Genomic DNA, 237,815 nt, shown 5'->3' with positions numbered 1-237,815 from the left:
GGGTCCTGTGTAGGGGATAGGACCTCAGGAACACTCAAAACAGTATAGAGCTGAACCTCAAACTTTCAGATTGTACAATCATTGTTAAACCTAGCATACACTGTACAATCTCATTTAGATCTACAAACAGCTATGTATTTGGGCTCCATGCAAACTGGCTTAACAAAATGCTGCTTGTAGAGGCGTTTAGTGTTTTGCCTGTTGAAGCGGCTAATGTCATCCTATGTGTCCATGCACATTAGGTAGCCTAGAGGCATTATTAACCACTTGCCCTCCAGAGGATTTACCCCCCTTCCTGACCAAGACTTTTTTTTGCGTTTTGCGACAATTGCACGGTCATGCAAAACCACCCAAATGAAATTTACGTCCTTGTTTCCCACGAATTGAGCTTTCTTTCAGTGGTATTTGATCGCCTCTGCGGCTTTTATTTTTTGCACTATAAAAAAAAAATACAATGTTGAGAAAAAAACAATATTTTTGACTTTTTGCTATTAACCACCTCCCGCCCGCCATATAGTTCAATGACGGGCGCAAGGTGGTTCTCTTGTTCTGGGAGGCGTCATATGGCGTCCTACCATTCTCACCGCGCATGCGTGGCTCAGGGAGCGCGCGCCGTTCGGCGGTGCACTGTGTCCCTCGGACACAGCGGATCCGAAGATGTCGGCTCAGTCGTGATCAGCTGTGTCCAATCACAGCTGATCACATGTAAACGGAAATGCCGGTTATCGGCATTTCTCTCCTCTTGAGCTGTCACGCTGACAGCTCGAGAGAAGGGAGAGCCCGTAATCGGGCACTGATGATCAGTGTAGCCCCAGCAGTGCCACCTGTCAGTGTCCATCAGTGCCTTGTGTCAGTGCTCATCAGTGCCACATCAATGCCACATATCAGTGCCTACCAATGCATATCAGTGCCCATCTGAGCTGCCTTTCAGTGTCACCCATCAGTGCCAGTCAGTGCCACCTATCAATGCCAATCAGTGCCACCTATCAGTAGTGCCAGTCAGTGCCGCCTATCAGTGCCAGTCAGTGCCGCCTATCAGTGCCAGTCAGTTGCCGCCTATCAGTGCTGCCTATCAGTGCCATGTAACAGTGCTGCCTTTCAGTGCCCATCAGTGATGCATGTCAATGCCCATCAGTGCCACCTACCAGTGCCTCCTCATCAGTGCCACTTATCAGTGCCCATCAGTGCCACCTATCAGTGTCCATCAGTGCAGCCTATCAGTGCCCACCACTGCAGTCTCATTAGCACACATCAGTGAAGGAGAAAAATCACTTATTTACAAAATTTTATAACAAAAACTAATTTTTTTCCAAAATTTTCAGTGGTTTTTGGTTTGTTTAAGAAAAAATAAAAAACCCAGAGGTGATTAAATACCACCAAAAGAAAGCTCTATCTGTCTCAAAAATATGATAAAAATTTCATATGGGTACAGTGTTGCATGACCGTGCACTTGTCATTCAAAGTGTGACAGCGCTGAAAGCTGGAAATTGGCCTGGACAGGAAGGGGGTATAAGTGCCCTGTAGGCTAGTGGTTAAACATGTTCAGTAAAAATATTTACAAAATCACATTTCCTCATAAATTTCGGGCAAAATATATTCTGCTACATGTCTTTGCTAAAAAAAATCCCAGTACCCTACCCGGAAATGCAAAAAATACATGATTTTGCGTCCCCATGCCGCCCTTTAGCAGTAGATCTGCTATAGGGCGGACAGGAAGCCGTTAAAGCTCAGAATTTGGGGCAGAAAAAAGCACTAAACGCTCCTAAACACAAGTACAAAAGAACATTCAAAATGACAGTTTTTTCTGCCAAGAGCACTGCTGTTATATTAAAGTGATACTAAAGTCTTGTTTAAAAAAAAAAATAAAACGTCATACTTATGCAGGCCATAGACGATTCGAAAGAATAATCAGCCGATTTTTGCACTGTTAGTGGGGCAATGGCATTGGCCGATTTTCATGGTTCCTCCTCATTTCGTTTATCGGTCACGCTGGGAAATTTGTGAAAAACGGCCGATTTTCGCAATCATTGGGGGCAACATCGGCTTACAGAACGAACAATGTTTCGTTTTTTGGACGAAAAATTGGCCGATAAACGAACCGTCTATGGCCTGCATTACCTGCTGTGTACAGTGGTGTTGCACAGAGCAGCCCGGATCCTCCTCTTCTCGGGCCCCCCACCAGTTCTCCTGGCCCCTCCCTCCTGTCAGATGCCCCCATAGCAAGCAACTTGCTATGGCTCACCTGAGCAGGCGCTCTCCCGAGCCACTGCTCTGTGTGTCCATTCACACATGCAGCCACGGCTCGGCCCGCCCCCTCTGTCTCCTTGTTTGCTCGCTGGCTGTGATTGACAGCAGTGTGGGCAAATGAAGAGGCAGAGACCCGGGACTGCCAAGGATCTCATGTACATTGCTGGATCTCGATTGAGCTCAGGTAAGTATTTGGGGGGGGAGGGGGCTAGGGGCACTGCTGCACAGAGAAGGTTTTTTACCTTCATGCATAGAATTCATGAAGGTAAAAAACCTTGAGCCTTTTCAAACAATGTAATGTAAAGGCAGGGCAAATGGATAAAAATAAAATGGATTGTTTAGATTTGACCCCATATTACATATGGTCTCAATGCTGGGAAGCTGGGAGCTACCTGTGACAGCTCAGTCCCTGTACTGGGAGCGCTCAGTGGGCATGCTCTCTGCATACAAACCTCAGCCACCATGGCTGCCATAAATGCAGCATGTGGCCATTAACGTGGTTGTAAAGGCTGAAGGTTTTTTACCCTCATGCATTCTATGCACGAAGGTAAAAAACCTGCGTGTAGCAGACCCCCAATCCCCTCAATACTTACCTGAGCTTCTTGCTGTGGGTGCACCCGATAGACAGGAGAGCCTGCAGGGGATATGAGAAGAGGAGGATCCTGGATGCTGTGTGCAAAACCACTGCACACAGCAGGTGAGTATAGACATGTTTGTCATTTTACACCAAAAAATGATCCTTTAGATTCGCTTTAAGGCCCGTCCTCCCTGTCACTGCACATGTGTGATGTGGTCAGCAGAGATCTATGAATGTGAAACTGTTTGTGTTCCTAGTTCTATTAAAGCAGTATTAAACCCAAAAATAAAATCTTTTATGTTGTTGTTTTACAATTCTTAGATGTGATGGCTGCATCTGTTTTCTTTTTTTTCACTTTCTTTCCTTTATTTTCACTGAGGTGATCCAGCCAAGTCTGTTGTTTTTCATCTTCCTCTAAAGCAGAACTAAACCTATCGATTTGCCAGTTTCAAAAAATAGTTACATTCCCTAGGGGCGTATCTACCGTGAGGCGAAAAAGGCATTTGCGTAGGGCGGCATCTTTCAGGGGGGCAGCACTGCCCCCCCTACAACAACGGACACATAGGTGTGAGTGGTCTTCAAAGCAGGGCAGCTCAACGGCTCCCGAGTTGATTTTACGACAGCTCCACTGGCTCCCCTGGGTTGCACAACTGTCACAGCCAAGCTCCATCTCCCCTGAGGATGGCTGGCTCTGCTGAAATCCAATTGCTGCCCCTCCTCATCCGTAAGTAAGGGATTGAATGAGAGTGTGAGCAATGGGGGGTGTACAAGGTGTATGTGACTGTCCACACTGGGGGGCTTTACAAGTTATATGTGACTGTCCACACTGGGGGGTGTACAAGGTGTATGGGAATGTGGGCATAGTTGTACAAGTTAAATGTGAGTATGGGCACTTGGGGCATGCACATAGTGTACACGTGTGCAGGCTGTGGGTGTGTGGGGGGCTGAGGATGTGCTTTGGGACTTGTCGCAAGTCGTGCATGGGGGGGGATATTAGTCTTGTTAAGGGCAGCACAAAACCAAAATACACCACTGAGATTCCCAGCATGCTGCATAGGAATGCTAACTGTCACATTTGCTGATGTTATCAACCAAACTGTCAAATCAAATGCCTAGAGTCATAACTGATCACATATGTAGCCCCATGGCAGTTGCAGATCAAACAGAGACTAAGATGGCAGCTTCCTTGGCTGAAAAGGAGAGGAGGGTTTAGTTCCTCAAACTGTCTAGCACAAGTGGCAGTTGGAGGGTTGAGACAAACCATTTAAAGTGGAACTAAAGGAAACATTTAAAAACTTTTGAACAGTCATGCTGTTTATCACAGAAGAGAAATGGAGGGGGGATTTACTCAAATTGGAGCACTCAGAATCTGGTGCAGCTGTGCATGGTAGCCAATCAGCTTCTAACTTCAGCCTGTTCAATTACGCTCTGGCAATAAACCCTGGAAGCTTATTGGTTTCTATGCAGAAGTGCACGTATTTTTGCACTCTCCAGATTTAGTAAATAAACCCCGCAATGTCTGTACTCCAATATAAAAACCTACCTGCCTGCTGACATCCTCCGATGTGGCATGTAAACTGAGCTGTGCATGCCCAGGAGGTAGGTCATCCCGCGGCAGCTATTTAAGACAGCCAAAGGCCGGCACTTGGAAGGAGCCAGGGAGAAGACACAGGCGAGGGGCTCCTCGTGGACCTTGGACTATAGAAGAGGAGCTGAGTATGGTGCCTTTAGTTCCACTTGTAGCCAGCTTGCCTACTTGTATCTAGTTCATATGCTGTTAGGTCCTGTTCCTGTTTCCAGATGATCGCCTGCCTCCAGGAGCTGTGCACCATCTAGAGGGACTGCTGGGAACTGTAGTCCACCTTGATAACACCAGCTGCTGGATACTGCCAAGATGGACTCTACCTATGCAAGTACGCTGGAGTTAGGGACTAGGGTTGTTAGGGAAAAACTGTACTTTGGAGTTGTAATGTTTGGAAACTTCAGTAAAGCTTTTGCTTGGTCTGAAGTTCTTAACCACTTCAGTACTGGACACTTATACCCCCTTCCTGCCCAGGCCAATTTTTATCATTTTTTTCACACAAATAGAACTTTCTTTTGGTGGTATTTAATCACCACTTTTTTTATTTTTTGCTAAATAAAACAATAAACACCTGACACTTGTGAAAAAAACGCACTTTTCTTCGTTTCTGTTATAAAATTTTGCAAATAAATAACATTTCTTCATAACTTTAGGTCAAAATGTATTCTGCTACATTTCTTTGAAAATAATAATAATAATTGAATTTGTATTTTTTTTCAAATGATTCTTATATTTTTTTATTTTGTTATTACATTTTTTCACTATTTTATTTTTCAGCACACTGTGACCAAAGCAATACAATGTTACCATAGTAACGTTGAACTACTCTGGGCAAGTGATCAGGATTTTTTTTTTGTAACACATTATGACTGCTAATACCAATGTATTTCATTGATATTTGCAATCATTGTTACGGAATGAAACTGATTCATTCAGTGTTTTGTTGTGATTAGCTGTGATTGGGCAAAGCTGATCACATGATACAGATGGGCTGTGATTTGCCCTGTCTGTATCATGTGACTGCCTTGACCAGTCACAGCTAACAACATAATTGTATATAATGGATGGCATGACATGAAGCCATCCATTGTATACAATTGACATGTGATCTGCTGTGATTGGTCACAGCAGTCACATGACACTGGCAACAGGCCGGTGTAGTGATATGTCATTGGCTGTGTCCCGGAGACACAGCCGGTGACAAATCGCACCACTGCGCGGCCCTGCAGGCGCATGAGCGGCTTGTTTTGACAGGACGTCATATGACGCCCATTCACAACGGCAAGTGTCCCACCCGGACACCAATCTCCTATAGGCTGGGCAGTAAGGTGTTAAAGAGGTGTAATGCAAGTAACTGGCACCCACACATGGTCTACAGCAGGGGTTGGCAACCTTAAAGAGGTGGAGATCTACCTGAACAACATGGGGGGAAGTCAAAGATCACCGGGCACAGTGTCGCCTCCTCACACCTGATTTAAACCTCTAATTGTCATACTACCGTGTCACAATCGTGTGCATTGCACGGCAACCATGTATTTAAATCAGGCGGTGAGGAGGCAACATATTGCCTCCTTACCATCTGTCGAACACATTTGGATCACTTTTTAGAGGAGCGACAGTGCCTGCTACACTTGTGAACGAGCTCTTAGTTGCATTCAGCAGAGGCATCCTTAGGGCTCATTCACACATAAAGTGTGGGGGGGGGGGGGGGGTAAAACCCTGCAGTTGAGTCACAATTTTACTGCCCCTAGTCCCTACCCCCTTCAGCTGCTGAGACAGCAGCTAAAGGTGTACACTTGCCGCAGCAGAAATTAAGCTCCCTGTTGCTTTAGTGGGTGCTACCGCCTACCAATAACGACCCATTCAAGTAAATGGGGCCATTCTGTGCCCTGCAACTGCATTCTTCTGTGGGGTCCAAGGGGTTAAGCAAGAAAGCAACACAACGTTGCCTGCTTTAACCCCTTGTTTGCTGTACTGCACAAGGTTGCAGGACACTTGCAGATCGGCCTGCTTTACTTGAATAGGTCATGCTTGGCAGGTGCTACAGCCACCAACCATGACAGAGTGTATAATTCCTGCTGCAGCTGCGATATGTGTACATCCCTTGCCAATGCAGCTAATGGGGGTGTGGTTGGGACAGGGGGTGGTAAAAACACTTCTTAACTATGGTGTTTTACACCCCCCCAAATTGCAAATGTAAATGAACCTTTATAGTTCTGAGCCCCCTGTAATTTTGCTTTCACACTGATGTGCTGCGGTTGTCCTGTACCGCGGGTGCAGCGCAGTGCATATGCAACTTTCCTGGGTTAGTTGCGCTTTGCCATAGAATTCCATTATATCCTGCAGATGCGGTGCACTTTCTGAGAGCGCACTGGAACTCCTGCATGATATAATAGAAGTCTATGGATAAGCTCAGCAAAGCTGCAGGTACACTGCTCTGCACCCACAATGTGGGTAAACCGCAGCACAACAATGTGAAAGCAGCCCTATACTATTATGTCCAGTGTATTGCTTCACACTGACCTGAAGATCTGGCACCACTCTGGAGTCCGCTATCTGGGCTAAGAGATAAGAAGTGGAGTACAGTTGGTATCGCTCTGCATGGGACAGGAGCCAGCACTACAGAAGAGGCATCGCAGCTCCAACTTTACAAGCAGTCTCTGCATTGCACTTTGTTTGATGCTTTTGGATGGTGGGTCAGTAAGTCCAGACCGCGATCTACCAGTCACCTGACCGCAATCAACTGATAGATTGCGATCTACGGGTTGCTGACCCCCGATCTATAGCTCGGTTCAGTAGCACTTTGGGGTATAAAGGCAACAAGTGGTTACCAAGGGTAGCAGAGGTCCAATAAGCAGAGTGTCATGAAGCGTGTACCTATGAGATGTGGGACAGCCTCTTGTAGAGACGGAGTTGTTGTCTGGATTATCTCCTCTGGTGGTCCATCTCCCATACCAACAGGAGCAGATCAGTGCTCGGAGGTCCCCGGCCTGGGCACAGGTACAGAAGAGGAAGAGTAAAATGAGTGCACACACCCCTACTCTCCATATAGGTCTCAAAAAATATACATCAGAGCCTCTAAGCTATCTGTATGTAGCACTGCCCCCTTAGGAGTCGCTAAAGATTTGGGTCCCCCTATAGTCCTGCACAGCCAGGCAACACACATTTTCTTCAGACCTTGCATACAGGAGATTTTATTTTTGGGATTTTATTAAGGGGTATTGAACTTGGATGGGGTTGACGGGTGTATGGGATGCCCAGGGGAACTGTGAACTGAGGACAAACTCCTTAGCAACAATGTACAATTCTTTTAGACAGCAAAGTCTCTTTGTTGGAAGAGCTCTCCAGCCCTCTAGGTGTACCACCTCAGACTCCAGATGAAATCTCCTCTTCACCCAGCTGTCTGCAAAAACCTTGAACAAGGAGACCCAGAATCTGCCACTTCAAAACCAGTCCCAGATGGGGGCTAGTCAAGTTTCTCACCAGAATAACCTCTCCCCTTAATTGGCCCAGGGGGTGTGGGATCACTCACTCAGTCCTGCTCACTCCTTCTTCCACACAACTCTCCTGCTGCTGAGCAGGTTCTAGAACACTTAAAAACTGCCCTGGCCCCTTGCCAAGCCTCCTGCTTGGGCATTGGCCAGGATCCTTTAAGTGTGCAGGCCAGCTCCTCCTCACCCCTGCCTACTGGTTCTACAATCTTCTCCAAGATTCTAGAGCAGTGGAAGGTATCAAGGAAATGATCTGCAGAGCCTCTCAGCCCTGATCCAAAATAACCATCTGGCTGCTATTCAGCCTTTCTAGCTGAAAACCTAATCTAGCTCCCCCTAGCTACCTAGGAAGGTGCTATATGTATATACTTTAGTTATTAACCTGCAGTAATCACAGTATCCTAAATATCAAAGATAGTCCTGTAAGGAATTTATCCAGAGGTCCATCATTATGAAGTACATACAGTATCTCACAGAAGTGACTACACCCCCACATTTTTGTAAATATTTGATTCTCTCTTTCATGTGCCAAGACTGAAGAAGTGACACTTTGCTACAATGTAAAGTAGTGAGTGTACAGCTTGTATAACAGTGTAAATTTGCTGTCCCCTCAAAACAACTCAACACACAGCCATTAATGTCTAAACCGCTGGCTACAAAAGTGAGTACACCTCTAAGTGAAAATGTCCAAATTGGGACCAATTAGCCATTTTCCTTCCCCAGGGTCATGTGACACATTAATGTGTTACAAGATCTTAGGTGTGAATGGGGACCAGGTGTTTTAAGTTTGGTGTTATCTCTCGCACTCTCTCATACTGGTCACTGGAAGTTCAACATGGCACCTCATGGCAAAGAACTCTCTGAGGATCTGAAAAAAAGAATTGTTGCTCTACATAAAGATGGCCTAGACTATTAGAAGATTGCCAAGACCCTGAAACTGAGCTGCAGCACGGTGGCCAAGACCATACAGCGGTTTAACAGGACAGGTTCCACTCAGAACAGGATTCGCCATGGTCAACCAAAGAAGTTGAGTGCATGTGCTCATCCATAGGTTGTCTTTGGGAAATAGATGTGTGAGTGCTGCCAGCATTGCTGCAGAGGTTGAAGGGGTGGAGAGGCAGCCTGTCAGTGCTCAGACCATACGCCACACACTGCATCATATTGGTCTGCTGTCATCCCAGAAGGAAGCCTCTTCTAAAGATGATGCACAAGAAAGCCCACAAACAGTTTGCTGAAGACAAGCAGACTAAGGACATGGATTACTGCAGTGTTTCTCAACTCCAGTCCTCATGGACCCCCAACAGGTCATGTTTTCAGGATTTCCATTATTTTGCACAGGTGATTTGATCAGTTTCACTGCCTTAGTAATTACCACAGCTGTTTCATCTGAGGGAAATCCTGAAAACATGACCTGTTGGGGGTCCATGAGGACTGGAGTTGAGAAACACTGGATTACTGGAACCATGTCCTGTGGTCTGATGAGACCAAGATAAACTGATTTGGTTCAGATGGTGTCAAGCGTGTTTGGTGACAACCAGGTGAGGAGTACAAAGACAAGTGTGTCTTGCCTAATTTACACTGTTATACTGTACAAGCTGTACACTCACTACTTTACATTGTAGCAAAGTATAAGTTCTTCAGTGTTGTCACATGAAAAGATATAGAAAATAAAATATTACAAAAATGTGAGGGGTGTACTCACTTCTGTGAGATACTGTATGTCAGGATATATATGGCCATGCAGTCAGATCGCTATTTAGCTCAAAGAAAAGAAAACCATTGAAATAAATTCATATTTTTACCATAATAAGTAGTCTTCAGACATCAAGATTCAATTTTAATGGGGTTCCCACAAAAGGCCAATATGGCTGGTGCATATAATATATCATGGAACCAAGCAATAGAGAACATCTCTCAAAGACAGGGGCTTTAAATAGCAAGAAATGGCACCATGTGCCACGTGACATCACCACATGTGCGTAGCCTTTTTTTAAAATTTAAACTTTTATTTGATTTTCCAGTACAAAAAGAACAACAATACATTTGCAAAAATATTTCACATATACATATTTCCATGTATCCCAATATTGCCCCCACCCACCCTTCCTCTAACCCATTTTCCCCATCCATATCCTCTTTCCTGAACTATATCTTCTCTCATATTTATCTATTTCTGATGCTCCTCTCTCTCAGATTCTCAATTAAGGCTCTCTCTTGACTTCTAGACTTCCCCCTCAATTCTCACCAGTTCCATATATCTTTCAGAGGTTTTAAATGTCAACCAACTACACCACATTTTCCTGAATATTTCCATTTTATCCTCTTCCATGCGACATAGCTCCTCCATGCTATAGATAATTTCAACTCTATTTATCCATTCGTTAATTCTTGGTGCTTCAGGAACCTGCCAGAACTTGGGAATCAGACCCTTAGCCTCACTAATTAAGTGATAAAGTACCCTATTTTTATATAATTTCCCTGAAGGTTCAAAGTTAAAAACACCTCCATGGATCTCTCTGTACAGTTATCCCACATATTTCCTGAATGTATTGGATTATTTCCCTCCAGTAATCCTGTATTTTCGGGCAACCTCACCATTTTTGTGCCATTGTACCCCTTTCTCCACATCCTCTCCAGCACAGAGGTGAAGTATCTACTTGTTGCCTGTAAGCTACATTTGGTGTAATATACCATCTATTTAAAGATTTATAATTCATCTCCACTGTGTTCATATTTGTCACCTGCTGTGTTAATTTGAAAACTTTATTCCATTGCTTTGCATTCAATTCTGTCCCAAGCTCCTTTCCCATTTTTCCAAGAACCCCGGAGAATAAGTTCCTTCCATAACCAGAAGAATTTTATAAATCCTAGAAGTGACACGTTTCGGGGTTATTTTTTCATTTCACAATTTTTCAAATGGATACATGTCCTCCAATGTCCTCAGTGGTTGTGGGAGACTTGAAACAAAATGGTTTAATTGATAGTACCGCCACTCATCAAATGTGATAAATAAATCTTTTTTCTTCTTAAAATTTTGAAAAGTGTGCAATTACCCTTCATTCAATATATCTTTCCTTTTTCCATTTCCCAAAAATATTATCCTTCCCTGGAGGGAAATACTCCGTTCCCACCAAGGGAGTCAATATTGAATAATATTTCCATCCTTTTTGACTGTACATTCTATCCCATATACTCAAAGCTTTCCTTGTCAGTGAACTAATGTTAACATCCAACTTTGTGAAACTAATGTGGTATCCATACAATCTTCTCTAACTGTGCCTTACTTAAAATCCCTTCCATATTTACCCATCCTTTCCCTTATGAATTGAATGTCAAATCTACTATTTGTGATAAAATCATTGCTAGATAGTAATGCCTTACGTTCGGTAAGTCCAAACCCCCATTCCCTTTTACTCTACTCAGGACCTTGTAACTGATTCTCAGTTTCTTATTTGCCCATATAAACGTAGTAATCATCTTCTTTATTAGACGTAGTAATCATTCTTCTATTATTATTCTTCTATTATTTTTCTAAAAAAGACCCTGGAAGGTGAGCCGGGAGCATGTGGAACTTATACAGAATTTTTGGCATTATCACCATCTTTACCCGATTGATACGTCCTATCCAAGAGGCTCCTCCCTTTGGAAGTCTCTTTAGCTCTTTCTTAATTTAATTTATTAGGGGGATATAGTTTACCTTTTGTTGAGGGGGTTAATTTTACTCCCAGGTAACCTATTTCCTTTTCCCTCCAGATAAATGGAAACTCTTTTTGTAAACTCTACTTCTCTGACATTGGGAGGTTGATATTTAATATTTCTGATTTTACCGGGTTTATATTCAAGTTTGATAGCTCCCCATACAGTTTTAATACTCTTATTAGGTTAGGCTCACGGCGCCATGTTCATGACCCTCCCCCCTTACTCCCAGCCCATCATATCAGTGCTTGTCGGCTGTAGCCTTTCGATACAATGTAAGCCTAAAGTTTGATCCTCCCGTACAAACATTTCTACATCTAAGAACAACATTTGCTTTTGAAATGTCATTGTTAAAGACAAATTAAAGTCATTCACACCCAGCTGTTTGATGAAGGTCTCCAAAAGTTCCCTTGTCCCATCCCCGAGGATGAGTATAATGTTGAAGACAATAATGTGACACAGGTACATTGAGAGAGACTCATCCCCAAAAATGTGATATTCCCACCCCCCCAGCTACAGATTTGCATACGATGGTGCACATCAAGTCCCCATCACTACGCCCTGTACCAGGAGGAAGTGGGAACCATCAAAAGTAAAATAATTGTCTCTGAGGATGTATTCCAACATCTTAAGAACAAATTGATTGTAAGTCATATGATCCTTGCTTCTTTCCTGTAGGAACATGTTAAATATGCTGAGACCTTTATGGTGTGGTATACTACTGTATAGTGCCCCAACATCCAAGGCTACTAGCCAAATATTGCCAGGAACCTGCATGTCTTTGATTGTCTGTAATAAATTTATTTTGTCCTTAGTGTAGGAAGGTTGACTGGTAATGTGTGGTCTTAACTGCATATCTACTAAGCTACTGGCATTTTCTGTGAGCCCACCGCAGATAATTAATATAGGTCTGCCTGGAGGCTTTGTTAAATTCATTGTACCTTAAGGAGGGCATAACAAGTAGATAGGCATGGCCATTTAATGTTCAAAAACTCCTTAGTGCTTTTGGGGAATACATTCTTTTGTAAAGCATTATTAATAATGCTATAATAGACTTTCTGACCTTTGACAATATGATGCTGGAGATTTTTTTATATTACTTTTTATATTTGAGGATATGTTGGAACATCATAACATATTGGTCACTGGATATGATTACAATATTTCCCTCTTTGTCAGAGGGTTAATTAACCAGTTCCTTTTTATTTTCCAACCTTTTCAGTGCCTGGACATGAGCCCTGCTTAAATTGTACTCAGAGCCATCTTTCACTGGTATTTCCATAATTTCCTTAGTTATCTGATGAACAAAGGCAAAAATATTACCATTCAAGGTCAAGACAAGAAAGGTTTTAGACCTTGATTTGAACACATTGGGAACACAGTGGGAATTGGACCAAGCCAGATGGATTCTCTTCAACCAATAGTAACACGTCCAAATCCTACCTATCAATTTCATCAATATAATAAGTGTTATCACTCTCTTCCAGCAACTCAATTAGTTCATGGAAAGCTTTCCAATCCTACAAAACCAACAAAAACATTCAGGATAGTTAGTGTTATGTCATGTTGCAATATGTAAACATGTCAACCACATTTAGTTCTTAGGCTTCGCAGAATAATAAGAAGTGTCAATAGGCAAAAATAAAAGGAAACCCCACTTACCTCCAAATAAAGGATACAGTGGCTGGAGGGGAAGATCGGGGAGGATTGTGCTCCTGAGTACCCTTACATGTGGTAATCCACTCTTCAGCCTCCATTATCCCTGTCACCTTCTCAATCCAATATCCTCGGATGGGGACACGAGAGCTCTTTCAGTGGACAGGAACAATGCATTTTGCAGCATTGAGGAGGTGCGGGATTGGGCTGCGTTTGTAGTGAGAAAAATGTATACTGGGGGTGGGAAGCAAAAAGTGTTTAGGAGAAAGGGGAGATCTATGTCCAAAATCTCTGTCCACCCACAAAAGCGAGAGCACAGGGCAATCCCACGAAATCTGGAGGAATGTGCCTCTCTATCCACAGCCTCTCCAGCAATGGTCAGAAATGGACGGGTAGATCCGGGCAGGTGCAGTGGATCCCTGGTACCATCTCGTCAACAATTTGTAATTGTTCTCCTCAGTCTTAGTGTCAATAGAGCTGGAATGCGTCAACTGATATAAGTGTTGCAGCTGCTCATCAGTAAACTAACACTGGACGTCTTGTTCCCATTCACTGATCTATATCGGCTTAGGATCGGAGGTAGCCAAGGCAAGTAAAAAATGTAAAGGCAAGTAAAAAACTCAGTGCTCAGTGAAAAGGCAAGTAAAAAATAGAGCACTGAGATCATATTTGGGACAGTTTCCCTGGCAGCCCACAGTCGCTTGCAGCTTGTAAGCGTGGGCCTAATCTGAGTTAGGCAAATCTGTGTGAAAAAGAAATGGCAGAGCTGGTGGTGTTTCCATAAATCTAAAGGAAAGCCACCAAAACACACTCTAAGAGAGGCAAGTGAGGCCAGGGTACCTCCCTCCATGAAATGAGACAAACTAACCTCCCCATTCTTCAACCACAGTCCAAAATAGGAAAGTTGTTCCCCAGGGGGAAACCATGGGAAACCCCCGACTGGTGCCAATGGTGAGATAGGGGGGCCAATGACAGGGATCTATTCAACCTATCCCAGATCTCAAGGATATGGGTAGCTAATGGAGAGACCCAATCTAAAAAATTCCTAGTGCCTGCTGGAACTCAAGGTACATAGGACAAGTTACGGCCCCTTATAGTTTTGTTAAAGGAGACCCAAAGCCTAGAGGAAACAATAAACATCCACTGAAGTGCAACTTCCCAATAATAGAGTTGTATGTCGGGTATGCCCAGGCCTCCTGTCCTCTTAGACCGTTTCAGTATATTCCAGGCCAATTGTGGTCTCTTGCTGTCCCAAACAAAGTAAAGAGGTGATCAAGTTCAAGAGAAAAGTGTTTAGGCACTGAGACAGGTACCATCTGCAGGAAGAAAAGTATACAGGGCAAAATGGTAATTTTTATGATATCGATATGACCTTTCCAGGTTAGAGTCACCCTATTCCGTGCATGTAAGTCACGGTAAATCTTACCTAGTAAGGGGGCATAATTAGAGGCATAGAGGGAATCTGTGCGATCGGTGAGGTGAATATATAAATATGTTTGAGAGTTGGGTGTCCAAGTGAATGAAAAAGCACCGTTCAGGGTGTCCAAGTGAATTCTAATTTCAAAAAGAATAGAACAGAATAGAAAAAATAGAATAATACAAAATAGAATGTTAAAGAATAGAATAGAAAATAAAAGAATAGACTAGAATAGAAATAAAAGAATAGAATAGAAATAAATAGAATTAAATAGAAAGAATAAAGCTGTCTTCTGAAATTCTAATTTTGAAAATAATAGAGTAGAATAGAAACAATATAATCATCTTCCGAAATTCTAATTTTGAATAAAATATAAAGAATATAGTTTTCTTCCGAAATTCTAATTTTGAAAAGAATAGATCAGAAAATAAAGGAATAGAATAGAAACGGACAGAATAAAAAATAAAAGAATAGCATAGAATAGGAAAAAAATAGAATAGATTAGACTAGAATAGGATAAAGTAGAAAGAATATAGTCATCTTCCAAATTTAGAAAAGAATAGAATAAAATAGAATAGAACAAAAATAAAGGAATAGAAAAGAAAAGAAAGAGTATATCTATGTTCCAAAATTCGCATTTCAAAATTTAAATTTCAAATACAATAGAACCAGCTATTATTCACAATGAATTTGGATCAATTTGATATTTTCTATTTGAATTTGAGTCAAATACTTCAAATCCATTGGAAAAATTTTAATCTGGTCGAAAACGAATAAACAAAATGAAACTAAACTAATTACGTTACGAATGCAACAAAACAAAATTAATAACTTAACGAACTGATCTGAAAGGAAACCAAACACCTTTTCTGTTCTGCACATGTCTCATGTACAATGTACATTGTTTCAGACATAACCTAGCCCTTCCTCAGGAGCTTATACTAAAGTACCACCACCATACATATACAAAAATAATGAGCAACACCCGCATGCAAACACAACTACCAACAGTAAGCCTAGGTTCATACTGTATATGAGCTGGCCAGGTACACATGCATAATTGTCCCCAACCCCGCAGGCCAAATGCGCTGCTCTTTAGCAGACATGCGGGGGTACCATTAAATCTTCAGGGCACCAGTGTGCATCGGAAAATATGGTGTGTTTTCACGTGCACATAACTGCATGGTGCTGCAACACCATGTGGTTCTATGCTGCACCTCTTTAAAAAGGGTTCCAAAATGTGTTTACTGTTGTATCAAATGAATGGACTGCTTTACCAATGATGTGCTTGCATAAACACAAAGACAATAGTGTGAACCTGGACTAAACATTTAAAGCTGATTTCCTCATTCAAGCCCAGTGGCCTATGCTTATTTACTTAGCACTGAATACATTATTTTAATCGTAATTATTTGTTAAGGGGAATATCCTCACTGTTACTATGTAAGAAAAATAAATAAATAAATAAAAACCAATGTGTGGATTTAATAGTAATGTAATAAATGGGAAGCCCCAAAGCAGAGATATAAAATAAAGGAATAAATTGGTGTAGCACTCTACCTAATTATAACATATGAATAAACATAAATATAAATATATATCAAACGATAAGTGTATACATGCTACCAAGTGAGTGGGAATTTGGCGTTTTCTCTGTTATACACATACAATAAATAGTGTTACACTATGGAGGATCTGGTGTGATCCGAAAAGCGTGTTGGCCCAGTGGGTCGCGGTAAGGAGCTGAGGGGGCAATCTAGACATTTAAGGATTCACATTGGCTTGTACGCACATGCACTGCGTCACCTGCATGTTTTTGAATTATTGGATCATCTCTTGCAGATTTGCACCATTTTGGACTTTTTTTATATATTTACAATTTTTATATATAATTTTTATATGTATATTTCACTATACAGTATTTTTCTAAATGGATTGTTGAGATTTATAAGGTTTTTAGGGTGATGTTTATATTTGAATATTGTGTACTGGGGTCTGAACACGTATCACTTTATTCAGGAGATATATCCCCTTTTGAGGGGTTCACTGTTTATTGCACTAAGATCTATGGTTCATTGATCCCAATTAGAGATTTGGGTTTTTTTGTTGGTGTCATTTTGATAATTTCACATTATATTGGGTCCAATTGGGACCAATTTGTTTTATTCACTTTTTTTTCACGTATTTTGTATCACGTGTTAGTGTGTCTTAATTAGATCCTTGGAGGATCAGATCACTTTTGGATTCATCATTTCATGTATACACTTATTGTTTGATATATATTTATATTTATGTTTATTCATATGTTATAATTAGGTAGAGCGCTACACCAATTTATTCCTTTATTTTATGTATTTTCCCCTATGGGTATAGGATTGGGTGTTAGCAGCTTTTAGTTATCACCAATAGTATTTATTTGGAAGTGCAGGATGATCATTATATAATAAAGCAGAGATAGGTCACCTTAGTGCAGCAATGGGCAAACTACGGCCCGCGGGCCATATACGGCCCGGCGGACCTTTTAATCCGGCCCGCAGCCAAGGCAGGCAAACATTGGCTGTCAGGATGTGTGTAGGCGGGGCAGCGTGACGAACGTGAGGGGAGCTAGGCTCCTCTCACAGTCCGCCCTGAAGACCGGAACGGCGCGGGAACACGGCGAGAGGAACGCGCGGAGCAAAGGTAAGTGAATTGACACAGGGGGGACTTGGCTTACTACTTGGGGGGGAATAGTACTGTGGGGGATGAAATACTATATGAGGGATGAATTAATATGGGGGATGAATTACTATAGGGGGGATGAATTACTATAGGGGGGATGAATTACTATGGGGATGAATTACTATGGGGGATGAATTACTATATGGGGGATTAATTACTATGCTTACTATGGGGGAATATTACTATACTTACTATGGATGGCATGGTAGTGGCTGGACCGGCCAGCAGCTAGTGGGGGGTGGGGCTGTGGGGGAGTACGGATTGAGCCAAGAAGAAAGCACTGCGCAGTCTCATTTGGTGACTGGTGGTGATTGTGCGGCCTGCATCTTTTCCCCTGCTACACAGTAAGTAGTGGTTAATTTTAATTTAATTTATATTAATTCACACATACACATCATTCATCTACTCTTGGTCCGGCCCCCGGGTCCAATATGTGAACCCATTGCGGCCCTCAAGTCAAAAAGTTTGCCCACCCCTGCCTTAGTGGGACAATATATAGGCACCTTCTCTGGACAAAGTACAAGATTATGCAAGGTGGGACCTTACGAGGACCTTTCCACCCACAACTAAACAGCTAGTTTTACTGTAACAGTAGGGGCTCTGTCTTAAGCTGGGGTGCCCATTGCCTAAGTTTAGTGTGTGTAGCTCAAATCTAGTCAGCCTGGGCTTTGTTTATGTTATCTAGGATAGTTAGTTTTCTCCTGAGAACAGGGACATTGCTTTTTTCTGCTTCCAAGGAGTGTTCTCCAGTGGACAGTGTGAGAAGATCCAGTACAATGTATTGGGTTATAAATATTTATTCTGCCTTGGGTAATCACTGAGAAGTTTATGTCAGTGATGTGAATTGAGGAAGAGAATAAATATTGGTTGAACTTCTAGAAGTGGCCTTTCACTCCCAGGCTTTGTCGGGAGAGGATGTGTGTGAAGAGTTCTATTGATGCTTTTCAGACTTTTCCTGGTGAATATGAGCTGATAGGTTCAGGCTTTTCCTCCCTGGCTTGTTCTGGATAGGATGTAGATGTGAGAGGTCCATTGCTTCCCAGACCTTTTGCCTAGAGAAGGAAGCTGTTCAGATAGTTGCCCATCTGGGTTTAAAGGTCCACTGCTAACCTGAGAAAGAGATCTGAAAAGCCCCAACCTGGTCTGTGGCAGAGGCCAAAGATACTTAAAATTAACAGCCAATCTGGAACTACAAAGTTAACCTGTGGAAGAGGCATGAAGATACTAGAAAATACTAATGAGTGGACAGATTTTAGATGCTGTTTTTGGTATCCTGTACCCCTAACCCTCTTTCCTGAGTTAATGGAGCCCATACATTTTGCAAAAGAAAATTGGAGGCCTTGAAGTCTGCTTGATTGTCGCTACTGGAAGGTCAGTAAGTGTTTGAGTGCCGCTGCAGGGCTGGTCACTAGAAAGGAAACTAGGAGAGCCGATTGAAATGCAGTTGCTTTTCTTGTTCAAACAATTTTATTGTTAACAATAAAGCAGAGTGGAACAAACAAGGAGACATTGTTAAAGTACAATGGACATGGAAGTGGCAATAGGAATGAGATTTACAGTACAAATGTCTATATGCTACTAGCAGAAACAGGTAGATAAAGGTTGACAATAACAGACAATATTGTTCCAGCCAATCAAGGTAATGTCTCCCAAGTGCATTAAGGAAATAGGGGGAAATTAGAAGGAGGGGTCAAACCGTGGTGGAAGGGGGGAGAGGGAAAGTGGAACAACAACCATGACTCCATGAACGTTCAACAAGTTTACAACCGCCCCTGCGTGCTGCGTACAAAGGGCTATTGAGTATATCCAAAGTGCATAGTATACAAATCAGGGGAGAAGGAGTGATTCGTCAAAGTTAGGGGGGAGGAAGCGCTCTACCCAGGGGCTCCATATGCGCAAGAATTTAGGAATTGTGTCAAGAATTGTGGCTTCCACCTTTGCATGTGTCATGGCTTGTGTTATTCTAGTTTTGACGGCCGCGATACTCAGGGTGGGGGATTTCCAGGATTTTGCTATGACCTGCTTAGCCGCCGTTGTAACTTGCATGATGAGCCTAAATTGTGAATTGGAGATGCCAGGGGGGCATTGATTAAGTAGGGCTATTGATGGGTCGGGTTGTAATGTGGTAGTGCTAAGTGTAGATATCATGGTGAAGATTTCACCCCAAAAGGTTCGGGCTATTGGACAGTCCCACCACATATGGTAATGCATTCCTGGGTCCGTACAGCCTCTAAAACAGTTGGGTGAGTAATTAGGGGTAAATTTTGCTATTCTCGCCGGGACTAAGTACCATCGGGTTAAGACTTTATAATTCGTTTCCAATGCTACAATGTTCTGTGAGGATGATTTTGTGTTGGCCCAAATGCGGTCCCATTCAGACGGGTCGAATGTCTTTCCCATATCTGCTTCCCACTTATGGGTATACAAAGGGGGGACGTGGTAATCGAAGTAGCGAAGAGTGAATATAGGCAGGAGATAAGCCCACGTCTATGGGGGTCTTTGTAGCATGCTCGTTTAAAGAAAGACATGGTTTCTGGCCGATTGGTTATTGTGGTATAGGGAGCGTAAAAGTGTTGTAGCTGCAAGTATCGGAATATCTCGGAGGCTGGGAGGCTATGCGTTTCCCGCAGCGAGGCAAAGGATTTAAACTTATTCCTCTGTAGCAAATGATGTGTACAGAGTAAATTAGCAGAGGACCAGGCTTTAAATAAAAGGGGTGTCTGCCAAGCTGGGGGGAAAGCTGGGTTTCGCAGGAACGAGAGCATAGGATTATGTGGTGATTGGAGAAGATAACGGGTTTTCAACTTGTCCCATAAGGATAGAAAGTGAGAAGTGATGGGGTTGGTTATAGAGCGGCGGTCCATCGGCCTCAACCAAAGTATGTTTGCGGTAGATAAGGGGTCACATTCTATCGATTCAAGCGCAACCCATTGAGGGATTTCAAAAGTTGCATTGTATTTAGGCAACTGGGCTAAATGCGCTGCCTGATAATATTTGCTAATATTGGGTAGGCCCAGACCTCCACTGAGCTTAGGGCGATAGAGGGTGGAGCGAGGTATACGAGGACGAGTATTGCCCCATACATAGGAAAAGATGCGACGCTGCAGTGTGCAGAGGTAATGGGGAGGTACTGGAACAGGGAGGACTCTAAACAGATATAGAATTTTTGGGAGGATTGACATCTTGATAACTGCTATTCTGCCGAGCCATGCGAGGGGAAGGGAAGACCATTTGGTCAGAAGGGTTGAGAGGTGGTTTAGCATCGGAAGATAGTTAGCTACGTAGAGGTCTGATAATCTAGGAGTCAGTTTGATACCCAAGAAAGGGATATGACGCTGCGACCATGGGAATGGTAAAAAAAATGCAGTTGCTTTTAAAGGGTCATTGCTACCAATGCAACGCAGCAGTAATATTTCTGTTTGATAATTTAAGTCAATGAGAACATGGCAAACTCTGGGTGCCCAGGATTATTCATAAACACTGAATTCTAAATTCAATTACGCTGTGAAGGTGGCCTAACACAAAAATGGGCAGACCGAAGACCATAAACCAGATCCGTTTTTTAACCCCTAAACTAATAAACTGGGGGAGTTTGTTTTTAGGATTGTTAAAAAATTGTTGTTTGTTTTTTTCTTTGTACTGTTGAGTCTAAAAGGCCCATTTCAAATTCACCAGACAGGAGTGTAGCCATGTATCTTTATGCCTTTCAGGGACATTTACAGATGAGACTATGGTTAATCCTTTTCTCGCTAGTGCCCAGTACTGGGACTGCTATATCACTTTCTGATAACAGAGTGGATTCAGTTTTTCTAACAGCAGAGAATCTTGAGACCTGTAGTCTTATAGCCAATACATACTGTATTCCTGAGTGCTAATTGAACTACAACTACCAAAGAGCGGGTGAACGAGAGAAATGCTGGGAGAGCAGATATATTTTACAGTTAGGGACTGGTTCAGTGCGGGATTCAGAGCTGAACATGGGGATTGCCATTCTCCTCCAGTGACAGATTGTTAGCCTACGGCTTCAGGACTCTGCACATCAGAAGCTGATCACCACACTGGAATCACATCAGCTTCTCTGCATTGGGACTGTCACTATCCAGTCTTCACACAGACATCTCTGCTTGCTGCGCTTACAAGCCTTGCATCTTGCAAACTGTCAAGAGCCTGTGCAAGAACCCTTGTTCCTAGGAGGCTGTGCTATCCATGGGATTGGTGAACGGGCCGAAGCCCAGCCTTTTTCTGTCATCACTCTAGAGACACTGCATGCAGACACCTTTACACCTCAGTATCAGGAGATCTTTGCTTTGAGCAGTACCACAGCCTATCTGCTTAACTTCATTGAATTACCCGTGTTCACTACGGTTTATGGGCCCCATCATTGCGAGCAGAAGACAATGGACACTACCATATCAGGAACTTTAAACATCACAGGACTCAAGGCTAAAGGGACCTCTTATCTTTTAAGTCCATTGCTATTCAAATTAGAATACTTACATCTCTGATTATGTTGCAGTATACATTTGCATAATTCTTTGCATCCATCAAGGCGCTGGTGGCCTAGAGGGAGCTAATAAGTCAACAAGCCTTTTCTTCTCCCTCTTACTGCTGATGTTGCAGTTAAATAGAGGAAGCTTACTACTCATGACTGTATAATTTTTTAAACGTTGCTAACTAATTATTCCTATTTAACCAATGTTCTATTTTTATGCATTAACTGGGGGTTTTATATGCTAAACCTATTATTCTTGTGGTGTACTCTTTTGAACAAGATTATTATAGAGGTATTACTAAAGAACTGTCTCTTGCACTATTATCCTATACTGTTGAAATATGTCTGAACCCAGAGTGTCATAAGTGTCGGGAGGCTTGCAAGGTCAGGGCAGCCACTGGGGACAAACATTATCAAGTGGCCCCTGCAGAGGTAGAGCTATAGGAGGTAGAAACGTACTTGGAGCAAATTGCACATAACTCTATACCTGAATCCTATACCACCTTATATGGCCTGGTGCTTTGATAGGGATGATCCATTATTTTGGGGGACCCCTCGTTTAAGCACCCCCTGATGACGAAGGGCATATGGGTTGATACCAGACTATCACAAAAAGGGACCTCCAACCTTGGTGATACTAACCCCTATGCCTGCACATAGTTGGTAGGCTGAAGGGGGTACTGAAAATAGCAGTAGTTGAAATATCTCATTGTCAAATCTGTATCAACTGATAATTAACAGTGGACAAGAAATAAAATGCCTCTCATTCATCTTCAGCTCAGTACTGAACTAAAATGAACGCTGAACTACCATGCAGCATAGCTAACCTTCTTCTTCAATTTGCATGAGAAAGCACATCAAAATGAATGAATCATAATTTAAATAAGAGGAGACCTTATCTCTTTATTCATGGAACACATAGTTCCATGAACGAGTGCATAAGACGCAATACATTCTGGATTTGTTTCACATCGGAGGTAGAGATTCAAAGTTTGAAGGTTCCTGGCATATATAGTGACTGTAGTTGTGCAACAGTATTTGCTCTCCCAGTCACCTTTGATTCTCAAACTAAAAAGTTCTGTGGGTCATTACCAGTCCTCATACTAACTTGATAAATCCTTTTTTGTGATAAACATATAAATCCCCCAAATTAACTCCAACTATTATACTTTTATAATCTATATCAAAATGTGTCAAATAAACCACAGATAGTACCAAATGAATAAAATATAAAATATATGAAAAAAATATATGAAAAAAATATATAAAAATATTAATACACCCCAAAGTGTCCAAGTCCAAAAATATTTCCAAAAATTTTTTCTTATATATTCAGTGAAGCAAGAAACGATTTTAAATACTCCATGGTAACCTCAAAGAAAAAAGAAAAATTCATAGTGCATTACCCTTATAATATAAATTTATATACTTCACTCAGTGCGCAACACAAAACACATCAAAATTGTGCAGATTGAATTAGTTATATAACCATCCAAATAAAACAACGAATGAAAAACCCCAAAACGTGAAAAATCGTGATCACTCCAACCACAAGTGAATAGTGATACTAAGTACTAGTACCCTTTAAACTCCAGCCAAAAGTGATACCAAGTACTATTACCCTCTTCCACTGTTTTCAGGCATAAGCTGACATAGAAAACCCGTATTTCTCAATCCTTCATTTTCAGGGGTATTTTCCATAGAAGTAAAGAAAGGCTCTTTAGGCAGGATCCATAAAAAGGAACAGATTTTAATAATAACTTACATATAAAACAGGGATATCCAGCTTCCAGCACTGATCTCTCTAGTCCTAGGTTGAAAACCATATGTTTCCAACCAACAAAATGGCCGCGGCGACACTTCCGGTAAGCGTGCGTGCGTGATGACGTCACTCCCTAACGCGTTTCGTCATTTCCGGACTTCATCTGAAGGGATACCGACGTCCCATTGGCCTCTCCTTTTAATCCTAATGTCTCTCAATGGGATGAAGCCATCTCCGCCATTTTGGATGAGGGAAAATATCGCAAAACCCCATCCTACTCACTACAGACCCGCAAATACCGGATATCTTCTTACAATTCATTTTAAACTCTACACACATGATTAATATACACTCCCCACCTCTCTAAATATAAACCCATCTAGCCTATACACTTTGATATAACGAACCTATCTTCTTAGCCCATACACAATACTAATATATTTATTTCATAACTAGATATATCTCCAAATAAATATCATAAATAAAATTCTTGCATAATTAAAATATCCTTTCAAACATAATTATTAAATATATAAATATATTAATCATACTAAGTACATCAAATATATCAAATCTACTAAATACTCCCTCTACTGGTCCTTCTAAATATAACCCTTTCTACAACATTACAATACTGATCCTTTTTATCATACACATTAAAATATACCAATCTACTCACAAAAACACCTCCAAAAACCCAAACACTACAGCAATTTATTACTGACAGATGCCCTTATTAATATAACCACCACTCCTGTACTCATATATATTCAGAATAAAATCCATAAAATATCTATAAAAATAAAATAAGATAAATTAGATAAAATAAAATAGAATAAAACCTACTCCTTCAGACTCCAATAAAAATTATTTGGCCCCATATTTTTATCTATCTGAAATAAAACAATTTAAATCTAACTCAATATTTAATCCCTTGGGTTTTAATGTATTTAGCCGAAAGATCCAAAAAGTTTCGTTCTGTGACAATTTCTGGACTCTATTATTATATATTATTATTATATTATAAAAGGTAAAAAAGATCACAGTGTCTCTAGACACTTTAAGGAATTCCACAATTCGGATCCGAGTTTGTTGAAATTTTGTGGAATAGACACTGTGGAAGGACACTGGAGAGGGGGTAATAGAGTCCAGAAATTGTCACAGAATTAAACTTTTTGGATCTTTCGGCTAAATACATTAACATTTTACTTTAACATTTTAGGCCCTATTCCTAAGGCCTCTAACGTAACAAACATAAATCCCCAGTCGACCCTGTCAGAAGCCTTTTCAGCATCAATTGACAGGAATATTGTAGGCTGTTTCTCTCTTTGCTCTTTGTAAAAGAAAGAATGATCTCAAGCCATTGTTCCTCCCTTCTCTTCCAGGGATAAATCTCACCTGATCCAGGTGTATCCACTCCAGCATCAACTCCTTCAGTCTAGTTGACAGTACTTTCGCATTCAATTTTGTATCGATGTTTAGTAGGGATATGGGTCTGTAACTAGCGCACTGTGAGTTATCCTTCCCTTCTTTAAGAATAATAGTTATATATGCCTGCAGTTCTTCTTCCCTCATTTCCAACCCCTCTCCTACTGCATTCATGACCCAGGGCCAAATTAATTTCCTCCGGGGTGATAATTCTCTCTAGGGCCTCTAATTTTTCTTCAGAGAGTCTAGGCATCCCTGCCTTAATAAGAATTTATCTCTTAATAAAATATTAAAAAAAAAAAAAAGAAAGACCCTGGTTGATACTTAGGCTAGATTGCATGTGTTGTTTCCTTCCTACCACAAGGTAGTGAGAACTCTCTGTTCCCCACCCAGTCCTCTCCCCATCGCTCTACAGCCTATTCTTATTCCTCTAGACTCTGCCATTCTCACCTCTGCATTACCCTCATCTGGCCTCTTTTCCCTACGTCTGTTACCCCATTTTTTCTTTTCTTTATTTCTACTCCTTCCTCCCTGGCCCACTCATTATCCACCAATCCCTTCACCTACTTCTCCCCCACACCTTTTCCCATCCCGATACTGAGAAAATGAACCAGAGGGATGTGATTGCCCCCTTCTGTTTTTTTGTTCAATATTCCTTTGATTTTGATACAGAAAAAAAGGTCACTTAGTGTACATGAGGAAATCAGATGACACAACTACAATACTGCAAAACAATAAAGGATAAGACATGAGAAAATTGAATGATCCCCTCTTCTTTTTCTTCACACAGTCATAGAAGTTCCATTCAGGACCTGAAATTTCTGCAAACAAACCATAGGTCCCAGTTGTTTCTGTTTATTTTACTGACCACCTCATGCAGTAAGCGATAGATCTGAAACTTGTAATATGTGTCTTGTTTGTATGCTTAACATTCTTTGATGTACATTTTTTGTGTTCCTATAATAAGAATAATTTATAAAAAAAACAAAAATCATAAAATAATGAGGCTAATGAGGGGTTGTTTTTCTGGCACAAGAACAGGCTAGTAGACACAAGCATCACCCTCGGTGATGTAGAGCCAATTGCACCCTTATAAAGTCATCAAAAACCAGCTTATTTCCATCATCAAGACTGGCCTTTGTCTTGATGATGGGCAACCATTAATGAGGTGTAAGGATACCAAAATAAGGGGTTAAAGTGTTACTAAACGCACAACAGTAAAATCAGTCTGTATATGCCGTAACGCATGCTTGTTATACTCACTGTGAAACCTAAGTAGTTATTCCTCCGCATTGTGTAAAAAGGCTGCTTGATCCTGACTTCTCTGATCCTCCCCTTCTTCTACTATCCCCAATCCATCTGCTAATAATGCAGAGCTCTAGGAGATACTCTGCACATGCTCATTTTTAGTGTGTATTGCTAGAGACTCAATAAAATTTATAAAGTGCAGCGCTTAAAAGAATAATAGTGAATTTAAAAGGACATGAATTATACACATACCAACGATGTGCAATAATAAAAGGTCCCTAGTCAGGGGAAAGGTGATGGTAACCCAAATATATGATGTGATCAGCCAAGGGACAAATGTCTCCCTTGTGCTCACCATTCTCACCTCAAAATTGAAGCCAAACCTGGAAAAGGGAAGGGATATACTATCCCCTTCCGCTGCCCATACCACAAGTCTCCATTATCTTCTCAAGTTATGTTGACTGAATTACATCTGCAGCATTCAAAACCTCTGGGCAGGCCAGATGCCTGGACCCTTCTGAGTGCTGTGGTTCTTTGTTTCAGCCACTAGGACACATTAGTGAAGTTGGGGTTGGAAGAAAGAGCCACAGATCACAGTGGGGGACCATGCAGTAGATACTCAGAAAGGTGGTGGATGATGGAGATTTTTCATCCAGCATAACCCATGAGGATTGCAAAGATCAGTGACACAAGCAGGTGGAGGGTGAATTAATTCTTTACTTCGTGGGTTGAGCTTTGATTTGTAGTTTTTATTAATATGGGCTGTAAAGTTCTCTGCTGTGGAGGAGATCACGCAAACTTAAAATAAAGAAAAATCTATTGAAAAAAGAAAGTATGAAAACCAGTAACCTCTTAATAATCCCACACATGTGAGAAGTAAACTGAGTGGCCTAAGGATTAAGCCATGGTCTTAAAAACTGACCAGTGAATGAAGAGATTGCACAGCCTGTATTGTTGGACTGCACAGGAAAAGAAGGTTTCTCTCTCTCTGATTTTCTGTTATATGCTGTGAAAGGAGAAGGCCTGTGATACACACTGGAGACCTTTGTGTACCCCTGTTTCTGTGCCAGGTAATTGATACAACCTGAGGATCTCTATGCCAGATTGTAACTAAATCTGTTTCTCATGCTTTCATTTGAAAATGTCATCAGGTTTAGACCCCACTGTGACAGCAGCAGGCATTCACTATTCATTGTAATTCCTAACACAATTCAGATTTCCTTTTGTCTTGCTGGGCAGGAGGTTATACAAGTTTAGCAAAAAGACCTGATTAAAAAAAAAAAACAGTTCTGTAAATAGATAGAAGGCAAGGCAAACACACTGCATCATTTACAGAGCAGCCTTGTGCAAGGGTCAGTGTTTGTGTGGAGTGTGTAACTCTTGTGTGATTGCCAGAGGGGCTGTACACAGATGGAGCTTTATAAAGCCTTGTCTCTGCAGGGCTCTTCCTCCTGACCAACAAATCTGGGCTGCAGAATGTGGAGCTCCGCACTGGTACTGTGCCTGCTTCTCACCGTCCTTCATGGAGGAGAACCAAGCAACTCCAACCCGTAAGAAATTCCTTTTTTTACAGTATTACAGATGATAGTGCTAATAAATATAATTTTTTTACTACTAGCTTTTTTATATTGTACTAAATAGTAATTGCAGGAATAATAATAATTATTAAAATAATAATTGTTGTCTTAGAATGATTACTGTGGCTATTGAAAGTTATTATTATAAACACAAATATTGTTTTCTACTCCATTGTTATATGTTTAACTATAATAGTATAACAACAGAGCAAATGTAAATTCTGTTTTTTATTACTATTACTTATAATAATTGCATTAATGTTTTTGGTTTTATTATATATTTTATATTCATAATATACTATATTCATATTATACTGTATTTCCTAGTTGAAATAATGATTTTATTATTACTTGCTTTCCTTTTTTTTAATATATATACTACATGCAATATATTATATACTTCTTTTATTTAAATGTTACTACCAGGGGTGGACTGACAACTCATGGGGCCCCCGGGCAATAGGGGATCATGGGGCCCCTGAGTCCTTGCCCAAACTCAAAAAAGCCTATGAAAAAGGTACCAGGGGCATCTCATGGGGCCCCCTACTGACCTCGGGCCCTCGGGCAGTGCCCGAGTTTCCAAATGGTCAGTCTGCCCCTGGTTACTACTATTATTATCAAAAAATAATTGTCTTTTATGTTGTTAGATTGTAGGTCACTAGATTGTTGCATTTTTAGAAAAATAAGAAATAACAAATATAAATTTACTTTATTTTTATTAACATTTATACTGTGTGTGTGTTTTATTTATCTTTTTTTTTTTTTGTATTGTTGTTATTTTTATGCTGGATGCTGAGTTAAATGACACAGTTATGGCTTGTTGCTATAAGAATGTAATTGTTATTACTACTTTACTATTATTTATTTGTGCTTTTGTCATTAGAATAATAGTGTTTTGGTTTTTTGGGGTTTTTTTTTTACTGCATTGTTAAATGCTAGATTATATAATAACTATCTCAGGAGAAATACCATTTAATAAAATAACAATTATTAGTTAACTTTGTTGGTATTAAAATCAGTAACTGTAGAAGTTTTTAATGCTAAAATATTGGTAATAATGAAGGTGCTGATTACCAGTTGTAGTAATATTAATTATATTTGTATTAATACAACTTTATTATTTTTACCATTATTAACATGTTTATTACAATAAAAATGTGATTTATTGCATTGCTAAGCTAATACTTATATTTGGGGAAGTTATTTTAAAAATATGTAATTTATTTTAGATTTTTTTATTAAGTTGTGAGCTTTATGCAGATTTCTTTTTTAGTTTTGTTCATTTGATTGCTTTTAAAGATGCCGTCACAGGTTTGCAATTTGTCTTACTTAGCTCTCTCTAATAATAAACCTACATTATATGTTATGCTTCGGGCTATAATTTATGTAACAAAAAAAAAAAAAAAAAGGGGAAGGCTGGGGGTTATTTACTAAAACTGAGAGTGCAAAATATGGTGCAGCTCTGTATAAAAACCAATCAGCTTCCAGGTTTTATTGCCAAAGTTTAATTGAACAAGCTAAAGTTAGAAGCTGATTGGCTACCATGCACAGCTGCAGCCGATTCTGAGTGCTTCAGATTTAGTAAATCTTCCCCATTGTTTCTAAAGCATATTACATTTTAGTTAGGAATATGTCCCCCATCATTTCATGTATGTTAACTCTCAATGTGCTTTAGCATATATACACTTTTACTTCACAGTCAGTCAATGCGGAAAAATGTAGCTGAAAAACAGGATACAACTGTGTGCTGATCAGGATTTGCACAGAATAAAATGAGTTACAGGCATGGTTCAGATATTTATTCCAATTTAACTCCCCCTAGGGCTACAGACTTCTTATGCTGCTGCTCAAAATATTATGCAAACTGAATTCAGATGGTTGGGTTGCAAAGCTTGATTTACTAAAGGCAACTAGCCCGTTCATTTTGCAAGGGAAGATGCACTTTGCAAGGAAATTTGCCCTGGAGCTGAGTGAATGTGTTGAAGTTTCACTTTGTAAAGAAAATCCAATCATGTGCAAGGAAAATAAAAAAAAATCATAATTTTGCTTACTTGTGAATCTGATTGGATGATGGAAGTCAGCAGAGCTTCCCTTCATTCACTAAGCTCTGGGAAAATTCTCTTTCAAAGAACAACTTTCCATGCAAAGTAAACAGTCTATTTATCCTTAGTAAATCACCCCATAGATGTCGTCAGTAGATGTTGCATCAGAAATGTTTGGAAATGTTTGTCCCCATATTTCATTATTTTGATTTTGGAAACAAATAATATTCTAGGCTGAATTAACAGTGTGAACTGTGCCTATCTAATGGCTGAAACTTGTCAGGCAGATGGTTTCTCTTGCTGTTTACAGATCAGCTCCTGCATAATTTTCTAAAAGTGTTATATAACTTGCTGTGATGGTCAGACTTTTTAGAAGTTGTTAAATAGCAGTCATCTTTCCCCAAAATAAGAATGCCATCACTTTGGCTGCTAAATTCTCTTTGTGGGATTTCTGTGGCCTAGGGGAATTTTTGGGTCTCCTCTTGACAGTAAGTACAGTTTAAGCTACAAAACTTGCCATAGATGGAACAAAATTTGGCAACTTCAGCAGAAACCAGACGAATTTTGATCCATCTATGGCTATTCCCACTCATGAGAAGTCAATCTAATGATTGATTTCTCTCAAACGGGAATGTTGGAAAATTTTCATTAGATCAGCGCATGCAGCCAATTGGCTGCAGTGCTGATCAATGTATTCTGACAGTGGAGAAATACAATAGCATGGGGGGGAGGATTCCTCCATCCACACAAGAGAAGTGGACTGGGGAATCTGCTTGTTTTTTTTTTGTTTTGTTTTTTCCATCAGCTGCTGGCTGATGAAAAAAATAAATCTATGGCCAGCTGAAGATTGCTCTGTCTTTATGGTCACAACCCAAACACCAGGGATGATTCTTTCCAGAGTTGAATTTTAAAACAATGCCCTGCCCCCCACCAAAAAAAAACCTCTGAATCATTTGTACGGGTATGCATTGAATGGTCACAATAATGTTGCCAAAATTCCTAAAACCCAATCTCTATGGAGTACTACACACTTATACATGCTTTACTGCGTCCTCAGTTATCAATAGCTATGGCATGTACATCACTGAAATGTTAAGGAGTGACAACCAAGTCAGAGAATGGGAATATAGGAAACATGTACCTCTTTCTATGGCGGGGAAGGCATGCAGGCATTGGTCTGGGTAGCAGCAGGAAAACTGGAAGTCAGAGGGCAGGATACCTTTACAAAAGTTTCAAACTCCTCCATTGGTATGGTTTGCTAAGTCAATTCTATATTTAAAATTAAACTACTACCAAAAACCAAAAGTTTGCTCAAAGTACCAACTTGTCACCAAATAAAAAGTGTAATACTAGCTTAATACAGATCAAAACATATTACGCAGCATAAAGTACCAAACACCTGGCTGAATAGCAGATGGAAAATATATGGATATCTGAATATGATTAATAATTTTTAGAATATATGGCAGCAATGCAATAACTCTGTTCGACAACCACAAAACCTGCCTCCAACAGTCACCTCCCTCCTGTACAAGAGTTAATACACCCCTAGAGCAACCACAAAAAGCCTTTCTTCCCAGACTTAACAGCCACAATACACTTCTCTCCTTCAGCTGCCATGCACGTCTTACTGCAACCACAATATATTCATCCAGAAGCCAGAATATACACCATCCAGCATTGACAAATATTTCTACTCTGCACTGTATACCCCATCCTCTGGTACCTATAATATATTCTGTCCTAGAGCAACACCTCTCTCCCCTGTTACTACAGTATCCCCCTCCAGCAGTTACAAGTAACCCATTCCATAAGCCATGGACCTTTCTTCTGTTGGTTTCCATGGTCCACCAGCAGGCAATAACATCAAAGAAGTGGATCTGGCTAAAGTGGAAGAGACAGGAGAAGAACTGAGTCTGCGTGTTTCTGACCTAATGAAGAGCTGACTAGTGTGACTTCACTACACTAGCTATAGTACCTCTGCCCCAAGAGCAGAGCAAAGGTATTGGAACCAGCTGCTCTTGGCTCTAAGCAGTCATTATGGCTTGTGCAGCCCATCACTTGAATGATAGGTTGAGCTTAAAGACCTACTAAAGTCACAAAAAACAGATGCTCAGTCTGATAGACATTGTACTTACAACCTGCATTTTTATAGTCTTACACATGATTTGTTCTTATAGCAGTTGTGTACTGTGTCTTAACATGACTGTGCAGGCCAGCAGACACCAGGGTTAGAAAACACTGCCCAGTGCACTCCATGATCTAACAAACCTGGTCAGACACACTTTCCTCTGTATTACAAGTCTGCAAGAAAACACTTATCATGAGGGGTGTGCCCATCACACATCTATGCCAACATAAAGCACTAGAGTAGAGTGGGAGACCAAGACGCATTATACCATTAAGAGAAATAAGGTATTATAATGAATTTACTAGTGAAAATTGGTTAAAAAGCATATTCATAGTTAAAAAAAAACTCCAAAGTGTGGAGAGTGAATATAAAGTGTGGAAAGTGGATATAAAGTCCTAGGAGAGATTCTCCTGTGTGTAATATTTTGATTTAATTTTATTAGTGATAATAAAATGTAACACATAACCAACCCCATACAAGGTGGTAATAATGATTGCAAATTTCCAATATTTGGTACAACCCAACAACAAAAGTATCTGTCTCAAACCTGCCTCATTCAATTTAAAGTCCTGTTTAAATATGACAAAATGAACAGCCTGTCTCACTCAGATACACTATATTGCCAAAAGTATTGGGATGCCTGCCTTTACACACACATGAACTTTAATGGCATCCCAGTCTTACTCCGTAGGATTAAATATTCAGTTAGCCCACCCTTTGCAGCTATACCAGCTTCAACTCTTCTGGGAAGACTGTCCAAAAGGTTTAGGAGTGTGTCTATGGGAATGTTTGACCATTCTTCTAAAAGAGCATTTGTGAGGTCGAGCACTGATGTCAGATAAGAAGGCCTGGCTCGCAGTCTCTGTTCTAATTCATCCCAAAGCTGTACTATCGAATTGAGGTTAGGACTCTGTGCAGGCCAGTCAAGTTCCTCCACCCCAAACTCGCTCATTCATGTCTTTATGGACCTTGCTTTGTGCACTGGTGAGCAGTCATATTGGAACAGGAAGGGGCCATCCACAAAATGTTCCCACAAAGTTGGGAGCATGAAATTGTTCAAAATGTCTTGGTATGCTGACGCCTTAAGAGTTCCCTTCACTGGAACTAAGGGGCCAAGCCCAACCCCTGAAAAACCACCCCACACCATAATCCCCCCTCCAGCAAACTTTACACTTGGCACAATGCAGTCAGGCAAGTACCGTTCTTCTGACAACCGCCAAACCCAGACACGTCCATCGGATTGCCAAACAGAGAAGCGTGATTCATCACTTCAGAGAACACGTCTCCACTATTCTAGAGTCCAGTGGCAGCATGCTTTACACCACTGCATCTGATGCTTTGCATTGCACATGGTGATGTAAGGCTTGGACACAACTCCTTGGCCATGGAACCCATTCCATGACGCTCTCTACACACTGTTGTGCTACTCTGAAGGCCACACGAAGTTTGGAGGTCTTTAGCTATTGACTCTGCAGGCAGTTGGTGACTTCTGTGCACTGTGCGCTTCAGCATGCGCTGACCCCCCGCTCTGTCATTGTACGTGGCCTACCACTTTGTGGTTGAGTTGCTGTTGTTTCCAGTTGCTTCCACTTTGTTATAATACCACTAACAGTTGTCCGTGGAATATTTAGTAACAAGGAAATTTCAGGGATGGACTTTGCACAGGTGGAAACCTATCATGGTGACTTTTGGCAATATAGTGTATGTAATGAGGGTACACTCATCCATGTGGCCAAAAACCAAACCAATAATGGACGAGCCCCATATATAAGTTGAAGATGCTATGATGTAATCATGCACGTGATGTCACAACACAGTCACTTCTGCACATGCTCAGTGTGGTGCCCATTCTGGCAGCTAGTTTATAAATAGAAGAAAAACAAACAATAGCCACCATTTTTCTTTACCATGTGATTTGAAATAATTTTTTGTAGGGTTTCAGTTTCTTGATTTTGGGAGAACTTTTTTTTATTCTAAGGGAACACATGGTTATTCTTCCCCAAAATGTTTCTGGGGTAAGGATCATTGAATACATTGGTGCAAATATGTTGATCCCCATAGCCAGATAGCAATTTTTTGTGGATATGGTGATATATGAGGCTTGTCCATTTATGGTTTGGTTTATGGCCACGTGGATGAGTGTATGCACATTACATATCTGAATGGGACAGGCTGTTTATTTTGTTATATTTAGGCAGGACTTTAAATGAAATGAGGCGGGTATGGGGTCAGTTATGTGCTACATTTTATTAATACTATACCCTATCAGTACATCTGCCTTTTATATCCTCTTGGAAAAGAAGGTGTACGAGTCTTTATGTATTGTTCATTTGATTTAGCCATTCTTTATGTATTGTGGGAGGGAGGGGGGTCTGAATATACCAGATTCTGCAATTCAGTCATCCAGAATACCCAGTATACAGATTTTGGGATCTAATGGGACTACCACCTGAAAGATACTATAGGAACAGAAACTAAATTACTGATTTTCAATTCTTAGTAGTGAAACTTAGGAGTGTCCATGTTTGGAGTAGGCCTGGAAAAGACAAATATTCTATTGTTGCGACCATATTACATATGGTCACTGACCAAAATAAATGGAGTCTTGCTTCTGCACTTACATGCTTCTAATTCGTGTTTACTGAGGTGCTACAGACCATTTTTCTAACTTTTTCAAACTGTGTGCTAAGTCGAAGGATCTGTCAGCAATCAGTACAAGATCAGCCCTAGTGCATTCCTGGCATCCCTTAGGCCAGTTAAAAATGGGACAGATTACTGTCATGGCTTAATTTGGTAGGGTGGCCAAGGGCTAGTAAAGTAGGGCAATAGTATACCCTACTCATCTAGTCAATGGCTCTCAGTGTTCTGATATAGCCTGGCACACTGCCCTGGTATCCCCAGCCTTGGCGTGCCTTGGGTGGCTATGACATCTATTCATATGTCTGCCAGCATATAAGGGGTAAAAAGCATACAATCACATATCTCCAACTTTCTTAGATGAAAAAGAGGGGCACTTTTTAGTATAAGTTCTGTAGGTAAAGGACATCAGAACAAAATACATCAGAACAAAAATTGACAAATGGAGAAAAAGGGGGACAGAGGGATTTGGATCTAAAAGAGGGACAGTCCCTCCAAATTTAGTGACAGTTGGGAGCTATGCATTCAGGCCTAAGTATAAGTCTCACTAAAACCTTGTCAGTTTACTTCTCTTAGATCAGTGGTCTCCAAACTGAGGTGCACAGGCTGGATATGGTCCTTTGCTTGCCTTTGTCCGGCCCTTGGTGGACTGTTCCTCCTAATGACACTAATAATGAGGCATCATTCCTTCTACTGACATCAACAGTGGGATAAGATAGACAGGGTAAAAACATAGGAAATGTAATGTTCATGAGCACCATGTTTCGACTCTCTGAACTAACCACAGGTCTAAAGAAACTGCATTTAAATTAACAACTTTTTGTGTTTCTTTAACAAAAACTGTGCCTCCAGTCAAGCTGTTTTCTTAATAAAGAAATGTTTGTTAAGTGTACTGTACTATCACATGGGAGGAAATGTCCCCAGTGGAGTGTGTAATTAAAGTCTTAGATTGTTGTCCAACAGCCAGAACCTATATCATTTGTGTAAAGCTTTCAGAGCACATTATTAAATCTCTCCACAATCATGTAGGCATTAGTATAAATGTAATCATGCGAAAGATAATTATGATTTGTGTGTGAATAAGTACACCTTGTGCCTTGTTAAGTGGTGCTAGAAGAAAACCTTCCTCCTGACCCCCTTCTGGGAATATGGCCTTTTAAGATTATTTAATGATAGATATGGCAATGAGTTATGTGTTATAGAATCTTATATTCCGTTAGGTGCCAAGATTTACCATTTCTTTTTTGGTTCTTCACAATTCGATCCAGCCATTGAACATTACTTAAAATATATGGTAACCTAATCACAAAAATATAATTTAAGTCATAATAAATGAACAACATTTCCAAAGCAATTTTTCATATTTTTAAGTCTGCATCTTTCATTAAAATAATGCCTACAAATTTTGCTATGAAGGTCCTTGCTTGGGCACTTCCTGTTATAGAATTTTTGGGTTAAGATACACTTTGATGGACTTTCTCAGCATTATCCTAGCAAAGTTTCTAAAGTACTGTATATACCAGATGCAGATTTTCTCAACATTACCCTAGCAAGGTTTCTAAAGTATATACCGGATGCAGAGCTCCCATCTAAAAGAACAAGCAGTATCTCGATGATCAGATTCAATAGATGACAGCAAGTAGTGTAGTACTACTTTATCAATATTTCACAACATCTATAATTTGAAAAACTGCAACCTGTGGGCAAGAGGAATGCTCCTATGGAGGAGATCTTTGAATTGCAAACCCCCTTCTGGAAATTACAGCTGACCAATAGTCGAACCTGGGAGCAGACCTCACGGAAACTAAAATCAGACGCACAATTATGGAGCTGAAAACACACAAACATGCAGACCCTGTTCTATAAGAAGTTTGCTGACATAGTGGCACCCTTCCTAACCTAGACCTTTAATCAATTTAAGCATGAGGGCCAACTTACATCTGACATGCTTAAAGCACACATAGTGATGCTTCCTAAGCCTGGTAAAGATACACAAACTACCAACCTTTTTCGGTACTCAACGTAGACATCAAGACCTTGACAAAGACCCTGGCAACCAGATTGAACAACATAATAACAAAGGTAATCCACAAAGAACAAGTAGGTTTCATGCCTCACCGCCAAGCAGACGACAACATATGCCATGCATTTTTGCTTAGCCATTTAGCCCACCAACACTCCCAGTAATTAATGCTTCTTTCATTGGACATGAATAAAGCATTCAACACGTTATCATGGACCTCTTTATGTCTGCCCTACAGCACTTGGGTATGGGGGATGAAGTTTTTAAGTGAATTTCTGCCTTATATAGCGTTCCTTCAGCCACGATCTGGTAGCGCAGTCTACCCTGTTCCCCATAAGGGGAGGGACCCACCAGGGGTGCCCTTTCTGGGTGCCCTCTCTCTCCCCCCTTCTCTTTATATTAGCACTCGAGCCCCTTGCCGCTCAAAACTGATCTCAACCTGATATTAAAGGCTTAGAAATAGCCAGAATCCAGCACATAACCGCCCTTTTCGCAGATGATATTTTGCTATATTTGACCCCATCACATATATCCCTCCCCAACATACAGAAGCTTCCTTCACAGTTCGCTACACTTTCGGGCATGCACGTGAACCCTATAAAATCCAAGGCATTAAATGTCTCCCTGTATGCACTGACCCGTGCTCGCATTCAGTCTCAGTTTCCTTTTCAATGGACCCATACATTGCCATACTTAAGAGTAGTCCCCACTCCCACTTATGACTCTCTCTACCAAGCCAACATTCTGCCACTACTTCGCTGGCAGAGAACACTACTTTCTTCTTGGAACTCATTGTCTCTGTCCTGGTTTGGCCAGGCCCATACTATTAAAATTTCATATCTACCAAAATTGCTCTACCCTTTCTGCATCCTTCCTATTCATATTCCATCCCCTACTCTCCGTATACTGCAGAGACAAATCTTGAACTTCATTTGGGCCTTAGGACATCCTAGGCTATCTCGCCATCTTCTCTTCTACCCCAGAGTTCGAGGTGGGTTAGGGATCCCACATATCCAGCACTACTATATAGCTGTTCAAATCACACCCCTTGTACAGTATTTCTTGGGACCCAGCCTTCCACTCTGGACTATGCTGGATACCTTGGAGGTTCACCAGATCCAATTATCTTTCATTATCTGTCTCCCCCCACCATCCGGACATAAATCTCTCAATCCCATCCTGACTCATACATTAAAAATATGGGATTCCTGCAAATACTCGGCAGGACTAATGTCCCCTCATCTCCCCTTATTACAGATATTTGACTGTCCTTTGTTTCCCCCTGGGGAGTCTGATAAGGCTGCCTTCAGGTGGTGGATCACACAGGGATTCACAACCATATACTCAATGTTGACAGTGAATGGCCCATGTTTTTTCCTGCAATTTCAGGAACACTACCACACTCCCTCTAATGAGCTGTTTCGCTATTTACAACTTTTATTATTAGACCGCTGCTACACAATAGTATGGCCCCGAGAACTTTAACTAGCTTTGAATCTTTATGCAAATCACCTGCCAATATGAAAGGAGCCTTATCCACTATTTATAAAGCTCTCCGAAACCATGTCTCTGAATCTTTACCCGCTTACTGTGCTCAATGGGAGAAATACCTTCAGGAAACTTTGATAATCAAGGATTGGGTGCCAATTTGGCAATCAGTTGCAAAATGCTCTCGTAACATACAGGCCTTGGAGAATTCCTATAAGGTCCTTTCCTGCTGGTATTTCACCCCTGCATGTATAGTAAAATGCATCCCCAGCTATGATGCTTTTTGTTTCCGAGGCTATAAGACATATGGTGGTCTTGTCCGGTGGCTCCGAGACTATGGATATGTGTCTATAATATGATTCACTCAGTTACAAAACTCAATCTTCAGAAAAATTCAGGAGAGGTCCTCCTATTCCAGTGGATTGCAGGGGCTCCCTGGCACTCCCACGCCTTCATCAGGTTTATTTTTATGGTCACAAAACAGACTATAGCGAGCATGTGGAGGACACCAGGTCCTCAATTTGAGGAGGTCAAGTCCAGAGGTCAGGGCTTTTTAATTAACGAAAAGCTAACAGCCATACTGGAAGACATGGCCAATTTCTCTCTGTCTGGCAGCTTTGGCTGGATTACCAACTGGTAACCCGCTTCACAACTCATTTACTTCATCTATGATCCCTGCACCCTCAAGTTTTACCTTCCTCCCTCTCCTGTTTCTGAAGAGACAGGAGGATGTATGCTAACACCCCGTGGCAAAATTCCCTCCCTCCTCCCCCCTTCTTTCTGCTCTCTCTCCCCTTTCCATCCTACTGTGTTTCCCCCCTTTTTTTCGTTTTTCCTATTTTTCTTGTCCTAGTGTATGGTAAGATCCATACTGGGACTCCTGTGTTTTCCATTTCAAGGACCCCTACTCCTCCACATGCATTTAACCCACATATTGAAAATGGATAAAACTTTACAATATTTTTCAGTCTTTTGTTTAACAGCTTCATCTTTATAATTAGGCTTCCACACCCAAAACGTTTTTAAGCCCCGCCCAATACAACTGCTACCAAGATGTGTGGGTGTGCATTTGGGGGACCAAGTTGCATGCTTCTTTTTCCTGTGCCGCACCAGTACACCCTTAGCTCTGTATTGTTTTACCAATATATGGATTATGATTAGAGATGAGCGAATCGAACTTGGCGAAGTGGAATTCGTTTCGAATATTAGGAAAATTTCGATTCGCGACGAATCCGAAGATTAGCAGACTTCGGATGCGCGAATCGAAATTTTTCCAAAAATGGCGGCGACATGTGCGGCGACGGAGCGGGGATCTCTGGGAAGGCGCGCAGACAAGGCGCGCTGACCCATAATGCATTCATTCATGACATGTGATCGCATTAGCCAATTAGCAGCCAGCCAGCCAGCACTGTGTAATGGTCGAGCTATAAATTGCGGCCATTTTAGAATTCTCCATTTGCCTCCAGTCATTCAAGAGAGGCAGACCTGGCTGTATTGAGGGAGAGAGTTAGGGACACAGAAACGTTACTTAGGGCCAGAGAAACGTTACTTAGGGACACAGAATCGTTACTTAGGGACACAGAAACGTTACTTAGGGACACAGAAACGTTACTTAGGGACACAGAAACGTTACTTAGGGCCACAGAAATGTTACTTAGGGCCACAGAATCGTTACTTAGGGACACAGAAACGTTACTTAGAGACACAGAAACGTTACTTAGGGCCACAGAAACGTTACTTAGGGCCACAGAATCGTTACTTAGGGCCACAGAAACGTTACTTAGGGCCACAGAAACGTTACTTAGGGCCACAGAATCGTTACTTAGGGCCACAGAATCGTTACTTAGGGCCACAGAAACGTTACTTAGGGCCACAGAATCGTTACTTAGGGCCACAGAATCGTTACTTAGGGCCACAGAAACGTTACTTAGGGCCACAGAATCGTTACTTAGGGCCACAGAAATGTTACTTAGGGCCACAGAAACGTTACTTAGGGCCACAGAAACGTTACTTAGGGCCACAGAAACGTTACTTAGAGACACAGAAACGTTACTTAGGGCCACAGAAACGTTACTTAGGGCCACAGAAACGTTACTTAGGGCCACAGAATCGTTACTTAGGGCCACAGAAACGTTACTTAGGGCCACAGAAACGTTACTTAGGGCCACAGAAACGTTACTTAGGGCCACAGAATCGTTACTTAGGGCCACAGAAACGTTACTTAGGGCCACAGAAACGTTACTTAGGGCCACAGAATCGTTACTTAGGGCCACAGAAACGTTACTTAGGGCCACAGAAACGTTACTTAGGGCCACAGAATCGTTACTTAGGGCCACAGAAACGTTACTTAGGGCCACAGAAACGTTACTTAGGGCCACAGAATCGTTACTTAGGGACACAGAACCGTTACTTAGGGCCACAGAAACGTTACTTAGGGACACAGAATTGTTACTCAGGGACAGACACAGAATTGTTACTGAGGGACACAGAATTGTTACTGAGGGACACAGAATTGTTACTCAGGGACAGACACAGAATTGTTACTCAGGGACAGACACAGAATTGTTACTGAGGGACAAAGAATTGTTACTGAGGGACACAGAATTGTTACTCAGGGACAGACACAGAATTGTTACTCAGGGACAGACACAGAATTGTTACTCAGGGACAGACACAGAATTGTTACTCAGGGACAGACACAGAATTGTTACTGAGGGACACAGAATTGTTACTCAGGGACACAGAATTGTTACTGAGGGACACAGAATTGTTACTCAGGTACACAGAATTGTTACTCAGGGACAGACACAGAATTGTTACTCAGGGACAGACACAGAATTGTTACTCAGGGACAGACACAGAATTGTTACTGAGGGACACAGAATTGTTACTGAGGGACACAGAATTTTTACTGAGGGACACAGAATTGTTACTCAGGGACAGACACAGAATTGTTACTCAGGGACAGACACAGAATTGTTACTCAGGGACAGACACAGAATTGTTACTGAGGGACACAGAATTGTTACTCAGGGACACAGAATTGTTACTCAGGGACACAGAATTGTTACTCAAGGACAGACACAGAATTGTTACTGAGGGACACAGAATTGTTACTGAGGGACACAGAATTGTTACTCAGGGACAGACACAGAATTGTTACTGAAGGACACAGAATTGTTACTCAGGGACACAGAATTGTTACTGAGGGACACAGAATTGTTACTCAGGGACACAGAATTGTTACTCAGGGACAGACACAGAATTGTTACTGAGGGACACAGAATTGTTACTGAGGGGCACAGAATTGTTACTGAGGGACACAGAATTGTTACTCAGGGACAGACACAGAATTGTTACTGAGGGACACAGAATTGTTACTGAGGGACACAGAATTGTTACTCAGGGACACAGAATTGTTACTCAGGGACACAGAATTGTTACTCAGGGACAGACACAGAATTGTTACTGAGGGACACAGAATTGTTACTGAGGGACACAGAATTGTTACTGAGGGACACAGAATTGTTACTCAGGGGCAGACACAGAATTGTTACTGAGGGACACAGAATTGTTACTCAGGGACACAGAATTGTTACTCAGGGACACAGAATTGTTACTCAGGGACAGACACAGAATTGTTACTGAGGGACACAGAATTGTTACTGAGGGACACAGAATTGTTACTCAGGGACAGACACAGAATTGTTACTGAGGGACACAGAATTGTTACTCAGGGACACAGAATTGTTACTGAGGGACACAGAATTGTTACTCAGGGACACAGAATTGTTACTCAGGGACAGACACAGAATTGTTACTGAGGGACACAGAATTGTTACTGAGGGGCACAGAATTGTTACTGAGGGACACAGAATTGTTACTCAGGGACAGACACAGAATTGTTACTGAGGGACACAGAATTGTTACTGAGGGACACAGAATTGTTACTCAGGGACACAGAATTGTTACTCAGGGACACAGAATTGTTACTGAGGGACACAGAATTGTTACTGAGGGACACAGAATTGTTACTGAGGGACACAGAATTGTTACTCAGGGACAGACACAGAATTGTTACTCAGGGACACAGAATTGTTACTCAGGGACAGACACAGAATTGTTACTGAGGGACACAGAATTGTTACTGAGGGACACAGAATTGTTACTCATGGACAGACACAGAATAGTTACTGAGGGACACAGAATTGTTACTCAGGGACACAGAATTGTTACTGAGGGACACAGAATTGTTACTCAGGGACACAGAATTGTTACTCAGGGACAGACACAGAATTGTTACTGAGGGACACAGAATTGTTACTCAGGGACACAGAATTGTTACTCAGGGACAGACACAGAATTGTTACTGAGGGACACAGAATTGTTACTCAGGGACACAGAATTGTTACTGAGGGACACAGAATTGTTACTCAGGGACACAGAATTGTTACTCAGGGACACAGAATTGTTACTCAGGGACAGACACAGAATTGTTACTCAGGGACAGACACAGAATTGTTACTGAGGGACACAGAATTGTTACTGAGGGACACAGAATTGTTACTCAGGGACAGACACAGAATTGTTACTCAGGGACAGACACAGAATTGTTACTGAGGGACACAGAATTGTTACTGAGGGACACAGAATTGTCACTGAGGGACACAGAATTGTTACTCAGGGACACAGAATTGTTACTCAGGGACAGACACAGAATTGTTACTGAGGGACACAGAATTGTTACTGAGGGACACAGAATTGTTACTCAGGGACAGACACAGAATTGTTACTTAGGGACACAGAATTGTTACTCAGGGACACAGAATTGTTACTCAGGGACAGACACATAATTGTTACTGAGGGACACAGAATTGTTACTGAGGGACACAGAATTGTTACTCAGGGACACAGAATTGTTACTCAGGGACACAGAATTGTTACTCAGGGACAGACACAGAATTGTTACTGAGGGACACAGAATTGTTACTTAGGGACACAGAATTGTTACTCAGGGACAGACACAGAATTGTTACTGAGGGACACAGAATTGTTACTGAGGGACACAGAATTGTTACTCAGGGACACAGAATTGTTACTCAGGGACAGACACAGAATTGTTACTGAGAGACACAGAATTGTTACTGAGGGACACAGAATTGTTACTGAGGGACACAGAATTGTTACTGAGGGACACAGAATTGTTATTCAGGGACACAGAATTGTTACTCAGGGACACAGAATTGTTACTCAGGGACAGACACAGAATTGTTATTGAGGGACACAGAATTGTTACTGAGGGACACAGAATTGTTACTCAGGGACAGACACAGAATTGTTACTCAGGGACAGACACAGAATTGTTACTGAGGGACACAGAATTGTTACTGAGGGACACAGAATTGTTACTCAGGGACAGACACAGAATTGTTGCTCAGGGACACAGAATTGTTACTCAGGGACACAGAATCGTTGAATTAAAGAGTATGTCAGACAACATGCAGAGGAGTGGCAGAGGAGGCAATGTTTTAGGAGCGAGCAGACGTGGCAGCAGAGGAAGGGGTCAAGGCAGCACTAGTCGCAGCCAGAGGCCAGTGCTCCCGGTGTCATCCAGCGGTCGTGTCTCCACCGACAACCCTGCCGTCATCGATTGGTTGGCTCGGTCGTCTTCCTCTTCCCAGGTCACCTCTGACACCTACAGCCAACGGTCGGTGGGTACGTCAGACACAACCGTTAGTTGGCATGGCCCGGGAGCATGCCCACTGAAATCACGTGTCCTCTACCTGCCCCTGTCCTTTGGTGTTCCCTCACCAAGCGAAGTATCGCATGCTGTGGGCTCAGCCCCACTGTACAGTGAGGAAGAGCTAACAGAGGACGGTCAGGAACGGGGGGAGACATCCGCCTCTTCAGCAGCCAGGCGAAGAAGTAGTGGCGAGGAGAGTGGCTCGGTAGCCGGTCTAGAGACAGGTCTGTCTCCTTACCCACACGCAGCCGAGGGGGCTAGTAGTGAGGCGGAGACCCTAATTGATGATGATGAGGCTGATCGCACTTGGCAGCCTCGTCGTCATCAGGCTATTGCTTCCGCATCATCAGGAGAAGAGGGTGGCAGCTTGGCAGCGAGCAAAACAGTCGGTGGGTTGCCCAGGAGGCAGCAGGGTCGCAGCAGTGTCAGTGGAGGCAAACGGCCACGGAGTAGAGCACCAGCTCCACTGCAGCCTACCACCACGGCCAGTAGTGGTGCCGGTGTGCACTGAGGAAGTAGCAGTCAGCCAGTGAGGAGTATCGGGGGCAAAGTTTCCTACTCGGCGGTGTGGCAATTTTTCGTCAAGCCGCCCGAGGAAGTAAACGTAGCCGTATGTCGACTATGTGGCCAGAAAGTCAAGCGTGGCCAGGGGGCCCATGTTGGGACTACAGCGTTGCGTCAGCATATGCAGCGTCGCCATTTGGTGGCCTGGGAAAACCGTGATAAAGATACGGCGGTTCTGCCTGCCCCAGCCCCCGCTCCATCACCCGCTCCGTTACTTGCTCCGTCACCCGATGTCAATCGCCCTCTATCAGCCAGTCAAGGCTCCAACACCTCTGCTGAGGGGAGTTGTCGCTCGTTGGCATCTTCCGCTCGTTCAGATGCTCCTTCTCCTGCTACTCCTCTTCACGGATTCCGGCAGCAGTCTTTCTTGGAATCCGTTTCCAAGAGACAACAGTTTGCGAGCACGCACCCGACGGTGCAAAAGCTGAACGTCCTCCTGTCCAAGTTGCTGGTGCTGCAGTCCCTCCCTTTCCAAGTGGTGGACTCAGCACCTTTCCGAGAAATGATGGCTTGTGCCGCGCCGCGGTGGAGAGTGCCAAGCCGTCATTTCTTCACCAAAAAGGCAGTGCCAGCCCTGCATTCACATGTAGAAGAGATGGTGGGCCAGTCTTTGAGCATGTCGGTCTCTGCCAAAGTGCACGGCAGCGCCGACGTGTGGAGCTGTAACTACGGTCAGGGACAGTACATGTCATTTACGGCCCACTGGGTGAGCGTGGTGCCGGCACAGCCGCACCAGCAACTTGGACAGGTCACGCCGCTTTTGCCTCCACGTTTGCACGTCCTTGGTCCACAAAAGATGTCCGCCTCTACCACCTCTTCTTCCGCCGTGTCCTCAGCCGCCACCCCCGTGCCAAGTCCCATTACCCGACCGGCATATCACATGTGCAGGGCGCAACGGTGTCACGCTGTGCTGCACCTGGTATGCCTTGGCGAACGTAGTCACACAGGGGAGGAACTTCTGAGTGTAATGAACAGAGAAATCGACAGATGGCTGTCTCCGCGCAAACTGAAAATCGGAACCATGTTGACCGACAACGGAAAGAACATGGTGTCTGCTCTGCGTCAAGGAAGGTTGTGCCATGCGCCATGCATGGCTCACGTGTTCAATCTGGTTGTCAAGCGGTTCCTAAAATCCACCATCCCACTGCAAGACATCCTTAAAATGTCACGTAAACTTTGCATGCATTTCAGCCATTCCTACACCGCAAAGCACACCCTCCTTGAGCTGCAGCGGCAGAACGGAATTCCACAGCATCGCCTGATCTGCGACGTTGCCACAAGGTGGAATTCAACCCTACACATGTTAGACCGCCTTTACGAACAGCGAAAGGCCATCACCGATTTCCTGATGTTACAAGCGGATAAAGGTACTCCCCTGTGTAACTTAGATGTCAGCCATTGGCAGCTCATGCGTGACACCTGCCGCTTGCTCAGGCCCTTTGAGGAGGCCACGCTATTCGTGAGTCGGCAGGACTATGGGATGAACGACGTCATTCCTCTGTTGCACGTCCTGGAACAAATGCTGTTAACAATGGCTGGTCAGGGTGCGGTAGACGTGGCGCACAGATCTCAACGCCACATGACCCCTGTGGGGGCAGGACAGGAAGAAGAGGAGGAGGTAGAGGAGGACATTTGTGCTCAGGAATTATTGAGGGAAATAGGTGGTATTCCCACTCAGCGGACAGGAGTGGAGGAGCAGGAGCATCTGGTAGAGGAGGAGGAGGAGGAGGAGACAGAGGACCCAGACGCACCGTGGCAGTATGCTGTGGAGATGGAGGCAGGGAGTCCCTCGCATTCCTTGGCACAAATGGCCCATAGCATGCTCGGTTGCTTGCGTAGCGACAGCCGAATAATAACCATCAGACAGAGGGATGACTTTTGGCTGTCCACCTTGTTGGACCCTCGCTACCGTTCAAAAATGGTGGCCTTTTTCACACCTGCTGAGAGGGAGGCCAAAATAACGTACTATAAAAACCACCTATGTAGTCAGTTGGTCTCTGCCTTTCTGCGCCAACGTCCATCCTCAGACACTGTGGGCCCTGTGCGCTCGCGTTCCGCTGCCATGGCAGCAGGGGAGGGGTGGGGTGGTAGGAGCAGTGGCAGCTCCACCAGCAGCAGCTGCCTCAGTCTGCAGTCGATGATGAGTAGCTTTCTTCACCAGCGCAGTGAGGAAACTACTAACCAGCCTCACCAGCAGCAGCATCAGGTGGACCTGGAGCAGGACCTCAAACAACAGGCTTGGGCCTACTTGGACAGCACCCTGCCAACCGAGGTAGACAATCCCCTTGACTACTGGGCAACGAAACTTGACCTTTGGCCCCAACTAGCTGAATTTGCCCTTGTTTAGTGCGGCAGGAGGTATTGTAACTCCGCGGAGGACACGACTGTCCACCCAAAGTGTGGAGAGACTCACGTTTGTGAAAATGAATCAGGCGTGGATTAGTCTGGATTTCAAACCACCATTTCCTGACACAACTGACTAAATCCGCCATGAATCATGCCCCAAACATGTGCCACTTTCAGGTCTCCTCACACTGCTGGTGTGTTCCATTTTTTGTCATAGGGTGCTGGCAGATTACGGGCCTCCCACTGCTGCTGCCAGGCCCGTAATCTGCCATGGGCCCCAGTACCGCCTCCTCATGCTGCTGCCAGGTCCAGAGTCTCTCATGGGTCCCTGTACGGCCTCCCATTGCTGCTGTCTCCATCGCCACACTCTGCCATGTGCCACTTTCAGGTCTCCTCACACTGCTGGTGTGTTCCATTTTTTGTCATAGGGTGCTGGCAGATTACGGGCCTCCCATTGCTGCTGCCAGGCCCGTAATCTGCCATGGGCCCCTGTACCGCCTCCTCATGCTGCTGCCAGGTTCACAGTGTCTCATGGGTCCCTGTACGGCCTCCCATTGCTGCTGTCTCCATCGCCACACTCTGCCATGTGCCACTTTCAGGTCTCCTCACACTGCTGGTGTGTTCCATTTTTTGTCATAGGGTGCTGGCAGATTACGGGCCTCCCATTGCTGCTGCCAGGCCCATAATCTGCCATGGGCCCCTGTACCGCCTCCTCATGCTGCTGCCTGGTCCAGAGTCTCTCATGGGTCCCTGTACGGCCTCCCATTGCTGCTGTCTCCATCGCCACACTCTGCCATGTGCCACTTTCAGGTCTCCTCACACTGCTGGTGGGTTCCATTTTTGTCATAGGGTGCTGTATGGCCTCCCATTGCTGCTGCCTCCACCGCCACACTGTGGCTCCACACTCTGGTTTTGGCCCCGTGACTGCCCAAATGAGTGAAGTGTGCGGTGATTCTAAGATCGACGGCACTCATCTGCATGTCATACTGACTGACAGTATTATTTCTCTTCCCCAGCAGACTCCAAGGGCATTTAAATTAAAGGTACAGTGTTCTGCACTAATATGAAGGCTCTCTGAAGCCTAGAAACACCCTTTTATAAGTTAAATTCGCAGCGAATATATTTGCATCGAATCGAATTTATTCCTCGAATTCGCCGAATCAGCCGAATCGAATTTTTGAATACTTCGCTCATCTCTAATTATGATCTTTTCCTGTTCGACACATTATGATTACAGCCATGTTGGCCCCTGCGTGCGCCACTATTGCCACTATAAACTGTATGTACCTGTCTCATTTACTAATCCTATGTTACACCTTATGGTTTATTTCTATGAGCTATATTTGTACAATATTGTTTTCAGTAAAGCTCTTTTGGTACCAGAAAAACTGCAACCCACTAAATACAGTTCTCCTTTTACTGCAGATTATTATTATTATTATTATACAGTATTTATAAAGCGCCAATAGTTCACTCAGCGCTGTACATTACAAAGGGGGACAGAACATGTGACAGAACAATACCAATACAATGCAAAACATGAGGGGATTGAGGGCCCTGCTCTTTCGAGCTTACAATCTAGGAGGGAGGGGATAGTGGTACAGGAGGAGATAGCTGTGGGGGATGGAGTGGTAGGAAGAGTGGAGGAGGTTGGTCAAGTTAGCAGGGGGTAGGCTTCCCTGAAGAGATGGGTTTTCAGGGTGTGCCTAAAGGAGAGGAGAGTAGGTGATAATCTGATGGGTTGGGGAAGGGAGTTCCAGAGGATGGGTGACACCCTGGGGAAGTCCTGGAGGCAGGCATGGGAGGAGGAGACCAGGGAACTAGAGAGAAGGAGGTCTTGTGAAGAGCGGAGTGTGCGTGCTGGGTGGTACTTGGATATTAGGTCGGTGATGTAGTTCGGGGCAGTATGGTGGACAGCTTTGTACGTCAGTGTTAGGATTTTAAATTTGATCCGTTGTGCAATCGGAAGCCAGTGGAGGGATTGGCAGAGGGGGGACGGAGCGGTTGGAAAGGTGAATGAGTCTGGCAGCCGTATTCAGGATCGACTGAAGCGGGGATAGCCAGCAGCGAGGCAGGCCAGTGAGGAGGGAGTTGCAGTAGACGAGTCATGATATGATGAGGGAGTGGATGAGCTGTTTAGTGGTTTCTGGGGTTAGGAATGAGGAATCAGTCAATGTACTCTGTTACGGGTAAAATAATAGAAAAAAGTACTATATTGGATTTGGATGTTTAAAGCGGATCTTCACCCAGAAGGGGAAGCTCCGCTTCTTTTCATCTTCCCTCCTCCACTGCCACAGTTGGCACTTTTTTTTTGGGGGGGGGGGAATACCTGGTTTTGACAGTGAGATTGACATGGCAACATTGGGCCCCTCCTCCTTCCCTCTACAGCCTTCTGGAATACATCACAGGTCCCAGAAGGCTGTGTTACCTTTCACAGATTGCAGCACGACTCACGCATGTGCAGTAGGATACTGGCTGTGAAGCTAGAAGGCTTCACTGCCAGTTTCCCTTACCCAAGATGCTGGCTCCTGCACCTGAAGCAGACTGAAGAATCAGCTCAGGTGAGGACATTGCTGGATCCCTGGACAGGTAAGTGTCCTTATATTAAAAGTCAGCAGCTACAGTATTTGTAGCTGCCAACTTTTAATTTTTTGGGGGGGACACTGAAGCTCATCTTTAATGATTCCATAGGAATCTATCTTTAAGGCTTCTATAGGAAAATCTAAACTCCAAGCTCACAGTGGGGTGTGATTCATCAACAGAGGCAGTGCTCGCACTCCAGAAGGCAGTGACTATGTTGACAAGGTGCTAATTCCAGTCCTTTGTCAGTTGTTGCGTGGTCCTCAAGGCCCTAACACACAGTAGTCTGCATTTTCATTATCTAGCTTCTTCCAAAGCCACTGGACAGAAAAATTTTACTTATACTAGGTTCTGGTGCGTATGTAAATGGTTTGGTTTACTTTTTGTTCACTATCTTATTTTATTCTGGCCTGTCAACCCCTTTTCCCTTTTTTTTTGTAACAGATCTTGCTGATAGAAATATCAAATATGGCACAAGTAATTTTTAAGATGGCTATGAGAAGCACAAATGGGGGATCTTTTATTGTGAAGAGGCTGTAGTAGCAGTGATCTAAATCCCTCTCATGTAATGTTTTTCCAGTCCATTAGTGTCTCCTGAAGCTCCTATACTATGTAGGAGCCAGTCTCCAACAACTCCTATGGTATGTTTGTTGACTATCTCCTGTAGTATGTATGTAGTCTCTGACAGTTTTCTGTAGCGGTACATTCACTAATTATAATGCGTGGGCTTTTTGGCAATGTCAGTGGTCATACTGAGACTCCCTATATTAAGAAAATTGACCACAGCGTGTCAACAGACTTGGAAATCGGCAGTGAAAATGGTGATAGCCAATCCCCCCTGTGAAATGCAAGCATAGCCTATGTGACAGTAGAAACTCTGCTCTGAATTCAGGAGCAGTGCAACATTGTTGTCACACCACCACAGGAAGCTGCATTAGGTGGACTTCATTGGCAGGCTCAACAGGTATTTGTAGAACTTTAAAGGGGGACTAGGAGAAAACTGTAAATTCAGATGTATTGCACTTTTGCATTTGGTACATGTTCATGTGTCAGGCCATCATGTCCAATGGGAAGGCCAGTGATCTCTGCATGGAGATGGGTGATGATACTCATTAGCAAGTGGTTGAATCATGCATGTCCCTGTTAAAGAGACTAAGAGACTCTTTTGCCAAACCAATAATCTGAACAACAATCTTCCCATAGGATTATATTTACCATATTACAGGTGCTCCAGTGACACTATAATATTCCCCTGTGCTCCTCCCCAGCTGCTACACAAGGGTTTATGTGAGAGGAGGGACAGAGGAGCTGGGCCATACAGACAGTAATTAGACATTCCAAGAAGAGGAGAGGGCTATGACATGTAGGGAGGGAAAGGACACTTTCTCAAATGTCAGTTCCATAGCAAGTTCAATGACATATTGCAAGTGAAGTAAAAAAGAAACAATAAATAATAATTAATAGATAAATAATAAATAAGTGAAGTAAAAAATAGCTTATGGAAAGGTTGTGTCTAGCACTCAGCAAAGTCCATATTGACACTTCTGCCGTAAGGAATCTGCCCTTATGGTGGACTCATTTACATTAAAATATAACTAAAAGAAAAACTTTTTTCTTTTAGCTTTGGATAGAGTGGAGAGGGATCTGTCAGTCAGTGTTTATTGCTGTCTATGCCCCCTTTAGGGAGATACACCTTCTCTGTTTGTCCTGTTTACTGTTATCATCAAAAGTGATATTAAAAGGAAATTCCAAATTTTGGTTTGACACCAGAACAGTAATAGAGGGGGAATCATCTAACGGGGACAATGGGTGAAGGGTCTAAATATTAACTGGTATTCACAAGAGCTCCTGATGGTGGAGATGGGTTTTGCTGCATGTTAGTACCAACTTGCGGTCCTCAGGATCACCCCACCAGGAGGCGAGCAACCCGGGGTCCAGTAGCAGATATAGCAGTTAGGGATTAAACAGAAGTGTAGTTAGTAAACAAGCCAAAAAATTGGTAACGAGTGGTAGCAAAGATATGGACAGCAGCAGGAGTGACAAGAGCAAGATATTGGCTGGAGAGAGAACAATAATTTGGCAAACAGGAAGTGCAAAGTCATGGCTTTAATAGAATGTTAATGGGAGGAGCACAGGATTCAATACAAACAAGACACAAGGCAAGGTTGTCTTAAGAGAGCAGACAGTTAGCTGTCCAGCATCTCAGCTGACTCAACAAGTGGAGGTACTGTCAGATCAGAAGAGGTCCTGGGTTCAGATTCACTGTGAAAATACAGACTTCTGCAATTTTCTTCTTTTTAGGAATCTTGTACCCTGACCCCTATCCCCGGGAATTTATTGATTCAAAGGTCTTAAAGTATAACTTCAGGAAAAACTTATTTTTAGGTTTTTGATCGAGTGGAGAGGGATTAGAATATCTGTCAGGTTTTATTGCTATCAGTGTTTACATTAGGGAGATTCACCCTATCATTGAAAGTCAAAATAAAAAAAAATCCCAAATTTTGGGTTGTCCCTAGAAAAGTAATAGAGGGGGAATCATCCAAGTTCTGTTTACCTGGGGGTCCCCAAGGAATTCCCCTAATTTGCAGGGATTTCCTCTCACTTCCTGTTTGGCTATGGGACAGGAAGTGAAGGGAACTCTCTGCAATTAGACGCATATGGTGAAAAAAAATCTGACGGGGATTTTAACCCTCCCTTGCTCTATCCAAAATGAAAAAAAGTTTTGCCTATAGTTTTACTTTCAAAGTGACTGGCTTCCAAATCCTTCCTATCCCACAAGGAGTCAAGGAATCCATCCTGAGATGAAATGCTAGCCCACCAAGCCACCAGGGGATCCCAAACTGCCTAGGAGGTAAGGGGGTGCTACAATGATAAACACTGAACTAAACTTCTATGAGTAACGCTGTGTGAGCAACTGCGACCTGCACCCCAGCACAGCATGGCAGAGGATGAAATTCAGCTACCATGCAGCAGATATTGCATTCTAATTCTATGCTGACTATTAATATTTATATTTGGAATATTTAGTACCAGAATCTTTAGCTTTCTTTTAATATTGCAAATATGTAAATCTACTTGCAACTGTCTATATTTTTTCTGTATCTAGAATGAAGAGGTTTTCTTTTTCAGCATAAAAGTGCACTATTTCTGCTTTGTCCAGCCATTCTTGACACCACATCAAAATGTAATGGTTTTCAGTCTACATGCTGGCCAGATAAAGTTGGATTCTGTTTGCTGAAACCAACAATAACTTTAATTTGATAGTTGTGTCTGTGCTTTTGTTTTATGTTTTATTCAGAATCGATTTTACATTTTTTATTCTTCAGGCAATATATGCTGTTGGTGCCAACTGTATTAAATTCAGGAAAGGAACAGACATTCTGCTTGCAGCTATCCCACCTTAATGAGTCTGTTAATGTGAAGGTGTCCCTGGAGGCACAGCACAACACAACACTGCTGGAGAAACATGTCACAGAGCAAGAAGAGGACAACTGCTTCTCATTCCAGGTAAGAAATAGTAGGATATTGGCAAAATGGCATCAAATAACCTGTCTTTCTTAAGTTTGTCCAAGTTTCACTGATTATCATACTGATTTCTCTTGGTTCATTGTAATCCAGGAAAATATTTTTACAAATTGGACAATAGTAGAACCTCTATCAGGTTTTTAATTGCTGATTGTATTTCATTGGGTGGATTTCTCCTCACTACCTGATGGGGGCAAGAAGTGGTCGGAGATCTCTTTATCTAGAACAAACCTTTTTTTTGTCATAAAATGGGAAAATCTTGGTCAGATTATTATATATATACAAACTATGTTGCCAAAAGTATTGGGACACCCTTCCAATCACCTCCATGGCCACAAGAGTATAAAATCAAGCACCTAGGCATGCAGACTTCTACAAACATTTGTGAAAGAATGGGTCGCTCTCAGGAGCTCAGTGAATTCAAGCGTGGTACCGTGATAGGTTGCCACCTGTGCAATAAGTCCATTCCTGAAATTTCCTTGCTACTAAATATTCCATGACCAACTGTTAGTGGTATTATAACAAAGTGGAAGCAACTGGGAACAACAGCAACTGGTAGGCCATGTAAAATGACATAGCGGGGGTCAGAACATGCTGAAGCGCACAGTGTGCAGAAATCGCCAACTGTCTGCAGAGTCAATAGCTAAAGACCTCCAAACTTCATGTGGCTCTCAGATTAGTGTTTCACGTACAGGAATGAAGACAACACAACAACACAACAACGGTGTGTAGAGAGCTTCATGGAATGGGTTTCCATGGCCAAGCAGCTGCATCTAAGCCATACATCACCAAGTGCAATTCAAAGCATTGGATGCAGTGTTGTAAAGCGCACCGCCACTGGACTCTAGCTGTTATAGCTAGAGATGAAGAGCTGTTATAGCTGCAAAGGGTGGGCCAAATCAATATTGAACCCTACACACTAAGACTGGAATGTCATTAAAGTTCATGTGCGTGTAAAGGCAAGCTTCCCAATACTTTTGGCAATATAGTGTGTATATATATATATATATATATATATATATATATATATATACACACACACACACACACAGACACACAGTGTTGCTGCCCCCCCTAAATACTTACTTGAGCCCAATCTCAATCCAACACTGTGCCCCAGAGCAGTAGCTCTCTCCTCTCCTCTCCTCACTGGATATGGAGGCAGCAGTTAGAGCCATTGGCTCTTGCTGATGTCAATCACAGCCTGTGAGGAGAGAGCATGGGGTGGGAGGGAGCCGCACTGTGTATGGCAATAAACACACGTAGCTTGCTTGCTATGGGGGCACTTGGAAGAGAAGAGCCAGTAACGCAAGCTAGGGCCCCAGAAAAGAATGATCAGGGCTGCTCTGTCCAAAACCATTGCACAATTTTGGTAAGTATAACATGTTATTTCTTATTATTATTATTATTATTATTATTATTATCATCCAGGATTTATGCAGGGTGTCCCTAAAGTCTGGAAATATGACTATATGTGTGTATGTATGTATATCACTATATAAGCTCACCAGACCCTAACCCCCTTGACTTCTTTTTTTGGGGTATGCTAAAGGAGAAGGTGTACTCAATGAAAATCACAGATATATATCACCTGAAGGAACACATCATGAATGGATGTGCTCAAATTGACAGAAATGTGGAGTTACTGCAATCGGGTTCATGTGAATCGCATGGAATTTTGTATCACAAATGGTGGAAATCACATTGAAGATGTTATTGATTAATATTCCAATTAAATTATTATTGTTATTATTATTATTATACAGGAGTTATATAGCAGTTTGCTCAGCGCTTTACAAAATAAAGGGAGACAATACAGCAACGATACAGTTCAATACAAGAGGGTTAGGAGGGCCCTGCCCCTTGGAGCTTACAATCTAAGAGGGAGGGTTTGGTGGTACAAAAGGTAATCACTGTGGGGGATGAACTGCTAGGAGGAATAGAAGATTCCGTTATTAGCTGAAGGCAGGATAGGTTTCCCTGAAGAGATAGATTTTCAGAGATCGCCTAAAAGTGGGCAGAGTAGGCGATAGTCGGATAGATTGGGGTAGAGAGTCCCAGAGGATGGGAGGCTCTGGAGAAGTCATGGAGATGAGCATGGGAGGAGGAGACAAGGGAGCTAGAGAGCAAGAGGTCGTGGGAGGAGCAGAGAGGACGGTTTGGGTGATATTTGGAGATAGGATTGCTGATGTAATTTGGGGCAGAGTTATAAATGGCTTTATATGTTATTGTTAATGTTTTGAATTTTATTCATTGGGCAATGGGAAGCCAGTGGAGGGATTGGCAGAGAGGGATGGCAGATATGGAACAGTTAGTAAGGTGGATGAGTCTGGCAGCAGCATTCATGATAGACTAAAGAGGGGATAGCCTGTGATGAGGTAGGCCAATGAGGAGGGAGTTACAAGGGAGTGAATAAATTGCTTAGTGGTTTCAGAGGTTAAGAAAGGGTGTATCTTGGATATGATGCGGAGGTGAAGTCTACAAGATTTGGACAGTGATTGGATTTGTGGCTGAAAGGACAGATGGAAGTCCAGGATTACACCTAGTACCCTGGCATGAGGGGAGGGACTGATGAAATAAAATGTTGTTGAAAAACATATTGAAATTTATTGAAATTATGCATGTGCCCAGACTTTAGGGAAACCCTGTATAGTGGCAATAGTGTACGCAGCACTTTACAACATGAGGGCAGACAGTACAGTCATAATACAATTCAATACAGTAGGAATCAGAAAGTCCTGCTCGCTAGAGCTTACAATCTAAGAGGGAGGGTTAAGAGATACAAAAAGTAATAATTGTCTGGGATGAGCTGATGGAGATAATAAAATTACAGTTGTTAGGTGGGGGCAAGATAGGTCTCTCTGAAGAGAAGGGTTTTCAGGGATCACCTAAAGGAGAACAGAGTATGAGATAGTCACACAGATTGGGCTAGAGACTTCCAGACGATGGGAGAGGCTCGAGAGAAGTTCTGAAGGCAAGCATGGGAGGAGGTGACAAGAGAGCTAGAGAGCAGGAGATCTTGTGAGGAACAAAGAGAACGATTAGGTTGGTATTTAGAGACAAGGTAAAAAGAAAATTACCTTTACGGACACTTTAAGTTATACTCACCCACAAATGAGATGAAGTTAAAAGACTGAGGTAAGGAAACCCTGGGTATATGGTTATAATTTGAGTAGGTACCCATAGCTACCAATCCATTTTCACTTTCCATTCATGAAGCAAGTAGTCTGATCTCTACAATGAAAGTCAGTTGAGGAATTTACTAAAATTGGAGCAGATAGAATCTGGAGCAGATGTGCATAATAACCTTCAGGTTGACCAGTTAAGCCTTGTAAATGAAATCTGGAAGGTGATTAGTTACCACCACCAGCTGCTCCTGATTCACAACCAGTAATCAGAATCTGAATACATAGAACTGAAATCTGTTTTTGAAGCCTGTATTTGTTCTGACAGGCCCAAAATGGGCAATTAAGACCTTTTGGCATTTAGGTGATCTGTGTAAGCTGAATAAACTCCTCAGTTGTCAAATCAATCCAAATTTTGACATCATTGAAATAAATGAGAAATATTGTTTTGGTCAGTTTTAGATGGAATCAACCTTCATTCATCACTTGTACCTTTTCACCAACTGATTCTACTAATGTTGAGGTTCTCATTTTCTGTTCCTTTAGACACCAAAGGTTGAGAGCTCACAAATGGCATTCATCACCCTTGATGCTGTTGGTGATTCATTGCATTTTAAGTCAAAGAGAAGTGTCCTTATCAGGAGCCTATATAACTTGGCGTTCATCCAGACTGACAAACCCATCTATAAACCTGGGCAGAAAGGTAAACTGCTTGAACTTTTAACTAACTGAGACAGAAACAGGAACAGTGAATTACAATTCAATGCTAACACCTCCATACCATGTTATTGTACTGTATGTAATATATATTACATAATTAGAGAAGCTCAGGCAATGCATATTATGTGTATTTACATTATTAATCAAAATACACATTGACATTTTGCACTCTTTAGTGTAATAGTGTATATATGCGTATATAAAATAGAATCTCTGTTTCTCTCATTTGTAGTTCAGTTCCGTGTTGCCACCATGGATGAGACATTTCATGCCACCCATGAAAAGGTATGTTGGATATTTAAACGTGCTTAAAAGACCCATTGAGCATAGGGCACAAATCACTTTGCACAAACCCTAATGTCTATCTAGAGCAGTGGTTCTCAACCTTTCTAACGCCGCGACCCCTTAATACAGTTCCTCATGTTGTGGTGACCCCCAACCATAAAATTATTTTCGTTGCTACTTCAGAACTGTAATTTTGCAGTGGGAGGAATAGTGCCCCATCATTGGTGTCAGTGGGAGGAATAGTGCCCCATCATTGGTATCAGTGGGAGGACTAGCGCCCCATCACTGATGTCAGTGGGAGGAATAGTGTCCCATCGTTGGTATCAGTGGGAGGAATAGTGTCCCATCATTGGTATCAGTGGGAGGAATAGTGTCCCATCATTGGTATCAGTGGGAGGACTAGCGCCTCATCACTGATGTCAGTGGGAGGAATAGTGTCCCATCGTTGGTATCAGTGGGAGGAATAGTGTCCCATCATTGGTATCAGTGGGAGGAATAGTGTCCCGCCATTGGTGTCAGTGGGAGGAATAGTGCCCCATCATTGGTGTCAGTGGGAGGAATAGTGCCCCATCATTGGTATCAGTGGGAGGACTAGCGCCCCATCACTGATGTCAGTGGGAGGAATAGTGTCCCATCGTTGGTATCAGTGGGAGGAATAGTGCCCCATCGTTGGTGTCAGTGGGAGGAATAGTGCTCCATCATCGGTATCAGTGGGAGGAATAGTGCCCCATCATTGGTGTCAGTGGGAGGAATAGTGCCCCATCATTGGTATCAGTGGGAGGAATAGTGCCCCATCATTGGTGTCAGTGGGAGGAATAGTGCCCCATCATTGGTGTCAGTGGGAGGAATAGTGTCCCATCATTGGTGTCAGTGGGAGGAATAGTGCCCCATCATTGGTATCAGTGGGAGGAATAGTGTCCCATCATTGGTGTCAGTGGGAGGAATAGTGCCCCATCATTGGTGTCAGTGGGAGGAATAGTGCCCCATCATTGGTGTCAGTGGGAGGAATAGTGCCCCATCATTGGTATCAGTGGGAGGAATAGTGCCCCATCATTGGTGTCAGTGGGAGGAATAGTGCCCCATCATTGGTATCAGTGGGAGGAATAGTGCCCCATCATTGGTATCAGTGGGAGGAATAGTGCCCCATCATTGGTGTCAGTGGGAGGAATAGTGCCCATCATTGGTGTCAGTGGGGGGAGGAATAGTGCCCCATCGTTGGTGTCAGTGGGGGGAGGAATAGTGCCTATCATTGGTGTCAGTGGGGGGAGGAATAGTGCCCCATCGTTGGTGTCAGTGGGGGGAGGAATAGTGCCCCATCGTTGGTGTCAGTGGGGGGAGGAATAGTGCCCCATCGTTGGTGTCAGTGGGGGGAGGAATAGTGCCCCATCGTTGGTGTCAGTGGGGGGAGGAATAGTGCCCCATCGTTGGTGTCAGTGGGGGGAGGAATAGTGCCCCATCGTTGGTGTCAGTGGGGGGAGGAATAGTGCCCCATCGTTGGTGTCAGTGGGGGGAGGAATAGTGCCCCATCGTTGGTGTCAGTGGGGGGAGGAATAGTGCCTATCGTTGGTGTCAGTGGGGGGAGGAATAGTGCCTATCATTGGTGCCAGTGGGAGGAATAGTGCCCCATCGTTGGTGTCAGTGGGAGGAATAGTGCCGCATCGTTGGTGTCAGTGGGAGGAATAGTGCCCCATCGTTGGTGTCCGTGGGGGGAGGAATAGTGCCTATCATTGGTGTCAGTGGGGGGAGGAATAGTGCCCCATCGTTGGTGTCAGTGGGGGGAGGAATAGTGCCCCATCGTTGGTGTCAGTGGGGGGAGGAATAGTGCCCCATCGTTGGTGTCAGTGGGGGGAGGAATAGTGCCCCATCGTTGGTGTCAGTGGGGGGAGGAATAGTGCCCCATCGTTGGTGTCAGTGGGGGGAGGAATAGTGCCCCATCGTTGGGTGTCAGTGGGGGGAGGAATAGTGCCCCATCGTTGGTGTCAGTGGGAGGAATAGTGCCCCATCGTTGGTGTCAGTGGGAGGAATAGTGCCCCATCGTTGGTGTCAGTGGGGGGAGGAATAGTGCCTATCATTGGTGTCAGTGGGGGGAGGAATAGTGCCCCATCGTTGGTGTCAGTGGGGGGAGGAATAGTGCCCCATCGTTGGTATTAGTGACACAAATGATGGGGCACTATTCCTCCCACTGACACCAATGATACTTACCTTGCTGACCCCTGCTCCAGCCTGGGCTCGCTCTCTCCCTCTCCCATCTACAGCCTGCAGAAGCAAAATTTGCACTTACCTGTCAGCTGTCTTCCTTCTCTGGCTGCTCTCCTCTTCACTCGGTCCTGCAGCTCCCTCGATCTTCTTCGATCTGCGCGCTCTGCCGCTCGGCTCCTCCTCTCCAAGCTCCACCTCCTCGCCGGTGATTGGCCGCCTGTGTGCCTCTCCTGAGCTACAGTTCCGGTGGCCAATCAGCGGCGAGGAGGCGGAGCTGTTGAGTGATCCCGGAGGTGTGGCCAGGTTACAGGGGCAGCATATCATCCCGCCCACAGATCGCGAGACAGAGCAGCGGTGTCTCGGTTCCTAAGACCATCGGAAATATGTGTTTTCCGATGGTCTTAGGCGACCCCTGGGAAATGGTCGTTCGACCCCCAAAGGGGTCGCGACCCCCAGGTTGAGAACCGCTGATCTAGAGTATGCTAGGATACCCTGAAAGGAGCTAATTCATGGTATGTTTGCACTTACAGTGTAGCTTAGTGCAGACTATTTTTATACTTATTATGAGGGAAGTCACGTTTCATTGCCCTTTAAAGGATATCTAAACACCAAAACAAAAACCATCTCAACTCAAAAAACAAAAATGTAATAAATTGCAGATTACCAGTTATTTGATATGGTGGCTGCATTAGTTAGAGTTTTTTTAAGGCTAAGAACATTTTTAGCAATTACAGAAAATACCAGTAAATCTTTCCAAAATGCAGTGTCCTTCCTGTGAGCCGAAATGAAAGCAAAGCAATGTTATCTTCCTTCTGCATACAACTAATCCCCCCACCCCCTATGTAACAGAGGAAAGAGAGGAAGTCCAGCCTAGGTGACCACCAAGGATATTTCCATAAAGTGGTGTCAGTAAGCAGAGCCATCAAGGGACAGAAAGTGTGTTATTTGCAGGATTACCAGGGGAAAATAAAGGAAAATAGCCGAAAATAGTAAAATAAAGCAGTCACCCTATCTATTGATTGGTAAGCTGCTATATACAGTGCCTTAATAAAGTATTCATACCCCTTGACATTTTCCACATTTTGTCATGTTACAAACTAAAAAATAAATTTATTTTATGTGATAGACCAACACAAAGTGGCATATAATTGTGAAGTGGAAGGAAAATTAAAAATGGTTTTCAAAATTGTTTACAAATATCTGAAAAGTGTGGCGTGCATTTGTATTCAGCTCCCTGTACTCTGATACTCCTAACTAAAATCTAGTGGAATCAGTTGCCTTCAGAAGTCACCTATTTAGTAAATAGAGTCCACCTGTGTGTATTTAATCTCAGTATAAATACAGCTGTTCTGTGAAGCCCTCAGAGGTTTGTTAGAGAACATTAGTGAACAAACAGCATCATGAAGGCCAAGGAACACACCAGACAGATTAGGGATAAAGTTTTGGAGAAGTTTAACTCAGGGTTAGGTTATAAAAAAATATCCCAAGCTTTGAACATCTCATGGAGCACTGTTAAATCCATCATCTGAAAATGGAGAGAGTATGGCACAACTGCAAACCTATTAAGACATGGCCGTCCACCTAAACTGACAATCCGGGCCAGGATAACATTAATCAGGAGAAGCAGCCAAGAGGCCCATGGTAACTCTGGAGGAGCTGCAGAGATCCACAACTTAGGTGGGAGAATCTGTCCACAGGACAACTATTAGTTGTGCACTCCACAAATCTGACCTTTATGGAAGAGTAGCAAGAAGAAAGGCATTGTTGAAAGAAAGCCATAAGAAGTCCCATTTGCAGTTTGCGAGAAGCCATGTGGGGAACACAACAAACGTGGAAGAAGATGCTCTGGTCAGATGAGATCGAAATTGAACTTTTTGGCCTAAAAGCAAAACGCTATGTGTCCCGGAAAACTAACACTGCACATCACCCTGAACACACCATCCCCACCATAAAACATGGTGGTGGCAGCATCATGTAGTGGGGATGCTTTTCTTCAGCAGGGACAGGGAAGCTGGTCAGAGTTGATGGGAAAATGAATGGAGCCAAATACAGGGCAATCTTAGAAGAAAACTTGTTAGAGTCTGCAAAAGACTTGAGACTGGGGCTGCGTTTCACCTTCCAGCAGGACAACGACCCTAAACATATAGCCAAAGCTACAATGGAATAGTTTAGATCAGGGGTGTCCAAACTTTTTTCAAAGAGGGCCAGATTGGATGAAGTGAACATGGTGGAGGGCCGAACATTTTTCCGAACATTCTTTGAACCATTACAATTAAATGCAAATAAATTATTTTATGCCAAGTTAATTGCAAACGACATACTTTTCATTTCATAACATTAAGATCAACTGACAGCTGAGTTTTCACAATGTATTGAAAATAAATTTAAAAAAAACTTACCTGCACTAATGTGAAGGGTGAAAAAGGTAGCTGGAGCTGAAGTCTCTGCTCGGCAGCCGGGAAGGGAAGAGAAACACACTTCACGCTGGAAGCCCGGCCCTGACGTCACCGCCCTCTGTCGCTCCCAGTGTGGCGCAGTCACGCATGCGCACTGCTCTCAAGCAGAAGACTGTCTGCCACAGAAGGGAGGGCCGTGCGACAGCTGCATTTACACAGACCAGGGAGAACGCGCCGCAGTCAGCCATGCGCACTGCCCTCTGCTCTCAAGCAGAAGACTGTCTGCCATAGAAGGGAGGGCCATGGGAGGGCCACATTACACAGAGCAGGGAGGGCTGTTGGAGGGCCGTATTAAACCAACCCCCGGGCCGTAAATGGCCCGCGGGCCGGACTTTGGACATGCCTGGTTTAGATCAAAGCATATTCATGTGTTAGAATGGTCCAGTTAAAGTCCAGACCTAAATCCAGTTGATTTTGCAAAATAGAATGGGCAAAAATGTCACTCTCTAGATGTGCAAAGCTTATAGAGACATCCCCAAAAAGACTTGCAGCTGTAATTGCTGCAAAAGGTGGTTCTATAAAGTATTGACTCAGGGGGGCTGAATACAAATGCACGCCACACTTTTCAGATATTTATTTGTAAACAATTTTGAAAACCATTTCTTATTTTCCTTCCACTTAACAATTATGTGCCACTTTGTGTTGGTCTATCATATCAAATCCCAATAAAATACATTTACGTTTTTGGTTGTAACATGACAAAATGTGGAAAATTTCAAGGGGTATGAATACTTTTTCAAAATACTATAGTATAATACATTGTCATTTTTGGGTAGCATACACTTTAACAGTACCATGGAAAAAAGCAACCTGCCTGTAGGAAACTAAGCCTTCTTAGTAAGTCAGAACTAAAGCCATAGCAAATCATGCACCCGCTATGGAGCCCATCCCACATCTGTCTGGCTGTGTAGCCAGACAGCGCTAGGCCCCCTAAAAGACTGAAATCTGACTACACAGCCAATTATGCAGGCAGCAATAGTGGGTTGGAATGACATGTGGGTGAAACGTTTAAATATGAAATGTATGTAGATTAGAAAATGAGGGAGGGGGCCCTTTAACAAAACCGTTAGAACCTCCACCCCCATCTCCTACATCATTAGGAAGAGCTGTGTCAGATGCCACCCAAGGTGGCAATTTTGCAGCCCTTCCCCTTGGCATAGGTCTCTGTCTTGAGCAGTAGTGCTGCTTGTGTATGTGTGCATCACTAAGCAGAGTTTTCTGCCTGTTGACTGCGCCAATCACGCAGGCAGAAGTGGCCAACAGTGCTCTACTCAGTGCTCTTACCGAGCACAGTGTCATTGAAGAGGCTTAGTGGTTGCATCTGGTATGTGCAGTGCTGCCCTCCACCATGGCTCTGTGAGTGGGATCTAAGGCAACCACTTTAACTGACCTCATGGGCAGCATGGCTCTGCTTCAAGGGATACAGAATACTAACTGCAACCCCCACATTATCATTCACTATGTATACTTGTTTTAATTTTGTACCCAGCAATCAAGCCACTCAGGTCATAGAAAATCCTTCAGATCAAAAGTTGTAGTCTAATGCACACAAGTGAGTGACACAGAGAGCATCATGTAGAAGACGTGGCAGAGAACAACTTTCTCTACAAAGGTTTTAGGCTCCCCATGGCTGTTACCCTGTATAATGAGTCCCATAACTAACAGACCTACAGCTGACACACATTGCAAAGGTATGGGATATCTTCAGAAAGCTTGCTATGAGCAATGATGTGCCATTGATGCTGGATCAAATGTATGTAGACAGGTAGCAGCTGAAAAATGCTAGTGGAGATCAGCAGCACAGTGTAAAATGATGAAAAAAAAACCTATTATATTGATAGTATTATATAAAAAACTATAACAATGTATGTTGGGCAGGGTAATAGCAAACTAAGTGTTATTCAATTAGGATTAAGCTCTATTTTAACTTGAATCATACAAATATAACTTTAACAAACTTTAATAGTAGAAATTAATTTATAAGCTGCATTATTTTAATATTGTTTAACACCTGATCTTTTTCCATTTCTTTTTTAGTTTCCTGTAATTTATGTTGAGGTAAGAAAATAAATCTGTGTTTTTGGTCAAATTACCTAAGTTAATATTGTTTAATAGAGTTCTTTACTATTTCCAGTTTTGTTTAAGCAGAACTATAGGCAAAATTTTTTGTGTTTTTTTTTTGGATAGAGTAAGGGAAGGGAGAACCCTCATTAAATTTTATTTTTTGCCCTCTGTGTCCCATTGGGGAAGATATAGTTTCACTTCCTGTCCCATACTTTCACTTCACGTCCCATAGTCAAAACAGGAAGTGAAAGGAAATCCCTACAAATTAAAGATATCCCTTGGGAACCCCAGGTCACTAGAACCAGTGTCCCCATTATATTGGTACAGATCCCCTTTATGGGGACAACCCTTTCACTTTCAATGATAATAGTAAACAGGAAAAATAGAGAAGGTCAATCATCCTAAGGAGGACACAGACAGCAATAAAATCCCATCAGGTGTTCTAATCCATCTCCAAGCTATCCAAAACAAAGTTTTGTCTTTAGTTATACTTTAATTACAGTACTAATTTAAAGCTTTTGCTGTATATAAATATATTAAAGTGGAGTTCCAGTCAGTTTTGTGTTTATTAAAAGTCAGCAGCTACAAAAACTGTAGCTGCTGACTTTTAATAAACACACACTTACCTGTCCCGGGGTCCAGCAATGTGCTCACCTGCGCCATTACATCTCTGCCTCTTCTCTGCCTGGTGCCGACATCACAACTGTGGGCACCAGGCTGTGACAGCTTGTGGCTTCACAGCCAGGTGCCCACTGCACATATGCGAGTCACGCTGCGCATTCTCATTGGTCCGGCAGTCTTCTGGGACCTATGAAGGTTCCCAGGAGACTGCGGGAGGAAGGAGAAGGGCCGAACTTCCGGCACACTTCGCGGCGAACTGAGCTGGAAGTGGGAGCAAGTATCTGCTCTCCCCCCCCCCCCAAAAGGTGTCAAATATGGCAATGGAGGAAGGGGGGAGGGAGGCAAATAAGCAAAGATTCCGCTTTTGAGTGGAACTTTGCTTTAACATAGTTGCAATTAATTCATTAATTGTTTCATGGGGTTTGTTGGGATTGATTTACAAAAGGCAAACAGGCTGTTTACTTGGCAAGGGAATTAGTGCCTAGTTAGTGAATGTGGTAAACCAGGGGGGAACTGACAACTCATGGGGCCCCCAGGCAATAGGGGATCATGGGGCCCCTGTGTCCTTTCCCAAACTCAAAAAAGCCTATGAAAAAGGTACCAGGGGCATCTCATGGGGCCCCCTACTGACCCCGGGCCCTCGGGCAGTGCCCGAGTTTCCAAATGGTCAGTCCGCCCCTGTGGTGAACATTCATTTTGTGAAAAATATCCAGTCACGTGAGAGGAAAATATAGAAACAACTAGTATATCTGCTTGTACATGATTGGCTGATGGAAGTCAGCCGAGCTCCATCTCATTCACTAAGCTAAGGGAAAATCCCCTTGCAAAGTAAGCAGTCTATTTGCTTTTAGTAAATCAATCCTATAGAGTCATATACATATATCAATTTCTTTCTTTTTTTTTCTTTTTTACTTTTCCAAATATCAAGTTTGGTCTGTTTTTCTCATATCCCTGCTGTAAGTTAAAATAACTATATGGAAAATGATGCAGTGACCTAAAAAAACCAAAGTTTCATCTTCTGTATTCTGATAAATAACAGGTTAAATCATCTTGTTAAGCCCATCTCGGATCCCACCTGGTCCAAATGCTGCATATGTCCCTTCTTCCATAAGGAAATGCTGTCCCCCTATACATGCCACCCTAGGCAAATGCCTTGTTTGCCTTGTGACAAATACGTCCCTGGGTAAACATACCTTCAGGCATACGCATACTTAAGGGACACTTCCAATATGGGTTGACAGTCAGCTCTTCTATCAATGAACTTGTAAAGGACTAAAGGCTTTTCTTGTAGCTGGCTACAATGAAATGAGCAGTGATAATGGCTGCTTACCGTCTACATAGGTTAGACACTTGTCAAGTACAGAAGATAAGTCAAAAACTTTACACTTTTTTCCAAGTTTTTATAGGGCTGCAACAATCATACATTCTAAATAAACACTAGACACCTTTACACCACTAGTCATTCATGAGGGCAATTCACAAACTTCTTAATAAGTACATGCTGTATAACCCAGTAGAGCTCTGAAACTGTGGCCCGGGGGTACATGTGGCGCTTTTGCTCTTATTGTGAGACTCTTGGGGCCCCTGCAGACAATAGTCTGTGTTTTGCTTACCTTGGTGCTTTCTTTACATTGGCTTGTAGTAGGTAAATGGCTTGGTTTATTTCAATCACTCTATCTTACTTTTTTCTGTTTTTTTTTTCATCCTATTTCTCCTTTGATATTTATCTTTTTCCTTTGATCTTTTGCAAAGGGTTGCAGGGAGAATACATAATGAATCAACCAGCAGTGCTCTACTCAGTGCTGTTACCGAGCACAGTGTCATTGAAGAGGCTTGGTGGTTGCATCTGGTATGTGCAGTGCTACCAGTGATGTAGAGGGACAGTTGATGTGCTCAGTAGACCCAGGCAAAGGTTACTAATTACAATACTTGCACAGATAGCACACTCCTTCCTATCTACACAAACCTAATGTAATTAATTGTATGCAATAAAAATACTAGCAATACATTAAAACACACACACACACATATATATATATATATATATATATATATATATATATATATATATATACACACACACATATACACTTACTGCAAGCAACATGAGCATAGATACTTTTAACTTGGCAGAGAATTAGTACCAAGAAATAGACACAAGACCATTTAGTGGAAAATGAACTCAATATATTGGTACGGGTTGGAATAAATGGTGGTTTGAGCATAAATGAACAAACGGGAGCTGTGACAAATGTGGTGTCAGGCCACTCCCTCTGCACCAACTTGTGACAAATGGCTGGTCAACTCACACTGCGCTGTCACTTGTATGCAAAAGTGACATTTTGAAAAAAAAAAACATGTTTTCCTTTGTTTCTGTTATAAAAGTTTGCAAATAAATAATATTTCTCCATAAATTTAGGCCAAATTATATACTGCTACATTTCTTTGGTGAATATAACCAAATCAGTGTATATTATTTAGTACGTAGGAAAGTTATAGAGTCCGCAAACTATGGTATATACAGTTTATGAAAATCAATCCTGATGTACTGACTCCCTATCTCATTTCTTGAGGCCCAAAAATGTTAGGATAGTATAAATATCCCCCAAATGAACCCTTCTTTGGAAAACAGACAGTCTAATGTATTTAGTAAGACATTGTGAGTTTTTTGAAGTTGTAATTTTTTGGGAAAATGAAGAAATAAAAAAAAAATCATTTTTTACATACTATCACCTGTGCAGCGTCATCATATAACTGGTGTGGCGCTGAACAGGAACATTGACTGGTGACAGTACAAAAAAATAAAAAACATTTACTTTTTTTTATTACTTCTTTTATAACATCCTGTGACCAGAGTAATATATTTTTATTTATTTATTACAGGTACTTATATAGCGCTTTACATATATATATATATATATATATATATATATATATATATATATATATTGTACATTCCCATCAGTCCCTAACCCTTAAGGAGCGTACAATCTAAGGTCCCTAACTCACATTCATACATACACATACTAGGGCCAAATAACCTACCAGCATGTCTTTGGAGTGTGGCAGAAGACCTGAGTACCCGGAGGAAACCCACACAAGCATAGGAAGAACATGCGAACTCCAGGCAGCTGGTGCTGTGGTTGGAATTTGAACTAATGACCCTATTGCTGCCAAGTGGAAGTGCTAACCATTTAGCCATTGTGATGCCCTATACATATGTTACCATAGTAACATTGTACTACTCTGGGGAAGTGATCAGTATTTTTTTTTTTAACACATTATCATTGCTTATAGCAATAAATTCCATTGCTATAAGCAAGCATTTTACAGAATAAAATCAATTAATTGAGTTTGTTTTGTTGTGATTAGTTGTGATTGACCACAGCTAATCACATGACACAGATGGACTGTGATTGGCCCAGTATGTACCATGTGATTACCATGTGGTATTTTATCTCATGCGACATCCAGTGGTATGAATACAGTGGAGAGGAATTAGAACCCCTGCAATTTTTTATTGCTAATAAAGAGGTAAAATGGTTTAAACCGTAGAAATATATCAACTCATTAAGTCAGTGCGGTCCCTGCAGTATGTATTAATACAAAAAAAATGATGACTAGAATAGCAGTCAAAGGGAAGCTGCTTTCACAGGACACATATGGTATATGGAAAAAACAACTAAGTTAAGTTAATACAAAATATCTTTCTAAATGTCAAATACTGAGTGAAAAGAGTATTAAAAAATCACACACATGTTTTATATATATATATATATATATATATATATATATATATATATATATATATTTATATATTTATTTTTTTTATATATATATACTATTTTCTTTCAATATTTGACATTTATAAAGATATTTTGTTTTTACCTAAACTATAGCTAAAGAAAAAAAAAAACACCTGTTAGGTTATTATTGCTGACTGTGCCCCGTTAGGGAGATTCACCCTTTCTATTTGTCCTGTTTACCATTGAAAATGAAATGAAAAGAAAATCCCAAATTTTGTGTTTTTCCTAGAAAAATGATAAAGGGGACAATGAGGACACAGATAGCAAAAAAATGAAAAAGAAAGTTTTGCCTTTAGTTACACTTTCAAGCAGTCTTTATCAACCTTTTCAACACAGAAGAACCCTTGAAATGTTTTTTCAGTTTCAGGAAACCACTGCTGAAAATTACTATACCTACAACTCATGATACATTAGTGTGAAGGTCAGTGGGGTCAGTGGAAAGGATGCTTCTTACACTTTTAGTCACTCAGAAGAATTACCTCCATATAGATAGATAAAAAGATCAATAATGTCAGTGGGAACTTCTCAGTGGGAAGATACAGTATCTATAAAAAGAATTGTGAAAAAGTAAAGTATCCCCACTAGGTATATGGCATATACAGTACATGTGAAACTCGAAAAATTAGAATATTGTGCAAAAGTTCATTTATTTCAGTAATGCAACTTAAAAGGTGAAACTAATATATGAGATAGACTCATTACATGCAAAGCAAGATAGTTCAAGCCGTGATTTGTCATAATTGTGATGGTTATGGCTTACAGCTCATGAAAACCCCAAATCCACAATCTCAGAAAATTAGAATATTACATGCAATCAATAAAAACAAGGATTGTACATAGAACAATATCGGACCTCTGAAAAGTATAAGCATGCATATGTACTCAGTAATTGGTTTGGGCCCCTTTTCCAGCAATTACTGCCTCAATGCGGCGTGGCATGGAAGCTATCAGCCTGTGGCACTGCTGAGGTGTTATGGAAGACCAGGATGCTTCAATAGCGGCCTTCAGCTCTTCTGCATTGTTCGGTCTCATGTCTCACATCTTTCTCTTGGCAATGCCCCATATATTCTCTATGGGGTTCAGGTCAGGCAAGTTTGCTGGCCAATCAAGCACAGTAATCCCACAGTCATTGAACCAGGTTTTGGTGCTTTTGGCAGTGTGGGCAGATGCCAAGTCCTGCTGGAAAATGAAGTCAGCATCCCCATAAAGCTCATCTGCAGAAGGAAGCATAAAGTGCTCCAAAATCTCCTGGTAGACGGCTGCATTGACCCTGGACTTAATGAAGCACAGTGGACCAACACCAGCAGATGACATGGCTCCACAAATCAACACAGACTGTGGAAACTTCACACTGGACTTCAAGCATCTTGCAGTGTGTGCCTCTCCGTTCTTCCTCCATACTCTGGGTCCTTGGTTTCCAAATGAGATGCAAAAGTTGCTGTCATCAGAAATAGAGGACTTTGGACCACTGAGCAACAGACCAGGTCTGTTTTTCTTTAGGAGAGGCTTGACAAGAGGAATACGACATTTGAAGCCCATGTCCAGGATCCATCTGTGTGTAGTGGCTCTTGATGCACTGACTCCAGCCTCAGTCCACTCCTTGTGAAAATCCTCAACACTTTTGAATGGCCTTTTCCTGACAATCCTCTCCAGACTGCGGTCATCCCTACTACTTGTGCACCTTTTTCTTCCACGCTTTTCCCTTCCACATAACTTTCTATTAATGTGCTTTGATACAGCACTTTGGGAACATCCAACTTCTTTTGCAATTACCTTTTGAGGCTTTCCCTCCTTATGGAGGGTGTCAATGATGGTTTTCTGCACAACTGTCAGGTCAGCAGTCTTTCCCATGATTGTGATTCCTACTGAACCAGACTGGGAGACCATTTAAAGGCTCAGGGACCCTTTGCAGGTGTTATGGCTTAATTAGCTGATTAGAGTGGGACACTTTGGGGTTGATTTACATAGAGTGAGGACTTTACAAGTGAAGTTGCTCCAGAGCTTAGTAAATGAGGGGGAGCTCTGAATTTCATCATCCAATCATGTGCAAGCAAAAATGTGTTTTTTCCTCTTGCATGTGATTGGGTATTCTGTGTAAATTGAAGCTTTACCTCATGTACTAAGCTCTGGAGCAATTTGCAAATTGCAGTGTGTTTGCCTTAAAGTAGAACTATAGGCAACACTTTTTTTTTTCATTTTGGATAGAGTAAGGGAGAGTTCTAACCCTTGACAGTTTTTTTCTGTATTTTGTGCCATCTGTGCCCCATTTGAAGATGTCCCCTTTATAACTTTTCTGGGGACAATACAAATTTTGGAATTTTCTGTTACTTTCACTTTCAATGTTAATGGTAAAATGGACAAATAGAGAGGGTGAATCTCCCTAACGGGGACACAGACTGAAATAAAAACCTAGCAGGTGTCCTAACCCACCTCCATTCCATCCAGAAGTTCAAAAATCCTTTAGTTATTTTTTAAGTAAATCAAACCCAATGATTTTCATATTTAGGCTTCTATGCACTACTGTTGAGAGAACTGATCCTAAACGGCAGTTACTACTCAAAATTGCCTATTATGTTATATTATATTATATACATTTCTTAAATACTGCATGACTGGACCACTAGTTAATTACCGCATTTATTTAATTATTTATTTCCTTTTGGAAATCGACTTTAAGGTCTTTTCATTCTGTATTTACCGAGCGCTGTAAGGTAAATACCGCAAAATGGTATATAGTGAATTGACATTTTCAGGATTTCATGCAATATTTACAGAAAATGTGTCCAGACCCCTAAATATTGCATGCAAACTACTTTGTGAATGGAGTCCAATAATGCAGCAGAGAAATAGACAGGAATTAGGGGGGGAAATACTTAACAATGCCTTGGTTCTGTGCGTTCAGCAGAACAAGATGGATAAGTGGCTCTTAGGTCCTTGCAGATATTCCTTCTTATTGATTGTAAAACGAGAGCTCCCAAGTGTGTTTGCAGCCCATCTTTTCTGGACCTTGAGGGAGGTGTTGACAGAAATTGTCTGACCAGCTGAAGAGTGGATGATGGGGTGTCACAAGTTTACTACCGTACAGTGGCCACTCCCTACAAACAGTTTTATACAGATATCAATATCTTTGAATATGTACAGGCTGCATTCTGGGAACTGGTAGATTATTGTCCAGCAATGAACTTCTTTTCCAGAGGTACTAAATGTGATATCTCTCAGATAGGTCTGTCACCCAGGAGGTGGGAGAGAGCTATCTCGTCTTCTGCATGCGATAGCCTAGTCATGTGTGACCTTAATTTGTTTGGTATTTTCTTCCCCATTCAAATATATAAATAATATTAATGTATCAGATGCTGGAAGCTACTTCTCCTCTCCCTCCCACGGCTTCCAGCTGCTTCATTGAAAGCCATACGCTTTTTGTAACTGTGTCCACCACTGCACCGATCATCCCCTGCCATCCTTCAGGTTTCTCTTTGTGGGCTCCCCTGTGTGCTCCTCTGTGCCCTGCCCCTCCCCCCCATCCTCCGCACCAATAGGAGAGAGACAGGCTAGATCTACTCTACCTTCTCCTCTTAATCCAGTCCGTACTGTGCAGAAGGAGATGTGTGGGCGGGAAATTGTATACTGAGCAGCCAACAGCTCTGTAATGCTTCTGACTGAGCCGGTGAGCTGGGGGCCAGCAGTGTAAGTGAACCTTTTCGTGTGCCCAGTACACAATATCATTACAGTACGTTCAGACACAGTCCACTAGACAGTATAATCACTATGCCAAGGTAACTTAGAATAGAGTTCTTTACCACTAGACTGGAATTAACTCATGGATCAGCAAAGTCAGGAATAAACAATGCATATAAGCCTTAACTAGTTTAGAGTGCACTGTAGGAGAATGGCTAGGATATAGTGCAATATCTCCTGAGAGGTATCTCTTAGCATAAGTAGTAGGTAAAAGTCTCTGTGTAGCAGCTGTAAAGTAGCAGTCTTTAGTCCTAACTCTTCAGCGAGCTAACGTTGGGGCCCAGTTTTACAATTGATGCACATGAGTACAGTCCCAGTCACACCTGCAGGAAGCAAAAAAGGCTACTTGATGACTGTACGGTCAGTTCCTAAAGGGCTCAGTGTCTCTGTCTAGCAGAAGATAGTAAATCCCCACAGCAGCAGCTCACCAATCCCAGTGATATTGCAGCTCAGCATCCGGTCGCACACAGCGATTAGTCCACTCTCTGCCTTGCACCCAAATTACTCAGCACTCCTGATCCTACACAGGCAGCCAATATGCAGCAGTGATGATGTAAACTGGACAGCGATGTGCACTCTCCAGTCTACCTCATGGCAAGAGAAAGCTGTATCCTGTACAGCTCAGGAAAATACAGCTCTTTCGCTTCCTCCCAGCAATCTCCTTTTTGGGGAATGTAGTTTGAAAGCTTCTGATCACCACAGTAGAGTCTCTTTACTGGACTACAGTTCCTGTCAGGGGCGGACTGACAACTCATGAGGCCCCCGGGCAAGAGCGCATCATGGGTCCCCTATGTCCTTGCCAAAACTCAAAAAAGCCTATGAAAAAGGTACCAGGGACATCTCATGGGGTCCCCTACTGACCCTGGGCCCTCCGGCAGTGCCCGAGTTTCCAAATGGTCAGTCCGCCCCTGGTTCCTGTAGTGCATTGCTGCCTGACTCAGTCTTTTGAACTCTTCCTGCTCAACAGCTCTCTCCTCTTGCTGATATACAGTAGCTGTCAGCCAGTTCAGCACCTTAGGACAGCAGCCACAGCTAGTGTTTCTCTCACTCTCTTTCTTAGCCAAGCACATGTCTACAAATTTGTGGTCTGTAACAATCATTTATAAAGCAATTTTCAGTACATATATTTGTGTAGAAGAGATAGGCATGATTGACATGATAGGATTTAACATAGAGTACAGTAGATGCAAATATGGAAGGTATCTGATTTAGTGTGTCCTCTCAGGATCCTCAGGGAAACCGCATCTTTCAGTGGGTGAATGTAGAAACAAACAGAGGAATTGCTCAAGAATCCTTCCTTCTCACCTCTGAACCCAGGCTGGGGACATATAAAATGGTTGCACAAAGAGAAAAGGGCTCTCAGATTAAACATTCCTTTACTGTGGAGGAATATGGTAAGTTCTTCATCTACTTATCCGCATATTCTTTTGTAACTATCACGTCAGATTTCAGAGATATATTTTAAATATGTTTATTCATATGCTAAAATGGGAGGTTGCTTAGAAGGGAAAAAGTTTAGATGGAGGTTGCAAAAGGCTGAAACAAAGGCGAAATAATATACTAAAAGGGAAAATGTTGCTTTTGAGGTTTTATTTGCTTTCAAAGTGATTGTAAATACTTAAAAAATTATGTTATATTTACCTATTCTGTGCAATGGTTTTGCACAGAGTGGCCCCGATCACCCTCTTCTGGGGTCCCCTTCTGGAGTTCCTGGCTCCTCCTCTTCTATGTCCGTCCCATAACAAGCCGCTTCCTATAGGGGTCCTCGTGCCAGCTCGATCCTGTGTCACACACAGCTTGTCTCAGCCCTGCCCCCCTGCTCCCTCCTCATTAGATTTGATTGACAACATCAAGAGACAATGGCTCCTGCTGCTGCCTCTATGTCCTGTGAGGAGAGAGAGAACAGCACTGCAGGTGTGTGTGGGTGGGACCGCATTGCAATAAGAGTTGGAAGGGCTTAAAGGGACATGGTAAATAAAACAAAAGTCTTCTTATACTCATAAAATATGTTGAAATTTCTGTCCCGCAAGACACACAGACATGTACAAACCTCAGCACAATAATTATTTTATGCCATGACATAGGATTTTGTGCACACTGAAAATAGACAAGAGAGCTAACAGGTTATCTCAGCCTACCTTAACCTCTTCACTGCACCTCCCGGCCCTTCAAGAGGTTTCAGATGCCGGGAGGCGGGCGGGGTTTTAGGGTCATGTGACCGCCATGATTCGCGGTCACATGATCGGAAAATGTCACGATCTCAAGGAGAGATCGGGACCTTTCTGGGAGACACAGCACATATGTGTTTTCAAATGGTACGCAAGTATGCGGCCACTCAGCATCAAGGCCCAGGCGCAGAGAGGCCGCATATTTGCATACGCTTGGTGTCAACTGGTTAAAATAGTCAGGGACTATTTACATAATGGTGCTATGTTTACATAATGGGGCTGTGTTTACAGAATGGTGCTGTGTTTACATAATGGTGCTGTGTTTACATAATGGTGCTGTGTTTACAGATTGGTACTGTGTTTACAGAATGGTGCTGTGTTTACAGAATGGGGCTGTGTTTACAGAATGGTGCTGTGTTTACAGAATGGGGCTGTGTTTACTGAATGGTGCTTTGTTTACAGATTGGTGCTGTGTTTACATAATGGTGCTGTGTTTACAGAATGGTGCTGTGGTTACAGAATGGGGCTGTGTTTAGAGAATGGTGCTGTGTTTACATAGCAGCATTGGCAAGCATGACAAGATCCAGTGACAGCACCTAGACAGGTGCTGCTGTTGCAAACTTGACTCCTCCATGGGTGCAATGTGGGTCAAAATACAGTGGGTCCCATCACTCCTCACACTACACCCATGGATGATATTCCACTGCCCTAAAACACTGATCTGTAGGCAGAGGACCATCATGTATCTGAGAGAGGGGGTGGGGGTGAATGGATACACATAGCAGCAGCTCGGGAGCGGGTCTGCTTGGGTGTCCCCTAGCAAGCTGCTTGCTGTGGGGGCACTTGGCAGGAAAAAGGAGCCGGAAGCACTGGCAGGGGACCCTAGAAGAGGAAAATCGGGGCTTCTCTGTACAAAACCACTGCACAGAGCAGGCAAGTATAACATGTTTGTTATTTTATTTAAAAAATGCCTTTAATTTCAGGCAGCTACTGTAGAGATACATAAATGCTAGCTAATAATATAATGTGTAATTTGAGATGACACTCCTGGCTCAGCCAGCACTTACTGACACACCTTGAGCATTTTAACAAGGTATTTAGACAGCAACAATTTGAGAAAACACAATTATTATGACATTATTAGCACACAAGCAATACAACAATATATTTTGTATGGAGGAAATAACAAAGCACTAGCAATGCTCTTTTCTAATAAACAAGGTGCTTATGCGCTTAATGGATGTGTGCCTTATTTTAAAAAAATGTATAATTGATATCTAAATAAACCTATTGCTGCAGTCCTCCATTTGTGTAAATTAACACAATAAAATAATAATATAAAAACAATGAACTCCATATAACGTGGCCCAGAAATATCACTCTGTAACAGCAAGAAGAATGTACCTGATTTAGATAAAATAATTGCAAAAAATCCTGTAGTGAAGTATGTTCCAAAATATGTTCTTTATTGCATTCACATGGTTATCAGTAGAAAAGCGCTTGTAAACAAACCATCTAAATGCCCACGGCGTCCAGTGTGCTGACGTCATATGTCACAGGTCCCGCCCAACGCGTTTTGTCACAAACTGGCGTAATCAGGGGCGTGGCGCTCAGATGGCAGCACTCTTGTAATGAGCGCCATCCATAGACAGGCAGGAGATCTGCAGGAGAGCTCAGATATTTCAGGGTCGCAAAGGTCGCTCTTGCAACTGGGCCCTGACGTTCTGCCACTGGACTCCGAGGAAAAGGTCCCTGGGCTTGGGGATACTCAGTCCAAAATGCCTTGGCCTATTTTTTTGTCCTAGTCTGAGCCTGGGCAAAGGACATGTAACTAAGGAAGCAGAGTGTTGAGCTATACAACAGTGTTGACCTGTATACATACCTGCAACTAAAAACTAAAAAAGAAAGGCAGGAGATATATGTAGGGTAGATAATGTAAATCTTAAGATTGTGCTTTTTGCCTGAACCTCAGCTTCAGTGACTGCCATTGCTGCTGGTCAAGAAATGACCTTGGTTATCTGAACTGAAACTACATTAATTAGAGCTTGAGGCATTTGAGTGATTTATATACACAGAACTGATTCGTTGTTTGTCATCTTTTTAGTGCTACCCAAGTATGAGGTGCAGGTGAAAATGGCCCCAGTGATTACCATCCTTGATGAAGAAGTCAGAGTTACTGTGTGTGGAAAGTAAGTTTTGAATGCTGAAACTGTCGCTGAAACTAGTATTATAGTACTACTGATCATAGCTTCTTTCTATGTTATCAGAGTTAAACTGACATTAAACTTTAGTTTTAAAAATATATTCTATTCAAATATGTTTTCTTAAAGTGTCACTAAACCCACAAAAGTAAAATCAGTCTGTATATGCAGTAAAGCATGCTTGTTATACTCACTGTGGGACCTAAGGGGTTAATCCTCTGCATTGTATAAAAAGGCTGTTGATCCTGTCTTCTCTGATCCTCCTCTTCTTCTACTGTCCCCAATCCATCTGCTGATAGAACAGAGCCTTGGGGGCAAGCTGCACTTGCTGAGTTTAATGTGTATTGGTAGAGAGTTTTTTTTTTCTTGAAAGAGTGCATGTGATCAGCACAGGGCCAATCAGCGCTGTCCAGACAGAGGGTTAGGGGTCCTGCAGCCTCATAGAACAATCAGGGGAGAATGAACACTCCTCCTACAAGCTTTAAGCAGTGCTCTGCTGGACACTGATAGAAGTCACAAAACCATTCTAACTCCTGATGAGAAAAGGTATTTAGCAGTTTATATTTATTAAAATAATTGTATTTCCATGTTCTGTGGGAGACTAGATATAGTGAATGCAGGGTTCTGGGTTTAGTAACACTTTAACTCAGAAACATATATTCCATTGCTCTTCCTTTTTTTCTTGCTCCTGTGATCCAAGATTCCTGTTAGAGGGTTGCTGTGTTTGATCTCCATGGCCCCACTCTATGTAGATATGTAGTCACCCTCTTTCCCTCACTCTGAGATGAACAAAGGTCCACAGACTATAGTCTATGGATAGAGCAGTGCAAATGACCACAACGAATATGTACTGCTAGTTCCAAACAAATGGAAGTGTGGGGGAAAAGTAGTTTCAGGAGCTCACAGAGGATAATAGAAGGAGGCGGAAAAACACAATAAGAAATTATTTAAAGTAGAACTAAAAGCGAAACCTTTCTTCATTTCGGATAAAGTAAGGGAAGGTGTCAGGTTTCTTCTTTCCGATTTATGTCCCCATTAGGGGGATTTCCCCTCACATCCTGTTCCCATAGCCAAAAGAGAAAGTGAGAGGAAATCCCTCCAAAGAGAGGGAATTCCAAGTTGTCATCAGAGCCACCAGAACTAGTGACGCAATTGGAAAATTTCCTCTCTATTCCGGGTGATAACCCAAAATTCGGTATTTTCTTTTACTTTGACTGTTGTGACGATGGCAAATAGGACAAACACAGAGGACTAATCTCCCACACAGACAGCAATAAGAACAAGTGTTGTAATCCTCCTCCACTCTGTCCAAAATGTAATAATAAAAGTTTTGCCTTTAGTTATACGTTAATCTTTCTATTCAGTTATTCATGTACTCATTGCTCTCTAGCCCCAGTAGCCGGAGTAATGCCTACTGGGGGAAGCTGAAATCATGCAAAATAGTGGTTTTGTAATAGAAATCACATAGGGATGCATGATATGCTACAGACCTCAGTTTTGTATGAAATACTTTGTCATTAGTTGACCATGACACCTGGATTGTGCTCAATAATTAATAGTTTGGAGGAAAATAATGAAAATAATAATTAAACTAAAATATGAGCCAGCAGTAACCTTTTTCAGTAGGGCTAATTCACACAATGCAGTGACAGACGTTTTACTGCATTGTAAGACACCTGTCGCAGTTAAGGACACATGGAAAACAAATGTTTTCTATGTATCCCATTCACACTGCTACGCAGCCTGGAGCTTCTCTGCAGATTGCTGTGATAAAATGGAGACACGCTGCATTTTATCATAGCACACTGTACAGAACTGCAATAGCACAGTGTACTGAATTGCTGTACAGTGACATGAAGTGTACTTTGGTACACTTCAAATAAAGTTTGTACAAAAAAAAAAGGAGCGGTGTGATGCACTGTATCGCGCACCACACCGCCACCTACTGCAATCGAAATGAACAGCTGCCAGGGAGGAAACAGCGGTGGTGTACCTCTCTGGCAGCTATCCATTCTAGTGTGAATGCGCCCTCAATTCGCAGCTCAATACCTAGTAAATCAATGTGCCTTTATGTAACATAAATGTAAGGCTGGGTTTACACTAATGCAGTGCAGTACATCGCATGTGATTCGCACAGGAACCGCACCGCATTACTGTGCAAATCACATGTGATTTGTATGCGGTGCGATTAGAGCCATGCATTTTGTATGGCTCAAATCGCACCACACCCGCACCAAAAATGTGCAGGACCCTTTTTTGTGTCCGTACTAGAATTGGATCGCATAGGTATTCACACCTATGCAATCCAATTCTGCACATCGCACTGCGTTTTGCGGTACCAATTTTGGGGTGTTGTCAACTTAACATACACACCCGCAGCAGTTCATATAAACGAGGTGCAATTCTGATGCGGTGTGGAATTCGCACAGAAAAAGCTGCAAATTCCGCACCGCATCAGTGTGAACTCAGCCTCAGAGTAGGGTAGTTGAGATGTGATGTGATCAGTAGAAATATAAAAAAGTAGATCTAGTTTAGTTCCATGTTATTAGCGATAAGTATTCAGTCATAGACATATGTTCACCAATTAGCATCTGAAAGGACAGAGCAAGCATCTAGGCTAGGGGTGACACCTAGATACCAATAAAATGTTCTCACCTATGTAGCCAGAGTTTTCTACCTTCTTGAACCTAAAAGAAGAATCCTAGTCATTTCGGCTACACGAATTAGCAGGAGACCAGGAGAGGGCTCCGAAAGGTCTGCCAGCTTTGAATTTTACCAATAGATCAGAGGAATCTGTTTCATCTCTCATAAAAACTAAAATATTAATTGCAGAGAGATGGAAATTCTTCCTTCTGATTGGACACATTTTAAGCTCCACCTACATGTAAAACTGTATTGGTAGCCTCTGTAGAATCCCGGAGAAACACACATATGGAGCCAACTGCGAACAATGATTGATACTGTCGCGATCAGACTGACGTGCTGGTGTCGGAAATCCTATCCCTGACCCAGTGATCCAAACAGTTTCTGGCCCAATCAAGATTGGGCACTTCAGAACCCAGAACGTCCTGTGGGCTGGTACAGGAACACCCCCCAGGGTTGATTGGCCAAGGACTAAAGTCCAGGCCACATCAATATTTCAATAATATGAGGACCCTGAGATACGGACGGTGTGATTCGTATGGAGCCGGTTCCATATAACTGGCAAACCGTGGACTTTCTTTGACTTGCTCCAGTTGCAGGATAAATCTTGGTAAAAAAGTTTTATTTCTGTTTTTATTGCCTTTTTAATTAACAGTGAATAGCCAATTGTGTGTCTTTTTGTCTTTTTTGTATTTTCTGTAACTCTTTTTTCTTTGTACATATTTTATGCACTGTCACTTTCGGGATATTAAATCAGAAAATTAATAAGTGACTTCTGTGTACTTAAGCTTGGGCTCATATCCCCAGAGATATTGTTGTATTGAAGTGTCTGTGTGCTCGGTCTAAGTTCATTGCCAAACTGTATGCAATTGCACTGCGTGTTGGCAGATTGCATGCAGATTGTAAAGTAGCAGATCTGCCAGACGGAGATCTGTGTGTGTGTGGTGGCCCAGCAGACCAGTCTGCGGACAAACTGTTAGATGATGGCAAGCTACCGTTTGTTGTGTGTCCGGTGTAGGGGTGTGTGGACAGTGGAAAAGTGATTAACACTGTGGTTCCAGCTTGTAGGATATCTGGAGGAATTCTAGAAGGTTGTGCTAATTGCTAGACTGCTCCCCAACCCTTAGAGTGCACCAGATGTATGTAAGATTCCCATCTGCCTGTGTGTGGTTAGCTAGCTGGATTGGAGTGGAGTCTCCCTCTAGTGGTGGCCAAAGGTAGTGCAAGCTGTGAAAGTGGCTCACGGCAAGTCTTATATGCTCAAAGTAAGTCCCTTTCATTCCCTCTTTACCCCAGTCACAGACCATGCCTCAGTTAGCTAGTCCCCGTGGGCGTGCGTTTGATCTGTGACAGATTAGATGCTAATTGGTGATCATATGTTTATGACTGAATACTTATCTCTAATAACAAGGAATTAAACTAGATCTACAATTACATATTTCTACTGATCACATCACATCTCAACTACCCTACTCTTACATTTATGTTACACTTTCTATCAAGAGGTGTTTTGGACAACTTATATTTATGTCTCTCAGGCATTTCCAATTTAAAAACGACAATACAAAACTTGCTGGTGGAATTATAGTTCTCATTTGGCCTGGAAAACTCATTACAACATTAGCCAGGCAAAGGGACGAAAAGGTTGGCTCCTTAGTCTGTGGCTCTCAGCCATCTCCAGGAATAGGGGCCTGTTTTTAAATACTGGAGAAAAACATTTGCCCACAAAATTGAATTGCCCAATCAGGTTTCAAATGTTATCCCTGGGAACATTAAATAAGGAGTTTGGTAGCAAATAAGAGGCTCTTCACTTTTGTGGATAATCTTCTCTCTGTTTTCCTCTTCCTGGTTTGGACACCAAACTTGATGATATATGTAGAAGGACAATGAGACATATTGGTTTTTCTTTAGCTAAATTCTAAATAGAAAGGGAATAAACTAAGCTCTAGGAATAAACATTGCTTTTATTTAACATTAACAAAAATATATTTGTGAAGGAAAGACAAGAAAAACTCTTTGGCTCTGTGCTGCAACTTGAACTATGTCATAGTGGTGGGCCGTAAAGAAGCTGGAGGTTATCCAATAGGTGTCTCTCACACACAGGCCAGCACAAAGCCAACCAGAAGTCTGCATGTCCAAGGGTGATAACCCTGTTTTTGCACAGATCTAGTCTACAGGTAGGGTCAACAGGTCAAATAAGAAGAAATAAAACCCTGCAGAGTGAAAGCAAGCCCCTTAACTTGCTCAGCAGTCATCAATTGAAGGTAAGCTACCAGTTTCCATTTGTGGAAGACAAGGGGTTACATAGACTTTAAAGAAAAAGTAAGTACATACCATATATATAGAATAAAAGCATGTAAATATGGTTATAATTAGACTATATCGCTTTTTTTTTTCCAGATACACATATGGTAAACCTGTGGTAGGGAGGATTGATGTCCGTGTCTGCAGAAAGTTTTCCTATTCTTATAACTCCTGTCCTGAAGAATCGCTAGATCAAGTGTGCGAAGAACTGTCACGTAAAGTGAGTACTGCACTGTACCATAGCAAAACATATATTAAAGTCATTCCTTTAGAATTATTATTATTATTATACAGGATTTATATAGCGCCAACAGTTTGTGCAGCGCTTTACAAAATGGAGGTAGACATTACAGGTACAATACAATTTGGTACAAAAGGAAACAGAGAGCCCTACTCGTTAGAGCTTATATACCCAATATAATTTTAAGCTGATGTTTTATATTTGTTTTTTACTATTTAGGTTTACTATTTAACTTTTTTAATTGTACAATTTATTTATTTAATGCAGGTTGTACCCATGTCATAGTATTCATGTGTTTTTAAAAAGGGAAATCACAACAGCAGCTGTTTGCTTCAGGCTCCATCTCTTTAACTGAAACCTTGGATGGAGCCATTACACACAGCAAGAGGGAGAAGGATGGGTCACTGCTTTGACTCAATTTTAGCCCGAGTTACTGAGTTCTGTAAACTGCTGATTTTTTTTTTTTTAGCAAAACAGATAGAGGTGTAGGAGATGTGGAAGGAGCCTAACACTGATATGTAAGTCTCATATTTACCCAGTTAAAAAAAGAATATACTTAAAAAAATATTTTTTATCTTGACCAAAACACATTGAAAATGTACAAAATAACTGTGCATTACCTTTAAGACTAGAACGATCCAGTTGTTTTAAACAGAGGGCAAATTTATATCTTGGCTTACTAGCCAGCCACTGATGTGTTTGCATCTCTCCCTGACTTTACATATCACGAATCACATGTAGGAACATATTCTTTAAGGTTGGTGTGCAGAAAGGTTGCTGGAACACAGCAACCAATTAGGATTTAAAGCCAGCTGTTAAATTAACAGTGGTTTCCTCGGTTACTTCCTATAGACCTTCCACCTTGAATGCTTGTACTGTATATTTGGTAGAAGGTCTTTCATTATAATTAATAAGTTCAACACTTGGAAGCAGGGCAGTCATCAGAAATTTTGTGGCCCTTTACACAGCTTTAGGCCTAGAGCCCCCCTGGACCTGACCGCCAACATTCCTTAGGGCCCGCCCACTGGCTGTCCCACCGAATCCATCCACTGGCTATCCCACCAAGTCTTTTAGTGCACCCACTTTTATTTTAACACTCTTACAACTTAATATATCCTCCAATTCATATCCTTGCCCTCCTACTCTAGTCCCATCTCTTCATCATCTCCAGTCTCACTCCCTCATCTCATGTTCTCCTCCTCCATCCCATGTCCTCTTCCTCTTCCAGTCCCATCTCCTCCATCCCATTTCCTCCTCCAGTCCCATCTCCCCATCCCATATCCTCCTCTTCCAGTGTAACCTCCCCCATCCCACGTCCTCTTCTTCCAGTCTCATCTACCCCATCACATGTTGTCCTCCTCCTGGGCCTCCCCATCACATGTCCTCCTTCATTCCATTCCACATCATACTCCATTCTGTGTCCTCCTACTCCATTCTATGTCATCGTCATCCTCCTCCATTCCATGTCCTTCTCCTCCTCCATTCTGTGTCCTCCTACTCCATTCTATGTCATCGTCATCCTCCTCCATTCCATGTCCTTCTCCTCCTCCATTCCATGTCCTTCTCCTCCATTCTATGTCCTCCTTCTCCAGTCTCATCTCCCCGGTATGTTGGTCCTCAGTCACAGTGTCCCCACTCTGTAGTCCTACTTTCTCTCCTGCACCCTCATTACAGCCTTGAACCAGGTGATGTACCTCAGTGTACGGTCCCTCCTCGGTCCCAGGGCTCAGCTCTCTTTCTCCAGACACATAGCTTTAAGGGATCACATTTCCAAACTCAAACTTCCCACTGAAAATCTCTCACCCCACTGGGGTCTATTGGCCTGACTCATCAAAGGGGCTGGGTCCGGATGGCACACTATGCACCCGCGATTGGACAGACTGTTGTGGAGGTGGAGAATTGTGGTGGGGGGGATGTTGGAAAGGGCCAGGAGAGAGACAGAGCGGTAGGGAAAGGTGCAGCAGCTGGAAGAGAGAGCAGACAGGGCTGTTGTTGTACCTGCAGCTCTTATTTTCATGACTCAGAGTGGAACATCTTGGGATCTTGGGAACAGCTTAAGCAAAATTGTTGCAACTTTTCAGGCAGCGCAGGTTCAACAATGACTGGGCCTGGGGCAGCTTCCTCTTTTGCCCCATGTTAAAGATGGCCCTGGTTGGGGCCCAGCCCCCTACATATGTATGGACTGTCCCCCTCCGATGGTGGACCTGCTTGGAAGCATACAGATACAGCAGTAAAAGCAGAGTAGGATGACTACTGAAATGTATTGCTAATCATCTGAAGTTTTGTAAGACGATGCTGGACCAGTCAGTGAATAATAGATCCCATTGGCCAATTTGGATTGACCAAGGGCTGTTCACAAGCGGAGAAGTTACTTTGGATATACTGTATGTCATATAGCCAAGGCTTTGGAGCTATGCAGGGTTTCCTTCCTCAAAGTGTCACAGACCATGACCATGTCCAACTTCACCTGACTTTCAGCTGAAACCTGGAAGAGGAAGCAAATGGTGTTTATTGAAATAGCCAATACATTAGGGGAAATTCACACTATCTGACGTCTTGACCATTGTTACCAGGGCTGAAAGTAAAGAGAAAAAAATGCAATTTGCGTTCTTATTGGAACAGAAATTGAGGGGAAGTCTTCCAATCCACAGTGACAACAGTCTAAGAGTGGATTTTAGAGAGCTTTTCGATAACTTCCTAATGTGTCTATGAAACAAGAAGTGAAGCTTGTTCACACCAGTGGGACACAGATTGCAAACCTGATTTCTTTTGAAAATGAAAAAAATTAGCTTTAGATACTACTTAGGACCAGGGCCGGTGCTAGACTATTTTGCGCCCTAGGCAAGACCAACTACTTGCACCCCACCCAAAAAAAAATAAAAATAAATTCAACATTTCAAAAACAGTAGAGAATAATAAATCAACAAAACATGAAACTGCAAAATTTCCATAAGATGCCAGCAGCACCAATATTAACCCCTTCACGCCAACGTAACACAAATAAGCAGCCTCACAGAACTGGGCTTTTTTCCATGGAGCCGCATATTTGCGTAACTGTCTTTGTGCTGGGAGTGCGCCACACAGTGTGCTCCCAGAAGAAAGACTGTGGTGTCACTAAGAGCCCCAGGTCCCGTTCTAACGATCGGGACCCAGGACTCCCGATTCCAGGTCACATGATCGCTGTGATAGCCTCTGATCAGTCACTGTACAGCCCGCCCCCCTTAGTTTTCTTTCTGAATGGAGGAGAGAGATACATTGTATCTCTCTCCTTGCATAAAGAAAAAAAAACAAAACTGTTTTTTAAAAAAAATTAAATAAATACATATTTAAAAAATAAAATAAAAAATAAAGAAAAAATACCTAGATCAAGGTTTTATATAGTTCAGTGCCAGGGTGAGTAATTGGGTCAAGGGCAGGGTCAAATGTCAAGGTCAAAGGTCAGGGTCAAAAGTCCGAATTTTTTTTCTTTTTAAATTGGCATCAGTGTCAGTTAGTGTCAGTGTCAGTGTGTTTTAGGTAAAAAAACAAAACAAAACAAAAACAAAATGAGCACTATTGCTTCTGGGCTGTACTGTGGGCACAAACAACAAATAACATACACATACAGTCATGGCCGAAATTGTTGGCACCCTTGATATTTTTCCTGAAAATCAAGTATTTCACACAAAAAAGGTATTGCATTAACACATGTTTTGCTATACACATGTTTATTCCCTTTGTATGTATTGGAACAAATATAAAACAGAGGCAGAAAAGCAAATATGACATAATGTCACACAAAACCCCAAAAATGGGCTGGACAAAAGTATTGGCACCCTTAACTTAATATTTGGTTGCACACCCTTTGGAAAACATAACTGAAATCAGTCGCTTCCTATAACCATCAATAAGCTTCTGACACCTCTCACCCGGAATTTTGGACCACTCTTCCTTTGCAAACAGCTCCAGGTCTCTCTTATTGGAAGGACACCTTTTCCCAACAGCAATTTTAAGATCTCTCCACAGGTGTTCAATGGGATTTAGATCTGGGCTCATTGCTGGCCACTTCAGAACTCTCCAGCGCTTCTTTGCCATCCATTTCTGAGTGCTTTTTGACGTATGTTTGGGGTCATTGTCCTGCTGGAAGACCCAGGATCTTGGACGCAAACCCAGCTTTCTGACACTGGGCCCTACAGTGCGACCCAAAATCCTTTGGTAATCCTCAGATTTCATGATGCCTTGCACACAGTCAAGGCACCCAGTGCCAGAGGCAGCAAAACAACCCCAAAACATCATTGAACCTCCACCATATTTTACCGTAGGTACTGTGTTTTGTTCTTTGTAGGCCTCATTCCGTTTTCGGTAAACAGTAGAATGATGTGCTTTACCGAAAAGCTCTATCTTGGTCTCATCTGTCCACAAGACGTTTTCCCAGAAGGCTTTTGGCTTACTCAAGTACATTTTGGCAAACTGTAGTCTTGCTTTTTTATGTCTCTGTGTCAGCAGTGGGGTCCTCCTGGGTCTCCTGCCATAGCGTTTCATTTCATTTAAATGTCGACGGATAGTTCGCGCTGACACTGATGCTCCCTGAGCCTGCAGGACAGCTTGAATGTCTTTGGAACATGTTTGGGGCTGCTTATCCACCATCCGGACTATTCTGCGTTGCAATCTTTCATCAATTTTCCTCATCCGTCCACGACCAGGGAGATTAGCTACAGTGCCATGGGTTGCAAACTTCTTGATAATGTTGCGCACTGTGGACAAAGGCAAATCTAGTTCTCTGGAGATGGACTTGTAACCTTGAGATTGTTGATATTTTGCCACAATTTTGGTTCTCAGGTCCTCAGACAGTTCTCGTCTCCTCTTTCTGTTGTCCATGCTTAGTGTGGCACAGACAGACACACAATGCAAAGGTTAAGTGAACGTCTCTCCTTTTTATCTGCTTTCAGGTGTGATTTCTATATTGCCCACACCTGTTACTTGCCCCAGGTGAGTTTACAGGAGCATCACATGCTTGTAACATTCTTATTTATCCGCAGTTGTGAAAGGGTGCCAATACTTTTGTCCAGCCCATTTTTGGAGGTTTGTGTGACATTATGTTGAATTTGCTTTCTTTCCTCCCTTTTTTTGTTTTGTCCCAATACACACAAAGGGAATAAACATGTGTATAGCAAAACATGTGTTAATGCAATACGTTTCGTGAGAAATACATGATTTCCTGGAGAAATATCAAGGGTGCCAACAATTTCGGCCATGACTGTATAAGGTATTGCTGCAATCTCCAAGAGCTGGAAAATTTAATTTGGGTTGTTCTTTGGTGCTAGGTTATGGTAGTAGCAAAAAACACACAGCAAATATGATTTTTTTTTACTATTTTGGGCCAGTTTTCCTTTCATAATAAAAAAAATAAGGAGATATCCATTACCATTTACCACCAACTGAAAGCTCAATTTGTCCTAACAAAAGAAAAAATATATATTAACCAAATATAAATGATAATTAACCAATCAGACAGAGAAACAAAAAAAAGAGACTGAGTTACAGAACTCCACAATGATCAGCAGCCGCCAACCAGCTTGCAGTAAGAGACTAAGTCTGAGAGGAACACTGGAAGGAGTGGCAGCTCAGCTGCTACACTGGCCCCAGACGCCCAGTGTCTTCCTCTATCTTTTCTTTCTCCCTCTGCAGCCCTTCCCCTCAGCTGAAGGATCATTCATGATGTGGTGTTGTCCCACACGATTAATCAGCATCTGCTCCCCTCACCCCAACCATTGTCTGCCCCCCTCCTCCTCCTGTCACCTCCATGACCCGTTATCCTCCTAGGCTCGGCTCACCTCTGAGGTCTCCTGATGGGGTGCGGAGTCCAGGCTTTCGCTCTCACTAAGGACAGACGGCCTCCTAGCACTACACCGTTTCCCTCTCATACACATCGGGCCCCGATCATCCTATTCACAAAAGGTTAACCCTGCAACCAGAGCACACCACTACCTATTTATTGGCTCCCAATATGTAGAAGGGGGAGCCAGCTTTGGACATGCCCCACTCAGTCACTAGCCAGATCCCTGTTACAGCTGGAGGATCTTGTGTGCCAGTGTGTGTACCAGAGATGTACGGACCGAACCTCCTATCAGAGACTGCTGACCACCCGGGGTCCTGAGCTAATGTCATCATTTCCCATCCTAGGGGGAGATGACACTTCATTGCTACATGGAATACTGTCATGTGTGTATATATATATATATATATACTAAATGGTCATGTGTGTGGACAGGCTGAGACAATTGTGCAGAGTAAAGATACCATCTATCCCTCATCATTTTATGTGTATGAGGAAAGGGGAACTCTGTAGAGAAATTAAGAATTTATACAAGAGGTCCATAGGCCACACAGAGAGAGGGCTGGCCTAGGCAGCTGCCTAGTTTGCCTAGTGGAAGCACCGGCCTTGCTTATGACAGAATATGTTTGTTCACTCACATCTGATTCTCTTTAAACAAAAGAATGACTAAAGTAACAGTAAACAGTATTATCGAATTATCAGCGAAGGACTGAAACTCAGGACAGTGACTCTTCCATGAGCTAATCACTTTCATCTTACTGTCTGTATGAAGAACTTAAAATAGACCTGTACGGTTCCACATTTGTATTTTTTTACTTTTTAGTTTTAAATTGTTTTATATAATAACAGTTTATTCTTTTCTCAAGATATAAGTACATGCATGGCACTTTGTGGTACAGGAGATGAATAAGGGAATAGCTATCAGAGAAGACAGTATGAGCTATTTTATAATATTTGATTCACCTCTAAGAAGACTTGACAAAGCTCTTCTATAGATGAAAATAGACCCTACCACTCTTCTCAGCTTGTGAAGATATCTTTTAATAGGATTGCTCACCATAAAATACCTATAGGCCTGTACCTAGGTCCACTTTAATTAGTTATATACAGACCAGCTGGTATGACATTATCTGAACGAAATATTAGAATATCTCAAAGATGCTTTTCTTTTTCAGACCGATAACAAAGGCTGTTTTTCTGAAGTGGTAAAGACAAAACCTTTCCAGTTAAGGCGTACTGGCTATGAAAGGAAACTCACTGCTACCGCCAAGATAACTGAAGATGGAACAGGTAATAGGAGGCAACATTGAAAAACAATAGCTAGGACAAAGGGCCAACTGATATGCTAACAAAGTCATCTCTATTAGGTGTGGAAATGTCTGGTGAGGCCTCCTCTGATATAAAAAACACAATCAAAAAAGTGTCGTTCCGACAGCTGGACACCCGCTTTAAGAGAAGCATGCCCTTGTATGGACAGGTGAGCTAAGATAAAGCAAAATGTCAAACTGCTCAGCAGATATACTGATAACCCAACATAAAGTGTAGCAGGGAGATAACCACTTACTAGAAGTGTAAAAGAAACAATTCTTAGGACTTGTTCCGGTTAGTCAAGGAAAAACAGTGGTGACTAATATGGGGGTTGATTTTGCTTCCCTCTGAAAACACTAGTTGCCTGGCTATTTTCTGTCATCGCAGCCCAGAACTATTGATCTTCATATTTCTTGTATAGACCATTCCACTTGCATTGAGATCAGTTTGAGACACTTCTAAATTCAGTCAGAGTTTATTGGCAGGGACATTTGACCAGCAGTTTGTGGAGATGTGCAGCTTTGTGCTGTGGCAGCAAAGGCACAGAGTCTACTTGGAGTAAAACTTGGAACTTGTGTTGAAGAGAATGCCAAACTACAAACACCCCTGCGGGAGAGAGCCGCTTGGGAGAAACACCCCCAGTTCGGGCAGCAGAATGACATGCATTGACAGCGAATGTTTCAGAGGGAAGAGTGTGGCCAGGCGGTTCAGTCCCAAAGGGGAGGCTTCCTTGAGGATAGCGAATCCTTAGCCTGTCTCTACTCGTCAGGAACCTTTCCCTGTCAGATGGTGTCTCTCTCCCTACTCTACCCACTTTGCAAAAAAATGTGTGCCAAAACTCGGGGGCACGAACTTATAAAGACCCTGCTGACCCAAGATGACCACCAGGGGGTCACAAAGATGCAGTGTAGCCAACCGGGAATGCTGATCCATGACCCAGGAAACCACAGAGAAACCAGTTTTCCCTTAAAGTGGCTGTAAACCTCATTCATGAAATATGAACAAAACATATCCCTCTATAGTGTGTACTTATCTCAATCCAGAGCACTAAGTGTCATTTATGTCTGCTGCCTTATTCCTCTGCTATATGCACGAAATACTTCTGACAAGTTTTCCTGACACCAAGAGAAAAATGGTTACGGGGAGGGACCTCCAGCAGATTGACAGCCTCGGCTCTGTTCCTGTGTGCTGTGTGAAGGGGGAAGGGGGTATCCCTTCCCTCCAATCAACTCTTAGAGCTCTTGTATAGTTTGTAACTGCAGCTCTCTGCCCCCTGCTTTTCATTGCTGAGAGATTCTATGTAAATTCTGGACTTTGAGTGGATGTACAGGACATACCCACATGGAGAAAAAATATACTTGAAATGTATTTTAAAAAAAATATTCCCAAATATATTGACATATATTTGAAATACTACAATTTTGGCCATATTCAATATATTTCAAAATATATTTAACAAAAAAAAATATATATATATACAGTATATCCATATATATATATACAGTGGGGCAAAAAAGTATTTAGTCAGCCACCAATTGTGCAAGTTCTCCCACTTAAAAAGATGAGAGAGGCCTGTAATTGGCATCATAGGTAGACCTCAACTATGAGAGACAAAATGAGAAAAAAAATCCAGACAATCACATTGGCTGATTTGGAAAGAATTTATTTGCAAATTATGGTGGAAAATAAGTATTTGGTCATCTACAAACAAGCAAGATTTCTGGCTCTCACAGACCTGTACCTTCTTCTTTAAGAGGCTCCTCTGTCCTGCATAGACAGATATATATACATACACATATATACACACTGTATGTTGAAATGTGTATGAAAAATATTTTTAAAAATACATTTTCAAATATACTGTATGTCTATAAAGATTACAGATCTACAATTTTGGAATGCATTTACAAATATATGTAAAAATATATGCTAAAATGACTTTTTTATAAAAACATTTTTCATATATTTTGCAAAAAATATTATATATATATATATATATATATATTTATTTTATTTTATTTTTTAAATATATTGAATATGGCCAAAATTGTAGTATTTCAAATATATGTCAATATATTTGGGAAGAGTATTTTTAAAATATATTTCAAATATATTTTTCTTCCATATGAGTATATACTGTAGCTTTAGATAAACAGGTACAACTTACTGTACGTAGGAGAATGTGTTTCATCTCTGTGTATTATTACCTGGGGCTAATCACGTCACTGGGTATATGTAAGGGTTTACAACCACTTTAACTTCCACTCCAGACTGTAGTGCCACTCAGTTGAAGTCACCTACAGCGGAGAAACTGAACCTGCCTACAAGTTGACCTTTGTCTGAGCTGCATTTGCATTACTATTGATTCGTATAGAAAAAGAAGCACATTCTGATGAGAAAAGGCCTTTGGAAAATTGCAGCTATCCACTGTCCCATGATGCCAATGTCATAGAATTTTCTTTTGAATTACTTGAGCTGTCTAGCACTTGTTGCCTGCTACTTCCATAATTGCTGTATAAAAATATCTCTCGCTTTTCACAGATCTTCCTAGAAGATGCTGCAGGAGAGCCTATTTCCAATGAGACGGTGGTACTGTATATTGGTTTCGATGGATCAAACCACACCTACACCACAGGGCCCGATGGAACAGCAGACTTCTCTATTGATACCACACCATTCTATCAGAATTCCATAACACTAACGGTGAGAACAAGCTGGGACACAGCCTTGGAATATTTGTTCTGAAATTAAAAACGAGATCCCTATTAAAAAAAAAAAATTAGTTGTGACAAGATGATAAATTATGATTACAGATTGACAGTGTCAATTTGGTGCTAGAAGTCAATTTAGAATGTTTAGAGATACTCATTTTTTTTGTAGTGAATGTTTCTCTAGGCAGAGGAGAACACAAAAAGCCACGAGGGTGCTGGCTGTATTCTAGTAGGGTTAAAGTGCGCTAATAATAATAATGTATAATAATATTAATAATAATATCCACACTATGAACTTTACACATTCTTTACACATTTCATACATGAAATTTACACATTCTTTGCTAGCAGTGAAACAGGTTTATAAGAAGCAATTCCTGCTCTCTTTAGATTTTTTTAATAATATAAAGCTATTCTCAAAAATCCTCAAAGATAAAACACATGCTCTTTGTTTACATAGGAAAGCCGGGGAGCTGCTAGGATTTCGGTGCAAAAGAAAGTTATAGGGAAAAAAAAAAGATATTAGTGCCTCTGTTGTGAACTTGGAAGATGGATTTCTTTATAATGCCTACAGCTACAAAAGTAAATGAGGGCTTGTTTTGAAGTGCTTGTACTTGTTCAGGTTATAAAATACTGCAGTGTGTATGATGTGCCCACATGGAAGAAAAATATATTTTAAATATATATATATTTGTTTTTTTTATTGAAATATATTTTGAAATATATTGAATATGGCCAAAATTGTAGCATTTCAAATATATATAAATATATTTGGGAAGAATATTTTTAAAATATATTCAAATATATTTTTCTTCCATATGGGTGTGCACAGGTGACTTTAAGGGCTCATTCAGACGGTGCATAAGGGCCATAAGCCACCAGCAATTCGCGGGTAGTACAGTTCTTTGCAATCAGCCACAGCCAGCAGCTTGTACAAATCAGTGACAGGCACTTTGGCTGTTTGCATGTATTTGCTCACTGAGCGATTTTGCTGCAGTTTGCAGCATCCGTCAGTCAGTCATTCATCTGTACAGATGGCTGATCCGAAACAACTGTGCTACCTTATTGGCCAACTGGTAGCAGGCTGTTCATTTCACAATGCAGTGACTAAGGGCCTAGGGATGGGCTGAACAAATTTCACGACAAAAATGATTTTGCTGAAACAAAAACTCTTGGCTGCACTCATTATGCTGCTTGGGTGATTTTTGCAATTTGCTTAAAAAAGGAAAAAGTAACCTACTCTGTTTCGTTATTTAGAAGGTTTTTTTTGTTTGTTTGTTTTTTTACGAAGATAGGGGCTAGTATATTTTATTTAGTATTCTTTGTATTTGTGTTTTTTACCCTTTCCTTTTTTTTTTCTTTTTTAAATATTTGATAGTTATTTGAGTACCAGGATCTATGAATGGAGGATGAGTGGATGATGGAAAAGTCTGCCCCCTCCATTGATAGCTGTGAATGCAGAGTGTTCTGCGCATGCACCAGTGAGGTTATTGGCCTCAGACGATATGAATATCTACTAAATGGTGCAGGTTTAGAACATTTCCAAGGCACCTACAGGTAGGATTTATGATAAGATTATCTTTACAAAGTTAAAAAGCAGGGTTTTATGCATACTAAACAAGAGCAGCCGCCACGTGTTTTAAAGGAAATTGTTCTCTGTATCTTCATTTTATCTGCTGTAACAATTTTGATCATTAGGAAATGTCTGTGACGCTCACAGCCACACAGACAGTAATGTAACAGAATTTAAAATATGTCAGCATTATGAATGAAGGATGAATGGGGGTAAATTAATGGTCCGCCACCTCTTTTTATTGAAGGAAGCTATAGTAGAGCTTCCATGAATATAGGAGGTGGTCGGAAAGGGCAAGCATAGTCAGCACTCTTGATGAGTGCTTATGACAGGTTACTTCAGATTTCCACAGTCACAAGCACAATGGAGACTTCTCATTGAATGTAAGTACCATGCTGTGTACTGTGAAAAAAAACACTGAACTTAGGCTTTAAGAGATATGCTGTTAATGGGTTTAACAATCTGGGTGCTGTCAAGGTTGCTATGTCTGGAATGTTGTAATGTGATTCATGACAGCCTGCTTTGTGTCTGAAGATTAGTGTTGAATCTGATGATTTTGTCACTGACTTGTGAATTTTGAAAAATGAAGGGGCATTATATTCAGTAGGACTCCTCTACTCTTTACTCAATTTGAGGTTCATTGGACCTCTGTATTGTCGCACGGACCAATAGAGAAAGTATTAAAAAAATAACTCCCTTTAAAGTAGAAATTTTGTTTAACAATAGTAATGGGAATATTCTTCAATTTTAACACAGATCTCTCACAAGTCAAGAGATAAACACTGCTACAGTGACTCTACGTTGTTCCCCACATATCAAGAGGAGTCTAGAACCATTAACCATTTCTACTCCAGAAGCAAAAGTTACCTAAAGATACAGCCAATATTCCACACTCTGAAATGTGGGGAGCATGAGAGCCCCACAGTGCACTACATACTGACTCCAGAAGGGGTTAGAAACATGAGCCATGCTGTGTTCCATCACCTGGTGAGTATACAGATTTCCTTGGTTTTACCTCCTATCATTCCCAGACTTTAAATGAATACTTAATAGGCACAACACAGTTGCATGGAGAATACAAAAAAGTGAAGTTTGTGGGCAGTGAAGGCTAATTTATTATCATATAATTATTTTGTTATTATATAATAATAATAATTATGTGACGGAAGTGTAAGTGAGACAGAACACACGCGGAGAGCAGTGGGCACACAAGGTTTATATTGAGGGATTTGGGGCACTTGATCAGTGCAGCAAGGGTTAAGTCCGGGGCACACAGCAGAGGGACAGTTCAGGCAGGTAATGGGTAAAGTCCAGGCTACAACAGGACAGTTCAGACAGACAATGGGTAGGTCCGGACACGCAGCAGAGGGGCAGTTCAGGCAAAGGTAATCCAGGCACAGCAGAAGGACAGGCTGGCAGACAAGATAATCTGGGCACAGTAGAGGGGCAGGCTGGCAGGCAATGAGCAATCTGGGCACACAGCAGAGGGGTAGTTCAGCAGAGGGCAGGCCTGCAGGGGCACTCAGCAGCAGGCAGGCGTGCAGGGGCGCTCAGCAGCAGGCAGGCTGGCAGGGTCACTCAGCAGCAGGCAGGCTGGCAGGCAAAGATAATCCGGGTACAGCAGAGGGGCAGGCTGGCAGGCAAAGATAATCCGGGTGCAACAGAGGGGCAGGCTGGCAAGCAAAGATAATCCAGGTACAGCAGAGGGGCAGTTCAGGCGGGCAACAGGTAAGTCCAGGCACACAGCAGAGGGCTGTTCACAGGGTAGCAGTTCAGGGACTCACCAGCCAGCAGTGGCCTCAGCAGAGGAAGTCTAGGCAGATAGGCGTTACCTACTCACGAGTCTTCAGAGAGCTGTGTGTCTTGGCCACAGCTTCAAGACCACACAGGCATTATAGGACCACAAGTTCCAGCAGTGCACAAAACAAAGCACAGTTCCATGCATCTCCTAGTTAGGGCTCAGCCAGGAGTGGCTCCGAGATCCTGACTCAAGCTCTCCCATTCATAAGAGACAGTATGGCCCTTTCACAGCCACAAAACACCATGCTGTCTGTGCTCCCTGCTGAGATCAATCCCATTTTCCACCCCCTGCGGGGCACAGGAATTCCAAATTATAAACAAAGCAGACAAGCTGACTGTTGGCCACATGTGTTAACAAACCAACACAAAAATAAAAGAATATTTCTGCTGTCCGTCACAACCAATAATAATAATAATAATATTTTGTTCAAATTGGCCATTAGGAATACAGCATCATTAATGGGGTATATGCTCTGACCAAGGAGGATAGGCACAGCCATCCTCCCCTATGGGCTATGTCCATATAATATGTACAGAATTGCTTCCAATGTTTGTAGCGAGTACATGCCAAGGTCTTTCCAGGTCCTTTTTTTTTTACAGGTTTTAAGGGTCAGTACTAATTCTAGATGTTCGTTTCCCAAGCAGATTGTCAGAATACAGGAGGCTTATAGTTACAGTACAGACCCATACAAGAGGAAAAAAGAGATGGTTCATGTTTCTTAAAAGATATCCTTAATCTCCAAAACTAATCAATACACATCCACTACTTAATAGCCCTGTCATCTGTTTTTCACAAAACTGTATTAACAGTGTTTTTCTGGCGCCTTGTAATGCCCTCTATGAGCTCCTGAACCTCACATTTTAATCTTCACTTGCTGTTGTTTGGAATGGGCAATGCATGTTAATTGCAGTTATCTGCACTGCTCTATGCACACTACACATCCCATATTCCAGAGTCCCTAGTCCAGCTCAGGTGCAAGAAAGAGTGGCTATGTTCCTACATAGAGTGGGACCATGAAGAACAAACATAGCCACCCTATAAACGCAAGTCAGATCACAGCAGCAATAAAAAGGAATTTGGAGATTTGAAGGAGGCTGAGAGTAATAGAAAGCACTTTTTGGAGTTAGGAATACACACCTGAATATATTTTATTTTTTAAGCATAGCTTAGTGCCATTTTAAACAATAAATGAGTCGAACTGAACATCCTCTGTACATAATCCTTGTGACGACTGAACATCCTCTGTACATAATTTCCCCTTTTTAATTTTTTACTAACTTTATCAATAAATGCCCAGAAGAGAACAAAATTATTATTGCTGCCCTAAGCGCTGGCCTACAAGTAAATACAGCCATTGGAAAGAAGGTTTTTCATGTTGTTCACTATTTTAAAATATTTACACCTTAAAAGATCCAATTACAACAATTAATGTACAAAAATATTTAAAATAATTATGTTATATGATTTTTTTCTTCCTGTATAGGTAATGTCAAAGGGAAAAATTATTGATACTGGAAATCATAAAGTGGAACTCAATGCAAAACAAGGTAAATACACTATAAAAAAGCTATATGCAGTGTAAGTATAGTGCCTTGGCGGGTGGGAAGTCATGTGAACGGTTCTACGTATTCTGTACGTCCTGTGGAATTTGAAAAAAAAAACAAACAAACAATAACCAGACCACATGGGTCATTTTCTCAATTTCAAAAAAATGTCAATATATTTATTGAATGTAACTTTGTATAGAAAATCTAACATAAGATTTATAGAGAAAAATTTGCTTGTCTCTACTGTAGGTCTTTCAAGCAAACCAAACCTAGAAAAAACACAGTGTGTATGCAGGTGCAGTTTACATTCTGCACTGCAGGTGGTGCTGGACCGCAGCGGCAATGCGGAGGGGAGCAGAAGTGAAAGGAGACAGGGTTTCTCTATGCCTTCCGCAGTCACAGAGGACAGTTATCCGGTTGGATGCTCTGGTCCCATGTGACCCGGCAGCTATCTTGAGTCAAGCAGAGTCTATTTAAGGTTTTGGTGTGCTTTATGCGAGTGGCTATCTCAGGGACAAGTTCCCCCTCTGTTATAGACAGTGCTGGCAATAGTGAAAGGTTCTGGAGTAGGGAAAGAGCAGGGAGTACGTCTATGTTCTCAGGAAGCTCCCCCTTTGGGTGGACTAGCCAGGCCGCACTCAGCTTCTTGTGGCAGATGCTGCCAGCATCGTTGAGTTTTCCTACCACCCTTGCTTTACTTACAGTACTGTGAGTGTTCCTGGCTGGGTCAGCCTCCCCACCAGGATTGTTTGTACTGTTTTGTGATGATTTTACAATGCATCACCTTTTGCAATTCGGGACTTTCCCGCTAAATCACGCTGCACCTACACAACAAGTGCACATTTGTCATTCCCACTGCCCATGCTGCCAAACTCTGATGCTGTGAAATCTCCTGTGCTGAAGACAACATTTCCAGAAGTGTAAATCTGGGTCCACCACATTTCCCACTGGTTCCGTCCTGTGACTTATACTGCACTACTGCATTCTGCAATGGGTTAGGGTCAAAAGAGATACATCAAAGAGAGCTGCAGGAAACCCTGGAGATTAACACTGAAGAGTCTTTGTCAAGGCAGAATTTAGCAGAAGGTTTCTCAGCACTGGAGTGGGATTTTGTGATGTGGACAACAGGAAAGGTCAGCATATCCTGTCTTCTTTTACAAGAATGGCCTGCTTGAAAATATTTGTAGAAGATAAGGTCATTTTTAAAGTGTTACTTAACCAACAACAGTAAAATCAGTCTATACATGCAGTAAAGCATGCTTCTTATACTCACTGTGGAACCTAAGGGGTTAATCCTCTGCATTGTGTAAAAAAAGGCTGTTTGAGCCTGTCTTCTCTGATCCTCCCCTTCTTCTACTGTCCCCAATCCAGCTGTAGGAGTCACTCTACACATGCTCAGTTTGGTATGTATGGCTAGAGAGTATTTTTTTTTTCTTTTGGGAGGGTACATGTGATCAACACAGGGTCAGTCAACACTGTCCAGACAGAGGGTCAGGGGTCATGCAGCCTCATAAGACAGTCAGAGGAGACTGAAATACAAGATTACCAGTGCTCAGCCGGACACTGATAGAAGGCACAAGACTGCTCTAACTGCTGACAAGAAAAGGTATTTAGCAGTTTATATTTACTACAATAATTGCATTTCCATGTTGTGTGTGTAACACCCTGCTATAAATGTCTAATGCAGGATGTTGAAGCCAACACAAGAAGGCAGTGTCCTGTAGAACAGTAGCAGCCACATGTTGAAGAATAGCTATGTGGAACTTGTATACTGAATTGCAGGACTTTACTGAGGAACAGTGCACCTGGGAGCTATATTTCTCAGAGGAGTTTGTGTGTGGGCAGAGGCATATACAACTCAAAGCCCGGGAGACTGACCAGGATGTGAAAGTGGAAAGATCAAGAGAGGAGGAAGTGTGCTGATGGCTGGAGTATTGGACCAGACCATGGAGCCAGAGTCAGAGAGGGAGGAGGATCAGAAGGAGTCTGCTGATCTTTAGTCTTTCCATGCTGCCCAGTGAGCCAATCTGCAAGCAGGAACCCAGTTGGGACGCTTAATCAAGACCGGAGAGTCTGTGGGGGCCACCATCTGCAGGGAAAGATAGACCACTAAGACCTGCTGGACAACATTTATAGGGTGAGAGAGTCCCATACACTCACTAACTGAGAGAACATTGACAATTTCATCACATTTGCTATCTACCTGCACATAGTTGCGGACATTACACTTAGTTACCCTAGTTTGTGGCCTAGATCTCCCAGCCTCCACTGTTGGAACACATTTGCATTACAGTCTCATCATCCAAGCTTACCGCAGGACACACAGCTGCAGGCCAGAATACAGCAGTACCAACCGAAACAGCAATTTACCTTTCTCAGTTGAACAGGATTTCTACTACTGTTGCCTGTGGCCCTTGTCACCCAGAGAGAGAGTTGTTCTTGTTTACAGACACCTTTTGCCAACTGTTACACTTTACTATTTCAAATCTGTCCTTGTTAAGTGCTTTCAGACAGAAGTGCAGATTGACAGGGAACCCAAAAAGTACCAAGCAACCCTTAAGGGGGTAGTGCTACATGTGTACTGTGGGAGACTGGATATAGTGAATGCATGGTCATTGGTTTAGTAACACTTTAAGTATAGATTACCTGCAGTGAAAATCACTTTTTAACATAAACTGAGCTTGAACAAATTCTCTCACACCTCCCAGGATACTCTACTGGTTACTAAAGTTGTTAATCACATTAACAGACCAATAGAGAGGCTTAAGGGGTGGAAGAGGTGGGACAAGCTCAACGTTTTAGTGAAAGTTACATGTCATTCTATATCAGTGGATCCAGAGATATAGAAAGCTGAATCTTTATTGTTTTTTTAGACTTTTCCTGTAAAATAAAAATGGGTTGGTCATACACTTCTCAAGTCTACCTATTGTCCTATAATGCGATAGGTGGCCTCACCATCCAATAGTGGAGCTTAGATGAAGGTAAGGGGATTCTTACAAGAGAAAAATGTATATCTGCATATAATTTTAGCTGCCTATACTGTATCTCTTGATCTGTTGATAATTTCACCGTGCAATTTTTATTGAACCTTGTACTTAGGCTTTTTGATAATATTCTCAGTTTCAATTGCCTAGGTTTGTGACATGTCAAGCTGACAATGCAGATATAAATGTCATAGTAGGTGAATGCATCAATGGGCTTTAGCCAATTTAAAATCTTGAATCAAATTAATCACATGCTCAGAAGTACGGCACTCATCCTTTTTTTTTTATAAAATAGTTTTGAAATAGTTTCTGGCTTTAGATAGAAGCATATGCTAATGTGATTGTTTTGTTCATTGCAGTTTCACATGGACATTTTACATTTAAGCTTCCCGTCAGTGTTAATACAGCACCCTTGGCCAAAGTGCTGGTCTATCTCATTCTGGATGGTAGTGAGGTCATCGCAGACAGCGTCAGCTTCAAAGTAGAAAAGTGCTTTGGAAACAAGGTACAGATAGTTGCATTTATTCTGTTGCCTTATATCTACATAATGTCTTTGTACGTGCTGTGAACTGTACTCGTGATAATAAAATTCTGAAGTTATAATCCTGAATAGTTACAAACCCCTTCAAGTGGACCTGTATCAATCATCTTTCTACAGCCCCCCACTGTCTTCTCACTCTAAGATCCTAAGCTGTAAGATACTTACCTAACAGTCTCCTTCCAACCACCAGTACAAGAGCATAATCTCTACAGAGTCACATGGCCAATGCTGACTAAATGTTGACTGGCTGTGCATAAGGGTAGTATGGCTAGAGCATGTGTAAATTCCTATATCAAATCAATAAAAAAGGTCTTCAAAGTCCTCTATCCTTCTAATACTGTATATCTACAAAATGCAAGTAACAGGTTGAGTAGCAAGTGCATAAAATCAAAAATAAAAGCATGGCTAAGACTCTTCTCCTCAACTCAAATTGTATATAATCTAAAAAAGAAAAGGGACTTACAGTAGGACAGATAGGCACCCATACACAATATTGTTCTCAATCCATATATACTTTTAATGCATATCATAAATCAAAGAAAACACATACAACAAAACACTTAGAGACAATGGTGTGGGACTGAAATGTTCATATGATAATGCATAGTATAACAACGTGAATCCCTTGCTCAACCAATCTCCATTGAAGAAGTCTTAGGTGCTATCAAAACCTTGAAACCTCACAAACGACCCATACGGTCTGAAGGCTTCTTACTATAAGAAATGTTCTTACAATCCACTTGAATTCTGTCATTGACTAGCTGAAAAAAAAGGACCAAGTGGGTTTCATGCCAAACCAACAGGCAGCTGGTAATGTCCACAGAGCCTCCCTTTTGGCTTTCATGGTACACTTTGATACGCTTTTGTGGGCATATTTGCATTATGTCCTTGAGAGATGGGGTTTTGGCCCCAACTTCTTGGATCGGATACTTTCCCTCTGTTTGAAGCCCCAGGCTTACATAAAGTGTGCGAGTTATAGGTCAGATCAGTTTAAAATAGCACATGGAATGAGATAGGGATGCCCCCTGTCTCCTCTTCTCTTTGTGTTCACCACAGTGCCCCTGGCAACCCTAATTCACTCTAATACCAATATATGTGACATTGATGTGGAAGGCTATCAACATCAGCTATACTTATTTGCTGACAACATATTCCTTACTGCACCTCTCACCTCGACGCCCAACCTATTTCACCACTTTAGACCAATTCACAACCATCTCCAGTCTAGAAGTGAACTAGCAAATATCTCAGACTACTCCTTCCCTGCCATATAGGTGGTCCTCTTTCAGGGAGAAAGTCCTGAGTTTTCCTCCTTTCCAGCTCCAACTTCGCAGGCAGGCCCCATCCCACTAGGCCTCCTGGCAGCCTTCCTCCTCCAGCCTCATATCGTTCTGTTCCACACTCCTCTCCCACCACTCTCCTGCTACTGAGCAGGCTCTTCCACTTTTAAAGGGAGTCCCAGCCCATTGCCAAGCCTCCTGTTGGGGATTGGCTGAGGTCCCTGAAGAGTGTAGCCAGCCACTCCTCAGATCCATCCACTTTCCCCAAGGACAATCTACGAAAGCCTCAGAGCAGGGAGTAATTCCAGAGGGGCTGGCTTGCAGAGTCTCCCAGTCCTGACCAGAATTTGACCACTCTGGCTATCTCACCTGAGCTCCTAATCATAATCAGCTCCTCACTAACCATCAGGGTCTAGTTCCCTGTAGGTAAACTAGGAGGGTGCTACACAAGTTTTGGCTGCTGGAAAACATTATGAAAAAAGGATAAAAAACTCACTGTCCATATGTCTTTGTGCAATAATTTAATTGTCCCTTAAACAGTGCAAAGACGGTGTCTTTGTTTTTGTCTTTGTACTGTTTAACTGCTTACCCACCACCCTATAGCAGAAATACTGCTACAGGGCAGCATGGCTGCGCAAAATCATATATATATATATATATATATATATATATATATATATATATATGTGATCTTGCATTTTGGGGTCGCCATTAGTGGCCTCACCTGTCGATCACCATATCCCGGCCGGTGATTCCCCACCGACACTCGTCAATCGCCGAGTATCACTGGCGGGGGAGAGGTCTGTATGTAAACAATACAGATCTCTTCCCTGTAAGCTCCTGCACACTGCTTTGTATTGCTATGCATAGCAGAACAATACAAAGCAATGTGCTGACACAGTACAACACTCAATGTGCTGACACAGTACAACACGTGCACAATAGTAAAACAGCACACAGTTAATCCTTTGATCGACCCAGATGTTAACCCCTTCCTGCCCAGTGTCATTAGTACAGTGTCAGAGCTTTTTATTAGCACTGATCACTGTATTAGTGTCACTGGGGATGTCAGTGACAGTTTTTCAGTTCCACCCATTGTCAGAATGCTCACCGAAGTCCCACTATAAGTCGCTGATCGCCGCCATTCCTAGTAAAAATATAAACTTTCACGTAATATATATATATAACTTTCATGTAAACCAATTAATTTACAATATTGGGATTTTGTTTTAGCAAAGACATGTAGCAGAATACATTTTGGCCTAAATTTATGACGAAATTTGATTTAAATTTTTTTGCTGGACATGTTTAACCATTTGCCGCCCACCCTATGGCCGAATGGCGGCCGGCAAATGTCATCAGAGTTCCGGGTGGACGCCATATGGCGTCCTCCCGCACATGCGCAGATTGCGCTCCTGCAGAGCCGCGCAGCGGCGCGATCTGTCACTGGCCGTGTACCTCGGACACGGCCAATGACAGATCTGAGTATCGGCCCACGTTGCCGGTACCATGTGACCTGCTGTGACCAATCACAGCAGGTCACATGACAGTTGTATACAATGGATGGCTTCATTCATGCCATCCATTGTATACTAGTGTCTAGCTGTGAATGGTCACAGCTAATCACATGCACATGTCATGTGATTAGCTGTGGCCAAATCACAGCTAAGCACAAAAAAAAAAAAAAAAAACCCTGAATGAATCGATGTCATTCAGGTAAATGCTTGCTTATAGCAAAGTAATTCTTTACTATAAGCAAATTGTGTAATAAAAAAAAAAAAAAAGATACTGATCACTTCCCCAAAGTAGTACAATGTTACTATGGTAACATTGTACTACTTTGGTCATAGTGAAATATGAAAAAAAATCTTAACAAAAAGAAAAAAAATGTAATAAAAAAAAAAAATATATATATATATTTTTTTTTTCATACTGTCACCAGTTTTATGATGACGCTGTACTGCACTGGTGACAATATGTAAAAAAAAAATAGTGAAACAAATTTTTTTCCAAAAAATGATGACAAAAAAAAAACAACTTCAAAAAACTCGCCATGCCTCTTATGAAGTACGTCGGACTGTCTACTTTGCAAAAAGGGGTCATTTGGGGGATATCTGTACTGTTCTGACATTCTTGGACCTCAAGAAATTAGATTGGCTGTCAGTACTTCAAGGTTGATCAATAATCAGATCTATACCATAGTTTGTGAACTCTATAACTTTCCTACAAACTAAAAAATACATCCTAGTTTGGGTTATTTTCACCAAAGACATGTAGCAGAATACATCTTGGCCTAAATTTATGAAGAACAATTATTTATTTGCAAACTTTTTTAACAGAAACAAAGAAAAACGTGTGTTATTTCAAAATTTTTGGTCTTTTTTTTGTTAATTTAGCAAAAAATAAAAACCCCAGCGGTGATTAAATACCACCAAAAGAAAGCTCTAGTTGTGTGAAGACAATGATAAACTTTTAGTTTGGGTACAATGTTGCATGACCGCGAAATTGTCATTCAAAGTGTGAGAGCGCTGAAACCTGAAAACTGGCCTGGGCAGGAAGATGTAAAATTGCCCGGTATTGAATTGGTTAATAGCAATAAGTCAAAAATATAGTTTTTTTCTTAAAATTGTTGGCCTTTTTTTTTGTTTATAGTGCAAAAAATAAAAAAACACAGAGGCGGTCAAATACCACAGAAATCTCTATTTGTAGGAAAAAAGGACATAAATTTAATTTGGGTGCAGTGTTGCATGACCGCGCAGTTCTCAGTTAAAGTAACGCAGAGCTGTATCGCAAAAAATGGTCTGGTCAGGAAGGGGGGTAAATCCTCTGGTGGGCAAGTGGTTAACGCCTGTTTTATGAAGAATTCTTTGTTATATGGACATTTCTGATGCTCATGCTATTGTAGCACTACCCTTTCAGGAGCCGCTGAGTATTCTGCTGACACCACCAAAATATCTTCGCCAGGTGACTCCCTGGCTGTCACAAAAAGGATAAACACGTACACACCGGTGAGGTAAATGTTTAACTTGTATTAATGTCACAGAAATGAAAAAACAGGCAAAGGAAAACAATTGGTCAAGTTTTCAGAATGGCAAAACACCCTCACAAAAATGCAATACAATACAGTACTGCTTTAAGCCACTTCCACCCATCCTGCAAGACTGAACATTTAAATGTGAGCTCCCACATTGAGAAATTTTCCCCAAGTGAAGGAATAAGATGAGAAGGGAGGAACAAACAGCTCAGCTCACTTGTGGGCTCACAGTGAGAAGAGTCAGGGTTAAATTCTCAGAAGTCTAGGCAAGCAAATTGTTGCAGAAACCCCCCCTAACACATTAGAACTCTTCTGTCGGCCAGTTGGGGCCTTTATGCTAGTGCTCTATAGTGATGTAGTCTCTTTGAAGAAAACAGATGTACCCAAGAGATGGTAAAACAGCTGACAAAGTTCCCCTTTAATAAGCACGGGTGTGATGAAGAATCACTTTAAAGCTATCAGATGGTAACAGAGATTTCTCTGGAAGATAAAAGGGAAGCAGATCTTTGGCTGAAATATGTCCTTTTAAACGGAAACCAGAACTTGAACAACTGATTTTGTCGTTGGATGGCTCAAGTCTGAAGTGGGGTGGGTGTAGAATTCATGCCTCACAGGGAAGCAAAGAGGTGAATCCTGCTCTCTTACAGGCAGTGTTGATAAAAACAGTAAGTAGGTTAGACTACAGCCCTGGATGGGTAGCATCTGTGCCTAAACATATAGGCCTGTAACTGTTCTGGACTCTAGCACTAAATGCAACAACAAAGTTGAAGGTAATAGCAGCATTTTTGGGATAAGAACCCTCTCACCCAGTCTCACAGCTCCGTTGGGAGGGGGGTTCGCTTTTCTGGTCTTCCCATAAGACTGTGTAGCTGGCAATGGCCCAATCCACCTGCGCACAGGTTCCGCTAAACCTCTCTACACAGGAGCATCAGCATTCTCCCTCTATGACAGTTCTTCAACCTTCCGGCTCCTTGATATGGACTGGCCCTGCATGGATCCACTCTGCTCACTCATGTTTGGCCTCCAACATTGTCTCTTCCATCCACCTCCTTGTGTTCCCAGGCTTTTTTATCTTCTTAAATGCACCTGCCCCTTTGCCAGTCCTCTTGGGCAGCATAGTCCAGCCCCAGCTAATCTGAATGAAAGAATCCTGCTTACAGCATACAAGTCCCAGAGTCCCCAGCATTTTTGTATGGGTTGTGTGGTAACAAAGTTGCAGAACACTGCCATTTTGTGAACAATTAAAGTTCTGCATAACAGTAATATAGCACAGTGTTACACTATCATTCATCTGTTAACCTGTACACTGCCTCATTATCGTAAGAGGTTCAGACGCCATCAGACGTTTTGCTTGCATACTTTGGGCTCATGTGGTGAAGAACCTAGCAGACAAAGGAGCATTTTGAGCTGGGATTAGAAATTAATTTAAGATTTCCTAAATTGAGTTAATTTATGCTTCATTTGTAAAGCTTGTGTTATCTTTTTCTTGATCCAGGTGAAGATTTCATTATCTGATAATCAAGTTCTGCCAGGTGCAAACACCAATCTTGTCCTCTCCTCTCTGCCAAACTCCCTGTGTGCACTACGGGCTGTTGATTCCAGTGTATTGTTGCTGAAACCAGAAGCTGAACTGTCTGCAAATACGGTATGATGTACAGAAAATTCAAACACTCCAGTGCTTAGACAGTACTACATCCAATGGTGTTACCGTAATGCTTCGCCCAATGCAGCCCTCCTTAGATTGGGAAATCTTCAATAAACTTTAAACTCACAGGTTGGCTCAAACGCCTAGTGCATTACCACCTTAATGATTATTGGATCCAAAAAAGACAATTATACATTCAGAGAAATAACAGGGAACAAGTGTTTCAAATCACAACTTCAGCCGTGAGGCAATAGCGTCTAACCAGGGGCGGACTGACCATTTGGAAACTCGGGCACTGCCCGAGGGCCCGGGGTCAGTAGGGGGCCCCATGAGATGCCCCTGGTACCTTTTTCATAGGCTTTTTTGAGTTTGGGCAAGGACACAGGGGCCCCATGATCCCCTATTGCCCGGGGGCCCCATGAGTTGTCAGTCCGCCCCTGCGTCTAACCATGTATGACACAGTTGGAAAGCTGATGTGTCCCCTGTGGGGACATGCCCAGTCTTTCAGAGCTCTGAAGAAGGGAACACATTAACTGAAACGCGTCAACTTTCCAACTGTGTCATGCATGGTTAGACGCCATCGCCTCACGGCTGGAGTTGTGATTTGAAACGCTTGTCCCTAATTATGTTTGTGAGTATATAGTTGTCCTTTTGGATCCAATAACTCTTTATGGTGGTAATGCACTAAGCATTTGTGCATTTGTGTGTTTTTAACAGGAAAGCTGCAGCTCCATCCCCTCCTGGGAGGGGATAGAGCTGCAGCCTTCCTGTCACTTTTGCAATTGAGCGGCTTTCAGTGCATGCTTTCATCTTTTTTCTGCTCAGTGGGGACACAGATGACAATAAAAAGAAGTAAACGTGAAAATCAAGTACTTAAGATTCTTTGTGTTTTTCCCTATTCAGGTGTATGACCTGCTGCAAGTTACAGACCTTTCAGGCTACTACCATGAGGGATTAAACTTAGAGGAGCCACGTGAAGATCCCTGCCTGCAAGTGGAGCCCATCTTTTTAAATGGAGTATATTACAATCCATCTGTCCCTACATGGGACGCTGACACCTACAAAATCATGAAGGTCCGCTACTCCCCTAAACTGATCAAAACTAGCAACACAATCTGAGAGTGCTATTACAAGCTTGCTCACACCATGTCTGTTGATCTGCATAGATCAATGCAGGCTAAATTTTCAAGGACATATAGAAAATAATTGTTTTCTAGATGTCCTGTTCTCACCATATATGTGCAGTGGTGTGTACTGCATAAAGAAGAAACATGTATACCTTGTTATGCAGTGCAACCCAAGGAACTGCATGTCACAATGAGCTGCAATGCATTGAGTTGAATTAAGGTGTCATTTTGTGACCCCCTTCCCTCCCAGCCCCAGCATCCCTTTAATAGGTCCTGTACAACTAGGGGGAGGGAAGGATCAGCCAATCATATGGCCACTGTGATTGGCTGGAACAGTTATCATATGATCACCAGCTCCCGATGAGTAGTACAGATGAGTGCTGTCTTCGACAGCTCGGTCTCTGTGCTGGGAGCACTCAGTGACTGCGCTCTCAGCTCAGAAAGCTATGGTGCCCATTGACCCATATAACCAGTGTGCCCATCCTCTTTACCGCCACACATTTGTGTTGTGTGGGGGGCAAGAAGTTATATAAATGAAAAAAAAAGAAAAATTAAACAGTGCAATGTGTTATACCAATGGTTCACACCACCCCTCAGCAGTACATTTTTTTCTTGATCACGATTAAATGGTTAAATAGAGCACAACTTCATTGTATTCACTAAGCTAGGAATGCATTCACTATAGCAAAAGTAAGACTTACCATTTTGTTTACAAGGCAATAACAAAGTCAATTGTGTAGGCTGCCTGATAGATTACAGCAGCACATGGTCCTTCCTTCTGCTCACAGTAAATATGAAAGCATCTGCAGGTTTCTCTGAGATCTATAAAGTGGAAAATCTGAGCAAAATCAAGCATTTCCATCATCAGAAAAGCTTGTTTTGAGCTTCTTAGAAGTATCTCTACCCAGTTAAATTCTTGAATTATCCCTAACCAGTTCAGTCACTGAAGTATCCCTAACCGGTTTAGTTCTTGAAGTATCCCTAACCTGTTCAGTCCTTACCCAAGAACTGCTTCTTTGCTGTCAGATTTGGATAGGATCATGTCAGTCATGATTCTCTTTAATGACTTAAATAATGGGCAGCACAGTGGCTAAATGGTTAGCACTTCCGCCTGGCAGTACTAGGTTCGTTGGTTTGAATCCCAACCATGGCACCACCTGCCTGGAGTTTGCATGTTCTCCCTGTGCCTACGTGGGTTTCCTCCCACACTCCAAAGACATGTTGGTAGGTTAATTGGCTCCTGTCTAAATTGGCCCTAGTATGTGTATGTATGAATGTAAGTTAGGGACCTTAGATTGTATGCCCCTTGAGGGTTAGGGACTGATGTGAATGTACAATATATGTGTAAAGCGCTGCGTAAATTGACGGCACTATATAAGTACCTGTAATAAATAAATCAGGTACCTTTTTTTAATAATGTCTCAGAAAAAAACAAAAATGTTCTGTCAGGTAATTTAGCTTTACAAAAATGTTCTACATTTTCCATTACCTATACCGACATCTTTCATTAATACCAGTACATTGCTTTGATCTTTGTCCTTCTTATACCACTGTGTAAATCTGTTTCTCTCCACAGGATCTTGGGCTGAAGGTTGCCACAAACACCATCATCAGGATTCCAGTACTATGTGGGAACCGGGCTACTGGTTTTTCCTATAGTAGCCCCGTTGGAGGATTAGGTACATCCAGAGAAACAGACATTATATGTATGTTAATCATGTTTAGGAATGCACTTTCCATATGTTTTAAAGTCTAGATTAATCAAGTTTTTTTTTTGTTTTGGACACTAGGTAGGAAGAAACCGTAAATTTTTTATTGACAGCTAAGGAAAGTGGACCAGTAAGATTATCTTATTGATATTGCTATCCTAAGCCTAGTACACACGATCAGAAAGTCATACGGAAAATACCAATTTCAAATCGATCGCACAATAATCTGATTGTTAGCATATAGCTTTTGTCCAAAATTAATCAAAGGGAGAAGCGCGAACATTTATCTCGTATGATACCAAATGGTACAATTTTTGTTTAACCACTTGCCAAACGTGCTATAGTCGAATGGAGGCTACAGTGCAGTTGTCCAGTTCTGGGAAGGAGTCATATGACGTCCTCCCAGAAAGCGCCCTTCCGCGCGCCCCCGGGGGTGCAGCCAGCGATCTCCATGATCACTGTGTCCTACGGACACAGCTGATCACGTGGTAAAAGGCCGCTGTGATTGGCCTTTTAACACGTGATCAGCTGTATCCAATGACACAGCAGATCAGTGGGTAAATGCAGTTTCCGGTTATCGGCTGCACTTTCCTCAGTGTGAGGAAAGTACTGCCGATAACCTGCAATGTTCAGAGGATGGATCGGCACCGATCATCAGGGCACTTATGATCAGTGCCCTGATGATCAGTGCCCAGCAGTGCCACCCACCTGTGCCCAGCAGTGCTGCACACAAGTGCCTAGCAGTGCCCAGCAGTCCCACCCACCTCTGCCCATCAGTGCCTAGTAGTGCCACCCCCCTGTGCCCAGCAGTGCCACCCATCAGTGCCCAGCAGTGCCACCAGTCAGTGCCACCCATCAGAGCCCATAGGTGCTGCCCATCAGTGCCGCCTATCAGTGGCCATCATTGTTGCATATCAGTGTAGCATCATCAGTGCCGCCACATCAGTGCCAGCTCATCAGTGCCGCCTATCAGTGCTGCCTATCCATGCCACCTAATCAGTGCTGCCTATCAGTGCAGCCTCATCAACGCACATCAGTTAAGGAGAAAAATTACCTGTTTGCAAAATGTTTTTTTTTTCTAATTTTTTGCTCTTTTTTTGTTTATAGCGTAAAAAATAAAACACCCAGTGGCGAGTAAATAACACTAAAAGAAAGCTCTATTTGTGTGAAAAAAAACTATAAAAATTTCAAATGGGTATAGTGTTGCATGACCGTGCAATTGTCATTCAAAGTGCTGAAAGTTGAAAATTGGCCAGGGCAGGAAGGGGGTATATGTGCCCAGTAGGCAAGTGGTTTAATCAGTACAGTTTCATCCAAAAATACAATACAAATACATCACATCACTACAATTTTTATTCTGTCATACAAGAATTTTCATAACTTTAGTAACCTCAAATACAACAGGCCATCAAATGCTCAATGAACCATAGAGCCCCAGGACCAGATGGTTATCCAACTGACTTTTACAAGCTCCTATCTGCAGAAATATCCCCAGTACTCATGGATTTTTATAACTCAATCCTTGACCATAATACCCCCTTTCCAGAGTTTAATGAGGCATACACAACCTTAATTTTAAAATTATTAGCTAAAATCATGGCAGATCGTATCCAAACCCACATCCCCACATTGTTTACCCCTCTCCAGTTAAACTTCCTTCGCAATAAACATTCTACTATAGGCATCAGAACTGCAATTTCAGCTACAGTCCAGGCTAAACGACATCCCTCTTCTCTCCCTCCCTTGCTACTCTTGAAGCTTGATGTAGAGGAGGCTTTTGACAAAATTGACTGGTAACTCCTGAATCACATTCTTTCTACTAGGGCTTTTGGACACGTCTTTTCTTCCTTCATACAATATATTTATCATAACCCATGTACCAAGCTTATTATCTATAACCAACTTTCTTCTCCAATATCAACGTCTCGAGACACCAGGCAAGGATGCCCTCTTTCCCCATTATTTTTAACCTCGCGCTGGACCCCCTCCTTCACCTTCTAGAATCCCAAACTACTTTCCAAGCTATAACTACAGGCCATAAAACTATTAAAGTCACTATTTTTGCGGACGACCTGCTCCTATACATTTCCCACCCAGAGTCCTCTCTTCCCAGCATAATGTCTCTCATTAAATCCTTTGGTCTAAAATCTCAGGTTACTCCATCAATTTGGATAAATCAAAGGCACTCTATTTAAATAACCGTCACAAGCCCCCTTGGAGAAATCTCTACCCTTTTATTTGGTGTAAAGAAAAAATTTCTTACCTTGAACTAGTCATACCCAAAAACCACCATAATGTATACAAGGTTAATATCCCTCCTTTGCTTCACTCCATTAAAGCATCCCTCACTGCTTGGACACGCTTCAATATCTCCTATGTGGGCAGAATAAGCTTGATAAAAATGGTAGCCTTTCCGAATCTTTTTTATATCTTACAGGTCCTCCTTCTACTTCTTAAACACTGTGACCTCAAACATATCTATAAGATGTTCCGAGAATTCACCTGCCTATATTCTATACCTACACTACTACTTTCCCTCAACTTCATTATGTTTTTCTTGGGGAATAATTAAAGCTACAATGTACCGCAAGATGATGCTTTGGTTTTTCCATCATTCTTATATATCTCCACATCGGTCATATCTTATGAGCCTAAGCTCCTCTTCCTGTTGCCTGAAATGTGGACAATTAGATGCAGACTTATTCCATGCCTTCTGGGCATGTCCCAAGATTAAACGATTCTGGAACACAGTTGTGCGTTATGCTATCACACACTTAGTAAACTACTTACCTGTAAGTATCAAGATAATAAATGGCGAGTGCTGTGTATACCAAAAAGCAGCTAGCACAAGAGACAATGACAATAAATCTGATAGTAACATATGTGTGTAAAGTGCAGACCTAAAATCATATAATAAAATGTCCAAGAGTTTTGAAAAACACCAAATGAATCAAAAAATAAAATAAAAATACAAAAAAACTTTAGTAACCTCTTCACTTTCGATATAAGACTAGCATGCAAAAAGAACAAACTGACAATTATCCATCCAATATTCTCATTGTGTGTACGGGGCTTTAAGGTACTGAAGTTGATGTGATCTAATTTGTAGGCAAGTGACTTCTACACCCCAGAGGATCTTCACAGTCTTGGCTTGTAGTGTAATGTGCTGACAAGACCTATACTTGTAATCATATACCATTAAAGGTGCTGTTTACTTCTAGTCCATTTAAATTATTGTAAATCTCAAGCCTTGATGAAGGGGGCTTTTTTTTGGTTCTTCAAAACACATTGCCTACTCTGTTGATTGTCCCTCTTACTTTTATTGAAATAAGGTCATGGACCTTTTGACAGTGGTGTGGCATTTCCATTTCCATTTTTTACTTTTTTATATATCCCCTTTGGGGAGATTTCCCTCAGTTCCTGAGTGTTCCTGGTCTAGAACATAAGATGAGGTAAAATCAAAAACAGAGAGCACGAAAAGCAAATGTTCAAATAGAGTGAGGAATTTAATAAGAATGCTCTGAAATTGTCAGCATCCCTATAGATAATATCAAAAAAAGAAAAAAAAACTCTATTTGAGACTTTAGAGGCAATTAGATACAACTGTGTTACAAAACAAACATGTCATTTTTTATTTGTACAGATCAATATAAATCTCCATAAAACCCAATTGTGGCTGTTTTACATTGTATACAAGCAATTGGGATTTCATGACAGCTTGCTTTGTCACCGTTTCGTCACAGTCATGTGACTTTATCAAAGGGGAAAGCGCATGCAACCTATTTTTAGCTAAACAGGTCCACTCAGCAAGGTGAGAGCACATTGTGAAAGGTGGTGGGACTTTCTATCCACAGAGATTCTTTCATATGTAGTACATTTAAAGAGACTTTATCATAAGATTTTTCTTGTCACCATTTTTTATGAACCTTCATTTTTCTACTTCATTTGTTTGTAATGTAATATACAGTGGGGCAAAAAGGTATTTAGTCAGCCACCAATTGTGCAAGTTCTCCCACTAAAAAAGATGAGAGAGGCCTGTAATTGGCATCATAGGTAGACCTCAACTATGAGAGACAAAATGAGAAAAAAAATCCAGACAATCACATTGGCTGATTTGGAAAGAATTTATTTGCAAATTATGGTGGAAAATAAGTATTTGGTCAATATCAAAAGTTCATCTCAATACTTTGTTATATATCCTTTGTTGGCAATGACAGAGGTCAAACGTTTCCTGTAAGTCTTCACAAGGTTGGCACACACTGTTGCTGGTATGTTGGCCCATTCCTCCATGCAGATCTCCTCTAGAGCAGTGATGTTTTGGGGCTGTCGCTGGGCAACACGGACTTTCAACTCCCTCCAAAGGTTTTCTATGGGGTTGAGATCTGGAGACTGGCTAGGCCACTCCAGTACCTTGAAATGCTTCCTACGAAGCCACTCCTTTGTTGCCCAGGCGCTATGTTTGGGATCATTGTCATGTTGGAAGACCCAGCCACGTTTCATCTTCAATGCCCTTGCTGATGGAAGGAGGTTTGCACTCAAAATCTCACGATACATGGCCCCATTCATTCTGTCCTGTACATGGATCAGTCGTCCTGGTCCCTTTGCGGAGAAACAGTCCCAAAACATGATGTTGCCACCCCCATGCTTCACAGTAGGTATGGTGTTCTTTGGATGCAACTCAGCATTCTCTCTCCTCCAAACACGACAAGTTGTGTTTCTACCAAACAGTTCTATTTTGGTTTCATCTGACCATATGACATTCTCCCAATCGTCTTCCTGATCATCCAAACGCTCTCTAGCAAACTTCAGACGGGCCCGGACATGTACCGGCTTAAGCAGGGGGACACGTCTGGCACTGCAGGATCTGAGTCCCTGGCGGCGTAGTGTGTTACTGATGGTAGCCTTTGTTACGTTGGTCCCAGCTCTCTGCAGGTCATTCACTAGGACCTCCCGTGTGGTCGTGGGATTTTTGCTCACCGTTCTTGTGATCATTTTGACCCCACGGGGTGAGCTCTTACGTGGAGCCCCAGATCGAGGGAGATCTGCCCCACTGTACATTGCACATCAGGAGGATAATTTGATTAAGGTTTTCAAAAGGTCAAATTAGGTGAAATATTGCCGCATGTTTTGGAGGTGCGTTTTTTTTTATTAATACAGTGTAGATATTGTGATTTATGATTTGATGGTTGTGCAACACTCTCTTTTGGTTCATTACTGATGGCAAGAGAATACACATTACAGTGTGGGCAGGAACTAAAATTTTAGAATATATTGTTACTTTTTATATTTATTGGTATGATGCATAGAAGACACCTCCAGGTTAGATTTTCCTTTCTAACCATAGATAATTCTACACATATTTTACCTCAAAAGTGGATTGGCAGTTTGTAGTGTTGTCTGTCTGGAGGCACAGCTCCCTTCTGACATCCAGGAACAACTAATTATGCCCTTGTATTTTTTACTATATTCAGATGGTAAAATAAATAAACAAATGAATAAAATAAAAACAGCTCCCAGAGCTGACTTCAAACTGTCGGGTGTTAAAGGAATGTAATGCTTTTTTTTTCTAGATATACATGTAAAAGAGATCAGTTTGATGTAAAAAATGCCATCAATGTGTACCAATACATCACTGCTGTCTATAATTTACATTTATACCTACTGTATGTCTATGTACATAGAAGCAGCTGTATCTGCTTATTAGTAGGAATGAGTCGAATGATTTCAGCTAAATTTATTTTGAGGTGAAATGATTGATTTTGCTAAGAAGAAACTTTTAGTTTTGCTCATCAAGCTGCTTGGGGCCAAATTGTTTGCAAAAGAAAAACAACTACTAGTTTTTTTGTTTAGGAGGGTGTGCTTTTTTGGGTAGTAGAGTTAGTATAGTTTAGTTTGTTTCTTTTAGTGTTTTGTGTATGTTTTTTATTTTTTTTTTTTAAATGTTTCCACCGTTTCGTTATTTATCTTTTTGTGAAAAAAGGAAAAAATGAGGCTAATGAGAAGCCATTTTTTGGACACAACATCAGGTACAGAGTAGTGAAAGCGTCAGTAACCCCCAGAAGCCATCTAAAGCCTATCATGCCCTTCAAAACCACCTTAGTTCACCTTCTCCAGGGACTTCAATGCATTTCACCATAATGGCACCATATAGTTTGGGGAAATATACAGTCTTAGTTTGAATTATTATTGCTTTCCATCATCTTCTGTTTCCGGATTTCCTGGACTAGTTGTACTTTACTGCTTCTACTCAAAATACAAATCTATTGGATAACTCATTGTGCTCCTGTATGGCTGACATCTCAACAGCTGTTAAAGGATAAGTTAATCTTTGGGAACATGTTACATGTTCCACCCATTTTTAGGGTGTAACATGTTACATGTTCCACCTGTTTTTAGGGTGGAACATGTACCATGTTCCCAATGCTGCAGCCCTTGCCAGATCCCCCCCTCCCTGTGACAGCAGTATGCGGTGAAGTTCCTTGTACAAACTGTCACTTTTTAAAAACAGTGCGGCCGTGCAGGGCTCCGCCCACATGGCCATGTCATTCATTCACAGAGTTCTGTGAATGAACTACAAGCCCCAACAGCCTTAGCGTCTGTCCATTTGTAGCTTTCAATGAACTACCACAGCGTTGTGGAGCACCGTGGTAGTTAATTGATGCTTCCGGTCAGTATATCTGCTTGCCCATACATCCCGTACGGGCAAGCAGATATACTGACAGCTCCGCAGGGGACCTGCATGGCACCAGAGATCTGCTAATCGCTGGTTTAATACTTTACAGGCTCCTGCAACAAAAAATAATAAATGGACATTTTTTTACCTGGAAAAGAATGTGCGTTTATTATTTTTTGTCAAAAAGTGAACTTATCCTTTAAGAATGAGGCTGATCATAGCTCCCTGTAGTGATTAATCTACATACCTGTATCTCTTTATCTGTATTTAATACCATTGTGCATTGGGCTAGAAATCTGAAGGTTACACTAAAGAGCTGAACTCTGAAAGCTGTGCCCATAACTGGCTTACCATGCCTGTACTGTGCCACTGCATCCAGGCGGCCATCTTGGTACAGGCAGAGCTTTCTTCCTCATTTCAGAGCCTCTAGCAAGGAGAGCAATGAGCACACAGTAGTGACATAACTAAATCTCATTACTAAAGAGTTGCAGTCAGAGGCGACAGTACCTGAGATCTCACACTACAGATATACAGCTATGAAGCTGTAGCCACAGGAGTGCCTGGCAACACTAACATAATTGGTGTTTTTCAAACAAAAGGTATATTTCAGGGTGCTACTTAGTCACTAATATTTCCAAATGTTACTATACAACATAGCAGATTTTGTGTTCAGGTCCACTTTAAAAATTATTTGAAGGTAAACACTACAATGATAACTGTCAGTTAAGATGCCATAAGAATTTGGAAAAGCTGTTCTTTGAATGGTCCTATTTTTTGTAATAAATTGCCATAGGTATGTTTAAGCAAGAAAGACATATGTCCAATGTTGCCTTTTCTCCCATAGCAATGGCTGAGCCAAGCATGGCATTCATGATGACTGGTGCTCCAATGAGGAGAGTGGGAGCACAGACTGTGGAAGAACAGTTAGTGGAAACTGTCAGGAAGTTTTTCCCTGAAACGTGGATTTGGGACTTAGTAGAAATAGAGTAAGTAACAATCTGTTAGCCAGTTATATGGCATAGTTATAGCTGAATTTGAGCAATTCAGTATCATCTGTAACAAAATTCTTTGAAAAGGAACTTTAAGTGTTACCAAACCCAGGACCCTGCATTCACTATATCTGGTCTCCCACAGTACACAGAACATGGAAATGCAATTATTCATTGTAGCTGCTTGCTTTTATTATTTTTTATATTTAGGCTAGAGGGCATCATAGGCGTTCTGTGGGCATTACTGTGTGCTGTTTGGAGGGGTGTATAGAATGACATGATCTTTTCCTCTTGCAGTAATGTTGGACAAGCTGCCATGAAACTGACAGTACCAGACACCATAACAACATGGAACATGGGGATGTTCTGTACATCAGAGGAAGCAGGCTTTGGGCTTGCAGAACCAGTGTCAATGGTGACTTTCCAACCTTTCTTCCTGGACCTCACCCTGCCATACTCCGCTGTACGAGGAGAGAAGTTCACATTAATAGTTTCTGTGTTTAACTACCTGACACAAACCATCAGGGTAAGTGATCATAAAATGACTTCTAGGTCCTGTGTAAAGGCTTGTCCCATCTAAAGTAGAACAGTGAACCGCTCACATTATGTTCCAGAAAAAAAATATACTGTTTATGTGGTCTCCATGCCACCAGCAGTTTGGTACATGTAGACGATATCAAGAAATTTAGACCTGTGTGTGATCACTCCCTCTCTTCAGTCATAGCTTAGAGGACTTGAACCGCAGCAGAATGAAAATTCTGGACCAAAACCAAAAATTCAGAATGCACTTGACCGTAAACCGAAATAGGCAGTTTTTTTAATAAAAAATATATTTTTTATATATTATTGTATTATATTCGACTTTTTAACTAATATCATGAATGTATATGAATATGAATTTAAAAAATACAATCCAGTAATGTACAATAACTTTGTAAAAGTAACACACAAAAACTGGACAGAAAATAAAATGCAATATATATTAAATAAAAAAATCTTAAATAGAGGTGTTTTTGCATTGAAGTCAATGGGATGTAATTTTGCATTGACGTCAATGGGACACGATTTTGCATCGAAGTCATGGGGACGTGATTTTGCATCAAAGTCAGTAAAACGTGATTTTGCATTGAGGTCAATGGGACATGATTTTGCATTGAGGTCAATGGGATGTGATTGTGCATTGAGGTCAATGGGACGTGATTTTGCATTGAAGTCAATACCATTATCAGCACCTTTTTTTTTCTATCACCAAAACGCCGGTAACCCTATTCTCAGTCGATAATATTTGGCAGCCAATATATCGGTGCATCAATAAAAAATGTGCCCTGACATTGCAGTATGGAAATCTGCCATTCTGTTGTACTTAAGATGTACTATCAGGCAAACAGGATTCACAGCAGAGGGTGGAGGTAGGCACCTACAGTGGTTGAAAACCCTCACATATACCCAGTGAAGTTACTAGCATCAGGTGATACACAGAGATGAAACAAATCCTCCTACATAAGTTGTACCTGTTTATCTGCCACCATCTGTCCTCTACAGCCTTTTAAAGTCCAGAATTTACAAAGGATCTCTCAGTTCTGAAAAGCAGGGAGCGGGGAGTTGAACTCTCATGGCACCAGTCTCAGTGAGAACAGCTCTAAAACCTGAATGGAGGAAAGGGACATATCCCCTTCGCACAGTACATGGAGAACATGCAAAACTAAGGATATCAGCTAAAGATATGAGGCTCTGTGCTGGAGCTGTCCTGCCCTGTCACCTTTTTTTCTCTAGTGTCAAAAAAACCTAATCTAAAAATCAGATGAGACTCATGCTGATGGTAGAGGAACTAGGCAGCAGAGTGAAATGACCCTCAGTGCTTTGGATAGAGATAGGTACACACAATAAGAGGAGGTGCTTTGTTCATATCTGAGGTTTACAACCACTTAAAATATTATTATTATTATTATTACTTGTATAACTAATATTAAAAATCATAATAATATTAAATAGGTGTTAGTAATGAGAAAAAGAAGCACATTGCATCTCCAAATTAGTTTTGCAGATTAATTTCAGAAATAAAGAGCTATTACCACACCCATGCAAATTTCATAGTGCAGGATCTAATCAGAAATGAAGATATAATGGAGCAAAGATGGGAAAATATTTTGCTCCACACATCCGAATTTGTGTTAGTATTCCCAGTGGTAGTACCTGCTGTGTACTGTACATGCATACACATGCATAAATTATTGCCATTATTAACGTCCATTAACCTTTTTTAATTGATAGGTGGTAATTAATTTGGAAAAATCGGACAAATTCACAGCTAAAACCATGAACACAGAAGAGGAAGGTCAGTGTATACAAGCAAACGGCAGAGTGACCGTAGAATATGAAGTGATCCTACAGTCTCTTGGTAAGAATTTGTTTGAGTAGGTCTGCAAAAGGTTCTTCCACAACTGTGTACATCATATTTTAATGTTTAAAGATCAAACCACACAAGTAATAGCAACCAGTAAACTGCTGCAAGAAATACTGCTCTTATGCTAAAGTCCGAAAATCCCTTCAGAGAGACCCCTCTACCCATCTCATGATCGTGGACCCACAACTATAGCGCATGTGCCTTTTATGCTTCAATTCCTGGATAACCCAAAACCGAGCATATTACTCTCAATAAAGTGTCCGTGCAATAAAAGTGCTTTCTTCAAACAAATTACAAATGTTGTGCCTTTAGTACGTCTGTGATCCTCCACCACTAACACAGAGAACTCACCAGATTTATATGACTACGTATCACAGGTTAGTCACAGAGCACTTAGTAATAGGAATTTAAACCATCTACTTCTCATTAGGGCCAGCTGTATTTTCTCCACTCCATGCGGCATGAAATCATGGAGGAAGACCGCCATAGTGTAAAAACTTTTTAAAACTTTTATTATTCCATAAAACATTTCCACAATACCTACTCACATTAGCAGGTGCATCACTATGCATTTGGGTGTATGCATATGTTCTAATACATTAGAAGTACTGGGTGTTCTTCCTTCTCCCTTCCAGCTCCTAGATTCAATACTTCCGGTTTTGCTCTACGGGATGACGTCACTTCCTGCTATGCCCCACAGAAGAGTATGTGAGTAGGCAATGTTTTATGAAATATTAAAAGTTTTAAAACATTTTTACACTATGGCAGTTTTTGTCTATCGTTTCCTATATGCCGCATGAGTTCTTATAAGTGGATAAAATACAGTTGGCCCCAATGGGAAGTGAATAGTGTAAATCCCTATTACTAAGTGCTCTATGACTAATCTGTGATAGGTAGTCATATAAATCTGGTGACTTCTCTGTGTTAGTGGTGGAGGATCACAGAAGCACTAAAGGCACAAAAGGAACAACATTTAAAATTTGCTTGAAGAAGGCACCTGTATTGTTCAGACACTTTGAGAGTAATAAGCTCAGAAATTGTTGAGAAAATTTGGATGCACATGGACACATTATTTCTGAACATTGTTGTATAATATTGCACTTTGATTAGAATTTTATATATAGGTTTATGCACAATAACCAATAGTGCTGTATAATGTTTTGAGTTATATTTAAGTGCATGTATGACACTTCTTACAGCAGCTCTGTTTGAATTTTTGGTGGAATTTTTTAGTGGAATATCTAAGTACTGGTGTATGTTAATAGATTCAATTCCTGGAGAGATTGGCATTTGTATACCAAAAACGTAGACAAAGGAGTGGCTGTGGATGTTGTATACTTAGGTTTTGCAAACATGCTTGACAAGGTTCCCCACATATAGCTAATGTAAAGTCTACAGGCTTGGAAAAATCAGTTTGTAAATGGATAGAAAACTGGCTAAAGACCGTATTCAGTGGTTAATGATCATACTCTGAATGGTCTAGGGTTATTAGTGGTGTACCCCAAGGTTCAGTGTTGGGACCCTTACTTTTCAATATATTTATAAACAATATAGGGTCTGGGTTTCAAAGTACCATTTCAGTCTTTGCAGATGACACCAAGCTGTGCAGTGGAATACCATCCTTACAGGATGTCTCCAGCTCACAAGCCGATGTCATTGGTTGTGCAACTATGTGACAAATGAGGTTTAATGTTGATAAATGTAAAGATTTGCACTTGGGTGCTAAAAACACTCATGCAGCATATATATTAGGGGGAGTACAACTGGGGGAGTCAATGGAGGAGAAGGATCTGGGTGTTCTGGTAGATCATAGGCTTAAAGTGGTTGTAACGGCAGATTTTCTTTTTACCTTCATGCATTCTATGCATGTGGGTAAAAAACTTGTGTGCAGCAGACCCCCACCCTTCCCTAATACTTACTTGAGCCCCCTCTAGTCCAGCAATGTGCCCGAGAGCCTTGGCTGTCCCGGGACTCCTAATCCTTAATGGCTGATACAGCAGCGGGAGATCAATCACAGCCAGTGAGCCAATAAGGAGAGAGCAGGGGCAGGGCTGAGCTGTGGCTCTATGTGTCTTATGGATACATAGAGCCGGGCTGGGGAGTGAACACGCATCAGTGCCCACATAGCAAGTGGCTTGCTACTGGGGGCACTGGTCAATGAGGAGGAGCCAAGAGCGCCGGCGGAGGACCCAAAAAGAAAAGGATCGGGGCGGCTCTGTGCAAAACCACTGCACAAAGCAGGTAAGTATGACACTTTTTTTTTATTTTTTAAAGTCGAACCTTTAGTACCACTTTAATAATAGAATCCAATGCCAAGCAAGCAAAATCTTTTTGTGTATCAAGACAAGTATAGACTCCAGAGAAAGAGACATAATTTTACCCCTGTACAAATCATTAGTAGCACCTCATCTAGAATATGCTGTTCAATTTTGGGCACCAGTTTACAAAAAGGATATCAGGGTACTAGAGAAAGTGCAGAGAAGGGCAACCAAGCTTATAAAAGGCATGGAGGAGATCAGCTATGAGGAAAGATTAGAGAAACTGAATTTATTCTCTCTTGAGAAGAGGAGATTAAGGGGGATATGATCAATATGTATAAATACTTTACATAAGTGGTCCATATAGTGAACTTGGTTTAGAGTTATTCACTTTAAGGTCATCAAAGAGGACAAGGGGGCACTCTTTACATCTGGAGGAAAAGGGAATACGGATAGGCTTCTTCACAGTAAGAGAGTGAGAGCTGTGAAAATGTGGAATAGACTCCCTCAAGATCTGGTTCTGGCCAGCTCAGTGGATTGTTTTAAAAAAGGCCTGGATTCTTTCCTAGATACACAAAATATAACTGGATACACTTATTTATAGGTACAGTTGATCCAGGGTATATCCGACTACCTCTTGGGGGATCAGGAAGGAATATTTATTTTCCCTGCTATAACAAATTGGATCATACTTTATTGGGGAGGGGGGGTTGTCTTCCTCTGGATCAACTGTGGGTATAGGGTTATGTATTTCTACAATTACATATACATTTTTTTCTCTCCTGTTGGTTGAACTGGATGGACTTGTGTCTTTTTTCAACCAGACCAACTAGGTAACTATATAGCTGTGTCGTCTGCACACCAAAATGAGTGCTTCATAGCAAACTGCTTTCATTTCATTTGAATCACATAATAAAGCATGCAATGTTTCCAGGACACATAGCACCCTTCATCAAGGCATTTGTGATAATGAATGAGCAGGGTTCAGTGATGTGGGAAAATGTCTAAATGATAAAGAGCAGTTCAGAGGTTTCCATCTACCTCTTATGTTCTGGAAATGGACCACAAACTGTCAAATTATTACAAGAGATGTTCAAATCAGTTGGATTTGCAACTGAAAGAAAGAAAGCAAATAATCCACACATTTCAGTATTATGCCTATAGGAGACTATTGTTTTACAGATGCAACAATTTACAAAGTCAATGTGGCTTGTGTTCACCTCTTAGTCTGTATGTTGCAAAAACCAAAGCAAAGTCCATAAATTATTACTCCATTGGAAAAGCAAAGACAGATCCCCTTCACTTACCACTGCATGTGCATGGCCTGTACAACACTGTTGGGTGACTTGCCTATTGCTGTTTATGGACACCCAGTGTGGGACTGGATTTAAATAGCTGGTAAGGCTGAATAAAGACACCAGTCCATCCAATTCAACCGGAGTGTGTGTGTTCATGTCATTGTCATTTTCCATATCCCTGTACATGCTGCTTGCTAAGGATTAGCAAATTAGAATGTACCCTAAGTAAAATATACCCCACCCCACATACAGTATTTTGAGACTCTAAGACAGGGGTCTCCAAACTTCGTAAACAAAGGGCCAGTTTACTGTCCTTCAGACTTTAGGAGGGCCAGACTCTGGGAGTAGAAAATGCCCCAGCATCAGTGGGAATCCACAATGTCTCAGAGATGATGGTCATGTGGTCAGTAGGAGGAGTAATAATGCTCCATTGTTGGTGTCAGTAGAAGGAATAGTGCTCCATCATTGGTGTCAGTGGGAGCAATGGTGCCCCATTGTTGGTGTCAGTGGGAGGAATAGTGACCCATCATTGGGGTGTTGGTGGGAAGAATGGTTCCCCACTGTTGGTGTCAGTGGGAGGAATAGTGACCCATCGTTGGGGTGTCGGTGGAAAGGATGGTTCCCCATTGTTGGTGTCAGTGGGAGGAATAGTGCCCCATCATTGGTGTCAGTGGGAGGAATAGTGCCTCAAGGGCCAGACAAAGGCAAGCAAAGGGCCACATCTGGCCCTTGGGTCGCAGTTTGGAGATCATTGTTCTAATACAATTGCTAATTGCCATTTCTCTTGCCACACAATGGGCTTATACCTTCTTATATTTAGAACAGAGGATCTGGCATTCACTAACAAATTGAAGACCAAATTTGTAAGAATCCACTGTTAGCTATTTTGCTCCATTGTGCTTGAACATGCTGCATCAAATAGAAAATGCTCAGTATTTGCTTGTTACCATGAAGAAACTGTAGACTTGCATAGATAAAGGTCTTAAAGTTAACAAGTGCATTTGTATAGCCAAGCTGTGCCTGTGTTACTTCTCATGGTACTGGGCAATTGTATGACACAGCAAGGCAGTGTAAAACAGGAGCAGTAAATCAGATTATGAGACAGATTTACTATGACTGCAATTTAAAAATCCATCCTTTGGACATCACTGCTGTTAAAGCAGTATTATACCCAAAAGCAAACATATTGCGGCTTACCAATTCTTAGATGATGGCTGCATTAGTTTTCCTTTTTAGACTTTCGTTCTTCTGTTATCATCTGGTGATCCAGTAAGTCTGTTTTTCAAAAGAACAAGCTCTCTTGCAGATGTATCAGTTACAGGGATGATACAAACCATTTAATAAATGAGTGCAATAATCAACTTTTATTTATGTAAAACCTTTATCCCAAAAGGAAAAAAAATGTTTGCTGTAACTGCTTATAAAGTATTAGCTGGAGCTTGGCTTCAGTTTGTTTGGGTATTTGCAGTACATCTGCTGGAACATCTAACTCTCCCCTCCCCCCAGACTGACAGTGCTGAATGTGTCTCTGTGTTCTTTCGATCAGAATTGAGGCACTCTAATACAGGAGGTGTGGTACTGATCACCAGGTGAAGACAGAGGGAAAAAAGCCTAATAAAAGGAAAACTGATACAGCCACCATATTTAAAGTGTTACTAAACCCAGGATCCTGCATCCACTATATCTGGTCTCCTACAGTACACAAAACATGGAAGATTTAGTAGATATAAACTGTGAAATACCTTTCTCTTTAGCAGTCAGAGCAGTCTTGTGACTTCTATCATTGTCCAACAGAGCACATGTTAAAGCTTGTAAGAGGAGTTTTCATTCTGGTCTAGGAGCATGCAGGACCCCTGACCTCTGCCTGGACAGTGCTGATTGGCCCTGTGCTGATCACATGCACTCTCCCAAGAAAAAAAAAACCTCTCTACCAATACACACTAAACTGAGCATGTGCAGAGTGACTCCACATGATATGTCTTATCATAAGATAAGAGGGGGACACTTCAGTTAGTGATTAGTGATTTTTTTTTTTTTAAGAAACATGTCTATTTTTATCTGCTGTGTGCAGTGGATCCCTCTAGCCCCCTGCAGCTCACTATGTTTGCTAGCTCTTGTTCCCTGCCTGTCTTCAAGGAAGGGTGTGTTTGTACTTACAGGGACATGGCGATGGACAAGGGGTATTCTGATGGGCAAATTTTATTTTAAACGGCACTCTGATGGGCAAATTTTATGTTAAACGGCACTCTGATGGGCAAATTTTATATTAAACGGCACTCTGATGGGCAAATTTTATATTAAACGGCACTCTGATGGGCAAATTTTATGTTAATGGAAACTCTGTTGGGCACATTTTATGTTGAGCCTATTAGAGTGCCCCTTAACATAAAATATGCCCATCAGAATGCCCCTTAACATAAAATAAGGGGCATGCTGATGGTCACATGTGATGGAAAGGGGCACTCTGACTGCACATGTGATGGAAAGGGGCACTCTGACTGCACATGTGATGGAAAGGGGCACTCTGACTGCACATGTGATGGAAAGGGGCACTCTGCTGGGCACATATGATGAAGAGGAGCACTCTGATGGGGGAATATGATGAAAAGGAGCACTTTGATGGGGACACCTGATGTAAAGGGGAACTCTGTTGGGGACAACTAAGGTAAAGGGGCACTCTGATGGGCACACCTGATGTGATGGGGACACCTGTTGTAAGGGGGCAATCTGATGGGGACACCCTTATGTAAGTGGTCTCTGTGATAGGGGAACCTTATGTAATGCACTCTGTTGTGCACTCTGATGGGGATAACTGATGTAAAGGGGCACTCTAGTGGGGACTCCTGATGTAAGGGGGCACTTTGATGGGAATACCTGATGTAAGGTGGCACTGTGATGGGGCATCTGATGTAAAGGGGCACTCTAATGGAGACAACTGATATAAAGGGGCACATTTTATGTTGTGCCTATCAGAGTGCCTCTTAACATAAAATGTACCCGTCAGAGTGCCCTGTTAACATAAAATGTGCCCATCTGAGTACCCCTAAACATACAATAAGGGGCATGCTGATGGGCACATTTTATGTTAAGGGGCACTCTCATGGGCACATGTAATGGAAAAGGGCACTCTGATTGCACATGTGATGGAAAAGGGCACTCTGATGTGGGAATATGATGGAAAGGGGCACTTTGATGGGAACACCTGATGTAAAGGGGCACTCTGATGGGCACACCTGATGTACTGGGGACACCTGTTGTAAGGGGGCACTGTAATGGGGTAACCTTATGTAATGCACTCTGTTGTGCACTCTGATGGGGATAACTGGTGTAAAGGGATGCTCTAATTGGGACACCTGATATAAGGGGGCACTCTGATGGGAATACCTGATGTACAGTGGCACTGTGATGGGGACATCTGATGTAAGGGGGCACTTTGATGGGGACAACTGATGTAAAGGAGCACACTTAATGTAGGGGGGCACTCTGATGGGGATAACTGATGTAAAGAGGTGCTCTAATGGAGACACCTGATATAAGGGGGGCACTCTGACGGGAATACCACATGTAAGGTGGCACTGTGATGGGGACGTCTGAAGTAAAGGGACACCCTGATGGTCACACCTGGTGTAAAGGAGCACTCTGATGGGCACACCTGGATGTGATGGAGACACGTGATGTAAGAGGGAACTCTGGTGACACATAATGTAAGGGTTCACTCTGATGGGCACCCCCTATGTAAGGTGTCACTGTGATGGGGGAACCTTATATAATGGGGCACTCTAATGAAAACAACTATGTAAAGGGGCACACCGATGGGAGACACCAGATGTAAGGGAGCCTTCTGACGCAGAATCCTGATGTAAGTGGGTGCTCTGATGGGGATACTTGATGTACGGGGGCACTCTGATGTCATAGCACAAACTTGAGATTTAGACCTTGGCTGAAAGAAAATTTTAGTGACTGTACCTCCTTGGATTTTAATTCAATACCCTTACTGTAGACAGTGTACTTTAAGAGATCTTCCCTTTTCTGTCTCAGGTGAAGTGAACTTTACGGTGAGTGCTCAGACTCTGCAAGGAGGAGGAATGTGCGGAAATGAGATTGTAAACCCAACACAAGGGAGGAAGGACACAATCACCAAACAAATTCTTGTGGAGGTGAGTCCATTTTGTCATTAGATCACAATATTTACTGTGCAGGAAATGAAAATGGAGGATGACAGTACAATGTCTATATGACAGCATATCTTCATTATTTGTGTGACTTACCTATAAAAAAAATCCCAATCCTCAGCCCTACTACTTAATAAAACTATCTGTGACTTTGGGTGGGAATTTTGCACTATATTTTCTGTAAGGTGGTATTTAACCCAGGCCATGTAATAAAAGGTAAGTTGTCTGACCATTAATAGTGTTCACTACTGGACCATCTGAAGGCCCTTTTCCAGTTTATTAAAGTAGAACTTTTTTTTTTCATTTTGGATAGAATAAGGGAGGGTTATCAGGGATGTGCAATTCCTATTGCCCGACGCCCGGGACATGTAGTTCCAGGCGCCGAGCAGGTAATTTTTTTTGCCTTCAGCCCTGCTGTGGGCAAGCAGCAGGGCTCATCTGTCAGGTGGAAGCATTTGGGCAGCAGCGCTGCCACCCGATTGCTTCCACACAGCCCACAGTGTCAGCCTCTCCTCCCTACCTGCTATATGTTCCAGGCTCTGCTTGCCCATCTGGGGGCCTGTGACTGGCTCAGGACAAGTAGATTGTCATGAGGGACAAGTAGTTTGGGACACCGATTTAGTCCTTGGACAAGTAGTTTTTTCAAAAATTTCCACACCCCTAGTTATAACCTGATGGGGAAACCCAAAACACATGGGTTTCAGTAACATTTTGACTGCTGAAGCCGGATTGAAAAGTAGATGTTTATTATACAAGCATGTAGCTAGACCTCCATGCAGGGAGAGCAGAACAATACATGGTGTTGGATTCAAAGTTATGCTCTGTCTAACTAGGGCTTTCTAATACAATTTATATGCTCTACAGTGGGTGGTACCTAGCTATCTGATCTTTCTTTGAAGAGTCATCTGTGTCTTTGGTGTAACTCATTGAGATGCGAATAGTCCACATGTTATTGTTACTTCCAGTGTCCTTTGGTGTAATCTCATTGAGGTGTGATTATTTGTTCACATGTAAATGTCCATCATGTTTGACAGGTCTTCAAAGGCTGTGACAACAATCTTGTAGACAATAGACTGGAAGTAGAAGTGAAGTGCCAAATGTTGAGCCAGCAGGAGAGGGAAATAGGTTGTTAGGCCATCTAATTCAATACCAATGTATTTCATATTTATATCTAGAAATGGCTGCTCCATTTTCCCTTACATAACCCCTTTCAGTTTAGTTTTTGCCATCTGTGTCCCATTAGGAAGATTAACCTTCACTCCTTGTCCCAGGAAGTGATAAAATCCCTGCAAATTAAGGGAATTCCTTGGGGACCCCCCAGGTCACCAGAACTAGTGTCCCCATGGAAATATTTTTCCTCTATTACATTTCTTGGAACAATTTAAATTTTGGGGTTTCTTTTACTTTCACTTTTGATTATATTGGTAAACAGGACACATACAGTAGAGAAGGTGAATCTCCCTAATGGGGGCACAGACAGCAATTAAAACCTGACAGGTGTTTTAATCCCTCTCCACTCTATCCAAAACTGAAAAAAAAGTTTTGACTTTAGTTATACTTTAATGCTTGTAGAGAGCACTGTGTCTGTGCAGAGTTGTGGTCCTGGGTTTATTTCCCACATGTTTTTATGTTTTTTTCAAGATACTTTAGGTTCCCAACACCACCCCTAAAGATGAATTGGCATCTACATGAGTTGGCCCTAAAATATACATGAGCTTTTAAGACTATTGTGGGAATTTTGGATTATAAACATGCCTATAAATATTCTCCCACCAAGTAGCATGCTCCAAAAGTATAAGTGCAATATAACATAGATTTGTGTTTAATTTGTAGCCTGAAGGATTTGAAAAAGAGGAGACACACTCAGCCATGGTCTGCGGTAAAGGTATATTTTATATTATTTCTATAGGTAAATATTCCAGTTCATATGAGACACTCAATGTTTTTTTGTACAAACTAATAAAGTGAACTTATAGAAAAAAGCCTTACTACGTTAAAGTAGACCTTCATTCAATTGACACACTAGGCATCATTGCACTCTCTCCCACCCCTAAATGTAAATCACATGCTCTCCTCTCTAAAGCTTCCTGGGATATCTGCACCACATATCCCAGTAGACTGCAAGAGATGGGACACACAGCAGGCAGTGGTCTGAGCTTGTGTGCGTCACTGGGGGGGATGCCTGCATGGACCAGGAACAGGCATTAGGGCTCCTGATGGCATTAGAGGAGAAAATGGCAGCATGGTGCCCAGAATGGGGCACCCACGCAGTGGAATGCAGCAGAACAGCATCAGTATCCCCCTACAGTTCATGTCAAATGTCCATGTGAAAAAAAAAATGGTGCAAACCAAAATTAATTAAAAATGTGTCCATCCACCACCATAAAGTGCTCTTGCTTATAGCAATAAGCAATCTAAGATGTTTCATAATTATGTTACTGGACAAGATGACAATTCTTATGGAGTTCCAGTACATAATCGCTATGAACCCCTATACTCAATGGAGGATGAACATGTGGGTGATAGGTATATTTACACACACCCACAAAATTCATATTCTCAACAACCACCTAATAGAGTTGTTTATTGGTAGCAAAACTATAGATCACCCAGGCCTTCAAATAATACATATTACAGACCTATCGTCCTATAAGCAAGACTATGATACATCCAACTACCCTGCCTTCTGACATCAGCAGAGATCCAATGGTGGTAGGTACAGATCTGGATCTGGCAATCAACAACCGCACAATTTATATAGAGGAAGAGTGAGTTTTCAGGGGAGAACTAATCATCACCACTCTGGTAATCCCTCTCAATATTTGTACTATACAAATAGGCCCCACCCACTAATTGTTATCAAACCAAGCATCAGAATCAGTTTTTAGGAGAGAGAACAGGCAGAAAAAGAAGCATCACCAAAAGAGGGGGAAACGGGGAGGTAGAAAGATCAACAGACATCAACAAAAAAAGAAAAATGTAGTTTCCAAAGGCATCTTTAATTTAAATACGGTAGAACTAAAAGAAGAGGAGATTTATACTTTAAATAATGGGCTTAAATTTACCCCAATGCCAAGCTGAATAAGTTACAAACTTTCATTGACTTGCATAAATTTACCAGACCAGGCTCCCTTAAAAAACATTTTTTGCAGAGTCCTATTTCTAGACCAACCACTAATCCTATGTATGTGCATACTAATTTAAGAAATGCTTCTTATTTATCCCCTCTAGCAGTTCTAACCCTCAAACTGCCATTTTTAAAGAAATGGTTCTGAGAAATTTAGAAAAAATACAGGTAAAAATACATCCTTGCAAGATGCTAAAATCAGTCATGGTATAAAAAGTTTATTAAATAGAAAGGAACTGATTATCCGCCCGGCAGATAAAGGAGGAGGTATTGACCTTTTGGACAGAGATGACTACATGAAGGAAATGTATAATATTTTGGATGATACTGAGAACTATATGCCACTTAGTAAGGACCCTACTTCATCATATAGGAAGGAATTAATGGGGATTATTAAAAAGGGATATAAAAGAAGTATATTAAATAAAAGAGAAAAAGACTATCTGATCCCTTCTTCTCCTAGGATCCCAGTGATCTACTATCTACCTAAAATTCATAATAATCAAACAATCCCTCCTGGTAGACCAATAATAAGTGGTATTGATTTGTTACTGCCCAGATTTGGAGAATACATAGACCTCTTTCTACAGCCAGTAGTTTTTAAAACCTTGCCTTATATCAAAGACACCAAACAATTAATTAATGATCTCAGTGGGTTAAAGGTACAATCAGGTGCATTCTTAGTAATGGCAGATCCCACCTCTCTGTACACTAATATCTCACATCATGATGGTTTAGAGGCAATACATTTTTTTCTAAATCGAACTGATGGGATCTATGACAAACAAAAAATATTTATTCTAGATTTGAATAATTTTGCCATGTCTCATAATTATTTTTGGTTTGATACAAATTTCTTTCTTCAAACCAAGGGAATAGCGATGGGTGCGAAATTCACGCCCAGTCTTGCCAATTTATTTATGGGAGGAAAAGGTTATTTTTGGCAAACAGTGGCTGAGTTTGAGTTTTTACAAAAGATATATCAATGACATATTTTTAGTCTGGAATGGTGATGAAGGATCATTATTAGATTTCATATTTTTTTTTAAAATGATAACCAAAAGAATATTCAACTGACCTATACTTCCAGCGATAAAGAAGTTAACTTAGATTTAACTCTCAGTAGAGAATTCAACTGAAACAAAATCATTCTTTAAGAGTACTGACAGAAATAGTTACATTCCTCTCATGAGTTGTCACAATCCTACTAAAAAAAAAGATTCCGAAAGGTCAGTTTATTAGGATGAGAATGAATTGTACTAATATATCAGACTATTTTACTCAAAGTAAGACTCTTAAGAATAGGTTTTTACAGAGAGGGTATCAGGAAGATGAAATGGATAAATTAATACGAGAAATGAGTTCTTTAGACAAATCCTCTTTTTAACCGAAAAGGACAAAGATAATGTTAGCAAAATCTCTTGTCCTTTTATCACCAATTTTTCCACTCAACATTGGCAGACTAAATGGATTATGGGATATATTAATAGAAGATGTGGTTTTGGATAAAATTCTTCCATCAGAGGAAACCTTCATAGGCTGGTAATGCTGTAGCAACTGCACAAAACTGGGAACAGAAAGCAATGGTGACAAGCAATGGTACAAGATATGCAGCTACATTTATTCATGTATTTGGGGTTTAATATCCATTAATCTTTATATACAGGCACTGCGATAGCAGAAACAATTTCCCTGAAGCTCCCAAGCCAGATAGTGGAAGGTTCTCAACGTGCCTACTTCTCTGCGATTGGTGAGTAAACTAGGCATGGTTTACGGTCACAGTTGCTAGAAAACAGTATTAGGAAAACTGCTGTAAATTGTGCAGCGTAAAGGTTTATAACATTAATAAATAGCCTTATGTTTTTTTGTATCAATTCTTTTAGGTGATATCATGGGAACAGCAATGCAGAATTTAGGTAATCTGCTAAAGATGCCGTCTGGATGTGGGGAACAGAATATCGCTCTTTTTACCCCCAATATCTTCATATTGGAGTATCTCAATAATACCGGTCAGCTGACCCCAGAGCTCAAATCAAAAGCCTTGAGCTACCTGAGCACAGGTGAGAGAAAGCAGCACCTCATAACATTGCTTCTCGTTGGGTTCAGTACATGACATATGCAGGCCATACATGGGTCAAATTCCAAACAAATTTTCTTTAGAAAATTTTGTGGATTTTGTAATTTGATGGTGCCACCATTGATTTCGAAATTCGACCAACCAAGCCTTTAAGTTTGGATCATGTTGCTACAGAAAAGAATTTTTGTGGAAAAGAATTTTCTTTTCTTTCCAGGTCACAGCTCATGCTCATTTATTTTTCAATTACATTTCTCATACGATTCTTCCATTGTTAATTAGAAAATAGTTTGTTTTTCAACAAATTTACAACATGCCCTATCACTCAAATTCAATGGTCGCTCAAAAATCATCCGTTGATGTGGCCCACTAATGGTGCACAATTTGAACAAAAATTCTTAGAAAACATTTTCGAAAGAAAATTCTTTCGGAATTCGACCCATGCATGGCCGGTTTAATCCCTCTGTTTTTTTTCTGTAATTGTTACAAAAAAAAATGTATTGCCTTCCTGTGTCTGATTTTTATTTGTAAAAACATGTGGGGAAAAAGGAACTTAAAGCAGGACTCTACCTAACACAACCAAGGGCAATATAAAAACAGCACTTTCTACGAAGATTAAAAAAGATAACAATAAACATGGTTCTGATTGTGCCCACTCCTTACTCAGTAGCACGTTTTAACTGGCTTGATCCAGACAAAAAGGGCATAGCTCCCATGATGCAGAAAAAACTTTCTTTGCCACAGATTTTTTTTTTTTAGGGGATAAAATTCTGAACTACATACTTAGTTATCTGTGATTTCAGCAGCTCCTCATATTAAATCAGTATCCCATTTATCCATAAGCTTGGAGTTCCTATTTAATTATTGAGTCCCCGTCTCCCCTTTCCCATACACACACACATATGGATGTTTATTAACCATATTAAAGGATGGTTATATTATTTTTGCCCATTGGCCATATCTTGTCTTAGAACACCTCTTTTTCTTTCTGTTATGTTGGTAGAATAATGTATAGTATGAATAATAATATTTTTTTTAACCAGCAGTCTCTGGACTGTAAAGTCCCAGATCAAATATCTTAATCTGATTATAAACAGGAAATATTGCTTCCACTCACTAAAGAGCATAGGTTTACACAGGGCTGCTGTTAGAAATAACAGGGCCCTATCAAGCCTATCTGACAGGGCACCCCCCTCCCCCCAAAAAATGAAAATTATAATTTGATTCAGAATACACTAAAATCATTATTAGCGGACAGCAGGGGGAAATGAATCCTGGACAGGCAACATTAAAGTTGTTCTATAGTCTAACAGCAAAAGCACTTCACTGTAACCTGGGTGCTCTGTTTGAACATCCATTCACCAAGTATCTCTGGTGGAGACCATGTGACCAATATTCCATTGTTTCTGTACAAGGATTTAATTAAGTACTTTTTTCTCTCATGTGACTATTTTCCTATAGCAACCTTTCTCAACCTTGTAGCCATTAACGTTTTTTTCGTACCAGGAAATCTGCCCCCTGACCTCCCTCCTAAAGCCTACCATGCAGCTAGAGGAGGATGTTTGCAAATTTAACACGGAATGTCAAGTTGCAGGTGGCACCGCCTGTCAAACTCACCTGTTCAAGTCAATGGGGCAACAAAGCAACCATGTGCTTGGAGTGTAGTTAGGGCTCTTTAGTTCCATTAGGTTTACACTGGTATTTAGTGAAAAACATGTCCTGTTGCACTGCTGGTCAGTGAGAATACCCATTACTGTGGTGGTCAGTTTAGTGTCCCCATACTAGGGGGACAGTGGAAAGAATGCTCCCCTTACAGACAGTTAACATGATCATTGGAGACCGTGGTAAACCAGAAGCTCCACTGGTCCCAGATCACAGGGTCTGCAGAATGACATTGGTGCAAGACACCATCAGGCAAGATGTCAATCTGTCAATGCTCAAGGAACCCTTAGCAACCTCTGGAGGAACCCTTGTTGAGAAAGGCTGTATTACTGCCTTATAGTCATAGTGAAGTGCTTTTAGATCTACTTTAAAGCTAAAGGTTCAAATAGAGACAATGCAATGTGATAGTATTTATTTTCTTATCGTTTCACAGGATATCAGAAGCAGCTGATTTACAAACACTCTGATGGCTCATATAGTGCTTTTGGACCTCGGTTTGGAGAAGGGAACACTTGGTATGGACAGTTGGGTATAGGGGACACAAAATAGGTACTGTTATAGAGAAATTCTATCAGTTTTTTTCAAAGGGGAACTTCAGGAAAATATAAAAGACCACACTTATACATTCTTAATGTATTTTGAAATGCAGCTGGTACACAGTAAGTACCAGAATCTGTCTTTATTTTAGCTTTCTGTAGTCCCGTGAGGCAGCACTCACGCTGGAAGGACCAGACCTGTGAACCAGTCAGCTGAGTGATCCATGCAATTTACTCTGTTGACAATATAACACTGGAAGCTTGCTGACAGGAGAACAGAGCAGAATAACTGTTTTTTTTTTTTTCTTCCAGGCTAACGACGTTTGTTCTCAGATCCTTCTCCAAGGCTCAGTCACACATTTACATTGACCCAAAACAAATATCAGACAGCTTGAAGTGGCTTTTACAGAGACAGAAAGACAACGGCTGCTTTCATAACATGGGACAACTCTTTAATAATGCTTTAAAGGTAAGGGTGGAAATGGGGAAGAGGGAGTTGTTGCAGAAAAAAGACTTAGTAGTGCAAGGTTTGGAGTGCCAATTGACAGATGGCACCAGTTTTGCTATTTTATTTTTCATATTTGATAGGGGTTGTGATTTTCCAGCTTGTGGGACAAAAAATTTAAGTGTTACCAGACTAAGGGTGTAACTGGGGTTGGTTATCTCCACAGTTGACCCTTTTTACACACAAACAATAATTGCCACCATTTTTTTTAACAGAAAAACACACCTTTTAAGCATCTACAGTAGCGATTCTGGCCATAAAGTGATGTTAAACCCTCTGCACCTTAAGCACTTTCAGCAGCTGAATAATTCACTTACCGAGTATGCAGATTCTTTATCTTTTACTCCTTACCTATGTTCCTGTTTATACAGGTATTATGTCTGATGGCTCAGGTTTCCCGCTTCAGGGTGACTCCTTTCTCTTGGAGCATTCTATGGAGCCACCCTTGCATGCAGGGACTAATGTTAGTCTCTCTATATTTTGAGCATCAACAGAAATACACAACTCCATAGCCTAGGATGGTAAGGCACTTCCATGCTCCTCCCTCCGACCTCCATCTCCAAGCTAACGGACTGGCTGGAGACTTCACTGTCTACTGCTAACTCTTCCCTGTGAAAACCAGAAGTTCAGAGAAGCTGCAATGTAAAAGCAGGAGCCAGCAGCATTGAAAGTTAGCAACTGAACCAAGGCGCTAAACCTGTGAAGTCAATAATCAGCTTAGTCCCAATAGTCCTGCAGCCAGGAATTCCTACATGAGGATGGATAGGAGAAACCAAAACAAGCAACACGTAATACCCAGCTCATCGACAGTGGCAATATGACGAGTGTTTGTGGCAATGTGCTTATGAATTGAACTACTTGACTGCGTTAGCCTGTATTGAAGTTTAGCCACTGCCTCATGATCCACTGTTACAAAAAGTGCTCATCTGCATGCCCCAGCCATGAGTACACTGTAGTGCTGGTAATAAATATATATGACAGAATGTTCATTTGCAAGAAATGTCCAAAAATGCGCTTTGTGTTCTGATTTAATAAAGTGCATTTTGTATATGCCACAGTGTATACAGTATATATATATATATATATATATATATATATATATATATATATATACATATATATATACACACATACAGTTGTGTTCAAAATAATAGCAGTCAGACATCACTAACCTGATCAATCATTTTTTTTGGTAGAAATTATATTTCTACATAGCAAATAATTTACTAGCAGGTGTAGTAGAGTAATAGAAATCCAACAGACCCAACAGTCATGACATGCATGCTGCTGATTCTGTGTAATTGAATCACTCATTGAAAGGGGCATGTTCAAAATAATAGCAGTGTGGAGTTCTATTAGTGAGGTCATTCATTCTTTGAAAAACAGGTGCCAATTATTGCCCTTATTTAAGGAAGGAAGGCAGCAAATGTTGTACATGCTGGTTACAGTGCATTTCTCTCTGAAATTCTGAGGAAAATGGGTCGTTCCAGACATTGTACCTTGATAAAAAACAATGTACCTTGATAAAGAACAACGTACCTTGATAAAAAAAATTGATTGGAGGGGAAAACATATAAAGAAGTGCAGAAAATGATAGGCTGCTCAGCAAAAATGATCGCAAATGCTTTAAAATGGCAACCAAAACCTGAAAGACGTGGAAGAAAGCAAAAAAGTACCATTCGAATGGATAGAAGAATAGCCAAAATGGCAAGGACTCAGCCAACAATCAGCTCCAGGAAGATCAAAGAAGGTCTAAAGTTCCCTGTGAGTACTGTTACAATTATATATATATATATATATTCATTTTGGAGCTCATCAGACCTCATTATTAACACAAGTGCTATCACCACTTAGGGTCTGCTTGCAAAGATTAGTAATTGAATTCTAGCTTTTAAATCATAGCAGGATTATATAAATTGATACCACTACATGTTCTGTTATTCTTCACCTGTGGGTTTTAGGGCTTGCTTCTACAGGATGTGGTCTTCAGCATTTTGCTGCAGTTTTTAGGGCTTGCTCATACCAATGCATGCTTCTTTAAAGCAGAACTCCAGCCAAAAATAAGAAAATAACAAACAAATAGCTTAATAAAAGATAAAACAACAAAACCAGATTTTGCCACAACCTTCAATGCAAAGGTTTTCGCTGCAGTAGTTTTTTTTTCTGTGCTACATGTCTCAAGAATGACAGCCAGCATCATTCAACCCACTCCTCCTAAATCTAGGTCCTCCTGGACCCCCTCCAGACTGTTACTGAATAGTGAAAGGAGAAGCAGCACAGTGATGAGCTCATCCCTCTGTCACTCTGACTTTTTATCAGTATGTTTAATTGTGCACTTACTTCCTCTCATAATCTAGCACTGCTGTAGAGGAACTGCAATAGTCAAATTTGGGTACTATTAGCTCCATTAATTCCTGTCCTTTATATTTGCCTAGAATTCAGCTTTAAGTGTTTGAACAGTGCTGTACTCGATTTGCAGACTCATTATCCTGAATATACAGTACTTTGTATTACATTGGCATATGTAAAATTACATCTTTGCTAAATGTTTATAACAGGCTAGTTCCTAAAATGCTCTAAAAGATTTTTAAACACATTTGCCTTTAAAGAAGCAACATGGTATGCAGCCATACCACCATTCTATTTTAAGCTGAACTTTGCTGTATAAATACATTTCTGACATGTCACAATATTCAACTGTATGATGTAAAAAAAAAAACCCTCCATAATTTACCTTAACATAGTCCTTGTACTCCCAGTCAGGTGAATTTGCCTAGGCTGAGAGTATGTCTCCTTCATTCTGAAGGAAAATGCAGATAAATGCATTGTCAGAGGGAATACTGCGAGCACTAAGATGTAATAAATACGTGGAAATGTTACACTTGCATGTTACAATATCTATCTCCCATTAGCGAGCAGACTCTGGATAGAGGTTTACAATCTCATTCTCCCACTTATGAAGCACTTCTAAATAAAATAAACTGATTCCTAGCCTTTTTTTGCATTAAAAAAGGTGTTGGTGTTTCATATCTTTACAGACACCAGACTTGAAATAGCCAGGGCCTGGAAGACCCCAACCCTAAGCTTCAAAGCCATAAAAAATAGATTGACCCATATAATGATAAACTAAAAAAAACCCACACTAAATAGCTCCTCGTTTGGCAGCCTTGGATATCCTATTCCAAAACCTCATGCTTTAAGAATTCTCTATTGTCCTTTTAACTTTATAGAACTCTAAACCCCTGGGAACCCTTCCCCATGAAACAATGTAAGAAAATAATAGTAGATGAACAAATAAATGTTAAATAAATAAAAAAAACACAAATAAAAATTATACATTTAAAAAAAAATAAAATGTAAAAAAAAGGAAAAAAAAACACATAAAAATTATACATATGAAAAAAAAATTATATATATATATATATATATATATATATATATATATATATATAAATTTGTTTTAATTTTTTTTTAAATGTATAATTTTTATTTGTTTTTTTTTTTTAATTTTTACATCTTTTTTTTTTTTAAATGTATAATTTTTATGTGTTTTTTTTATTTATTTAACATATATTTGTTCATCTACTATTATTTTCTTACATTTTTTCACTTGGGCAGAAAAACGCTCCAAAAATGCACTCTCTCTCCTCCACCCCTCTGCATTCCTCTTGTACTTCCCCTCCACATTATTTTTCTCTATTCTTTCTTAACCCCACTCATCCCTCTATTTTTCATAGTCTCAACATCCACCTTAGGTCAATAACCTTCTCCCCACACAATATTTGCACAGTCTTGGTTGTGTTTTTCTATCCTGTTAGTCACACCTGAAAGAAAACCAAGATTCTGATCTCCGGGTCCCTCCATCAACATATAATATATAGTTGACTAATCCTATGGGCCCCTATCCTAACATATCTTAATCTTGTCATTACATTATTACATTATTGCTACTTCTGTACAATGTTGACCAATGTGTATATGTCCACATCAGTTTGATATATCTAAATGTCAACAATGTTATCTTGTTTTGTTTCCCAATAAACATTTATAAAAGAAAAATATATATTTCATGAATCCAATAATAAATGTGGTCAGTATAATCAATCTGCCAGCTATTTAAAAATTATAACTGCAAAACCGGGAAATCACATCAGAGTGAAACCAAAGCATGTTCGCATATTCTGGGGTAAAACTGCTCTGTATACTTTTTAAGAATATGTAAACCCAACATTTCATATTCTTGATATGTGACTGCTGTACCATATACTTGTATGCAAAAGTATATTTTTCTTTGTTTTGCTCCCTTTGTGTGAAATCATTGATGTTCCTGCCAGTCCTTCTGCTTTCCTATTAACAACTGAACACACTAGGTATGGGAGCACAGTGTGGTCAGCTCTCTAGCTGTGCTGGAACTCAGCCTGCTCTCCTCCAATGATCAGACTTGTGCTGACACACCCCCTCTGCACAGCCATTCACTGGGAAGATCAGTGTACTACTGTTTCTCCTCCCTCACCTCTCTATGCAGCTGAGAACAGAGGGTATGTGATCACTTATAAAAAGAGGGAAAAGGTATTTTTTAATGTTTTTAACCATTAGCCGCCCGGCCTATAGCCGTTTGGCGGCTGCAAAAATGCTCTTGCTTTCTGGGGTGTACGCCATTTGGCGTCCTTCCGCACATGCGCAGTTCGTGCGGTTGCAGAGCCGCGCAGCGGCGCAATCTGTCACTGGCCGTGTACCTCGGACACGGCCAATGACAGATCCGTGTACCGGCCCCCATTGCTGGTACCATGTGACCTGCTGTGACCAATCACAGCAGGTCACATGACAGTTGTATACAATGGATGGCTTCATTCATGGATGGCTTCATTCATACAATGGATGGCTTCATTCATGCCATCCATTGTATACTAGTGCCTAGCTGTGAATGGTCACAGCAGGTCACATGCACATGTCATGTGATTAGCTGTGGCCAAATCACAGCTAAGCACAAAAAAAAAAAAAAAACCCTGAATGAATCGATTTAATTCAGGTAAATGCTTGCTTATAGCAAAGTAATTGTGTAAAAAAAAAATAAAATACTGATCACTTCCCCCAAGTAGTACAATGTTACTATGGTAACATTGTACTACTTTGGTCATAGTAAAATATGAAAAAAAATTAAAAAATTTAATAAAAAATTAAAAATAATAATAAAAAAAAATTATATATATATTTTTTTTCATACTGTCACCAGTCAGTGTCCCTGTTCACCGCCATGCCAGTTATATGATGACGCTGTACTGCACTGGTGACAGTATGTAAAAAAAAAAATAGTGAAAATAATTTTTTTAATTTTTTCATTTTCCGAAAAACTACGACAAAAAAAATACAACTTCAAAAAACTCGCCATTCCTCTTATGAAGTATGTCGGACTGTCTACTCTGCAAAAAGGGGTCATTTGTGGGATATCTGTACTGTTCTGACATTCTTGGACCTCAAGAAATTAGATTGGCTGTCAGTACTTCAGGATTGATCAATTTTCAGATCTATACCATAGTTTGTGAACTCTATAACTTTCCTACAAACTAAATAATACATCCTAATTTGGGTTATTTTCACCAAAGACATGTAGCAGAATACATCTTGGCCTAAATTTATGAAGAACAATTATTTATTTGTAAACTTTTATAACAGAAACAAAGAAAAAAGTGTTTTTTTTTTCACAATTTGTGGTATTTTTTTGTTAATTTAGCAAAAAATAAAAACCCCAGTGGTGATTAAATACCACCAAAAGAAAGCTCTAGTTGTGTGAAGAAAATGATAAAATTTTAGTTTGGGTACAATGTTGTATGACCGCGCAATTGTCATTCAAAGTGTGAGAGCGCTGAAACGTGAAAAATGGCCTGGGCAGGAAGGTGTAAAATTGCCCGGTATTGAAATGGTTAAACATACATGTTTTGCCTTTCATTTCTATTTTAAACTGAATGGGTTGTTTTACAAGGCGAGCGTTTACATATACTTTAACTGTCAACATACTTGTGTTTTTTTCCAGGGAGGAGTGAGTGATGAAACAGCATTGGCTGCCTACATTACCATAACACTGTTGGAAATCAAGTTGCCTGTTACGGTATGAGGATAGAAAGAACTAATATAAAAGACTGCCAGATTGTTATAACTAGCTATCGATTGTGTGAATTGCGAAAACAAAGCTTAATTTTAAAAATGATACACATAAAGCCTTTATATCAGAAGAAATGAAAACATTTGTTATGGTACAATCAGTAATACATATTGAAAACTACTTTGATTTCTTGTACTCAACACTTAAATCTTCGTACTGAGTCAGTATTTATGAAAGGGACTGTTCCACTTTAATCCACCCACTTACAGTTAATGGCTTGTAGAACAAATATAACCAAATCTTACATAGCTAATTATAGACTTATTTGATCATTTATGACCCTGTAAACAAATTCTGTCTTCATAGCACTTGGTGGTCAATGGTGCCTTGTTGTGCCTGGAGAGGGCTATAGGTAAGGAAATGGACCTCTACACAGAAGCATTAATGGCGTATGCTTTCACACTTGCTGAAAAACTGGAACTTCGTTCCCGACTCCTTCATGACCTTGATGACAAGGCCATTAAACAAGGTACGAGCATGTGGTTTCAGAACTAAGATTATGCTTTACATGTTAGATCATCTTAGATGAGCAACCGATATTGTATACGTATATGGTAACCAATCCAACGCTAACTTTTCAGTTTGCAACCTACTTTAAAACATCACAGTTAGAATTTATTGGTTGGAAAGGATTGTATACATCCACTGTCAAAATGCTTTATCCCCTCATCATGTTCGGCAGTACTGCCTCCTGTATGTATTGAATGCTTTCATAATGTGTACATTCACATACTGTTAGCTGAATTCAATATATTTCAGATCCTTTAGTAAATGTATTATATTTTTCTTGTTGGAACATAAAGGCATTCTGTGAGCCTGTGCATATGGAATGATTGTGCAGCTCCTTGTAATATTGTATTATTGTATACTGTATATTACATAGGGGTACATTATTCCTTGTCCTACTGCTTATATCTAGGAGTTGCCCAAATTTTGAAAGACCACTAGGGAGGTACAAAAAGTGAGGAGGGCAAACCAGCAATTTGCTTCTAGCAAGTGTCAGATTTTGCTGAAAAGATGCTCAGGGGTTTCATTGCTCATTGGTGCTCCTAAAGATGTTGAAATTTATGGATAGAAACCACTAAGTGCCAACAGGTTATTGGCCTAATCTCTTTATCATGATTCCTGTACAACATATGCCTTGTTGGTTTGATTTCCATACCAATATATTCAGTGAATTAAACACCACATGACCCAAGAAAGATTTCTACAAATCTTTATCAATTGCCAATATGGTCAACATTAACAAAAAAATGAATATTCCAGATGGTACAATCCACTGGCATCGGCCAGAATCCTCAGAAGACTCTGCAATTGTAAGAGACCCTTACCGCAGAGCCCCATCTCTGGACGTTGAGATGGCTTCCTATGTCCTGCTGGCTATGTTATCCAAACCCAAGATCAATGACGAGGACATGACACATGCATCAAAGGTGGTCTCATGGATCGTAAAGCAGCAGAATCCCACTGGTGGTTTTTCATCTACCCAGGTATATAGCATGTTACCAGTTATCTCCTTTATCTTGCCTCTGTTTTGGACTAGGTCACCTACAGACCATTTACCATGATCTACCAGTGAGCCAAATTAATATAGAATTACGTGCACGTGGAAGCAAGACACTGACACTGTTGCAGTTTGCCAACTTCCTAAAATTCTGGGTTTTTTTTCTGTTCTTTTATTGAGGAACTAACAGTATCATTTATAGGGCTTATGATGCAGGCAAAGCATATACATTGATTGGGTGAAAAGTCCACTGGGTTTCTGCATGTTCTTCCATCCGTGTTGATATCTTCCAATCATTGTCCCCAAAAAGACTCATTCACTTTTAAGGGGGTTGTTTACATTAAAAGATACTTTTCTCCTAATGAGTCACCTAGGGTGAGACTCCGGATGAAGGCCCCATCTTAATTATCATCATTGTTCTGTCAACCTATATCTGATTGTTTACTTAAGAGAGTAAGGAATTTAAAAAGCAAGAAGCAGAAAGTAGCAAAACTATAAAATTGTCATTTTACTGATTATCTAATAGAACATGGACTGTCTATCACAATCCACTACAATCTCCCCTTAAAATGGCTATTTTATTCCTGACTGTCCCTATGTCTGATGTCCTAACTGCCTGGTGGCCCTCCCCTTGGAACTCTCTTAAGACGCATATAGAGTCCCTGAGTGGCTAATCCATCCCTAGAGTCCTGAGAAGGCCACAGTCAGACACTGTCTTTCCCTGCTTGTAGTTGTCTGTTAAGGGGGGAAATTGTAGCATTCCCTCTTTTTTATAAGTCTGATATATGATGGTCAGGGGCCACAGTCTGTAAGGGAGTATAGGATTCCCTTTCTTCACGGGGGAGTTCAACATTGTTATAGTTCAGGAATGTAGGGGAGATCTCGTTCACAGCTTTTCCTATTAGCCTCTTAATGCAAGGGATCACACAGCAGGCGACTACTGCCATTAGAATGATAATACCCAGGATAACCACCCCTGCTTGGGCGAGGGCTTTCTGCCAGCCATTCAGCCATCCAAACCACTGATCCCAGGGATGTGTAATACCTGAGTTTTCCTTAAGTTCATTTGATAGGTCCTCCAACCTCTTGATGGCCAGTGTCACCTTCCCATTTGGGCCTGTATTATCTGGGATATACGTACAGCAGGTCATGGTCTTTGGTATCATTTTACAGACCCCCACTTTTTCTGCTAATATATCGAGTGTCATACGATTTTGAAAAACCATGTTAGAAGTAGCCTCCAACTGCTCTGCTATCCCCTTTAGGGCATCTCGTGTATAATTTACAAACCGTTGTTGATTATAGTAAATGTAGTTTATCCAATCTACATTCTTGTTCTCAGTGATGAAGAGGAATAGGGATTCAAATCCTGCGGCCACCTGGTCTCTGGCCTTGAATTCATCGGGTACCCACCTTGGGACTCCTATTGCGTCTACATAGACATGGGGGTCAAAACTCCCTTGTGGGGCACTTTGTTTCTGCTTGGTTGCACAAGGGGGGTTGGGTGCCCCCTTAAGTAATGGATCTGAGAGGATATGCAGTGGCATTATGGCCTTGGCAAGGGTACATTCCCCTCTCCACTTCCCTGTCAGTCGGGTCCTAATCTTCTGATCACCACAGATTCAGAATATATCCCCCAGTGATATGACCTGGTTCTGGGTTTGATCCGACCGGGCTGTACTATAAGTAGCGCAGAATCCCTTTGTGAAATTCCCCAGGAACCTTCCTCCTCCCTCATAGTTGGCATAGCAGGTATAATTACCGGGATATATAGTTAAATCATTTGGGGCCTTTTCGGGGGATAAAGTGTGCAAAAAACAGTCCTGGAAAATGGCATATGTAACCAAAGCTTTGGAGTTACTCTTCCACACAACAGGTAGTGAGCCCTTGGCTATGTTTTGGAGGGCTCTTGGGTTCTCTGAATGGTAAACTAAGAGAGGCTTTAGTTTCATATCACTGGAAGCATTTCCACCAAACAGAGTAAGTCTGTCCTTTGCTGCTTTAAAGCCTGGCATCACCTTTTCCTCTTTACTGATATAACTTCGTTCTGGCATCCTCTTCCAGTTCAGTCCTGTCTCATTGACGTTAAAAACCTGTTGGATTAAATAAGCACCTTCGTCAATCATTTCTCTAAGTGTTGCTGGAAATTCTTGGGCAGCTATGGTATCTGCACTCGCAGCCTCACCATCTACTTTTACTTTGTGAAGGTTGGCTCTAGCCTTGAATCTGTTAAACCATCCATGGCTGGCCTTAAATGACACTGTTCACCCCGTTTTTTCTTCAAGTCTTCAAACAGGCTTTTAGCTTTTTCTTGAATAAGTGTTAAGCTGACTGGGACTCGAAGCTGATCCTGCATCCACACACTGAGAAGTTTCTCCATCTCCTCTATCACTTTACCATGCTTTTTGGATATTATTGTTGACTTCATAGGCACAGCAGACTTCACATGTTCCATGATCTTGGCCTTGTTCTTTAGAATTGTGCCAATGGTTGAAAAATTCATGTTATAAGAACGAGCGATGTCTACCATCTTTTCGCCTCGGTCCAATCTCTCAATTATTTTCACTTTTGTTTCCATGGTTATTGCTTTGCGCTTCCTAGCAGTCCCCTCCACATCACACCTGCTTTTCCTCTTGCTTCCAGACATCCGAGGCTCTGTACAGTACACTATCGCACTGTACTGTACAGTAAACACACAGCAGCGCAGCTGTGACAATGTCCAGCAGACACGTGAGCTACTTCCAGTGCTTTGTTCGCATCTCCGAATGTTCGTAATGTGAGGTCCATTCGTATCTGTGAAAGTTCGCAACTTGAATGTTCATAAGTCGAGAGCTTACTGTAGTATAAACCAAAATTAAGTTTATATTGGAGGTAACAAAGTCAAGAATAACAAAATAACACTGGTATTGGCAGCAAGTTTGATCACTCTTGGCAACTGTGAGCAAAAGCAACAAAATTCACAATAAAACAACAGTGTCTGTTAGCAGGCCTGCTTTCAGAAATAATCCACTGCCTCCAGTCTGAGGAGACTTTTGAATCCCCGGTGAGCAAGAATGACTATCAATAACAGATAAGCTCACTGTGGGTCCTCAGAACTAGATAACAAGGATTAGATGTGAAATAAAGAGAATTCTCAGTTATGATTGTCAGTGTCCCCTTTAAGAGCTCTGTAATGTCTTCTGTACACCTGGTGGGGCCCAATTTGTGTGACGTTACATCAAGGGGTGGATGACAGTTCCTCAGGGTTGTCACATCAAAGATAGAGAGGGAAAAGGAGAAGATTCAAAACTTCCCTGATTGTTGGTAAGGAATTAGTGCAAGGTTCCCATTAAGAGCTCTAACCATGAATTGAGCTTGAAGTAGTAAATAGCAACAATTGGCATAAATGTCTATGGACAAAGACAATTTCCTCTGAACATGAAAATCAAAAGGTGAACAGTAGTAGGAATCCTGATCTGCAGAGAGGGAAATGGACTTGTTGATTCAGTTGGCACTGCTGTACCTTGGTCTGTAACTGTATGTCCTGCAGTCAGCTTGAACGAAGACGGTACTGCAGATATATTCCAAAAATGGCGCTGGTATAACTAGGCCACAAACTGGTGCAGGTAGATAACTGAGGTGACAAACTATCAATGTTCACTTTGTTAGTGGATGCATGGGTCTCTCTCATCCGATCAATGTGATTCGGTGGATTGCCGCGATCTGTCTTCCCTGATGGAGAGAGACAGTCCAGGGGCCCTCTGGTTCATACTTGGTGCCCTGCTCTGTCTCCTGCTATCAGAGTGGCCCGCTTGGCAGTGTGGCAAGCCAGGCGGTCAGTGAGTCCTTTCCGCTGTCTCTCCAATCCTGGCTCCGCAGCCCAGTTCAGCGCTTCAGCCATCATCACACCTCCTGGGAAATGTAGTCCTAGACACTATCAGCCAAGTCCTGCTATTCAGAGATCATGTTCCATCAATGTGAGTAACCCTGAATAGCAGGCCATCACCATCTAACGTCCACTTTAATGTATTGTAAGCAGTAACATTTCAATGTGTTACACTTTGATACAGCTGAAATGTATTTAGCAGATTTAAACTGAGAAATAAATGCAAGTTGTACTTACTTACAAGTGGATGAAGTCATATGGAAGATCTAAGGGTCAGAATTGCTAGCCAATGTTAAAGAGAACCATACCAAATTAAGAAATTTAAAGCACAGAAATTCAGGTATTTTGAATTCTTACTTGCAGCATTTTTCCTTTCTGTAAACAACTATTTGTTCACTTGCAATGTGCTTTTGAATCTGCCTGAAAACTTGACTACTCCAGGAAAGGTCAGTTCCTAAGCACAGCCCCGTCCTTCCTTACATATATCTTAACGTTCTTCTCTTCCAGGAGTGTCTATACATAATCTTTAAAGTAGCAGTGAGGAGGAGGGAGGGAAGCAAACTATAGAGTGTCACTTGAGTCTTCTAGGGCTACTAACATCACATTTAAGGTGGTGGCATAATTCAGAACTCCCAGGACTTTGGGATGGCTACACAAGGGAGGGTTTTACAGGTAAATAACATGCATAAAATACATTAAATGCACATACAGTTGCTATAAAATGTCTACATACCCCTGTTAAAATGTCAGGTTTCTGTGATATAAAAAAATTAGACAAAGATTTTAACAGGGGTATGTAGACTTTTTATATCCACTGGATAACCTTAAGAGAAGATTATTGTTGAAACGAATAGAATAGTCTGGCAACAGGGTCTCCTTAAGTTTAAAACAGATAAGTATCAATTACCCTAACATTTATTTTATGCTCTGTTATACTCAGGACACAGTAGTTGCTCTTCAAGCCCTAGCCATGTATGGCTACTTTGCTCACCAACACGATGGTCCTCGTGAAGTAGCCGTCACCCTTGGTGAAGTTCCAGTTTCCAAACTCTATGTAGAGGACTCAAACCGCCTGCTTCTGCAAAGTGTCCGGCTACCTGACATTCCTGGGGAATACACTGTTTCCATCAATGGACCTGGCTGTGTTTATATACAGGTTAGTACCCATGCACACAAAATTTACTGCCCAGATACTGAAATTATGAGTTTAACAAAATATTTTGAGCCTATTGTTTGTGACTGTCCATGTATGAGTTTTGTGAACAACTTTTTTACCGTGCCTTACAACTCAAATCTGATGGTACTTTGGCCATCTAGAAGCCCAGTTTTCAGCAGAGAAGACTGGCTTTCTATGATCAGCATAAATAAAGAGTTCCTCAACTTTTGTTGAAAAAAAAACCCTTTGGGTGATTAATGTACTATGTAGGAGTTGTGGAGTTGATTATTAATGATTTATGCTTGTCTTATTACAATGACCACACTTTCCTAACTGGAAGTTGTACAGTCCAGTTGGGCTCCTTTTGATGCTCTTCTAGATCTTATTTATTTATAGGTCCAATGGAAAATGGCCATTAAAAGCAAGGTGCCATCCTGCCTTGTCAGGAAGGGACACCGGGACCAGGGTGTATGTGGCAGAAGGCAGCCCTCTCCAAATCAGATACTGGTCAAATAAACATATATGCTTCAAAATGAGAATGTGTTAGAAATAAAAGCATCTATTTGTTTGCTGTTGACCTATTGCAAAATGTGTGTTTATCATGAATATTAATAAGCCAAATTGTTTTATAGAGTACTCTGAAATACAACATACCTCCTCCTGAAGGTGAAGCTCCATTTACCATCACAGTAACTACAGTACCGAAGACATGTAGCCCCAAATCCTTCAAGTCTTTTGGCATCTCGGTCAATGTAAGGTGAGTCCAAATACCAGTCCTCATGTTGGTTCACCCTGCTGGGGAGATTTCCTTCACTTCTCGATTTAGATACTCAACAAGAGGTGAAAGGAAAGTTCTACAAAGTGAAGAAAATTCCCCTCCTAGACCAGAATAAGTGTCCCCTTTGGAAGATTTATCCTTACTTCTTGTACTGGTACCAGCTGTTAAATTTTAGGTTTCCATCACTATCTGATTTGGTGACATTGGTCACCAGGACAGAGAGTGAGCCACAAAGTAATAAAAACCTGACTTGGGTGATAATCTTTCCCTTCTTTATCCACAGCTAAAAAATTTTTTTGATATAGATTAAAAAGATTAAAAAATGCTTATGTAGCTAAGCCCTGACTCCAAATCTCTACTCATTGAAATTGTGTTCTATATTTTAAGGCTATATTTTTAAGATGATCTCTTACTCTATGTATAATTTATAATTTATCCAAGAGTATCTCATCACTACCATCCAGTGACACCAATTCCATTCCTTGTGATGCACTGCTCACCATGTCCTGAAGTCTCTTCCATAGGCTGGGCATGCAGACAGATTCAGACAAATTAAGTTAATGATTTCTGAAAAATTCCTTGGCCAGTGATTGCTAGCACAGTGACTGTCCATGCATAAATGAAAATCTGACTGCTTGTTAAAATGTGGATATAACTTAAAGATGACCCTTTAATCTACATGATAATTCTAGACTTTTCACAATGTCCACCAACAGTTTGCTTTTCAAAAGCAACACATTTTCTTTAATTTAAATATTTATTGGTTTTTCACAGTAATAACAAAAACGTTTTCATCTCAGTCATAATAAATATACACTTATTTCTTATTACTTTATTTTTCCCCTCTTAAAAAAATTACCCCCCCCCCCAGAACCCCTCCCCACTCTGCATTTTTCACTATCTTTTATCCAAAGCAAGCGTATCCTACTCATCTATCCATTCTATGACTTTCTACTTTTCACTTTCTCTCATTTGCTACAAAGTTTTCCCATTTTTCCCATTTCGCGGAATATACCTCCAACTTATCTTCCTGTATATAATATAATTTCTCCATTTTACTAGTCCAGTTTACTCTTTCTATCCACTCCTTCTCTTTTGGTATTTCTTTTTTCTTCCAATACTTTGGGATCAGGCTTTTTGCCGCGTTCAAATAGTACCCTAAACCTAATTTCTTAAATTTGCTAACTGATAACTCTGAACTAAATAACAGGCACATCCCAGGATCTAACCCAATGTTCATTCCTATAATGGTCTCTATTAAATGTACTATTGTTTTCCAGAATATTTGAATTTTTGGACATTCCCACCAAATATGATACACTGTCCCCACTTCCCCACATTCTCGCCAACACCACTGTGATTTCTCCCCACTTATCTTACATTCTACACTCGGAACAATGTGCCATCTTGTCAAACATTTATAATTTGTTTCTACATCCCTTAAGCTTACATTTTCGTGAACTAATCTGTTTATTTTTTTCTGTTTTTCTTCATCTAATACCACCCCTATATCTCTTTCCCATTTCACTATGTGCATTGGTTTAGTGTTTGTGTCTAAATCTGTGAGGATTCTATATATTTTAGCTGTTCCGTGTTTCCTATCCCCCCGTGCATCCAACAACCTTTCAAACAAGTTCCAATCCTTTTTCATTCTCAGGGGTTTTGGGAGATTCCCCCAAAAACAATTTAATTGGTGATAACGCCACTCGTCTAACCTAGTGAAAATATTTCCCTTTTCCTTTTCCAGCTCTTTAAAGGTCTTCAATTTACCTTCCCCCATTATGTCTCTAAGTTGGACATCTTCCTTTATAAACCATCTACCTGTTATCTCTTCTCTAACTGGGGGAAAAAAAATCTGTATTTCTTAGTGGCATTAGTATAGAGTTAAATTCCCATTTCATATATTTGTGTATTTTATCCCATTCCTTTAACACATTTACAGTGTACAAACTTAAATCCTCCTTCAATCCTCTATATTGTGCCGGTAACCATATAATTCTATTCAAATTAGTTCCACTAAGTGTATTTTCAATTTTTCCCCAACTTTTCCCCTCTAAATTGAACGTCCAGTCAAAAATTCTCCCTAAAATTACTGCTTTGTAATATCTCTTAATATCTGGAGCTCTCAGACCACCCTTCCCTTTATCTCTACTTAATATTTCATGGGACACCCTCGGTTTTTTATTCCTCCAGATATATTTTGTTATCATTCTTTTTATTACTTTAAAAAAAGCTTCCGGGAGTTTAATTGGGATCATTTGAAATCTATATAAAATTTTCGGTACGATTATCATTTTTACCAGGTTTATACGTCCTAACCATGATGGAAATCCTCTTTCTAAAGTTTTTAATTCCCCCTTCACTTCATTTAATAATGAAATATAGTTTAGTTTATACAAGTTCTTATACGTCGCACTAAGCCTTACTCCCAAATATTTTATATCTCTTTCTTTCCAAATGAAGGGAAATTCTTTTTGTATTTTCTCTTTTTCGCTTTTTGGGATATTTATATTTAAGATCTCAGTTTTTGTTGGGTTGATTTTTAGATTTGATAGTTCCCCGTATTCCTTCAGCAATTTCATTAAGTTTGGAAGTGTTATCCTGGGATTCCCCACATAAAACAGCAGATCATCTGCAAAGGCCGCCACTTTATGTTCTACGTCTCCTATCTGAATTCCCCTTATATCTCCATTCTTCCTTATTGTTGACAGAAGAGGTTCTAGTGACATAACATATAATAAGGGAGACAGAGGGCAACCCTGCCTTGTTCCATTTGACATCCCGATGGGCTCTGTTTTTTCCCCATTTACTATTACCACTGCGGAGGGCTTACTGTACAGCTTTCCAATCCATTCCCTCATTCTAACTCCAATTCCCAGGGCTTCTAAGGTATCCATCATGAAGCCCCAGTCTACTCTATCAAAGGCCTTTTCGGCGTCAATTGAAAGAACCACCACCGGTTTCTCCCCTTTTCTACTTTTCTGTATCAGCATCAGGGATCTCAACCCATTGTCCCTGCCCTCCCTTCCTGGGACAAAACCCACCTGATCTCCATGTATCCATTCAGGCATAAGCTCTTTCAGCCTATTTGCCAAGACCTTTGCATACAGCTTAGTGTCTAAATTCAGCAATGAAATTGGCCTATAACTCGAACACTGCGAGGCATCTTTCCCTTCCTTATGTAACAGTACCATATGAGCCTGTAAAGATTCTCCCCTCATGTCCATCTCTCCTCCCAGGGCATTCATATATTTTTCCAATTTGGGAATCAATATTTCACTAAATTTTTTATAGTACCCTGCTGTGTAGCCATCCGGTCCTGGGCTTTTCCTCGTCTAAATAATTTTTACTGCTACTTTTATCTCATCTTGTGTGATTTCTGCTTCAAGGGAATTTAGTTGATCTTCTTTTAGTTTTGGTAGTCCCTCATTTTTTAAATATATCTTCCTTTTTTCCCTATTTTCCTTTTCCATATTATTTGCTACGTCGTATGGGTTGATATTATACAACTTTCTGTAATAATCCACAAACACCTTTGCGATCTCCTTATTTGAGTGGACCAATTCTCCCTTGGGGCTTTTTATTTTATCTATATAATTCCTATTTTTTTTTTCCTTAAGGCTCTCATTAGATATTTTCCTGGCCTATCTCCCCATTTATAATTCTCACTTAGCACCTTGTTATAAACTCTCCTTCTCTCCTCTTCCATCAGAGTCTCTAACTCCTCTTTCTTTTTTTTATCTTCTGCTTCATTTCTTTTGCCATACTATTTTTGTGCATCTGTTCCAGGTCAGATATATCTTTTAAGAGCCCACTAATTTTTTCTCTCCTTTCTCTTTTCTTTCTTGCCCCAATAGTAATCAGGATTCCTCTTATATATGCCTTATGAGACTCCCACACTGTTGCCCTAGACACATCCTCTGTCTCGTTCTCTCTAAAGAATCTCTCAATTTCTTTCCCAATCTTCTGTGCGATATCCTTATCCATGAGAAGTGCTTCATTCAGCCTCCATCCTACCCCATCTGTTTTCCTCCTTCCCCATCCCATCCTCAATACAACAGGGGCATGGTCTGAAAGGGTCATTACTCCTATATCTGCTTTAACTATTGACTCTATAAATTGATGTTCTATCAGTATATAATCCAACCTTGAATACGTCTCGTGTGCATTTGAAAAAAATGTGTAGTCTCTATCCTTCATATGCAAAATTCTCCATGAGTCTACCAATTGAAACTCATGGATCACCTTCTTTAATAGTCTCAGAGATCTACTCCCCTCTCACTGCACAGAAGAGGTTGTATCTTTTTGTGGATCCATGCAGAAATTAAAATCTCCAGCCAATATCAAACAACCCTTTTTAAAATCCATCAATTTCATTAACACACCCTTCAAATACTTCTCTGGTTTTTTATTTGGACAATATATATTAGCTACTGTGCACTCCACCTCTTGTATTTTACCCTTCAAGAACAAATATCTCCCCTCTGGGTCCACTTTTCTATCCTCCAATTCAAATCTTACATTTTTTCTGAACCCTATTGCTACCGCTTTGGCTCTCCTAATCGGGGAATCTGCATAATACCATGTTGGGTAATCTCTGGATTTTAACTTAACCTTGGATTCTATCTCAAGATGTGTCTCCTGCAAAAAAACCACCGAAACTGCTTGATGATGTAATTCCTTAAATAACCTAAATCTCTTCCCAGGACAATTCAGCCCCTTTACGTTATAAGTGATGACTTGTAGTTCTTCCATCCTTTTTTTAAATCCTCTTTATCCTTTCCTTCCGGGGGTCGCATAACTACCCTCCTCCTCTTTTCCCTTGCTTTAATACCTCTCTCAGTCCTACAGAGTGTTAACCTTATTATCAGTTTCCCTCCCCCCCTTCCCTCCCCCCAACTTCCCCCCCCTCCCTCGCCATCTCTCCCTCCCTCCTTCTACTAACATTCAGGCCCAGTGATAGTCTAGGGCTATTTAACAAGTCTAATATCACCTTCCTCTCTTCCATTTATTCCTTGTAGCCTTTCTGGGGTTATATTTCCCTGCGACGTGTATTTTTTAATTGTTCCCGTTTGGGATCCTTTAAGCCCACTTCCTTTGGTACTTTTATTCTTCATATCTTCTGTGGGACACTTCTAAATTTTCATGAGATATTAGATATTATAACTCTATGACAGGGTCCCTTCTTTGCCTGATGAGTTGTCCTCTAGATTTCCTTCTTTAATTGCTTAATTAATCTCTCCTTCAAAGCCCCTGGGAATCCCCTCATCTCTCTCATCTTCTGTTCTTATATACCATTTCAAAATCAAGACATAGGGTGTAATAAAACATTAGTTCAATTCAAGATGCTTCCACTCACCCAATTCTCCCTTCCTTCTCTTCAGTGTGTTTCCAGCTTGCTACCATCCAGCTAGTTGGCTTTCAGCTGCTGTTTTCAGAGCGGTTTCCTGGGGGATTCCACAAGGTAGCTTTAGTTATATTTCCTTCCTTCCTTGAATCTTCTCCCATATGGGTGTCTGTGGTTCCTGGGTATGTTTAGAGCACACAGCCTCTCTCCGGTCCGGATATCCAGACAGTGGGGTACTCAGAAAAGCCGCCTTGTCCCTCTCCGCTCCTTGTGGGACGCCGGCCGGCTTCCTCCTTTCCCAGCGCTCCTTTGCGGCTGACCTTGTGGTCACGCCGCTCTCCTGTCTCCACGGAAACCCGGCTTCCCGGCTCTCTCACTTGCTGAGAACCGGGTCTCCTGATTGGCCAGCAGCTCCCCGCTCTCCCCGTCTCCGGATCGCCGCACTACCGTCGAGGTCCCCACGCTCCAGGTACCTCTTATCTCAACAAATCCCCCACTCGGATGGGGTTCCTGGGGAGGCTGGGTGGGGGAATTTTAGCGGAGAGCTTCTATCTCGTGCTCTCCGCCACTGCCATGTTCAGGCTCCGCCCCTCCAAAAGCAACACATTTTATCCTTAAAGTGTTAATAAACCCAGGACCCTGCATTCACTATATCTGGTCTATCACAGAACATAGAACATGGAAGTGCAATTATTTTAGAGAATATAAAGTGCTAAATACCTCCCCTCAGCAGTTAGAGCAGTCTTGTGACTTCTATCAGTGTCCAGCTGAGCACTGGTTAAAGCTTGTAGAAGGAGTTTTCATTTTGCTGTAGGAGGATGCAGAACCCCTGACCTCTGTCTGGTCAGTGCTGATTGGCCCTGTGCTGATCACATGCACTCTACCAAGAAAAAAAAACCTAACAATACACACCAAACTGAGCATGTGCAGAGTGACTCCACATGATATGTCTCATCAGAAGATAAGAGGGGGACACTGGAAAAAGGGGAGGATCATAGAAGTCAGGAACAAACAGCGTTTTTACACAATGAAGAGGATTAACCCCTTAATGAGTATAACAAGCATGCTTTACTGCATATACAGACTGATTTTACTGTTGTGAGTTAGGTACACTTTAATAAAATAGTCATCGAGTTCCTGTCAAGTGAATTTGCCTAGACTAGGGGTCTCCAAACTGCAGTCCAAAGGCCAGATGTGGCCCTTTGATTGCCTTTATCCAGCCCTTGCAGCACTATTCCTTCCACTGACACAAAAGGCAGGGCACTATTCCCCCCATTGACACCAACAATGGCATACTATTCCAACCAATGACACCAAAGACGGGGGACTAATTCTCCCACTGACACCCATTATGGGGTACTATTCCTCCCACTGACACCAATGATGTAATTTTTTTTACTCCCACTTACCACCAAACCTATGGAATTGTTTACTCCCATGGATGCCTGGGCATTTTACTCCTACTGGCAACAATCCAGCCCACCTACTATTTGAAGGACAGTAAACTAGCTCTTTGTTTCGAAAGTTTGGAGACCCCTGGCTTAGACTGAGATGATTTCATCTGTCTGCTGCAGGCAGGAGAAAGCATTTTCCCCAGAACACTGTAACTTTGTAGCAAAGAAGAGGCTGCAGCAGTGGGCTGATCTGTTTGGGTCATTTGTGAGCACAAACAAGACCTGTAGTGGCACCATGATTTACATGACTTGTCATAGAATATATTCATTGTCTGGTTTGCCCTTGAAAGCCATTCAGCAGTCGTTTTCCAGCACAATTCAGAAAAATAAAAAAGACTTGACTCATTGTAAAAGTCAATTTCTGTTAAAGAGAAAACAATGTTTTAATTTAATAGGTTTTTTTTTTTTTTTAGTTCTTAATAAGTTATTAGTATGTAAAAATATACATTTTACTTATATACTTATTTCAATTATACATTTTCATAACTGTTAAGATATTTAAAAAGAGGTAAATAAGATATTTAAAAAGAAACAAAAATTACTTGAAACAATGGGGTTGATTTATTAAAACTGGAGAGTGTAAAATCTAGTGCAGCTTTGCATAAAAACCAAACAGCTTCCATTTTTTTTTTTGTCAAAGATTAATTGAAATTCAAATATGTGAAAAGGATCTGAGAGCAATAGTTCACCTCACTAAAAAAAAAAAAGACAAACCCCCCCAAAAAAAACAATTACAACTTATATAATCCTGACAACAATAAAATTGTATACAAAATCACTATTTCCTTTAAAATGAATTCATTTTTTTCCTACAGCTACACTGGCAGTCGTGTGAACTCCAACATGGCGATAGCAGAAATAAAGCTGCCATCTGGGTACATCCCAATAAAGGCTAGTGTCAAACAGGTAAACATACTGATAGGTTTTTGTTGGCAGCCCTGCCATGACAAAACATGACATTTCACATGCTTCTTTTTTTTTTACAGCTGTCAATCAACAGAATAATCAAGAAGACAGAAAGCCATCCTAACAAAGTTATTGTCTACTTCGAAAAGGTAATTTTTATAACAAGTTTCTGAGTGTAGGATTGGTAAGAAAGTATGAGTGAATTATATGACATTAGAATATATTGCTTCACAATATCTACACACAATTAAAAAATCTGCATGAGAAAAACTATTTGTCATGATTGTTCCATGGTCTGCATACAAAGCTAAGAAAAAAGCAGCAGACTATATGGAGTGACGGGATGACAGCATGAAGACAACTTAACTGAACACACTTTTGACTTACAACGAACTAAAAGATTATCCACCCCAGTTTCCTATAGTAAGTAATATACACTGCTCAAAAAAATTAAAGGAACACTTTGAAAACACATCAGATCTCAATGGGGAAAAATATCATGCTGGATATCTTTACTGATATGGACTGGGTAATGTGTTATATAACACATATTACATAAGGATGCCCCAGCATTTGATGGAAATAAAAATTATCAACCTACAGAGGACTGAATTCAAAGATACCCCAAAAATCAAAGTGAAAAAATGATGCAGCAGGCTTGTCCATTTTGCTGAAATTTAATTGCAGCAACTCAAAATAGTACTCAGTAGTTTGTATGGCCTCCACAGGCTTATATGCATGCCTGACAACATCGGGGCATGCTCCTAATGAGACAACAGATGTTGTCCTGGGGTATTTGCTTTCAGATCTGGACCAGGGCATTATTGAGCTCCTGGACAGTCTGAGGTGCAACCTGCTGGATTCGGATGGACTGAAACATGATATCCCAGAGGTGTTCTATTGGATTTAGGTCAGGCGAGTGTGGGGGCCATTCAATGGTATCAATTCATTCATCCTCCAGGAACTGCCTGCATACTCTCACCACATGAGGCCAGGCATTGTCGTGCACCAGGAAGAACCCAGGACACACTGCACCAGAGTAGGGTCTGACAATGGGTCCAAGGATTTCATTACAATACGTAATAGCAGTCAGGGTGCCATTGTCTAGCCTGTAGAGGTCTGTGCATCACTCCATGGATATTCCTCTCCATACCATCACTGACCCAACACCAAAATGGTCATGCTGAACAATGTTTCAAGCAGAATAACATTCTCCACAGCTTATCCAGAACGTTTCACATCTGTCACATGTGCTCAGGGTGAACCTGCTCTCATCTGTGAAAAGCATGTGTCCAATGGCAAATCAATCTCTATGGTGTAGGACAGTGAACACAGGTCCCACTAGAGGATGTCGGGCCCTCAGGCCACCCTCATGAAATCTATTTCTGATTGTTTGGTCAGAGACATTTATACCAGTGGCCTGCTGGAGGTTATTCTGTAGGGCTTTGGCAGTGCTCAGGATGATGTTCCTCCTTGCACAAAGGAGCAGATACCAGTCTTGCTGATGGGTTAGGAACCTTCTACGGCCCTGTCCAGCTCTCCTGGAGTAACTGCCTGTTTCCTGGAATTTCCTCCATGTTCTTGAGACCTTCTGGCAATTGATGTGCCATCCTGGAGGAGTTGGACTGCCTGTGTAGCTGAAACTGATTAACAACCTCCTCTGCTACTTACCTGACCAGATCAACATCCCAGGAGTTTAATTAACTTGATGCTATACTCTGATTAAAAAGTGTCCCTTTAATTTCTTCGAGCAGTGTATTTATTCCAAGAAGTGCTTCAAAGAAAAGCAAAAGATGAACACTGATCAGAAAATTGATTACATTGTGGGTTGGTGCATTGTGTTTGATTATCTCTCCTCTCCTGATATTGCCAGGTTATGTTGGGGAATTGGTGAAATAGTGGCCAGCAGTGAATATACATTTTTGAAACAGTCAACTCCTGACGGCCTTATCATTTTGTCACAAAAAGAGAAAAAAAATTGTATTTGGGTGGGCTAGAGGGACTTAGAATGTAGTGAAAAGGCAATTAAATACACTACATGGACAAAAGGTTGTGGACAGCTATCATCACACCTATGATATGAACTTAAAAAACATTGCATACCCCCCTCCTCTGGAAAGGCATAACACAAGATTTTGGAGAGTATATATAGAAATCTGTACCCATTCAGCAAAATGAGCATTTGTAAGGTCTGGCACAGATATTGAACGTGAAGACCTGGCTTGCAGTTATTCTGATTCATCTTAAAGGTGTTTGATAGGGTTGGTCAGGACTGAGTACCTCCACACCAAACTCTTTAAGCCATGTCTTTATTGACCCAGCTTTGTGCACAGGGGCTGAAAAGAAGAGGGCCTTCTGAAACTGTTGCTACAAGGTTGGAAGTCTTTTACATCTGTAAAATTTGCTTGAAAGAATGTGAAAACCTCAGTCTCTACATTACATATTATATAAGTAGGAATAAATAGAATGGTTATTGCAGTTTTAGTCCTCATGCACGCTGGACGATTTTACAGCGTCAGTTTTTGGCTTTTGAAGTTTTTTTCTACAGCCAGTAAACCCCTCAGCATGTTATCCTATGTGTCCATGCACACAGACTGTAATCAGCATTTTTTGCCAGGGACGTTTTTGGCTGGAAAAAAAAACAGGACTAGTGAGTTACTAGATGAGTTTTTTAGCTGTGCAAACACTCTAACGCTGAAAAATGTGGTAAGACGCAGTAAATCGCGGCAAACCAGCGTTTTTGGACTTCTTCTGACTAAAACATCTAAAAAACACAAATGTGAAAAAACACGGTAAAATGCTGCTAAACGCTAATACAAAAACGCTAAAAATGCTGTAAAACTCACATTTTTAATGTGACTTTACACAGCTAACGTTACCAGCGTTATTAACCTCCTCCCACCCGCCATATAGTAAAATGATGGGCGCAAGGTGGTTCTCTCATTTTGGGAGGACGTCATGACGTCCTCCCATTCTCATCGCGCATGCGCAGCTCAGGGAGCGTGCAGTGCGGCAATCGGCGGTGCGCTGTGTCCCTCGGTCGGCTCGGCCATGTGATCAACTGTGTCCAATCACAGCTGATCACATGTAAACAGGGAAATGCCGGTTATTGGCATTTCTCTCCTCTCGAGCTGTCACGCTGACAGAGGAGAAGAGAGGAGCCGGTAATCGGCATTCCGCGGAGGGGACATGTACACTGATCATCAGGGCACTGATGATCAGTGTGCCCTGATGATCAGTGTAGCCCTAGCAGTGCCACCTGTCAGTGCCCATCAGTGCCAGCTGTCAGTACTCATCAGTGCCACGTGCCAGTGCCCATCAGTGCCACATCAATGCCACATACTGTATCAGTGCCTACCAGTGCACATCAATGCCACATATCAGTGCCCATCTGAGCTGCCTTTCAGTGTCACCCATCAGTGCCAGTCAGTGCCACCTATCAATGCCAATCAGTGCCACCTATCAGTGCCAGTCATTGCCATTTATCAGTGCCAGTCATTGCCGCCTATCAGTGCAATTCAGTGCCGCCTACCAGTGCGCATGAGTGCCGCCTATCAGTGCCCGTCAGTGCCGCCTATCAATACCGCCTATCAGTGCCATATATCAGTGCCATATATCAGTGATGCCTGTCAATGCCCATCAGTGCCACCTACCAGTGCCTCCCCATCAGTGCCACCTATCAGTGTCCATCAGTGCAGCCTATCCGTGCCCATCACTACAGCCTCATTAGCGCACATCAGTGAAGAAGCAAAATCACTTATTTACAAAATTTTATAACAAAAACTAAGAAAACTTTTTTTTTCAAAATTTTCAGTGGTTTTTGGTTTGTTTAAGAAAAATGAAAAAATCCAGAGTTGATTAAATACCACCAAAATAAAGCTCTATCTGTCACAAAAAAAATAATAAAAATTTCATATGGGTACAGTGTTGCATGACCGCGCAATTTTCATTCAAAGTGCAACAGCGCTGAAGGCTGGAAATTGGCTTGGGCAGGAAGGGGGTATAAATGCTCTGTAGGCAAGGGGTTAAAATGCCCAGTGTGCATGGGGCCTTATGGAGAATGTGTTCTATGTAAAATCCAAGCCCTAGCCAAGATTTCTTTTGGTTTGGATAAAATATGGGAAGGTTAAAACCTCGGTCAACTTTTTATTTTCTCTATTTGGGAGATTGCTCCTCACTTCCTGTCTATATGATGAGTTTCAAGCAGAAGAGAAGAGTCACATACAGTATTTATAAATCTCACATTTAAAATTTCTGTTTTTAATTTTCTGAAGACTAACCGAAGCTGGCCTTTAATTACTGCTTGTATAACTACGCAATATAGTCTAAAGAGCAATGCTTTGTTACAACCCATGACACCCAATCAGCTTCCACTAGCTTAAGGGCTTGTGTGTATGGGTTCCGGGTTTGTGTTGATGGCACCATTTTGACATCAGTTTTAGGTGCTTCTGTATTCATAATTTAATAATGCAGTGTAGGACCTTAACCTTTTTTTAACACCCTTCCCCACAAACATTACAAATATTTTCATTAATAAGCATGAAATGCCATTCTCTCTCCAAGTGGTGGTACCTGGTGTGGACCACCTCCCTTTCCCTGCAGGATCACCACTGCATTGACAGGTGCATTTAAACTGCAGTTGACCTCCTTCTGATCTGCATTTTATCTGCTTCAGGCAGGTTTTGCATTGTCATTAAACTTGTATGGAAATGCAAATCCTGCTTGAAGCTAATAGAAGCCCTTTAACAAAGGCCCTATAAAAGTCAGACTAATGCGTTCCAAATTCTCATGGGTGATATTCCACCCTGATCTTTGATGGGTCACTGTGCCTTACTGCATTGTTAATAAAGTCCAATTGAACCCTATTGTACACAACGTACAACATTCCAGTCGCAGTTTAACAAGGGGAGCCCCCCTCTGCTGTGGTGCGGCATGCCCCCTTTAAATCAAAGCTAGGCCAATCCACTCAGCAAAGCTCATGAGTCCTAGGGTTCAATTAATTATAGGTCATAGAAATGGAATAATTGAAGTTGTACAATAGTAGTCACCTAACAGGCCTTGTGACATTTCTAAAAAGAAAATCTGATATAATATGATCAACTGTGGGTATAGGATTATAACTTTTTTTTTTCTATGGTTGAACTGGATGGACTTTTGTTTTTTTTCAGCCAGACTAACTATGTAACTACATATGATGTGTACCTGGATGTACTGTATATTTCAGGTCAGACCTCAAGACATTTACACATTTTCCCATTCTTGTTCTCAGCTTACCAAGGACATACAGAATTTTAAGTTCTCCATTGAACAGGATATTCCTGTGAGCAATCTTCAGCCGGCCACTGCCAGGATCTTTGACTACTATGAGCCAGGTACCCTTCTTCTCGGCATGCTTTTACCAGATGACCCATACACAGATTAACTTGTGGAAATTGGGGTTTGCTGAACTAAGGAAATTGCATGGGGGGGTCACAGATGTAGGGATCCTGCCAGTCCCCACTTTGTATTATGGGCTTCCTGACCACGCTAAGCATGAAAGCAGTTCTGGACTAGCATGGTCTGTTTGCACAACTGCTCTTTCTAATGGGACCTATAGGACTTTGTGCCAACCAGGGCTTGCTGTTAGAAACCACAGGGCCCCATACAGCCAACCTGACAGGGCCTCCCCCCAAAAACATAGTTTACTGTGCTTCTGTTATGAATGAACACAGTGAATGATCGGTATCGATCATTCAGTGTGTTCATTCAGGAAAGAAAGGGGCTGGTAAATGCGACATATTTAGTGGACCCTTCCCCCACTCTTCATCCTGAAGGATCCCATTGTGTGCTTGCACTGCAGGAATAGGGGCACTCAGGGGAGCCTGGGCAGCAGGGGAAAACGTATGGTGCACAGTGAGGGTGATGGGTGCAGCGGGGGGCAATTACTAAAACCGATCACCTGTATGGGTCTCTCTGTAGCTGCTGAAAGCCAGCAGAAGGGAGAGGAGAAGAATCCAGCTTTCAGCTGCTGCCATACAAGGAATTGATTCCAGTAATTGCCCCCCCGCTGTGACGATCACGCTTCCTGCCCACACCCGGTTTATCCAGCTGCCTGGGCCCCCCTGCTGGCCTGGGCCCCATACAGGAGGACTGGTGGTACCCCCTTATCTACAGCCCTGGTGCCAACACATGGCATTCTAGTAATCATCTGCATTAAGCTGCATTACTGTGCATTGTGTAAAGGCAGTCTATTAATTTGAGTGAGCTCCCTAAAAAACACACCAAAAAAGGTGCAGGTACTATTTTTTTAAATTCAGTGAACCACTATAGTGTTTTACCATGCATTCCGTTGCACTACAGTGCACTTCTGTTGGCAAGGTGTGTTGGCATGCCATTAAAACATTAACTCTTACAGAACCCAAATAGCAAGGGTTCTAATCCTTCACTGATCTAGAAAACCTTTGAGCTGGACATACACTTTAGGCTTCTGCACATTCCACAAAAGGAGATTTAGATTACATTAGGTATCAGGGCTTTCAGGGTGTGTTTAGGCTCCGGCTCTCTCCAAAGATGGGATCTCCGGGATGATGAGGCCCGTTTCTCGTATGCTTCAACTTGTATAAGAGCAGTGTGAACATCAAGCTTTTATAAAGCATTTGCAGAGCTTTCAGCAAGCTTTTTTGAAGCTTTAAAAAGTACCATTCAGCTCCAGTTTATAAATGTTGAACAAAGATCTTAACGGGATCCTAACGAGCTGCTAGCATGCTTCAGCACTACTTGAAGTTTGTTGAAAGTCTGCTGAAGCCTGCTAGCAGTTTGTTTAAAGTGACAATCAGCATTCCCGTTACGATCTCTCTATAACATTTCCAAACATGAGCTGAATGGTGCTTTAAAGGCTTAGAGAAGAGAAGGCTCCTTAAAGCTTGCCAAATGCTTTGCAAAAGCTTCAAGAAAGCTTGCTGTTCACACTGTTCTTATATAAACTGAAGCCCATGTGACATAGATCTAAAGGAGTCACTTCAAGGTTCTAATATTATAATTCTGCAGAATGTGTAAACACCTAATGGCATTGGTTTTGCTGGAAAACAATTGTGATGCACTGCCGGCATGCACTCAAAAATAATGATTAGTGTGTAATAAGGCATTCTGTATGTTCATATTGTATAATAGCCTAGTATAATGATACGCCATGAAACAGAACAGCCTACAAAACCTTCCCTTCTGTTCTCACCCATATTTATCTCCTGTATTCTCTTCCCAGCATATTCATGTGTTAGCATCACACACAGTCCCTTCATATAGCTAAAAATCCTTCATTTTTACTATCTAAATATATTATCTTAATTATAGGCAAGCTGGGGATTAGGGTGAAAACAAACACTTGATATACAATATGCATTTCTCTTTCAGGCGATTCTGCGGTGACAAAGTATAGCGCCCCCTGCAGTTCAAGAGGTATGACATGACAATAGCAACCTGGATATTGTACCTCCATACACAAAATAAATTTAAAAAAAAAAAGCTATATTCCCATGTTTTGTGTAAGAGTAAGATCATATTACTTGTCAAAAAATGTAGGATATGCAAGTAATGGTATGAGTCTGATTCTGAAGTGATGACACATGATTTGGAGATAAGGTGCTCTAACACGCTTCTCACTCGTGAGATGGTAATGTTTAAATTATTAAAATTTTATAGCTTTTATCATTGGCTTCAGACCGAACAGACATCTTGGGCAAGACAGTTCACCTTACAATAAAAGCTCCAGGATATTAAAAGTAAGAGGTTTTTAGAACCTCTAGATCAGGGGTCCTCAAACCTTTGAAACAAAAGGCCAGTAAACTGCTTGAAGGCTAGACTGTGACCAGTAGGCATAATAAAGAACACCCTGATATTGGACATTATTAGGACTAAAATATGCCTTGGCCATAGTGGTCAGTATAAGTAAAGAATGCCCCAGCATTAGTGGTTAGTGGATAAATAATTGGCCAGTATTGGAGGACAGTGGGATTAATAAATGCCCAGACTTCGGAGGTCAGTGGGTGTTATAAATGCCCAGGCTTAGTAGGTCAGTGGAAGTAATAAATGCCCAGGCTTAGCAGGTCAGTGGAAGTAATAAATGCCCAGGCTTTATAGGTCAATGGGAGTAATAAATGCCCAGGCTTTATAGGTCAATGGGAGTAATAAATGCCCAGGCTTTATAGGTCAATGGGAGTAATAAATGCAATGGTGTCAGTGGTCAGTAAGAGTAATAAATACCTCAGCAACAAAAGGTCAATGGGAGAAATGATTTCCCATCATTGCTGGTCAGAATATAGCACCCCATCAATGGTGATCAGTGGAAATAATGGAGACCCATGACTGGTGGTTAGAGGGAGAAATGGAGATCCATGACTGGCAGTTAGTGGGAAAAATGGAGGCCCATGACTGGTGGTTAGAGGGAGAATTGGAGATCCATGACTGGTAGTTAGTAGGAAAAATGGAGGCCCATGACTGGTGGTTAGAGGGAGAATTGGAGATCCATGACTGGTAGTTAGACGGACAAATGGAGGCCCATGACTGGTGCTCAGTAGGAAGAATGGAATCCATAACAAGCGATCAGTGGGAGGAATAGAATAAGGTGAAAATATCTCAGTCTGCTATGCTATTCAGGAGACATGATATCTTTTTCAAACCTCTTGAATCCTGAATGATGTATACATCTGGACAAGTTCATGTGGCATGACGGGATATTACACCAAAAATACTGTACATGATATGCCCCAAAGAAAGAGATGAGAGAGGTTCAAGAGAAGCTTTTAGAAACAACTGCAGAATGTGAAATCATTTTTCAGTGGTAAATTATACTGTATGTTAAATGGAAAGTATCTTACCATTTTTTGTATATGCATTGTGGGGATGGGGGGAAACAGGCTTCAGAAATAGTCTTGAGAAAAGAAAAGCCTGCTCTTTCTTCTTTCATAAAGCATAAAAGTCTCAACAGAAAAAGTTGCACTCCCCTAAGCATGACAAGGTAATTCTCATCTTACTCTTGTTGTTAATCTGGTCCTCCTGCTTTTTATCAGCCATAGAGAGCCTTCTTCCTCTCTGAATTATTACTCCAATATACACTCTCTGAACTCACACCTGAACATAATAGGGAGGGCCGAAGGGGAAGATTCTGCCATCGAAAATTCACCACTTGTCAGCCCTGTCCTGGCATGTAACAGAGATAAGCTTGATGTAAATAGTCTGATCAATATATGTTCATGTTTCAAAAACTGTTTTTTTACATATAATTTGTGACTTTATGTGGGCATGAAGTGCAGCCATATATGATCATTGCATGTGCAGGCTGTGCTTTCTGCTTTGCAGACTACACAGTGGTTTTGCTGTACTGCTTCTTCTCACAATGCAAACTTATTAATCAGCTAACTTATTGAAAATAAAGCACTCCCTGTGTGGCTGATGTCTCATTTCAATAGTTGTAAACAGCTGGAAGTCATTGTAGTAGATTATCTAATGTGGCAAATCTACAAATCTCTACACTGAATGCAATACTAAAAATATGTAAAAATGTCAATGGCATAAAAAAGTACTTTTGGGTAAATACTAGAATAATAGCCGATATAATAAAAACAAACTATGCCTTCCCCATTTAAAGTTATTCGTTTAATCCCCTACTGTCCACCATTAGGATAAGATCCTCTTGCTCACCTATAAGTCCTCATGCACACTGGACGTTTTTTACAGCAGCTGTTTTTGGCTTTTTTCTACAGCCAGTAAACTCCCCAGCATGTTATTCTATGTGTCCATGCACACAGACTGTAATCAATGTTTTTTGGCAGGGGCGTTTTTTGAGTGGAAAAAAAAAACAGAACTAATGGGTTTCTAGAGGAGTTTGTTAGCTGTAAAAACACTGTAACGCTGAAAAACACAGCAAAATGCGGCAAACGTTTTTTGGTAAAAAAAAACCTCTAAAAAACGCTAAAAACTCAAACGTGGCATTACACCACTAAACGCTAATACAAAAACACTAAAAACTCATGTTTTTAACAGGACTTTACACAGCTAACGTTACCAGCGTTATTAAAACGCCCCGTGTTCATGGAGCCTAAGACTCTTCATGGCTTGGCATCCCATTATCTGTCTGAACTTGTATCTACTTACTGCCCCCCTACCTCTGCTCCTCAAATTCTGGTCTTCTTTGTAATCTCTGAAATTCACTTCCAAGGACCATCAGAGAGTCATTTTCTCTAAACTCATTCTGTCAGGAATGGACTCGCCACTGGTGGTGGGACTCACCTGCCTTGTGGGCTGCAGTACCAGTGCTGGCCAGCGGGTGCTCTCAGCAGCCAGAATCTCACTCCTGCAATCAAGCCATCACCTGAGGCTGATTGCAGGAGGTGTATTTAAGCAATGGCCAGACCTGCAGTCAGTGCTTTGGTGTTGTTTCTCATGAGCCCCTGTACCTGGTATCCTGTGTTCCTGCATATCTGCCTATCTGATTTGTTGCTGACCCTGTTTTGATCCTGACCTCTGCTGACTTCTCCTGCCCTGATCCCTGGCCTGTCTGACTTCTCTTGGATACCCTCATTGGATCTGATCTCCTGTTACTGACCCGACTATTCTGTGCCTGCTGCCTTGTACTGCGCTGTCCCCACCGTTACCGACCCGGCCTGTCGGCCGGTATGCTTCTGCTCAGCCATCCATCCGTCCTGCACGTACCCATCCGCCTCTTCACATCAGGCTCTCCTCCAGAATATACCTTTGGCAGATCCCTCTACCACGGGTGGGTGTACTCAGGGGCTCTGTCTGCTCCAAGTCCATCCCCACCATCAGGGGCCCTGGTGAACAAGCAGACTGGGACTTAGACTCTGCATCTTATTCCGTGGGTTGCTAGAGGTACCGCCAGACGGTGCATTACAGACCCATACGGCCTACCTGATCATTCCACCTCTCCAGCCCTGACCACGCCTGTGTTCCCACACATTTCTGGTCATACCCGGATCCCTGACACATTCAAATCAAATCTAAAAACTTTTTTTTTTTAGACAAGCTTTCACTTAATTGTTCTTTTTTCCATTGCTTTTTATTGTGTATTTCTTGTGTTTTCTTTGAGACGCTACCTTTACAGGTGCTATATAAAATAAAGTTTATTATTATAAAAATATACCCTGTGCAATGCTTCATTGTGGGGACGGGATTATAAACATTCACCCCTTTGAGGGCCACCAGCTGATATTTAATGCAGCTAATGGTTATCAATTACAGCTGACACTGATAGCTTAGATCATATGATGCTACTTCAGCTACTTCAGCTATGATATAGTGATCACATGCAGCCTGGAGGGTTCACTGATAAAAATCAATGCCTACAACCTGCAGATGAACATTGCCGCCTTCTGGTGGCAGTGTTAATCTGCTTTTCTGTATGTTTAATGCTGTAATTATTGAATTTTTTCCTTAGATTCTTCTTTTACTCTGCTCAAATGAAAGGAACACTTTGAAAACACATCAGATCTCAATGGGAAAAAATATCATGCTGGATATCTATACTGATATGGACTGGGTAATGTGTTAGGAATGTAAAGATGCCCCAGCATTTGATGGAAATGAAAATTATCAACCTACAGAGGACTGAATTCAGACACCCCAAAAATCAAAGTGAAAAAATGAGGCAGCAGGCTAGTCCATTTTGCTGAAATTTCATGGCAGCAACTCAAAATGGTATTCAGTAGTCTGTATGGCCCTCATGTGCTTGTATGTATGCCTGAGAACATCGGGGCATGCTCCTAATGAGACGACGGATGGTGTCCTGGCCGATTTCCTCCCAGATCTGGACCAGGGCATCACTGAGCTCCTGGACAGTCTGAGGTACAACCTGGCGGCGTCGGATGGACTGAAACATGATATCCCAGAGGTGATCCATTGGATTTAGGTCACTCGAGTGTGGGGACCATTCAATGATATCAATTCCTTCATCCTCCAGGAACTGCCTGCATACTCTCGCCACATGAGGCTGGGCATTGTCGTGCACCAGGAGGAACCCAGGAACCACTGTGCCAGCGTATGATCTGACAAGGAGTCCAAGGATTTTATTCCGATACCTAATGGCAGTCAGGGTGCCATTGTCTAGCCTGTAGAGGTCTGTGCATCCCTCCATGGATATGCCTCCCCAGACCATCACTGACCCACTACCAAAGCGGTCATACTGAACGATGTTACAGGCAGCATAACGTTCTCCACATCTTCTCCAGACCCTTTCACGTCTGTCATATGTGCTCAGGGTGAACCTGCTCAAATCAGTGAAAAGCACAGGGTGCCAGTGGTGGACCTGCCAATTCTGGGGTTCAATGGAAAATGCCAATCGAGTTCTATGGTGCCAGGCAGTGAGCACAGGTCCCACTAGAGGACATTGGGCCCTCAGGACCCCCTCATGAAGTCTGTTTCTGATTTTTTGATCAGAGACATTCACACCAATGGCCTGCTGGAGGTCATTTTGTAGCGCTCTGGCAGTGCTCATCCTGTTCCTCCTTGCACAAAGGAGCAAATACCAGTCCTGCTGATGGGTTAAGGACCTTCTATGGCCCTGTCCAGCTCTCCTAGAGTAACTGCCTGTCTCCTGGAATCTCCTCCATGCTCTTGAGACTGTGCTGGGAGACACAGCAAACCTTCTGGCAATGGTATGTATTGATGTGCCATCCTGGAGGAGTTGGACTGCCTGCGCAACCTCTGTAGGGTCTAGGTATTGCTTCGTGCTACCAGTAGTGACACTGACCCTAGACAAATGCAAAACTAGTGAAAAACAGTCAGAAAATATGAACAGAGAAAAGAATGCCAGTGGCCTCCATCTGTAAAACCATTCCTGTTTTGGGGGTTGTCTCAGTGTTAACCATCTAGTGCATCTGTTAATTTCTTTAACACCAAAGCAGCTGAAAATGCTCTCTCTGCTACTTATCTGACCACATCAATATCCCAGGAGTTTAATTGACTTGATGCTATACTCTGATTAAAAAGTGTTCCTTTAATTTTTTTGAGCAGTGTATATTTGTATGCATTTGTCATTCTATAATAAATGTATAGGGTAAATTTGATTAAAACTATGTACCAAATAAAAACCTTATGTTTAAAAAAGTTATAAAAATTAGGTGTACAAATTATTGTCAAATTAGCCAACTATGACTTCTCGACACAAAAAGGTTTTTTTTTTTTACAGTTTTGTTTTCACCGTACAATTCTGAGAATCACAGCTGCTGCTGAGGACAGTAACAGAAAGGATGCTCTTGTGTTGTGTCACCATGTTATAACTAATCTACTGTATCTTTTTCATTTTCAGATGACATTCGATATGCATAAGAAACAATATTTGCACAGAAAGACAACTTGCAGCCAAAACTGTCAACGCAGATGAAGCTAATAAATTTGAGTTTAGACAACAGCACAATGATAAACTCACAATTGCTAAAATCCGTGTAGTCCAGACAGTCTGTAAATCCTTGTTATTCACATCACATATTTTTGATTCAATCCTAATCTAGGTTCTGTTTTATAGTTGCACTCAGTTGCCACCTACTCAACTCACTTTTTTTCTTTTTTTTTCTTCCTAAGCTTTTCGTACGCCATGATAAGTTTTACAGCACAGCAGCAAACTATATGTAACATTTAGGAAATACACCAATTTAAACATTTCTTAAATACGTCTACGGTTTTACTAACAAACCACACATGTATTTTTAATGTTTTATGTTTTTGTATTATTTGGGCATTGCAATAAAGCCTGCTGTGTTGTACTACAGAATATGCTGAGGCTTTTATCTTCTCTTTGGTATATTAAATGATACAATTGGAATTGGGTTTCAACAGTAGGGATGAGCTTGCGTTTGTTCAGAATGGAGTTGGGTGCAAACCCAGCTTTCATTTTTGATGCGATGAGCTGCAGATGATGTTACAAAAGGGCAGTGATGTTTATGACATCATGGACGTAATCAGGGGTGGACTGACAACTCATGGGGCCCCCGGGCAATAGGGGATCATGGGGCCCCTGTGTCCTTGCCCAAACTCAAAAAAGCCTATGAAAAAGGTACCAGGGGCATGTCATGGGCCCCCTACTGACCCCGGGCCCTCGGGAAGTGCCCGAGTTTCCAAATGGTCAGTCCGCCCCTGGACGTAATATGGCCACATGGCAACACTAATGTGGTCACAACTCATCACGAAGATTCAGGAGTAGAACTCAATGAGCTTGGCACAAACATACAGTGCTGTGCAAACGTTTTAGCAGGTGTGAATAAATGCTGTAAATAAAATATGCTTTCAGAAATTGAAGTATTTATAGTTTATTTTTCTCAATTAGCAAAATGAGTAAAAAAAAAAAATGAACAAAAGAGGAATCCAAATCAATAGTTGGTGTGACCACCCTGTCTTCAAAACAGCATCAATTCTTCTAGGTACACTTGCACAGTTTTTGAAGGAACTCTGCAGGTAGGTTCTGCCAAATATTTTAGAGAACTAACCACAGATCATCTGTAGATGTAGGCTGCCTCAAATCCTTCTGTCTCTTCATGTAATCCCAGACAGACTCCATATGTTGCGAACAGGGCTCTGTGAGGGCCAAACCATCACTTCCAGGACTCCTTGTTCTGTTCTTCTAAACACTGAAGCTAGTTCTTAATGACTGTAAGTTTGGGGTCATTGTCCTGTTGCAGAATACATTTGGGGCCAGTCATATGCCTCCTTGGTGTAATAGATAAGTATCTGCCTATATTTCTCAGCATTGACACAAGCACAAAGTCTACTGCACTTGTAAACAACAAGCAGGGTTTTTTTTTTAAAGTTGGTACTTTTAAACAAGCTGGAGCCAATGGCCCCCCTCCCTGCTCATCCCATAATACCCCCATTACTGATCTTAGATCAGCCAGTGTTCCTTCCAATCCATCGGCAGGTCTCGTGATTCAGTAGTCTTCATCATTGAGCCAGAAAAAAAACTCTCACAGTGCTCCCCCACTGCAAGGATTTAATGCTCTTTAAGTCTAAGGGTTTGCAGAAGAGGCTGTATCGGTTACCTGATCACATGCTTCAGCCAGATCTGACGCGGTTTTACCTAAAGCTCCAGTCTGTGGGCAAAGCCTTGACATCATCATGTACGGTGCATGGCTATTAACCCTGTATTGTATTAGTGAAGGTAGGAATGTGACTTAAGCCAGGAGCAGCTTACGGAGGTGGTTGCAGGGAACAGTCGCACGTATCAAGGGAACCTGCTGAACAAGGATAAGCAAGACAGCCTATTCTGGAACCCCCTAGACCAGTGGTGGGCAACCTTTTTTTTCAACTGAGCCAAATCTCGCCAAAACCACGATTGAAATTTATTTTGAGAGCCACATTTTTAAAACTGAAAATACATCCCCCATATAGTAATTCATCCCCCATAGTAATTCATCCCCCATAGTAATTCATCCCCCATATAGTAATTCATCCCCCATATAGTAATTCATCCCCCATATAGTAATTCATCCCCCATAGTAATTCATCCCGCATAGTAATTCATCCCCCCATATAGTAATTCATCCCCCCATAGTAATTCATCCCCCATATAGTAATTCATCCCCCATAGTAATTAATCCCCCATAGTAATTCATCCCCCATAGTAATTCATCCCCCATAGTAATTCATCCCCCATATAGTAATTCATCCCCCATATAGTAATTCATCCCCCATATAGTAATTCATCCCCATATAGTAATTCATCCCCCATATAGTAATTCATCCCCCATATAGTAATTCATCCCCCATAGTAATTCATCCCCCATATAGTAATTCATCCCCCCTATAGTAATTCATTCCCCATATTGTGTCAATTCACTTACCTTTGCTCCGCGCGTTCCTCTCGCCGTGTTCCCGCGTCGTTCCGGTCTTCAGGGCGGACTGTGAGAGGAGAGGAGTTCGTCACGCTGCCCCGCCTACATCCTGACAGCCAATGTTTGCCACGCTCCGCGGGCTGGATTAAAAGGTCCGCCGGGCCGTATACGGCCCGTGGGCCGTAGTTTGCCCATTGCTGGGCTAGCTGCAGAGTCCTGACTTTTGGGGCGGCCGCCCGAGAGGAGGGAGGGGAGCGGGCGCCCGGCACACAGAAGAGCCGCATTAGAGTGTGTAAAGAGCTGCATGTGGCTCGCGAGCCGCGGCTTGCCGACCACTGCCCTAGACCGAATGAGGATTTAACTCTTGCTGGGAAGCACTGCAAAGGTTCATTGTTTGTTGTGCCCGAATTTGGGTTTTAAATCCTGATCCTTCAATTTCCTACAGCAATGACAGTGCTTCAGTGGCCAATAAGGGGGGTAGGAATAGGCAAGTCTTTATCTTGAAGTTAGGAAAATCAATGCATTAGTCAATGCACAACTAACATCAGAGAGACCCCAAAAGGGAGTTTGTTTTTACTATCACTGGTAATAGAAGGCACTATGTGTTACTTGCTATATGACATGATTCCTACTTTTCAGATGGCTTGCACAGGCATACAAAAAGAAAACAAGGCAAACACAAAGAACACTAAAAACCAAGGTGAAATTAAGGGCTTTATTAAAAGTATCTAGACATAAGAAAATAGGCATAAGATGAATTTATGCATAATAATAGAAGCTGTTTCAAAACATTAAAGTACAGATCAAACAAATAGTAAAAACACAACCATTTCATTTTACACGTCTTTTAAATTAACAGAGAAAAATAGTTTTCTGGTTAAAATATAGAATTCAGCACTAGGCCTACCTGTTGGCCATTAAGCATAGAAAAGGGAGTGAACCACAAAAATAGTTGACTCTCATAGAGAGAACAAAACGAACTCTCCCAGTTAAGTTCTAAGAGCGTATTTCAAACCAGCTGGTGTATTATCAGTGAAAATACCCTGTATGCTAACAAACTACAAATTATCTAGGCCTGATGTAGTGTATACGTTTATACTGTCAACATAAAGGCCTCAGCTACAAGCTGCCAATATCTGTGAACAGTACTGAGTGGTAAACATGACCTATTACTTTGTAGTTGACTTAAAATGTATGTAAACCCCAACAATGAACTCTTTTTTTTTGGTCTATTAACTCCCGGTTCACATATATGCGGCCATGCGGGCCATGTTTTGCACGGGCAGGAGAGCCCATTCATTTGTGACTCGCAGGGAAGAAGTCCCTGCACTTCTTTGGAAAACAGTTCCCAGTACGATTGCGTTTTCCAGTGCGGGTGGTGTGCCATTAGAACTAATGGCACCCACCTACGGGTCCGCATTTCTCTGTGTGGGTGGTGCGGCTGCACGGATTTTCGTGCGGATCCGCAGCAGCACCACCTGCACAGATGTAAACCTAGGGATAAGGAGAAGTACAGCCAAAGCTCTTTTGGCTGTGCTTCTGTGGATCACAGAAGTGTAGTTCATTCTGAACTCCTGTGACCCATTTTCATCTGACAGCGGGCTGAAGCCTACTGTCGGCTGACATCACTCAGCCAGTCTAGGCTGGGGAAAGACTCAGAGTCTGGAGCAGTACCTGGCTCGGCCTACCAGCAAGCCACTGAGAGCCTGAGCCAGCCACTCCCTCCCCCTTTCAAACCCAGCGCTCCAGTGAGATGTGTTTCAGATGTGTGTTTACTTCTATTTCCAAGGGTCCATTAACACTTCTGTGCTTAAAAAACACATCTGCAGTGTAGTAAAGAAAATCGCAGGTGTCTCATTCTGAAAATGATAATTGCTTGGCTGTCATGCTATTATTTTGGCTTCAAACATTTGAGCCTCTGACCTAGAGCAAACATGCAAATACCCCACCTCATGAAACAAACAGGTAAGAAATGTACTAGTAAACAGTTATTTAGGTTTAGGCGCTGTACAAGGAAGTATAAATGGGTCCTTAAAAGGTATATCAAAGTGCAAGAAAAGGCTGGAACTATAGCCAGAAAATAACCCTGCATGACAGGCCTAGGAAGTTAGGTCAAGAAAGAGTTAGGTTTATTGGACCCGGTGATCTCCTGAGAAGCTAAAAGGATCAAAGAGACAGAGACGCAAATAGCAAAATTGATAGAGTAAGTGTCAAGTAGACTGTCATGATACCAACACTGTTATAATTACAATATAAACCCAGAGCTGATTTTACTAGCTACACATCTTTCCTAAACACAGCATGTCTCAATTGAAAATGCTCGAGAGCTAGCACTTCGAAAATGAGGATTAGGGCCCAAAAGGTGAGTGAGAATAAAGTAGAATTCCACATATTTTCTTTATTTTGGGTGGAACGGAGCAGGTTTTTATTAGGTCAAGAGAAAGGTGCTCTTCATACACCTGTCCCTGTATGAAAGTTATGGCTTTAAACCTGTAAAGTTTAAAGACAGATGTTCTGTGGTCCAAATCATCACGTCTAGAAAATGGTATGGCCCACTAATAGTTTCTGCTGCAGTGCTGAGCCCACAGACCCAGTGCAAGAGACAAATTTCACTTAAAGCGGAGTTCCACTCACCCTGTCAAAAAATAAAAGTCAGCAGCTACAAAAACTGTAGCTGCTGACTTTTAATAAACAGCCAATTACCTGTCCTTCGGTTCCGTGGTGTGTCCCCTGCAGCCCGTTTCACTGGCTATCCTGTATTCCAGGAGGCCAGCATCTTCCATGTGGGTACCCGGCTGTGATAGCTTGTGACTTTACAGCCGGGTACCCACTGCGCATGCACGAGTAGAGCTGCGCTTCATGAATGGTCCTGTAGTCTTCTTTGACCTGTCACGTGTCCCAAAAGACTACAGGAAGGGAGGGAGGGAGAACACCTTCAGCTTCTGATTGCCTAGGCGACTGGACCGGAAGTGGGAGCGGGTACCTGTCAAATCCGGTTACCCAATCCCCCCCCCTGCCCCCCAAAGGTGCCAATCCTTAATGGGAGCAGTCCTTAAAGCGGAACTTCCCCTTTTGGGTGGAGCTCCACTTTAAGTGCTATGAACATGTAGTGCAATACTCCTCAAGAAAGGTATACAAATACATCTCTCACAAAGGAAAAATGACTTCTGGATGAATGCTATTTTTACATGGCAGGACTAGAATGTCCCCCAACTTCGCCTTTTAAGGCATCACATTGCCTCTGCTAAGTCTACTTGCGGATAGGACTTTTTTTAGCCAGTTAGGCATCATCAGGTATTGGCTGGGGCTTAACAGAGGGCCCAAAACTACCAGACCCACAAGGACCTGTAGGCCGAAACATTCCTGTGTAGAGGTCAGTGTTCTAAATAAAGAATAACAATAATAAACAATAAACAAATCAACTGTGCAAATTCCCCACTTTACCAATGTACAAAGCCGCAAACACTTAAGAGGACATCCTCTCTTCCAATAAACAGTAAAAAGATTATTAATGTTGTGCTTTGTATGAAAAAGTTCAATAAACATAAATACACGTAATAAATGTGAAAACAACCATAAACAAGTGAACAAATTAGTGTACATAGACAGTGACATATATACATGTAGAGGGCAAAAAAGTCCACATGAATAATGAACTCCGCAATTAATTTGTGAAACAGATTCTCGTTCTTTAACTGTGAAGTTGATAATGTAAATCCTTTTTCATCCAATTAATCACCAATGTGTGCACACCACTACCATGTGAATAAATGGAGGCTTACCAGATGAAAAGATCCCTTAACTATAGGGGGTCATTTCCAGCTTTCTGTAGATAAATTATCATCCAGACTTCCATAACCTGTCAGAACCCAAGATCTCTCAATTCATGTCAGAACCCAAAATCTGCATACATCAGTAAGTCATCCCTGTCGCGGTGTCAGGATAGTGTCATGGAAAATAAAGCATGCCTCTCATACTGCAATATGATCAATGTACATTTATTTGCGCAAATAAAATCCTACTTGCGTTTAGGAGAAATAAAAGCATTAAAAGAAAAACGCCCGGGGCAGAGCCTCCCTCATCGCGCTGTCAGCCATTTTGGAAGCAGTTTTGTTTAATGCTTTTATTTCTGAGAGGCATACTTTATTTTCCATGACACTATCCTGACACCGCACCGGGGATGACTTACTGATGTATGCAGATTTTGGGTCCTGACATGAATTGAGAGATCTTGGGTTCTGACAGGTTATGGAAGTCTGGATGATAATTTATCTACAGAAAGCTGGAAATGACCCCCTATAGTTAAGGGGTCTTTTCATCTGGTAAGCCTCCATTTATTCACATGGTGATGGGGTGCACACATTGGTGATTAAATATGATATTGATAATGTAAATCCTTTTTCATCCAATTAAAGAACGAGAATCTGTTTCACAAATTAATTGCGGAGTTCATTATTCATGTGGACTTTTTTGCCCTCTACATGTACTATATATCACTGTCTATATACACTAATTTGTTCACTTATTAAGTTTATGGTTGTTTTCACATTTATTATGTGTATTTATGTTTATTGAACTTTTTCATACATAGCACAACATTAATAATCTTTTTACTTCTAAATAAAGAAGAAAGATGTATGATGCTCTACAAATCCAAAAAAGCAAAGCATTCTCTTATGAGCCTTAAACAAGAAAATCTTGACAACCCAGCAAAAATCTTTTGTTTTGGATACTGGAGGAAAAAGCAAGTGTCATGTGTGTTCATACTCGCATGTTTTTCCCTCACTTCCTGTGATAACAGGAAGAGATGGGAAATCTCTCCCTATAGGACACTTAAAAATACATTCATAGTAGAGTAGACCCTCTGGAAATGTTTTTATTGCTGTCTGGAAATAAACCATTGTAAGAAGATAAAAAAATGATTAGAGCCACACTTTATGACACAAAAAGCTTACTAATAACTTAAGGCAAACACCAGGACAGCCAAACAGCAAGTCTCTCAGCCTGGGAATATCTTGCTAAAGTGCATTTTGCTTCCATAAATGAAGTGGAAATCCTAAGCAACCACTCTCCCATCACCAAATGCCTGTATATGCAGGGAAGGAACCCTAAATTGTCAGCATTTTCTTTCTAGATGGGTTGTCCATGGCTGAGGGGAGGAGAGCCTGCCTACCAGGATGGAGCCAGGCCTCCCTGAGTAACCTAGTTAGGGCTTTAATGCGCCCATTTACTAGACCCCTGGTGGAAGCATCTGAACACAGCAAAATAACCGATTTACTCAATCACAATTGACAAACCATTCCATAACAACAGATAACATGCAGGTATACGGAAGGCCGGACTGGTTGCTGGTAAATGAGGCCTGCAGCTCTCACCTAAATAAAAGCCTTATTTATCAAGGTGCTTAAAGTCTGTGCTGCCTATAACCAGGTTGTCCATCTGGCTAAGACAGTTCTTCAGTCGTACACTTTGATTAATGAAGACTGAATTTTTTTTGGCATTATATTCTTGTACATTTACTTTCAAAAGTACACAGCAGCTCCCACCCACCTCTATACTATTCTCATCATAGACAGATATAAAAGACAATACCCTGTGATGCCAGACACTGTTTAGAGTGCTTGGCTTCTGTGTACCCTATAGGGCATACTCTGTGGCCCAAGCAAACAGACTGTTGCATGTGCCAGGCTTCCAGAATACAATGTCCCTGCTGGCTAAATGAAAAAACAAAACAAAAAAAAAACTACCCGTCTATAGCCAGCTTAAGCATTGTGGAGTACACGAGCACCTGGGATTGTAAACATCACCCATCCCTGTGCATCATCCATCCCTGTGCATCATCCATCCCTGTGCAACGTTTGGGTATCTGTGAATCTGTTGTTTCTCTAGAAACTTACAATAAGCACATGGTGGACAGGGGATCGTGGGAAAGGGAGGGAGGAAGGTTGGTTGGATATCTGATATATATATATATACACATTTTTTTCAATAATTTATTTATTTTTAGGTACTTATATAGCGCCGTCAAATTATGCAGTGCTTTACATATATGTATATTCACATCAGTCCCTATCCGTCAAGGAGCGTACAATCTAAGGATCCTAACTCACATTCATACATACACATACTAGGGCCAATTTAGACAGGAGCCAATTAACCTACCAGCATGTCTTTGGAGTGTGGGAGAAAACCCACGCAGGCATAGGGAGAACATGCAAACTCCAGGCAGGTGGTGCCCTGGCTGAGATTTTAGCCTATATATATATATATATATATATACACACACACACACAGTGGGTGTAGAAAAGAATCACCTTTAAAATAAACTCATTTTGTTGCTTTGCAGCCTGAAAGGAAGGCAGACACAGTTATTGTTTTATCCAGCTCTATTTACTATCTGCAACTTGTAACATCCAAGTGAAAGATATAACACCAACATATCAAAAAAATAAAAACAGTCAAAAACAGAATAACTGAAATTGAAAAAGGATCACCCCTTAAGTCATTAATTTGTTGAACCACCTTTTGCTTTAATTACATCCTTTAGTCTGTTGGGATATGTCTCTACTAACTTTGCACTTCTAGACTTTGCAATATTTGCCCACTCTTCTTTGCAGAACTGCTGAAGTTCAGTTAAATGTGATGGTGACCATTTGTGGACTGCAGTCTTCAAGTCATTCCACAGATTTTCAATGGGGTTTAAGTCTGGGCTCTGACTACGCCATGTAAGGACAATCACCCATTTGGGTCATTGTCAGGTTGGAAGGTAAACCCTCTTCCCATTGACAACTTTCTGGCAGAGGGCAGCAGATTTTCCTCAAGAATTGATGGGTTTTTGCCCCATCCATTTTTCCTTCTATCCTGACAAGTGCTCCAGTCCCTGCTGCAGAGAAACATCCCCATAACAGGATATTACCACCTCCATTCTTTACTGTAGGAATGATGTTATTTGGATGATGAGCTGTGTTGGATTTCCTCCAGACATATTGTTTAGTATTGAGGCCAAATAATTCAATTTTAGTCTCATCTGACCATAACACCTTTTTCCATGTGGCCTCAGAATCTTCAAGGTGTGTTTTGGCAAAGCTCAGTGGTGACTGCAAGTGGTCTTTCATGAGAAGTGGCTTTTTTCTTGCAACTCTCCCATACAAGCCGCATTTGTGGAGAATTTGTGATACTGTTGTCACATGCACACAATAGCCACTCGTTATCATAAATTCCTGCAACTGCTTCAGAGTTGCTGTAGGCCTCTTGGTAGCCTCTTTGATCAGTTTCCTCCTGGCTCTTTCATCCAGTTTGGAGTGACATCCTGATCCAGCGAGGATCTGTGTTTTACCACTTCTTCATAATAGACTTCAGTGTGCTCCTAGGCATTAATAAAGCCTTTGAAATTTCTCCTGACTTGTGCCTGTCCACAACTTTATCCAGGAGATCTTTTGACTTGCCTTGCCCCCCATAGTTGATTGTTTCAGTTGCACCACCATGGACTAAAATGCTCCAGGAAAGTTATTTTCATGCTGAGCTAATAAAATGACCACAGCTGATTACACTTGAAAGTCAAATGGCTTTGTGTGCCAATGAGAAGGTGATTAGCTACACCTTGAGTTTACAAGTTATTTTTAGGAGGGGGTGACCTTTTTTTCCAGTTTAGTCATTCTGTTTTTGATTTTTTTTTTTTTTTTTAGTTTCTGACATGTTGGTGTTATATATTTCACTTGGATGTGATGTTAATCTGCACTGAGTAAATACAGCATTTCTGGCTGCAAAGCAACAAAATGTGATTATTTTAAAGGGGGGTGATTCTTTTTTATACCCACTGTATATATATACACTCACACACACACACACACACATATATATACATATATATATATTATATTGTACATAAAAGGTCATACGCAACTATATTAACGTCACAACGCTATAAAAAATAAAGTTAATTTAAAATCAATGTCTAAATTATTTAGATAATAATTATCCCTAAACTAGGAAACATATTCATTGTAACAGCAGCTATATATTTGCATTACATGCAAATGATTAATTGCTTTGCTTAGGTTTGTAGTTCTACCAATGCCTGTCATTATCCATCCAGAGCACTACAGACAATTAGGATAATTTATTATGGCATATTTTGCTAGAAGTTCCATAACAACTAATACCGCATCTATGAAAGCTGACATCTTACTTTGTGCTCTAAGGCAAATCATAGATTATGCAATTTTCTTTCCTTCCACCATGGGTGGAAAAAGAAAATTGCTTTATTCCGCCATCGAGTATTAATGGGGGAATCCCTCCCCTACTACCAGCAGAACACAATGATTAGTGTTGCCCAGCAGCACTAATTGTTCAGGAAAGACCTGACAGGCTGGTTGTACAGAAGTCGATTGATAGATTGTCTTGTATACAACCAGGGTGTCTATACATAGATCAAAATTTGGCCTATCCCTGCTGAAACAGACGATTTTCAATTAATGTATGGCAGGCTTAAGTCATCGCTGAGTACTTCCCTGTTTTTTGAATTACTGTATACCGGGGGTCAGCAACCTGTAGATTGCGATCTACCAGTAGATCGTGGCCAAGTGACTGACAGATCATGGTATGGGCTTGCTAACCCACCATCCCAGAGCACCAAACAGTGCAATGCAGGGGCTAATTGTGAAGCTGGAGTCATAGCAGGGAGCAAGAGCCGCATAAGCCAATGCCTCCTCTGTAGTACTGGTTCCTGTCCCATGCAGAGTGATACCACATGGGTTTTACCACTCCTGAACTGTATGTGTGAACGAGCCCTAAGGGTGCCACTACTGAATGCAACTAAGGGCTCATTCACAAGTGCAGCAAGCACTTCTGCTCCTCTGAAAAGCGATCCAAGTGTGTTTGACAACCACCTGATTTAAACCCATGCACGCGATTGTGACATGCTTGTATGGCAATTAGAGGTTTAAGTCAGGTGTGAGAAGTAGGTAGATCTCCACCTCTTTAAGGTTGCCTACCCCTTCTGTATACAGGAAAATTACATAAATCTCATAGTGTAATTGGCAATGAAATGTAAACTGTCTGTACATTATTCTCCTGATTAGGAGCCATGAGATAGAGAACCATTGTATTATAAATAAATATAATTTAACAGGACATCACATAAATATATGTATATAGCTAAGATCAAAAGTCAATGGAAATTACTTGATTACAGTTTCAACAATTTTGCAAATATAAATATTGCAATCAAAATGTATTCAAGAATTACAAAACTATATTATTGTCCAATAAAATATGTCAAGTCTCTATTTGCCTCAGCTTTTATTTTGCTATCAGCATATATTTGTGCTTCAGCTATGTAAAGCTACACTTTCAGCATTTTTTTAAAATGAAAGCGGTACTAAACCCTAGAGAAAACATTTATCATACTGCAGCTTACCAATTCTTAGAGGTGATGACTGCATTCATTTTTAGGCTTTTTTCTATTTTCATCTGGTGCTCCAGCCAGTAAGTTGGTTGTTTTTCAAAAGAACAAGCTCTCCAGCAGAATGTATCAGTTACAGAGATGAGCAAAAACCATTTAACACTAGCAGGTGTGTATACAATTATCAGCTTTTTTTTATTTAAAACCTTTATCTCAAAAGGAAAAGCTGTTTGCTGTAACTGCTTATAAAGTGTTAGATGGAGTTTAGCTTCAATTTGTTACTGTATTTAAATCTACTAGTCCACCTAACACTTCTTGACTGACAATGCTGCTGTTCAAAGGTGCCTCCTGTGCTATCTCATCCAGAGTGGGGGCACGTCTAAAATCAGGATGTGAGTTTCTGTCCAGATCATCAGGTGAAAACAGAGAGGGAAAGAATAGAAAAGAAAACTAATGCATCCACCACTTCCAATGATTGATAAGCATTTTTGGTTTTGGGTTTAAATAGTTCCCCAGCTGCAGCTTAAAATCAAAAACCAACACAGGCTGCAATACCAATCTCCAACCTGGAGCATTTACTTCCTTCTCATTACCAGATGCTCTGAATCTTTGACGTTGACACCCAGCATCACCCAAATCAAAAGATTTTGCATTATCAGAGGACCGCGCAGTGCTGGAGGAAGACTGAAAATGACACAGGAAGTAACAGGACCAGCCTAGTGAATTTTTAAAAGGTAAGTATTTAAAAAATAAATAAATAGAATCATACTGCTGGGGGAATCTCCAGGAAAGGGGGGGGGGGGGGATCTCCAGGAAAGGGGTCTCTAGGGACTGAGCCTGCAGTTGGACTTGGTTTTCTGGTCTTCAATCACTGGAATATAACCATGAATAATAGGAGAATCAAAGACAAGCAGCTGCACCAATGCCATTTTCCCATAATCCTCTACTTCTGCAAAGAATGCAGAGATATTCATCATGGTTCAGTAGATTCAACTGTCTGCATAAAAATCAAGGCCTTTTAACCTATGAGAATCAACCATGGCCTGAACGGACTTTGTCATATCTCCAGCCATTTTCTATCTATAACTCGCTTTCTTTTGCCTTTTTTGAACTTGTGTACCATTTGAGAACAGCAGCACCAGCTGTACTGGCCACAATGCACAAGGCACCTCCAAGTGTCCACCACGTTGGAGTGTGGTGGAGGAATAAGGCCTGGAAAATAAAAGCAAAGACCACATCCATTGTCCTCATGATGGCTACCAATCCAGCCTTTTCAATTTGTAAAGCTTTAACAAGAAACGCTTGGCCTCCCAAACCTAAGATCCCAATAAGTACCAGAAGCCACCTGTCTAGTCCGCAGTAAGGCAAACGCCATTCACCAATAATTGACAGGGCAATGATGCACTCAATGAGACCGATCACAGCGTAATACCAAATGGAGAGCAAGTAGTGCACAGACTTGCCCATTTTTCTTAACACCACCAGGGTTAGCGAGGCACAGATTGCACTTGCTATGGCAGCTATAGTCCCTTTAACATGCTGAGAGTAATCTTCCTCGAGGTCATTGTTGTTTGACCCAAACAGAAATGGTGGACGAGCTATAAGGATGACGCCAGTTATAGTGAAGGCTATGAAGACTATATCCCACACAGTGCATTTCTCCTTCAGGCATATGCAGGCAAATATGCAGGTGAAGGCAGGACTGCTGAAAGTGATGACTGTGGCATCCGCCAACGGCATGGACTGGACCGCATAGTACAGGAGAATCATCGCACCAGAACCAAGGAATCCACGCAGGAAAAGGAAAATCCTTTGATCCTTGGGACCTAGAAAACCAGTCCTGTAAGAACAAGAAAATATATTTTTATAGGGGAACACACACTGATGTCTTCAAACAGGACATACTGTATATGGTCTCACTACTTAATTGTAATAGATGTCACTAGGTGAGCAAACCAGCTACTGAAAATGTTACTTGCATATAGTTTAACTAGAAAAAGTGCATGTAAAGCCAAAACATTGTCTTTCTTGTATATAGTAGGGAAACGTTAAAGGGACACTTATATTGCTCTGAGCCCCTCCAAACCTCCAAATTTCAATTTTTTTGCTGTTGTGATCTGACTTCCTATATATATGACTTCCCGCTATATATGTAGGAATGTTGTTACCTCTCTTTTTCACTCCCAAGAAGGAATATAGACTATAGGATTTGTAGTGGGTACAGACCAGTGCCCATGATTACAACTAATCTGCACTGCTTGTTTCAAACAATGGCAACGGAGGGGGGTGGGGGGGGAAGGAGAGGTTCAGGAGCTCATGGAGGATGTTAAAAGGAGGCAGAGAACACAGCAAGAAACAATTTCATGAAAAATTGATTACAGGGCCATTAAATAGTGGTTGTGTATGGAATATGTTTGGAGAATAAGGATATAGTTTAATGTCTTGAGAGTCCAGATAACTTTATTATTTCTATAATGGTAAACAAGACATACAATGCATTTTGGGCTCAGAAAATCCCCCTTCAGCAGGGCTACAAAGCATGAACATTAAAAATACAAAGAAAAGAGTGCCCTGAAAAAGTACCCCTTGAAATTTTCCACATTTTGTCATGTTACAACCAAAAACGTAAATGTATTTTATTGGGATTTGATATGATAGACCAACACAAAGTGGCACATAATTGTGAAGTGGAAGGAAAATTAAAAAAGGTTTTCAAAATTTTTTTACAAATAAATATCTGGAAAGTGTGGCATGCATTTATATTCTGCCCCCTTTACTCTGATACCCCTAACTAAAATGTTATTTTTACTTCCACGAAACACGTCGGCCATTCTAAATTAGGATCCAGATATATGGTTACATTCCAAGCCATACTATTGATTTTATAAGCCTTTTATAATGTCTGTTGTGTGATACATGTATATGATAACAATAAAATATTGCTTTTATGAATTGTTATAATCTGATATCATACCCAAGGAGGTACATTTAGAGTCCCAAATCCTAAACACTGTATCCTTTCTCAGCACCATGCCAACCAGAAAATGCACCGGAAACACATCAAAAATGCATATGCGTTTTTAAAGCGTTTTTCAACAAAGCAGTGTGAAAGCACCCTTAGTGCCCTTCCTGTTATAACTTCCTTCCTTTTAAAATGTCCCTTGCCAAGCATTTGTATTCCAAATGCCTCATGCTTCTTCTTGTTGGGTGGACAGGGCAGGAGGCCTATTTGGGCAACATCACCAGCCATTCAGACACAGGCCACGGGGCATGAGGGATGTGTCCAAAGCAATGTGTCAGTGTGTTCCTGCTAGCTTTCAAATAAACAAACAAGTTTTATTGCATTCTAGTTTTTGCAGTGTTCCTTGGATTTAAAAAGTGAGACTTCACTGGAAACATGCCAGCATCTGTGTTGTACTTGAGGAGTGCATGCTTTATTGTACATGGAGTGGTATTCAACATCAGACAGAAGACAGTAAAAATAAAATACAGTATCTAATCACATACTGCTGATTCCTCAATATGATGGCAATAAATATAAGGTCAGCAACAGTGAAAGCCCACACAATCTAATGTCTAACTCTAGTAAAAGTAAAAACCCTCCTTGTGCCTGCACAGCATGGCCGGATCTAGTGGGTGCTGGGGTGAGCTGCGCCCAACCCCAGGCACTAAATCGGAAGGTCCTAGAGAATTCACTGTGATAGTGGAGAGGAGGTGCGGTCTGTGCTCTCCTCCTGTCAGAACAGCAATCATCTATGCAGCAGGTGAAACAGGATCATATAAAACCAGGGTGTAGCGCTAAAATCAACATACAAATGAATAATTCAAGGTATAAAATAGAGCTGGTAAAATCAAAATCATGCAATCACAGATGACATTTGTAGATGATCAATAGTGACTTAGTGATTCTATAAATAAAGTATTGCTCTCAACCGTTATGATAATATCATATAAAACATGAAATATGGCAAAATGTTATATATAAGTGACACAAGTGATAAAGTGCTGGCAAATAAATAAAATGATTGAATAGTGATTCACTCCGTCACTAAATAGTGACCAATGGTGTGTAAAGTGCTGCAAATGATGATCAGCATATAGTCCAATATAAGGTGCATAGGAGATCGTGATGATCTTCAATATTTGGTGATCTTATCCAGCAAAGTGGTCAAATAGTGAAGACTGCGCACTCACCAGATGCGCAATCAATAAGCGCATTTAGAGATATCACCCTCAGAAACTTGGAGGTCCCTTTAAGGTCTGGTCTGGTCAGGTGTCCCCCACTTTCCAACATCCGCTGCTAGCAATGGCTCAAGAGCTAGCTAGCAAGAGCTCTTGGCTATGATAGGGGCCAGGTCCTCGACGAGACCCAACAGGAAGACCTTGAGAGAAGGGGCAAATGAGGTCGCAATAATGCTTGTGAAAAAACCTCATACCTTTTCTTGAGGAAGGAACTACCAGTATGACTTGCCAATACACTGAAAGAGGTCAACCTGCTGCCTGAAAGTTTACTCCAAAGACCATCAGTCAAGCTAGTACGATCCTGGTACATGCAAAGTTTTCTTGAACTTTTAGAATATGAGAATAAGAGCCCAGATGATCCTGATGTACTTTATGACTTTTTAAATGTCCTCAAACAAGTGAAGAAACGACAAAATGATGTGGTCCCCACCATGGCCCAAGGAGTGATTGAATACAAAGAGAAGTACGGCTTTGATCCATTTGTCAGTAGCAATATCCAGTATTTCCTGGATAGATTCAACACAAGCAGAATTTCTTTCCGTATGCTCATTAATCAGCACAGGAGCTTACACCACTTACAGAACGATTGAGCCACTGCTAGCAGCAGATGTTGGAATGTGGGGGACACCTGACCAGTCCAGACCTGAAAGGGACCTCCAGGTTTCTGAGGGTGATAGCTCTAAATGCGCTTTTTGATTGCGCATCTGGTGAGTGCACAGTCTTCACTATTTGGGCCACACCACCACTTTGCTGGATAAGATCACCAAATATTGAAGATCATCACGATCTCCTATGCACCTTATATTGGACTATATGCTGATCATCATTTGCAGCACTTTTCACACCATTGGTTACTATTTAGTGACGGAGTGAATCACTATTCAATCACTTTATTTATTCGCCAGCACTTTATCACTTGTGTCACTTATATATAATATTTTGCCATATTTCATGTTTTATATGATATTATCATAACGGTTGAGAGCAATACTTTATTTATAGAATCACTAAGTCACTACTGATCATCTACAATTGTCACCTGTGATTGCATGATTTTGATTTTACCGGCTCTATTTTATACCTTGAATTATTCATTTGTATGTTGATTTTAGCACTACACCCTGGTTTTATATGGTTATTTTGGAGGTTTTTGGTACCTTTTGGTGTTTAGCAGCTTCATTGACTTTTAGCGCTCACTTATCCCTATTTGTGCCTTTTCTAGGTGACACAGGATCGCTTTTCATCGGGCTGTACACACAGGTTTGATTACGTGCCCCCTAGCCACATTTCCCACTCCTGGGAGATGTTCAGCCCTTGGAGGACATAGGGGGAAGCTAATCAAACCTGTGCGTACAGCCCGATGAAGAGCGATTCCTGTGTCATCTGCTACATGAAGAATCGCTGTTCTGACAGTTCTGACAGGAGCAGGAGAGTACAGCCCAGCACAGCATACCTCCTGCGCTTCTATAGCGTTTTCCCTTATTGTAATTTTTTTTTTTTTCGAGGGTGGTTGGAACACACAGGTGGGGAATTATACTGGGACCAGCTTGGTTTCAAGTAAAAGGTTTGTGGATGGGAGGCTATTTGTGCTGGGTAGGGCAATTTCAGGGGGTGGGGGGGGGGGAGTTGGATTTCTGCAGCTACATGGAGGAATGGGGGGAGGGTAATTTGTGCTAGGAGAGGCTGGTGGGATATTGGTTAAGAGGGGAAATGGGGAGATTTGACCCCCTGACCTCTGTCCTGCTGACCCCCTGACCTTCGTCCTGCTGACTCCCTATCCCCTGTCCTGCTGACCCCCAGTCCTCTATCCTGCTGACCCAATGTTCTCTGTCCTGCTGACCCCTACACACTGCCCTACTGACCCCCTGTCCTCCATTCTGCTAACACCCTGTCCTCCGTCCTGCTGACCCCTGTACACTTCCCTACTGACCCCCTGTCCTCCGTCCAGCAGACCCCCATACACTGCCCTACTGACTCCTTTACATTGCCCCACTGATCCTGCATCCTCTGCCCCCTTGACATTTTTTACTGCACCCCCACATCAGACATGCTGCACAGCAAGGGTTAAAGCCAGGAGCACCAATGGGAGAAGAGGGATGATCAGGGCTGCTCAGAGCAGGTAGGTATAACATATCCAGCATTTGCAGGGACAAGACCACACAGCATGAATCAGAAAACTGTTAGGAAGGGCTGCAACGTGAACAAACCCTTAGGCTTCACATATTGGATGGCTACTCTATAACCTCAAGTTGTAAGTCTAATCTGCTGAGCAGGGGGTAATATGTCCCTGCTGGGTCCCAAACAGCAGTTATAGAAGACCTACCCAGGGACAGAACCGAGAAATACATCTTGGATAGAGACATAGAGACGTATCTCATAAATAGCTGAAGAATTTCCAGTGTTTTCTAGTTGCTATGCATAGAGAAAGAACTCAAACACAACATACTTAGCAAAGCCATTAGTAAACAGGTGAAAGCAGCCTCAGCCAGCTTCATCCAAAGCTACGCGTTTCACCATACCCATGGGGCTTAATCATTGGGGCTTTGGATGACGCTGGCTGAGGCTGCTTTCACCTGTATACTAATGGGTTTGCTAGGTGTGCGGTGTTTGAGATCTTTCTCTATGCATACGCACAATATGTGACAGACCCCATCCAGCCACCACCCATTGCAGGAAACACCGGGTGGTCTTACAGGAGCCTGAGCGGAGACCTTACATTTCATGAGGTTCTAATGGTTTCTAGTGTTTAAACTTACTTGTAATAAATGAGGCCAGGAAGCACAAACAACATCTGGAAAATACACCGGAAAGCACTGATCTGCACAGAGTGTATGTCTTCAATCTTCTTCACCAGCAAAGCGCTTGATGAGAAAAATAGGGTGGACAGGATGGTGTAGAAGATTCCAAGCCCAGGGAAAGTGCATTTCTTCTTCCCTGTGATGGCAGAGCAGAATTTCAGCTTGGTGGGCAGTAACACATTTGACTAAAAAAAAAGGCATAAATAAATACAATGCATAAATTATAAAATGTATCTGGGTAAACAGAATGTGTATCTGTATTTTATAGCAAATGTATCATCTTATTAAGACGGAGCTTGAGGCATATGTAAAACACTCATGTTAATGCGGCTCTGGACATTTATACATTAGCAGTGCTCATGTGCTAACAAGAAGCATGCTGACAGGGGAAGAGAGCAGAGTAACAGAAAGATGAGCTTATTAGTCTGTTGTTTTCTCCTTTCACTGCTGAATCACAGGTTGGAAGAGAGAAAGGTTTTGTTATATCTGTGACCAAGATAAGTGTTCCTTAACCACTTGCCCTCTTGAGGATTTCCCCCCCTTCCTGACAAGGGACATATTTTGCGTTACAGCACTGCGTTACTTTAACTGTCAATTGTACGGTCATGCAATGCTGCACCCAAATGAAATTTACGTCCTTTTTCCCCACGAATTGAGTTTTATTTCGGTGGTATTTTATTGCCTTTTGCGGTTTTTGCAGACAATTTTGAAAAAAAACAATATTTTTGACTTTTTGCTGTTAAACATGTGTAGTTTTAAAAAATCAAATTTCGTCATAAATTTAGGCCAAAATGTATTCTGCGACATGTCTTTGCTAAGAAAAAATCCCAAATGTGTAAATTAATTGGTTTACGTGAAAGTTATAGCATCTACAAATGGCGTTATAGATACTTGAATTTTTTTTTTTAATTTTTACTAGTAATGGCGGTGATCAGCGACTTATAGAGGGACTGCGGGACTGCAGCGGGCATTTTGACACTGGGGGGAACTGACGTAGTGTCACTGACATCCCCAGTGACAAAAATACAGTGATCAGTGCTAATAAAAATCACTGCTACTGTACTAATAGCACTGGGAAGGAAGGGGTTAACATGAGGGGCAATCAAAGGGTTAACTGTGTGCTGAGAGTGTTTTATATAGGGGGCCATGTCAGTGTGCTTCACTTGAAGCACACTGCTTTGGATGGCTGTGCTGTGCATCTAAAGCAGTGTGCCCGAGCTGACAGGGAGGAAATCACCGGCCGGGACCCAATGATTGACAGCCGCGGCCGTGAATGGTGGCGTGGGTAGGGCACACGCCCCTTACCCGAAATGCAAAATCATATATATTTATTACAGATACTTATATAGCGCCATCAATTTACGCAGCGCTTTACATATACAGTGAGGAACAGAAGTATTTGAACACCCTGCGATTTTGCAAGTTCTCCCACTTAGAAATCATGGAGGGGTCTGAAATTCACATTGTAGGTGCATTCCCACTCAGAGACAGAATAAAAAAAAAAATTCAGGAAATCACATTGTATGATTTTTAAAGAATGTATTTGTCTTGCACTGCTGAACATAAGTATTTGAACACCTGAGAAAATCATGTTCAGCAGTGCAAGACAAATAAATTCTTTAAAAATAATATAATGTGATTTCCTGAATTCTTTTTTTAAATTCTGTCTCTCAGAGTGGGAATGCACCTACAATGTGAATTTCAGACCCCTCCATGATTTCTTAGTGGGAGAACTTGCAAAATCGCAGGGTGTTCAAATACTTCTGTTCCTCACTGTATATGTAAAGCGCTGCGTAAATTGATGGCGCTATATAAGTATCTGTAATAAATCACTGTATATTGTACACTCACATCAGTCCCTAACCCTCAAGGAGTGTACAATCTAAGGTCCCTAACTCACATTCATACATACACATACTAGGGTCAATTTAGACAGGATCCAATTAACCTACCTGCATGTCTTTGGAGTGTGGGAGGAAACCGGAGTACCCGGAGGAAACCCAGGCAGGCACAGGGAGAACATGCAAACTCCAGGCAGGTGGTGCCGTGGTTGGGATTCGAACGAACACCCGTAGTACTGCCAGGCAGAAGTGCTAACCATTTAGCCACTGTGCTGGTGTGTGTGTGTGTGTGTGTGTGTGTGTGTGTGTGTGTGTGTGTGTGTGTGTGTGTGTGTGTGTGTGTGTGTGTGTGTGTGTGTGTGTGTGTGTGTGTGTGTGTGTGTGTGTGTGTGTGTGTGTGTGTGTGTGTGTGTGTGTGTGTGTGTGTGTGTGTGTGTGTGTGTGTGTGTGTGTGTGTGTTTTTGCGCACCCGTGCCACCCTGTAGCAGTATTTCTGCTATAGGGTGGCACGGTAGCAGTTAACTATACCAGAGAAAAGTTAAGTCTTCTGCCCTGCCAGAAAGGGTAGCGCTGTGTGGCAGAGCTGTGTGATTCTAAGAACTGGATTGGCAGAAATAAAATATAAATCCTTCGGCAGATGATAAATTGAATCTATATGGGAGTTATACTTTGCCAACATCCCTATATATGCAAGTACAACCTATTCTTTACCTTCCACTTTTTGCCATACAAAGTCCCATGAGGTAAAGAATAGGTTGCAAATCCTTTGCAGATAAAACTGTTCCCATAAATGTGTTGTATTCGACTATTTAACTGTTTGTCTGGGGTTCAGCTTTAACAGCATGTTCAGTGTATTATCAGGTGCTAGGATCCTGCACTGCAGAGATCCAGTGCAAGCAGGAAAGGCACTGCTGGGGCTTGTAGTTCCACAGAGGATATATCCATATATTTAAAGGAGAAGTAAGACCAAAGCTCTTTTGGGCCTACTTCATCTATAGATCACAGCAGTGCACTTTGTTTTGCACCTCTGTGACCCGTATTACGCCAAGAGTGGGGTAAAGTCTACTGTTGGCTGACATCACCCAGATGGTCCATATTCTGGAGGGATCCCAACATTAATTTCAGGATCTACCCAGGTGCCTGACTGGCAGCTGGTTTAGCCTCTCAGTGCACCACTGAGAGCCTGAGCCAACTACCTACACCCCCTCCACAGCCTGGCACTCCAGTGAGCACTGGAGGAGCAGAGCAGAGAGCAGTGACTGACAGTCACCACTCTCTGCTCACTGAAGACTGAGTACTGAGCGATCAGGAGAGGGATGCAGCATCAAATCAATGTTGTATCCTCCTAGATAATGTATGTTTGAGAGCATGTGTGTTCATCTTTTTCTTTAAAATTCCTCACTTTTCCACTCTTTCAAGTGTATTTATATAATAAATACATTTATACACATGAGCAAGATTCCGGCAGATATTGGAAAAATGTGGAAATTAAACTGGTAGGTTGCCAGCGAATGAAGAGAGACATGGAACTTCTAATCTGTGTCTGATGTCAAGGCTCTTGGGACAGAAAAACAAAAACAACTCAACTAATAATACATGGAAGCAGAATGAGCATCAATTAAATCTTGGTGAACATATTTCTGGATGTCACATAATATTCAGTCAGTACTCACTCTACATTAGGTCTCATTCACACGAACACTGAGGTCCATTAGTCCATGCATGGTCGTGTGTTTATACAGCAGAGTGCAGGCAGCCTATGTAGGCGTATGGGGATGATTGGTTGTGTCAGTGCAGCTGCTGTGAGAGCTGACCCGAATGTATACAGTGTGTGGTCAGGGCCATTCACCCACAGCCGGTCAAATTGTGATGAGCGTCTGCATCTGTTCAGCTGCTGCGTCCCCATACATTTTCATGGGCCACCTACACGCAGCACCTGTTGGCTCAAGTCACATGAACACATGGCCCATTCATGCACTAAGGGGCCTCACCGCCTGTGTTAAACAATGAGGCACTATTCCTCCCACTGACACCAAGGATGGGGCATTATTCCTCCCACGGATACCAATGATGGGGCACTATTCCTCCCACTGACACCAAGGATGGGGCACTATTCCTCCCACGGATACCAAGGATGGGGCACTATTCCTCCCACTGACACCAAGGATGGGGCACTATTCCTCCCACGGATACCAAGGATGGGGCACTATTCCTCCCACTGACACCAAGGATGGGGCACTATTCCTCCCACTGACACCAAGGATGGGGCACTATTCCTCCCACGGATACCAAGGATGGGACATTATTCCTCCCACTGGCACCAAGGATGGGGCACTATTCCTCCCACTGACACCAAGGATGTGGCACTATTCCTTCCATGGAAACCAAGGATGGGGCACTATTCCTCCCACTGACACCAAGATTGGGACATTATTCCTTCCACTGGCACCAAGGATGGGGCACTATTCCTCCCACTTACACCAAGGATGTTGCACTATTCCTTCCATGGAAACCAATGATGGGGCACTATTCCTCCCACGGACATCAAGGATGGGGCACTATTCCTCCCATGGACATCAAGGATGGGGCACTATTCCTTCCACGGACACCAAGGATGGGGAACTATTCCTCTCACTGACAACAACGATTGGGCACTATTCCTCCAACTGATACCATCATTGGGGCACTTTTCCTCCCACTGACACCAATGATGGGGCACTATTCTTCCCACTCACATCAATGATAAGGCACTATTCCTCCCCCTAATACTAAAGATAGGGCATTGTTAACTCCCACTGACACCAAGGATGGGGCACTATTCCTCCCACTGACACCAAGGATGGGGCACTATTCCTTCCATGGACATCAAGGATGGGGCACTATTCCTCCCATGGACATCAAGGATGGGGCACTATTTCTCTCACTGACACAAAGGATGGGGCACTATTCCTCCGACTGACACCAAGGATGGGGCTTTATTCCTCCCACTGACATCAAGGATGGGGCACTATTCCTCCCACTGACATCAATGATGGGGCACTATTCCTGTCACTGACACCAACGATTGGGCACTATTCTTCCAACTGACACCAACGATGGGGCACTATTCTTCCCACTCACATCAATGATGGGGCACTATTCCTCCCCCTAATACTAAAGATAGGTCATTGTTACCTCCCACTGGCCACAGTCCAGCCCCTCTAAACTCTGCGGGTCTGTAAACTGGCCCTTTCTTAAGAAAGTTTGGAGATTCCTGTTATAGTTGATAGATCAGATATGATTTGTACTCATTCTTTGTTTTGTAAATGAAGAGGAAACTATTCATTTCCTGATTGCAAGCTATTCTGTATAAGTGCTTCCCTTAGGGAAAAAACATTTCTCGGGCACACCTTGTTCATCATGTATGTTCAACAACAAACTGTGCAGGGTTGACTCAAAACAGTGGTTCCTCCAGAGGTCAGGAATTTCTGAAGGACACTTTTTTCTGCATGTTATCACTCTAATATGCAGTCCACTGTTTGCTGTCATGAGTAAAGCTGGCCATACACTGCTCGAATTTGACAGAAGTCAATTGTTTGATCAACTTCTGTGGAAGGGACATGTAAAATTTTCCTTGATCAGTGGCTGCAGCCACTGATTAGTTAACTCTGACAGTGGCGTGTACTGCTGTCAGAATACAGTGACTAGGCTGGGGGGGGGGTATTTCTCCATCCACCTTTTTATTTGTGAATGGAGGAATCTGTTAGATGAACAAAAAAAAATAACTTTGCATATCCAGCATAAGTCAGCAGCACTTCTTCATTTGACTGTGCTGGAGGAGAAGGTAGCTGGGAGCACAGCAGGCTGTGCTCTGTCCTCCACCACCATCTGGGAACATGGACCTCATTCAAACCTGTGCATTTTAGATGCGGTGTGATCAAGATACTTTTGCTTGCTGCATCTTTGATGAAAGCACATTTTTTGTTGCACTTTCATGAAAATGCATGTTATATAGATGTCCATAGTAACACACCTACAAAGCAACACACCAAAAATGCACAGATGTGGACTTCCCTAAGGGTCAAGGCTCTGAGCAGAAAGTATTCTTAGAAGACAGAACCTTATTGGTGCCTTTCTGACACACTTTGATCTGCAGGAAAGTACACAAACATGGTGGCCCAGGGCCAGTTGACCGTCTACTATACATTAAAAGAAACTGTCACTTCACCCATTTACAGCAAAGTAACAGGGTCTCTTTAAAGCCTGCCTTGTCCTGATCCACCTTCCTCGATGATCTGACCTCCTCCCATGATGCAGTGCTTGGACATAGAGGGGGAGATTTACTAAAACTGGTGAGCTCAGAATCTGGTGAAGCTGTGCATGGTAGCCAATCAGCTTTTAACTTCAACTTATTCAATTAAGCTTTCAATAAAACCTGGAAGCTGATTGGTTTCTATGCAGACCTGCGCTAGATTTTGCACTCTCCGGTTTTAGTAAATAACCCCAATATAATCATGTGAGGAGGATCACAACATCAACCCTCTGTAAACTCCAACATCATCCAACACTGAGCTTACACAGGGTTAAATTCCTGGAGAAAGGGAACATTGGGGGAGGACACTACTTTCATGAGAGGTTTTATATATTTAGTGTCTGAGCATTAAAGCAGAACTAAAACTTCATATATACTCCCCTCCAGAACGTGAGGTCTCCAAGTTCCCTCCTCAGTGCCAACATCCTTGCCCGGTCTTCTTCCAGCATCTTCAACCACAATGAGCGGCTGGCCCAGGATGATATAACTGCCATGCATGCACATAGGGATTTATCAATCCGGACCAGGGGCGGACTGACTATTTGGAAACTCGGGCACTGCCCGAGGTCAGTAGGGGGCCCCATGAGATGCCCCTGGTACCTTTTTCATAGGCTTTTTTGAGTTTGGGCAAGGACACAGGGGCCCCATGATCCCCTATTGCCCGGGGGCCCCATGAGTTGTCAGTCCGCCCCTGATCCGGACACCTCATGGATGCATGGATTGCACACTGAGCTGCTCTCAGCAAACTTTGTTCAGAAGTCTCTTCAGAAGCTTGCATACCTACAAACACATGTTTAATAACCAAAATTCTGAAATAGCACTCCCTCAGCTATTGCGCACCACACAACCTACACTTTGCTGCCATGTGCATCTCACCCCCTTCCCTCTCCTTTTTAGAATCAGAGGATTTCATCCCATATACTGTATGTATTCTATATCTAGGAATGTATAATGATGTAAAGATACATTGTACCCAACGGCAAGCACAAAAAAATCACCAGCATCACAGCAGTTATACATTCCGTTAGCATAAAAGAAACATGCCATTTACATGCTGGGAGATGCACAGCTCCCGCTGTAGTTCTGCGTCTGCTTCAAGTAAACTCTGCAGGCCTTGTAGACCCTGGCAATACAATCAAAACTCCTCCACACCCTCCTCCTTCTCCAGGCCATTCACAAAACATACATTACAAGGCTCCATTTTGTGAATGGCCTAGTGAAGAGGTGGGAAGAGATGCAGCCATAGCACTGGGGTCTACAAGGCCTGCGGAACTCACATCCAAACAAGCATGAAAGTATGGTGGAAGCTGTAAAAAAAAATAATAAAGCACATATAACATGTAAAATAAATACAGCAATATGGGGGTTTCTTTGCTGACAACATGAGGGCTCCTTGACCCTCATAGGGAAAGGGAGCCTTGACTGATGGGGGCAGGACTTGAAATTGGGCGTGGTTACACGTTCTGTGTATATTGGCAGAAGTCTATTGGTCAGATGACTTGAGTTGTCTGGGTCGGGCCTGAACTAATTTATAATGCTGTTCTGAGGTAAAATCTTGACATTTGAAGAACTGCATTTTTGAGGAGTTGCCCAACCGCCCGCTTTATTGTTGGTGTGTCACAGTTTCTTCAGCGGATTTTTGACCTTGCCAGTGATAAAGTTGCCATAAAGGGCTATACCCTTGACTGGAATGTTGGAATTGGTCTAATGTCTGTCCAGCACTTATGGTAAGGGCAGGCCCCTTTAGATTTGTTTAACCTAATGTTAAAGTGTAACTAAACCCAGGACCCTACATTCACTATATCTGGTCTCTCACAGTACACACAACATGGAAGTGCAATTATTTTAGTAAATATAAACTGCTAAATACCTTTTCTCATCAGCAGTTAGATCAGTCGTGTGACTTCAGCAGAGCACTGGTTAAAGCTTGTAGGAAGAGTTTTCTTTCTGCTCTAGGAGGCTGCATGACCCCTGACTCTCTGCTGGACAGTGCTGATTGGCCCTGTGCTGACCACATGCACCCTCCCAAGAAAAAAAAAAACCTCTCTAGCAACACACACCAAACTGAGCATGTGCATGGGACTACGGATTCAGTCTGTATCAGGTGGACATTTCAACAAGAGGAGGGGCAGAGAAGAGAGGATTGAACAGCCTTTTTACACAATGCAGGGGATTAACCCCTTAGGTTCCACAGTGAGTATAACAAGCATTCTTTACTTCATATACAGGCTGATTTTATTGTTGTGGGTGCCCTTTTTTCCATTAAATTGTTCTACGTGTGTTTTCTTGGATGGGGGCAAGGTTAAGGTGATATAAATTGGGATTCAGGCCTATGCTCATCAGCTGTCATGTAAAACTGACTTAAATGAACAATCTCAAAGTCCCAAAAGTAAAATGTCCAAAATTACAAATAAAACCCAAAAAAAGTCCAACGTGATATCCAAATCTTGATCCAAATCCTGTGACGCACGTGACGTATTGACGTCCCGGCGGCCATTTTGGATTCTGGAGCGCTTGTGTTTGGCGTTCCTGGGACTCGCGGTGTACTCCTGGCGCTCCCCCAGAGCTGAAGTGACAGTGGTGGGCAGGAGTGTGACGGTGTGACTCCCTGGAGCCCATTTGATATCACAATGGTGGTACTCAGTTGTCGCTAGGAGCAGAAAGCCAGTTTTACCAGATTTTAATGTAAGTGGCTACAATAAAATTTATATATTATTTTTTCATATACTGATCCCTGGTCTGTTTGTGAGGTCCAAAGGAACAAGAGGATGCCAGTTTGAGGATTTTCCATGCACACTGGTTGATCACATGCTGATATTTTTTTGATTTAGGGTAATTATGCATTTTTTATATGGTTTGCAGTGATATCTATTGAGTATCTTTTTCACGAATGCTGTGACACTATAGTGTTTTGCATGCTGCACGTGTGGCACTATACTTGTGGTACCTAAGATAATACACTATGTCTAGATTTTGTTTTTTTTGAGGTATATGAAGAACGTCTGAGTTTTATCTTCATCTTCATTTTGGAGTAGTGAGCACTTATGCATTAAGATTTGGATATCACAGACTTTTTTTGGGGTTTTATTTGTAATTTTGGACATTTTACTTTTGGGACTTTGAGTTTGTTCATTTAAGTCGGTTGATATATTGTACACTGGTACTTCAGGGGAAGGATAATGATACGACTTTAAGGGATGTTATGTGTTTGTGTGTGCTGACTTATAGTTATTTCAGTCATGTAAAACTACTGTAATACTGATACATTTCTTGTGCCTCCTTGGCTTTGAAGTCCACCTCAAAATGTTAAACCAACCACAGATAACAGTAACATAAATAAATAGCACATCATTATTCTCAAGCAGCTTTACGCAGGCCTTTGACCTCTCCTAGAGTAGTTTAGCACTCAGCACTGCCAAAGTTTCTCTTTTATTACATTATATATCCCTTTATAATTACCAATCCTTATCAGGTCCTATCTAGTATGTGCCATTTTACCTCAGGTGACCAAGAGCACCCAAGTGTATGTTTACTGCCTGTGTGGCCTAAGTGTATATCAATGTTATCCAGATCATTTGTGTGCTTTCAACCATTTCAATATCGGGCAATTTTACACCTTCCTGCCCAGGCCATTTTTCACGTTTCAGCGCTCTCACACTTTGAATGACAATTGCACGGTCATACAACATTGTACCCAAACTAAAATTTTATCATTTTCTTCACACAACTAGAGCTTTCTTTTGGTGGTATTTAATCACCGCTGGGGTTTTTATTTTTTGCTAAATTAACAAAAAAAGACCAAAAACTTTGAAAAAAAACACGTTTTTCTTTGTTTCTGTTATAAAAGTTTACAAATAAATAATTGTTCTTCATAAATTTAGGCCGAGATGTATTCTACTACATGTCTTTGGTGAAAATAACCCAAATTAGGATGTATTATTTAGTTTGTAGGAAAGTTATAGAGTTCACAAACTATGGTATAGATCTGAATATTGATCAATCCTGAAGTACTGACAGCCAATCTAATTTCTTGAGGTCCAAGAATGTCAGAACAGTACAGATATCCCCAAATGACCCCTTTTTGCAGAGTAGACAGTTCAACGTACTTCATAAGAGGAATGGCGAGTTTTTTGAAGTTGTATTTTTTTTGTCATAATTTTTCGGAAAATGAAAAAATTAAAAAAATTATTTTCGCTATTTTTTTTTTTTACATACTGTCACCAGTGCAGTACAGAGTCATCATATAACTGGCATGGCGGTGAACAGGGACACTGACTGGTGACAGTATGAAAAAAAAATATATATATATATATTTTTTTTATTATTTTTAATTTTTTATTAAATTTTTTTTTATTTTTTTTAAGATTTTTTTTCATATTTTGCTATGACCAAAGTAATCAGTATTTTTTTTTTTTTTTACACAATTTGCTTATAGCAAAGAATTACTTTGCTATAAGCAAGCATTTACCTGAATGAAATCGATTCATTCAGGTTTTTTTTTTTTTTTGTGCTTAGCTGTGATTTGGCCACAGCTAATCACATGACATGTGCATGTGACCTGCTGTGACCATTCACAGCTAGGCACTAATATACAATGGATGGCATGAATGAAGCCATCCATTGTATACAACTGTCATGTGACCTGCTGTGATTGGCCACAGCAGGTCACATGGTACCGACAACGGGGGCCGGTACTCAGATCTGTCATCGGCCGTGTCCGAGGTACACGGCCGGTGACAGATCGCGCCGCTGCGCTGCTCTGCAACTGCGCGAACTGCGCATGTGCGGTAGCACGCCAAATGGCATGCACCCGGAAAGCTGAAGCATTTTTGCGTCCGCCAAACGGCTATAGGCCGGGCGGCTAATGGTTAAAGCAGTGAATATCACTTTAATATATATCATTAACAACTTCCCGTCCGCCCTATAGCAGTAATACTTCTACAGGGCGGCACGGATGTGTAAAATCAAGTATATATACGTGATTTTGCATTTCTGGGTAGGGGGCGAGCCACGCACACGCCCTACCCGCACCGCTATTTGCGGACTTAACTGTCAATCACCAGGTCCCGGACGGTACATTACTTGCTGGCACCTGGTGATCGAGAAGCATTACCGACAGAGGGAGAGAACTGTAAGTAAACAAAACAGTTCTCTCCTGTGTCAGCTCCTGCACACTGCTTTGCATGGCTTTGCACACACACAGCACATAGTAAAACAGCAGACAGCACACAGTTAACCCTTTGATCACCCCACGTTAACCCCTTCCTGCCCAGTGCCATTAGTACAGTGTCAGTGCTTTTTATTAGCACTGATCATTGTATTGGTGTCCCTGGGGATGTCAGTGACACCAAGTCAGTTCCCCACAGTGTCAGAATGCCTGCCGCAGTCCCGCTATAAGTCGCTGATCACTGCCATTACTAGTAAAAATATAACAAAAAAATCCCAGTATATATACCGCCATTTGTAAACGCTGTCATTTTCACGGAAACCAATTAGTTTACATGTATTGAGTTTTTTTTTTAATCTTTTATTAAATTTTTTCAGTACAAAAAAACAGAGAACAGCCTTGTACAATACACATAAACAGGGGCAGACTGACCATTTGGAAACTGCCCAAGGGCCCAGGGTCAGTAGGGGGCCCCATAAGATGCCCCTGGTACCTTTTTCATAGGCTTTTTTGAGTTTGGGCAAGGACACAGGGGCCCCATGATCCCCTATTGCCCGGGGGCCCAATGAGTTGTCAGTCCGCCCCTGCACATAAACACAAATTCCATTCTAATTAACCTTATCCCCTACCCCACCCATCCTCCCACCATCCTCCCCATCCAGCTACCCAAGTCCATAGCCCGTTTCCTAGTTTCTATTTCCTCCCATATATTTCTGCCTATAACCGAGTCCCTTCACCTCCACTCACTCTCCGAGTCCCTTCACCTCCACTTTCTCTTTCCACTTCTCCATCATGATTTCACTAGACTTTTCACCTTAAATTCTGAACAATTCCAGATATCTTTTAGATGTTTTAAAGTCTGACCGGCTTTCCTAAATGTTTCCATTTTATCCTCCTCCTCATGATACAACTCCTCTATCCTGTATATTTCTTCAACTCTATTTATCCAGTCACTTATTCTTGGGGGCTCTGGGACTTGCCAGAACTTGGGAAACAAACCCTTAGCCACACAAATTAAATGATACAACACCCTATTTTTATGCAGTTTCACCGAATACTCAAAATTATAAAATAAACACACCCACGGGTACCTCTGTAAAGTGATCCCACATTTCTCCTGAATATGCTGGATTATTTCTTGCCAGTATTCCCTACCATATATGTGCCATTGTGACCTTTTTCCTACACCCCCTCCAACATAAAGGTGAAACATCTAATTGTTTATGTGCCACACTCGGTGTAATGTACCATCTCACCAAACATTCGTAGTTCATTTCAACTGTGCTCATATTCATAACCTCATGTGTTAGTTTAACCACTTGCCTACCAGGCACTTATACCCCCTTATTTACCAGGCCAATTTTCAGCTTTCAGCGCTGCCGCATTTTGATTGACAATTGCGCGGTCATGCAACATTGTACCCATATGAAATTTTGATCGTTTTTTTCTCACAAATAGAGCTTTCTTTTGGTGGTATTTAATCGCCACTGGGCGCTTTACTTTTTGCGCTATAAATAAAAAAAGTGAAAAAAATTTGAAAAAAAAAGTTTCTTTGTTTCTATTATAACATTTTTCAAACAGGTATTTTTTCTCCTTCACTGATGTGCGTTGATGAGGCAGCACTGATGGGCACTGATAGGCGGCACTGATGGGCACTGATAGGCAGCACTAAAGGGCACTGATTGGCAGTACTAATGAGGTGGCACGGATAGGCGGCACTGATAGACAGCACTAATGAGGTGTCACGGATAGGCGGCACTAATATGCAGCACTGATAGGCGGCACTGATAGGTGACACTGATGATGGGTACTGATAGACGGCACTGACTGGCATCACTGCTGGGCACTGACTGGCAGCACTGACTGGCACAACCCCTGGGCACTGACTGGTGGCACTGACTGGCAGCACTGCTGGGCTGCACTGGTAGGTGGCACTGGTGGGTGGGCACAGGTGGGTGGCACTGGTGGGCACAGGTGGGTGGGCACAGGTGGGTGGCACTTCTGGGCACAGGTAGGTGGCACTTCTGGGCACAGGTGTGTGACACTGCAGAGTGGCACAGGTGGGTGCACTGCTGGGCACAGGTGGGTGATCTGCTGGGCACAGGTGGGCGGAGCTAGTGGGCGCACTGCTGGGCACAGGTGGGCGGAACTTGCGGGTGTCACTGCTGGGCACCGATCATCAGGGCACTGATCATCAGTGCCCTGATGATCGGTGCCGATCCCCGCTGTGACAACTGCCGGTTCTCGGCAGTACTTTCCTCACGATCTGACAGCGTGAGGAAAGTGCAGCCGAGAACCGGCACTTGCATTTTCCTGTGATCAGCGTGTCATTGGACACCGCTGATCACATGGTAAAAGGCCGCTGTGATCGGCCTTTTACCACATCACGTGATCAGCTGTGTCCGTAGGACACAGCGATCACGGAGATCGCCGAGGGTGCGCCCCCTAGGGCGCGCAGGAGAGCGCGTTCTGGGGGGACGTCATATGACGTCCACTCAGAACTGGCCGGCCGCAGTGCAGCCGTCATTCGGCTATCTGCGGTCGGCTACTAGTTAAATATTCTATTCTTTTGTTGCTCATTCACCTTTGTTCCAAGCTCCTTTAAACATTTCTCCAAGAACGTGAGGATCAGCTCCTTCCATATCCATAAGGATCTTATAAATAGCTTGTTTTGGAACTGTGTTGATATTTAACAATTTTTCAAGTGGGTATAGATCCTCAGACGTCCTCAGTGGTTGTGGGAGCGTTGAGACAAAGTCACCAAATTGACAGTACCACAACTCGTCTACTGTAATGTGAAAAAAAAAAGCTTTGTTCTTCTTTAAATCTTGAAAAGTGTGAAATTTCCCTTTGTCTAATATATCCTTCAAACGTGCAGTTTTATCTTTACCCAAAAGGGGAAGTTCTGCTTTAAGGACTGCTCCCCATTAAGGATTGGCACCTTTGGGGGAGGGGGGGGGACAGGTACCCGCTCCCACTTCCGGTCCAATCGCCTAGGCGATCGGAAACGGAAGATGTCTTCCCTCCCTTCCTGTATTCTTTTGGGACACGTGACAGTTCCCAGAAGACTACAGGACTATTCATGTAGCACAGCGTTACTCGCACATGCGCAGTGGGTACCCGGCTGTGAAGCCGCAAGCTACGGGGGATACAATGCGGGACCGAGGTACAGGTAAGTGGCTGTTTTTTAAAAGTCAGCAGCTACAGTTTTTATAGCTGCTGACTTTTTTTTTTTTTCAGGGTGGGTGGAACTCCGCTTTAACCTCTTCATGCCGTCGCCTCCCGGCCCTTTAAGGGGTTTCAGACGCCAGGAGGCAGGGTGGGCTTTTAGGGTCATGTGACCACCATGATTCGTTGTCACAGGATCAGAAGAGGTCTCGATCGCAAGGGGAGATTGGGGACCTTTCCATGAGACACCGACATATGTGCTGGGAGCACGCAGAGCACGCGCTCTCAGCACATATATGTACGCAAAATATGCGGCCGTTCGGCATCAAACCTCAGCTGCCGAGAGACCGCATATTTGCGTACGGTCGGCGTCAAGGGGTTAATCCATTTCCCGGCAATACTCTGTTCCCACCAAGTGAGTCCATATTGAATTATATTTCCGTCCCTTTTGCTTATATACAGTATTATATCCCAAACTTTTAATACTTTCCTTGTCAACTGACTAATATTCGCATCCAATATACAAAATTTAGGTGGTATCCAAATAATCTTCTCTAATTGTGTCTTACTCAAAGTCCTTTTTCATGTTTACCCAACATTGCCCTTGTGAATTATATGTCCAATCTACAATTTGTGATAATATCACTGATAAATAATATTTCCTAAAATTAGGAAAGGGGGTTTCCTTTTTGCCTTACACAATACCTAGTATTTAATTCTTGTTTTTTTATTTGTCCATATAAACCTGAGTATCATCTTCTTTATTATCCCAAAGAAAGACTCTGGTAAATGTACTGGAAGCATGTGAAACCTACAGTATACAGGATTTTTGGTAACATCACCAATTTTAACAAATGTATGCAACCTCCCTTGAAAAGTCTCTAATGGGATTTTTTTTTAGCAAAGACATGTAGCAGAATACATTTTGGCCTAAATTTATGACAAAATTTGATTTTTAAAATTTTTTTACTGGACATGTTTAAAAGCCAAAAGTCAAAAATATTGTTTTTTTCTCAAAATTGTCAGTCTTTTTTTTTATAGCGCAAAAAAAAAAGACGCACAGGCGATCAAATACTAACAAAAGAAAGCTCTGTTCATGGGAAATTTCATTTGGGTACAGCATTGCATTACCACGCAATTGTCAGTTAAAGTAACATAGCGCCGTAAGGCGAAAAATGGCCTGGTCAGAAAGTGGTTAAACATCTGATAACACATTAAATTGACTTTTAAATGAAATTTAACAAGGTAAAGTTTGTGTGACAGAAGCAGTTTATACCCATCACATAGTTGCCATCTCCGTTACAGTATGATTGTAAGAGGGTGACACATGAACCATACAGATTAATAATTACACACTGTATCAGTAAGCCACTTATAGGTTTTCTCATTACAGTGAAAACACAGGAGCACCATGCTGATAAGAGTACGCCAGAGTGACTATGCTAGAAGTGGAGCATACCTTTTGCCTCAGTCCCCTGTCACAAAGTTCTCTACAAACTAATCAATGTACTGTAAATATAAGAAAACCATATACCGAGCAGAGCCTAGGCAGGGCGATGACTGTTCTCTCTCCTGTGAGGAAAGGGAGATAGAGCAGCTATCTGCTTAAAGTGGAACTCTGGGTAAAATCAAAGATGACCTATATGATGTAGTCTGTCAGTAGTATTACATGCTGCATGACACAGGCACTCACCGAATGATTATTTTCCTGGGACTTTACTCTGAGTCCTCTAGATACAATGATAACTGCATAACACACTGATGAAGGGGATTGCTTAGCCTTCAAAACGCATGGGCTGCTTTCTATCAACTACAGAATCAATAAAATACTTCTGGACTCCTAAAACATTTGTTTAGCACTTCTTTTGGCTGAACTTTTTGAGCAGCACAGTGGCTAAATGGTTAGCACTTCCAGCTCCCAGTACTAGGGTCGTTGGTTCAAATTCCAATCACGGCACCACCTGCCTGGAGTTTGCATGTTCTCCCTCTGCCTGCGTGGGTTTCCTCCGGGTTCTCAGGTTTCCTCCTACACCCCAAAGTCATGCTGGTAGGTTAATTAAATCCTGTCTAAATTAGCCCTAGTATGTGTATGCATGAATGTAAGTTATGGACCTTAGATTGTACGCCCCTTGAGGGTTAGGGACTGATGTGAATGTACAATATATATATGTAAAGTGCTGCATAAACTGATGGTGTTATATAAGTACCTGAAATAAATAAATAACTACATTAGTAGAAAACAGATGAACCCAAGCCATGGGGCTCATTCAATGGTCCTTTTTACTACTAAGCTATGAATCTGTATCCAGCACCTTGCTCCCACCTTTCCTTGACACAGCAGTCTCCCTTGTAACATAATGTATTACCTGTTGATTTTGCCAGTAATTCTGTTATTTTCAGACTCCTTTAACAGACCAGGCTGTCCTGCCAAAACGACAGTTAGAGGGTTGAGACAAATCATTCAAAGCATATCTAAACCCAAAACTGACAAAGCTCTTTTGGCCCTACCTCTCCTGTAGGTCACAGGAGTGCACTTCTTTTAGTACTCCTGTGACCCATATTCAGCCGACAATGGCCTGAAGTTATTCAGTGGTCCAGACTCTGGAGGGATTCTAACTTTAACCACTTGCTTACCATGCTATAGCCAAAATACAGCTACAGCTAGTAGTACTTGGAGGGTGTCCATGGACATCCTCTCAGCACCACACACCCCTGGGGCGAGCATCGAGAGCAATCTGTGATCGCTGTGTCCTTTGGACACAGCTGATCACAGATCGTGGTAAAGGGCCAATCAGAGCGGCCCTTTACTATGTGACCAGCGGCGTCCAATCACAGCTGATCACAGCGTAAACAGGAAATGCTGTTTATCGGCAGTCTTCTCCTCACACCGACAAAGTGTTTGGAGAGGAGAGACGGTAAGCGGCGATCTACACAGGGGACATCTACACTGATAATCAGTTCCCTGAATAGCAGTGTAACCCCATCAGTGCCACCTTTCAGTGCCCATCAGTGATGCCTGTCAGTGCCCATCAGTGTTGGCTATCAGTGCCCATCAGTGCTGGCTATCAGTGCTCATCCCTGATGCCTGTCAATGCCACCTATCAGTGCCTCATCAGTGCCATTTATCAGTGCCCATCAGATCGCTGCTGTCTAGCACTGCCGCCTATCAGTGCCCATCAGTGCCAGCTATCAGTGTGACATATCCGTTCCCCTCAGTGCTGCATATCAGTGCAGCCTCATCAGTGCATCCTCATCAGTGCCGCCTATCAGTGCAGCTTCATCAGTGCATCCTCATCAGTGCCCATCAGTGCATCCTCATCAGTGCAGCTTCATCGGTGCCTATCAGTGCAGCCACATCAGCGCACATCAGTGAAGGAGAATAATCATTTATTTACAAAATTTTATAACAGAAGCTAAGGAAAACCTTTTTTTTTCAATGTTTTCGGTCTTTTTTCATTTGTTTAGAAAAAAAATAAAACCCCAGCGGTGATTAAATACCACCAAAAGAAAGCTCTATCTGTTTTAAAAAAATGATAAAAATTTTGTTTGGATACAGTGTTGCATGAGTGTGCAACTGTCACTCAAAGTACGACAGTGCTGAAAGCTGAAAATTGGCCTGGGCAGGAAAGGGGTGAAAGTACCCCGTAAGCAAAAGGTTAAGGCGAGGTTTTTTACATTAACGCATTCTCTGCATTAAGGTAAAAAAAAACCCTTTCAAAAGCTTCTCCCCTCCTGCAGACCCCCTCAAACACTTACCTGAGCCCAATCTCGATCCAGTGCTGTGCTGGCTCAGGACTGAGCCCGCAAAAGCGCCCCCCATAGCAAGCCACAGAGAAGAGGAAGAGCCGAGAGCGCCAGTGTGGAACCCCAGAAGATGAGGTAAGGGGCTGCTCTGTGCAAAACCACTGCACAGAATCACTTTAAATATGAGTGTAGTTTTTAAAGAAAATATAATTTTAATAAACAGTAGAGCAATTATCATGATTCATGTATTATTCCAAATACATAGCCTGTTGTTCTACATAATGTGGTTAATAACTGCTATTAATACGACCTTAATACAAGTGACTTACAATCAATGTCCACTTGGAGGAATGAACAAAGAATCAGATGTTAATTATTAAAGAAAATGATGAGGAAGCAATGAATGTGTCCTTCACTACCAGCTGCTATAGTGACGCTTCAGAGTTCCCTGTCACGTGACAACTCCTGACACTGACTAAACCTGCCATGTGAATGCATTTCCAAGGAGGAAAATAGAAAGTCAGAAAGAAGGTGAAGAAAGAAGCAAAGATAACTGATAAGTGTACACTAGAGCAGTGTCTCTCAACCAGTGTGCCAGGGCATCCTTGGGTGCCACCTGAGTTTTGCTGTGGTGCCACGAGCGTGGGCCCCAGTTTGCCTTGGTTTAGCATCATGAGTTGCTATGTCATGGGTGGGTGGGCTGCCAGCACCATAACAACCAATGATGCACTACGACCAAGATGCCCTGCATTATTCATTGCTATGGTGATGGCAGCCAATTTGTCTACACCATGGTCATGGCACCATAGTAACACATAACTCTGATCCAGGGTTCACACCACAACACAGGCAAATGCTGATGTATCACTGCTTTTCGCTGCACTGCTCAGCTCAGTTCAGCTGCGGTACATAACTTTTAAAGTGGAATTTTACCTATAACAAAATAGCAAACAGGCAAAATTTGTATGGCAGAGGAGGCATCTCTTCTGCATTAAACTTACTCACCTGCCTGTCCACCCCCATACACTGAGCTGCAAAACTCAATGCAAGAGTTTCGGCAATTCCAAGATGACTGAACTCCCGTGCATTCACAGAAGTGACATCATCTTGGCCCGGCCAATGGAAGTGATTGATACCCAGAAGCCACCAGGCTGAAGATGTCAGCAACTAGTGGGGAGTTCCAGGACATCACAGCACTGGAGAGAAGGTGTGTATAATTTTGCTTTTATAAAGAAACAAATGTAAACAGTGTGATACTCTGAAAAAGCACATTGTAACAGCCCATCACCACACAGTCTGCGTGTTTTCAGGTGAATACAAGGGGGAATGTTATGTGCAACTAAATTAGTTATTCTGCCCCGGCTGGGAAGGATTAAGCTTTGGGATGCTGGGTTCCCAGGCTTTTTGGTTGCTGCCTTCTTTCCTGGTCCATATCTAAATAGAAGAAAGGCTAGGCCTGAGGGGGGAAGCAAACACATGGGACTTGAAAGAAAAGGCAGCTGTGTCATGTAGTCCTAAAAGATACCAGAGTTCTTGGAGGAATCTGTCAGTTTTGAAAGACACCATTTATGGACTTTTCAGGTATGCCTGGGCAGTCACAAAATAGTTAGGGTTGAACTACATTGTACTTGTGTTTTATATGACATGGAGTACATTTTTTAACTGTTCTAAAGCCTGCACTGAAGTTACTCTAAAAGGGTGCACGGTGGTACCTGGCCTATGAACGAACAGGACTTGTAAAGAATACATAGTTACATAGTTAAGCTGGCTGAAAGAAGACACAAGTCCATCTAGTTCAATCATAAAAGGGAAGAAAAAAAAAAACTATAATCCAATACCCACAGTTGATCCAGAGGAAGGCAAAAAGATCCCATGAATTCATGATCCAATTTACTCCTGCAGGGGAAAAAGTTCCTTCCTGATCCCCTGAGAAGCAGTCAGATATTCCCTGGATCAACTTTACCTATAAATGTTTATATCCAGTTATATTCTGTGTATCTAAGAAAGAATCCAGGCCTTTTTTAAAGCAATCCACTGAGCTGGCCAGAACCAACTCTTGAGGGAGTCTATTCCACATTTTCACATCTCTTACTGTGAAGAAACCTTTCCATGTTTGGAGATTAAATCTCTTTTCCTCCAGACGTGAAGAGTTCCCCCTTGTCCTCTGTGATGATCTCCAGGGTGAATAACTCTACACCAAGTTCACTATATGAAGCAGTGATGTATATATACATGTTGATCATATCCCCCCTTAATCTCCTCTTCTCAAAAGAGAATAATTTCAGTTCCTCTAATCTTTCCTCATAGCTGAGCTCCTCCATGCCTCTTATCAGTTTGGTTGCTCTTCTCTGCACTTGGGGTACAGAAGCAAAGCCACTATGGAGGGTTAACATGGCAGAAGGTGTGGAGGAGGAGAACAGCTGCCATCAATAATCGTGGTACCTGGCATTGTGACAGGCCCTCCAGTAGTGGGGGGTCTGTGTCCTGACTCCCTCCTTAGTGGTTGGTCTCCCCCAAACGTATCTGGGGACTGAACCAACATTGTGGAGACCCAATAGCCTAGACACATGGTGCGGGAGAGCAGAAGGAGGTAACTAAGTGCAAACATGAGGTAGGGTTGCCTCCTCATCCTTTTAAAACCGAACACATATTAATTACATAGGTTCTGGGGCTAATTTAATGCAAATAAGGCACTAAGTGAGTTTAATTGCCACCTTAATCAGAACCTGTGTAATTAATATGTGTTCAGTTATAAAGGGATGAGGTGGCAACCCTAACATGAGGTCCACACTAGTGCAAGGCGGGACCCCATTCTGTCACTAGGAGTGAAGTGACAGAGGAACGTTGGACAGGTGGAGTGGGCATAGGCTCAGGGGTGTCTCTCCTAAATGCAGCTATTCACAGACAAGGTGTGCAGTAACATGGACTAGCGCGTTTTACTCACGAGGTACTCTGTACGTTTTCCTACTGCATATGGTGTACAGTTCATCTCTAAGCCCGGGTTCACACTTCTGCTGTACGGCATATCGCATGTGATTCGCACAGGAACCGCACCACATTCCTGTGCAAATCACATGTGAATTCTGTACGGTGCGATTGGAGCCGTACATTTTGTATGGCTCCAATCGCACCGCATCCGCACCAAAAAGGTGCAGAGCCCTTTTTTTGGTCTGCACTAGAATTGGATTGCATGGGCGTTCACATCCATGACATCCAATTCTGGACATCGCACTGCGTTTTGGGCAGTTGTTAACATATACACCCGCAGCTGTTCGCATTAATGGGGTGCGAATGTGATGCGATATGGAATTCGCACAGAAAACACTGCGAATTCCGCAACGCATCAGTGCAAACCCAGGCTAAGTAACAGTGCTGCCATAAATTTGATCCCACATGAACGCGGTACTGCCTGGTCCCGGGCATTGACGAATGTGCACACACACACGAAAAAGGTGTGCAGAGCAAGTAGGCACCGCCCACAAACGTGCAGGGCTGATGAGTTGCAGTATGTGCAATTACATGCAAGCGACTGCAATTAGTTTCAGGAGTCGGCAGCCTCCTATTGCTTTCAGTGAGGATGCCTCTTGCTATTTGTAAGGAACGCTGCTAGGGTTCTCACATGTAATCGGTGTTGGGCCCATTCACAAGTATGAATGTGACCTTAGTGTCCAGATGACTCTATTCCCCTCACTTCCTGTCTTGGTTTTACAGGAACAGGAAGTCAGAAGAAAGCTCCCTCATGAGATCACGAAAAACTCACTGCAATAAAACCTTATAGTAGAAGTGAAAAGAAAAAAATAATACACTAATTGATCTAATGGTTTGGGTGTATTTTTAAAGAGAGAGATAAACGATAGTGTCAAACTTCCTCTGCAATGCCATAAATGACAGGTGCAGTTTAAGTTACACAAAGCAGAACGAAAGGCAAGACTTTGTTTTCATTTTGGATGGAGTAAAGGAGGGTTATAACCCGTCAGTTTTTTTTTTCGTGCCCTCTGCGTCCCATTGGGGAGATTCCCCTTCATTTCCTGTCCCATAGCCAAAACAGGAAATGAGAGGAAATCCCTCCAAAGTGAAGCAATGTCAATAAGGAAACCAGAACTAGTGTCCCCATTGGGACATTTCCCCACTATTTCTGTTCTGGTGACAACCCAAAATTTGGGATTTTCTTTGACTTTCACCTTCGGTGATAATGATAAACAGGTCAAATAGAGGGTAAATCTCCCTAATGGCAGCACAGACAGCAATACAAACTAGACAGGTGTTTTAATCCCTCTCAGCTCTATCCAAAACTAAAAAAAAAATTTTGCCTTTAGTTATACTTAGTGCAGGGGTGTCAAACTGGTGGCCCTCCAGCTGTTGCGAAACTACAAGTCCCATCATGCCTCTGCCTTTGGGAGTCATGCTTGTAACTGTCAATCTTGCAATGCCTCATGGGACTTGTAGTTTGGCAACAACTGGAGGGCCGCCAGTTTGACACCTGTGTCTTAGTGCAACACTGTAGTACATAGCCAGAAAAGAGGATAAAATCTATTCAGTAAAACCCAGAATCCCTTTTCCTCTAGTTGCTGGTGTTGTTGCCAAGAACTCAAGAGCCCAAGCAATAAGCGAGCGGCACCCTTCTGTAAATAAGGCGGCTCTGTTGGTGCCCATGTGTGTGCCGGTATGTACTGTACTGATCAAACTCGGGTTATACTGGCAGCACTGCTACCTGGGATCAGAGATTAATCAGCAAGCTTTATCACACCGCCACATTAATCTCAGCTCTGGAATGCAGAACACATTTTCTGAATCATACCATGGGGATTGAGCTGTGATTGCATCAGGCTTTTATGCAAAGTCATCCTGATGGTACTTTCCTTAGAACTTTAGTGAGTCTCGCCCACAGCCCGGGATGTCTGTACAATATAATAGCCATTCATAGGAAGCAGGATCTGAAGACCAGACTTAATGCTGGATGTGATGACAGCAAACAATGAGTGTTTTTTGAGTTTATCTGTTACCCTTTCCAAATAGTAGACAAAATGAGTAGGAAAACCAATATGCATTCTGCAATTAAGGCAGGCCACACACTATACAATTTTCTGTCCAATTTCTACCCTATTTCCTTTAGATTTACCATCAACTATATAGTGCATAGGCCTGCCTAATTGGATAAAATTGAAAGTGTTTAGGTTTGATCTCATATATGGTTTTTGGTAAATCTAAACCAACATTCTCAAGAAAATTGTATAATGTATGGCCTAATGCCCCGTACACATGATAAGAAATTCGTACGAAATTTAGCGGAACTTAGCGGAACCACTGATCAAACTATTTTCTCTTCATTAATGAGCAGGATGTTTTAACCGATAACGATATTGTAAAGGAAAAAATCAGGTTGAACAACAGTGAAAAATGTTGTCATTTTGCATACGAACAACCGATTTTCTATGACGGTCGTACGAAAAAAATCTATCAAGCGCTATCATGCATGAGCGGAAATAGAAGATGACGCGGATGTCCAAGGAATATTCGTAAACACAAACAAAAAATCCAAATGTTAAAAGTAGATTGTCCTAATGAGATAATGAAACCAGAATTCTGCATATTAGATTTTATGTATCACTATTTATGTATATAGGTAATGTAATAAACTATATTATACTCATTTCTGTTAATTGTGTATATCGATTGTTCTGGCCCGAAAGGCGTGGCTACAAGGTCACACGCACACTGCATCACTTCAACTTGTATGGAAGATGTCAACACTATGTATTGCACAATGAATGATTTTTTTAGATTGGTTAATGTGGGCCATGATTTCGACCAACAAACGAATGTTTCACGCGATTTGTGTGCAATTTCAGCTCGTTTTTTAAAGATTTTATTGCTACTTGATAAAATTTTCAATGATTTCTTGCAATTTGCAGTGCGATTTCCATTATACTCTATGTATGTGAAATTGCAACAAAACTGCAGAAAAAATAATGCAAGAACTACTTTAGAAAACGTGCTGCAGTAATTCGCACATGTTGTGACACTGACATTCACATCTGGGATCTGGGAGTTCTGGTAGATCACAAGCTTAATAATGGCATGCAATGCCAAGCTGCGGTTTCTAAAGCGAGCAAAATCCTCTCTTGTATTAAAAGAGATATAGATTACAGAGAGAGATATCATTTTACCCCTGTACAAATCATTAGTAAGACCTCATCTGGAATATGCAGTTCAGTTTTGGGCACCAATTCACAAAAAGAACATTGGGGAACTAGAGAAAGTACAGAGAAGGGCAACCAAACTGATAAGATGCATGGAGGAGATCAGCTATGAGGAAAGATTAGAGGAACTGAATTTATTCTCTCTTGAGAAGAGGAGATTAAGGGGGGATATGATAAACATGTATATATACACATCAGTGGTTCATATAGTGAACTCAGTGTAGAGTTATTCGCCCTGAGGTCATCACAGAGGACAAGGGGGCACTCTACGTCTGGAGGAAAAGAAATTTAATCTCCAAACATGGAAAGGTTTCTTCACAGTAAGAGCTGTGAAAATGTGTAATAGACTCCCTCAAGAGTTGGTTCTGGCCTGCTCAGTGGATTGCTTTAAAAAAGGCCTGGATTCTTTCTTGGATGCACAGAATATAACTGGATACTAACATTTATAGGTAAAGTGGATCCAGGGAATATTCAATTGCCTCTTGGGGGATCAGGAAGGAATTTTTTTCCACTGCAGGAGCAAATTGGATCATGCTTTGCTGGGTTTTTCCTTCCTCTGGATCAACTGTGGGTATAGGATTATAACTTTTTTTTTCTTATGGTTGAACTGGATGGACTTTTGTCTTTTTTCAGCCAGACTAACTATGTAACTATGTAACATTCATTAGATGAGGTTTCAATTTGCAGACCGCACCTGAAATCGCACCTGTATGACTGAACACCTATAGCCTTCTCATCTAATGAGCACATCTGCTACTCAGACTGTCAGGTGATGTTCCCACTCCGCAGTAAAAGAACAATCATAAAACAAAAACAGTACAGCGTTTTGTTTTTTTACATATGTTTAACACAGGTGTATTGTTTTCTACGGGCGCATACACACATTTGAGTAAACATCAGGAAACTAGTGCAGTGTTCAGTAATTAGTTTGATAACTTTCTATTGACATGTTGCCCTGAATGGTTTCCTGCATCCTATCAAAGAAGAACACTAGGTGGAAGGAGTTGCCTGTGTCCCGCAACGAACGACACTAGGCAACAGGAGCTGCCTGTATCCTAGGAACAAACAAATCTAGGCATCAAGAGACGCCTGTGCCCTAGCAACAAATGATGTTAGATGGCAACAGCTGCCTACGTTCTAGCCACAGAGGATGCTAAACGACAAAAGCCACATACTTCCTAGTAAAAAAGGATGCTAGGTGGTAAGAGTCTTCTGCACAGTAGCAAGAGCCAATTGCATCCTAGAAACGAGATGCTAGGCAGCAAACACACCTGTGTCCGAGCAACATAGGACAGTAGGTAGCAAGAGTTGCCTGCTCCCTGGCAACAAAGAAAGTTTAGTGGCAGGAGCCCTCTGTATCCCAGTAACAAATGATGCTAGGCAGCAAGAGCTGCCTCCATCCTAGCAATAAAGAAAGCTAGGTAGCAGAGCCGCTTGCTTCCTAGTAACAAAAGGACAGTAAATGGCAAGAGCAGCCTGTGTCCTATCAACAAAGGAGTCTAGGCTGAAGGCTTCTAAGCAGCAAGAGCTGCCTGCATCCTAGCAATAAATGAAATTAGGCAGCAAGAGACACCTGCACCCTAACAATGAATGATGCTAGGCAGCTGGAGCAACCTGCATCCCAGAAATGAAGTACTTAAGGGGGCAGGTGCATTATATGCTGTATGCATGCATGTACACAAAACTATACCTCCATGTGCATAATCCCTAGGAAAAGTAAAAGGCATTCTCATACTAGTATGATTTAGTCCTAAGCTGGTCAATGTTCAACCAGTTTACAAATAATCAATATTTAGCTCATTTGAGGAGCACATCTACTTTTTAGTGTGTGTCAGCTGATCTCCTCAAACCACACTGATCTTATCTTTGTACATACTTTCTGCATCAGTTTACATGCATTTGAAGTAAACATTTCATAACTGTTGCACTCACTGGGGAAAAACCTGGTGAATTGCTAAACCTGAACTTCAGGCAAATAGCTACAGTAAATTATACAGATATACAATAACTAAGAGCTATTTTACTTGCCAAACAAGAATTAGAAGTGTAGTGTTTGCACTGTCCATAGTACTGATCTGATGTTTTTACAAGATTTGCATATAGATGGTCATTTTTGCATTCTTGTTCCTTTTTTTACTTTTTTAACCACAAAAGCCTGACTCTCTCCTCCCACATCAGTCAGGTAAAATGGTGCCCCCCATTGTGAGTGCAGCCTCTCCAGTCAGCATGCACACCCGCACGGGGGAATCCCCCCAAAGAACTGTTATCTACAGGTCATAGGGACCAAGATCTTTTTGTCTTAATTTCTGCTTTAAGTGATAACAGCATCTTGCCTGGCATGTTTTTGTCACATTAATGGCTCTGTAAATAATAATGGCAGGATTGGGACCACAGACCTGGAGCATGCAGTTTTAAAAAGGAAAAAGAAAGGCAACAAAAATAAATTAATAAACGCAACAGTCCAGAAACGGTAAAAATAATAAAAAGCTGTCCCTGCAGTAATTACTTTCTGCCACTAGATGTCCATAGACTTCCGGGTTAAATGGCTACCAGCATCATTATTCCCACTTCCTTTGATCCCAGGCAATCATGGACCTTCCCCCTTGGGATGCGTCATAACATAGCCTTGGATCAGAGTATTAGTGCACTGAAGAAACAAGAACTGCCCACCATTGCTGACTGGGAAGAAGAATAAACTGTGACGTTATCGGACGAACCAGCAAAACCTTTGAAATAACAGTTGTGTCGTTTTAAGTGCGATGGGTCTGTTCTTGACATTAATACTGAAAATGTTATAGATAGTCAACTCCTATCCTCATATTGATTAGTGGTTCCAAATTAATAACCACTGCAGTAGGGAACAGACACAAAAAGATACACTCAGCATCTTTCCAACTCACTGTTCTGTTTATTCGGCAAATTTGAAGTTTTTTTATATACATAACTACATAGGTATGACATTAGTATTACAATTGTACTTTTATGGTAACAAGGGGTGTTACACAGGCAGGCTAATTTCTAATCAGGACTTGATAGAATGCAAACATAATGAAAACATTATTAGTGCCGTGTGAACAATGAGTGCAGTGTACAATTCATAGACAAAGCATACAAAATAGAATACAATTGTATACAGAATTCCCACATTTCTTTTACAGGTCTTCAAGTGGAAGGGAGTGGGGGAGTTAATAGTCGAACTTCCACTGTAAATTAAAGGCATAGTTTACCTCACCTTTCCTTAAAAACTGTCTATGCGGATAAGGGACGTCTGTTGATAACAACATTCTGTGTTATTTTGTCCAAAATTGAAAATTCCAATATTATACTGTAGGTGTAAGCCATTTACTTACCTTATGAAGCCTTACTGGAAAACTCCCCGGATGTTGCTGAGGCTGTTGCTAAGAGAAGCACAGCTGTTACTGTTTACCATCACAAGAGTAGACTCTTCTTATTCCAATCCCTTCACATATTCTCTCTCCATTGATGCAATAACTCTGGACTCGGCAGAGAGTTCACTCCTGTGATGGTGGAGGTGAGCGGTAACAGCTGGGCCTCTATTAGCAACATCATATGCGTTTTCCAGTCAGGCTTCGTGAGGTATGTAAATAGCCTGCACCTATACTGTAGGCATGATGTTGATGGGACACTGGTACACTGTGACAGATGTTTTTGTGCAACAGATGTTGACAGTCCACTGGAGATACTGACAGATGTTGATGGTCCATTAGTGACACCGACAGATGTTGATGTTGCAATGGCTCACTATTGCAGATGTTGATGTGCACTGGTACACTGTGGCAGATGTTGATGGGACACTGGCACACTGTGACAGATGTCGATGTGCACTGGTACACTGTGACAGATGGGACATTGGCACAGATGTTACACACATACACACAGATCCCTGACTGGCTTCAGCAATCTGTTCTCCCACTCCTCACTGAGCTCTCACTGAGCCTATACAGAGGCAGGTATCTCTGTTTACATTGTGTGATGGCGTGATAGGAAATAGCCATCATATGATCAGAAGGGCCAGTCAGAGAGTCAAGGGACACAGCAGTGAAAGGGAGCTCTCAATGTGCGCAGAACGGGGGAGGCACTGTAGCCATCTTTGGCTATAACACAGTAAGGAAGTGGTTAAAGAAGCTCTAAAGTCTAAGAGTTTTTTTTTACCTTAATACATTCTCTGCATTGAGGTAAAAAACTCCCCACAAACTGTTCCCCCTTCCTCCAAACACCTACTTCAGCCTGTAAGCAACCCAGTTGGTGTCCCTAGTGGACCATCAACATTTGTCAGTGTCCCTAGTGGATCATCAACACTTGTCAGTGTCCCTAATGGACTGTCAACACCTGTCAGTGTCCCTAATGGACTGTCAACACCTGTCAGTGTCCCTAGTGGACAGTCAACACCTATCAGTGTCACCGTGGAACGTCAACATCTGTCAGTGTCCCTAGTAGACCGTCAAATCTGTCAGTGTCCCAGTGGCCCATCAACATCTCTCGGTGTCTCCAGTGAACCATCAACATCTGTCACGGTGTCCAAAGCCAGGTAGTAGTAGTGGGGTGTCATGTCTGCCACAAAGAACTAGGGCCCATACCACATGTGGTATCTCCATACTTGGGAAGAGTAGCAGAATGTGTTCTGAACTGTATTTTAAGTATGCCTGTACTGTGTGTTAGAAATAGCTTAGAAATTTACAACTTTAAAAAAATGCATTTTCACATTTCCCAAAAACTTGTGGCAAAAAATGACATGTTGAAAAGATTCATTATGCCTCATAGAAATACATTGGGGTGCTTTGCTTTACAAGATGTGGTCATTTTGTGGGTGTTTCTACCGTCTTGGTGCTTCAGGGCCTCTAAAAATGTGATAGGAAATTAGTTGTGTAATTTATTCTCCTAAAACGCCTAAAGGTGCTCCTTGGATATTGCGCCTCTTTAGGTGGCTAGGTGTGCTATCACCATACTCAGGAGGAGTAGCAGAATGTATTTTGGGGAGTATTTCTTAGCATGTCCATCCCGTGAGTTAGAAACATGTTATGAATTAAAAACGTGTTAAAAAAAAAAAAGGGTTTCATTTTCTTTCCACATTTTCCAAAAACTTATGGCAACAAGTGACATGTTCAAAAGACTCATTATGCCTTATAGAAAATACATGTGGGATGTTTTCTTTCCAAAATTGTCATTTTATGGGTGTTTCCATTGTCCTGGTGCTCCAGGGCATTCAAAGTGTGATAGGTTGTCAGGAAATTAGATGCGCCATTTATACTCCTTGAAAGCCCAAAGATGCTTCTTGGATTTTAGGTCCCTCTATGTGGCTAGGCTATGAAACAAATCTCACACATGTAGTAAAGCCATGCTCAAGAGGAGTAGCAGAATGTACTTTGGGGTGTAAATGAAAGTATGCCGAGTGTAAGAAATAAGTTGTTAAAATGACAATTTTGTGAAAAAAAACACACATTTTATTTATTGTTTTCATTTTCTAAAGAATGGGAAAAAAATTACAACTTCAAAAAATTCACCATGCCTCTTACTAAATTCTTTGGGATGTCTACTTTCCAAAAAGGAGTCAATATTGGGGGGGTATTCGTACTGTTCTGGCAGTTTAGGGCCTCAGGAAATGAGATAGGCCCTCAGTACATCAGGATTGACCAATGTTCATATATATATATATATATATATATATATATATATACACACTGTGTGCACAATTATTAGGCAAGTTGTAAACTGTTGACGATCAACCCAGACACCGTTCAGAGAGGTGTACTGTTTTCCTTCACCATAAATCTCCCATTTAAGAAGGGCCCACAAGTTCTCAAAAGGGTTTAGGTCAGGTGAGGAAGGGGGCCATGTCATCATTCTTTCATCCTTACGTCCTTTACTAGCTAGCCACGCAGTGGAGTACTTTGATGCATGCAATGGAGCATTGTCCTGCATAAATATCATGGTCTTCTTGAAAGATGCAGACTTTTTCCTGTACCGCTGCTTGAAGAAAGTGTCTTCTAAAAACTGGCAGTAGGTTTGGGAGTTGATTTTGAGTTCATCTGCAACCAGAAAAGGTCCAACTAGCTTGTCTTTAATAATACCAGCCCATATCAGTACCCCACCTCCACCTTGTTGGCATCTGAGTCGAAGTGGAGCTTTGTGCCCGTTACTGATCCAGCAATGATCCCATCTATCTGGTCCATCAAGAGTCACTCTCATCTCATCAGTCCATAAAACGTTTGAAAAATCTGTCTTCAGATATTTCTTGGCCCAGTCTTGATGTTTCAACTTATGTGTACTGTTCAGTGGTGGTCGGGTTTCAGCCCACCTTACCTTGGCCCTGTCTCTGAGCACTGAACACCTTGTACTTCTGGGCACTCCAGGTAGGTTGCAGTTCTGGAATATGACGACACTGGAGGATAATGGGTTCCTGGTAGCTTCATGTTTGATTATTCTCAAATCTGTGGCAGTTAATGTACGTCCTTTTTTCTCAACAGGTTTCTTGTGATCCTGTTGACTATTTGCAACAAAAAGTTTGATGGTTCTTTGATCACGCCCCAATATCTTAGCAAATCAAGAGTGCTGCATCCCTCTGAAAGACTTTTTACAATGTTTGACTTCTCAGAGTCAGTTAAATATCTTTTTTGGTCCATTTTGCCTGAGAAAAATAAACTGCCTATATTAAATTAAATTAAATTATGCACACCTTGATATAGGGCGTTGATCTTCTTAGGCCACACTCTCCATCAATATGCAAATACACATCACCTGATATGCTTAAATCTAATAAGCATTCAAGTTTATACAGCTTGGAGTTAAACAATATGCATACAAATTATGATTTGGTCAAAATACTCACTTGCTTAATAATTTTACACATAGTGTACCATTATTTTTTTATTATTATACAGTATTTATATAGCGCCAACAGTTTAAACAGCGCTTTACAACATAGGGACAGACAATACAACTGCAATACAAATGAATACAGGAGGATTCAGAGGGTCCTGCTTGCTAGAGCTTACAATCTAAGAAGGAGGGTCAAGAGATAAAAAAGGTAATAACTGTAGGGGATGAGCTCATGGACAAAATACATGTACAGTTGTTGGGTGGGGGCAGCATAAGCCTCCCTAAAGAGAAGAGTTTTCAGGGATTGTCTAAAAGTGGACAGAGTTGTAGATAGTCAGAAACATTGGGGAAGGGAGTACCAGAGTATAAGAGCGGCTCTGGAGAAATCCTGGAGGTGAGCATGGGAGGAGGTGAAAAGGGAGCTAGAGAGCAGGGGGTCTTTGGAGGAATGAGGAGAACACTTTGGTTTGTATTTTGAGACCAGGTTAGTGATGTAACTAGGGGCTGAGTTGTGGATGGCTTTATAAGTTGTAAGTATCTTCAATTTTATTCATTGGGTGAGTGTGTGCCAGTGGAGGGATTGGCAAAGAGGTGTGGCAGACACTGAACGGTTGGTAAGGTGGATGAGTCTAGCAGCAGCATTCATGATGGACTGGAGGGGGGTAAGCCTATGCAAAGATAAGCCAGTAAGAAGGGAGTTGCTGTAGTCAGGACGGGAGATGACCAGGGAGTGAGTTAGAAGGTTAGAAGGTATTGGTTAGGAAGAGGAGTATCTTGGAGATGTTGCGGATGTGGAAGCGGCAAGCTTTGGACAGCAATTGGATGTGGGGTCGAAAGGATTGTTCTGAGTCCAGGATTACACCTAGCACCCTGGCATGTGGGGACGGGTTGATGGTTGAGCCATTGATTTTGACAGAGAAGGCAGTGGAAGGGGCATGTAGGGGAGGAAATATTATGAGCTCAATTTTGGATATATTAATTTTCAGGAAGTGTTGTGACATCCAGGCTGATATGTCTGTTAGTAGATTAGTGATGCATATGGAGACTGATGAAGTGAGCTAAGAAGTATAGAGATAGATTTGGGTGTCATCAGCATAGAAATGGTATTGAAAGCCATGAGAGGCAATCAACTGACCCAGAGAGGAGGTGTAGATTGAGAATGGGGGGGGGGGTCCCAGAACAGAACCTTGGGGAACCCCAACAGAGAAAGGAAGAGAAGAGGAAGTAGTACCTTAGTTTGTAGACTCCGTAACTTTCACACAGACTAAATAATATACACTGATTTGGGTTATTTTTACCAAAGAAATGTAGCAGATCAAATTTTGTCCAAATTTATAAAGAACAATGATCTATTTGCAACATTTTATAACATAAACTAAGAAAGATGCTTGTTTCCCAAAGTTCTCAGTCTTTTTTCAAATATATAGCAAAAAAAACCCCCAGTGGTGAAAAAAATGCTAACAATTTCATATTGGTACAGTACTGCACAACTAAGTAATTGGCATTCAAAGTGTGACAATGCTGAAAGCTGAAAATAGGCCAGGGCAGGAAGGAGGTGAAAGTGCCCAGTACAGAAGTGATTAAACTTACTTTTATAGTGCCTGTCACCCACACATACCACACAGATTATCACACATAATATTGAGAGCTATGTGAGTTTCTAAGAGGTGTCTATTTATTTATTTATTTCAGGTACTTATATAGCGCTGTCAATTTACGCAGCACTTTACATATATATTGTACATTCACTTCAGTCCCTAACCCTCAAGGGGCGTACAATCTAAGGTCCCTAACTCACATTCATATACAAGGGCCAATTTAGACAGGATCCAGTTAACCTACCAGCATGTCTTTGGAGTGTGGGGGGAAACCAGAGTACCTGGAGGAAACCCACGCAGGCACAGGGAGAACATTCAAACTCCAGGCAGGAGGTGCCATGGCTGGGATTCGAGCCAACGACCCTAGTACTGCCAGGCGAAAGTGCTAACCATTTAGCCACTGTGCTGCCCACTGTCTATTGAAATTCCTTCTCCCCAGGAGGGTTCCAGAGATGCAGGGCTGCTGTTGTCAAGCAGCCCATGATTCACACAATTGCTTTAGGACGCCTCAGAAGTCCCAGGAGTAAATGGACTTTACTCAGAAAACAACTGCAGAACCACACCACAAGGGATTTGGTCCCGAGAGGCTCCATCCCACTCACTGGGTTGTGTCCGGGGGAAGCTGAAAGCCAGCAGCTGTCCTGGGGTCTTGTGAGTAGAAACCCTAAGTTGATCCTTGAGACTGTGTGTTAGGAAGCTGCACTGGCTACTGACTACTGTGCTTTCCACAAGGTACCCAGACACTCAAAAGACTTGCCTTGTGGACTTCAGCTGTGAGGTCTTAGACTGCTCAGCATTCAATGAGTACTAAGGAGAAGAATTTGTTGAAGGAATTTGCCTCATGGTCCTCAGCTGTGAGGCCTTAGCCTGCCAAGGAATCACCTTATGGTCCTCAGCTGTGAGGCCTTAGCCTGCCAAGGAATCACCTTATGGTCCTCAGCTGTGAGGCCTTAGCTTGCCAAGGAATCACCTTCAGCTGTGAAAGTTTACATTGTTCAGTATTCACCACTGTATGTCAAATAACACTGGTTCATGGTCTATTGCTGTGAAGAGGTAACCAATTCAGATAGAATAAAAAGTAGTGGTGATGGCGCCGAGACTAAGATAGCAAATTTGGACCAAAAATTATCTCAAACCCTACACCATATATAATTTTGTAAACCATATATAATAAAAAAAATTATTAAAGGAAAGTTCTTATAATGAGAAAGAGTCCCTGTGACAGACCCAACCAGGACAGGGTCTTTTGAAGGAGACTGCAGGCTAGCCTCTTGCCTACTGACTATGGGCCCTGGCATTTGAGGGGGCTCTATTCTTTGGGTGGTGTGTGCCTGGGGGGAACTTTTGGAGTAGTTTTACTTCAGATTCAAATGCATGTCTCCCCAAACCGTACAGACTCTGAGAACTAGAGGACCAGACCAGCATTGACTGCTTCAACCCCCTTCCTAGACTCAGAGGCTCTAAGCAGATGTAAATATAATCAGCTCAAAACAACCTGATGCTGAAGTCTCTTACTGTAATCTGTTTAATAAGGTGTGATGTGTTTACCCTTGTGTCTTTGTCCCATTGTTAATTGAGTCACCTACTGTTTCTGTCTGTTGGCTAGTCCTCCTAGAGGTTCTTACATGATGGGATTAGTCTTGTGTCAACTTGACCTTGTTAGTATGAGGAGGTGCTGCAGGAGTAAAATACAAAAGGAGACTAGATGGAAGAAAACCAAATAAATTGTCCCCATCGCAAACACAACTGTTAGATGGAACCAGTCTGTGATGAATTATTCATGGAAAAATAATTCTTCATAGACTGGTTCCATCTAACAGTTGTATTTGCACTGGGGAAAATGTATTTAGTTTCCAACCCATTCAGAAAATTTCCTCATGGTCTTCAGCTATGGAGGTTCTAGATTGTTTAACATGCTTAAGGAGAAGAATGTCCTCCAACTGCTTTGAGCTGCACGTTTTTGGGTATTCCATGTCCCCAATCCCTCTCCCGCCCCAAGTTCTACAAGCAGTAAATTACAAAATGACAACCTCTAGATTGTTTGCCTGAACTGTTGCATGGGAGCTTGGTAGCCTGTGAGCCATCTGGGAAATAACCAGTGAGAATCACCGACCCCTGTGGGGGTAGCGCTATGTTAAATAATGCACAACAATACGCTCAGTTGAGAATGGAGAATAGATAAATCTTATTATTCTCAATGGGCACATTACCCCTGAACATTGCACAGCTTGTCACAAAATACTCAAAAAAGTACAGGAGCTTAGTTAGGGCCAATTCACTGTTTTGACAAATAACAACGACCATCAATATGTAGCCCATCTATACAGACGGTGAGTATAGATGGGCTGTATAGACTGTCTGTATAGATGGGCTACATATTGATGGCCGCTGTTATTTGTTAGTTTATGAACCCCCGAGGATGTGCTGTCATGCGAAACTGCGTTGTGTTGTTAGGCGTTATTGCTGGAGGTCGTGCCGCCATTACGAGTGTCTGGTGGCACCTTATGATGAAAGTGCATGTACTGACATCTGGTGAAGCGGGATAGAGGAGGACTATCAAGTTTCCTGATACACTGAAGGATTGTACCTTGGGAATTTATTATCACACAAGTGCTATTGCTGTTTTTCTAAACAGCAGCATCTTCTGGCCATTGGTTTCCATTCTAGCCATTGGTGGAGGTGACACGTCTGTTGTTCCTGGATCACTGGGTGAAGATTTATTATACAGTGTACATTGAGACTATTCTATTCAGTTTATCGCAGTCCACAAAAGGACTTATGTATATTATTTTATGTTTTATGTGAATTTTATTTTTTCGCACTTGATGGTATTTATTTATTGACATTATTCAATATTTTTGTGTTTAGTGCTGCAACTTCTCTTTATTTTATAGAAAATACTCAAACCTGAAACACGTTTTACATTGTATAGAATTTTGTGACATTGTATAGTGTTTTGTTTCACATTGTTAAGTATTTAGTTACATTGCATTGAGTTTGGATACCCTTTATAGTGTTTAGTTTTACATTGTAGTGTTTTGTTTTACATTGTATAGAATTTTGTTACATTGTATACTGTTTAGTTTTACATTGTATGTGTTGTTACGTTTGTATAGTGCAGGGGTTTCCAAACTTTTTAAACAAAGAGCCAGTTTACTGTCCTTCAGACTTTAGAGGGGCTGCAATGTGGCCACCGGGAGTAGAAAATGTCCCAGCATCAGTTGGAGAAACAATGCCCGATCCTTGGTGTCATTGGGAGGAACTGTGTCCCATCGTTGGTGGTATTGGGCCCCACTGTTGGTGTCATTGGTAGGAATAGTGCCCCACTGTTGGTGTCATTGGTAGGAATAGTGCCCCATCATTGGTGTCATTGGTAGGAATAGTGCCCCATCATTGGTGTCATTGGTAGGAATAGTGCCCCATTGCTGGTGTCATTGGCAAGAACTGTGCCCCATTGCTGGTGTCATTGGCAGGAACAGTGCCCAATTGTTGGTGAATGAAATAGTGCCCCAAGGGTCGGATAAAGGCAAGCAAAGGGCAGCAGTTTGGAGACCACTGGTATAGTGTTTAATTTTACATTTTATAGAATTTTGTTAAATGGTATAGTGTTTTGTTTCACATTGTTTAGTATTTAGTTACATTGTGTTTAGTTTTACATTGTATAGTATTTTGCTACATTATATAGTGTTTAGTCTTACATCATATAGGGATTTTGTTACACTGTATACTGTTTAGTATTACATTGTATATGATGTTACACTGTATGGTGTTTAGTATTACGTTATATATGTTACATTGTATGGTGTTTAGTATTACATTGTATATGATGTTACATTGTATGGTGTTTAGTATTACATTGTATATGTTACATTGTATGGTGTTTAGTATTACATTGTATATGATGTTACATTGTATGGTGTTTAGTATTACATTGTATATGATGTTACATTGTATGGTGTTTAGTATTACATTGTATATGATGTTACACTGTATGGTGTTTAGTATTACGTTATATATGATGTTACACTGTATGGTGTTTAGTATTACGTTATATATGATGTTACACTGTATGGTGTTTAGTATTACATTGTATATGATGTTACATTGTATGGTGTTTAGTATTACGTTATATATGATGTTACACTGTATGGTGTTTAGTATTACGTTATATATGATGTTACATTGTATGGTGTTTAGTATTACGTTATATATGATGTTACACTGTATGGTGTTTAGTATTACATTGTATATGATGTTACATTGTATGGTGTTTAGTATTACATTGTATATGATGTTACATTGTATGGTGTTTAGTATTACATTGTATATGTTACATTGTATGGTGTTTAGTATTACATTGTATATGATGTTACATTGTATGGTGTTTAGTATTACATTGTATATGATGTTACATTGTATGGTGTTTAGTATTACATTGTATATGATGTTACATTGTATGGTGTTTAGTATTACATTGTATATGATGTTACATTGTATGGTGTTTAGTATTACATTGTATATGATGTAACATTGTATGGTGTTTAGTATTACATTGTATATGATGTTACATTGTATGGTGTTTAGTATTACATTGTATATGATGTTACATTGTATGGTGTTTAGTATTACATTGTATATGATGTAACATTGTATGGTGTTTCGTTTTTCATTCTATGCATTCTTCTGTTACATGGAGTTTTGTTACATTGTATAGTGTTTCGTTCCATAGCATAGTGTGAGGTGACGTGCCCGTGGGGTGATACAGGTGATGACAGTGGAGGTACCATGGTGACCAGTGTATGGCCAGGGATGTCCTCCATGATGACGTCACATATGATAGGAGAAGGGATCGTTATATAGAAGTGTCACTAATCCCCGGATAGAAAGGAGCGAACTTCTTACCGCTCTCCTCCTCGGTCACCATCAGTCGGACACAGGACAAGTGCGGACAGCGGCTCTTCTCCTCCGGACTGACCACAGCTCGGGGACAGTCAGAGGTGACAAGGCTCTGGTCACCTGGATCCCCCGTCCCCCCCTCTTCTCGGAGTGCTCCGCTCTGCCCGTCGGCCTCCCATATGCCTTTCTGGATGCATCCATTCCTCTCTGGAAGGGGGGTCCGGTCCAGTCCTTCCAGCTCCAGCACCTCCGGGTCTACCTCGCTGACATCCCGATCCTCGCAGCCCATGGCGGCCAGGGGATCTGATTGCACTGGTAGTGTGTGTGTTTCATGAATGGCCACAGGTGGCAGCAGAGAGCAGACCTTGAGAGTTGGGCGGAGCTAGACAGTGACATTGACAGGAGCCACAGCAGAGACATTCTGATCACTGTCAGGCTGGGAGTCCCCAGTACACCGATCTGTGTGCAGAACATGTATTGTCTGTGTTATTGTCTGTTATTATAATACAATCGGATGTTTACAAAGCTGAAATGAAATCACATAATGGGGCTTGTGAATGCTGAGGGTTTAAATGAACACAAGCAAATTCATATACCTCCCAAACGTGCAGTTTTTTTTATTTCGCAGGCGCTAACGTGCATGAAAAGTTGCTGCCAAAACACGCCAACAATGTAGCAGGCGTTTTTCTGCTGTGAGATTTTTAAAAAAATGCTCTCCTTTTGGTGTGATTTTCACGCATATTGCATCCTAACTAAGCGAACAGGCTGCCCTAAGCGTGATGATGAAAAGGTGTGAACAGGGGCGGACTGACCATTTGGAAATTTGGGCACTGCCCGAGGGCCCGGGGTCAGTAGGGGGCCCCATGAGATGCCCCTGGTACCTTTTTCATAGGCTTTTTTGAGTTTGGGTAAGGACACAGGGGCCCCATGATCCCCTATTGCCCGGGGGCCCCATGAGTTGTCAGTCCGCCCCTGGGTGTGAATGGTGCCTAAGGAGTAATTGTGGATTTTTTTAATCTTTTTTGGGGGAGTAACTGAGGGGTTCTTTACACAGTGGGCAGATATCTGGAGGTTCTCTTATGTTAAAGGGACCTTCCAAATTCCGATAACCCCCCCCCCCACTTGTAGACCCCCCCCCCCATCCACTAGGCCAGGGCTGTGGAGAAGAGGCCATTGTCCTCATCAACAAGGCTGCAAGATTCTTTGCCACGGGGGTCCCCATGTTGAGGACACTGGCTCGGCTTGGTTTGGGAGGGAGGCAGCACACTTGTTCTCCTGTGTGCTCAGATAAGGGTCCATGGTTAATATTTTGGGGGAACCCTACTTTTTTATGTTTTTACCTGGATTCCTCTTCCTATTCATATCAGATCCTAATCCTGGATGAAGGTTTGGTACAGGGGCGGACTGACAAGTCATGGGGCCCCCTGGGCAATAGGGGATCATGGGGCCCCTGTGTCCTTGCCCAAACTCAAAAAAGCCTATGAAAAAGGTACCAGGGGTATCTCATGGTGCCCCCTACTGACCCCGGGCCCTTGGGCAGCGCCCGAGTTTCTAAATGGTCAGTCTGCCCCTGGTTTGGTATGGATACTAAGGGGGAACCCCATACTTTCATTCTACTTTTTGCTGGGTCTTCCCTTACATTCATATATGACCCAAAACTCACAGTTTATCTCAGTCCACAAAAGGGAAGAGGAAGTGATGTCACAGGATATATTTTGAAAATGTACATAAAAAATGCATATGTCAACATCTATAAAATCTTCTGCATGTCAAATCTACATGTTTTTTCCATCGTGTTTTATGCATGAATGTGTGTACGAGGTCGAAAATAAAATAAAAAAAAAACAAAAAAATATTTTTTGTCACTAGGGCTCTTTCACATGGGTATAATAAAACACATGTGATGGTTTGTTAAAGTGGTTCCATAGCACTCTATGCATGAAGGTAAAAAACCTCTGTGCAGCATACCCCCCTAATACTCACATAAGACCCTCTTTTTTTTTTTTAATTTAAATATTTATTGATTTTTCATAATGTCACAAAATTCCATCATAAACACATTTTAAATATCTAAAACCATTCTACATTTTCCTCTCTAAACCTCTTCCCTCCCTCCTCCCCCCCACTCCCCCCAACCCCACCCCCCTCCTTCCCCTCTGCCTTCTCCCCCACTCTTTTCTATTAAAGCAAGAGAACCTTATCTATCATTCTAAGTTATAACTTCCTATATTTCACTCTCAATCCAGATTTTTCCCATTTCGCATAATATAACCCCATCTTGTCTTCCTGCATATGATAAAGCTTTTCCATTCTATTGATCTGATTCACTCTATTAACCCAGTCTTCCTCCTTCGGCACCTCTGTTTTTCACCAAAACCTGGGTATCAAGCCTTTTGCAGCATTAAGATAGTACCATATACCTGATTCTTTGTATTTATTTACCGATAGCTCAATGCTATGTAATAGACAAATCATTGGATCCAACCCTATGTCAATCCCAGTTATTATCTTAATCAATTTAACTATTAACTTCCAAAAAACTTGAATTTTCGGACATTCCCACCATATGTGAAACACTGTGCCAATCTCTCCACATCCCCTCCAGCACCACTTTGAATTCTCCACACTCATCCTGTGCTCAACATTCGGTGTGATGTGCCATCTTGTCAAACACTTATAATTTATTTCCACCTCTCTCATACTTATATTCTCGTGAGTCAATCTATATATCTTTTTCTGTTTATCCTCATCTAAAACCACCCCCATATCTCTTTCCCATTTAGTTATATAAATTAACTTTGTGTTCGTGTCTAATTCAGTGAGTATTCTATATACTTTAGCTGTACTGTGCTTCCCATCCCCTCGTGACTCCAACATCCTTTCAAACAAATTCCAATCCTTTTTTAACCAATTCAATACCGGACAATTTTACATCTTCCTGCCCAGGCCATTTTTCACGTTTCAGCGCTCTCACACTTTGAATGACAATTGCGCGGTCATACAACGTTGTACCCAAACTAAAATTTTATATTTTTCTTCACACAACTAGAGCTTTCTTTTGGTGGTATTTAATCACCGCTGGGGTTTTTATTTTTTGCTAAATAACAAAAAAAGACCGAAAATTTTGAAATAAAACATGTTTTTCTTTGTTTCTGTTATAAAAGTTTGTAAATAAGTGTTCTTCATAAATTTAGGCCGAGATGTATTCTGCTACATTGTACTACTTTGGGGAAGTGATCAGTATTTTTTTTTTTTACACAATTTGCTTATAGCAAAGAATTACTTTGCTATAAGCAAGCATTTACCAGAATGAAATCGATTCATTCAGTTTTTTTTTGTGCTTAGCTGTGATTTGGCCACAGCTAATAACATGACATGTGCATGTGACCTGCTGTGACCATTCACAGCTAGGCACTAGTATACAATGGATGGCATGAATGAAGCCATCCATTGTATACAACTGTCATGTGACCTGCTGAGATTGGTCACAGCAGGTCACATGGTACCAGCAACGGGTGCCGGTACTCAGATCTGTCATCGGCCGTGTCCGAGGTACACGTACGGTGACAGATCGCGCCGCTGCGCGGCTCTGCAACCGCGCGAACTGCGCATGTGCGGGAGGATGCCAAATGGCGTGCTCCCGGAATGGTGAAGCATTTTTGCCATCGCCAAACGGCTATAGGCCGGGCGGCTAATGGTTAATCTCAAAGGTTTCGGGAGATTCCCAATAAAACATTTTAATTGATGATATCTCCACTCATCTATCCCTTTTTCTTTTCCAAATCTTTAAGTGATCCCAATTCCCCCTGCCCCGATATATCTCTCAATTGAACATCTTCCTTTTTAAACCATTTCCCTGTTATTTCTTCTCTGCCCTGAGGGAAAAACTCGGTGTTTCCTAGTGGTATTAATATAGAATTGAAGTCCCACTTCATATTTTTGTGCAAATTATCCCATACCCTTAAAACATTTAAAGTGTAAAAACTTGTACTACTTTTAATTCCTCTATACTGTGCTGGCACCCATATAACCTTACTCAAACTAGTTCCACTAAGTTCATTCTCAATTTTCACCCAACTTTTCCCTTTTGAATTATATGTCCAATCATAGATTCTTGTTAAAATTACTGCTTTGTAATATCTTTTAACATCTGGCAATCCCAATCCACACTTCTCTTTACTCCTGCTTAACGATTCATAGGATATTCTTGTTTTTTTATTTCTCCATATATATCTTGTTATCATTCTTTCATTGTCCTAAAAAAAGCTTCTGGGAGTTTGATTGGAATTGTTTGAAATCTATACAGTATTTTGGGTACAATTACCATTTTTATCAGGTTTATGTGTCCTATCCATGACGGGTTTCCTCCTTCTAATGTTTTTAATTCCTCCTTGATCTCATGTAACATTGAAATATAGTTTAGTTTATACAAATACTTATGTGAAGCAGTGAGTTTTATTCCTAGATATTTTATATCTCTTTCTCTCCATATAAAGGGAAATTCCTTTTGTATTTTTTCTTTTTCACCCTTTCGTATATTAATATTCAGAATCTCAGTTTTTGTTGGGTTAATTTTTAAGTTTGATAGTTCTCCATATTCCTTCAGTACCTTCATTAAGTTTGGAAGTGTTATCCTGGGGTTCCCCACATACAGCAACAAGTCATCCGCAAAGGCTGCTACTTTATGTTCTGTAGTTTCTCTCTGAATTCCTTTTACATCCCTACTATTCCTTATTGTTGACAACAGGGGTTCCAATGACAGAACGTACAACAAAGGGGACAGTGGGCAACCCTGTCTTGTTCCATTTGACATCCCAATGGGTTTCGACCTCTCCCCATTTACCGTAATAATTGCGGTGGGCTCCCTATATAATTTTCCTATCCACTCTCGCATTTTCTCTCCAATCCCCAGGGCTTCCAGGGTCTCCATCATAAAGCCCCAGTCAACTCTATCGAATGCCTTCTCGGCATCGATTGACAGCACTACCACCGGAGCTTTTCCTTTTCTGCTTTTCTGAATGAGCATCAGAGTTCTCAACCAGTTATCTCTACCCTCCCTCCCTGGGACAAAGCCCACCTGATCCCCATGTATCCATTCAGGCATTAGATCTTTCAACCTATTTGCTAAAACCTTTGCGTACAGCTTAGTATCAGTGTTCAGTAATGAAATTGGTCTACAGCTGGAGCACTGAGAAGCATCTTTTCCTTCCTTGTGAATAAGAACTACATGGGTCTGTAAAGATTCTCTCCTCATCTCCATCCCACTTCCCAAGGCATTCATATATTTCTTCAACTTAGGTAATAATAATTCAGTATATCTTTTATAGTACCTCACGGTATAACCGTCTGGTCCTGGTCTTTTCCCTGCTCCTGTACTTTTTAGTGCTGCTTTTATTTCTTCCTGGGTAATTTCTGCATCCAGGGAGTTCAATTGTGTTACGCTTAATTTTGGCAGGCCCACATTTTTTAGAAATATCTTCCTTTTTTCAATGTTCACCTCTTTAGTGTCTTTTGAAGAAACTTGGGAACTAATATTGTACAGCTTTCTATAGTACTCCGTAAACACTTTAATAATCTCTTTAGTTGAATGAATCGACTCCCCCTTGGGGCTTTTTATTTTATCTATATAATTCCTGTTTTTCTTTTTACTCAGGGCTCTCATTAAATATTTTCCTGGTCTATCTCCCCATCTGTATCTCTCACTTAATACTTTATTATATACTCTTCTCCTCTTCCATCAATGTCTTTTTTTCTTCTTTCTTAATTATTAACTTCTGCCTTCTTTCTTTTGTTATTTTATTCTTGTATATCTGTTCCAGGTCAAATATTTCTTTTAAAAGCCCACTAATTTTCTCTCTTTTTTCTTTTTTGTTCTAATCGCAATCAAGATTCCTCTTATATATACCTTATGGCTCTCCCACACTGTAGCTATCAACACTTCCTCGGTCTCGTTCTCCTTAAAATATAGCTTAATCTCTTCCCCAATCTTCTGAGCAGTATCCTTATCCAGAAGAAGCGCCTCATTTAACTTCCATCCTAAACCTCCTGTCCACCGCCTTCCCCATCCCATTTTCATTATAACAGGTGCGTGATCCGAGAGTGTCCTTGCTTCTATTTCTACTTTAACCAGAAATTCAATAAGTTGGTGGTCTACTAATATATAATCCAATCTCGAATATATCTCATGTGCATTTGAGAAGAAGGTATAGTCTCTATCATTCATATGCATAATTCTCCAGATGTCTACCAGTTGGTACTCATGAATCACCTTTTTCAAAACTCTCAGAGACCTACCCCCCTCCCTCTGCACAGAAGAGGTAGCATTCTTTTGTGGGTCCATACAGAAATTGAAATCTCCCGCTACTATCAAACAGCCTTTTTTAAAGTCCATCAGTTTTTGCAACGCACCCTTCAAAAACATCTCCGGCTTCTTATTAGGACAATATATATTGGCTAATATGCACTCGATTCCTTGTAGTTTACCTTTTAAAAACAAGAATCTCCCCTCCGGATCTGTCTTTCTATCCTCCAGCTCGAAGCTTATATTCTTTGCCAACCCTGTTGCAACCCCTTTTGCTCTTTTAATCGGGGAGTCGGCGTAATACCATATTGGATAATATTTAGATTTTAACTTCACATTTGACTCTCTCAAAATGTGTCTCCTGCAAAAATACTACTGAAGATGCTCTGTGATGTAACTCTTTAAATAATCTAAATCTTTTCCCAGGACAATTCAACCGATTCATATTATAAGTTATAAACTGTATTTCTTCCATCTTCCTTCTTAATTCTTTCTGCTTCTCCTCCAACTCTCCTCCTCCTCCTCTTTCCTTGCTTTTATACCTTGCTCTATCATGCAGAGTGTTGACCCTAAAATCCCTCCCTCTCCACCTCCCCACCTAAGCCCCTACCCCCATCCCCTCCCCCACCCCTTTTTAAGCTTGTAAACTGCCTACTAATCATTTGTGGGCCTAATCCCACCTTTGATTTAAGATTTTGGGGTTGACCTCCGCCCATGAACATCTCTCCCCTCCTCCAACCTCCCCAATTACCCTCTCTCTATCCAATTGACTCAGAAAATTTCCACCAACCCCCCAGAACTGAAACTCTGGAGGGGGTATCATATCTTAAGATGGGGGACGGAGAGGAAGAGAGAGATAGAGGGAGAAGAAGAAGAAAAAAAAAAATTCCTTTCCTTTAATTCTCCCTCCCTCTCTCCCCCCTCCCCCTCCGACCCACTGCCAGTCCTCTCTTCTTATAGCTTCTATTACTCCTTCTTCTTCTTCCCACCCAACTATTTCCATTCTTTGCAAGTCCAGTCTATCACAAAAGTCTCTCAATTCCTCCGGAAATCTTAGGTAGGCTGTAGCTCCATTTCTCCATCCAATTAGGCACGCTGGGGTTCCTCATCTATACTGCATGTTCTGTTTTCTCATTTGCTCCAACAAGGGTCTCAGGGATCTCCTTCTCGACAGGGTCTCTGGTGTTAAGTCCGCAAAAATCTGGATATCTATTTCTCCATACTTAATTGTTGTTCTTCCTTTGATCTTCCTCCAGATCTCATCTTTATCCCCATACTTTTGAAATTGGACAACTGTATCTCTCGGTCTCTCCCTCCCAGTAACCTGTTTGAGCCTTTCTATTCTGAAAACTCCGTCCAATTTAATCAAGTCTAGTTCAGGTCTGTCCATTATGGAGTTTAAAATGCTGCAAACTAATTCATACAATGCTTCCCCTTTTGCAGTCTCTGGAATTCCTCGTACCCTGAGATTACTCTTCTTTTCTTTATTTTCTTGTACTTCCATCCTATAAAGCAATTTTTTCTGAACATTCCCCAAATTTGTTATCTTCTTTTCTAAATTGACTATGGTTTGGGCCTGATTTTTAACTTTCTCCTCCGTTTCTTCCACTCTCAATAACAGCTGCCCTAAATCATTTCGAATAGTTGTCATTTCTTGCTTTATCATTTTCTCCAAACTTTGAAACATTTCTGTCATCTCTTTTGTATTTGGTACTTGTAATTCACTGTCAGATTCTTTCTCCATAATTTTCGCCATTTGTTGACTGCAACTACTGTTCATGCCCAATGATAATCTAGGGCTATTTCCCAGACTAGTTTCCATTTCACTCTTTTCGCTTGCGCCTTGGGACCTTTCTGGAGTAACGTTTCCTTGGGATGTATATTTCTTAATCGTACCCGTTTGAGACCCTTTGAGCCCACTTCCTTTAACTCCTTTATTATTCATGTCCTCTATGGGTCTTATTTTCTTCTATATGTTCAAGACAGGAAGATACCAAATGTCTATATTTTGTGACCCAGCCTTGCCTACTATTTTTCCTTTTACTTTATTTTTCTAAGTCACCTTGGTCCTCTTCTCTTCACTACTTCTTCATGACCCTTGGGAATCCCCCGCTCCTCTCCTTCACCCTTTTCTCCTCTATACCACTAAGGATATCAGCATACAGTAAGCGCCAGCCGCTCTCACTCACCCTTCTCTTTCAATGTTCTTCGGGTGGAGGGCTTTCCTCAGATGCTCAGTCCTACAGGGGGATTCCTCCGGGTCTCCTGGGCCTTTCTTTTATAGCCCACTTCTATTTGGGGTCCATCCTTTAACAGCAAGCTGGGTCTCCTGGGTCTAAGCCCATACAGCAAGCCGGGGAACGAAGCCAGGAGCGAACCGGCACCTCCTGCTCTCCTTGGGACGCCGGCCGGCTTCTTTTCCTCCCAGTGATCCTCCGCGGCTTACCACGTGGTCCCGCCTCGTCACCTCGTCTCCTGGCAACCCGGCTCGTTGTTACGTGAAGCTCAGGGGGATCGATCTCCTTCTCCACCTCACCGCTCCTCACATCACTGACCCTCCGACTGCTCCACCAATGCCCCCCGCACTCCGGTGAGTCTGCCCCTCCTTAACATGCATCTAGAGGGCCCCTGGGGAGGTCAGGAAGCGGAGCCTAGCGGGAAGCTGCTGCCTCGTGCTCTCCTTGGCCGCCATGTTCAGGCTCCTCCCCCACCTCAACTAAGCCCCTCTTGATCCAGCAACTGGAGACTCAACTATCCCGGGACTTCCTCTCCTCACTGACTGAGACAAATGAGGCAGGCAGGAATGGCTAGATGTGAACATAACGTTACACAGCCAGAACACATGAACAATTACCTAATAGTCTCTGCTTCTCGCCTGGATAACATACTATATAGCAGTAATGCATCTCCTGTATGTGGATATGTGGTCTCTCTCTCTCCCTCTCTCTCCCTCCCTCTCTTTTCAAAGCCAGCAACCCAGGGACAGCAAGTGCATACATAATATATTTACAGGCATTTATAAATTCAGACAGTAGAGGGCAGCAGATTCTTACAATCTTTTATTTTTTTAATTATGATAAAGGATCAGTAATAATAGCTACAATAGTCATATAATAGATAAGTAATAGCAGCAACAATATTTTAGAGCTGAAGGATGAGATGATGTTACAGCTTGGACGGAGGACTGAGTTGGTTGGTATGGCTCTGTTGGAGAGAAAGAGATATATTTAGGTAAATCTTCCTAACCTAGGACTAGTAGGATATATTTACACTTTAATACCTTCCTTGCAGTGTTTAGACCTCAAAATTATATGAGCTCAAACTGGAACAAAAACAGATGGCGTTATCATGGAAAAGCAGTGATCCTACAGCTACATCCTGAGGGACAACCTTATGATGCCAAAAGGACTTTTGGCTTATTGCCATGGTGACAGCCCCCAGGGTGTAAATGTCTGTGGTTATATCAGAGAAACTGGTCTGTTCTTTATGTAAAGCCCTTGGCACAAGAAAAGTCTCTATGGACTGGATGCCACCATGATTCAAGGATAGCTCCAACTCCTCTTGTTACACTCTGATTATACAATTTCCAGAGATGTCACTCTAGGAGTGAGAAAGAAGCAAATTATGGGCATAGCAGACTTAGCACGGCTTTATGGTGATCAGTTTAATTACAATATGTGGGATAGCAAAGGATGCTTAAAGAGTTAGTTCACCTATAAAAGGGCCCATGTCACTAAAATGAACTGTACACAATAAAAAAAAAGGGTTCCCTTCATTACACTCACCCCCAGCAAAACAGCTACTTCTATTTTTCACCATTTCAAAAGACGCAATTACAGTGCCTTTAGCTGTATTGATCTCTCTTAGGATGGATAAGATTCTCCTGTGTGTAACAGCCTCATTCCCATGATGCTTTACTCTTGTTCTCTCCCTCTCCCTGTGCATGCTCTGCATCTTTATCCTGTGCCCCTTTATCCTGGCTCTGAGGAAGAGGTACAACCTCGAAATGCACCAGCCACCTAGAGGTCTACAGTCCCCCACCAGACCACCTTCAGGGATTTTTGGACCACATTTCATCCTTTGTGACATGCTTTCCATTTGATTTTATTTCTCTTGTATTTTACTATTTATAAATAAATCAAATTTTTAAAGGTAAAGCACTAGGACCGTACAGTATATAGTGTGATTTACGGGTGAACCGGGAGGTTTAACCTAGGAGACTCTGCTGCTGGTCTTCAATACTTATTTTATGTACTTGACCACTTTAATCGGTGTTAATTGTTTTTGGTGAGTGAGAAATTCACTTATTCATCTGCACGTAGTTAAAGTGCACATTTTTTGGTCTACAGAATTACATCTTCACGGGACTGTCACTATATATATATATTGTGTTCACCATTTATTACATCTGATATAGGAATATCATTTGTTAGATGAATATCATTTGTTAGATGTTGTTGAGAGTCTCATATCATTATATTTGGTATAGGACTAATATTTGTTAGATGATGTTGAGAGTTGACTTGCACTCATTTTTTTGATGCACGGTTGTTTTAGCGCCTTCCTATTCACGTTTTTATATGTCCAAGTGCTGCTTTACTTGTCAAATAATTTAACTGTGATGAAATGCTTTGGTCACTGTCTCTCTCTCTTACAATTTGAGTGATACTGAACAGAGGATAACAGAAGCTACAGTGAAGGCATCAGAGATCAGACCTTTTATCTTCCGTTATCCTCTGTTCAGTATCACTCACATTGTAAGAGATAGACAGTTCTGACCAACAAGGTGTCCGGCGTTTAACCACTTCCCGTCCGCTGTACATTTATAAATGTCTTCGGACGGGAAGGGTGATATGTCCGTCATCGCTGCAACTGCAGCAATGATCAAGGGGGTCAGTCGGGAGCCTCGTAAGGATGTGACCAGCGACATCCAGCTCTAGGCAGACAGTGGGAGGAACGGACATTTTTTCTCCCACTGTGTGATGTCAGAGACAGGAAGCAACAAGGATTTTGTCACTTCCTGTTTTGGCTCTTTGTCTGCCTGGCAGTTAGACACAGATCAGTCTGATCGGTTGCTTCACTGGCTGCTGATCGCATGCATTGAAGGCCAGAGGAGAGATTTAGGGTCTTATAGACCCCAGACCTCTCCATAAAGAGGACCTGTCATGGCCCATGCTATCACAAGGGATGTTGTTCATCCCTTGTAATAGAAATAAAGTTGCTAAAAAAAAGAAAGTTAAAAAGGTACAGTGTTAAAAAAGATAAATAAATAAAGAAATAATAAAATATCAAAACAAAATTAAAGCACCCTCGTTCCCCCGTGCTCACATGCAACACACACATAGGTCCCTCACACACGTGATGTACTACCATGAACATCAGCGTGAGAGCAAAAATTCTAGCACCAGACCTCCTGTGTAACTCTAAACTGGTAACTTGTAAAGGCTTTTAAAATGTTGCCTATGGAGAGTTTTAGGTACCGCATTTTTGGTGCCAAAATGGTATACCGTGGCTGGCGTGGGACAAATTCAGATGGTGGGGGTGGGGGTACCCGATTTTACTCTTGCCTAGGACAGCACAAGGCCAAAATACATCACTGTCCACATGCCATGCACACTGTGGTTTTTAAAGGCTTACCAGCCCACTTTTCTTGAAAAAAATGAAGAAAAGTCCACATTCCCACGCAGGGCTTCTCAGTTTCACACAGTTAAATGCAAACAAAAATGCTGAGCCACCTGGCTCTCTTTCCAGCAGCACCACTATTCTTGTCTGTGGTCTCTCAGACCTGACACTCTGGGTTTTCCTGGCTCACTCAGCCTTTAATTACAACTTTCAGCTAAATGGGCACACTGCTGGCCTCTCAGTAGGGGTTCTCCTTTCTCACTCTTCTGAGTCTTATGGACTTTCTCCAGTTCCCTGCACTCACTAGACACCTCACTGTTCTCAGTTTCCCCAGACTCATGCAGCTGTTCTGACTCTACCAGTCCTGTGGGCAAGGAATCCCCCCCAACATGGGGTGGAGTTTCTTGGCAGGAA

At 41.7% G+C, this 237,815-nt stretch overlaps 2 protein-coding genes across 3 annotated transcripts; one reads left to right on the top strand and one right to left on the bottom strand.

Moving 5' to 3' along the window:
• The first annotated feature begins 27,736 nt into the window (after positions 1 to 27,736).
• On the top strand, positions 27,737 to 169,240 carry LOC149451731 (alpha-2-macroglobulin-like). 2 transcript variants are annotated; one of them, XM_089690324.1, is made up of 36 exons: positions 27,737 to 27,864; positions 52,772 to 52,952; positions 56,642 to 56,798; positions 57,048 to 57,100; positions 63,793 to 63,813; positions 73,207 to 73,375; positions 76,254 to 76,338; positions 81,394 to 81,517; positions 88,529 to 88,643; positions 88,721 to 88,830; positions 91,203 to 91,364; positions 93,702 to 93,932; positions 96,230 to 96,293; positions 99,637 to 99,782; positions 105,628 to 105,777; positions 106,681 to 106,851; positions 108,481 to 108,583; positions 116,131 to 116,272; positions 116,573 to 116,801; positions 118,547 to 118,673; positions 126,274 to 126,392; positions 128,241 to 128,292; positions 131,201 to 131,284; positions 131,418 to 131,594; positions 133,704 to 133,785; positions 134,119 to 134,275; positions 140,343 to 140,417; positions 140,778 to 140,940; positions 141,738 to 141,961; positions 146,781 to 146,996; positions 147,629 to 147,753; positions 155,391 to 155,481; positions 155,562 to 155,630; positions 160,751 to 160,853; positions 162,871 to 162,915; positions 168,779 to 169,240. In XM_089690324.1, the coding sequence occupies exons 1-36, from the start codon at positions 27,791 to 27,793 to the stop codon at positions 168,796 to 168,798; spliced, it is 4,416 nt and encodes a 1,471-aa protein (XP_089546450.1). In that variant the 5' UTR covers positions 27,737 to 27,790; the 3' UTR covers positions 168,799 to 169,240. The 2 variants fall into 2 exon arrangements, with proteins under 2 accessions (XP_089546450.1, XP_089546449.1); XM_089690323.1 differs by having other exon boundaries at positions 108,481 to 108,610.
• Positions 169,241 to 180,576: 11,336 nt separating this feature from the next.
• On the bottom strand, positions 180,577 to 225,799 carry SLC35G1 (solute carrier family 35 member G1). Its single transcript, XM_089690322.1, has 3 exons — positions 225,485 to 225,799; positions 187,695 to 187,872; positions 180,577 to 182,536 (listed from the first exon to the last, which is right to left on the bottom strand). The coding sequence occupies exons 1-3, from the start codon at positions 225,765 to 225,767 to the stop codon at positions 181,777 to 181,779; spliced, it is 1,221 nt and encodes a 406-aa protein (XP_089546448.1). The 5' UTR covers positions 225,768 to 225,799; the 3' UTR covers positions 180,577 to 181,776.
• Between the last annotated feature and the right edge of the window lie 12,016 nt (positions 225,800 to 237,815).

The sequence above is a fragment of the Staurois parvus genome, unplaced genomic scaffold, assembly GCF_062004578.1.
Source record: "Staurois parvus isolate SC_StPar_1 unplaced genomic scaffold, SC_StPar_1.0 ptg000525l, whole genome shotgun sequence".
In the NCBI taxonomy this organism is placed as follows: domain Eukaryota; kingdom Metazoa; phylum Chordata; class Amphibia; order Anura; family Ranidae; genus Staurois; species Staurois parvus.
Note: the sequence above shows the minus strand (reverse complement) of the source record. Positions and strands in the feature narration are given on the sequence as shown.

Excerpts from the sequence above, each read along its gene's own strand:
- LOC149451731 (XM_089690323.1), top strand. The coding sequence starts at position 27,791 with ATGTGGAGCTCCGCACTGGTACTGTGCCTGCTTCTCACCGTCCTTCAT. Across the intron at positions 147,754-155,390 it reads GGCATCTCGGTCAATGTAAG|CTACACTGGCAGTCGTGTGA; the intron begins GTGAGTCCAAAT and ends TTTTTCCTACAG. Across the intron at positions 160,854-162,870 it reads CTTTGACTACTATGAGCCAG|GCGATTCTGCGGTGACAAAG; the intron begins GTACCCTTCTTC and ends TTTCTCTTTCAG.
- SLC35G1 (XM_089690322.1), bottom strand. The coding sequence starts at position 225,767 with ATGGGCTGCGAGGATCGGGATGTCAGCGAGGTAGACCCGGAGGTGCTG. Across the intron at positions 187,873-225,484 it reads GGTGACCGAGGAGGAGAGCG|GGAAGAAGAAATGCACTTTC; the intron begins GTAAGAAGTTCG and ends CTGCCATCACAG. Across the intron at positions 182,537-187,694 it reads CCTGGCCTCATTTATTACAA|GACTGGTTTTCTAGGTCCCA; the intron begins GTAAGTTTAAAC and ends TTGTTCTTACAG.